This window comes from Monodon monoceros, unplaced genomic scaffold, assembly GCF_005190385.1.
Source record: "Monodon monoceros isolate NGI ecotype Baffin Bay Population unplaced genomic scaffold, NGI_Narwhal_1 Super_Scaffold_21, whole genome shotgun sequence".
Taxonomy (NCBI): domain Eukaryota; kingdom Metazoa; phylum Chordata; class Mammalia; order Artiodactyla; family Monodontidae; genus Monodon; species Monodon monoceros.
The window spans coordinates 171,569,438-171,796,575 of NW_021703778.1; the positions used below are offsets into that span (position 1 = coordinate 171,569,438).

At 47.3% G+C, this 227,138-nt stretch overlaps 2 protein-coding genes and 1 pseudogene across 6 annotated transcripts in view; 2 read left to right on the top strand and 1 right to left on the bottom strand.

Moving 5' to 3' along the window:
• The first annotated feature begins 61,865 nt into the window (after positions 1 to 61,865).
• On the top strand, positions 61,866 to 187,887 carry RCOR1 (REST corepressor 1). Of its 3 annotated transcripts, none has more exons than XM_029237299.1 (13): positions 61,866 to 62,369; positions 62,446 to 62,505; positions 139,006 to 139,089; positions 157,370 to 157,422; positions 158,888 to 159,049; positions 160,050 to 160,168; positions 162,760 to 162,838; positions 166,416 to 166,610; positions 172,254 to 172,301; positions 172,847 to 172,924; positions 173,151 to 173,208; positions 173,836 to 174,065; positions 187,791 to 187,887. In XM_029237299.1, the coding sequence occupies exons 1-13, from the start codon at positions 62,084 to 62,086 to the stop codon at positions 187,827 to 187,829; spliced, it is 1,491 nt and encodes a 496-aa protein (XP_029093132.1). In that variant the 5' UTR covers positions 61,866 to 62,083; the 3' UTR covers positions 187,830 to 187,887. The 3 variants fall into 3 exon arrangements, with proteins under 3 accessions (XP_029093132.1, XP_029093131.1, XP_029093133.1); XM_029237298.1 differs by lacking the exon at positions 187,791 to 187,887 and adding an exon at positions 177,758 to 180,458; XM_029237300.1 differs by lacking the exons at positions 172,254 to 172,301; positions 187,791 to 187,887 and adding an exon at positions 177,758 to 180,458.
• Positions 83,800 to 85,974, bottom strand: LOC114904011 (annotated as a pseudogene).
• Positions 187,888 to 221,766: 33,879 nt separating the features above from the next.
• The window catches only part of TRAF3 (TNF receptor associated factor 3), a 118,399-nt gene continuing 113,027 nt past the window's right edge, over positions 221,767 to 227,138 (top strand). For all 3 annotated transcript variants that reach the window (XM_029239372.1, XM_029239373.1, XM_029239370.1), the window contains exon 1: positions 221,767 to 221,920. The gene's annotated coding sequence lies outside the window, so the exon portion shown is untranslated. The remainder of the gene's footprint in view (positions 221,921 to 227,138) is intronic.

Genomic DNA, 227,138 nt, shown 5'->3' on the forward strand with positions numbered 1-227,138 from the left:
ACAGAAGATCTCGCTGGATCTTCTGTAGGCGAGCGGCGGGCGGCGCAGTGCGGCCCCGGCCGGGCAGGACCGCGGGGCCGCCCGCCGCCGCCATTGGCCCGCGCTGCCGGCCCCCGCCACCACCCATTGGCCGCCGCGCTGCACCATTGTTACGTCACCGGTCGGCGGGCGGGGCGCCCAGGGGGACCCGCGGAAAAGTTGGGAGAAACTTGAGGGCGCGCGGGGGGCGGGGCCGGGATGAGGAGTGAACGGGGCGGGGCTCCCGGAAACCCGAGTGGCCGGCGAGAAAAGGCTCCGGGTTTCGAGCTCCCGGCGACGGGAGACCTGCGCCGGGAAGGGCCCCTGGCCCCCGCCTGCTGTGCCCCGGCTCAGTGAGAGACTGGGCGCGCACTTAGGCGCTCCGGCTCCGCCGAGCGTGACTTTCTTCGGCACCCCACGAGTCGTATTCCACATTCCCTTTACGCTGACCCTCTGTGACCTTGGGGATGACCTCCTCCGGGACTGTTTTCTGGGACTGTACGTGGAGGGGTCGGGGCGTAGGAACTGTCACCCCTAAGGGCCCTGGCCGCTTTCTGCCCGGGAGGGTCGGGGCGTCTCGAGCCCCTGCTCCATGCTGACTTTCCCAGGGTACGAATGGATGAACGGATGCAGACAGCCATTTATGAGGGCCTGTGTGTACCAATCTCTGTGCTAAACATACTTGATTTCAATTCATTTTCGCAACCGGTAGCCGTGCGAATTATGACTCCTAATTCACCGGCCAGGAAATCGGGGCTCACTGGGAGGTGACCTCCAAGTGAGGAGCAGCTAAAAGGGAAACTGGGTGCTTCCCTTTCTTTCCTTCAGACATTTGTGGTGGATGGGGCCCTGACCACCCCGGCCTCTCCACAAGGGGGCCAAAGTGTGGAGCACACACGTGCCGGAGACCCACCAGATACCCCCACCCAAAATGCCACCCACCTCAGTGCGACATGGCCCTGCAGGCCCTACCATACCTCTCAGGGGGTCCGTGATCACCACCAGATTTACAGAAAACGATCATGGGCCAGGGGTGGGGGGGTACAGGGAACACTGGGCTGGGAGTCCAGGGTCAACCTCTGCCCCACCTCACCTGTCCTCTCCTCCCTGCTTTAGTCCTCAGTCTCCCTACAATTTCTCCCAGCTATCCTGTTCCAGACCTCTCTGATGGATGGGGCAAAGTGAATGGAAATCCTGGGGTTGCACGGTTGACATTGGCCTTCTGGAGCCCCCAGACCCTGGGAGACAACGTAGGGAGGTGGTGTCCCAGGTGAACTACCTGCGGCTCAAGACGCTAGCTGCCCTGCTCCCATGTCCCCATTCTGTTCTTCAAGGGCTGGAGGGAGACCTCACACCATCTCCATGGCTGCTGGTGGAATGAGGGTGACAGGGCATCGGCTGTAGGCGCCTGGTGTGCAGCTGGCCTCGGGGCAGGTCTCTCTCCACCCCTCGAACCCTCCTCGCCTCCCCCTTTGATGTGCCCTCGTCACTCTTCGCTGGGATTCCCGAAGGCCTCTCTCAAAATCAAGTCCGACCCTGAAACAGGAGGGAAGGGGGCAGGGCACAACCTTTAAAAGAATGACACAGCCCGAGGACACTACACAAACTGATTAGGCCCAAAGAGGTCCAAGATGGTGAAGGAGTCAACTTCCACTAGACCTTGAGCCTCAGTATATGCTCCTTGTAATATATTAGCATATGCTAAATGACACACCCACAGGCGCCAAGACAGTTCCAAGGCCAGCCATAAAGGTCTAAAAGTGGGCGGTGGCCCAATTCCTGGAAATCCCGCCCCTTCCCTAAAATAGCTGGAATACTCCTCCCACTCATTAGCCTGTGAAACTACCCACCCCTATAAGAACTGACAACCCTGTACCCTGGGGCCACTCTCTCCTTCTGAGATGGCCCACACTCTGTCTTGTGGAGTGTGTTTATCTCTAAAGAAATCCACTTCTTACCCATCACTTTGTCTCTGACTGAATTCTTTCTGCGATGAGACATCAAGAACCTGAGCTTCATTAAGTCCTGAGACCAGGTGTGTGATCTCAGTTAAAAGACCGTGGGTTCGAGTCCCAGCCTGTGGGTCCAAGTCCCAATCTAAGCTGCATGGTTTCAACCCCATTTCTCCACTACTTAGAAAGCTTCCCATGGACATGGACTTAGCCAGAAAGACCAAGTGGGGCAGAGGAAAGGCATTCCTGGCCCGGACACGGCTGCAGCAAAGGTCTGGAAGCGGCAGAGGGAGGCTTCAGAGGTCAGTTGGGAGGGGCCGGGAAGCATAGGGCCTTGAATGGCTAGACAAGGAGCTTGGGTGTGTCCAAGGACCTGGAGGTTTGGAAGTTAGTGGATTATTTCAGGCACACAAAACGATAATATAACTTTGAAATGCCTGGGAGCCCATGAGCCAGTTTAAGAACTAACATGTGGGGAAATCTGAAGGCCTGCGTGCCTGTCCTGCCGCCCAGTCCCAGCGCCGGCGCTTTCCCACGGTGGCAGCTGACACTGTAACCCTCTCCATCACGCTGTCAGCGCGCCCTCTCAGCAGCTTGCCTTTTTCTCCCACGGTCACTTTTAGACTCACCCTCTGGGGTACGCGCCGCTCTGGGTCACACGTCATCTCTGTTGAGTTTTCTGCTGGTGAAAGCTGTCCCCTGTGCCCAGCACGTGTGTGGTCCCCCAGTGCTGCTGTGAACAGCCTGCCCGCGCCTCCATGGGGCTGTGGCAGAGTCTGGGGCGGCGATGGGGGGAAGTGCTCCCCCTAAGGAAGCAGCATCCTGTGCCCGCTGAGGCTGCGAACGGGGGTGGGGGTGGGGAGTGGGCGGAGGAGGGGCAGAGGGCTCAATTCCCAGAGAGACTAAGGGGGCCTGGGAGTGAGAGGACTGCCCGGCTCAGGCCTGGCTCACCAGCACAGCCTTCTAAGTATGGCTTTGACCTTTGACCCTGTCATGCTCCCCTCTCTCCTGGGAGAGCTTGTCCCGCCCCCCCGCAGGCTGGCAGCGTCAGTGTGCGGCCAGGTCGGAGGGGTAGTGGGCGAGGCTGCAAATACAGACGGACCCCAAGGTCAGTGGGAGGACTTCGGGGGAGCCAGGCCTCCGAGCAGGGGCTGCCTTGGGTTTTCTCAGGCTCCCTCTCACCACGGGGAGCAAACCCCAGGAGGAGAGGGTGGAAGCCCCAGTAGCTGACTGGCCTGGGAAGGGGTGGCAGGGCAAGCGGCATGGAGGGCACTGGGACAAGCAGCGAATTCTGTGTGGACTCTGACCAACTAGGGTGGGTGTGAGAGGGAGAGAACAGTCTAGAATGCCTCCCGGGTTGGGGAGGAGCAGGGGGTGGGGCATCCCTGAAGATGCCTGTCAGCCACCTTGGGGTGTCCATGGTAACGGGAGGTGGAGGGAGAAGCCCTGCTGGTGACATACAGCTGGGGGTCAGAGGAGAGAGAAGGCACTGAAAGCATGACACCCGGAGTGAAGGCTCGGGGACTGCCCTGGTGGTCCAGTGGCTAAGACTCTGCGCTCCCAATGCAGGGGGCCCAGGTTCGATCCTTGGTCAGGGAACTAAGATCCCACATGCCGCAACTAAGACCCAGCGCAGCCAAATAAATAAATTAATTAAACAAAACATTAAAAACAAAATGGAGTGAAGGCTGGGAGGCCAGGCTGGAACATCTAGCAGGTAGGGATGGGGAGAGGCCCTTGGAAGTCAAAAGAGCCCAGGTGTCCGGAGGAGGAGGGAGTGGCCACCTGGGACAAGTGCCACCAGCGGGTCAGGAGGATTTGGCTACATGGAGGTCATGGTGCCCTTTACAGAAGGTCATGGGACTGCAGGAGAAGCCTATGTGGAGAGGAGCGTTAGGGGAGGGACTGGGAAAGATGTGTAGGGAGGAAAGGGGGGCTGGAGGTAAGTGGGTTAAAGAATAAAAGAGCAGAGAGACACCCCTGGTGGTCCAGTGGATAAGACTCCGGGGTCCCAATGTAGAGGGCCCAGGTTCGATCCCTGGTCAGGAAACCAGATTCCGCATGCTGCACCTAAGACCTGGTGCAACCTCAATAAATAAATATTTTAAATAATAAAAAAAAAACCTGGAGCCACGTGTGTGTGTGCATGCATGTGTGTACACATGTCCGTGTGCAGTGTGCTGCACATGTCTTGCACATGTGTGCATGTGTGCAGCACACTGATGCGCCAAAACACTGATGCAGGAAGGACCTGTGGAGCCATGACCTGGAGGCCAGCAGGGACTGCGCTGCCACGAGTGGAAGGAAGGCCCCTGCCACAGGCAGGGACAGTTTTTCCTGAGGGACAGAGGGTTGGGCATGGATGCCAATGAGAGCACAGGTAAAGGTGAGTCAGAGAAGTCTACTCAGATGGCTTCTATTTTCAAGGTCATTCGCTTAGAGAGACAAGGGGTGGAGGGCGGTGCTTGAGGAGAGGGGTTCATTGACCACGGGAAGATCCTCCTTGACCTGAGCCCCAGCTGCCCCCAGCAAGCCCAGCAGAGCCTGTCATCAGAGCAGGGGGGATCCGGCAGGTGGCCCAGGACTGGGAGCACGGCTTGGGGTTTGTGCTGCAGGTAGAGAGGAGGGAGGGCAGCTTCCTGGGGGAGGAAGCTGGCGCCAGACAAGCTGGGTTCTAATCACTCACTACTCACCAGCTGTGGGACTTGGGCTGCGTGACTACACCTGTCTGAGTGCCAGTTTCTATCTGTGACATGAGTCAGGTGGATTTTCGGATCTCAAAAGGAAGTTGTTCCAGGGGACAGGATTGGCCAAGGCCAGTATGGGAAGTGGCCAGGACCAGGGGAGGGGGGAGGGGTATCCCTCACCCACCCCCACCTCTCCTGGGTCCTGCACTACCACTACCTGAATGGACTGGGCCAAAGCCCACCTGGCCTCCAAGGGTCTGCATTCAGAATGTATAAGGAGCTCCTGCAACCTGTTAGAAAGATTAACCCAGGCAAATGGGCAAGGGGTATGAATAGGCAATTCACAGGTTGGCCGATAAACCCATGAAGATGTTCAGCTCTGTAAGAAATGGGCAAACGTACAAGCTCTTGCTTTGCCTATTGGCAAAAACTGAGGATCCCGAAAACAGCCTGTACTGACAAGGTCAGGAATCAAGCCCTCACTCTCAGGCAGAGAAGGGGAGGGCACCTTGGAAGGCGCCACCAGCAGGGAAAATGCTCATGCTCTTGGGTCCATCAATTTCTTTTGTAGGTATCTTATCCAGATAAATACTGGCCCAAGTGCCAAATTCCATGTACGATGCTCACTGCTATGGTTTTGTTCACTTGTTTAATTCTTTACAGTTTTATGAAAGAATTCAACCTTAATTTTACAGGCAGACCTCAGAGGTATTGCAGGTTCTGTTCCAGACCACCACAATAAAGCAAATATTGTAATAAAGCGAGTCACACAAATTTTGTGGTTTCCCCGGGCATATAAAAGTAAATTCATTCTATACTGTAGTCTATTAAGTGTGCAATAGCACTATGTCTAAAAAAACAAAGCACACACCTTAATTTAAAGAAAAACTTTATTGGCAAAAATACTAAGTATTATCTGGGCCTTCAGTGAGTTGTCGTGGTAACATCAAAGATCACTGATCGTACATCATCATAACAAACATAATAACAATGAAAAGATTCGAAATATTGTAAGAATTACCAGAACGTGACACAGAGACAGGAAGTGAGCAAATGCAGTTGGAAATATGGCGGTAACAGACTTGCTCGACGTAGGGTTGCCACAAACCTTCAATTTGAGAAAAACATAGTATCTGTGGAGCACAGTAAAGTACAATAAAATGAGGGTCTGCCTGCATATTTTATTTCTAACTATTTCAGAGTAAAACCTTTGAAGAGAATACAGGTTAACTACCAACTGTTAAGGAGGTACAGTCCCTGCTGTGTTTTTAATAATAAAAAACTGGAAACCTGGGACTTCCCTGGTGGTCCAGTGGTAAAGAATCCACCTGCCAATGCAGGGGACATGTGTTCGATCCCTGGTTAGGGAACTAAGATCCCACGTGCCACGGAGCAACTAAGCCCGTGCGCCACAATTACTGAGCTCACGCGCCTCAACTAGGGAGCCTGTGTGCCACAAACTACAGGGCCCACGTGCTCTGGAGCCTGCGCGCCACAGCTAGAGAAGAGAAAACCCACACGCCACAACTAGAGAGAAGCCCGCGCACCGCAACGAAGAGCCCATGCACTGTAATGAAAGATCCCGCCTGCCGCAACTAAGACCTGATGCAGCCAAAAATAAATAATAAAATAAATAAATAATAAAATAAATAAATAAATAATAAAATAAAATCTTAAAAAAAACCCAAAAAACGGAAACCTCCTAGGTGACCATCCAAAGGGGAACACCAAAAATAATCGTGATGCATCCATCCCAGCTGGGATTTTTGCATCCTTCCCAGCTGGGCACTGCTCCTCTCCTGGCTCTTGGATAGGACCTTGTGTCGGCCTGGAGCCTAGGGAGCATCTCCCTCAAATCCGCCCCCACCACCAACCCAATGTGAGACTCTCGCTGGTGTCTCTGGGTCCATGTAGGATCCCTGGAAAGAGCCGTGCCTGAGGACTCAGGCTTCCTCATTAAATGAGCCAGTTGAGTTTTTTATTTTTTAATTTAATATTTAATTAATTAAATAAATGTTTTATTTAATATTTAAAGTATATTTAGTCTTTAATAATTTATTTAATAATTTATTTAATATTTAAATAATCCAGTTTTGGAATTAGGCCAGTTGGAGACAGGGGTTTATCACTTGAAAAATTCCTGGCTCCTTAAGAGTATTTGCTCAGGACAGTCCTTGTCATCCCAGCATAATTATAATAGTGTCCCCCTCACTCTCAACAGGTCCTGGTTTAGGAGGAGGTAAAACCTACAGCTGCCACGTGACTAACTAACGCACAGCCCAGGTATCACGCAGACACAGGCAGTAATAAAGAGCCTGAGTTTCCTCATCTGTCAAGAGGAGATAGGAGAGCCTTCCTGAGAAGTCACTGAGTTCTTGCAGGACACAGCAGTAACAGAGCTCCTAGGATTAATTTTCAATACTTCAACACAAAAATGTTAAAAGACCCGTGCCCCTTGTGTTGGGAGCGCAGTGTCTTAACCACTGGACCGCCAGGGAAGCCCCCATATTGTTTGAAAAATACTGGAAGCCACACACTGATCTGTGGAGGGCAGGGCCTCCTGGGGAGAGCATCAGGGAGGGGGAGGGGGGGAGGAGGAAGGAGCTCTTAGTTTTTATTCTCTGTACCTTCTTTATGGTTTGAGTCATTCACAAGGGACATATATTCAAATATTATTTGCATAATTAAGGTAAGTTTTTAAAGAGGCAGGTCCCGCGGGCAAAATGCTCTCTCAGCCGTCATCTCATGGGCTCACAGGGGTGGTAGGCTGGATTGTCAGCCCACTTTACAGGTAGGGAAACAAGCTCAGAGAAGGGACAGGGCTTTGCCCACAGGGCTGGAGCATATAAGCCTCGTCCGGGCCTAGGAAGGGAAGGCTTTGGTTTCGTGAGTTCCCAACCCCTTGTGAAAGCTGAGGAAAGTTCTGCTAGAAATGTCTCCCACTCACAGGAAGGAGGGGCCTCAGACGCAGGTTGGGATGGTGGGCTGGGGACTCAGATGGTCCCCCTCGCCAGGGGACTCATGGTCAGCCAGCCCTTCTGAGCAGCTTAACTCAGTAATTCAACTAACAAGCCCCTGCAGCCTGCCCTGAGGATCACAGGTGAGTGGGCAGGAGGGGCTTCCTGGAGGAGGAGGCTACCTGAGATGAAGAGGAGTCACCTGCACCCCTCACATCATCCCCTGGACTCTGTGTCCAAACGCCCCACCCCGCCCCCGTCACTACTCCATCCCACCTCCCAGGGCCAGGCTGCCCTGGACTCTCCAGGCTCCAGCTTCAGCCCCAGCCTCTTGAAGCCTGAGGGGATCCCGTCAAATCCAAGTCAACTCAGCCCTTCTGCTAGGAGCCCTCCCTGCTCAAAGATGCCACCCACCCGAGTCGAAAACCCCTGCTCTGCCTCAGGACCAGACCCCTTCACATTCCACGAGAACCTTGGCCTTCAGGCCTCAGAGCCTTGAGCCCTGGCTCATGCCGTGCCCTCCGCCTGGACGGCCCATCCCCAGAAGTCCACACGGACTCACCTCAGGCGCCACGTGGCTGAAGGAGCTCGCTCAGCCTCTCCGGGCTCCACCACAGCGTCCTGCGCTCCTGGGGGTTTCTCCTCTGCCCACAGCCTGTCCCTGCGGGGGGCAGTAGGTGCCCCATAAATGCTGATGACTAAGTGCAGGAGTTGATCAGGTTAGGGGTCACCCTCTGGGGAGTGTGGGCCGGTCCCTGGAGGGCGGGGAGCAGGAAGTACATGATTCATCTCTTTTGCACCAGAGTCCCAGGCACCAGGAGCCCTGAGCACAAGGGGGACTCGGCCGTGGCCCAGCCCAGGTTCCAGCCCACCCAGGCAGGGGCCCACAGAGCTCAGACCTGGCTTCTCCTGGGGGAGGCCAGCTCTGGCAGGGGCAGGACACTGGCGGGGCAGGCCGGCTGGCCCTGTCCCTGAGCCTCCCAGCACGCAGGGGCTGGATGCTGGCCTGGCTGTGTCACCTTGAGCGCATCGCTGTCCCCTCGGGGCTCCATGCCCAGGCCTGGGGCTGCCCTGGGGAGAGCGGGCAGCACCCCGTCCCTGGGTGCTGAGGGGGCACAGCCGAGGTGGGCCGGGCCAAGGGCAGCCCCCCACTTCGTTGCACCTCCCGCTTTCTTTTCCACTGTCCCCTTCGGTAAACAGTTGTGGTTTGCAGTGAAGAGAGTCAGCAGGGGAAACTAAGGCCTGGCCCTGGTTCACACAGCTCAGATGAGTCCTAAGGATAACAGCGGCCCCGCCTACCAGCCGCGCACAGGAACCTCCCGCTTCCCAAGACCCCCCGAGCAGTCGGGCCTGGATCCCCGCGTCTCACTATCACTTTCTCTCAGGTGACACGAGAGGAAACTGAGGTCCGGGGAGGCGGAGCCACTCAGCAAGGGGCTGGAGCGGGCATGGGGGGACGGGGACCTCAACTAGGCTTATGGGACTCACCGGGTCCGGGGCTTGGGGAGGGAGGTCCCCTTATCGGATCCCACCGTGCGGCCCCACGGAGGAGGGGGCGAGGCCCTGGCTGGAGCCACTGTGGGCCGGGCCTCAGTTTCTCCATCCGCTCAGAACTGGAAGCGGTGTCCTGTCCCACCGCCCGGCGCGAGCCGACACCGCCCCCTGGCGGCCGCGCGCGTCGTTGCGGCCCTCAGCCCCGCACGGGGCTCACTGAGGGAGCGGGGCCGGGGCGCCCCAGGTCACTAGCGGACAGGGGACAACTGAGCGCCTTGCCCCAGCGGCGGGATTCGCGGGTTTGGGTCTCCACCCACGAACAGCCCACCCCGCTCTCCACTCGCCACGTGGCCGCCGCAGGCCCCTTCCCATTCTGGGTCTCAGTCTCCGCCGTGAAAGAGCGACAATCGTGCCCAGCCCACGCCTGTGGCCACTCGGCCGCCCCCTCGGGCTCCTCGAGCCCCGCTTTCCTCACCCACGCCGGGTCTCCCCGGGGTTAGCGGCCCCCCCCTTTCCTCGTGGGCGGGATCACTGCCCCGATGGGCCAATCCGAAGTCCGGGGCGTGACTGGGGGGGGGGTTGTCCGATGGGGAGGGAGCGAAAAGCGAGGGGGGCTCCCGCTCTGCGTTTCCCCCTCCCCTCACATCCCTTCCTGGGGCTCCCCCTTCCAGGGAGTCCTCGAACCCCGGCAGGACGCAGGGTGCGGAGGGCAGCTCTCTGGGAGTGGAAGAGGCCGAGGGGTGCTTCTGTTTTCCATCTTCGAAGTGAGGACGATCGCTGCCCCCCTGGTCCCCGTAGGTAGACAGCCACAAGACCCCCAACCCCGCCTCTGCCCTCCAGCGCCTGCAGCGGCCTACGGGCCACAGTGGCCCCTGGTGACCGGCTTTGCCCGAGCGCTTCGCCCAGCCCTACCTCTCCCCCAGGGAACAGAACTTCCTGCTAGCTGTTCCTTGGCTTGGAATGCTGTCCACCCAGCTGAGCCTGCTGCTTCTGCAAGCGGCCTAACTGCTCCTCTCCAGGGGAGGGTTCGTCGTACCCTGGCCCATTTTACAGAAGGCTGACACTGAGACCAGAGTGTTCAGAGAAGCCGGCCACAAGGTGCCCAGCTGGGAGGTGGCTCAGAGGGAACCTAGCTGTCGGTTGTGACCCACTCCTGGGCCACCCACCCCCATGTCACTGCGTCCCAAGCCTGTCCTCTGCTCCCACTCCAGGGAGCAATGGACGGGACATGCCTAGCGGAGCCCACTGAGGGTCCAGTGCAGTCTGGATGGGAGGGTCAGGGATCCTTGGGGTGTGGCCCCTCACTCTGCCACCCCTTGTCCAATGGGGCGCTGAGGTCCTAGAGGGGCAGGGAGGGCCTTACCAGGTGTCGCTAAGGTCCTAAGCTTTCCTGATGACTACTGTGGAGGGAGCACAGAACTGGGCAGGTGAGGAGATAGGTCAGTAAGGCCTGGGAGGGGCTTCCCAGCTCCAAGGAGGGGGAGGATTAGGCAAACTGCCAAACTCCAAGAGCAATGAACAGGAAAGCGGGAAGCAGGGTTGGATGGGTAGGTGGGCTACAGTTATTATGCCAATGAGCCCTGAGAGACAAAAGAGACTTCCACAGGTGTATCAGTTACCTACTGCTGTGTAACAAACAACCCCACAACTATGGCTTGAAACAACAATGATTTTTTGTTTCTCACCATCCTCTGGATTGACTGGACAGTTCTTCTGCTTCATATTTTGTCCTCTGGGATCATTTATACAGCTGCAATTAGCTGAGGGCTCAACTGGGGTGAAACGTCCAAGGTGGCTTCACACACATGGCTGCAGTTGATGTTAACTGTCAGCTTGGGAACTCAGCTGGCTGCCAGCGTGGGCTGTCATCTCAGGTACAGTGGCCCTCTGTATCCACAGATTCCACATTCCTGGATTTAACCAATCAAGGATTGAAAATATTTGGGAAAAATATTCCAAAAAGCAAAACGTAAATTTGCCTGGTGCCAGCAAGGATTTACACAGCATTTACATTGTCTTAGGTATTATATGCAACCTGGAGATGATTAAAAATACAGAGGAGGGTGTGCCTAGTTTATATGCAAATACTATGCCATTTTATATAAGGTATTTGAGCATCCTTGGATATTGGTATTTGCGGGGGTCTTGGAACCAATCCCCCGTGGATACCGAGATGACTGTACTTTGATTCTCCTCTACTTGGCCTCTACACAGGGCTAACTTGGGCTTCTTCACAGCATGGCAGCTACGTTCCAGTGAGAACAATCCTCAATATGCAAGAGAGCATCAAACTTCTACTTCCATCGTATTTGCTAATATTTCATTGGCCAGAACAAGTGACACGGCCGAGCTCAGCAACAATGTGGAATGAGACCTCCCCAGGACATGAATACTAGGAAGCATGGTCCATTGTGGGGCACCAACTTTACAGCTTACTGCAGTGGGGAAGGAAGGAAGACAGACAGGAGACAGGAAAGCTTTAGCGGCTGGAATAACCAAGGAAGCCTCCTGAAGGAGGAAGGGCTTGCCTAAAGAGGGCCTGGGAGCTCTGTTCTCCCCCCTGCTCCCATCTTGGGGCCCATGGAGGATGGAGGATAACCATCCACTAAGTAAATATATATAAACTGGGAAAATATCTGGAGATAAGTGCTCTGTGGACAATGAAAATAGGGTGGTGCTAGTGTGATGGGCAGGTGGGACAGCTGTTTTAGATGAGGTGGTCAGGGAAGGCTTCTCAGAGGAGGTGATGTTTAGGCCGAGTTCATACTGACAAAAGGAGCCAGGCTTGGGGAACGCAGAGGGAAGTGAATCACAGGCAGATGGAACAGCTGAAGCAAAGGCCCTGAGATGGGAATGAGCTTGACACCTTTGAGGATTAGAGGGAAGATCGGGGTGGTAGGAGGGGAGTGGGCAAGGGGGCAGGGTGGGTACGGTTGGATTGTGTTGGATCTTGTAGGCCTGAACAGTGAGGCTGGCCTTTTCTCCAAGTGCAATGCAGTGCCTCCCGAGGAACAATATGACTCAACCCAAAGTGCATCTACTGAGCACCTACTGTATACCAGGCATTGTTCTAGGCACTTGGGACTCATTGGTGAACAAAACAGAGGAACATCGCTGCCCTTGTGGAGTGTGATCTGATTTGGGGATTTTTTAAAAAATCACTGCTGAAAGGGAACAAAAGGAGGTGGCTGAGTGCAAAGAGAAAAAATGGAGGAGGTGGAACTGTCAGGCCTAGGAAGTGGGGGGGTGAGGGATAAGAAGATAAATTTAAGAATGAGCTTGGGAGATCATCTTCATGACGTTGGGTTAGACAAAGAGGCCTTAGATTTTTTTCCTATAAAACAAACAAACAAAAATGATAAATTGGACCTTATCAAAATTGAAAACATTTGTACTTCAAAAGATACCATTGATAAAATGACAAGATAAGCCACAGACTGAGGTAAAATATTTGCAAATCACATATCCAGACGATATCAAGAATTCTTTGAACTAATAATAAGAGACACAACCCAGTTTTTTTTGGGGGGGGGTTTGGCTGTGCCGCGCAGCCCTCAGCAGTGAAAGCGCGGAGTCCTTTCACATTGGACTGCCAGGGAATTCCCACAACCAACCCAGTTTTTTTTTTTTTTTTTTTCTAAATGTGCTGTAGTTTATTTATTTATTTTGGCTGCGCTAGGTCTTAGTTGTGGCGTGCGGGATCTTTTAGTTGCAGCAAGTGGACTTCTTAGTTGCGCCATGTGAACTCTTAGTTGCGGCATGCATGCAGGATCTAGTTCCCCGACCAGGGATCGAACCCGGGCCCCCTGCACTGAGAGCGTGGAGTCTTACCCACTGGCCCACCAGGGAAGTCCCCCACAACCCAGTTTTTAAAGGGGGCAAAAAATTTGAACAACACTTCACCAAGGAAGATATATACAGATGGCCAATGAGCATATGAAACACGTTCATCATATTAGTCATTAAGGAAATGCAAGGCGAAGCACAACGAGGCACCACTACACACCTATTAGAACGTCTAGAATGAAAAAGATGCACCATATCAACTGTTGACAAGGATGTGGAGCCACTGGAATTCTCACACTTCGGGAGTGGGGTGCAGCCACTTTGGAAAACAATTTGACAGTTTCTTAAACTTACCGTATGACCCAGCAATTCCACTCCCAGGTATCCATCCAAGAGAAATGAAAACCTGTGTCCCCACGAACACTTGTACCTGAACATTCACAGCAGCATCGTTCGTAATAGCCAAAAGGTGGAAGCACACGTCCACATGCCATTAACTGGTGAATAGATCAAGGGATTGTGGTCTATCCATACAACGGGAAATTATTCAGCAATAGAAAGGAACAAACTCTGATATATGCCACAACAAGGAGGAACCTCAAAAACATGATGCTAAGTAAAAGAAATCAAACACACCAATGGTCAACAAGAATGTATTGCACACTTAAAATTGTGTTAGGACGGTAGATCTTATCACAGTAAAATACAACTTGACAGCGCTATTTACAATAGCCAGGACATGGAAGCAACCTAAGTGTCCATCGACAGATGAATGGCTAAAGAAGATGTGGCACATATATACAATGGAATAGTACTCAGCCATAAAAAGAAACGAAATTGAGTTATTTGTAGCAAGGTGGATGGACCTAGAGCCTGTCATACAGGTGAAGTAAGTCAGAAAAACAAATACTGAATGCTAACACATATATATGGAATCTAAAAAAATATATATAGTTCTGACGAACCCAGGGGCAGGACAGGAATAAAGACGCAGACACAGAGAATGGACTTGAGGACACAGGGAGGGGGAAGGGTAAGCTGCGACGAAGTGAGAGAGCGGCATGGACATATATACACTACCAAATGTAAAATAGATAGCTAGTGGGAAGCAGCCGCATAGCACAGGGAGATCAGCTCGGTGCTTTGTGTCCACCTAGAGGGGTGGGATAGGGAGGGTGGAGGGAGACGCAAGAGGGAGGGGATATGGGGATATATGTAAAAAAAAAAAACTTAAAAAAAGAGAAAGAAACCAAACACAAAAGACTATGTATTGTATGATTCCATTTTCATGAAGTATACAGAAAAGGCAAGTACAATATATAGATATGGGAGCAGGTCAGTGCTTGCCTGGGGCTGGGGGTGGGAGCAGGGATTAACTTCAAAGAGGCGCAGAGAATTCTGTTGGAGGGTGGAAATGATCTAAAACTAGATTGTGGTGATGGTTGCACAATTCTATAAATGTACTAAAAATCATTGAATTATGCCCTTTCAACTCCAGAAATTTCATGGTATATAAGTTATACATCAATAAAGCTCTGGAGAGAACAAGAGAGAAACCAGGGCTAGGCCTTCAGAGTGGGCTGGGGCTCAGCTGAGGGCCCACCAGTGCTGGAGACAGCCCTGAGCCTTCCAGGTTTCAGATCCCAAACCCTTGGGGACCTCACTCTGAGGGCCCACCAGTGCTGGAGACAGCCCTGAGCCTTCCAGGTTTCAGATCCCAAACCCTTGGGGGCCTGTGTAGTGTTGCAGTGCCCTGGGGTGCCACCCCTTGTCCCTTAGGCCAGGAACCCCAGCTGGGTAGGAGCCCAGATGATGTGGGGATACCTTCTAAGTTGTTTACAGAAAACCCTCCATAAGGGAATGAGGCCTGTTTTGAATGATAAATGCTACAAACCAGAAGAAGTTAACCGCCCCCGCCAAGTCTGAATTCTCCCAGTCTGGAGAAATGCGTTTCCTCCCAGTAACAAGCTCCAGGCCCAGCGGAGGCCCCGCCCAGCTGCACAGGTGACGTAGCCATTAGTACCGGGCAAGTAGGGATGCTCCTCTCTTGGGATGCGGGGCCTGGCTCCCCTGGGCAGGCACTTCGGGGAGGGGAGATCCGCTGGGAGAAGTAGACAGAGTGTGTGCCTGGCGGAGAGAGCAGTGCACACACACCACTCCTCCCCCGAGCCCCGTGGTCTGGAACCCACGGACCGCTGTGCTCAGAGGCTCGCTGAAAAGCCGGTGCAGAGGGTCCCACCTCCCAGCAGGACACCCTAGGACCTGGGTTTTTCTGATCTAGGCAAGGCCGACAAAGCACAGGAGCTGAAGTCCTCACTGTCGGGCTCCCTGAGTGAGAAAAGGGGCGCTGGCAGGAAGGCACGGCTGCCCAGGAGAGCAAGGCGACGTCTGGGGAGCCCCTAGGCCCCCTCCTCCACACACACAGCTGCAGCAACCAACTCCCCACACACCAAGACCCGGGTGCCTCGTTAGGAGAAGGGGCGCCGGCGGGTCCCAACCGAGCAGCAGGACTCCCCCTCACTCCTCCCGCCCTTGTTTATCGGCAGACTTGGGGTTCAGGGGCAGTCAGCTTAGACCCTGACCCTCAGCCTCCCACCTGCAGGGGATCCTCCAAGGCCCACCTCGGAGGAGCCACGGGAGCTGGGAATCTGAGAGCAGTGCGGCCGCCGGGAGAACCACAGCTCCCCAGGCAGCCCCGCGTGAGCCCGCTCTCCCCACCGCTGATTGGACCAGGCAGAGCACCTGACCACGGAGAGCCCATCCATAGGCTGACCAGTGACCTATCAGGGTGGCCTGGTGAGAGCACAGCTAATCAGATGCCTTCCGGGATTTGGAGCCAAAAGAGGCGGAGAGGGACAGGCTGGGCAGTGGCTGGTCTCCGGGCTTGGTCTGGGTAGGGCCGACGAGAGAGAGGAGGGCCTTGGAAAGGGAAAGACAAGGAGAGAGGCCTCGGTTTGGCCTCCGCTCGACGGGGCTCCGACTTTCTCAAAACCTAGTGGTACCCAAGGCACGCGGGGCCTTTCATTCCTCCGCCGTCATTCTTGGATGTTTATCCTTAAATCACCATCACTTTGGCGGCGCCCTAAGCGTTCATGTCTGTGAAGTGTGGTGCACTCGTCATTTGCTCCAATATGTGTTCAAATGAATTCGCCACCATCAAAAAAATCTACCTCATTTGCACACCCATGTTCAGAGCTGCATTCTTCACAGTAGCCGAAAGGTAGGAAAATACCAAGTGTCCGTGGATGGATGGATGGATGAATGGATAAAAAAAAATGGAACCTATACAGACAACGGAGTATTAGCCATAAAAAGGAAGGAAATTCCGGCACATGCTACAACATGGATAAACCTTGAGGACATTATGCAGAGTCAAAAAGGACAAATGCTGCATGATCCTGCTCCGATGAGGCACCAAGAGCCGTCAGATTCGTAGAGACAGAAAGTAGAAACAGGTGGTTGCCAGGGGCTGGAGGGAAGAGGAGAGGGGAATTCTTGTTTAATGGAAACCCGAAACAGCTTCGATTTTGCAAGATGAAGAAGTTCTGGGGATGGACGGGGGTGAGAGTTGCGCAATAATGTGAGTGTATGTAATGCCACTGAGCCCCACACTTAGAAATGGTCAAGGGGGTCCATTTTACGTAATTTGTGTTTTATCACGATTTTTTTTTTTTTTTTTTTTTTGCGGTACGCGGGCCTCTCACTGTTGTGGCCTCTCCCGTTGCGGAGCACAGGCTCCAGACGCGCAGGCCCAGCAGCCAGGGCTCACGGGCCCAGCCGCTCCGCGGCATGTGGGATCCTCCCGGACCGGGGCACGAACCCGCGTCCCCTGCATCGGCAGGCGGACTCTCAACCACTGCGCCACCAGGGAAGCCCTATCACGATTTTTAAAAATGAAATTCCTCCAGGCACCCAAGAGCTCATCCTACCCTCGGATCCACCCACTGAGCGAGACTGGAGGGCCTCTCTGCTGTACAACCAGACGTATTTGTCTCCTGGGTGGACTTGCTGTGGTCCCGGACAGGGCAGAGCAGCCAAGCCAGAACGCCGTCACCCAGCCAGGCCTTGAGACTGAAGAGTGAAATCTGGGCATTTCACCCACCCGCAAGGGGACATCACAGTTGCCAGTGGGAAAACTCAGATCCGAGTGGCCGGGCAGGCTCTCCTGCTGGACCATCAGTCCTAAGCGGATTTAGCAGCCTAGAGTCAGGGGAGTCAGTTACGGGGGTCAGCTGGATCTGCTCCATGTGGCTCCCCTGGAGAGAAGCCTCACAGCAAGGCAGGAAACCCTCATGAAGCTCCTCTTCCTGGAAGCGGTGAATGGAGGACAGGCACTGTTCACAGCGGCCTCAGTAACTCTGCATCTTCAGTCTCCTGAGTCTGCCCAAGACGGCTTCTGCTGGACCCGGTCTCCCTGTACAGAGTGAAGCCCTCCACAGAGCCTCTTTAAAGTTCTCGGGGACCTGCTCTGTGCCAGAAAAGAAAACAACATCCTGACTACCACCCCACCTACCTCCATCCCCACACTGGCCTTGCTGGGGAGTGAAAGCAGAGAGGAAATGGAGGCTCAGAGAGGTTAGGTGACATGGCCAGGGTCACACAGCTGACAGCATCAGAGCCAAAATTGGAAACCAGTCACTCTGACTGCAAAACTCATGCTCTCCTAAAACTTTGTTTCTCAACTAGGAGTGTGTGTGTGTGTGGCACGGGGTGTGGGGGAACAGCCACGGATAGACACAGCTCAGCTTCCAGAGCATCGGGTTTAGTCAGGCATTTGGGGTGAGAAGCGGGAAATTGAGTGACTGCATAAAACTTAACTCTTGTTTCTGAAGCATTCCCATCTTAAAGGGAAAGAGCCCAACACCCACATGAATGTTTCGATAAACCAAGGGATTCTGTGCTAGCAGCAGGTCCCATCCTCTGAGCTCACTGGCCTCCACAATTAAGGAAATGTTGGTGAAGAAGTTCGAGAAGCTTGTGTTCCATCTGCCACTTTGGGGAGAAAGCACCACCCTGTCTCATGACGCGCTTCGTGATGACTCATCAAACGGAAGGATGGGTCCCCTGGAACGCAAGGGTCAGCAAGGGTTCATTTGCGGCTGCCTCCCAGGCCCCCTAAGTTGGCAACGTGCACAGCAGCCCCTCACCCCAGAGTCCTGCTCATCTGTTCTCTCTGAGTCACAGAGAGAGGCAGGCAGGGCAAGGTGCCATGTGCCCACTCGACAGAAGGTAGCACTGACGCCCAGAGAGGCCAGGGGCCCATACACACAGGAGGAGAGGTGGAGAGGTGCTGAAGGGGTCTGGTGGGGGGACTGTGGCCCCAGCCCCTCGTGCTTCTCTGCGCTTGACCCTGATTCCAGCTGCCCAGCCATTGCCAGGCAGTATCCTGGAGGGGGCTAGGGGGCTGCTGCTTCTCTCGCCTGTCTCGGCAGGATGAGGCGGGCTCAGGGAGGGATGCAGCTACACCCTGAATTCGTGGAGCCCATGCCCGGCCCCAGGGGGTAATGGCTGTTTGCACCTCCAGGCTAAGTCATTATAACCTTCCGTTAGTCTGTTTGTCAATAAGGGGGAGCAGGCAGGTGCTTCTGAGAACAGAGCCTGGGCAGGCGCTGGGTGGGCTCAGGGGCTTTGGGGCCCGCGAGGGGAGGCTGAGCAAGGGAGCTCCCACCCCACTCCTTTCAACGGGAGCTTCTCGACTTTAAGAAGGGATTTCGTTGTTGTTCTCGTGCCTCTGAATAAGATTTCCTTCCTCGGGGGTTAAGCTACTAAAACAACATTAGGGGCACCTGCGCTCCCGTGAGGCGTCAAGTCACGAGCCCCAGGGTCTGCTCTGCACCAAGACCTGCTTGTTCCCTGTGGGGCCTCCTTAGAGAAGACACCCTGGGAGAGGAAACAGACCCAGCTGGCAACCCAAACTACCAGTGGCTACCATAAGATGGAAGTTTAGTTTTCTCTCATCAGGAGCCTGGGCTCCTTCTATACGTGGCTCTGCCATGCACAGTTTTCGTTCCAAAGATCACCTTGTGCTCCAGGATGGCTCCCGAAGCTCCTGCCATTATATCTGCATTACAGGCAGCAGGAAGGAGAAAGGGGAACAGGGCGTGCCTCGTCCTTTAAGGACCCTTCCTGAAATTAAACACTATTACATCTAGGCCAAAACTTAGTCATATGGCCACACCCAGGTGTAAGAGAGGCTGGGAAGTATCTTATCTCCAGGCAGCAAATGGCCAGATAAACCTTCAGAGGCTCTATTTCCTCGGACAGTGGAGGTGGTGGGGTGGGAACAGGAACCTGAGGGGCGGTGAGAGGTCTCTGCCCCAACCACTGGCAAGCTGTGTGCCCTTGGGCAAGTCCCTTCACCTCTCTGAGCTCCTGCGTGTCTCTGTGAAATGGGGGTGTAGGAAGAGTGTCTCCAAGGCCCTTCCCTGCCCTGACATTTCGTGACCCTGCAGCAGAGTGCCCACGGAGGCCAAAACCAAGGGTAGAACAGCTCCCGTTTAAAAGGTGCCTGTTCCAAGACTTACAGATTCGCAGCAGCCTAAAACTTGATTATTGATTTTCAACCTGTAACCTGATTAACACAGACAGGGAGACCGTTGGGGGGTGGGGGGAGGGAAGGCCCCCCAGGGTCATCCTGCGACAGGAGGGATCTGAGGGGACAGAGGACGGCTGGGCATCATATCTCTTAGGGTCACAGAGGTGGCAGGGGAAGAGAGGACCAAGACTGGGGATGGGTGCCATGGGGGAGGGACTCGGGCGCTGGTGAAGGGGGACAGGGGGGAGGGAAGAGGTCATCACCAGGCCCTGACCTGGCTCTCTGGGGGCGGGCAGGTAGGAAAGAAATCATGGGTGCTTTTCCTCCCAAGCCTTTCTGTAGCTCCCTTTTCTCCTAACCTCACCCCTTGTACTACTGTGATAACAAATATTAAAGAGCTCTAGAGAATTCCCTGGTGGTCCAGTGGTTAGGACTCTGTGCTTTCACTGCCAGGGCCCATGTTCAATCCCTGGTCGGGGAACTAAGATCTCACAAGCAAAAAAAAATTGAAGTAAGGCAAAGCCATCTGGCCTGCTGGGGAGCCAGGGCTCCGGGACACTCCACTTGCTGTTCTCAGGCCCCTGAGGGGCTGGCAGGAAGGGGTAGGGCCCTGGGGAACTGCAGGGGGTCTGCTATGACCCAGGCCCGGGGGTGGCTTGCGACATGTGTGTAATCAAAGGGCGATTCCAGGCAGCCAAGCCCTGGGAGCGGCCCCTCCTTCCTCCCTTCCTGTCCCTTGACCCCCATCTCTGTGGGGTGGCCCCAGCAGTCAGGCAGCCGGGAAGCATGTCCCTGTGACAGAGCAGATTTCCTAGTGTTTCTCCAGGCCTGAGCAAGGCCCAGGAGTGCCTGCACTTACTGTGGATGGGGTGAGGGGTCCAGGGGGCCAAGAAGAACATTCTCCCTATTTCAAGACGGGCGCTCGAGCTGTTTAATACAAAAGCCTTGTGACCTTGGTGGTTAAGAGCAGGGATTCTGGGCCAGACAACCTGGGTTCAAGTCCTGAGCCCTACACACACTGGCTGTGTGACCCCAGACAAGTTGCATAGCTCTCTGTGCCTTACTTTCCTCTGTAAGACCGGGAGCTGTGAGGTTAAGTGAGATCCTCCAGAGCAGCCCTCAGAGCAGCCGAAGTAAGTGCTTAGTGAAAGCTGATAGGATGACTGAGCACTGCGGTCAGTGACAGTGACGGGAAGCGTAGGGGACTGACCTGCCCCTGACGAACGTTGGGGGCACTGGCCACACCACAGCCCTGCAGATAAGCCAAATCCATACTGGCCGGCCTGCTTCCCCTGGCGAGGCAGACAGGAGAGGGCGTGGAGGTGGGGCTTGTTTAAAAGGCAGACGCCAGCCTCCTGCCCCCCCCATCCCCCCACCCCCCACATCCCTGTCTGGACTCTCCGTTGTAATTCGCTCCTGGGCGATTCCCACACAGACACTCTGAGGGCAACAGGGCTGGCAGAGGGCTTCTGGGGTCCCCCAAGCCCTCAGACCTCGACTGCTGTGGAGAGGTGACCTCCAAGGGAGCCCAGAGTAAGCATTGGGCACCTCGACCATCAGGGATGCTAAACACAGTCCTCTCCCTGGGCCTGCAAGGCCTGGGACCAGCTGCCCAGTCATGCCCCCAGCCAAGCCCCCGACCAAGGCCCTCAGGGGCCTGCGTGCTCTCAGAGGCCCCAGGCCGGGGCAAACCTGCTTTCTTGGTATCTGAGCCCCTCTCTCCGTGGGTCCCTGATGTGGAAAACTTCCTTCCTCAGGCAGGAAGCTTCCTCAGGCTGTTCCCCCTCCTCCCAGGGCAAGACCAGGAGTCTCCGTTCCTGTGTCTGTCAGCCCGACTGTGAGGGCCACGGTGTCTCTGCCTGCATCTTGTCAGGGGCCCAAGAGGCAAGTGCTGAAGGCTCACTGACCTGGCTTCAGATCAGCTCTGCCACTTCCAGGCTGTGTGGCTTCAGGCAAGCCACTTAACCTCTCTGAGCCCACTTCGTCCGTAAAATGGGGAAAACGTGAGATTCTTGTGAGGCTGTGAATAGCATCTGTTGATCTGTGTGTTTCTGTCATTCAGACTTTCCTACTTTCCACAGACATTTGCTCAGCAGCCCTTGGTGCTGTGTCCTTGGCTCCCAGAGCAGGAGGTGCAGGCACCTGCCCTGGGGTGTGCCCACTTCAGTGGGGGATAGGAGGTCAGGGCCCACCACGCCGGCTGATGTAAATAGCAAGAGCTGTGATAACGTGGGAGGGGGGAATTAGTTCAGAGGACGGACAGATGGAGAGGGAAAGCAGAGCCTGGCCGGCAGGGCCACGGCGTGAGCAAAGGCCTGAGGTGTGGACACTTAGGGCTGCAGGCAGGGTGACTGTGTAAGCAGTGTGCAGCACAGTGGGGGCAGGCGGGGGAGCCTGGGCAGGCAGGGAGGTGCCATCTGTAGGGGTGAGCTGCGGGGAGGGGCTGAGGGGAGCTCCAGGCCATCCGTGCCAGTGCGCTGCCCACCGCACGCCCTGGGGTGCCTACGGAGAAACAGGCCACGGACAGAATCTGCGCTTGAGCCCAGCCTCCACCCTCCGGGATCTGCACTACCCGCCTGGCCTTCCAAGACTGGGGGTGGAAGGGTTGGGCCCCAAAGCCCTGCCCCAAAGTGGACCTGGATCTTGTAGAAGGTTCCAGGTGTTTAAAAACCAGCCTCCAGCCCCGCCCCTCCGAAGTTCTTGGCACTACTTCCAGGTTAACAGGGTGGGGCGGGGGACAGGCAGCCGGGGCAGGCCATGTGCCAGGCTGGCACTTCCCCGGTGTCATCTGGTCCTCACCACAGCCCCTGAGATGGGGTTATTACCATTCCACAGACTGGAGACTGAGAGCAGGGAAGCGTGAAATGCCAGGGCTTTACATGGACCCCTGGGGGCTCAGATCCCCTCCTCTAGGCCTGGCCTCCGCCATGATTTGGGGCTCACTGAGGCTCTGTGGAGGTCCAAGGTCCGATTAGGACATCACTTGACGCTCTAGTCAAAGAAACTCCTCCCAGGGCCTCCAGAGACACTCAGGGTGTGCCCACACCCCAGCCTGGGGTGGGCTCCGGGCATGCCCTCTGTGCCCATGACCATGATGCTCCCGAGGCTGGGCACGTGCCAGCTCCCCGGCCGCCCAAGCAGGGGTGTGCAGGCCCCTGGCCAGGTTTCTCACACGGTCCCAAGCGGGGGAGGGGGGATGCCTCGTTACATCAGCCCCCAAAGCCGCTGAGCCCGAGAGGGCTGGAGCAGACAGCACACTGGGAAGTGAGACGCTGGAGGCTCCGGAGGCCCCGCCCCTGGGTCTCCTGGAGCCTCGCCCCATCCTGAGCAGCCACTGGGGCCAGGACCAGCAAGGCATCCTCAGGACACTGCAGTCCTGTTCTGAGAAGGATGGGTGGGTTGGTGGGTGAGCTCTGCGGGTCCCTGGTTTCCTCCTCCACAGATGTGGACATTGCTCCCTCCCGGTGACCCTGCAGGGCAATGACAGGAGCCTCCAGGATGGGGTTGAGCCCCAGCGGCAGAATTCACTCACCCAGGCTCGGAGACTGGGAGATTCCGGAGAAGAGCCCCAAGATTCTGCAGGAAGAGCTCCGTTCTGCCTGGCCTTGGACCTGGGAGACAATGCAAAGCACTGAGCTGCATGGAGGACAGTGAAGAGTTTACACTCTACCCGCAGCAGCCCAAGCTCTGGAGCGCGTTCCTGGTCCAGCATTCCCTGGGCTGGGGCTCTGGAGTCTGGGATCCCGGGAACTGGGTTTTGAGGCCCTGGGTTCCAGCATCTGGGGTCCACAGCCCCTCTGCTGATCTGGGAGGGAGATGAACGTAGTGGGGTGGAGAGGGCGGCTCCCAAAGTCCTCGAGATCCACGTGCTCAGAGCCCGACCCCGCCCAGGCAGCTGAATCGGAAGCCCCTCGTTGCACAGAAGTGGAGACTGAGGCCCGGGTCTTCGGAGACAGCCAGCGATCTGTCCCAGAGCGCTTTTGAGCCAGGGATCTTGGGGGTGGGGGGTATGGCCACCCATGACCCAAGACAACAGCCGCGTGCCCTCCTCCATCAGCAGGAGGCCACTGCCCTTTGGGGTCCAGCCTCTCTGGGTGGGGAGGATGGAGGCCCCTCCTCGGGAGCCCGGAGGCTGTGCTGCTCCTTTCCCCAGAGCTGGCAGCCTCCCACCCCCATCCGGGCTCCTCCTGCAGAGCCCGGGACTGGCTGGCTCCTGCCAAGAACGCCCACAGCCTGCCAGGCCGGGTGGGAAGCACACGCATGCCTGACACCACCCCGTCCTCAGGGTTCCTCTAGGCTCCTCTAGGTTCTAGGCTCTAGGTGGGTCTTCCTGGGAGAAACTGAGGCCCAGGGGGAGTCAGGGCCCCCCGACCCACACCCAGGCTCCACAGGAGTTTCCAGACACACTTTGGAGGCTGTGCTTCAGTGGGGTCTCCCCACCCCCTCTTTTGAACCGTGAGAGTGGTAAAGGGCAGGCTGCCAGGCCTGGAGCCAGGGCGGGGGGTGGGGGGAGTGGAATGGGGAGTTGGCAGGGGTCCTGGCAGGAGGCCGGCGGGGAGAGGGACCAGGGCCCCCATTGGTGCTCCCTCCTGATGCCTGCCCCACCCCCCCCTCAGCCCCCCTTCCGTAGCCCTCATCCTCCCAGCAGGCTGCCCAGCAGGCTAGGAGGGGCCCCGGGGCCCAGAGGGGCTACAGGGCTGCACTGGGAGGCCCTCTCCACCACACACACTCCCAGGCAGCACAGAGGAGGGTCCTGATGGGACCCAGGGCTGGGGAAGCTGGCCATGCACGGCCTCCTAGGAAGGGTACACGTCGCCCCTGCAGTTTGTCCTGGGGTGCTTGGCAGGGTGGTGTCTGAATTCAGAATGAAGGAGGCCAAACATTTTCTTCCGCCTGCTGTGTCACCTCCCAGGATGGAAGTTACGCCTGCGCGCGGGTTGAGCATGTTGGGTGACAACAGCATAGGGGCGTTTTTGTGTGTATGTGGTGGGGCTGTGGGCTGGGATGTGCCCGTAGGTGATAAATCTCTGTCACACACACACACACACACACACACACACACACAGGTATTGGGATATCCAGGGCAGACTTCCTGTTCCAAACACACCTCTGCCCCTCCATCAGCTTGTCTGCAATTCCTCCTGAGCATCTTCTAAGTAGAGCACACGTTCCCTAAGATGGAGGGGCCACGCCCAAGCCTGAAAAACAGACAAGGCTTAACCTGCCTGAGTGGCAGCTTCCTCACCCGTAAGGCAGGTGAATTACCTGCTCCCACCTCACAGGGGTTCAATGCACGCATGGCACATGCTGACGCATGAGAAGCACTCAGACGACATGCCCAGGACGCTGGGAATGTGGATAGGATGTGGAGGGCTCCTGTCCCTCAGGCTGCTCTGCTCCTTCCTCCGGAGGAGACCCCAGCAAGGCCGGTGGAGCTCTGTCCACCCGCTCTAGTTCCCCTGCCTCTGTTCCACCGGCTGGAGAAGGTGGAAAGGGTCTGTCCTCTCCAAAGGTTTCCTTGTATCTGGTTCACTCTACTCTCTCTTCCTTTCTTTCCTTTCGCACTTTCGTCATCTTAATCCCTTTAAGCCCCATGAGGCCTGGACCTTGTCGGCCTCTCTTAAACTGCGTCTCAGGTGCCAGAGCAGTGATCAGAGACCCCGCTGGATGGGTGGATGGAGGAGCCCCCAGCCTAGCACCCAGGCTGCATGGCTCACTCATCCCCACGCGGCTCATACAACCACACCCATGCTGGAGGCCAGGAAACTGAGGCTCACGATGTGAAAACCTTGCCCAGGGCCCAGGGCCACGCCTGACTCTCAGACACCTGAGGGAATTGGCCTTCCTGGGCTCCTTCCTCCACACAAAACAAATAACAAAAAACAGAAGTTCTATTTTATGACTGCATTCGTATAAAGAATATATTAATAATATATATTAGAACATTTTCTTCGCCCTAAAAGTTCCTTTTTTTTCTCCTTTCTGATTTTAAACAGAATTGAAACAATTCATGGTCCCCTAAAGGACTGTGGCCTCAGGCACTGTGTCGCTGTATCTGAGGAAGGGGAGCTGGCCTGACAGCCTCCTCCCATTGAAAGCTGACTTGAACCCAGGTCTTGAATCCAGGTCTTCTGCACCCCCAACCTCTTCTGCCCACCGCCTGCCACTTGGGGAAGGACCTGGTGGATTTTTGCTGCTTTTTGGCATTTCTTACTAGCCATCCGATGACTTTGAATGTTTTGTTTCTGAGTGCTTATAACAACAACGATAATTAATAATAATAATAGGGTGATGAATTGGGAGATGGGGATTGACATATACACACTACTATATATAAAATAGATAACTAATGAGAACCTACTGTATAGCACGCAGAACTCTACTCAGTGCTCTCTGGTGACCTAAATGGTAAGGAAATCCAAAAAAGAGTGGCTATATGTATATGTATAACTGATTCACTTTGCTGTACGGCAGAAACTAACACAACATCGTAAAGCAACTATACTCCAATAAAAAAATAAAATAAACTGTTAGCTGTAATCCAAAACAGAATAAAAAATAAAATAACAACAGCAATAATAATAATGCTAGCCCTTCACAAAGCCCTTGACACTTTTCAAGCCCTTTCATCTCTGTTATCTGATTCCCCCAACAATCTAGGGAAGAGCTAGGACAGCCACCGTTACTTCTGTTTTATAGCTGGGACAACTAAGACACCTAGGACAGATAAGTGTCCCAGCTGGTAGGACCAGAGCCCCAGGCTCTTTGCACACCCTCTATCTGCAGTTTGGTGAGCAGGTGGCAAGGAGGGGCCTCGGAAACATACCTGGTCAAGGTGGGAAGGTTGGACTTCAAAGGGCAGGAGGGGGAGCAGTGAAAGGACTGGGTGGGCAGGTGAGGCAGAGGGATGGCTGAATGGCTGAAGGGGAGGAAGCAGGAAGGTGTAAGCAGGGGAGTGAGAGATGGCTTCTGGCTGCCCATGGGAGCAGGAAGCGCCCAGTGCAGCTTTCTGGAAGGAGCTGAACTGAGGGGGGCGGTGTGATTACCGGGAGGAAGCCAAGGGGACCACGGGGATATCTGGGAGGCACAACCACTGAGCCTTGGTGACTGATGGGGTACAGAGGTAAATGTGGGGGTCGACAGAGATGTTCCCCAGATTTAAGTACTTAGAAGCCCCAGAAGCTGAAAAGGCCATAGCATGGTAGGTAATTAAACCATAACAACACAGCAGAAGCTTTCTTAACCCAGCTGCACTTAACCAGCTCACTACATGGAGCCACTCCACACCCTCTGTAAAGCACATGGGCAAAAACTGACGTTTGCTACTGACCCTTTCCAAAACCCACACACACCCATCCATGACAATAAAGTGGGTACACTTCCTAGGAGCTCCTGGAACCTTTAAGCCATCCTCCCACCCCAGCCAGGGTAGAAACCCCTGAGAGAGGCTGCTCCATGCGTACCCTAAGCTTCTGCCCTACTCGTTGAGATCACTGCCTTGTTCTCCAACCTCTTTACACCATGAAACACGTTAGTGTGAGTCCTTTAATTGAGTAATACACAAACTGCTGAAATATAAGTGTGAAAAGAGAGTCACTGTGCCTATGAAAACTAAGTTGGCAAGTTGGAAAGACCTGTTCATAGCAATTTAATTTTTAAAATTGCTAGTGAATTAGGTATAGATGAGACAGTTGTGAAGACCAGGGGAAAATGTAAACTCTTAGAAGGACCCTGAGCATAGATCTGCTCCCAAGCTCCCCTATGGGAGGCTGGCGGCTTCAGGTCCTGGCGAAGGGGGCCTGGCCACAGGGCTGCTCAGGGCATGGCACCCCACGCCCCCAGCAAGAGGGGGAGGCTGAGCACCCAAAACAGAAGTTAGGCTTTTTATAAACTAATCTCAGAAGTGACGATGCCATCAAGTCTGCTCTCTTCTATTGCCTGGAATAGGTCATTACTTTCCGCCCACACTGAAAGGGGCGGAGATTATGCCCAGCTGTAAATGCCTGACACGGGATCGTTTGGGGTCTTCTTGAAGGCTGCCCACCACAATCTCCCAGAGAAGACGTCCCTTTTGAGTGGGATGAGGGGTCTTCTTAGACTCTAACACCCTCGGAACGGAACCCTTATTGTGCCGGGAACTTTACGTGGACCCCTCTCTCCCACCCTATGAGGTCAGCACTATTGTTACCCCCATTTGGGGGGGCACAGGGAGGGAAGTAGCTTGTTCTCAAATCCCACAGCCTGTAAGAGCTGGAGCAGGCTGGAATTCAAATCCACACGGCTTTCAGCCCGAGGAGGAAGCTGGGCCGGGCATGGTGTGTCTGTGGAGTCTGCGGAACGTGGGCACTGAGTTCCCCCAGGGTAGCCATTATTTGGGTCTGAAGTTCAGGAAGAGGCAGGTTGGAACTGGCACGGGGTGGGCGCCCTTAGCTTGGGGGTGGAGGTTGATGAATCCCGGGGAGGGGAGCTCCCCCCAGGGAGAGTGGGTACAGACCTGACAGAAGAGGGCTCTGTGTCCCAGGGCGGCCCGGGAGGTGGACGCCTTTGGGGAGCAAAAGGCAGAGCGAGGGTGAGGGAGGCCACAAGGGAGGTGGCGGCAGGAGGGCTGGATGCCTCTAGGGAGCAGCCTGGCTGTGGAAGGGCACAGAGGGCTGGACAGCTGTTGAGGAGGTGTAGGGTCAAGGGCTGAGGGGTTAAGGCTTCTGCTCGGGGTGGCCAGGTGTGGGGCTGGGGCCACGCCCTCTGCGCTCTCTACAGCGCGGTGCTGCCCCAGACCCCAACCAGGGTGACACCCCCGGATGCGGCCTCTGAGGTCACCAGCCTCCAGGCAGGAGTGTGTCACGGGTGCCCCACCCAGAGGCTGTGCCCCCTCCCCAGCCGGTCCAACCAGCTTGCTGGGCACCCTGTTGGCTGTCCTCTGCCCTCAGCCCCTGCTGCCCCTACCACCTTTCATGGAGGAACCCACCCCCTCAGACCAGGCTGTCACATTGCCAAGTGCCTCCTCCTCCAGGGAGCCCTCCTCCTCTGGGAATGGTTAGGCCTCCTAACCATTCCCAGACCTTTGGAGGGGGCAGAGGAGGGATTTGCGCAGAGAGGGCTGCAAGAATCACCCCCCTGCCCCGGCAACAAACACAGATATTTGGTGGTTTCTCCCCAGAACCAGCTTCCCAGCACTCACCAGGTGCGACAGGCCCCACAAGCCCTGTCCTCCTTCCCAGTGGCCCTCCCTGCCCCACTCCTGATCAGAGGCAAAATCTCTCCAGCAAACACTGGACAACCTCCTGGCTGCTCCCCTGATGCCATCTGACCGCCCGGCTCCTCAGATGCCCAGCTAAGCCTCAGTGCACTGGGGGCGGATGCCATCCAGCGTGCTGGGCCCTCGCCATCTGGCCCGACCTCGCTCATGGCTGGCTTCCACCTCTCTTTGTAGCCCCTTGCATCCTGGCCCACCTCCATGCCTTTGCCCAAGCTGTTCCCCTGCCTAACACCAACCCTCCCTTCTCCAGATGAACAGATCTCTCCCATCCTTCAAGGCTCGGCTCAAAGCTTGCCTGCTGAGCTTGAAAAAGCTACCTAACTTCTCTGGGCCTCAGTTTCCCCGGCCGTAACAGGAAGCAAAGTGGTCCCTCCCTTGGGGAGCTGGGAGGAGGGAAGAAAGCTCTGCTTGCACGGGGCCTGGCGTACAGGAGGGACCCCCCCGAGCCTCGCGGCCTTCTGGGCACATCCGCCCAGCCCGCTGTTCTCATCCCGGCCAGGTGCTCGCTAAGCCTTGCCAGCTGGTGGCGAAAGCACGGGCGGCCCATTCCCATCCCCCAAGAACCAGCGAAGGGCCCCTAAAACGCGGCCCAGGAGGCCCAACGGGAGAACATCTGGAAGGAGCTGCTGGGAACGGGCGGTGGGATGAAATCCGAGAGCCCAGGGCTCCCCTCCCGGCCGCGCCACAACCGCTGGTGCACAGCCTGACCCGGGGCTGGATTGTGTGTGTGTGTGTGTGTGTGTGTGTGTGTGTGTGTGTGCGTGTGTCTGTTTCTGACCGCTCAGCCCCGTCTGAGCTCAGGGAGGACCCGGCCCCGCCCCCAGCCGTGCGCCTCGGCTTCCGCGGCTGTAAAATGGGGCGATGGCACCGCCTCCAAGCCGTGCCCCTAACTGCGGGCCTCTTGGAGGACAGTTTATTGTCCAAGACCAACAGTAATGAACAGTCACTGGAAAAAAAACACAAGAAACTCAGAAAATAACTCCCCCTCCCCCCCAAAAAAAACCCCCAAAATATTTGTGAGCCGGGCTCCACCCCCAGAAATACCCTCGCAGCTGCCGGGAGCCACTAGAGGAGCGCTCGACTTCACGAGGCAGCTTTTATTATTATCCCACGTTTCGGGTGAGAGGGAGGCACAAAAGGGGCTAGGTGGCCTCCAAGGTCTCAGGAGGGTGGGGTGTCGTCGAGATTTGAACTCCCGCCCCTACCCCATCAAGGGCTGCACGGTTTTCCTTGGTAAGGACGCGCCCCTGCCGCATCACCTCCCCCAGCTCAGCCTGGGGGGTAGCACCGCGCGCCACCACACGGCCCGGGGACCGAGCAGCCCGCTTCGACACCCGCACGGATTGCGGACGGGGGGTGTAGTGTGCGGACGCGCAGTCTGTGGACTTGGGGCTCCGCGCCTCCGGGGACCCGCGGGTGGGCGGCTCCCCCAGCCCAGTGCGCATGCACCCCTCCGCGTCACACCCGAGGAGATTAAGTTGGAACTTTAACCCCTGTCCCCAAGACCTGATGGGGAGAATTAATCCGATTGTTTTCAAACCCTGGCCTTGCAAACTCCCCCGCAGCCAGGCTGCCCGTCCCCTCTCTCGGGCTGGTCTGCAATGCTCCCTGGCCTTGTACGGAGGGGGATCGTTGACCCATTTTACAGGCGGCAAATGGGGCAGGGCAGTGACTTGACCAGGCATTTGAGTCTTCCAGGGCTCTTTCCTGTGCGTGTGGACGCCTCCCTTCCCCCGCTGGAGGCCCACCTTATCCCGGAAGCCTTCTCTCCACTTTGTGACTCACCCCGCCCTCCCGCCCGGGATGGGTCCTTTGTTCAGTGCCCTGGGTGCCTGCTGGGGAGGGCACACATGTGACTGCTTCTTCCTCCAACTCGCCAGCCCTGCTGTCTGGGCTGGGCCACTATGGGGTCTGGAGCAAAGGCATCCTGCAGCCTTGCAGTCCGGGCGCTGGGCTCCGTGACCGGTGACAGCTCTCCAGGGCTGAGTCTCCTGGGGCCGGAGGGCTGCTCCCACTCCTCTGGGCTCCCCTGAGGGTTACTCTGGCCAGCTTCCAATGCCTCCTTCTTCAGATAAGAGCACGCCGGGTTTCCAAGGGGAACCCTACCCAGCCAACCTGCAGGCATACGGTATGGTGGGTGGCACCCCACCCTCCTAGTTATGGGCCTGGCAACCAGCATTCTGACCCATTGGTTTGGAGAAGGGCACCCAGCCCTGCAGGTGGGGAGGGGGCTGGTGACCTGATGCTGCCAGGGCTACCTCAGGCAGGGACCCCATCTGAGGGAGGGTGAGGGGCAGAGAGCATAGTTCTGGTGTCACAGAGCCCTGGGCTCAGCTGAGGCTGAGGCTGGGTCCACACTGCACTTGTCCGCTTGGCTTTTTGGCTTCAGGCTGCTTACAGCACGTCCCCCTGACCCTGAGCACCCTCTGCGCTTGGTTATCTGTGCACGCTCTAAGCTGCAAAGTGGGTGTTGCTGTCCCGAGTTCCATGTTCCTGCAACACCTACTCTCTGAGATAGCCTCGGGACATGTCCTGAGCGGCACAGACACAGCCACGCCCCCCGCGGCTCTTACAGCCTGGGGATGGTACAAGGTGGTCTGTGTCCCAGAACTACAGGGAGGGGGATGTCAGAGGGGCAGGGGCCCAGAGAGTCCCTGAGGAAGAGGCACTGAGAGACCTGCAGTGTGAGCTTGGAAATGACTAGGGAAAGGTCTGGAGTTGGAGAGATAGAAAGGGCTCTAAGCAGCTGGCCCTGAGGCTGGAGAGGACTCCTGGTCTCCCTCGAAAGAACAACGAGCTGGGGGCAGGGAACAGAGGCGGCCCCGCAGAGCACTGTGGGCCACTCGCAGGCCTTTGGATTTTGGCCTAACAGCACAGAAGGGCCACAGATGTGTTGTAAGCAGGGACGTAGTGCAGCCAATTAGGGTTTTAATAGATCCCTCTGGCCTTGGTGCCTTCTCAGGGCTCTGACAGCTTGGGAAGAAAAGAATTTCTTGCTCCATCAGGCAACCCTGCAACCTCCTCGCCCTGGTCGGCTTTGTGGGAGGATGAGGGAAATGGATGGGATGCCCATTGTGCAGATGTCTGTCGATGCAAGACCCTGGACCACTTAGAGAAGGCGTCCCAGGAGAGGGGCCTAGCCTGGAGATGAGTAGGAATCACAGGAAGATATGCCGAGAGGCAGGGTGAGGGTGGAGGAGCGCCAGAGGGGGAGCAGCATGTGCAAAGGCACAGTGGCAGGAAAGAGCACAGTGCGCCCAGAAAACCCCCGAATTAGAACTTGAGTGCGAAGAATTCGGAGTGTGTCTGCGCAGGTGTCAGTGTCTCTCTCGGAGGCTGCGAAGGTGCAGGCAAGGAGCAGCAACAGGCCTCTGAACTGGGTGGGCTGGTGGTTGCAGGAGGTGGGTGGCGGAGGATGGGCAGAGGGGGCAGGGAAGACCACATCAAAGCCAAGGCTGTCAGGTGGGGGAGGGTTAGCTGGTGGATAGAGGGGGGAGGTTAAACCTGGAGAATAAATCTCATGCTTATCTCCGCTTCCTCTGGAAACTCTATAAAAACGATGGCAAAAACGTTTTAAAAGGTATAAACACGAGAGAGGAGAGGACTGCAGGTGAGAGGTCCAGCACATTTTAGGAAGATAGAAACTGACAGGGCTCAGCAGAGAAGGGCGACAGCTACCTGTGTGCCTCCCTGAGGTGGTATATACCTTAGACCAGCAGAGACTGGGGGGACTAGGCTGGGCACTGTGGAAGGTGGGGGCGGGTCTGATGACAGCCCTCATGGTGGACAGACCCTAATGTGACCCCAATGATTTCCTGCCCCCTGATGTTCACACCCCTTTGTAAATCCCTTCCCCGGAGTGCAGGCAGGACCTGTGACTTGCTTCTAACCAATAGAACATGGCACAGGTGATGGGACATACCGCCTCTGTCTAAGCAGATGAGGGAGAGACTCTCCTGGCGGGCTGGATGAGGTAAGCAGCCATGTAGAGGAAGCCCGAGAGGCAACGGACCGCGTGTGGCTTCCAGCCGCCAGCCCGCAAGAAGCCAGGGCCCTCAGTCCCACAGCCACAAGGACAGAGATCCTGCCAGCAACCGACAGAATGAGCTTGGAAGCAGATTTTTTTCCCCCAGCCGACCCTCCAGATGAACACACAGTGAGTGGCACCTTGATTGCCGCCAAGCGAGACCCTGAGCAGAGGACCAGGTCACCCAGACCTCCAACCCCTGGGAAATGTGAAAGAATAAATGTGTGTTGTTTTCAGTTGTTCAGTCTGTGGTCATTTGTTACACAGCATAGAAAATGTGTATACTCCCAAGTCCTCCCACGGCTGCTCACCATCTACTTCCCTGTTTCTACCCACCCCACCCTCCCCCCCCGCAGAAGACAAGATGCATCATCTCTGGAGAGAGATTCCAAAATCGGGTGTCAGGCATGGCAGAGGCAGGAATGAGTGTGGAGGTGAAAAAGACGCTTGAGTGACCACAGCTTCCCAATCCTTCCCTGCCCTGCTTCTGGAATGCCAGGAACCAAGCATGTGTCCCCAGGTGGGAGATTGGAGAGGTCTTCTGTGGAGACCCAAAAGCACCATCACGGGAAGATTCCTGATCACTCACTGCCCCTTGCTGTAAAGGCCATGTAACCTGCTTTGGTGAATGAAGAGAGAGTGGAAGTGCCATGTTGCATTTGCTGAAAACTTGAAGAGTCATCCTGTGGTCCTGCCATTGCTCTTTTCCCTCTGCCATAGAAGAGCATGTCCTAGAAGGGGGCAGCTCCTTCAGCCCAGGTCTCAGGATGAAAAGGACACATGGAGCAGAGCTGCAGCAACCTGCAGACACCACATAACATGAAGGAGAAAGAAACCTTTGCTGTTGTGTGTCCCTGAGATTTGGGGGGTTGTTTGTTACTGTAGCATAACTTAGCAAAGCTGACTGATGCACCCAAGAAAGCTGTCTGGATGCCTGAAAATCCAACAGGGAGTCCTTCAACACACAGAGATTCCAACTGGCCTGTCCGTGCTCTACGGTAGTGTGAGTGGCAGCCGAGGATCACCAGGCATTAGAGGAAACCCTCCAATGGAAGAACAGAGACCAAAACGAAGAGAGAAAAGGAAGTAGGATGAAAAGAGAGGATTCAGGGGGCAGAAGAAAATGTCAAAATAAATCCTAATTCCTTAGAGAGGACATTAAACCAGAACGATGTTATTTGTTTTAATGGAGCAAAGAGCTTGTAGACGTTTAAAAGACAATAGTCAAAATAAAGGGTGGAAGTAAAAGTTAGGGAAATCCGCTAAAGAGTAGACCTAAATGACAAAGAAATGGGAAATAGGAAAAGAGAAAAACAACAAAATTAGAGGATGAACTCAGGAGGGCTAAGTCCAAGTACAGGAGTCCCAGAAGGAGAGGTCTGCAGGGTATGAGTTCCCAGAGCATAGACGCCTGCCCTGCACAATAGTTGCACAAAGACCACCCCACCCTGCCCCCCAGGCAGAGGGGTTCCAGAGCACCAGGGCTAAATCAAAGATCCCAAACAGTTCCAGAGAGGAAAAGCAAGTGTCATGAAAGGATTGAGGGTCAGAGAGGCTATGGGCTTCTCCACAGCAGCACTGGGAGCTAAGAAGGCAATGGAGAAATGCCTTCAAAATGCTGGTAAAAATGATTTTCAAGTTGAAATTCTATATCTAGCCAAGCTATCACCAAGCATGCTGTTGGATGAAGACCTTTTCAGAGGTGCAAGGATTATATAGTCTTCCATGCACCTTTTCTCAGGAAGCTGCTGGAGACAAGGAAACCAAGAACAGGAAAGACGTGGGATCCGGGAAACAGGGATCCAACCCTAGAGAGAGGCAAAGGGGGATCCCAGGTCAACAGTAGCTGTGCTGAAGGCCCAGAGAGCAGCTAGCATGGATTGTTGCAGGAGGGGGGCTTCTGGGAGGGAAGTTGTGGGGTGGTGAGGAGGACAGATTTTGTGATAGGTAGGAGACAGTATTGAGAGATTATTCAAGCATTGGGAAGATTTAGCGATGGATGCAAAGTAAACTATTAGTAATCTATTGCTGCATAACAAATGGTCACAAATTTATCTTACAGTTTCTGTGGAAGTCTGGGCATAATTTAGCTAGGTCCTCTGCTCAGGGCCTCACAAAGCTACACTCAAGGTGCTTGCTGGGACTATAGACTCATCAGAGGCTCGACTGGGGAAGGACCCGCTTCCAAGCTCACTGAAGTTGTGGCTGGAATTCATTTCCTTGCTGCATAGGACTGAGGGCTTCCGTTTCTTGCTGAAATTTGACCAGCAGCTGCCTTTAGCTCCTAGAGGCCACATATAGTTACGGTGGCCACACAACACGGGAGCTTGCTTCTCTAAGCCAGCGAGGGCGCAAGAGACGCCAGCATGATGGGCTCTGCAATCTTATACTGTATCACATAATCATGTATATCCTACCGCCTTTGCCATGTTCCATTGGTTAGGGTGAGTCACCGGTCACTCCTGCACTCAAGGACAGGGACTACAAAAGGGTGTGAACACCAGGTAGTGGGGATCTTTGGGAGCCACTTTTGAAGCAGCCTAAACAGAGCTAATTATTAACTTCATGAAAAACTAAAAGTTAAACCGGGAAGGAAATTCAACCATAGTGCCTTGCTTGACTCAGTAGCAAACAATGTTTATATAATCATTACGATGAAACAAGTGAATATTGGTTGAACCAAAAATTGTTACATATTGGTAATGAGAAGTGACACAGGGAGAGTGTGTTGTGTGGGTGTGTTGGGGTGGATATGTGAGAAAGCTCAACCCTTGTCTTCTGTAAGAGGAAGTCACTAGATAATGGCTCAAATTGGTAAATCAAGTTAACAGCAGCACAAGCATGTCGTTTATAAACATGGAGATAAAATCCAGAAGAAGCCAGAAGCTTTGACTGGGGTTGTTTCCGGGGAGGGATGGGGGTGGCGCAGTTGGGGAGGAGTTGCTGATTTACATTACAGGCCTATTTATCTTTTAAAATTCTTTGCATGTCATGTGCATATACTTTAAACTATTGCATTACTTCGATAAAAATACACATTAATTAATAGAGAAAGAGATAAGGAGGAGGAAGAACATTCCCTGGTGTGAACAGTGATGTCCCCAGGGGTCCTGAACAATCGAGCTTCTCCTTATCCTGGGGGAAGGGGCTCCACGGATCCAGGGGAGCACCCAATTGGCACATACACGAGGGAATATGGTAACCGGAGCTTCCACAGGGAGAATATGGTAACAGCCTGGGGACGGGGAAGTTGTGGTGCTTGGAGGGTTTGGGAAGGCAGCGGGGAGGGGGGAATGGGGATCCCTCCCCTAGGGTGGGGGGAACCTCAGGCCCAGGGTGATATGCCCCTACCCTGGTAGTCCCCCTCTCCGTAGACATTTCTTGGGAAAACTCTGAAGGCTCCAATGAGGTTTCACTTTGTTTTTCGTTCAGTAGATTTTGTATAATTTGTTTTTAATCTAAGTAATAAATGTTTCTGGTAAAAACCCTGGGAAGCACAGGATGGCTTGGAAAAGCGCAGCCCAGCTCTGGTGCCCAGCAGGGTGACCGCTGTCAGGCTGTCTGGGTTTCCAGGTGTCTTCCAGTTCCTGTCGATGTCAGTCTCTCTCCTCCAGGCACACAGTGGTCTCTCTCTCCGCACCCATGGCCTGCGCCCGCTTTATTCACTTAGCCACCTGTCCAGGTGCTCTTTCCATGACAAGACCTCCAAAGAGGGCCATCTTACTCCTTTTCCAGGCCCTTGTGCCAGGAGCGCCCATTCATGCGCCCAGTCCCCAGTGGACGGGTGTTCAGGTTAAGCGTAGGATTTTGCTCTTAGTAACTCAGCTGTAGCTGGGACACCTCCACGCGGCCTGCCAGGCTTTCTTGCCCCCAAGGCCCTGGGAGTCTGGCTGGGAACACCTGTCACAGGCCCTCACAACAGTGTGGCCTGAACATCTGAGGAGGGTCTGGTGCAAAGGAGCTGGGAAGAGAGGAACGGTGTGAAGGGTGGGAGGAGAAAGGGATTTCTGGGGGTGTCTGGCAACCACTCAGGGCACAGGGCCATGCTGGGCTGCCCACCTGCCGGGTGGGGCTGGGACTAGCGGAGACACCCCCTACCTGGAGCATAGTGGTTGGAGGGCAACTCTGGCTTCGCCACTCCCTCCCTGCACATACTTTATTTTTTAAAATTAATTAATTAAGTTTTGGCTGCCTTGGGTCTTCGTTGCTGCGTGCAGGCTTTTCTCTAGCTGCGGTGAGTGGGGGCTACTCTTCGTCGCGGTGCGCGGGCTTCTCATTGCGGTGGCTTCTCTTGTTGCAGAGCACGGGCTCTAGGCACGTGGGAGTTGTGGGGCGCAGGCTCAGTAGTTGTGGCTCACAGGCTCTAGAGCACAGGCTCAATAGTTGTAGCGCACGGGCTTAGTTGCTCCGCGGCATACGGGATCTCCCCGGACCAGGGCTCGAACCCGTGTCCCCTGCGCTGGCAGGCGGATTCTTAACCACTGCGCCACCAGGGAAGGGAAGGCTCCCTGCACATACTTTAAAGTGGCCTCGGTTTCCTCATCTGCGGAATTCGGGCGACACCAGCGCAGCTGTCGTGGGAGGCGAGGCAGGAGACAGCGGGGAGGGCAGAGAGAGGAGTCAGGGGACCCTCCCCAATGGGGCTGGGCTGTGAAGGCAAGAAAGTCCTCCTGAGTTGCATCGGAAGTGGGTGTGTGTCAGAATTTTGGTCTTAACGGTCTGCCCCTGTGGCTCCAGCCCCTCTGGCGGCAGGGCCGGCATCCCGGCCCTCCCAGCCTCAGCTTCCTCAACGAATAACCCTACTTCATTTCCAGCCCACGTGCCCAGGGGCCCCTGCAGCCCTGGGATGCGCCAAGCCCAGCCTCCCCTTTGCTCTTCCTGGGGACAGTTTGGCCAAGTCCTGCTTGCTGTTCTGCTGGGGAGCCCGAGTTTGGAACAGGCACGTTCCCAGAGACAAGGAGTGTCACCGAGTCCGAGGCCCTGGGGGTGTCTGGGCTCCTTCCCTGAGCTCCCTGGCCTCCCACCATCATGGCTTGGGACCTAGCAGTGGAGGAAGTCCTGACCATGGGGATGGGGTCCCAGAGGAAGGGCTGCTGCAGAGCAGAAGTGGGGCTGACCACCAGGCTTTCCCTCTCTAGAAGCACAGCGGGGACCAGCCCAAGTGCAGGGACCTGAGAGCTGTAATGGCCTAAACACTCTCCCAGGGACTGTTGGGGGTCCCAGTGCCTGGTCCCAGATCTCCAGGTCAGGTGGAGGTCTCTTTCCGGGCACAGACCATCCTCCCCACTCCCACCCTGGCTCAGAGCAAGGCCTGCAGAGTTCTGACGCAGACCCGCACTTGCCCCTGACCAGGGACACGTGGAATCCAGAGCTGGCTGCTCCACCATGGCTGCGGGAAGGATTACATTCTATCCCATGCCCTGTGCACTCATATTCAATTACAGAAAGGAAAGAAAAGCTTATGGAACAGAGCTTACCCTTACAAAGTACCATGTCTAGCCTATCTTATTTAATTTTTTTTAACACTTTATTCATAGTTGTCCCAAACTGGAAACAACCCAATTTCCCATCACCCATGAATGGATAAGCAAATGTGGTATATCTGTAAAAAGGAATGCTGCTTTGCAGTGAAAGTAAACAAATTACTAATACACACAAGACCATGCGTGAATTTCACAGACATTACAGTGAGTGAAAAAAATCCTTGTACAATGACTATGTACTGTATGATTCCATTTATGTGAAATTCTAAAACAGGCCCAGTTAATCTGTGGTGACAAAAAGTGGATCTGGGGTTGCTGGGGCCCCGAGGATTGATGGGGAAGGGGCACTGAGGGACATCTTGGGGTGATGGAAATGCTCTATATCATAACTGACGCATACATTGGCTAAAACGTAAAGAACTAGATACTTAAAATGGGTGCATTGCACTGTGTGACAATTTTGCATAAAAGAAAGAAAATGCTAGTTGTTCCATAAATTGATTTCATGACCCACTAATAAATCAGTGGTCCGCCACTGGGCTGTGCTAACATCTGTGGAAAAGAGGGACAGGGAAGTATAAATGTGTACAAGGGAAACCCGACCATGGTGGCGAGGTGGGGAGATTGTTTTGGGAAAGGAAATTTGAGGGGGGAGCATGAGAGCAGCTAAGCGGGAGGGATCAGTACATGCAGGGGACTTGGAGGACTGAAGACCCTGAGGTGGCAGGGTCACGAAGCACTGGGGAGAACTGGTGGCCCTTGTGGCCTGAGTGCCTCTGGAGGCCGGATCTCTGTCCACTTTGTTCTGTGATGTATCCCCAGCACCTGATATGTAGTAGATTTTCATTAAATGATGAACGATAGAAGAATGAGTGCTGGGAGCAGGGGAGGGTAGTGTCAGGTGAGGCTGGGGCTCAGCTGGCGAGACCGTGAGGGACCCGAGGCCACGGGGAGCCCACCGGCTTTATCCCCATGGAAGGATGAATGGATAAATAACGGGGTTTATCCATCCAGTGGAGTATATTCAGGCCTTGGAAAGGAAGGAAATTCTGACAGATGCTACAACATGGATGAACCTTGAGAATGTTATGCTGAGTGAAATAAGCCAGTGACAAAAGGGCAAATCCCCATGACCCCTCTTATGGGAGCGCCCCTAGAGTAGCCAAAATCTTAGAGACAGAAAATAGAATGGTGCTTGTCAGGGGCTGGTAGAGGGGGAAATGGGGAGTTGTTTATGAGTATAGAGTTTTAGTTTTGCAAGATGAAAAGAGTTCTGTGGATGGACAGTGGTGATGGTTACACAACAATGTGTATTACTTAATGCCACTGAACTGCACACTTTATTATTATTATTATTTTAGTTGAAGTATAGTTGATTTACAACGTTGTGTTTAGTTTCTGGTGTACAGCAAACTGATTCAGTTATACATATGTATAAATATATATATATATATTCTTTTTCATATCCCTCCGTTATGGTTTATTACAGGATATTGAATAAAGTTCCCTGTGAACTGCACACTTTAAAATGGTAAATTTTATGTATATTTTTACCACAATTAAAAAATAATAATTAAACAAGAAATCCTCCCTTGGCTCTGCATTGCCTCATGCCAGACCAGCTACATAATTTGCAGGGCCCAGTGTAAAATGAAACTGCAGGGACCCTGCTCAAAAATTAAGAATTTCACATGGGCAACAGCAGAGCATTAAACCAAACATGGGCTCTTCTGGGCAGGGGACCCCCATGGGATTGCACATGTCAGAGCCCAAGGGGCTGGCCTCCCCCCACGCCACCCCCTGGGGTCCTCCTGTGACCGGGCTTTCTTTCAGCTTGGGGAAGGGCCCCAGACTTCTAGCCTCTGGGACTTTGTCTATGCTGTTCCCTCAGCGTTAAATGCCCTTCCCCGGCAGTTTCCTGCATCTTCAGATCCAGGCTCAGCTCTTCTTAACAGCAAACGGGGTAGACTGTGTTGTCTGCTCAGTGAGGGTGGGGACACCTGGGTCTCGTCCTGCCGCAGCCCAGCACCAATCCCGGGCCTGTCCAGACCCCAGCTCGCTGGCCATTAGATGATTGAAGCAACTCAACCCAAGTCATCATGTTTTATTGAGAATAATGACAGTGGCTCTCAAGTAGTGGGTAACTGCCGTGTCCCAAGGCTCCTGTGGCCTTCCCGCCGCATGAGTCTCACCCATGTGACAAGGGCGGGAAGGGGCGCAGAAAGGGGAGGGGCCCGCGGAGGGCCCCGCCCCAGGACACTCAGCCCCGTCCCAAGGGGAAAAGGCAGGGTCTCCGCCTTTCCGGCACGTTTCCAGGCTTCTCCCTGGCGGCGTGCCCGCCCATTTGCCGGGTCAGGAGACCGAGGCCCGGCCTGGAAGTGACGGCGGGGCCGCCGAGGCCACCGCCGGCCGCTTCCCCCCGCACCCCCGGCCGGGCCCTCGCAGGCAGCGGGTGGAGGAGGCGCGGCCGGGAGCTGCCGGGAACCGTAGCCATGGTGACCGCGGGAGACAAAGAACCCGCGGCGCCGGCGATGAGGGCTGCGGGGGTGGCGCCGGCCTCGCGGAGACCCCCACGGAGGCCCCGCGGCCCAGCCGCCGCCAAGCCCTGGCCTCCGGGTGGCCTTGGGCCAGTCTCGCGCCCTCTGGGCCTCAGTTTCCTTATCTGGACAACGGGGTCGGGACCCAGTTGCTCCTCCAAACTCTCGCTGGGTTTGGCGGTTCTTTTCTTTCCTTTCGCCTCCTCCTCCCTCCTCCCTCGGAAGAATAAATCAATCTGGAAGGTTCTCGAAAGGGGGACCTGGGGAGGGAGTGCTGAGTTCTGCGGGGGCGAGGGTGGGGGCAGACTCCTCCCTCCATCGTAAGAGGAGACAGGGCTGGCAGGGGGGGAGGGCAGGGTCACCTGGCACCTGTTGAGGCCCAGGGCAGCCCCTCCCAGCGTGGGGTAGGCTGTGGGGAGCCATGGGGTGACCCGCGTGACCCCTCTCTTCGCCTGGCCCTGCCTCAGCATCTACCACAAGCCAAGGTCCCACAGGGCCGGGCCCTACTCCCCTGGTGGCAGAGGCCACGTCACTCCACTTCCGGGACACTTGTGCCCTCCTGGCGGGCAGGCCAGGCCCTGCCTAGCTCCCCAGCTCCTTCCTGAGAGCACTATTAGTCTACAGGCTGGGGGACCATGGTCCTCCCCTTTACCCCAAGCTGGGCCTCAGTTTCCCCATCTGTAAAAGGGGAAGAGCAGAGGTTTAGACTCTAGCCTCTTGCAGCGATAGGCTCCCCAAGGCCTGTTGCAGTCACCATGGGCTGGTCTGAGGTGTGGTAGGGCCCGGGGCCCCTCTGGGCTGTGTGTGCCACCCCAGGTGCGTGAGGAATGTCTGCAGGTAGCAGGTGGTCTCCTTCTATGCCCAGCCCCCTTGGGCTAGACTCCAAGCCAGGGGCCCAGCCACAGTGAGGGTTGGGTCTGGTCCCTGCCTTCCAGAGCCCACAGACCCAGGACCCAGCAGAGGAGGCCAGGTGGGGCCCTGAGCTTGATTCCTCACCTGACACTTGGGCGTCATCCCAGTTCCTCTCAGTTTGTGGTGATTCTGACCCGTTGGGGATGGGGATGGAGTGGAGAGGCCATTCCTAATGGGCAGAGAAAAGTGATAGGTCACGCTGGGGGGTCATCAGAGAGGCTCAGCCACTCCTGCTGCTCTAGCCCACCCTCAGGGGGCTCGGTGAGGACACCAGGACCCCCTGCAGGTGTGATATCCTCCCTGCAGGTGACCTAAGGCAAGCCCCACCCGTGTTATCCCACTAGGAAGCAGGACCTGGCTAAGTGCGGCAGTGCTTGCAGCAGCATGAGATGTAGATAAACTGTGTCAGACCGTGAATGTCCCCCTGTCCTGCAAATCCCACCCCCTGCAGCCCTCAGGCCCCCTGGATCCTGAGCCCCGGGGCTGCTGTCCTCTTTGTCCTTCCCACCCTGGCCCTTTGAACCCTGCTCGTGTGTCTGAGGAGCTGCCTGTGATACCGTGGGGTCACCCCATGGAGCCCAGCACTCCTGCCCAACTGGGAGCAGGAGACTTGGTGGGGTGGGGGGGGCACTTTGGTGTCAGCCCTGCCAGGACTCACTCAGCCAATCAACAAACTGCAGCGTCACCCAGCCCGCGGGGTGGGTGTGGGGAGGCAGGGGTGGCCCTGCCGTGTCCTCCAGCCGAGTACTTCCCGAAGTTCAGAGATCCTCAGCCCAACCTCCCTGGGGTGGGGAGCTCCCTTCCGCATCAGGGCAGCCATGGGCCCCCAAACCCTGCCCCACGACAAAGGCCAGCCTTCCTGCGCACACCTGGGCTAACACCTCTACGTACTAAGGTCCCATCGGCAAAGATGAAGATCTCGTCTTGGCCTCACTTCTGTGGAGACTCAGGAAATGTCCATGATGTGGCCCTGCCCACCCCCCTCACCCTGTAATGCAGGGGCCAGCCTGGGTTACCTGGGCTGTGGTCGGGGTGGGCTGTGCGGTGGAGAGTGCCCTCCAGCTGAGCCTGAAGCCTAGACCAAGACAGATTAGAAAGAGCAGGAAGGGCATTCAGGCAGGGGGCACAGCCTGGGCAAGGGTGCCTCGACCTGTGGGCAGCAGCAGGAAGACAGGCCTGCCTGAAACTGAGGCTTTTCAGTGGGTGTGGTGCAGGATGACAGCAGGTTCTGCAGGGTCTCCAGCAGCCCCTCCTCCCTGCTTAGCCATGTGGTCCCAGAATTTGTGAACGGGGTCAAATGTGCTGGGTTTTCCTTATGTATAATCTGCGATTCATACCACTCTGTCTTCCAGAAAGAATTAGCAACAGCCTACAGAAAGTCAGGAACAATGAACTCATAACAATAGGAACAGATAATATTGAACAATGAGGAATGTGGAGAGACATGCATTTTCCAATACCAGGGCATTAATGATCAGTAATTGGGCATCAAATGTAGCTAGGAGTTTCCTGGCAGGCAAAGCATAAAGGGAATGAGAATGGGAGTAGGAGCTTCATTATTTGATCAAGGGAATTGCACCGGGAATTAGGAGACCCACACTTATTCCCAGAAAGAAGCTCCCCAATTATATACCCCAAACCTCAGGCAGCCGATGTTTTCTTGTGGGTGGGCCTGTGGGAACAGACCAGAAATAGCTGTGAGCTGGGTAGGTGCCCTTAGAGCCCTGCCTGCTGTGTGGTACCAGGGTGTCCGGTCTTCTCTGGGCCTCTGGGCCAAGGCTAACCCAACCCTGCTGCTCTGGGTCTCAGGACCTTAGGGGCCCGGGGGCAGGTCATCAGGAATGCTGCCCCGGAGCCTCACCCAGGCTCCCACCGTGGCACCACCCTGCCCTCCCTCTCTACACTGCAGGGCGCCTGAGGGCGGAGGCTCTGCTCACACTGGTTCCTCCCCTGCCTTTGCACGTGTTCTTCCCAGTGCCTGGAATGCCCTGCCCACCCTTGTCTGCCTGGCAAACCTCTAATTGTTCTTCGCCCTTCACTCAGTTCCCATGTCCCCTCCTCCAGCCCCTGCACTGACCCAGACAGCACTCTTCCCCAGCCCGGTCACACAGCCCCTTTACTGGTCTGTCTCCCCCGACAGCCAGGGAAAGGACACCCGCCGCCCTGTGTGGGCATGACGTCTCTGCCCCGCCAGGTCCCAGTGCTCATGCCGGGCTGGCATCGGGAGAGCCGGGCCTGCTGTGTTTGTGGAACCATCTGATAGAGAGTGTCCTCTGGGTAGGAAAAGACAGGATCAGCCTCCCCTCGATGCAGATGGGGAAACTGAGGCCCTGCAATAGTAAGTGATGGGGCCCCAGGCTGCCAATGGTGCCAGAGCTGGGGCCACAGCCAGGGTGGCTCCCTTAGGTGGGGGAGAGTGGCACTGAGATTCAGAGGGTCTAGCTCCTTGGCTTCAAGTCCCTTCTCTGCCACTTTCTCACCCACGTGACAAGGAGCAGGTCACCTCTCCCCCTGGGCTTCAGACTGCTCCTGTGCACAAAGAGGACAATGACAGATGACAGCTTCACGGGAGCCAGTGGGTTAACCCATGGAGGCAAGAGCTCAGCTGGGCTGACTCCGATGAGGGGAGCCTCGGCTACCACCTCCTTGACCTCCATACACCCTCCCCCAGCCAGAGGCAGAGCCAGGGGCCGCTCTGCTGCCCTTCCCCCTCCTACCCATCGTCCAGCAGCAGAGACTTGGACCAACCGGACAGGTTAGGGAAGGGCACTCCAGGCGAGGGAACGCAATGGACCAGAAGGAGGGGTGGGATCAGGTAGGGGCCATTCTGGGAACAATTTGGGATCAGGTTCCTTTTTCAGGAGCCCCGGGCACTCAGGTGATGGGAGAGGCTGGAAGGGACCAGACCATGAAGGGCCTCAAATACCAGGCTGAGGAGCTTGCCTTTTGCTTGGAAGTGGCTGGGAGTCGTCACACGTTTGGAGCTGGGGTGGGCTGTGGTCATGTAACTGGGGGCTGGACTGGAGGGTCTGGTGGGGGCCAAGTGAGCGGTGTAATGGCCTCCAGGACAAGGGGGCTGTTGGGCTGATGCAGTGCTGGCCCCAGTACCCAGCTCAGGACGGCACAGAGCAGACCCTCCATGAATGAATGAACGAATGAGGCGTGTACTCGGGATTGGAGCCACCTAAGAGGTGGGCCCACCTGTCCCGTGAGTACTGCAGCCCTAGGGAAACTGCCTGGGAAGGGGCTCTGCACGTGGCTGTGATTCCCTCAGGCCCACGCTGGGCCCGAGAGAAGAGTGCCTCTGTGTCCAGAAATGGGAACTCACCAGGTTCCGTCTTGCCTGCAATTATATTTGGGGATCCAGCCGCCCCCTGCATAGCACCTGCCAGGCAGTCTCTCTAGGAAGCCACAGCTGTCCTCCAGGGTGGGACAGGTGGAATAGAGGGGGGCTGCCCTGTAGTCACCCTAGAGCTCTCTCAGACCGCCAGGCGACCCAGGACCTGGGACCCACCAAGACCACAGTTACCATTCCTTGGCCAGGGGACCAAGGCAGGTGGTGAACGGCCAGACCTGCTGCCCACTAGCCATGAGGTCTGGGCAAATCACTTCCTCTTTCTGAGTTATATCATAAGGGAAGGGCTGGAGTATGTGATAGTAACAAACGACCCCAGAATCTTTTGGGTTTTTTTAATTGCCTACAGATTTTTTAAAAATAAAAGGTTTATTGAGATGCCATAAAATTCCCCATCTGAAATGTACAATTCAGTTAGTGTATTCACAGAGTTGTGTAACCATCACCACAAACAATTTTAGAACATTTTCATCACCCCCAAAAGAAACCTTGCACTCATTAGAAATCCATCTCCATTAACCCACTTCCCCGTAGTTCCCGGCAACCACTAATCCTTCTGCCTCTATAGCATTATCTATTCCGGATGTTTCATATAAGTGGAATCTTATATGTGGCATTTTGTGACTAATTTACTTACCATAATGTTTTCAAGGTTAATCCATGGTGTACTTAATTTCTTTTAATGGTTGAATACTATTCCATCATATGGATAGACCACATTTTAAAAAATATTTATTTATTTATTTAGCCGCGTCAGGTCTTAGTTGCGGCACACGGGATCTTTCATCGTGGCGTGCAGGCTTCTCTCTAGTTGTGGTGCATGGACTCAGTAGTTGTGGTGCACGGGCTTAGTTGCCCCGTGGGATCTTAGTTCCCCCACCACGGATCGAACCCACGTCTCCTGCCTTGGAGGATGGATTCTTTTTTTTTTAAATAAATTTATGTATTTATTTTTGGCTGCGTTGGGTCTTCGTTGCTGCACGCGGGCTTTCTCTAGTTGCGGCGAGTGGGGGCTACTCTTCGCTGCGGTGTGTGGGCTTCTCATTGCGGTGGCTTCTCTTGTTGCGGAGCAGGGGTTCTAGGGGCGCAGGCTCAGTAGTTGTGGCTCGTGGGCTTAGTAGTTGTGGCTCATGGGCTTAGTTGCTCCACAGCCTGTGGGATCCTCCCAGACCAGGGCTCGAACCCGTGTCCCCTGCATTGGCAGGTGGATTCTGAACCACTGAGCCACCAGGGAAGTCCCTGGATAGACCACATTTTGTTCATCCATTCATCAGTTGATGGACATTAAGTTGATTCTACTTTTTAGCTATGATGAACACAGTAATGCTGCTATGAGCATTTGTGTACAAGTTTTTGTGTGGACATAAGTTTTCATTTCTCTGGGGCATAGACCTAGAAATGGGATTTCTGGGTCTTATGGTAACTCTATGTTTAACATTTTGAGGAACTGCCAGAATGCTTTTCACAGTGACTGCACCATTTCGCATTCCCACCAGCAGGGCATGAGGATTCCAGTTTCCACACATGCTCACCAACACTTGTGATTGTCTACCTTCTGGGTATGGGATCTCACTGTGGTTTTGATTTGCATTCCTCTCATGACTAATGGTGGTGAGCATTTTTTGATGTGTTTATTGGCCATTTACGTATCTTCTTTGGAGAAATGTCTGTTCAGGTCCTCTGCCTCATTTTAAATTTTTAAAAATTTTTATTGAAGTATAGTTGATTTACAATGTTGTGTTAGTTTGTGGTGTACAGCAAAGTGATTCAGATATATATGTATATATATTATTTTTCATATTCTTTTCCATTATGGTTTATTACAGGGTATTAAATATAGTTCCCTGTGCTGTACAGAAGGACCTTGTTGTTTATCTTTTTCTTGTTGTTGTCTGAGGTTTATTGAAGATATTACAGCACAGCAGGAAGAGTCAAATGGCTCCACACAGTGCTTTGAAATTCACCCCAGCTGGAGGCTGAGTGACCTGTGGGTTGGACAGATTGCCAAAGTCTAACAGCTTCAGCACTTCCTTAGTGTCAGGATCTACTTCAATGATCTCCTGATCCAGGGCTGAGACCTCAGGCACGTAATTATCTCTTCTCTCTCTCTCCTCCTGAAGCTTGATGGAGATACCTCTCACTGGGCCCCTCTGAATCTACTTCATCAGACATAGTCTGCTATCTTGTTGCGGAGCGTCTTCCTGGGAATAAAGATGATATCTTCGGGCTTCCCTCGTGGCACAGTGGTTGAGAGTCCGCCTGCCGATGCAGGGGACACGGGTTCGTGCCCCGGTCCGGGAAGATCCCACATGCCGCGGAGCGGCTGGGCCCGTGAGCCATGGCCGCTGAGCCTGCGCGTCCGGAGCCTGTGCTCTGCAACGGGAGAGGCCACAGCAGTGAGAGGCCCGCGTAACACACACACACACACACAGAAAGATGATATCCTCGCACACGTGCTTGTTGGTATGGAAGTCGTTGCCCAGATGAGTGTAGTACTTCTCAATGGTGACCCGGGCCGCCTTCTTCACGGTTTTGGTGCAAACGTGGCTCAGGTTGGCAGGTCCTTGGTAAAAGAGTGTTTATTTTATATACAGTAGTTTGTATCCGCTAATCCCAAACTCCTAATTTATCCCTCCCCCCCGCCCCACTTTCCTCTTTGGTAACTATACGTTTGTTTTCTATGTCTGTGAGTCTGTTTTGTGAATAAGTTCATTTGTATCATATTTTAGATTCCACATATAAGTGATATCATATGGTATTTGTCTTTCTCTGTCTGGCTTACTTCACTTAGTAGGGTAACCTCTAGGTCCATCCATGTTGCTGCAAGTGGCATTATTTCATTCGGTTTTATGGCTGAGTAATATTCCATTGAATATATGTACCACATCTTCTTTACCCATTCATCTGTTGATGAACATTTAGGTTGCTTCCATGTCCTGGCTATTTTAAATAAAGCTGCAATGAACATTGTGGTATATGACTCTTTTTGAATTATGGTTTTCTCAGGGTATATGCCCCGTAGTGGGATTGCTGGATCACATGCTCTGCCCATTTGTTTTAAATTAGACTTCATTGTTTAGGTTCACAACCCAGCTGAGTGGAAGGTAGAGCTTTCCCATATGCCCCTCCACCCCTGTCCATTTGTTAGTGGCACAACACAGCAAAGGACATTTTCGTCCTCTTGTTTCATGTCCATCATGGGCTGGCAGGGTCTCTGTTCCAAGTCTTCTCACTCCAGGGCCCAGGCTGATGGAGCTACACTGATCGCCAGGGGCAAGAGGAGGAGGAAGTGTTAAGTCACCCACGGACTCATACAGCCTCCACTCAGAGAGGATGCATGTCACTTCCACTTGCATCTCAGTGGCAAAGTGAGCCACCCAGCCAACCCTATCTCCAAGGAGATATGCAGTCTTCCCATGGGCGTGGAAGGAGAGGATTCAAATCTCTGTGAACAGCTCTAATGACTCATCGCAGTTAAATAAGGTTCTTTCCTGCAGGACTTCTCAGTGCCTTTACTGTACTATTGCTCACTGTCCCTCTCTGGAGGGAGTGGGATGCAGCAGGCAGAGTAGGCCAGATTTACTCGCCTGGGGAACCCTATTCTCCCAGAGAATCTCATGGGATGAGTGTTCCCTGGAATCCCCTTTGGGAACCACTGCCACTTCCTAGAGCAGAGGTGGGCAGACTTTTTGGAAAGCATCAGATAGAAAATAGTTTAGGCTTGGCACGCCCTGTGAACCAACTACTCAACGCCACTGTTGAAGTGAAAAGCAACCACAGGTATTATGTAAACAAGTGGGTGTGGCTGTCTTCCAATAAAATGTTATTTATAGACACTGAACCTTGAATTTCATATAACTTTCTGTGTCACACACAGTATAGTCTTTTACTTTTTTTTGTTTGTTTGTTTGTTTGTTTTTTGCTGTACGCGGGCCTCTCACTGTTGTGGCCTCTACAGTTAGGAGCACAGGCTTCGGACGCGCAGGCCTAGCGGCCATGGCTCACAGGCCCAGCCGCTCCGCGCGCGGCATGTGGGATCTTCCCGGACCGGGGCACGAACCCGTGTCCCCTGCATCGGCAGGCGGACTCTCAACCACTGCGCCACCAGGGAAGCCCTAGTCTTTTTCTTTTGATTTTTTTCAACCATTTAAAAAAGTAAAAGCATTCTCAGCTCACGGGCTGTACAAAAACCAGTGGTGAGCTAGATGTGGCCCTTAGGTGGTAGTTTGCTCACTCTTATCCTAGAGGATAAAGCCCGACACCTTCGCCTGGCATTCAAGCTCCCTCACGTTCCCAGGCCTCGTCTGCCATCACATCTCCATGCAGAACCTGGGCTTGGGAAATGGTGGGTTGTTTTCCAGGAAAAAATCATATTCTTTCACTCCAGGGGGCCTTTGCACAGGCTGTTCCTCCTGCTGGGAGTGTCCTTCCAGCTATTCTTGGTTTGGGAGCCCTGCGGCCTCTCTTGGCCCCCGGTAGAATCAGGAGCTGCCATCCCTGTTGGCTCCTTCACTCCCAAGATGCCACCGCCTCGTTGTATTCTGATTTTTCACAGACATATTTGCTTCCCCAACTAGGCCCTGAGCTTCTGGAGGGTGGGGACCTTGTCCTCCTGAATTCTGATCTCCAGGACCACGGGAGGGAGAGCTGGCATGGAGTAAGGGCTGCTGAGGAGGGAAGGAAATGGGGCCAGGTTGGTGGGGGAGCTCCACGTGGGGATCCCTGCCCAAGCAAAGGTGCCGAGGTGGGGGTGAGTTTGGGACCTGGAGGAACCTGAAGACCAGTCTGCTGCAGCTGGGTGGGGGGCGTCAATGGACCCATGTGGGGCTTTAGGGTGATGCTAGGGAGGTAGGCTTGGTGCGGCTCAGCAGTGGGAGCCATGGAAGGTTCTTTAGCAGAGGAGTGGCTTGATGAAATTGATGTTTGGGGTGACCTAGCTCCCACCTTGGTCCTGGCCAGTTCCAGCCCCTCTGGCCATTCTCCGCGGCCCCGGATCCTGGTGGAGTCTGTGAGCTGAGCTTGGGTCCATCTGTCTGTGATTGAGAATAGGGAGCCCTTCCCAGCTTTTGAGGCTCCCTTTTGACACTTCTCAGAGGTGTCCAGATGAGAGTCCTGAACCAGCAGTCAGAAGGCCCATGTTCCAGTTGTGGTTCTACCCACCCAGCTTCCTGTGGGGTCTGGAACAAGTCACTTGCTCTCTCAGGGCCTCATTTTGCACATCTGTCAAATGGGAGCAATAAGCCCTGTGCTGGAGGCCTCCTGGGGTTGCTGCAAGGGTCAAGTAAAGCCTGGTCTCAAGGGGACTGGGACCAGGATAGAGCTGACCTTGATGTGGGAACCTGTTGCTGTGTCCCTAGCAGCCAGCATGGCGGAACACTCAAGATGTGTGGAGCTAGCCTGAAGAGGGAAGGAGGCTGATGGGAATTCCCTGGCAGTCCAGTGGTTAGGACTCAGCACTTTCACTGCTGGGGCCCGGGTTCAATCCCTGGTCAAGGAACTAAGATCCTGCAAGCCGTGTGGCATTGCCAAAGAGTGAAACAGGCTGACAGTGGGCTTGAGTGAGAGGGGCTCAGGTCTCTGAGGTTGTTCAGAAAGAACCGCTCAGACCTCACTGGCGCTGGCATGTGGCACGTGGGCCCTGCGCTCTAGGATGGGGGCAGCGCAGCTTCCTGCAGCAGGTAGCATCTGGACCTGAACCTGAGGCAAAAGCCCTCTCGTTTTACAGGTGGGGAAACTGAGGCCAGAGAGGCCCAGGATGGGCTCAGGGGCCCTCGGTCTGCCAGAGGTGGAGCCAGTCCTAGCCCAGGTTCAAGACCTCACTGCCCTCTGCCCTGGTCCATGTGCAGTGTCCAGAGAGTCTTGGCTCCCGTGCCCTCTCCCCGGGAGACACAGATGCCAGGATGTGTGGGGAGTCGGTGCCGCTAATTAGTCCCATCATTTCTGGCATCTCACACAGCCTTGGGGAAGTGGAGAATGTCATTGTCAAAGTATTTTTGAACATTTGCCTTCTCAGCAAGAAGATGCTGTGAGAACACTGCGTCTTGAGCACGAGTGGATACTAACAAAAATAACAAGCACCGAGAGCTGGAAGGATCGGGGAGCTCCGGAGAGAGGCCTGGAGGAAACCCTGGAGCTGCCGGTCACAGCTGCATCACTCTGCCCCTCTGGGCCCTGTGTCCTCACCCTAAAACGGTTCATTCACTTATCAGATATTTATGGAAGCCCACCGTGTGCCATGCACTGCTCTAGGTTCTGGAGAAACAAGAGTGAACAAAGCACACAGAAATCCTTGTCCTCAAGAGGTTGCCATCCTAAGGGGGAGACAGACAGTACAAATCCGTAAAATATGCGAGCTGGTGACATGTGCAAACGAAGAAGTGTGTTGGGTGGAGGGTGGCCTGTTTCAAAAGAGTGGTCAGATCTGAAGGAGGTGAGGAGTGAGCTGAGGGGGTCTTTAGGTGAAGAGCATTTCTGGCACAGAGAACAGCAGGTGCAAAGGGCCTGAGGTCTGGGTGTGCTTGATTTGTTCGAGGATCAACAGGAAGGGTACTGGGGCTAGAGCCAGCTGGTGACACAGAGGAGGCCAGATGAGAAAACAGGGTCCAGGAGGTCACTGGGGGCCTGCTTGGGTAGGGCCTTAGGAACCACTGGAAAGCCTTTGTTTCCTTTCCGAGTAAGATGGGAGCCAATGGAGGGTTTAAAGCAGGGGAATGACGTGATCTGGTTTCTGTTTTTAAAAAAATTTTTTTAAAGAATTTTTTAAAAATTTATATTATTTAAAAAAAAAATTTATATTATTTATTTATTTTTGGCTGTGTTGGGTCTTCGTTGCTGCATGCGGGCTTTCTCTAGTTGCAGTGAGCGGGAGCTACTCTTTGTTGTGGTGCGTGGGCTTCTTATTGCAGTGGTTTATCTTGTTGTAGAGCATGGGCTCTAGGCATGTGGCTCAGTAGTTGTGGTGCATGGGCTCAGTAGCTGTGGCTCACGGCCTTCAGTAATTGTGGCTCACGGGCTCTGAAGCGCAGGCTCAGTAGTTGTGGCTCACGGGCTTAGTTGCTCCACGGCATGTGGGATCTTAGTTCCCCGACCAGGGATCAAACCCGTGCCTCCTGCCTTGGGAGTGCGGAGTCTTAACCACTGGACCGCCAGGGAAGTCCTGGGCTCCAACTTTGGTCCCTCAGTTCTCCTGTGTGTGTGTGTGAAAATACACATAACATAAAATGTATCACTTTTGCCATTTTGGCTTGTATAGCTGAGTGGTTGTTAAGTACATTCACCAGTGTTGTGCAACCATCTCTAGTATCTGTTGCAGAACCGACAGAAAACCCCGTCCCCATAAACAGCCACTCCTGTTCCCTCCTCCCCCAGCACCTGACAACCCAAATCTGTTGTCTCGATGGACTATTCTGTATTTCATAGAAATGGAATCAGACACCGTGTGACCTTTGGGGGCCGGTTTCTTTCACTTAGCATGTTGTTTTCAGGCTCATCCACTTTGTGGCTGGGTCCATACACAGTTCCTCCCTTTCTTTGGCTGGGTCCCTCCATCCTTGGCCAGCTCTGCAAACTTGAGTTGCACAGTCTCCCACCCTACATCATCGGGTTGCCAGGAGGACCCTTAAATACACCAGGAAGTAGTGAGCCCACTTCCCACTGGGCAGAGGGGGCGGGCCTGGTGCCCACAGTGTGGACGGGAAGGCTTTGGGGGTTTGCATAGTCCGGGGTGACTCCTCGGATTTCCCCACAGCTGGATTTGGTACCAGCTCTATCTGGTGGGTGAAGTCGGTGACCACCCTCCCATCTGATTTTCAGCTTCCAAGATTTTGCTGTTGTTTTTGTCCCTTCGTTTTCGTTTTGGTGGGGTCTGGGGCAGGAGCGAAGGTGAACAAATGGGCCCCACCCACCATCTTTCCGTTCCTTCTAAGGATTTCTGAGATTTTTCAAGCAGCCCTTGGGGACAGGCTTCAGCGCTCCTCAGAGCAGAAGCAGGGGCACGGAGGCTGAGTTTGCGGAGGCCACGCCCGGGAGGCGGAGCAGGGTTGGCCCAGGTCTGCCTGATTCCTCCACTGGCTCCGCAAATGTCGGGCATTTGCTAAAAGGGTCCCGATGTTATCCGTGTTGTGCCCCCACCTAAAAGGATGCCCTCCTCTTGGGCCACTCATCAGAACCCCTCACCTTTACCGAGGCCCACGTGTTCTAGGCCAGTGAGGGGACAGACGCCGGCAAGACAGATGTTCGGGGGAATTCCCTGGCGGTCAAGTGGTTGGGACTCTGCGCTCTCATTGCTGAGAGCCCGGGTTCCATCCCTGGTTGGAGAACTAAGATCCCACAAGCCACGTGGCAAGGCTGGAAAAAAAATAATAATAAAAAAAATTTTTTAAAAAAAGACATGCTCAGGCTGGAGCGAGGAAGGCTGGTGAGATGGTGGGAGGACCGAGGAGGGGCTTTGGCTGAGCCCTGCCCTTGGGCCACGGCAGTCCTTCTCGCAAGCGGCCAGGTGGCCTTCACCGGGCCCTCCCTTCGCCCCCATCACCCCCGGCACCCCCCGACCCCACGTGCGCACCACGAGGGGGACCCTGAGGTGTATTTTCCTCTAGGCCAGGCACCAGCCAGGGCTGGAGTGCGCTGTGAGCAGGGCAAACAGACATGTCCCGGTGCCAAGGTGGTGTCTATTGAGTGAGCAACAGCCAACAAGAACAAAGAGCCACAACTGTCATTGAGAGAAGGCGGAGAGGGCGCTGCAGGGGGAGGCGGAGAGGGCACTGCAGGGGGAGGTGGAGAGGGCGCTGCAGGGGGAGGCCGGGGGGCGCTGCAGGGGGAGGCGGAGAGGGCGCTGCAGGGGGAGGCCGGGGGGCGCTGGAGGTGGGAAGACTCTCCGAGCAGGTGATGGCCGAGTCAGGAGGGGAGAGGTGCTCCAGGCCAGGAACAGCCTGTGCAAAGTCCCCGAGGAGGTGAGGGAGAGGCCGGGAGTGGAAGGCGGGGAGGGAGACGCGTTGGGGGCCTGGATCTCCCTCAGGGGGCTTTGAATTTTATCCTCAGCAGGAAGCCCTGGGGGTTGTGAGCCGGGAAGGGCAGGATCCAGTCCACGTTTCAAGGATGTCCTTGGCTGTTCTGGGGCGAAGGGAGGCTGTCCGACATTCAAGCAGGGAGGGGAGGAGGAACTGCCCAGGTACCCCCCACCCTGCCCAGGAGAAGGCCCCCTGCAGCTCCTGTGGCGTGACCTGGCTCCAGGACTAAGCGCTCCCACGCCAACTCCCAGGGCCATCTGTCTCCCCTGTCTGTGTGTCTGTTTGTCTCAGGGGGGCTTTAGCAGGTTTGCCTGTTTCAGAGATAGCATCCTGTGGGGTGAGGGGAGGAGGGGGTCCTACTCCCACTGTCGCTCCTGTAGATAAGGGGTGGGTCCTCGGACAGGAAACCACACGCTGGAAGGCAGGTTCTAGATGCGAGAAGGGGCAGTCCTCTCTCTGAGGGTCTGAATGTCTGAGTGCAGCCAGGCGGCAGCCTGAGAGCCGGCATCTGCCAGCCACGGGGCTACCTGGGAAGCCAGTGCTATGCTCAGCATTTACTGCCCAGCGATGTTTACGCTCTGACTCAAGTCTCGTTTAAATGTCCCAGCCTGACCCCACAACAGTCAGCAGTGGTGATTTAATGAGCCCTGCTGTGCGTGAGGCTCACAGACCACAGAGTAGCCTCATGGAGCTTACTTTCCAGAGGGAGAGAAAGGTAGTGCCACACATAGACCATTATAATTGTGATCGGTCCCAGGAAGGAGGATCTCAGGGACCTGGGCTGGGACAGGGGCCTCAGGTAGTCAGGGAAGCCAGAAGGGCCCCCTGGAGGAGGTGACCTGTGAGCTGAGACATGAAGGAGTGGGCCACGTGGCCTGGTGGGAGCAGCATGCTAGGGGCAACCCCAGGAAGGGAGGGGTCCCCAAAGTGTGGAAACTTGAGACAGACCTAGGGCTGAAGGGCCACTGGGTTCTAGTGAGGAGACCTCCCTCAGCCACCTGTAGGCCTGGGGCTAAGGTCTGTCTCAGCTGGTCCTCTCACAAGCCTGTAGCCCCTTGAGGGGGTCACCCTCGGAGGCCCCACGCTTATCCCAGGCCTGTGGCCATCTCCCAAATTCTCTTGGGGAGGGAATAAAGAGATAAAGAGTGAAACATTCCTGAAGGTACTTAAAGAAAGAGCGGGGGGAACTGGGCAGGAAGAGCCTGGGCCTGATACTTCCACTCCCAAGTCCCACCCTGAAGACAGGCTGTGGCTTGGCCTCTGACTCTCATTGTAACGTGGAGGTCGAGGCGGCAAGACTTGACTTGGGGCTGCCATAATGCACAACGGGGACCTGACCGAGCAGGGACCTGTGAGACAGGAGCCTCAGGTGGCCTTCCTGTAGTCACCATTGCTGGCCCTGGCATCCGGGCAAAGTCAGAACTTCATCCACAGCACCCGAGGAGGCCGAGAGCCGGACCCGAGATCTCCAGGCCCAGCAGGGAGGCTTTATTGAAAACAGTTTTATTGAAACAGGATTCATATACCATACAATGTACCCAGTTAAAGTGTGTAATTCAATGGTTTCTAGTATATTCACAGTGTTGTACAACCAGCACTACCATCAATTTTAGAACATTTCCTCACATCTAAAAGAAACCCCGTTCCCATCAGCAGTCACTGCCTAGTGCCCTCCTCTCCCAGCCCCTGGCTGCCAAAAATTTTCTTTCTGTCTCTATTCATTTGCCAACTCTGGACATTTTATGTAAGTGGAATCATATAGTACGTGCTCTTTTGTGACTGGCTTCCTTCATTTAACATAATGTTTTCAAGGCTCATCCATGTTGTAGCACATGTCAGTATCCTTTTCCTTTTTATGGTTGAATAATATTCCATCTTATGAGGGAACTCCCTGGCCGTCCAGTGGTTAGGACTCTGTGCTTCTAACCGCAGGGGTCACAGGCTTGATCCCCGGTTGGGGACCTAAGATCCTGCAAGCCGCGACACGGCCAAAAAAATAAATTAATTAAAAAATGAAGTTAAAAAAATATTCCATCTTATGGATAGACCACATTTTGTTTATCCATTCTTCAGTTGATGGACATTAAGTTTTTTCCACTTTTTGGCTATTGTGCATAACACTAGTATGAGCATTTGTGCACAGGTTTTTGTGTGGGCCTATGTTTTCATTCTTTTGGTTACATAGCTAAAAGTTGGATTGCTGGGTCATATGGTTACTATATTTTTAACTTTTTGAGGAACTGCCAGACTGTTTTTCAAAGCAGCTGCATCATTTCACACCAGCAGTGTATGAAGGTTTCTACGTTTCCACATGCTCCCCAATACTTGTTATTACCACTCTTTTCTATTATAGCTATCATAGTGGGCTAGGATACCTAGTGGTATCTCACTGCAGTTTTGATTTTCATTTCCCTGGTGGCTAATGTTGGACAGCTTTTCATGTGCTTATTAGCAATTTGTATACTTTCTTTGGAGAAATGTTTATTCAGATACTTTACCCATTTTATTCATCTTTTATTATTGAGTTGTGAGAATTCTTTACATGTTCTAGATAAAGTCCTTTACCAGGCATGTTTTGCAAATATTGTCTCCCACTGTGTGGACTGTTTTTAACTTTATTGATGGTATCATTTGCAAAAAAAAAAAAAAACCCAAATTAAAATTTTGATGAAGTCCAATTTATCTACTTTTTTCCTTTTGTTCCTTATACTCTTGGAATTGTATTTAAGAAGGCTTTGCCTACTCGAGGTCACTCCTTGCGAAGTGAAGATTTACTCCTGTGTTTTCTCCTAAGAGTTTTATAGTTTTAGCTCTTACAGTTAGGTATACAATCCATTTTGAGTTTTTTTCTTTGGTTATTAACACATTAGTAACAAGATCTGGCAGCAGGTCTAATATCTTCTGTAATTTTGGAGATGACTGTACATACTGTTCTGAGATCTCTCCAACATGTAATGTGATTAGACAGTATCATGATTTCTAGGGGTTCCATAGTCCCAGCCATTGCTAGTACCGCCTACATTCATAATTGAAGAAAATACTAGATTTCAGTTAAAGTTTCATTTAAATAAACCTGTAACTACCCTCCCAGGTTCATGGTACCCCTGAAATCTATCCACAGACTGCAGGTTAAGAACTCCTAGGATGGGACTTCCCTGGTGGCACAGTGGTTAAGAATACACTCACCAGTGCAGGGGACACAGATGTGAGCTCTGGTCCGGGAAGATCCCACATGCTGCAGAGCAACTAAGTCTGTGAGCCACAACTACTGAAGCCCACGCACCTAGAGCCCAAGCTCCACGACAAGAGAAGCCACCGTGATGAGAAGCCCGCACACCACAATGAAGACCCAATGCAGCCAAAAAAAAAAAAAAAAAAGAAAAAGAACTCCTAGGATGGCTAAAATTCCTGCCCCGTCTCAGTTTCTGAAGAGCCTTGCGGGGGAAACGAACCCTCCCAGGACTGGCTTCTGGCTGTTTCCCTGCCAGCCCACACCCTGCCTTCTGCCTGGTCCAGCTTTGGGGAAGCTACTCCTTGCCTGGCAGAATTTTCTAACAAGCCATCTAACAATACTACTAAAACAAAAAAAAAGCAGCAATAAGAATTATAAACACTATGTGTAGAATCAGACAAGGCATTCTGCCCACATCCTCCTCCCTGGTCCTCCCAACATTCTTAGGTCTCTGGTGAGGCCCGCAGCCGCACGGCTATGTGGCTGAGGCCTGCCAGCGAGTGGGGTCGCACGGTTCAGGCGGAAACTTCACCTCGAGGTGCCTCCGTTTCCCTACCTACAAGGCACGGACGGGCCGGTCATAACCGTGTGCACCCAGTGGGGGGACTGGGCGGATTAAAAGCACTGATGATTTCTACACAGAGAGCACAGCCAGGCACAGTTACACCCTGGAGATACTAGCTATTACCTTTAAGCCTTTCACGGGGGCAGGAAGGTGCTATTTCTCTGCCAGCGTCTCCTTTCTCGCGTTCTGCACAGGATTAATGCCTAATTATTCGTAACATCCAGGATTCTTTGAGTTGTAACAGAAAGTCCAATCACTCTATTTAAAAAGCCAGGATTTCAGGCCTGGCTTATGCGGTTTGGACAGTGGGGAGAGGTCAAAAGATCCTATCAGGACTCAACCGGCCTTTTTCCACAGACTGGTGGGGTAAGAAGGGCTCCCTGGAACAGGCCCTGGACTGGGGTGGGCAAGCGAGACCCCAGGGCACAAACGTCTCCTCCAGCTTCCAGCCCCAGTGGGGCCTGTCCTGCCTGCCCTATCCCTGGCCCTGCTTTGGAGGTTCTAGGCTTTAGATCTCTAGGTCCTGATTTCAGAGAGAGAGAGAGAGAGAGAGAGAGGTCCCTTCCTTCCTGAGAGTTCCAGGAAAAGTTCCAGAAAGACCCTTGATTGGCCTGGCTAGGGCATGTGCCCTTGCGGAGCCAATCACTGTAGCCAGAGGTCTGGGGTGCTCTGATTGGCCAGGCCTGGGTCACGTGCCAGTTAGAGATGGGGAAGCCCCAAGCCAACCACCGGGAGGAGGGTGCTGTGGATGGGCAGACACTTGGGAGACGCTGGGCTGACAAAACCAAGGGTCCCCCTTATAGGGTATATTTCATGTTGTCTTGGTCAGACCTCACCTGTGCCAGGAACCTTCCCCCCCCCAGGACTGGCTCCTGCTCTGTGCACCCACAGCAGCCTGTGTTCCCTTTATTTCTCAGTCTGCGGTTAATGAGTGCCTACTATGCGTCAGGCACAGAGAAGGGGGCCCAGGAGGAACCCCAATGACTACAGGTTGGAAGGAGAGGGTGGAAGCTGCACAGGGGACTGACTGAGGGGGAGCGGTCTGTGAAGTAGGAGGGGAACCAAGGTCCAGACAAGAGAGGGAATTTCCAGAGGGAGGAGTGGCGGACTCAGGTGCTGCTGAGAAGGGCAGTGTTCCAGGAAGTGACCGCTGGATCGGGCAGCCGGGAGCTTGTGGGTGACCTTAGCAATAGGTAGGAGTAGGCACACAGCCCTGCTGGGGTGGGGTGAGGAGAGACTGGGAAGGGAAGGAGTGGGGAAGGCAGGTATGGACACGTCTTTGGAGTTTTCTGTCTTCTGTCGTGGGAGTAGAGAAATGGGGAGGAGGCGGAAAGGGGCTTGGGAGCAACGGAGAGATTTTCCCCCTTTTTTTGGGAAAATGCTAGCCAAGGGGAAAGAGAGAGAGAGGCTGATGGTACAGGAGAGTAGCAAGGGGCGGGCAGCCGGAGACGGGTGCCTGAGATCAAGATTGGGGTGGGGGAGATGGAGGGGGAGGGGGGTGCCAGGCAGGCAGATGTGTCAGCTTGGGGACTGGAAGATGAGGGCCCATCTGATGGATTCAGTTTTTCCCACTGAAGAATGAGGTGAGGTCACTGGCTGGGAGTGAGGGCAGAAGGGGCTGTGGGAAGTGTGAGGAGAGGAGAGAAGGTGTGAACTCTCACACTCAGGGTGGGAGAGGGTGTCACCGAAAAACATGGTGGGGCTGCTGACTCGATGGAGTGCCAGTTTGAAGTTCTGAGGTCACAAATTCCCAATCAGAAGGGTTGTGTGGGCTACCTTCCCCCACCCCAAACAATAGGCAGGGGCAGGAAAGGGGGTTTCCTTCAGGTTGAGGGGTTCCCTATGGTGGAAGAAGAGGGGCTGGAGAGATGGAATCTGTAAAAACTCCACCAGGCCAGGAGGTAGTTACTATTATCTGTGTTTTACAGACAAGGAAGCTGACAGGGTCAAGGCCAGTATCTGTGTGGCTTTGGCATCAAAATAGAACGGGGCCTGGTACATGTTAGGTGTTAATATTTGTTGAAAAATTGAATGGCTGGAAGGTCCAGTGATGCACCCATTGTTATAACCCAGCCAGGAAGTAGCTCCAACCTTGGGGTTTGGTAGGTGGTGCTGGTGACCCCATGTGCTGTGCCATTCCTGCTGCTCTAATAAATGATTCAATATCACCTTTGTGCCCTTGTAGGCTAATCTATCCAGAGTCTTGTGGTATAACTTCATAGAAACTAAGTGAGCAGGGCAGAGGGCTCTTAACCTCATTCCTCACACAGTGCTCACCTCTAGATGAGTCACAGCCCTCGGCCAGGTGGTTCAGCCCGGGGAATGCCACCTCTGGTTCCTAACCCTTGGCTTTGCTGTCTGCATCCTACCCAGGCCAGCTGTTGGGGAGTATCCCGAGGCACACACCTGTGCTACTTGGGCTCTCCTAGGAGATGAGTGTCCTTTTAAGGGGGAATCCAGGAGCTGCGACCCTGAACTTGGCGGGGGCAGTTCTCCTCCATGGGGAGGGCTCCCAGCGCTTTTTCTTACAGTTCATTCAGGCAGAATTGAACATGGTCACTTCACTGAAGTAATAATGATGGCTCATGCTGCAAAAAACGTGGAGAACATCCTGCTTATTTATTCAGGCTTTAAAACCATAAAACTTCAGATTTCTCCCTGTAGCTATTTATAACCAGAGCTGGTGTAAACTGTCCCCATATTAAGCTCAGGTTTGAAGTAACTTAAAAGAAAAATAGCCATCCGCTGCATTAAAAAAATACATATATATTTTTTTCATTTATAGACCTTTTCTCGCCTCCTGATTATTCCTGATTATGTACGAAGAGCGTGTTGTTTGGGGGGATCGGTGGGGGTGGAGCAGATACAGACTTCCAGGGGAGTCACACACTCTCCCATCTCCCACCCCCACCCCCAGCTATAAAAGCAGCCCCGCGTCGGCCGGTGGTCACTCTCTGGGGCAAGGGGTGGAGTGGGGGAGGCAGGGCAGGCAGCAGATCCGGAAAAGTAGCTCTTGGCTCGGAGGAAGTTGGCCCTCCTCCCCTACCAAAGGCTTGGGATGAAAATAGCTTCTTCCTCTTTACCCTTCCCGGACCCCAGCCCATTTCTGTAAGTCCCCCACCCCATTTTTAAGTGTTCCCCTCCCCCTGTGACAATTCGGCTCCTTCACAGCTCTCCAAACGGCCATCCGGGACGGCAGGGACCCCGCGCCCCGACTCTGCTACCGGGCAGGGGCAGAGGACCCTCTCCTCCGGCCTCGCAGGCGCGGCGCGCCCCGAAACTCGGGCAATCGCGGCGACTTCCAACCTCCCCCCACCAAATTAGCAGAAAGCTCCACTAAACCCCCTGAGCTCCTACACGGCTTTCTTCTACTCCGGGGGTGACTGTCACCTGGGAAGCCTGTCCCCTGCACCAGGGTTCCCCCGGCGCTGAGTAACCCCCAAATCCCTTGGGAAAGGTGGGGGCGCAATTAGTTTCTTCCAATTAGTTTCCCCTCTTTGTATAGAACCCATTCAAACTGTGAGATGTAATCCTCCGCGCGAGGGGGAAAGTAGTCCCAACCTTGCATTCAATTTGTTCTCGTGTCGCGTATATTTTACTTTTGGAAACCGATGGGATCCTCAGTGGAGCCCTTCGGGGAACGTGGGGGCAGAGGCCGCGGGGGGCGCGCGCAGGTGAAGGGGGGGACCGGCAGAAGGAGGGGGCGGGGAGGACAGCTAACTCCTCGCTATTGCCTAGAGAGATGGATCATGGGGCGTAGAGAGATTGCAAACCTCAAACCACGTACAGCGGGCGATACGCGTCAACCGAACCTGACCAACGGAAGCCCGGAGCCTCCCCCTCCCCGCTCTCCCGCCCCGGCCCCTTGGACAGACTGGTACGCGGAGCCAATCTGGCTGTCGCTCGCCGTCCAAATCCCACAAGAGCCAATGGGAGCACGCCGGGGGCGGAGCCACCCCGCGCCGGGTTGGGCTGCGCGCGGCTTCCCCCGCTCGCCCAGGCCCCGCCCCCCTCCCCTCCCGCTCGCTGCTCCTGGAGTAGTTAGTGCCAGTGAAGTGCGGGCGGCGATGAGAGCGAAAGTTGCGCTCGGCTCGGCGCTGGGGGCTTGAAGCGGCTCCGCTCTCCGCCCGCTAGGGCCGCCCCAGCCCCAACTCGCGCCCGCGAGCTCCGGCCGCGCCCGCCCGCCTCCGCGCCCGCTCTCATTCCCTCCCCCGGCCCGGCGCCCCCTCCTCAGGAGCCGCGGGTCCCCGCCACTTTCGCCCGGTCCGGGCCCCCGCCGATGCCGGCCATGGTGGAGAAGGGCCCCGAGGTCTCAGGGAAGCGGAGAGGGAGGAACAACGCGGCCAACGCGGCCGCCTCGGCCGCCGCCGCCTCGGCCGCCTCGGTCGCCGCCGCCGCCTCCTCGGCCGCCGCCGCCTCCTCGGCCACCGCCGCCTCCGCCTCGGCCGCCGCCGCCCCCAATAATGGGCAGAATAAAAGTTTGGCGGCGGCGGCGCCCAATGGCAACAGCAGCAGCAACTCCTGGGAGGAAGGCAGCTCGGGCTCGTCCAGCGACGAGGAACACGGTAAGTGGCAGCCGCCCGCGCCGCCCCCGCCCGCTCGCCCGCCCGCCCGCCCGCTGACCTCTCTGCTTCCCCGCAGGTGGCGGCGGCATGCGGGTCGGACCCCAGTACCAGGCGGTGGTGCCCGACTTCGACCCCGGTGAGTAGCGCCCCAGCCCGGCCGGCCGGCGACCCGAGGGGGCGGACGGCGTCGGACAACTTTCTTTTTGCCTGTGTGGGTCCTCCTGTCCGCGGGGAGACACCCGCGCAAGGGTGTCCTGCTGGCGTGCCTGCCCCCGGGGAGGCCCCGGTCGCCGCGGCGGGTCGGATTGGAGGCGGCGGCGCGCAGCCACACCTGGCCACCTGGCCCGGGGGCTCCGGCATCCCCGGGTCGGCACGAGCCGCGCCGGGGCCGGGCAGGGGCGGCCGCGCCGGAGAGTTAGTGTCCTGCGAGCGCCTGGGCTTGGGACGTCCTCGGACCCGTTTCTCCCCTGCGGAGGGTTGTCCCGCATGCCCTTTCCTCGTCCTGCCCGCCCCTGGACTCCTGCCTGGCCCCGACTCCCCTCCCGTCTTGAGATCTCCCAAAACCAGTTAATAAAAGAAGTGTGCTTCCCAGAGGGCGCCTGCCCGGGGAAGAGAGACTGGCTGGTGGCAGTTTGATTTTAGGACCTATTTGTAAATGTGTGTGTGTATTCCCCCCCCCCCCATTTTTTTTTTTAAAGGAACGGGTTGTGAAAGATTAGAACCTTCAGAAGCTTTAGCCTAACAAATGATGTCCGCCTCCAAGAAATCCCTACCCCCTAGCTTGGACCATTTGCTACTCTTGCTGCTCTTCTGTGTGGAAGCAGATTTAAAGTACCAGAAAAATCCAATCAGACAAAGGAATTCGTCAGTGAGATTCTAGCCTGTCTCCGTATAAGATTATCTTTAAAAGATTGTTGGCATGGAAAATGTTTGAAAGGACGTGGGTTTTCTTTCAGAAATAAAACTCAAAAAAGAACCTTGTGGAACTGGAGTTAACAGTCCTCCTGGTTGGAGGGCTTTAGAACTGAAGGTTCTCTATGTAGGTTATACCACGAGTTTGAGAAGATAAATGCATAAATGCTTTTCCTTGGAAACAAGACTGCAGAAAATTGCAAGGATCTAGCCCTTGAAAAAGGCGATTGCTCTTAAGCTGTTATTTAGGTATGAAACTCTGGGTGTTGTTTGAAGTGAAAATACTTAGGGATCCCTGAGTGAGCTCTTGGGCATTCTGGAAATAAATGACCTTTCCCGTATTTGCCTTCTACATTTTAGTCTGTTGATGATTTAAATCTCTTAAAGTATATGTAGTCTACCGCCCAGGTTTGTATTCCTTTTAACTTAATGTTAGTCTTTTTGATAGTTTCCCCTTCCCCCGCGTCTTCCTTTTTTGGTAGTCACTTCTCATTTATAAGAGTGACAGGATGGAACTCCGAGACAAGGCTTTTTCTCTTCTGTGCATGCCTTCTCCATTCCATGGTTGGCCACCAGGGGAAGCATACTGTTTTTTGGTTACAGTTGACCCTATCTTCATTTTGTAGGTCAAGTCCATCTTTGTTTTAATACACAGAACATAAAGCAAAGCTTGTCACCAGGTTTCCCCCACATATTTAAAAAAATCAACTTGTATATATCTTTTAGTTTTAGTAAGTTGGTCAGTTTTTTGGTACATTTTGTTTATATTCGTTTTGAAAGCTTTATTTAAATATGTTGGATGTGACTAAAGAAAAGGGCATATTTGATGGCAACAGCAAGAATTAGAATTCTGACATTCTTCTAAATATTGATGTCTAGCTCAGCATTGTTAGGAATGAGCCTGATTTCTTTGGAGTTGTTCTCTTTGAAACAGCACATGTAATAGGATCATATTTTGAGCTGTCCTTGCAGTTTCGATGGAATAGATGCAAGCATAAATTTGCTAGAGACCTGCCATTCTAAAAAGTAAAACACTGTAAATGTTTTGCTGCATGGTCTTACTGCCAGTTGATTGGGTCTTGGCATTAACATTTCGTATTTTGTGTTTGTTTTAATCTGGAAAGGAATCCAACTGATATGAAATAATTTGAAACCCTGTTTTGCCAATCTGAGTAGTGGGATGAATTCCTAGGTATGGCTGGAAATTGTAGGACTTTACTGTTTCCTACTGATTTATTTTTTTAGGTGTGTTCTCATTTAACTTAAAACCTAAGAAAAAAAAACAAAAAACCTAAGGGACGGGGCTTCCTTGGTGGCGCAGTGGTTAAGAATCCGCCTGCCAGTGCAGGGGACATGGATTCAAGCCCTGGTCCAGGAAGATCCCACATGCTGTGGAGCAGCTAAGCCCGTGCACCGCAACTACTGAGCCTGTGCTCTAGAGCCTGTGAGCCACAATTACTGAAGCCCTCACGCCTAGCGCCCGTGCTCTGCAACAAGAGAAGCCACTGCAATGAGAAGCAGGTACACTGCAACGAAGACCCAACGCAGCCAAAAATATAATTAATTAATTTAAAAAAAATCTAAGGGATGGGGAGACTTCCATTTTGGGATAGAAATGATACACCAATTTTGTTTCATGGCAAAAAATTTTTGTTTCGGTCTTTAGACTTAAGACAGTTTCCTTCCATGAGTACAAGTTAGGAATAATATGGAATTGAGATTGTGGTTGTTAGTTTCCTTTTTTTCCCTGCCTGAGTTTTGAATATTTGTTTGTTTATTTATTTATTTATTTTTACAAATTTGAACAGACCGGTAAGTGTGAAACTCATCAGGAAACTGCTTTTTTAAAAAACTGTCTCTGTAAAGATGTATGAGTGGAAGAAGTTGATTTTAATTGTTTTTAAGATCAGATTTTATTTACCCACAGTATCCCAACTTGACCCTATTTAGCTTTAAAAGCGAATGGTTGAAACTAGATCCACCTGATACTCCCTGTATAGCCCAAAGAAGATTCGTCATCCCTCACAAGTAGTGAGTGAAGTGGATAGAGCACTGCCATCCTAAAGTGCTGATTCAGTTCTTATTATCTAACGAAGACCTAAACTGGATCACTGGATCAGAACTTGGTAGTTAAAATAACATCTGTGTTTATAATGATGGAACAAGTTTTATCAGTTAGATTTAAAAACAAGACCAGAATGCAGTTCCATATCTTTACCTTAGTCTTTGTTCTCATGTGGGGTCCAGACCGCCTTTCCATACTCAGTGCCGTAGTGTATGCTGAGTCGTCTTTGGTTTCTTTTATTTATTTTTATTTTTTATTTTTTAAAAAATTTATTTATTTTTGGTTGTGTTGGGTCTTCGTTGCTGCATGCAGGCTTTCTTTAGTTGTGGTGAGTGGGGGCTACTCACTGTGGTGGCTTCTCGTTGCGGAGCACAGGCTACATCTAAGCGCATGGGCTTCAGTAGTTGCAGCATGCGGGCTCAGTAGTTGTGGCACACAGGCTTAGTTGCCCCATGTCGTGTGAGATCTTCCTGGACCGGGCTTGAACCTGCGTCCCCTGCATTGGCAGGCGGATTCTTAACCACTGTGCCACCAGGGAAGTCCCAACATGTGTTATTACTGTCAACTTCTGTCTGTGCTGGTTTTCAGTATCACAGTTCACTAATAGTAAAACTAAGACTCTTACAGAAGAGGAAATGTTAATGGTAAATATTTTTGAGGTAATAGCCCTTTAAACATGCACCCTGTATTTGGAACATTGAATCCAGTATATTTAATCAGATTAGAAAATTTGTGGTTGTCATTGGCTCAACTGTCACTTCAGAGTTGACTTGTATTAATAAAATGTGTTATGCTTTAACGTGGAATAATTTTTCTGAACAGGGTGTCTTGACCTGCTTTTCATTTCTTCTTACTGGTGGTTCTGTGTACCTCTTTGAACACATTATTTGCTATGCTTTAGTTTCATTGTAAAAATCAATTTTAAAGATACCCCAAAATTCATAAGCTACAGTGAATGCTTTGTGATGTAGATGTACTTTGAGGTAGTGTTTACCCAAATGAGAGGTCAGGGTAATGATAAACCCCGTGAGTGATCACCTTCATGATGTAGTGAAGTAGGAGACACTTAAAACTGGTTGTCGGGAGGCTGAATGCCCTGTCTCTGTGGTTAAGAAGGTGGTTTAAGGTCGAGCTGGTCATTTTATCTCTGGAGCCTCAGTTCCCTCCATTATGAATCAGGGATCTTTCCCTCACTTGTGGCCTGTGATTGTGTCAGTTATAGTCATCTTTTTAATTTCCGGCTTCTTTCAGAAGCAGTATAGAGTAGACTGTGAGAGCTTGGGCTATGAGAATCGCCAAACCCAAGTTCAGATCTTGGCAGTGCCTCTTGACAACTGTGTGTTGCCCCTGGGCAAGTTACTTTATTTTTGCTTTCATCTGTGAAGTAGAGGTAGTGGAACTTCTTCCTCAAGAGAAGAAATTAACTGAGCTAATACATGTAAAATGTCCAGCGCAGTGCTTGGCACAGTGAGTGTTAAGTAAACATTGTCTGCTATCTTATTCTAATTATCGATTGTGGGACTTAAGTTGCCAAGCAGTGGTCCGCGCATTGCCTGCTTTACTGCAGAGGTAAGACTGAATTATAACGAAGCCGTAGATTTGAATGTGAATCATGCACTGAGATAGTTGAAGAAGATTACTTTTAAGTTACCTGCTGCAATTTAGGTAAATATTCTTTCCTGGAAGAGGGAGAACTAGTCCAATACTTTTATATAGCAGAAAAGTACACTGAGATCCAGAGAGGATAGGTAAACCTGTTCAGATCAAGTTTCTGGATAGTACAAAAGAGACCTTGAATCCATCCCTGGGCCAAAGTGAAGTACACATTAACTGTGTTCTGAGTTAGGGAGTTTTTGCTCTAAACTTTCAAGTTCTTGTCTTTGAGAGTTAATGTTTTCGAGGTGAGGTTCTTCTGCCACAGTGTTCCCTTCTGTGGGTGATGAGTGTGATTCAAAGGTTAGCTGGTTGAGGCTGATCAGAGCAGAGCTGTTTTAAAAGCAGTGTTGAAAGTCCTTGGTACTGAAGAAATTTAGGCTTACTCTTAAAAAGCTATTTTCCTTGGTGTTATAAAGTTCTATGGGGCAATTTAGTTGCAACTAACTTCTTAGTCTTTGGAGATGAAACATTAGAGTCTATCCAAGTTACTGTATTCTCCCCCAGTTTATTTTACTTTTTATATTTTACTCTCTGCTATATAGATTGTTGTAATTAATTTGTAATTTAGCCCTCACTTTCTTCTGAGCCTTTCTTTAGAGGTTCCATGCATAATGTAAAACTAAGAAATAAGGCTTGTATTGGTTTTTATATTTAAAACAGAACTGGAAATCCCTTTTGTGGAGGGAGTCTCTGTAGCAGCACAGTAGAAGTCTGAATAAGGTAGGAATTGGGGATTGAATGCTGATTCAGTGATTTGGAGTGAGTTAATTCCTACAGCTTTAAATAGCAATTATGGAAAATACTTGTGACCCTAGAAATGATAAGGGGTAATAATTGTAATTTAACAATTCCTTCTGTTTTGTGTTATGGAAATTCTTCTAGTACATATATCTGTCTTCTGGTTGAGCTTTATGTTTTCTGTTGTTGATTTTTAAAAAAAGTATTTAAAAAATAGAATGGTTTAAGGTGACAAAAGGTGTTTTGCTAAAATGTTTGAGACATATTTTAAAATAACATTAAAAAATGTCATTTAAATGAAATGTTGACAGTAAACCCTAAAACTATTTTTTTTCAAATTAGTCAAATTCTTTAAACATGGTGATCTTAGTAAAAATCGCACAGTAGACATAATTCTTTGAAATTTCTGGATTTTCCCTTCCTTGGGGTAATGAGAGAGAAAATTGTAGTGTCCGCCCAGTCCAGCCTTCCTGTGTTCTAGATGAGGAAAGTAAGGCCTGCGGAGACAAAGTGACTTGTATTTGTCTTTCAGTCATTAAACGTATCTCCAGATAGACTTGAGGCCAATGAAGCCAAACTTAAAACTCTTAATGTTTTAGAGCATTGTTACTGCATACAGTAATTGGGAACGGTAATACGGGTGCATGATTTTAGAACCAGGAGTAAGGTTAAATTTCTAAAATTGAAGTGATTAGATAGTGGTTAGATGTTGGAATGTCTTTGCAAATTATCATAAGGTAGGATAGCATTGTAAACATAGAGTTATTTAAAAAACCCACTCAAATAAAAAATATCTACAGTTACATGCCCACCACTGTGATTAAACACTGTTGATATTAGGGCATATTTGCGTCAGGTGCAGGTAGAGGCTAATTCTTCCACTCCTGCCTTCACTAATTGGAAGTTGATTTTTGTTATCCCTGTGATAGTTTGCATCCTCTATGAAGCAGATGCCAAGATAGAATCAGCCGTGCAAGAGTGTCAGGGGTAAATGCCTGTGAAGATAGAGAGGAGAGGAAGAAGGTTAGGTGGCAAAGCCTTCAGAATGGGTGCAGGTGTGACACCTGTGAAGGAAAACAGAAAGAAGGATGATTGATTATTGGACCCAGGAGCCTAAGATTGCAGTGCAGCCAGAGCACAGGTCGTTAGAGTGCATTGGGCAGGAAAGGGCCTGCCCTAGAATGCCGGCTGTGTTCAGTCATTGGCCTGGCGTTGGTATGAAGGCTGCAGTGGACCCCAAAGGTGCTGGGCAGCTGGGGCTGTCAGCTAATTACACTTCTCTCAGCTCTTTCTCTCTTGAAGGGAGATCTGAGTGGCACGCTCTCAAGGCCGGCAGAATGCCCATGTGTGTTTTTGTACTTCAGTACGTACTTATGTGTGAAAAGCAAAATGTTTTGTTATTGTCAAAGTCTTTTTGTAAATGGAATTATTTGTGCATATTCATTTGCTTTGGTGTTTTCCAAACAAGTACATTCACTAACAGGCACAGAAAATTCCTTTCCTTCACCCAATTTTCACTAAGGTGTTAGGTTTATTAACTTTTTGCAGTACTGTCTTTTTGTGGTTTATGTTGGCATTTTTCTAAATTACTGGTGAGGTTAAGTGTGCTTTTATTATATGTTTTTTTGGCTACTTGGTTTCCTTCTGTGAATATACCTTTTGCTCTTTTTCTGTAGGGTGTTCTTTTTCTTACTAATTTGTGGGAGCTCTTTATATATTTGGATACTGATCCTTTATTAGGGTTACATATGTAGAGTTTTTTGTTTTCTCTCTAGTATTGGGGTTGATTGAGTTTCTTTTCAGGAAGGAATAAAAATATATCCCTGGTTGGATATGTTTCTGCTCAGAGACTGGACTTGGTACATAGCTCCTATTATAATTGTCACTAGGACTCTCGGTTTAAGATGAATGTCACTGAGAATTGACACATCTTTTTTTGTTATGCTTCAACTTTATTCAGTTCATTTGGTGTACTAATTATTAACCGATTGACCTAAATTTCAGTACCAGATGACTTGAAAAGCTCTGATTTAATTTCTGTCCAGCATCTAGTTATAACAGCATACCAGTTAGAGGTTAAAGTTATAGCTTTAGTTTCCACGATGGTCAGTTAGTTTCCTATGACGGGTTAACGTGCTGTGGACTAAAACCAAATTCAGCTGTCTTATGGGTTTGTCACTGATGATAAGCGAGTGGGCGAGTGTGTGCATGGGGAGGTGCAGCTAATAGAAGACCCTTGAAGGACTGATTTGTCAGTGCCAGGTTAGTGTAGTGCTGGCTGTGTGCCAGACTGGTTTGAACACTTTATACCTATTAATGATTTAACACAACGATCAAAACAGTCATATCAGGTAAAGTTGTTATCACCGTTTTCCATATGAGGAAACAGAGGCATGGAGAGGCTTATTGTTATGGTTCAACCTAGTAACTTGCCCAAGGTAACCCATTCTAAGATGCCAGCTGTTGTCAGAAGCACCATTATTTTATATGTCACTAAGAAAGGAAAAACACCAAGATCGCATTAAGTGTAAGTTGCTGTCAGATTTCAATCTAGTGTATTTCAGGGAGAGCCAGCCAGAAATCCTCTTTAAGAAAAAACACTTAGGAGCAATACTTTATTGGATCAATTGCTTAGTCATTTCCATGTGGTCCCAGGTATTGTGGAGTTTTATGTTTAGGGTTGCCAGAGCCTGCTTCATGTCCAATTACATTCCTCCTCTTCCTGGAAGTGAAAACACAAATGAAATGGGAGGTATCTGGCTTGGTTGACTGGGGCAAATTGGAATGAATTGCTTCACTCCATGTATGTCGAAATAGTCATTTTCAGAGTGTAAAATATAATTGTTTTTTTGAGGGGAGCGATTTCTTGCGATTGGATGACATAAGGTTACAATGGACCCTGTTATGTTGGTTACCCTTTAGTTTAACAGCTGAGTATAACTTTTAAATATCTATCCCCCCCCATATGTTTTTCTGCAGATTTGCACTGAACTTGAGCTGTGGAATGAATTTAAGAACCAGGTCTTAATAAAGTGTGAAAAGATACACAAATTAAAATATCTAAGAGAGCATTTTAAAAAAGCCCCTTGGTTTCACCCGTACAGCTATCTGGTTAGTATTGTTCAACAACTAATTTTCCTCCCTTGCATATTATTCCCATCCTTCCTCCCCCATCAAAAAAACAAAAAACAAACTAACCCTGCCCCGCCTCCCCCCAAATCCCCAAAGTATATATTAGTGAATTGTATTCTATTTTTCAAAGACCAGAGTATACTTAAAGAAAATTGTAAGCTTTATTCTGTTTGTGAAGTTTGCCATGTTTGATTTGATCGTAGTGTAAGTTAACTAAGGACTAGTTTTTGTCTGCCCAGAACCCCAAGGTTTGCCTTGTACATTTACCGAGGGCACTTGGGTGAGTCTCTGCTCCTCAAGTTTGGCCATGGTTATCCTTTTCAGCAGTTTCATCTAGTGACTAAGAAATACTACCTGATGGCCCTATTTATGCCTGAAAAGGTTAATTAAAATTTTGGGCATTGGTTAAACATTCTGTTCACTTAAACTGTGCTGTTTTACACACATATATACTCTTACTGAAGATTGCAGATCCTGCTTTACTGACATAGAAGCTTCTGGGCTTGGGCTAGTTCTGCTTTCAGACTTAGTGTGGATATAGGGCGATCAGGATGGTAAGAAGAGTAGGGGAAGTACTTGGCTAGTCTGGTCTTACTTGGTTCCATAAAGTCTTGGTGGTGTCATGTGATTCTGCTTTCTTAGTTTTTTGAGCCACCAATTCGGTTTAAATATCTAAAGGTTTCTCTTCTCACTTGATGTAGCTGAATGTGGTTCTGCATTTAATAAGAACATTTGTGTGCACTGACTGACTTACCTTGAATAGGCACTTTGTAATGGACAGTTGATAATTAAGCACCAAGTTTAGTTAAAAAATGGAAACCCAAGGGAAAAAAATGAGCTTTAAAGTTGCATTTAAAAGCTGGTTTTCCCTGTTTTCTGTGCCTTTTTAGTAATGAATTTGTATGAATTAGAGATACACATCTTAGAAGCATTCTTAAAAATTTATTTTTATCAAGGTGAATTCATATGACATAAAATTAACCATTTTAACGTGAAGAATTCAGTGGCATTTAGTACATTTACATTGTGTGCACCTACCACCCACACCATCTAGTTCCAAAGTGTTTTCATCATCCCAAGAGAAAACCTCATCTCCCTTAAGCGTCTACTTCCCCTCCCCCCCCACCCCGTCACTGATGACAGCACACAGAGGGTGCTATGAGGCATGATGTGGCGGGGTCACCTGACCCTGGGGTGGAGGAGGGGCATTGAAGAAACCAGGAAGAAGGTTTAGGTGAAGTGGTCCTTTGAGCCAAGCCTTAAAAATAGGAGTTTTTCCGTGTTTATGATTTTATGATGTTTATTAATTTAAAAATTAATATATATAAGCTGTAAATGTTAAAAAATTATTTTGAAAATGCTAATCTTTCTTAAGAATTTCAATCTAGATTTTCTTTTAAATTGTCTTGAGCTGTGCTGTCCAGTAATATAGCCACTAGTGATCTATAATTTTTTTTTTTTTTTTTTTGCGGTACGTGGGCCTCTCACTGTTGTGGCCTCTCCCGTTGCGGAGCACAGGCTCCTGACGCGCAGGCTCAGCGGCCATGGCTCGTGGGCCCAGCCGCTCCGCGGCATGTGGGATCTTCCCGGACCGGGGCACGAACCCGTGTCCCCTGCATTGGCAGGCGGACTCATAACCACTGCGCCACCAGGGAAGCCCCGATCTATAATTATTTAAATTTATTAAAATCAAATAAAATTTATAATTCAGTTCTGTCACACTAGCAACATTTCAAGTATGTAGCTGTTGGCTGCTGTATTGGACAGCGCCGAGTAGGACATTTCCATTATCCCAGAAAGTGCTGTTGGACAGCACTGATCTAGAGGTTCTGATGAAAGCTTTGTTTTTTATAATTAGTTCAGTAGTTTTGTCCCTTTAATCAAGGTGCATGATGAAATGTAATATTGGAACAGCCGATAAATATTATGATGGCTGTGTACTGAATTCCTCTAGTGGAGTATTTGTTAAAATATTGCTATTAAGGTATTCCAAACAGGCTTCTTGGGAAAGCAAGTAGAAATTGAAAGCTTGGAGAGGTTTGTTTTTTGAGGTGGTTATTTAGTACCTAATTAAACCAAAAGGATGATTAAGATATATGGCTATATTGAAGATAAATGTAGGACTTAAAAAATCAACAATATGAAGGCTCAGCCTTTTTTTTTTTTATTTTTTAAAGGGATCTTTATTTTCATTTATTTATTTATGGCTGCGTTGGGTCTTCCTTGCTGCACGGGCTTTCTTTAGTCGTCGTGAGCGGGGGCTACTCTACATTGCGGTGCACGGGCTTCTCATTGTGGTGGCTTCTCTTGTTGCGGAGCACGGGCTCTAGGCACGCAGGCTTCAGTAGTTGCAGCATGTAGGCTCAGTAGTTGCAGCGTGTGGGCTTCAGTAGTTGTGGTACGAGGGCTCAGTAGTTGTGGCTCTTGGGCTCTATAGCGCAGGCTCAGCAGTTGTGGAGCATGGGCTTAGTTGCTCTGCGGCATGTGGGATCCTCCCAGACCAGGGCTCGAACCTGTGTCCCCTGCATTGGCAGGTGAATTCTTAGCTACTTTGCCACCAGGGAAGCCCTGAAAAGGTTAGGTTTTTAAAACAGCTTTATTGAGGTTTAATTGACATAAACTATACATATTTACACATACACAGGTGTGCATATATTAGGCTGTTTGAAGTCTCACTGCTAACTGATGCTCTGTTCAGTCTTTTTCTTTCTTTTTTTAAAATAAATTTGTTTATTTATTTTTGGTTGCGTAGGGTCTTTGTTGCTGCGCACGGGCTTTTCTCTAGTTGCAGCGAGCTGGGGCTACTCTTCGCTGCAGTGTGCAGGCTTCTCATTGTGGTGGCTTCTCTTGTTGTGGAGCACAGGCTCTAGGTGTGCGGGCTTCAGTAGTTGTGGCGCACGGGCTCTAGAGCTCAGGGTCAGTAGTTGTGGCACACGGGCTCAGTTGCTCCGCAGCATGTGGGATCTTCCCGGGCCAGGGTTCAAACCCATGTTGCCCGCATTAGCAGGCAGATTCTTAACCACTGCACCGCCAGGGAAGCCCCTCTCTTTCATTTTGAATGCTTTCTATTGCTGTATCTTTAAGTTTGCCAGTCTTTCTTTTGTAGCGTCTAATGTGCTGTTAATACATGTATTTTTTTCATCTTCCAGGTTTCATATCTAGAAGTTTGATTTGGGTCTTTTAAAAAATTTTTCATTTTTTTATTAAAGTATAATTGACTAACAGTGTTGTGATAGTTTCAGGTGTGATTTGGACTTTTAAAATGTATTTCAGGTCTCCTGAGCATACTCAGCCTTGCCTCAAACTTCTCAAACACTTTGCAGTACAGTTGTAATTGTTTTAATGCCCTGGTCTACTAATTCTCCCATCCATCTCATTTCTGAGTTGGTGTCAACTGATTGATTTTCTTCCTCATTATGGGTTGTCTTTTCCTGTTTCTTTGCTTGTTTGGTAATTTTTGTTTGGATGCCAGACATTATGCATTTTACTTTGGATGCTGGGTATCTTTATATTCCTATAAATATCCTTGCGCTTTGTTCTGGAACATGGTTAAGTTCCTTAGACATGGTTTGTTCATTTCAGATCTTGCTTTTAAGCTTTGTTAGGTGGGATCAGAGCAGCATTTAGTCTAGGGCTAATTATTTCCCACTACTGAGCCAAAACCCTTCTGAGTACTTACTCTACCCAATAGTCCTTTAATTCTGAGGTTTTCCACTCTGGCTGTTGGGAATAGGCACTCTTCTTGGCCCTGTGTGAGCCTCATGGATTATTCTTTTTATTCTTTTGAGTAGTTCTTTATCCAGATACCTCAAGTATTTTCTTAAGAGGCATGTGCTGGTCAGTACTATGCTGAATACACAAAGAGGAGATCTCTGGAGTTCTCTTTCTGTGCAGCTGTCTCTTTTCTGGTATCCTGCCCTACAAACTCTAGCTGCCCTGGCTTCCTTGGCCTAAGTTTGCCTCCTAAACTTGGGGAGATTGCCTGACTTTCCCTGGGTTCTCTCTCCCTGTGCTGCCAGTTGGAAACTCTCTCCAGGCAATAAACCGGGATTTACTTCGTTCGTTTCCTATCTCTCAGGGATCGTTGTACTCTGTTGCTTGGTGTCCAGTGTCTTGAAGACTGTTGCTTTGTATGTTCGTTTTTAGTTGTTCATAATGACAGGGTAAATCTGGTTCATGTCACCCCACCCTGACTGGAAGCAGAAGTCTAGATTTTTTAAAAAAGAAAAGTAGAGGAATTGCTTATATTTCCTTTTTTAAAGAAAACATTAGTACACATTTACATGTTGTCATTTACCCCTAATCTATTTAGTTTCTTCTTGAAGCTGTTAGGGCTTTTTTTTTTTTTTTAATTGAAATATAGTTAATGTACAGTGTTATGTTAGTTTCAGGTATACTACATAATGATTTGATATTTGCACGCATTATGAAATGATCACCAGGATAAGTCTAGTAACCATCTTTCCCCATACAAAGTTATTACAGTATTATTGACCATATTCCTTATGCTGTATATTACATCCCCATGACTGGAGGTTTGTACCTGTTAATCCCTGTCACCTATTTCACCCACCCCCCTACCCCATCCCTTCTGGCAACCAGAGTGTACTGCCTGTGTTTTTTTCTAGGAGTTGTATGGTTTCAGGTCTTACATTTAAGTCTTTAATCCATTTTTGAGTTTATTTTTGTATGTGGTGTGAGAAAGTGGTCCAGTTTGATTCTTTGGCATGTAGCTGCATGATTTTGATTTTTCCAACACCATTTATTGAAGAGGCTGTCTTTTCCCTATTGCATATTCTTGTCTCCTTTGTTGTGGATTAATTGATTGTATAAATGTAGGCTTATTTCTGGGCTCTCTATTCTGTTCCATTTATCTATGTCCCTGTTTTGGGGCCAGTACCATACTCTTTTGATTACTGTAGCTTTGTAATGTAGTTTGAAATCAGGGAACATGATAACCCTCAGCTTTGTTGTTTCTTCTGCAAATTGCTTTGGCTTGTTGTGGCTTTTAAACTTTTAAGTTTGGGTTTTATGTTCATGGAAGCATTCTGTAAATAGAATAATAATAATGCTTTTAGAAACCAGAATATCAAATTTTATGTTTTCATATAGCCACTATTCATTTCAGTGTTCATGATAGAGTGCTTAGTCTGCCTACTCATTGAAATCTGATGATTCTAGCCAGAATTTTCCAAAGCAGGATTTTTTTTTTTGAGTTCACTATTCTTTATAAAATATATTATTTAAAAATTATTCGTTCTAATAAGAACTAATACTTTTTCAGAGAAAAGTATACTTTTCTCTTTGAAAAGTATAATTTAGGAAATATCTCATTCTTGGACTGTCTTAGACTTCCATCTTGCTGAGATGTAATAAGTATTTGTATGTGTGTGTTCCTTTTGAAGCACTTCTTACAGAATTTTTATTGTTTCCTAGTCATTTTCAGCTTGATGCCTTTTAGATTTTGAACATCTGGTGCTTTCATATGCCATATATTGATCCTCCTAAACTGAATTAGGGTTTTATATAACTGATGAACTATCATTTTGAGTCCTTGCTGGTGTTCTGCTTGCTTGGCAATGGGTCAGTTTCCATGGCATTGCCATTTTTGTACAGTATTGTTAGTGGAGCAGAGAGGTTGGGGGTGGGCATGCAGGCCTCTCACCCTGCTAAAGCAGGGTAGAAGCTGGAGTAGCTGAGCTTTTATTTAGTTTTGCACTTTAAGTTTCTAGATAATTTTTAAAGTAAGAGTTGTATTGCTGTAAAAAAGTTTTGAAACCACACTTTCTATCTTATTAAGAACAAGTAGCAGTAGCAAAGTGAAAGTGTTGATACCAATGATTTGAAGTTTAAGTTCTGCAGACTTTAATGCAGTTAAGACAAAGCTAATAATCATTAGGCATTCTATAAGCATGCAACTTTTGCCTCAATTAGACACACTCATTGGTGGACTGTGTTTAATTGTGAAGGAAAAAACCAATTTAAGAACATGTATGAAATTGCAATTATGCTCTGGAAAAAGTAAGATGAGATGTAATTAGGTGTTTTTTAGTTTTAGCTTTTCAGGAACGTAATTCCCCTCTGACACATCTATTGTCTTGCTTTTTACACATTGCACTTTTGTACATACTTTTAGGAACTCGTGTGAGAAAACGATGGACTCCTTTTACTTATGGTGGTCTAAGAACACTAATTTTTCTCTCTGTTACAGGATTTTACACTTAAATAGTTTTCCTAAACATTAATGAGTTTGCTTTTTTGCTTATGAAGAATTTGAACATGTAGAAAACAATAGAAATATTAATGAGTCGGGGCTTCCCTGGTGGCGCATTGGTTGAGAGTCCTCCTGCCGATGCAGGGGACACGGGTTCGTGCCCCGGTCCGGGAAGATCCCACATGCCGCGGAGCGGCTGGGCCCGTGAGCCATGGCCGCTAAGCCTGCGCGTCCGGAGCCTGTGCTCCGCAATGGGAAAGGCCACAACAGTGAGAGGCCCACGTACCGCAAAAAAAAAAAAAAAAAAAAATTTAATGAGTCCTGTATGTCTGGCAACCAGATTTAATAATTGTAAGATTTTTTTTTTACTTATTGTATTTTTTAATTTCTGGCTGCGTTGGGTCTTCGTTGCCACGTGCAGGCTTTCTCTAGCTGCAGCGAATGGGGGCTACTCTTTGTTGCGGTGCACGGGCTTCTCATTGCGGTGGCTTCTCTTGTTGCGGAGCACAGGCTCTAGGCGCGCAGGCTTCAGTAGTTGTGGCACGTGGGCTCAGTAGTTGTGGCGCACGGGCTTAGTTGCTCTGCAGCATGTGGGATCTTCCTGGACCAGTGCTCGAACCTGTGTCCCCTGCATTGGTAGGCGGATTCTTAACCGGTGGGCCACCAGGGAAGTCCCTATAATTGTAAGATTTTTGTCATCTTTGCTTTAGCCAAAAAAAACCTTTTTGGCTAAAGTTTAGTAAATTTGCTTTTCCACATTACAGAAAATGAAGTTGTATATTAGACTTATTTATTGAATACTTACTATATCCAGTAGTCATAAAATGTCTCGTCTGGTGTACGTGAGTGCCGTGTGATAAAGTATGCCTGTGCTCTGACAGCCTGGGGGCATGGTGGGATGAGGTGAGGTGGTTGAAATTGGATGGGAGGGCTTTCCCGAGGTGACCCTTAGGTAGGTCTTGAAGGGCATATGAAGGGAAGCTCTCCAGGCTGAGGGATCCATATGTTTAGATCCTGTGGGTAGAGAGGATGTGACATTTTTGAGGAAATTTGATATAATTGAGGCTTGGGGAAGCAATCAGGAAAGTGGTGGAAGGTGAGACTATAGAGGTAGGCACATGACAGATCACAAGGGCCTTGTGTGCCAAGCTAAGGAGCTTATTTTATTTTTAAATAATAGCTTTACTAAGATACAATTCACACACCATAAAATTCACTCTCTTTTAAGTGTACAGTTTGGCAGTTTTTAGTATATTCACAGAGTTGTACAACTGTTACCACTGTCTAATTTCGTTTTCATCACCCCCAAAGAAACCCTCTACTCAACTAGCAGTCATCCTCCATTTGGAATTTATTTTAAATGTTGTTTAAATGTTTTTATTTATTTTTTGGCCATGTCGTGTGGCTTGTGGGATCTCAGTTCCCTGACCAGGGTTTGAACCTGGGCCACAGCAGTGAAAGTGTGGAGTCCTAACCACTAGGCCACCAGGGGACTCTCTATTTTTATTTTATTTTACTTTATTTATTTTTTGGCTGCGTTGGGTCTTCATTGCTGCACGCAGGCTTTCTCTAGTTGTGGCGAGCAGGGGCTATTCTTCATTGCAGTGCGCGGGCTTCTCATTGCGGTGGCTTCTCTTGTTGCAGAGCACGGGCCCTAGGCACATGGGCTTCAGTAGTTGTGGCTTGTGGGCTCTAGACCGCAGGCTCAGTAGTTGTGGCGCACGGGTTTAGTTGCTCTGTGGCATGTGGGATCTTCCTGGACCAGGGCTCAAACCCGTGTCCCGTGCATTGGCAAGCGGATTCTTAACCACTGCACCCCCAGGGAAGGCCCCTATTATATTTTAATTAAAGTATAGTTGATTTACAATATTGTGTTAGTTTCAGGTGTACAGCATAGTGATTCAGTATTTTTGCACATTATACTACATTGTGAGTTGTTACAAGATAATGGTTATAATGCTTTGTGCTCTCAGTAACTCCTTGTTGCTTATCTATTTTATATATAGTATTTTGTATCTGTTAATTCCATACCTCTAATTTTTCCCTCCCCCCTTCCCTCTCCCCTTTGGTAACCATGAGTTTGTTTTCTATATCTGTGAGTCTGTTTCTCATATACATTCATTTGTATTATTTTTTCGATTCCATATGTAAGTGATATTATAGTGTGTCTTTCTCTGATTTATTTCACTAAGCATAGTATTATCTAGGTCCATCATGTTTCCGCAAATGGCAGTATTTCATTCTTTATGGTTGAGTAATATTCCTGTGTGTGTGTGTGTGAGAGAGAGAGAGAGAGAGTTTGACATCTTAATCATATTGTCTGTTGATGGGCAGTTGGGTTGCTTCCAAGTGTTGACTATTGTAAATAGTGATTCTAGGAACACTGGATGCATATATATATATATATTTTTTCATGTATCTTTTTGAATTAGTGTTTTCTGTGCTTTTGGAGATATACCCTGGAGTGGAATTGCTGAATCATGTGGTGGTTCTATTTTTAGTTTTTTAAGGACCCTCCATACTGTTTTCCATAGTGGCTGCACCAATTTACATTCCCACCAACAGTGCACCAGGGTTCCCTTTTCTGTCTACCCTCTCCAGCATTTGTTGTTTGTAGATTTTTTGTTGATCATTCTGACTGGTGTGAGGAGTTACCTCACTGTGGTTTTGATTTGCATTTCTTTAATAATTAGTGATGTTGAGCATCTTTTCGTGTGCCTGTTGGCCATCTGTATGTCTTCTTTGGAAAAATGTCTATTCAGGTCTTCTGCCCATTTTTTGCTTGGGTTGTTTGGTTTTTTTGATACTGAGTTGTATGAGATGTTTGTATATTTTGGATATTAACCCCTTTTTGGTCGCATCACTTGTAGATATTTTCTCCCATTTTGTAGGTTCTTGTTTCGTTTTTTCAAGGGTTCCCTTTGCTCTGCAAAATTAAGTGATTTTTTTTTTTTGCTGTATGTGGACCTCTCACTGTTGTGACCTCTCCCGTTGCGGAGCACAGGCTCCGGACGCGCAGGCTCAGCGGCCATGGCTCACGTGCCCAGCCACTCCGCGAAATGTGGGATCTTCCCGGACCGGGGCGCGAACCCGTATCCCCTGCATCAGCAGGCGGACTCTCAACCACTGCGCCACCAGGGAAGCCCTAAGTGATTTTTAATAACCATTTGTCAGTGGTTCCCATTGCTGTGCAAAATTAAACGAGCTTTAATAACCGTTTAAGACTTATGTCTCTTAAAAATGACACATTAATGTCTGTGTTATGGAAGCAATAGTGTAATATTTTTGTGAAATACTACCTGCCATACTGACCATGTGTTTTAAAGCTACACTGCCCCACTTAGGAGAGTCATTGCTCTTCATTGAGCAAGGCTGGAGAGTTTTAAGCCACAGAGTGCTGTGAATGTGATTGCAGTTTGGAAAGATCATTCGTTGTTGTGATGAGGAGAGCTTGTGGGAATGAATTAACGGAAGGTAGAGAAGACTACTTATTTATTTAGAAACTTGTAAATGAGCATGTACTATGTGCCAGACACCTTTGTAGGCACTGTGAACAGACTAGACATACCAGCCCTCATGGAGTCAAGTTCTGATGAGGGGATGCCGTGGGGGTAGGAGGGAAATGAGGATGTGTTGGAAAGCTCTTAAGCAGTTACAGTAGACAGACTGTAATGATAGATTTAATGTGGGGTACAAGGAGGTGTCGACAACTCCTAGGATTTTGGCTTAAGTGACTTGGTGATTGGTGGTGCCATCCACTGAATAGGGGATGTAGCAGTTTTGAGGTTGAGATACCTGCACATAATAATTCAGGCAACATTTATGGAGAATTGTCATGGACTCTTCTCCCATCTCTCCTCTAAGTTGCGTCCACCTCGTCTGTCTTCTTGTTGTACCTTGTTACTTACTTCTGTCATAGGACTTCTCTATCTTTAGGTAAGTATTAGCTTCTGTGTCTTCGCCACTGCCCATTGAGGGTGGGAACTGCCTATATCATTTTCGTATCCCTGCCTACAGACCATCTCTGCTAGCTTGGAGAATATGATTGCTTCTTATTTGCCTCCACTGCAGCTGTCCTCCTGTAAGCCATCATCATCTATAACTTTAATTACTGAGGTTGCCTTCTAGTAAGTCTTCTGCTTCCACATGTTAAAATGTAAGTCAGTATGTTTCTCTACTGCCAAGAACCTCACAGTGGCCCGTGTTTCATTTAGGGTAAAAGTGAAAGACTTCACAACGGCCTTACAAGACCTACTTAGTCTGGTTCTTGTATTACTTTTATGACTTTTATCTCCTTTCCTTCTTACAAATCTTTGCTTAAGTGTTACCTTCTCAATGAGGCCTGTCTTGACCTACCTACCTATCCATCTGTAAGTATGTTATCCCTAAAATACAGACAGTCTAGCATCATACTGTATTCTTTCAACTATGTGATATTCTGGAAAAAGCAAAACTACATAGACAGTAAAAAGAACAGTGGTTGCCAGAGGTTAGAGGAGGAGGAGGAATGATTAGGCAGAACACAGAGGATTTTTAGGGCAGGGAAAATACTCTGGGATACCATAGTAATGGATACACGTCATTGTACGTTTGTCCAGACTCATAGAATGTACACCACCAAAAGTGAACCCTAGTGTGCTGTGGACTCTGTGTGATTATGATGTGTCAACATAGGTTCGTCAGTGCTAACAAATGTCCCACTCTGGTGGGGATGTTGATAATGGGAGAAGCTATTCGTGTGTAGGGGCAGAAAGTATATGGGAAATCTCTGTAATTTCCTCTTGATTTTGCTGTAAACTTAGAGCTGCTCTAAAACAATTAAGTCTTTAAATATAAAAAACAACAATAACAACAAAAAATCTAACCACAGGTAGCACAATTAAGTAAAATTAATATTTGTTCCTTAGTATAATCAAATCTCCAGTCGTCTCTTTTTAAATAGTTGTTTAGATCAGCATTCAAACATGATGCACATGTTGCATTAAAAAAATAGGTTTATTGGGACTTCCCTGGTGGCGTAGTGGTTAGGAATCCTCCTGCCAGTGCAGGGGACATGGGTTCGAGCCCTGGTCTGGGAAGATCCCACATGCCACGGAGCAACCAAGCCCATGCGCCCACAAGCCACAACTACTGAAGCCCACGTGCCACAACTATTGAAGCACGAGTGCCTAGAGCCTGTGCTCTACAACAAGAGAAGCCGCCGCAATGAGAAGCCTGCGCACCGCAACGAAGAGTAGCCCCTGCTTGCAGCAATGAAGACCAAACACAGCCAAAAATAAATAAATAAATTTATTTATTTTTTTAAAAAAGATTTATTGGGACTTCCCTCGTGGTCCAGTGGTTAAGACTCCGAGTTCCCAATGCAGGGGGCCTGGGTTCGATCCCTGGTCGGGGAACTAGATCCCACATGCATGCCACAACTGAGTAGTCCACATGCCACAACTAAGGGCCTGCACTCTGTAACTAAGATCCCAAGTGCTGCAACTAAGACCTGGTACAGCCAAAATAAATTGATAAATAAAATATTAAAAAATAGCTTTATTGAGGTATAATTGACATTCAATAAATGTCATATTTAAAGTGTACAGTTTGATTAGTTTTTTTTTAAATGAATTTATTTTTGGCTGCATTGGGTCTTCGTTGCTGCGTGCAGGCTTTCTCTAGTTGTGGTGAGTGGGGGCTACTCTTCATTGTGGTGTGCGGGCTTCTCATTGCAGTAGCTTCTTGTTGCGGCACATGGGCTCTAGGCACGCGGACTTCAGTAGTTGTGGGCTCTAGAGCGCAGGCTCAGTAGTTGTGGCGCACGGGCTTAGTTGCTCCGTGGCATGTGGGATCTTCCCGGATCAGGGCTCGAACCTGTGTCCCCTGCATTGGCAGGCGGATTCTTAACCACTGTACCACCAGGGAAGTCCCAGTTTGATTAGTTTTGACATATGTATACACCTGTGAAATTATCGCCACAATCAAGATACTGAATATATTCATCACCCCCCACCCCCAGATTTCTTCATGCCTCTTTGTGACTCCTCCTACCTTTGTCTCTTCCTGCAAGCAACCGCTGATTTGCTTTCTGTCACTGTAGGTTAGTTTGCATTTTGCAGAGCTTTATATAAATGGAATCTTAAATTAGGTACTATCTTGTCTGGCTTCTTTCAGCATAATTAATTTGAGACTCATCCACATTGTTGCATGTGTCATTTGATTATTCTTTTTTATTGCTCAGTAGTATTACCTTGTATGGATACACCAGAAATTTTTTATTCATTCACCTCTTGAGGGACATTTGAGTTATTTCCATTGTTTGGCTATGACAGATAAAGCTGCTGTGAATAATATTTGTGTACAGGTCTGTGTGTGAACATATATTTCCTTCTCTTGTGGGTAAATGCTCAGGAATGGAATCATATAGTAGTTGTATACTTAATTTTTTTAAGAAACTGCAGACTTTCCCAAAGTGGTTTTATAATTTTACCTTCTTACCAGCCGTGTATGAGAGTTCCAGTTGCTCCACAACCTTACTAACACGTGCCATGGTCAGTCTTTTCAATTTTAGACATTCTAATATGTGTGTAGTGGTATCATATTGTGGGTTTTTTTTTTTTTTTTTTTTTTTTGCGGTACGCGGGCCTCTCACTGCCGTGGCCTCTCCCGTTGCGGAGCACAGGCTCCGGACGCGCAGGCTCAGCGGCCATGGCTCACGGGCCCACCTGTTCCGTGGCATTTGGGATCTTCCCGGACCGGGGCGCGAACCCGTGTGCCCTGCATCGGCAGGCGGACTCTCAACGACTGCGCCACCAGGGAAGCCCCATATTGTGGTTTTAACTTACATTTGCCTACTGACAAATGATATTGAACGCTTAAAAAATATGCTTATTTGTCATCCCCATGGCTGCTTATAAAGGTTCACTTCACTGTCCTGGCTCCGTGGCCTGGAAGCTCTCTCAAAGCAGGAAGCTGGGACAGCAGTAGGGCTGATCTCCTTTGTTTCCCTTTTTTCTTTTTTTTTGGGCTGTGTGGGCTCTTCATTATGGGCTTCTCTCTAGTTACGCCAAGCGGGCTTCTAGGCTTCTCTCTCCTTGTGGTGCACAGGTTTAGTTGCCCCGCAGCATGTGGGATCTTAATTCTTCCACCAGGGATCCAACCCGCGTCCCCTGCATTGGAAGGTGGATTCTTAACCACTGGACCACCAGAGAAGTCCCTTGTTTCCCATCTTTCAAGGATCACTGATGTGCGTTGTCTGGAAGACCATTGTTTCTTATATTTTGTTTGTTTGTCTGGATTTTTCAGGGAGGAGGGTAAATCTGGTCTCTGCTACCATCTTGGCCAAAAGCACACACATAAATCTTAATTTGTAGATTTTCCCATCTTTGTTTTTGATTTCCCTCGTAATTTAGTTGTAGAAAACCACTAGATTGGTTGAGTTTCCCTCATTCTGGATTTTCTGATTGCATCCCTGTACTGGTTTTTTTTTTAAACTAGGCCATTAAAATTTTTTTTTTTAAACAATAGTTTTCTTGATGACTGTAGACATGTAAGGCTGATTGGTAGTATTCAGAAATATCAGAGTAGTGGTTTCCTGATTGGCGTGTAGTCTTCAATAATTATAAGGAGTTATTTGTATGTATCTGCTGTCAAACCAGTAAGACTGCATTTATGCATCTGTCATTTTCAGAATTGTTGGTAACCTGGGCATATTTTCCCCAGATGACCTTGCCTCCTTGTGTCACTAGGCCCAACTCGCTCACGTTCACCTCAATGACAGTACCTTTGGTAATAACACCCAAAGTTGTATATAGTGGGGATGAGGGATTCTTCTTCACACCAAGTATTGGCAGGCAGAAGGTGGTTTTCAGTTCAGGATGTGTTACATGGGCCTTCTTAAAACGTAATCTCATTGGCCTAATATGAATCTTTCATATTTAGGTGGTTTTCGAGTAAAGCCATCTCCAACAAAGCAAACTTTAGTAACCATCCTCTTCCAGGCTTTCTTCTTTCTCTTTCCTGTTCGAATAACTTTTAATACTTCTGTTTCTCCCTGGGCACGAACTTTGGGCAGTGGGACTTACCATTTTCCCGCTTTCTCTTTTCGTTTTTGTTTGATCATATTGGAAAGTACTTTAGCTCGAGACTGTCCCTCTCTGTCCAGTGGATATGCAGGTACTGCTCCTTGTGGAGTCTTTTCATCGTTCTTCTGTTTGGTGTTTCTTTTTTCATGCATCTTAATAGTCTTTTTCATTTGTATTTTCTCAGCATGGCGGTTTATGGTAGAGCTTAGCTTTCCGACCAGTCATTTTTTTTGCCTTCTTTGAACGTTCATAAGCCTCTAGATCTTCCTTCTTTCTCTTTTTCTCATGGTAATCCAAACGATATCCGTACCGCTTACAGTGTAACTCGATATATTCATTTTGTGGCATGCTGACGGCGGCCGAGCCACTGGGTGCAGCCGCCAGGGCGCGAAGAAGCTCTCAATTTTCTGGTCTTAGAGACCCACCCCCTGTACTGTTTTTAACATGTTCCTTTATCCTTTATGTTTTCTATAAACTGGTGGTTAAATTTAGAGGATTGATCAATTTCTGATTAAAATTATTTTGGGCAAGAATAATTCAGAGGAGATATTTTGCCCATCCTATTTAAATGAAAACCTCCATTGCACTCCAGTCCCGCTTATCCTGGTATACTGTTTCTTAATTTCATAGCACCTACTAACGTAATATAAACGTACGTATTTGTTTAATATCTGTTCTAAAACGTAACCTCCGTAAAGGCACAGGTTTTTGTTTATGCTGTATTCCCAGAGTCTAGAACATTGTGCAGCACGTAGTTGGCACAAAGTAAAAATCTTTTGAACGAATAAATGAATGAAATACAAAGGCACAGAACTGGTGAACTCTCATTACCCTCATTACCATTCATAGAAAAGTAACATTTTCTTTTGTTAGAATAATTGTGCTTAACAACACTATTAAAGACAATGTAAAATCTTCTGGAACTGGGGCAGTTAGGAACTCCAGAGGTGGACTTTGGAGGAGGGCTGTGTAACCAGCTCTACTTCTTTCTCTGAGAATAACCCTCCTTTTGGTAGCTAGCAGAGATTTATTGGCTCTTTAAAATCCGAGCAAGAGTCGCGCAGCCTTTTTCAGGGGATCAGGAAAGTGTTCCTCTGCTCAGAGTGAGACTGCTACTCTGCCAGCCTAGAGGCTTCAACAGAAGTTGAAAGGAAGCCCCCGAACTTCAGATGTTCCTGGCGAGGTCCTCACCCCACCTTCCCCTCCCTCAGCACTCCTAGCTTCTCTGTCGCTCTCTGCCATTGGTATTGATCTCGTTATGTGCTTTTTAATTTTCTTTTTCTTTTTGGCCGTGCAGTGTGGCTTGTGGGATCTCAGTTCCCCGACCAGGGATCGAACCTGGGCCATGGTGTGAAAGCCTGGAATCCTAACCACTAGGCCACCAGGGAAGTCCCATATGTTCTTTTTTCTTGGTTATCAGTCACCAAGAAGGCCAGGATTCCTAGGTCATCCCCTTGTTCTATAGGCTTTAATCTCTAAGACACTGTACATTTTTTTTCTGATCGCATCTCGCACCCCTGACCTTTTCTTGACCTTCTCTTGACACCTGAGCCTTCTGGAACTCAGGGTACACCAGCAGAATCCCCCTAATCCTCAATTTCTTTTGTGAATGTTCCTCACATTCTTGTTCTTACTGCAAATTCGTTGTCTCCTGATGGCACTATTTTCCCTGCAGCCCTCTCATGTGGTACATGCCTTTTCCCCTACATTCCTCATATCACTGTGCTTGGAAGTGGGATGTCTTCCTTGTTCTGTATTGCCACTCCTGTACCATTTTTTTCTCTTCCATAAAAACACCCACAGTGAATATGATGTCATCAGATTATACCACTCACTACTGCTTTTTGAAGCTTCTCCAAAGGTAGCTGTGGAGGATTGAACCCCTTATTACGGAGTCACTCTGTATCTCTTGTAATGCTTCTTACCTCATATCAATATAGTTACGCCAGTTTCTTTTTGTTACTGTTTGCGTAGTGACTTTTCATCTTTGTGCTTTCAGTCTTTCTTTATTCTTATGTTTTAGGTATGTCTGTACACATTTTTATCCAAATCTTAAAAGGAAATTTTTGCTTTTATGTAGGACATTTAGTACCGTTTACAGTTTCTTTTAAGTATTTGCTCATATATTTGTAGTTAGATCTACTGATTGAAAGCTTTCTATTTATTTGACCCACCTGTTCTGTTTCTTTCTTGTTCCTTTGATCTTCTTTTGCATTTAGTGTTTATTATTTACCCTGCCTCCTTAGCTTGGTAGTTATATGCTCTTTTTCAAAATACTGTTCTCTTAATGGTTTTATTTTGGTTTGCAAATTTTTTTTATTGTGGTAAAATACACAGAAAATTTACCATCTTTAATCATTTTTAAGTGCACAGTTCGGGGTATTAAACACATTCATGATGTTGTGCAACCATCACCGCCCTCCATCTCCAGAACTCTTTTCATCTTGTAAAATTGAAACTCTATACCCATTAAACACGCTCCATTCCCTCCTCTCCCAGCCCCTGGCACCCACCCTTCTACCTTCTGTCTCTCTGAATTTGACTGCTCTAAGTACCTCATATAAATGGAATCATACAGTTGTTGTTTTTTTTTTTAATTCCTTTGGCATAATGTCCTCAGGATTCATCCATGTTGTAGTATATGTCAGAATTTCCTTCCTTTTTAAGGCTGTTTAAAGAGCAGTTTTGCCAGATACAAGATTTTTTGGTTGATGGTTTTTTCCTTTTAGCACTTTGAATATATTGACTTACTGTCTTCTGGCCTCCAAAGTTTCTGATGAGAAATCTGCTTATAATCTTATTGAGGATCCTTAGAATGCGACGAGTAATTTCTCTCTTGCTTTCAAGATTCTGTCTTTGACTTTCACAAAGTTTGATTGTTTCTGCTGTACAGCAGAGTGATTCAGTTATACATATATATATGTTCTTTTTCATATTGTTTTCCATTATGATTTATCACAGGATACTCAGTATAGTTCTCTGTGCTGTACGGTAGGACTTTATTGTTTATCCATTCTGTATATAATAGTTTGCGTCTGCTAATCCCAACCTCCCACTCCATCCAATGCCCCCTGCCTCGCCCCGCAACCACAAGTCTGTTCTCTAGGTCTGTGAGTCTGTTTATGTTTGTAGATATGTTCTACATATGTGTTGTATTTTAGATTCCACATATAAGTGATATCATATGGTATTTATCTTTTTCTGACTTACTTTGCTTGGTATGATAATCTCTAGGTCCGTCTATGTTACTGCAAATGACATTATTCCATTTTTTTTATGGCTGAGTAATATTCCACTCATACATATACTACATCTTTTTTTTTTTTTTTTTTTTTCGGTACGCGGGCCTCTCACTGTTGTGGCCTCTCCCGTTGCGGAGCACAGGCTCTGGACGCGCAGGCTCAGCGGCCACGGCTCACGGGCCCAGCCACTCCGCGGCATGTGGGATCCTCCTGGACCGGGGCACGAATCCGTGTCCCCTGCATCGGCAGGCGGACTCTCAACCACTGTGCCACCAGGGAAGCCCTATACTACATCTCTTTTATCCATCCATTTGTCGATAGACATTTAGGTTGATTCCATGTCTTGACTACTATGAATATGCTGCTATGAACATAGGAGTGCATGTATAAAAGCTGAAGTTGAAATTAACGCAGTTTACATTCCAACCCTTTTTCTGGAAGTTGCAAGCCTTCAGTAGACCCCAGAGTTACTCAGTAGTTACATCAACAGATTCTGCCAGTGCAGTTGTTGTCTAGGTGGGGAGACAGATTTCGGGTGTTTCTTATTCCACCATTTTCCCAGAATCTTCTCCTTTAGAGATTATAATTTACATCCTTGATTTATCAGTCTGATGTAAACTAGGTGCTTTTACCCTCTTAAAGGGCAGTGCAAGGAGCATAGAACCCTTCAGTTACCCTTTGTGCTCCCTGTGTGCCTTGTTGTTTTATATTTTGTCTTAAGTGTTTTAATTCCTATAAGAAACAATTATCTTACACAATTATTTCATTAGGATTTATTTGCATGTTTACCCTTTTTGTTGCCCTTCGTTCCTTTGTGCCCCTCATAATTTTCTATCTGGGTTTATTTTTCTTCTGCTTGCAGAATATCCTGTGATATTTCTTCTGGGGTAAGCCTGCTATTGATAAATCTATCTGAAAATGTTTTTATGTCAGGTTTATTCTTTTTTTTTTTTTTTTTGCGGTACGCGGGCCTCTCACTGTTGTGGCCTCTCCCATTGCGGAGCACAGGCTCCGGACGCGCAGGCTCAGTGGCCATGGCTCACGGGCCCAGCTGCTCCACGGCACGTGGGATCTTCCCAGACCGGGGCACGAACCCATATCCCCTGCATTGGCAGGCAGACCACTGTGCCACCAGGGAAGCCCATATGTCAGGTTTATTCTTGAAGGTTAGTTTTACTGGGTATAGAATTCTAGGCCACAGTTATATTCTTTGAGCACTTCAGAAGTATTTCATTGTGTTTTGTTTTTTAATATCTTTATTGGAGTATAATTGCTTTACAATGGTGTGTTAGTTTCTGCTTTATAACAAAGTGAATCAGCTATACATATACATATATTGTCTCCTTTTCTTTTTTAGTAAAGTAGTATTATTGTAACCTGCCTGTTTTTTTTTTTCAGGTGGTTTAAAATTTTTTTCTCTTTGTCTTTGTTTCAACTATTTTATTGTGATGTCCCTAGGTATGAATTTTTTTTTTTTTAAGTTTGTTTAGGATTCTTAGGGCTTCTTGAACCTGTGGCTTGCTGTCTTTTCATTAATTTTAGGAACTTCTCAGTCACTGTTCAGTTATTGCATCTGTTCCATTCCTTTTTGAAACTTCAATTTCATATATGTTCTGTATCTCTGTCTCTTAGCCTTTAGTCTGTGTTTTTCAAGTTTTAATATCTTTGGGCTTCATTTGACTTATTTTATTCTAAGTTGTCTTTCTCTATCTGCTTTTAAATCCATCCATTGAGTTCCTAGTTTCAGTTTGTATAGTCTTTTTTTAGTTTTAGAGCTTTCATTTGGTTCTTTTTTTATAGTTCCTAGTTCTCTGCTAAAATTGTATGTCTTGTCTTTTATCTCCTGGAACATTGTAAGTATAGTTATTTTAAAATCTGGTAACTCTTAATATGTGGAATGCTTGTGGATGTTTCCATTTTATATTTCTTCTGTCTTTTGTTCGTGTTGTATTGTTTCCTCATATGCCTGGTCATTTTTTATCGCATGTTTTATATCAAACTTGCAATTTACAAAATTGGTTATAAAAATGTTTTGAGGCCCAGGATAATATCTTCTTCTAGAGAGGATTTATTTACACTAGCACTCTGGAATCACCTTAGTCCAGTTTCAGATGACCCAGTTGAAATGATTCAAAGCTGAACTGCAGTCCCTTTGAGGGTCTGTTTACTTCAGCTTCATCCTTAACTCCTAGTGTATATAGCCTTTTGGAGTGTCAGCCAAGAAACGGGCGTTCACTAGCTGCCGTCCTTTTCTCCTCTCCCCAGTGGCCATACTGGTGGAGTCCAGTGTCTTTGCCCCAACTCCAGAAGCCTGTCAGATACATTACTCCATCTCTTGATGGTCCCCTATGAAATTGGCAAACATCCTTGAGGGGAAGAGTGACCTCAGTAGCTGGACGTCCCTTCCTAAGCTTCAGTCTCTCCTGCATTCTGGCCTTATCTTGTCAGTTGTCTGATTCCTTCAAGCAGATGTTTTAAATATTTTGTTCAGGTTCTCAGGGAGGGGTCTGAGTTACTAGTCTATTACTAGAACAGAAGTAGCTTCTACCTTTCTGTCACTTAGTACAGTACAGTGTCTGTAGTCTTTTATGATTTCAGTATCCCTGAAGATAGTTGATCCCAGAGCAACTGTGAATGACTGGACAACAGTTAAACAACAGTGACCCCGGTCCTTAAATACCTTGGCTTCTTAGTTCCTTGACCTCTCTCCCAGGTATCCTGTTCTCTGCCCTACCTTGTATACCCATTCCCTTGAATTACCATTATCTGAAACACCCCTGTCATCTTAATTTCAAACTTAGCGCTCTGACTGCTTCTTCCTGAACTTTTTAACTCGCACCTTCCACCATCCCATTTCCTACAGTCTTCAGCCCCATCGTGACCTTCAGTTCATCGATCCTACCACCTCTTCCCCTGAGCATTCTCATGTTTTTGTTCACTTTGAGTTCCACAGTCAGTCGTTATAATACATCCTCTGCTCCTATTACCTTGTTTTCCTCTAGTTTCATCTATAGTCTTGGCTAAGCCCCCACCTGTGTCTTAGCCTGGATTCTCCAGAAAAGAGCGTAAGACAAAGCTTATATTGCTAATACTTTATGTGAAGTTAGAGTGAGGGGGGAAAGAAGAAAGTTAGGCGGAGAAGGAGAGAAAGCATATACAAAGCGAGTGGTATGTTATCAAGCTGGCCACAGTTTCACAAGAACCTTAGCTGGTTGCTAGGCAATGCTGGAAACCTCCAGAGAATCATGGCACCTCTCAGAACACTCCCAGGGGGCAGGTGTGTGGGGAGGACAGCTGAGAAATGTGTTGGCTCCTTCCTGTTTCCTGTCTCTTAATGGTCAGAGTTGCCCCACAGGGTCTTAACTATTCTGTGCTTTCGGGTTTGTTACTTGGGCTCTCCAGGTACCTGCTGGAGAAGCAGCTGAATTTGGGCATTGGAGCTGCTGTGGCTTCTGCCACAGTGGGCAAAACAAAGCCCGCCAAAGCCCGACCCTCACCCCTGGGGGGAGGAAGGGACAGCTGGCGGTGTTAGGAAAGGACACACGGGTCATGGGCTGGGGCTCTGTGATCATGTGAATCTTGCGAGCTTTGGCTAGGCCTGGTGGGGCAGCTCTAGCTGGGAGGTAGAGCAGCAGGCGAGTCTGGGTGGATTTGGAGGGGGCGCATGAACTGCATCTGTTCTGGCCTGTTTAATCCAGCCTCTTGCTTATTTTTTGCTTGGGTCAGTATAGCTGAAATGTGGCTGGAGAAACCGTACTGACTAGTCTCACTTTGGAGTCATGATCACCAAAATCAAGTAGGCCTGTTACTGGTTATATTCTGTTTTCTCACTCCAGTTACTCTCCTGGACAGTATTTAAATATCTCACTTTAAACCTTGAATTCTTCCTTCCCCATCCTTCCTTTATTTCACTGGGAAAAAAACTGAAGCAATTGGAAGAAAACTTCCACAGGTTCCTACTGGCATATGGCACCTTCCCACTTCTGTGCTTGACCCTCTGCCTCATCTTCTGTGTTTATGCTCCTGGCTGAGGCCACCGTCTTTTCATGTGCATTCGACCCCGTCACCTTCTACCTGCTCAAAGACATCACTCCAGTAATTCATCCTTTATTTGCATCATCAAATTTTTCTTCTCTATTGTATCATTCTCAGTAGCATATAAAATGCTGTTATTTCTCCCTTGTTTTTTAAAAAAATTCCTCTCATAATTAATTGTCTGTATTCTCTTCTTTCCTGTTCTCTTATTCTTTCTTGAACACATTCCATTTAGGCCCCGCTCCTCTAAAATTGCTCGTAACATCACTAGTGACTTCCATGTTGCTAAATGCAGTGGTCACTTTGCAGTCCTCACCTTATTTGACCTGTTTACCCCCAGAGACCCTGTAGATTACTCCTCTCTGAAGCCTGATTAGGCAGGGTTCTCCAGAGAAACAGAATCAATAGGAGATACATCTCTGTCTATGTCTATATCTATATCTGTGTGATTTATTACAAGGAATTAGCTCATGAGGCTCTGGAGGCTTAGAAGTTCCAAAATCTGCCACCAGCAACCTGGAGACCCAGGAGAGATTCTAGTTCTAGTTTGAGTTCAAAGGCCTGAGAAACCAGCTCAAGTGGTCAGGTTGGAGAAGTTCCCTCTTACTCAGCCTTTTTGTTCAATTCAGGCCTTCAACTGATTGGATGAGGGCCACTTACTTTATGAAGGGCAATCTGCTTTACTCAGGCTACCAATTCAAATGTTAATCTCATCCAAAAACACCCTCAGTGACAAACCCAGAATAATGTTTGACCAGTATCTGGGCACCCTCTGGCCTGGTCAAGTTAGCACATAAAATTAACCATCACAAACCCTTTCTTGTGACATCTAGAACAAGATGCCTATTTAGTCCCTACAGGATCTGGTCCCTGTCACCCCTGACCTTAGCTCCCACTTTTCTGCACTCTAGTCACAGATGCCTCCTTGCTCTTTCTTGACCACTGTCAGACGTGCTCCTGCCTTAGGGTCTCTGCTATCTAAAAATTTCAGCTGCATCCCTGGTGCTTCCTGTTCCCTCTCCTTGCTTTATTTATTTTTTTCTTATTCACTCTTATCAATCCAACATACTTGCTTATTTATTTTGTCTGTTGTCTGACTCCTCCAACTAGAAGGTAAGCTTTGTGAGGTGAGGGCTTTTCAATCTTGTTGCCTTTCATACCCCCAGCTTCTGAGATAGTGCCTGGTACAAATTTGTCTCTCAGTAACAGCTTTCTTTTTGTTTAAAAACATGGACAGAAACTCTTCCCAGGAAGTTTACAAAATACAGGTTTCTAGCCTGGAGTTCTCAGCAGTGAATACCTTTATTGGCTTATAGATGCCTTTTGTATATGTCTTTTCTAGATATGTCTTCGATAGTTAACTATGGATGAGCTGACGTAATTCTGAAGGCACATTACCAGCTTTCTCACCTCCTTTCTTTCTAGCTCCGTGTGTGTGTGTGTGTGTGTGTGTGTGTGTGTGTGTGTAAGAACCAACACTGCTGCGGGATTTCCCTGGTGGTCCAGTGGTTAAGACTTCGCCTTACAATGCAGGGGGTTTGGGTTCCATCCCTGGTCAAGGAGCTAAGATCCCACACGCCTCAGGGTCAAAAAACCAAAACATAAAGCAGAAGCAATATTGTAACGAGTTCAGTGAAGACTTTAAAAATGGCCCACATCAGAAAGAAAAAAGAACCAGCACTCTTGAAGCCCTTTACAAACATGATCTTATTTAATCCTTGAAACAATCCTGCAACACAAATTGTATCACCCCCATTGTACAGACGATGAAACTGAGATTTAGAGAGCTTAAGCAGCTTGCCTGAGGTCTCAGTTGGTGAGTGGCAGAACCCAACTTGGGGTAACTTGATCTAGATCCTATATTCTTGACTGTTAGTACATTATATGCTGCCTTCTAGATATAGAGATGTCATCTGTTTTGTGGCATGCAGGAACTTGGAAATCTTGGGCAGGCTGTTTGTCGCCTTTCAGCCATAATGGTGATAAATATTCAAGGTGCTTAGAATACAAAGCAACCGTTCAAAGTCAGGAATCCTCTCTAATATCAGTGCAGTAATAACTGAACCTCAAGCCTTTCTCAGCTTTAGCCTCCCCAGGTCTTCTTGGGTCAGTCTACCTGTTAGGTTCCTGGATCTGAGGTCCATACCTTGTCCAGGAGATTAGAAGGGTAATGGTGACTGCCATCACGAAAGAGCTGGCCCTTTCTGGCTCAGGTTATCAAATCAGCTCTACCTACCACTGGAGTATTCCATGAGGAATTATAGGAGTCCCCTTCTGCCTCAAAGGAAAGTGTAACAAACCACTCAAACTTCATGGCCTTAGATAACAACTCTTATTTCATGGTTCTTGCTGAGCTGGATAGCTGTTCTGCTGGGCTTACTTGGGATGTCTCATGTGGTGGCTGTCTGGGAGTAGCGGGGGTTGGTGTCATCTAGTGGCCTCACTGAGATGCTGGGACAGCTGGACCTATTTTCTTCTCTGTGTAGTCTCAGGACCTGTCGTTTTTCCAGTGGGCAAGGTGTCCACTGGGATAGTCAGATTTCTTATGTAGTGGCTCAGGGCTCCCCTAGGCAAGCATTCCAAGAAGGAGGAAGTGGAAACTGCTAGTCTTTTTTTTTTTTTTTAACATTATAAAAAAAATGCATTGGGAGCGCGGAGTCTTAACCACTGGACCGCCAGAGAAGTCCCAGAAATTGCTAGTCCTTTTAAAGTGTAGGCCCAGAACTGGCATATTATCACTCCTGTCACATTCCCTTGGTTAACATGAGTCAAGGACCAGCCCAGATGTGTTGTGAGTTTTACTACACAGATGTGTTGTGAGGTGTGCTGGTAACTAGGCGTGGAGCAGGTCCGTTGGTAGTAGACTAGTCCAAACTACTTTTGAAAGTGAACAGGGGCCTATTAAAAATTATGCTGGGTTGGTGGGTATAAACCAGAACTGTCTAGGACCCACTTGGACATTGGTCATCATAGTCATACTTGTGCCCTGGAGGAAGCAAGAGCTAGGTATTACCTTGAATCTTTTCTTGTGATTCTCTCATTGTGAAGCTATGACCATGTTAAGTATGGGTCTCATGTTTTAAATTGAACATTTAATAAACATTTTAATAAAATTTTAATTTTTTTTTGTATAAATTTATTTATTTTTGGCTGTGCTGGGTCTTCGTTGCAGCGCACGGGCTTTCTCTAATTGTGGCAAGCAGGGGCCACTCTTCGTTGCGGTGTGCAGGCTTCTCATTGCGGTGGCTTCCCTTGTTGCGGAGCACAGGCTCTAGGCATGCGGGCTTCAGTAGTTGCAGCATGCGGGCTCAGTAGTTGTGGTGCACGGGCTTAGTTGCTCCACAGCATGTGGGATCTTTCCGGACCCGTGTCCCCTGCATTGGCAGGCGGATTCTTAACCACTGCGCCACCAGGGAAGCCCATGACTTTTAAATAACAACCCAGCAACTTTATTTGGGTGCTCAGTGAGTACAGGAGTTACTTATTTTGGCAGTGGAGGATTTGAGCTTCCTGAAATGATTTTGTTTGTTGGCCTCCAGAAGGGAACTTTCCTGAGGTATTTTTCAAGATTGATTTTGACTGTGTGCCATTTTCACGTTACCTGATAACTTGGAACCTAGTCCTCTTGTAAGATATAGCTCCATTCTGCAGTTAATCAGATGATCTCAGAAGGTCTCTTCCAGCTCTAAAATTCTCTCTAATCTTGTAGAAAGTTGTTACAGGTGGCCACAGGACAACTGGAAAGCTATAATAAAGGCTGTCACAGCTCCTATGTGAAATGGGGCCAGGTGGGATCCAGAAATCTTTATGGGGTAGAGTCCTTTTTATTCTATACTTTGAAGGAATGTTAGTTTGCAATCCAAAATGGAATTTGTTCTCAGTTGAATATTAAGTCTTGAAAAGTTGACTGTAAAACAAAATTCTAAAATTAAAAATCCTATTTTTCTATATAATAGAAGGTAGACTTCTGAGGCATGACCTTTAACATCCCATTTTGATGTGAAGTGCCTCCAGAGTGTCTCACACCTACGTGTTTGTGCACCCCACGTAATTGTGCTTCAGGAATGTGGGATGAGGGTCCATTTTGTCTTTCCTGCAGCTCAGTGGCGGGGAGAGGATGCAGTTCCTATGGAATGCTTGCCTGAGGCCCTTTGGTATCTTTCCCCAGCTGGTGAGAGGTAGGGTCAGTGAAAATTCTAGGCTTGAATGTGGTGTGATAGCCTCTTTATTAACCCTGACTACTGTATAAAAAAACAAAACAAAACAAACCTCTCCAAACTGGGTGTCTGCAGGTTTGAATATTTGGGAGATCTCTTTTTCACTAAACAAGTTGCTAATGTGACTGTAGTCAAGTGAAGCACTATGCTTTCTGCCACTGGGGGCAGAGGGTTCCCACTAACATTGGTTTCAGGAAGTATATACCACATAAATATTCTGTATATTTATAACATCTTTTCCACAGCATGTTTCGTATTACATTTTTAATGATGCAGCATCTCTAACACTAGTTATGTTTATAGTAAGGATAAAGGCTAACTTTATATGTTGCTGTTTGTCTATTGTCTGCTTCTAGGAAGGGGAGGAAGGTATGTTGGTAACTAGGATGACTAGTGAACTTTGTATTTGTTTGACAGGCTCATATATATTGAGATTCAGGGAAAATGTTAGTTTGTTTACTTTTAAGATGACTTTGGCGTAGGTGATGTTAATTTTTCAAATCATTAAGTAATCACCTCGGGAGAGGATTATCATTTATAGAACACCTTTTATATGCACGCTTATAGCAGTCTTGTGAAGAACACTGGCCTTTTACACAGGAAGGAGCTAAGACTGACCTGCCAGTGTTACATAGTTAGTAATCGTCAGAGCTTGGATTTGAGCTCAGGTTTGTTTGCCTTAAAAATTCTCGTGGCTCACTCCCCCACCTACCTGCCGCCCCCCCATTTTGGTTACTTAAACAAAGATCCTTCCCAGCTAGACACTGTCCGTACTTTCATAGATCCACATCCCTAGTAAAAGTGGTTCCATTTGGCTATATTGCCTCGCATCTTCCATACGCTTGTTTCTTACACTGTTGTAAACATGCTGACCATACAGTGTTTTTAACCTGGGACCTAGGAACCCTCTGAAGTTGTGTGCAAAATGTTGTGCTTTTTTTGCGGAAAATGTCAGCATCGATAGCTCTCATGAAATTCTCAGTGGTTTCTGACTCAAATAAAAGAAAAAACTAACCCCAAGAACCACGGCTTTATGCCATTAGTATTCTCCCAACACTTATTAAATGAATTAATATACATAAAGTGCTTAGAACAGTGCCTGACAAGAAGTAAGTTCACTATTAGTGTTGTTATGACGTTAACAGTTTTTATGTGCATGGCTGTCAAAACTTTTAATAATTGGGTAACAGTCCATGGAGTAGAATACCACTGCTTATTGTTGGCAATATCTGGGCTTAAAAACAATTGTTTTTTTCTTACAAGCAGTTTGAGATGAATCTCCATGTATTTAAAATGGTTCCCTGTATTTTGGATTATTTCTGTGGATTCCCCAAAGCGAAATTACTAGGTCAAAATGTATGAACATTTTGAAGATCTTTAGACATATTGCAGATTGCTTTCCAGAAGGCACATACTAGTGCATAGCAGCAGTATATTGCAGTCTGTTTTGCTATATATACTCTTGCCTGCACTAGACAAATAGATGAAATTAATTGCATATTAATTAATATGCAAAAGATTGCCTTGTTTAATAAAAATTTTTCCAGCTTCCAGAGGTGGAACATTTTCTGCGTACTCTTTTGTGAATTGTCCTCATGTCCTTTTCTCATTAAATAGGGTTTTTATGGTTTTCTTATCATTTTGAGATGTTAACACTTAGTCACCTGCTGCAAATATGTGTTCTCAGATTGCTTGCCTTTGAAATATTTAGAAGTTTTCTTTCTTTTTTTTTGTTTTTTTTTAGTAAAATCGGGGGGTTTTTTTGCGTGTGCTTCTATTGTTTATAATTTCTAGGTCCTCCTTCCCTTTCCCATTTCTCCTGGTTTTTCTCATGCAAACTTTAAAATTTTCCTCCATATAAATTTCTAAAATCTCCTATATGGAGAAATACTGAAGCAACATATATTTATTAGATTGTATATATTTATATGTAAAAATGAGCAGCTGTTTTTCTTCATAATGATTGTGTAGAGTGTTTATATGGATTTAATCATGATTTGACCCTATTGATAGACATTTTCTTTTTAAAAATTTTTTTTAAATTATTTTTTTAATTGGAATAAAATTGCTTTACAATGTCGTGTTAGTTTCTGCTGTAGAACAAAGTGAATCAGCTATATGTATACATATATCCTCATATCCCCTCCCTCTTGAGCCTCCCTCCCACCCTCACCCCCCACCCCCACCGCCCCCATCCCACCCATCTAGGTCATCACAGAGCACCGAGCTGAGCTCCCTTTGCTAGGCAGCAGCTTCCCACTAGCTATCTGTTTTACACATGGTAGTGTGCATATGTCTATGCTACTCTCTTCATTCGTCCCACCCTCCCCTTCCCCCACTGTGTCCACAAGTCCATTCACTATGTCTCTGTCTCTTTTCCTGCCCTGCAAATAGGTTCATTTGTACAATTTTTCTAGATTACATATATATGCATTAACGTGCGATATTTTTCTCTTTCTGACTTACTTCACTCTGTATGACAGACTCTAGGTTCATCCACGTTACTACAGATGACCCAATTTCGTTCCTTTTTATGGCTGAGTAATATTCCATTGTATATATGTACCACATTTTCTTGTTTCTAATATTCTCTATTACAACAAATTCTGCATGATCGTCTTGCTACATATAATCTCTGCTCACTTGGGTTAACTTTTCTGTGCAGTAAATTCCTAGAAGTGGAACAGTTGGATCAAAATTTAGATTTAAACTTCCAAATTGCCTTCTGCAAAGGCTGTTTTCCCTGTAGATTTTGAAAATGTCCTTATTTTAAGAGTAATTGTCCTTTTAACTAGTGAACTTAACTTTTCATATATTTATAGAGAATTTGGTTTTTTCTTTCTGTGTGCAGTTTGTGACCTTTGCCCATTTTACTTTCTGATTGATTTAGGATGACTCTCTGTATGTTAAAGGAACTTGCCTTTTTTTTTTTTTTTTTTTTTGTGGTACACGGGCCTCTCACTCTTGTGGCCTCTACCGTTGCGGCGCACAGGCTCTGGATGCGCAGGCTCAGCGGCCGTGGCTCACGGGCCCAGCTGCTCTGCGGCATGTGGGATCCTCCCAGACCGGGGCACGAACCCGTGTCCCCTGCATCGGCAGGCGGACTCTCAACCACTGCACCACCAGGGAAGCCCCGGAACTTGCCTTTTTAAAAAAAAATAAATTTATTTACTTATTTATTTTTGGCTGTGTTGGGTCTTCGTTGCTGCGTGCGGGATTTCTCTAGTTGTGGAGATCGGGGCTACTCTTCGTTGAGGTATGCAGGCTTCTCATTGCAGTGGCTTCTGTTGTTGCGGAGCACTGGCTCTAGGCGCACGGGCTTCAGTAGTTGTGGCACGTGGCTCAGTAGTTGTGGCTCGTGGGCTCTAGAGCACAGACTCAGTAGTTGTGGCACATGGGCTTAGTTGCTCCACGGCATCTGGGATCTTCCCAGACCAGGGATCGAACCCGTATACCCTGCTTTGGCAGGCGGATTCTTAACCACTGCACCACCAGGAAAGTCCCAGCTGAATTCTTCTTAACAGTTGTTTTTATTTTATTTTTAAATTTTTATTTATTTATTTTTTTGGCTGTGCCACGCAGCATGTGGGATCTTAGTTCCCCAACCAGGGATTGAACCTGCACCCCCTGCATTGGAAGCGCAGAGTCTTAACCACTGGACTGCCAGGGAAGTCCAACAGTTGTTTTTAGAAATACTGGTTGAGGGTAGGTTTAAGGAGGGAGATTCTAATAGAAGGCTGTTTGGGACTTGTAGGTAATGGAGAGATGAATTTTAATGGGAAGCGTACTAGACATTATTCCTACCTTTATAGTATTGTTTTCTATCCAAGTTTTAAATATGATTCTCTTGGGATTCTTTTCTTGATTTGTAGAGCTGCCACTGTACTGTTCATGACTGTATCCATGGGAACATAAGTAGGATGACATAAGTTTATAATTTGTTGCTAGGCAGATGTAGCTCGAAATGTAATAAAATTTCCTCATTAAAAAGTGTTTGGATGTTTTACCTTCTGTGGGGGAAGGTAATGAAACAGAATAGTCTGGAATTAAAACTGTGAAATTGTAAAACCTTTTAGAGTGGAAAGGACAGGTCATGTTTTTAATTAGTTGAATGTTTGAAATTGAAGAGAATAAGATGAGATAACTGTGTGCTATAAGCTTGGCCTTTTAGGTTTAAAAGGTCGGTATTCAGGAGGCTTCCCTGGTGGCGCAGTGGTTGAGAGTCCGCCTGCTGATGCAGGGGACACGGGTTCGTGCCCCGGTCCGGGAAGATCCCACATGCCGCAGAGCGGCTGGGCCCGTGAACCATGGCCACTGAGCCTGCGCTTCCAGAGCCTGTGCTCCGCAATGGGAGAGGCCACAACAGTGAGAGGCCCGTATACTGCAAAAAAGAAAAAGAAAAAAAAAAGGTCGGTATTCAGATGTGTAGGGACTAGATGTGTACCACCCGATCCATCCTAGAATATATATCAAATCCCAGAATGACAACAGGTATTTTAAGGTAGTCCTTCTGACTCTCAGACTCGGCGAACTAATGAAGGAGGCCTTGTGGAGATTAATATACCTGTCTCTTATTTTGGCTGAAGTTTTCATTTTTTTTAATTAAAAATTTTTAATAGGTAATGTGTCATTGGTATAAAACAACTAAATTTGAAAAAGGTATAGAGTGCAATGTAATTGGTTTCTTACCTATGTCCTCTTAAGTCACACAGTTCCCCAGAGGCCACCATACTAACTCCTTGTCTGATTATAATTTAAAGAATTATTTGAGTAGTTATTCAGTAGTAATAGAAAATAGGTAACATTTATACGTTTTGTGTGCCAGCCACTGTGATCAGTGCATTACAGGATAACCTAGGAAGTAGTTACTATTCACTCCATTTTACAGATATGGAAACCTTCTCTAAGGCTTAGAGAAGTTAAATAACTTGCACAAGGTTTAATATTTCTTGCCCACTAGATTATATGCTCCAAGAAAGTGGGGACCATGTTTTATTTCTGCTTTATCCCCCTGTATCAAATATAGTTCCTGTGGGATTTGCTAGTGTGTCAAACGTAGTATGAAGGCTGGTTTTACAAAGGTGGTTGTATCCTCATTTATTGGCTTTGAATTTGTGTAGCTGTGACTCAGACTTCTCTTTGTAGAGAAGTCACATTGAGGATTGGAGCAGCATTGCATCTGAATATTTATGAAGGGAACCTTATATTTCTGGATTTCATGCTGGGAACATTTGGGAGAACCTCCCTTGTGATTGGATAAGGTCCAGTATTTGGGGATGAGGGTGGTTAACATAGGGATTAATATAATTGTGACTCCATTCCTTTTGGGTGTGTTTAGTTTTTACCCCCTTTCCTCCACTCCTGCCCCAGCTATATCTTGGCCCAGTGTCATTGTAGTTTCATGGTCTAAGAGAAGGAATAAGTAGGAATAGAAGGAGTCAACTAGAAGGAATAAACTCCTTTGTTAAATGCCAATATTAACACGTGTCTGTGATCTTGAAAATCTGTGTTTAGTGTAAGTTGTATGTAGTGCTTCCAGTAGAGGCATTGTAGAGAATAAAATTTTAGAGCTTGGGTAAGATTATTGAGATTATTTGGCAAGAGGAAAATGAGGGACAGTTCAATTCCATAGGTAATTGTTGAATTACTTTCTTTGTTAAGGTAGGATGATATTTATCTCATAGGGTTGATATGAGGATTAAGAGATAATCCTTATAAAAGTCTTGGATTGATAATTTAATGATAATACTAATTGTTAAACTTGCTGAACACTTTGTATGTGCTAGCATAATATGGGCCAGAAAAGTATTCTGAGACGTTATAGGAAGGACTGGGTGGAGTATAGGAGAACAGAGTCAGGACGGCCATTCAGAAGATTTCACAGTGGTATTGAAGTGAGAGTGAAGGCTGAACTAAGCATTAGAAATGGAAAAGAGATTAGATTTGAGGGGATGTGAAGAAAGCATATAGGGCTGGCAGAAAGGCAGGGAGGTAAAAAGACTGAGTTTTGATGTCTTGGGTAATGGGATACTATAAACAGTAGAGCAGTATGGAGATATCACTAATGTTTTGGACACTGAAAAATAGGTTAATGTAAAATAATTACCTTGGCAGAACTGAGAAAGCTGAACCAGAGGGAGAGGTAGTGACGCCAGTAGGGAAGCAAGCAGATTGCTGCTGCAGAACCTCCGAAAGGGCTGGGGAGTAGAAGTACCAGGTGTCTCCAAAGGCTGAAGTGCGGTGTGGGCCGGGCTCAACCGCAGGGCTGACCAGAAGTCTGTAGGAAGCCCTCTAGAGTCTGGCTTCACTCCCGCAGCCCAGCAACTGCCTCTTTCCTGTCCCAGCAGAGGACAGATTTACTCTTCGTAGAGTTTGAACCAAAGGGACGCTGGATTTGAGGGCCGGAGAATGGATGCCTAGATATGGGAGGGTGGTAGGTGCGTAGGTTAAATGAAAGTTTGCCTATTGAATGGTGAGAACCTCAGAACATCCCAGAATTCTTGCAGCAGATTAGAAGATTCTTCTTGGAGAGAAACTGGCCCAGATGTAAAGGTCTGCAGTGTCTGACAGTTGTCACACTGTCTGTATTCCAGTTAACTGTTTGCATTACTGTTTTCATGACTGTTGCCTGAAAACAACAGCAGTCATTTTATTATCTCGCACAGTTTCTGGTGGTCAGGATTTAGGAAGGGCTCAGGTGGGCAGTTTTGGCTTGGATTTCTCTTTAGGTTGTGGTCACATGGTGGCTGCACACAGATCTGCAGGGGTGCTGAAGCAGCTTGGGCTGGCCAAGCACCTTTCTTCATGTGGTCTTGGCATGGGCACATAGCGGGAGAACCAAGTGTAAGTCATATGGCCTTTATGACCTAGCCTCAGGAGCCACACAGCATCATTTCTGCCATAGTCACACGTCTGTTCAGCTTCAAAGGGAGGCAGCATAGATTCCATCTCTTGAGAGAAGTTGAGTCAAAGTCTGATTATGAGGAGAATGTGTAGGATGATGTTGTGGCCATCTTTGGAAAACATGATTTACCACAGTTCACCCTTTAGTTATAAGATGTTCCTATTACATGCAAATTATATTCATGCCCTCCCCCAGCTCTCTTCCAGTTATGGCATTAGCCCCAAGTTCAGGATCTTGTCATCTAAATCAGGCCCAGCTGTGGCCCGATGAGTTTCCTCAGGCATGGTTCTGGATCTGGACACATGTGAACTTAAGAGACAAGTAAACTGCCATTCTCTCCAACTTAAAATGGTGGGTCAGACTTAGGATAATTGCCGTAGACGCATCTGTTCAGAAAAGGAGAGAACAGGCATAACAGTCAGTGGTCCAAAGCTTTTGTGAAATCCAGCCAGGCACAGGTTGCCAGTCCTTGATGAGGACTCATTTCTCTTATCTGGGAATGGTTCTCCAAGGCTCTTGGCTCTACGGTGAGAGTTTTGTTTTGCTTTCTGAGTTATCCTTTTCCATAAGTCATGTCTGATTTTTTACACCTGTGTTAAAATACACATAACATAAAATTTACCATCTTAACCACTTTTTAGTTGAAGTGTAGTTGATTCACAGTGTTGTGGCAGTCTCTGCTGTACAGCACAGTGACGCAGTTTTATACACATACATTCTTTTTTTAATATTCTTTTTTTTTTTTTTGCGGTATGCGGGCCCCTCACTGCCGTGGCCTCTCCCGCTGCGGAGCACAGGCTCCGGACGCGCAGGCCCAGTAGCCACGGCTCATGGGCCCAGCTGCTCCGTGGCACGTGGGATCCTCCCGGACCGGGGCACGAACCCGTGTCCCCTGCATCGGCAGACGGACTCCCAACCACTGCACCACCAGGGAAGCCCTTAATATTCTTTTATTTTTAAAATTTTTGGCTGCATCAGGTCTTCGTTGCTGTGCGTGGGCTTTCTCTAGTTGTGGTGAGCGGGGGCTACTCTCGTTGCGGTGCACGGGCTTCTCACTGCAGTGGCTTCTCTTGTTGTGGAGCAGAGGCTCTAGGCGCGCGGGCTTCAGTAGTTGTGGCACACGGGCTCAGTAGTTGTAGCTCGCGGCCTCTAGAGCACAGGCTCAGTAGCTGTGGCGCATGGGCTTAGTTGCTCCGCGACATGTGGGATCTTCCCAGACCAGGGCTCGAACCTATGTCCCCTGCATTTGCAGGCGGATTCTTAACCACTGTGCCACCAGGGAAGCTCCTAATATTCTTTTCCATTATGGTTTATCCCAGGAGATTGGATATAGTTCCCTGTGCTGTACAGTAGGACCTTGTCGTTCCATCTTAACCATTTGCAAGCGAACAGTTCAGTGGTATTAAACACATTTATGACGTTGTGCAGCCGTCAGCAGAAATCCTCCTCCAGAACGCTTTGCATCTGTAGAGTGAAACTGAAACTCCATGACCGCTAGACACGAACTCCCCATTCCCACAGCCCATCTCCCCAGCCGCACTCTTAGGTCCTTCACTTCCTCCGACTCCTTGTAAGTCTGCTGTGGAACGGCCTCTGCTAGCAGTCTGAGGAGCTCCACTGTTTTAATGGAGAGGCTGTTTAGAGTCAGCCCTTAAGATTTTTAGAAGACCCTTGGTCTGTTTAAAATGCCAGTTTGGAACCTTCTTGGATCTTTCTGAGGTATTTTAAAAAGTTTTTCAACCATAGCCTGGATTCAGTCTTCCCTGCTGTAGCCATTTCCTAGTTTGAGAATCATTTTGCCTTCAGGAGAGGCTGGGGATAAGCAGTGGCTTTATTTTTTATTTTTTTATTGTTTTGCATTTTGACTGCACTCCGCAGCGTGCGGGATGGTTCCCCAACCAGGGCTCGAACCCCGGCCTCTGCAGTTGAAGTGCTGGATCCTAACCATTAGGCCCCCAGGGAACTCCCATTAGCTTTGTTTTTGAACCCAGCAAGCTCTGACCCCTTACTTTTAACAGTTGGTTTTCCTCAGCCTCCCCACCCCTCATGTTATCACAGGCACCGTGAAGCAGTGGGGTGGCGCTTTCACGTGTTACACCTGGGAATCTCCTTTGATAGGTCACTGAGCTGATCAGATAAAAGATTCCACATGACTACAGGCTGCATTTCACACCACCACATAACAGGTCCCCTTTTCTCCAATGTATAGTAATATTTTTCTTACTTTCCACTAAGCCTTTACCAATAGCCTCCTGGTCGAAGCCCTTCAGGCTTTCAGTAGCAGTCTCCCCAAGGCCTCCCAGCCTCCACCTGCCACCCCGTCTCGAAGCCACTACCACACGTTCTAGGTTTTGGTCGCAGTGGCCTCTCACTTCCAGGTGCCAAGATCTGTTTCACTTACTTTTCCTGCCTAAAAAATTACCCCCCACCCCCAAATTAAATGACTGAATACTTGACTGGTTTCTATGGGTCATGAATTTGGGGGAGCTTTGCTGGCCGATTCTGGCTCAGGTAATTTCTGTGGCTGCAGTCAATCGGTGGAGCTGGAAGAGTCGTGGGCACAGGCAGGCGAGTCTGGGTGTGTGGCGGGGCCGTGGCTGGGCGCCTGTCTCTGATGTAGTCTCACGGCCTCTCCACGAGATCTCTGCGTGTGGACTAGTTTGTGCCCCTGCTTCAAGCACTCGGATCGCTTACACAGACACATACTTTCCAAAGGTATGTGTCTCAGGAGAAACAGGCAGAGTCTGTTTCATCTCTATGATGTAGTCTTGGAAGGCATTTCATGTCATTTCTGCTGTAGTTACAAACTTGCCCAAGTTCAAGGGGGAGGGAGCATAGACCTCACCTCTTGAAGGCAAGAGTTACAGTTGGTCACAGCGTAAGAAGATCACGCGAGGTAGGAGATAATGTGGTCAGCTTTAGAAAATACAGTCCGCCATGGGTCTTAGTGAAACAGTTAGATCCCTGTCTGATCACCCTGCAGGCAAGCCTTGCTACTAAGAAGCCTCATCTGTGCACATGAAATTAAAACCTAGTTTTTAGTTAGGACTTCCTATGACCGAACAGGCAAGGATCATCGTAAACGTGAAGAAAGGCTCTAACAGCCTCATGCAAACAGATAAAAAGAAACTGAATAAAGAAAGAAAATGTAAGTTGCAGAAAGGAAGTTCAAACTTCAAAAACAGAAGGCTTAAAGAACTAAAGAAAACGTTAAATTCATGATGCAAAAATAGGATTATACAGGGACTTCCCTGGTGGTCCAGTGGTTAGGACTCCACACTTCCATTGCAGGGGGTGCGGGTTCGATCCCTGGTCGGGGAGCTGAGATCCTGCATACTGTGCAGCACCCCCCCCCCCCGAAAAAAAAGGGATTATACAAAATAGGGAACCATTCAGAGAGTAAGAAAGAGCTCTTGGAAAATTTTCAGTAGGAAACTGAAAAAATCTTCCGGGAAGTATTAGGCAGAGACAGATGAAAAAGGGAATGGACAGTGCCTGAGCCTTGATTGGATCATTGATTGAAAAATAGTTTGAGGTGAGAGGAAGAAGTGTGGAAATGTTAATATGGACTGTATATTAAGTGATAATGAATTAGTGTTAATTTTCTTTAAGTGTGATAATGGTACTGAGGTAATGTAGGAGAACATCTTATTCCTAGGAGAAGCATACCAAAGGATGCGTTATGACGTCTGCATTTATCGTGTGTGTGTGTGTGTGTGTGTGTGTGTGTGTAGAGGAGAGAGAGGCCACACCAAGAGAAAGAGATAATTAAAGCAGTTGTGACATTATGTTAATAATTAATGATAAATACAGAAGCAAAATATCACACTTAATGGATCAATTCAGGAGAGCCAACATCTGAATTACTAGAGAGAGGGGAAAAAAGAAAATTGAAAGGGTACAGTGATTAAATCAGCACTTAAAATTTTTCCAGAACGGAAGGTCATAAATCTCTAGGTTGAACAGATCCATCAAGTGCCCAGCACAGTGAATTAAAAAAAAATAAGTTAATGAGATTTCAGAATGTTGAGAATAGTGAGGATCCCAAAATCTTCCAGAGGGAACAAATCAACTTACAAGAATGGATTGAGAATCTGCATGACTCTGGAATCTCAGTGGCAGTGGAATAGTGCCCTCAGATTCTAGGAGTATTGCTTCCAATCTAGGATTCTACACCAAGCTGTTTTCCATTCCGAAGTGGCTGCATCATTTCACGTTCCCCCTGGCAGTATAATGAGGGTTGCAATTTTTCCACATTTTTGTCTATACTTGTTATTGCCTGTCTTTTAAATTATAACCATTCTAGTGGTGTGAAGTGATATCTCACTGTGTTGTTTTTTGTTCTTCTTTGTTTTTTCTTTTTCTTTCTCTTTTTTGGCCATGCCACTCAGCTTGCGGGATCTTAGTTGCCCGACCAGGGATGGAACTTGGGCCACCGCAGTGAAAGCATCGAGTCCTAACCATTGGATAGCCGGGGAGTTTCCCTCATTGTGGTTTTGATTTGCATTTTCCTGATAGCTGATGATGTTGAGTATCTTTTCATGTGCTTATGTGGACGAATGTCTTTTTATTTTAATTGGGTTATTTGTCTTTTTTATTATCGAGTTGTTGACTCCATCATTATTATTTTTGGCTGCGTTGGGTCTTTGTTGCTGCTCGCGGGCTTTCTCTAGCTGTGGCAAGTGGAGGCTACTCTTTGTTGCAGTGCGCGGGCTTCTCACTGCGGTGGCCTCTCTTGTTGCAGAGCACGGGCTTTAGGCGTGTGGTCTTCAGTAGTTGCAGCACGCGGGCTCAGTAGTTGTGGCGAGTGGGCTCAGTAGTTGCAGTGTGCAGGCACAGTAGTTGTGGTGCTCAGGCTCTAGAGCTCAGGCTCAGTAGTTGTGGTGCACGGGCTTAGTTTGCTCCACAGCATGTGGGATCTTTCCGGACCAGGGATCGAACCCCTGTCCCCTGCATTGGCAGGTGGATTCTTAACCACTGTGCCACCAGGGAAGTCCTCCATTATTTTTCAGTATGTCATTGTGTATTTCCTATAAATAAAGGCATTCTCCTTTATAATCACGTATCAAAATCAGGAAATTGGAACATTGATCCTGTAATACCTCTAATCCACAGACCCATTTAAATTTCATCATTTGTCCCAATAATGTTCTTTAAGGGTCTGGAATACAATCCTGGATTATGTGTTGTATTTAGTTGTCATGTACCTTTAGTTTCCTTCTGTCCATAATTGTTCCTTGGTCTTTCCTTGTCTCTCATGACCTTGATATCTTTGGATAGTACAGCTAGTTACTTTACAGAATGTGCAGTAAATCAAGTTTGTCTGATGTTTTCATGATTAGATTCCAGTTTTGAGTTTTGGGCGGGGATCCCACAGAAGGGTGCTGTGCCCTTCTTAGCATATCATGCAGGAGGTGCATGATAGAGGTTTGTCCTTTATCTCTTGACATAAGTTGGTGTCTGCCAGGATTTTCCACTGTAAAATTATTTAAGAAGTATTTTTATACTTATTAATGTGTAATAAGTATTTTGTGAGGAAATAGTGTGTGGCTTCTACTTCTCTGCCATTTATTTCTTTATTTATAGTCAATGTGGACTCATGGTTTTCCATTTTATTCAAAGTTAAAATTCATAACTATCATTATTTATTTGATGCTCAAATTATTCCAGATTTGGCCAGTGAGAGCCCCTTCAGGTGAGTTTCTGTGTCCTTTTGACAAATTTCCATCATTCTTTAAGTACTTCTTTGCTTGCTGATATATCAAAATATTCCACGTTCATCTTGTATTTTCCCTGCGCCATGCTTGAGTGAACTCTTTCTTCAAGGAGCACTGATTTCTTTTAGTAGAGGGAATAGTATTGTAGAAACCAAGGTCTGGGTGGTATATCTGCACATTGCTGCCAGGGTATCATTGCTTCTAGGCCTCTCAGTGGGCAGAACTAGGAAGTAGATCCATGTGTTTACTACACACCTCTAGTATCTATTTCTAGATCTATACATGTATTTGTATTAGAAACCGTGAATTCATACCAATGCCACCATTTTGCATCCAGCACTGTAGGTGCATTCTGGCCTTCCTCGTTTCCCCTTTCTGAACTCCCTTCTTTGACAGTGAGAGTCCTGGCTCTCATTATTCTCAATATATTTAACCATTTGCTTAATCTCCCTGAAAGCTTCGCTCAGACATGGGATCCAGGAAATGGGGAATTCCACAAGGGGGTAAGCTGAAGGGAATTTCTAGAGTGATGGTAAAGAGAAATTTTGGGATAATAGCTGTGGAGGCATCAACCAGACAGTCCAGACTGGTGAGTGCAGACAGGGCTCCAAAGGAACGTCCTCAAGGAATAGACAACTGATAATTACCCGTGTGTTGAGATTTGTACTTCTAGTGGAAGTTGGGGTGGGAGGGATCATGAAAAGTATACAGAAAACTGAGCAAACAAAAAAAGACAATTATTAATGATTCAGCTATGAATAGTATTTACATAGCTGTGAAAAATAAAAATATTGATTTAATCAACACCTGTTAAGCATATCGTAGTATGATTGGAGGAAGGGAGAGGTTGGTTGTGAAAGAAAGCCAAATCCTCTTCTTTTATATAAGGTAGTGAATAGTATTGAAACAGGGGGTGGGGGGATCAGTAGCAGCTTAAGTATATTGTTTAGAAATACTGGAAACAGCTAATAAAGTTGAGAATGATTCCACTCTACAGAGCGAGACGGGAGGAGCCATCACACTGAACTCCAGGGAGCAATTTAGGGAATAAGCTGAGAAAAAAAATGGGCCCAGGCCTTGGGAGGTAAGCGACTAGAATGGTGTCATTTGTGGGTATATGTTATGCTTTTTGGCCACCAACACTTTTTTTTCTTTTTGGCTGCGTTGGGTCTTCGTTGCTGCACGTGGGCTTTCTCTAGTTGCGGTGAGCGGCGGCTGCTCTTCGTTGCGGCGGCTGCTCTTCATTGCGGTGCGCGGGCTCCTCATTGCGGTGGCTTCTCTTGTTGCGGAGCATGGGCTCTAGGCTCAGGCTCAGTAGTTGTTGCTCCGCAGCATGTGGGATCTTCCCGGACCAGGGATCCAACCTGTGTCCCCTGCATTGGCAGGTGGATGCTTAACCACTGCACCACCAGGGATGTCCCACCAGCACCTTTTGAACACTGTCTTTGGGGGGAATTTCCCACACTGTTCATCCTAAAATTGAAACTGTTACTATGCTTTCCCACCGTTCCTTGTAGTTAGCTATAGGCGTGTGACTTCTGCTCCATGAACCAGGGCAAGACTGAGATTGGGAAGCAAGTGATGTGAGGGAGCCAGGAGGGCTGAAGGATACCAGCCTCTAGGCAGCAGGTTCTAGGGCTGGTGTTCGCTGCCGGTGACCTTGTTGTGTGGAGCAGTTGTGGTAGTAAGATCTCCCCTGAAGCAGTTCTGTGGGATGGTTTTGGTGTTATACTGGCTGTATGCCCTCTAATGCTGATTTTCTGACCCTCCTAGGGATTGTGTGAGCCACTGAGCTGCCGGCTTAGAATGAGTTCTGTCTACATCCACCATCCAGTCTGGGGTTAGGGTTAGAATGGGAACTGTAGGGACTTCCCTGGTGGCGCAGTGGATAAGACTCTGCGCTCCCAATGCAGGGGGCCCCGGTTCGATCCCTAGCCTTGGAACTAGATCCCACACACATGCTGCAACTAAGAGTTCGCATGCCACAACTAAGGAGCCCGCCTGCTGCAGCTAAGACTGGGTGCAACCAAATAAATAAATAAACATTAAAAAGAAAAAAAGAAGAATGAGAACTGTAGAATGAGTTCTGTCTACAGTAAAAAAAAAAGTCTGACTGGTGGAGAAACTGGCATTCGGAGCAGGATCTACAAGAAAATGGATTGGTTCTCTAGCCTGGCTGTATGTGAAGGCAGTGAAGCAAGGAGAGAGCTGGAAGAATCGTAGTGATCAGCAACAGTAATGACTGAGATTATTGTGAAGTCAGTGCGTTAATAAAACTTCAGGAGGAAGTGAGTGAAAAACACCCACAAACTTTACAAACCTCACCACACCCATCGGTAAAACAAAGCAAAATAAAACAAAACAGGATTTCCTTGGATAATGGGAAGAGGGGGTCAGACTTCAAAGTGTAGCAGACAGGATGCTGCCATTTCATTTGTCTGTTAAGTGGAGTCTAGAGGTCAAGTCCAGTTCTCTTATTTTACTGATGGGGAAACAGTCCCAGATACTTTCTGAAATTTCTCTATTTTTGCAGGAGTTTGGTCATTCTGCAATTGTTGTATATGAAGGAATAAACCCTGGGGTTATTGGACTCTGTTTCTTCTTATTGATATTATGAGTGCTCTTTACAGCTGAGTTTGGAACTGATTTCCCTGATATTTTAAACATGGGACTCACTTTAGAGTACTTAATCTTAGTTACTAAATGTTGGATTGTTTGCCGGGTACTGAATAGTTTGTTTTCTCACCAATAACTACTGTATGGGCAGCAAGACTTGGACTCACAGTAGAATCAACATATCTTAGTGAGACTGTTCTCATTTTTAAAGTTAACTCCTAATTTGCTAGCAGCTGATAGAACTCTCGTTGCACTGCACGATGTAACTCCTAATTTGCTAGCAGCTGATAGAACTCTCGTTGCACTGCACGTTGTTGACTGTGATTGGGTAGAATAATTTGACAGTAAGTTTTGAGTATTGCGATTTATTAGGGTTATAGAATTAAAAATAGTTTAAGAGACTGGAGTAGAAATGCTTGATATGAGTAAGCGTACTTGCAAAATAAATGGATTCCCTAATTATTTAGGTAGTTGCATGTCTCTGATATCTTGTGGCTGAGAGTTGTCTGAGTTGATTATTAGTAGGCCTTTTAAATAAAAGGAAATCTATACTAGAGGATCTTTATGCTGAGTTGGCTGGAATAAGTAGGAACTGTTAGGTCTGCTTTAGGTGAGAGCATTGTAACCAAGTCTCTTAGAAACATCTTTATGATTGAATCTAGTTCTGATGTCTGGATCGATTATTTTAAGTCCCTCATAAAGCCTTTAGCAAAGGTGCTAAAACCTTTGCTGCTTGTTTTGAAATGCTGTCTTATTTAATCTCTCTGAGGAAGAAATTTCTTCTTCCATTTTTACAGAAGAGAAAACTGAGGCTCAGAGATATTAGGCAACTCTCCTTCAATCTAGGCAGAGTTGGGTTCCATTCCAGAACTGTTCCACTAAACCACATAAATGCTGCATCAGAGAATGGCTGACGGGGATGGAAGAAGGATGCTGACAAGTGCCCTGTGGGCACCCTCTTGCCTCCTCTGTCTTCTTCTGGCAGTGATCAGATTTCTCAGAGCTTTGCCTAATTCTTGTGTCCTCAAACCAAGTGTTTTATGTGATATTATTTGTTTCTTCCTCATAGTAAGCTTGCCTATCTGCTTCTTCCTCTGAACATTTCCCTTCAAGTATTGTACCATCCACCCACATTAGTATTTAAGTATTTTATTGTGTCCTTTCATTGAGACCCTAATTTGGGTGAAAATTCTCCAAACTGCATTTCTTTCTAGCGTATTCTGTTTTTATCAACCTAGAACCAGCCTCCCAGCTGAGATTTTTTTGCTTAGAAACATAACAACCATCTACTTTTAACATTTTCTTCTAGTTGACAAAAATATTACTATTGATAAATAATGAATGTACTTAGAATGTATAACTATACACATAAAATGGGAAGGGTGTGTGTCTATTTGAATAGACAGCTGTTGAATTTTATAGTGTTATTCCTTAATAATTCTTTTTTATTTTTAATTTTTTCTTCTTTCTTTTTTTTTGGCTGCCCCTTGCAGGGATCTTAGTTCCCTGACCAGGGATCGAATGCGCGCCCCCTGCATTTGAAGTGAGGAGTCTTAACCACTGGACCGCCAGGGAAGTCCCCCTTAATAATTCTTAAAAGGTTCCTATTACATGTTTATAACCATCAAGTAAAATGTGGATTCCATTTTGAGTTGGGCACTTGCGTAAAGCTGAGGAGTAAGTAAAGACAAGATTTAGTTCTGATTTGAGCTAGTCATTTAGTTATTGAGTGATGCCTTACAATGGCTGTGGGGTTCTGACAACATACCCCCTTTCTGTGATGTGGAAGGCCTGGAGAGAAGGATGTTTCTTGGAACCACGGTATTCCCTGGCAGAGGGAGGTGATCGAGGCTAATCTCTGTGATTTAGAATTGGTGGTCATGGCCACACCTCTTTCCTGTAGTTAACTTTTTTTCTTCTTAAGTAAAATTTTATTGAGTATTTGGATAGGTAATATAGGCATGTGGTACAACATTAAAAGATGCAAAAGGGTATGTAGTATAAAAAGGAGAGTTCTCCTGCCTTCGTAGCCTTCCATTTCCCCCTCCCTGGAGACAACCATTTTTACTAGTTTCTTCTGTGTGTGAAGACACTAGCTTCCAAAGGAGTATCTGACCTGTCGTGCTTTAGAATGGCAGGAAGCTGAATGACTCACTTTCAGACATTTCTTTTTTCCTTTCGTGAAGCTTTGGCATTCCATCTTCTCAGGACCTTTCCTGTGGCACGTCTCGTAATTTGCTTTTTTTACTTTATCATGACATTTTCCTATGTTTTTATGGTCTTTCAGTTTTTAAGAACTGGCTTTGGTATCTGTTTTAGAGATGATTACAAGCTAATGTTTGTGAAAGTGTCTGGCACATAATAGTCGGTCAATAAATATTTCCTTTTATCTTGTCCCTTCTCTCCCTCCCACTTGGTGTGTATAAAACAAAAAATAAGACAAAAAAAAATTTGTGAACCAGACAATGCAGTGGATTCCAAAATTAAGATTAAGCTTGTGTGAGTTGTAATATTTCTTGGTGAACCCATTCATTTGAGTAGAAATAAATTATTTTCATTCTTTTAATTCACTTTGCCTCAGCTATTAAAAAAAATTCTTCAAGTCTAGACTTGGTTTTTTCCCTAATGTAGTTTTGTTAGGTTGACTATGTAAACCCAAACATACAGGGTAGAAACTTGTAAGAAAGCTTTTTGAACATATCTTTGCAGAATGTTGCTCATCGCCGTGGTGGATACTGATGTGTGCCCTGGGTCTGGACTTAGGATTTCTCACCTGTGCTGTTCTTACAGCGAGTCCTCTTAGGTGACTTCATGTCCTCGTGGTTAAGGCATACAGACATAGTGGCTTTTTGTTAGGTGCGTTAAAAAACCCAAGTATTTTAATCCTAATCTAGGACTGGTTTACTTCCACTTGGAGCTAATTTATATTAAACTTTCTAGGGAGGTTGTCTTTGCTTCAGGATAAGATTGTATAACACAGAGGTGTTGTGAGGATTAGTTAGTTAATGGCTTCTGAAGATGAAAAGGATTTTCATAATTGGTATATAATTAAAATGTCTGTCATCACCCTGGAAAAGCTATCTGGAGTATAAAACAAAACTTTCAATCTTACCCATCCTTTTTGATATTAGAAAATTTGATTTATTTATCTAGTGGGATTTTAAACATTACATGTTTGCCCATAAGATCTGTTATTAAGGATAAATTATTTAAAAAACAACATTTATTTATTAATTCATGTATTTGGCTGCGCGGGATCTTTGTTGCGGCACACAGGATCGTTTTCTTTTAATATAAATTTATTTTATTTTTGGCTGCCTTGGGTCTTCGTTGCTGTGCGCGGGCTTCTCATTGCGGTGGCTTCTCTTGTTGCGGAGCACGGGCTCTAGGTGCGTGGGCTTCAGTAGTTGTGATTCACGGGCTCTAGAGCACAGGCTCAGTAGTTGTGGCACACGGGCTTGGTTGCTCCTCAGCATGTGGGATCTTCCCGGACCAGGGATTAAACCCGGGCCCCCTGCATTGGGAGCGCAGAGTCTTAACCACTGCGCCACCAGGGAAGCCCAGCACACGGGATCTTTAGCTGCAGGATACGGGATCTAGTTCCCTGACCAGGGATCGAACCCGGGCCCCCTGCATTGGGAGCGCAGAGTCTTAACCACTGGACCACCAGGGAAGTCCCAAGGATAAAATTTTAACTAGGCAGTTTGCCATTGCATTGCTTCTCTGAAACAAATGCAAGGTTTTTCTTTCTGATGAGTGATCTTTTTAAAAATGAGCTGCAAACTGTAGTTTTGACGTTTTCTTATGTTTATTGCACTAATTCTGGGAGTTACTTTCTCAGAAACAGAGTGGCTACCCAATCCTTCTCCCCTTCCTGTACACTATAGATTATCAGATCCCTCACCCAGTTTTCCTTAATGTTAACCTCTTACATTATATGTATATAATCATACATTATATCACAGTATCAAAACTAAGAAGCCAACACTGGTACATTACTGTTAACTAAGCTGTATCCTTTATTCAGGTTTCACGAGTTTTCCCATTAATGTGCTTTTTCTGTTCCAGCATCTAGTCCAGGTCTCCACACTGCATTGAATTGTCCTGCCTCCCCAGTCTCCTCTGGTCTGTGACAGTTTCTCAGTCTTTCCTTGTTATTCACTATCTTGAGAGTTTTGAGGAGTTTTATAGAATATCCCTGAACTTACCTGACCTTTTTCTACAATTAGGCTGGGGTTATGGGTTTGGGGAAGGACCTGCAGAGGCAAAGTGCCCTTCACATCTCATCGTATTGGAGAGGGGGATGGTGGTGTACATGCTAGAATCATGCGATGAAACATGCAGAGTTAACCTTGATTGCCTGGCCAAGGTAATGTTAACCAGGTATCTCTCCGGTGAAGTTACTCCCATCCTCTTTCCTGCTCTATTCTTTGGAATCAAGTCACTAAGTCCAGCCCACATGCAAGTGGTGGGGAATCAAGCTCCACCTCCTGGAGAAAGGGAGTATTTCCATAAATTATTTGAAATTCTGCAGGGAAGCCACTTTTTCTAGGAAATGGCTTCTTTGCCCATTTTTCTGTTGGCTTTTTGGGTTTTTAATTTGACTTTTAAAAGAAGTGCTTTACATAGGATCTTCATAAATATTTGGATAAATTATTGAACTTAGCTATTTGCATATAAACAAGTTGTTTGTTTTGTTGATAGAAAGTTATTAGATCTCTACTATCAAAACAAATGTATCTTCTTCTCATCAGCATTTATAAGCAGGCAGCTAGGTACCAGAATCATCACAGTCCGTAAGTCTTCTATTTTTATTTTGGCTATTCTGGTGACAGGGAACATAATATTAACAAAAACAACAACAAAAATTACCTTGTTTTACCAGAAATTCCTGTGAAGTGCCACAGAATACCAGGACACAAGGAACCACGCTCGTTTCTTAAACACGAAAGTCTGGACGGGATGCAATCCAGTTTGATTGAGAGCCGTGGGCTGAAACTGGTGGGAGCCTGCATTAAAGACTTATTAGCCTTGGCACTGTATCACCTTGGGCAAGACATTTCATGTCTAGAGTATGGTTTCCTCACTTGTAAATTAGACAAACTCTGAAGCTCTTTGTAGCTGTAATATTATGAGTCAGTTTCTGAGCTGGCATGAATTTTGGAGAAATTCTTGCAAGGTGATGTGAAGTAGTATTACATAGACCATACAGGACAGATATTTCTTGCTGCTGTTTATGGAGTAGATTTGGATTTGGAGGCAAGGGGAAGAGGCAGAAAGTTTGGTAAGGATGTTACTGGGACCTGGACAAGCCACTGAGGGCCTAGACCAGTGGTCTGGAATGTTGGAGAAGAGAGCTATAGCTGAGAAGCGTGAAGGAAGTTATGTTCAGTTATTTTCAGGTGGTTCTTTTTGCTTGTCTTGCTCCAAACACTGGCTTTCATAGTAAGAATAATCAATTTTTCAGTTGAGAAAATAAAGGCTTCCTTCTAAGGAACTTTTCCAGTGTCTTAACTTTGTAGGTGACAGACGTGGAATTCTAACCTATGGTAATTTGAGGTTTGAGCCCATCTGTTTAACCAGTTCATCTTAGTGGTTTCTCTGTGGATGTGAACCAGAGTTTGTGTGGTTCATGTGTTCTGGTGAACGTTAACATTTTGCTGCTTTTTAGTAAAATAGTTCTATGAATTTGATATACAGTGTAAGTGATATTTGTTGTGATTTGTGATTTCCCTAACAAATATGAAAATCTGAACAGATACTTTTGCATAGATTACTTTTTTGGGCAAAAATAAGTTTCTTTTCATATCTTGTATAGTAAAATTAACTTTTCAATCTGTTCTAAATTAAGATGCGCCTTTTCTATGACTAGAGTTAAGAAATTGAGGGCATCTGGTTTTCCAACATTGTTAAAGTGTGTGATATTACCAGATTAGTATGCTAATGAAGATTGTATGACAGTTTTCAGTTTCAACTATAATATTAAGGATAGAGGTTTCCTTAATATGGTGTGACTTGTATAATATTGGCTTAGATTTGTTTTTAAAAGAAAACAACCAGTAAAATTGTATATTGTGGTATTGCTAAACTCTTCTGGGATACGATGTAGTTTATTTTTGTATATATACGTTACTATTTGAATTAGAATAGTAATAGTTGTACCTTCAGACTATATGTCCAATGTAAGATCATTGCTTACAGGAATGAGATGGTACCCCCCAAAAGTTTGTTATTAAGTTGTTTGCATATCATTGTATATCAAAAAGAGAGGAATTCCCTAATTTCTATTTAAAACCACAGTGAAGGACGTCCCTGGTGGCGCAGTGATTAAGAATCCGCCTGCCAATGCAGGAGACACGGGTTTGAGCCCTGGTCTAGGAAGATCCCACATGCCATGGAGCAACTAAGCCCGCGAGCCACAACTACTGAGCCCAAGGACCACAACTACTGAAGCCTGCTTGCCTAGAGTCCGTGCTCTGCAACAAGAGAAGCCACCGCAATGAGAAGCCCGCACACTGCAACGAAGAGTAGCCCCCTCTCACTGCAACTAGAGTAAGCTCGTGCGCAGCAACAAAGACCCAACGCAGCCAACAATAAAAAAAAAATAATAGTAAATTAAAAAAAAATAAAACCACAGTGAAAAGTCTTATTTTTAATTTGGTTTCATGCATTCTGGAACCTAGCTTGTTTTAAGTGTAGATGTTTAACCTTTTGGGTGCAAAGTGCTTTTGCCCTGCTCTTGGGTCCAATTAGATTAATGACATTATAGTCATAGAAATTATGTCTACTTTACATATGTTATATTTCTAGCAGTGCTTTTTTTTTTAGACTCTCTGTGGGACCAGGAATGTCCATATTTTTTTCAAAGGGATAAAGCACTGTAAAGAGAGATTGCGGAGGCAGGAATCTAATAAAGTCCTCACAAATCTGGATTAGTTATGGAATAGTTGGTAATAATTTTAAAGGTTTTTAAAACTTTGATCCATAGTGCTGTTTTTCAATTCCACCAAAAGACTGGATATTCATTCTTTTTTCTTTCATTAAACTACGTCAGTGGCTTTATACTCTCAGCATCCCCTAACCTCATAAGACATCAGATGGAAGGAAATAATTTCTCATTAAGAAAAATTTAGTAAACGATTTAATCATTTATTAAGTGTTAAGCTGTGGGAAAAGCACTGGGGAGAGAGCACCTCCAGGGACAGAGGGTGCTCTTGTTAGAAGTAAGCACAGGAGAGGCAGGTAAGGCAGAAGAAGATAATCAGCTGTATCAGGGTTTTAGTATACATGTAGTAATGTTTATGGAAACATAATCTTAATTGGACATGCGTTGTTTTGTATTGGATGATTCAGTAACATGCAGTGCTTCTTGTAGTCTGCTCTGTTTTACTTCATGTATTGTTTCCCCATGTCATTAAATGTACTTTTTTAAAAACTTCTTTTTTTATTTTATAAAGTTATTTATTTGTTTATTTTTGGCTGCATTGGGTCTTTATTGCTGTGGGCGGGCAATAAATAAAATAAATATTTATAAATAAATAAATAGATTCATCCATGTTATTGGAAAAAAACCCCCAAAACATGGGTATAATTTTAAAGATATGTGCTCAGCTAGCGGTTCAGTGATTGAAGTTTTCCTTGGGCCGTGGAGAAGTGGGGATGATGCTGGGAACATCGTGTTGTAGGATAAACCATCCCTGTGTATTTCTCATGATGGTGGTGTATCACCATTAGTCAGGATGTGGCTAGAGGGTTTTTTCCTTCTTGGAGTGCTTAGTGGTGCAACATCAGTAGTCCTGCCCATTCTAATGAGTGTGCCTTTGTGACATTGAGTTTAAGAGAAATAGGGGGACCCAGAGCACAAAACTTTTCACTGTGAAATTAATTGGTGTTTGAAGTGTTTTGTCCCTCTCTGTTTCAGATTAAGGATTATATATATTGTGACATTGGTGTTAAATAATGTGTTTGTTAGGTTGAAGCATGGAAGGAAAGTCTGTTTCCTCTAGAGACTGATTCTGAGTTCAAGACACATGTAGGTCAGAGAGAATGAGAGAAAACATGATGTTTTTAATCAGAAAGGAACCAAGTACACAAGTGGAGTTTCTAGTGTAGAGTTTACTTCAGTAGCGTTGATAAGAACCTAAATTCCTTGAGGAATCAGGAGAGGGACAGAGATCAGGATTGGCTGGACTCAGGCTACTGGACAGGGATACAACCAGTTCTGAGGAAAGTATTCACCCAGCGTCGTCAGCTTGGAACATTGTACATCATTGTATGTTTTGAAATGGCCTTCCTGTCGGGCTATACTCTCGTCCCCTCTGTTCTGAGGAGAGGTACAGGAGAGGGAGGGGAGGTCTGCGCTCTAGAGGCCAGAGGTCAACGTACCACTCCCTTCTAAAACTTTCCATTAGTTGGCCACCTAACTTGTTACTTTATGCATACTAATTTATTCAGCTTTTATGAAGCACCAGTCATGTGCCAGACAGTGAAGACACAGAGGTCACCGAAGAGAATAATTGCTATTATTTATTATTATTAAGTGTGCACCAGGTACTTAACATGTGCCCTTCCAAATCCTCAGAGAAGCCCAGGCTCTAGGGATGCACATCCTCTCCATTTTCCACATGGCTCCGTGAAGCTGAGTTCATCATCACCCAGCAGCACAGTGGCTAAGTGGGGATTCAGTCTCAGATGGGAGCTCAGATAATGGCCCTCGTATGAAAAGATTCAAACATAAGGTAAAACAATTCTTATCTCATAGGGTTGTTTTGTGCATTATATGACACAGACATGTAAAGTACTTTAGCCCTGTTTCCGGCACATAGTAATAGGTAATAATTAGATCTTACTGATCCCCAAACCACTAGTAATAATTACTAACAGTAATAATTGAGTTTTACGTACAAAGTCTACAGCAGCATGCATCTTTATGCAAACCATTAATAAGAGTCTAAGCTGTGATAGAGGCTGTCCCCAAAGTTAATGGGAGTGGTGAGGGGGTGGACCGCTAACCGGCCTGGGAGAGTTAGAGCAAACTTCCCGAAGATGGTGACCCTGGGGCTGTCTTACAGGATTAGTAGCAGTTAGCTGGTGGGAAAAGATAGGGAGGGACATGGCAGTGAGAAGGAAGTGGTAAGAGGAAAGACGTGGGAAAGTAGAAAGGCACAGTAATGCAGGTACCACGTGGGCGATGATGAATCGTGAGAATGGGACATGGGATTAGAAAGATAGGCTGGCCAGATTGTGCAAGGCCTTGGAATGCCATGGGTTTTAGCCTAAAGACAATGGGGAAGCTGTGGAAGGATTTTTTTTTTCAAAGTAAAGTTTTTACTTAAGAATAGTTTCAGATTTACAGAAGTTACAAAGATAGTACAGAGAGTTCCCACATACCCAACACCCCATTTCCACTGTTACTGTGTTACATTAGTATGGTACATTTGTTACAATTAATGAACCGGTATTGATTCATTATTATTACCTGAAGTCCATCATTTATTCAGATTTCCTTGTTTTTACTTCCTTAATTTTACTTTTTCTGTTCCAAGATCCCATCCAAGATACCACATTACATCTAGTTGCGATGTCTCCTTAGACTCCCCTTGGCTGTTTCTTTTTCTTTTTTTCTTTTTTTTTTTTTTTTGTGGTACGCGGGCCTCTCACTGTTGTGGCCTCTCCCGTAGACGCGCAGGCTCAGCGGCCATGGCTCACGGGCCCGGCCGCTCCGCGGCATGTGGAATCTTCCTGGACCGGGGCGTGAACCCGTGTCCCCTGCATCGGCAGACGGGCTCTCAACCACTGCGCCACCAGGGAAGCCCAATTTTATTTATTTATTTATCTGTTTGTGCCAGGTCTTAGTTGCGGAATGCATGTGGGATCTAGTTCCCTGACCAGGGATCGAACCCGGGCCCCCTGCATTGGGAACGCGTAGCCTTATCCACTGCACCACCAGGGAAGTCCCTCTTTTTCTTTTTTAAATTTTGTTGGAGTAGAGTTGATTTCCAATGTTGTGTTAGTTTCAGGTGTACAGCACAGTGATTGTTATACATTTACAGATACTCATTTTTTTTCAGATTCTTTTCTCGTATAGGCTATCACAGAATGTTGAGTAGTTCTTGAGTAGAGTTCCCTGTGCTATTATACAGTAGGTGCTGGTTGGTTATCTGTCTTATATATAGTAGTGTGTGTGTGTGTTAATCCCAAGCTCCTGATATTTTCCTACACACACCCCCCCCCCCCGCTGCCATGTTTCCCCTTTGGTAATCATAGGTTTGTTTTTGACATCTCTAAGTCTGTTTCTGTTTTGTAAATAAGTTCATTTGTGACGGTTTCTTAAGACTTTCTTGTTTTTGGTGACTGGTAGTTTTGAGGAGTACTAGTCAGGATTTTGGTAAAATGTTCCTCGGTTGGGATTTGCCTGATGTTTTTCTAATGATTTTGGGAGGAAGACCCAGAGGTAAAAGGCCATTCTCATCACCTCACATCATAGAGGGCACATACTGTGAACACGACCTAGTTGCTGTTGCTGTTGACTTTGTCCCTGGCTGAGGTAGTGCTTGCCAGGGTTCTCCACTGTGAAGTTCGTCACCCTCCCCACCCCTTCCATACTGTCCTCTTTTGAAGGAAGGCACTATGTGCAGTCCACACTTAGGGATTGGAGAGTTGTGATCCATCACTATGGAAGGATTTTAAACACTGGAGTGATTTGCTCTGATTTGATGTAGAAAGATTGATCTAGCCAGAGACTGGAGAGACTGAATTTGAGGATAGGTCTGTGTGTTGGGTCTTGGTTAGCTGGATCCCTTAAGACAAGACAAGACAAGACAAGATGAAGGCCTGAACTTATGGCAGTGGCAGTGGAGTTGGAGAGGGAGTGATTGATTTGAGAATAGTTGAGGAGGTTCAGTGGGGAACTGGTAGAGGGGATGGGTGTGCAGGGATCTGGCTGGGGGTTGGCGACTCATCAAGGGCACACACTGTCTACATGACTTATACTTGTTGAAGTTGACTTTCATCACCTGGCTGAAGAAGGTTTGTCAGGTTTCTCATCAAATTTAGGAGAACTTGTGCAAAGTTTGAGTTTTTAAGGGGTTTATTACGTTCCTATGCTTATTGTAGATTTTAATTCCAGAGAGCTGAGTGAAAATTATATATTTATTTATTCCAGTTTAAACTTGTAGCACTTAAAAAGGAAGAGCCTAGGGGAGAGAGAGCTAGACAAAGAAGTATATACTTCAATGGGAGAAAGATACAAGTATTTAAATACCAAAATTGTTTCTGACTTCTTTGCTTTATATAGGACAAACTTGTCATTTGAGAATTCTCAAGCCTTTAACTTAAGCGTTAAAATACTTAATGGGAGAATATTATGAGGAGGAAAAATGTTCCTTTTTTTTTTTGGCTTGTGGTATCTCAGTTCCGCAACCAGGGATTGAACCCAGGCCACAGCAGTGAAAGCCTAGAATCCTAACCACTAGGCCAGCAGGGAACTCGCGGAAAAATGTACTTTTTACTCTAGCTTTTGATCTGTCTTTATACTTCTGATAATTTATGGTGTCTCTAAACTCTGGGCAGTGTCCATACGGGCTTACATCATGGCCCTGGAATCTCTTGCTCAGGTTTGACTCGCAGCTCCACTGGTCACAGGTGTGATCTTGGGCAAGTTACTTCATCTTTCTCTGCCTTAATTTTCTCATCTGTAACATGGGAATGGTGATAGTACCTACCTCAGAAGGTTGTTAGGAAGATTAAACGAGCTAATGCAAGTAAAAGTGCACAGTGCCTGGTACATAGTAAGCATACATGTCAGTTATAACGACAGTGATGATATTATACTGTTGCTTTTCAGGTTGATTACATTTCTTTCTGAATGCCCCAAATCAGAAGCCAAAAATTTTGGACTCACAAAATTATTTTTGGTCCCTAACCTAAATTTAACATAAGGTTACATTTGTGGATGCTTAGCTTCTCAGGATATAGTGAAAGTATGGATGGCAAATTAGTACATTTAGAAATAAGAACTACCAATATTTAAAGCCTTATTCCTTTGTTACTTTCTTCCTTCCACTGATGAGTAATCTATCCTACTGTGTATTTGGATTCCGTGTGACTTTTTTGGGCCTCTCACTGTTGTGGACTCTCCCGTTGCAGAGCACAGGCTCTGGACGCGCAGGCTCAGCGGCCATGGCTCACGGGCCCAGCCGCTCCACGGCATGTGGGATCTTCCTGGACCGGGGCACGAACCCGTGTCCCCTGCATCGGCAGGCGGCCTCTCAACTACTGTGCCACCAGGGAAGCCCCCATGTGACTTTTTAATGTAGGTATTCGGGTACGACAGTGACAGCCATAGGGAGATAGAATTTAACTTTTTTTTTTTTGGCTGCGCCATGTGGCTTGTGGGATTTTAGTTCCCCGACCAGGGATTGAACCTGGGCCATGGCAGTGAAAGCATAGAGTCCTAACCGCTGGACCGCTAGGGAATTCCCGAATTTAACTTTTTTTTTTTTGCGGTACGCGGGCCTCTCACTGTTGTGGCCTCTCTGGTTGCGGATCACAGGCTCCGGACGCGCAGGCTCGGCGGCCATGGCTCACGGGCCCAGCTGCTCCGCGGCATGTGGCATCCTCCCGGACCGGGGCACGAACCCATGTCCCCTGCATCGGCAGGCGGACTCTCAACCACTGCGCCACCAGGGAAGCCCCCGAATTTAACTTTTAAAGCAAACAAAGCAGCCATCTTATTTATGAGAGCTAATTTGAGATTAAGGTGGTTTGATAATGTGGAGATATTAGTGTGGATATAATGAACCTATAGCACTCTGTACAGGATTATAATTTTTTTTAAACCCTGAACTCCCCGATCGTTTTGGGGGAGTCTTTTTTTTTTTTCCCCACACCACGTTGCATTCGGGATCTTAGTTCCCCGACTGGGGATGAACCCACACCCCTTGCCGTGGAAGCACGGACTCTTAAACACTGGACTGCCAGGGAAGTCCCAGGATTATAATTTTTTAACTTCAGTTTTCTTGTCAGGAACTTGAGCAAGGAGGTAGCATTTGATTGATTGGTAGGTAGCATTTGGTTGATAAGGTAGCTTATTATGCCATTACTGCCATTTTCTTTCCTTTTTTTTTTTTTTGGCCATGCCGTGTGGCTTGCAGGCTTCCCCAGGTAGGGATTGAACCTGGGCCCTCGGCAGTGAGAGCACCGAGTCCTAACCACTGGACTGCCAGGGAAGTCCTGTGTCCACTTTTTTGATTCCTAAAATTATTTATACCTTCTCTTATTTTTCTTTATCAGATTCTGCAGAGATTAGTCTCTTAGGGGGTTTTTTTTAGCTTTGTTAATCCCCTTTTTATATCTTTGTTTCCTGTTTCTTTCATTTCTGCTGTTCATTGCCTGCCTTCTGCTTTCCTTGGATTTATTCTGCTGTTCCTTCCATGTTCTTAAGTTGTATGCTTAGCAAAGTAATTTTTAGCCTCTCTGATTTTATGCATTTACAGGTATACATTTTTTTTGTAAGCTACCTCTTTCATTGTTTTGCATAAGTTTGTACTCTTACTGTTGAATTTTAAGTAATTTAATTTAATTTTATTTATTTATTTATTTTTTTGCGGTACGTGGGCCTCTCACTATTGTGGCCTCTCCCATTGTGGAGCACAGGCTCCGGACACGCAGGCTCAGCGGCCATGGCTCATGGGCCCAGCCGCTCCGCGGCATGTGGGATCTTCCCGGACCGGGGCACGAACCTGTGTCCCCTGCATCGGCAGGCGGACTCTCAACCACTACGCCACCAGGGAAGCCCAATTTTATTTATTTTTTGTCAAGATTTCATCTTTGACCCAGGGTTATTGAAGAGTATTTTATCATTTTTGAATGTATGAAGATTTTTGGTTTATTTTTAAATTATTGGCTTTTAATTGGATTGTGGTTAGAAAGTATAATCTGTATGTTACCTATTCTTTGAAATGTGCTTAGAGTTGCTTTATAGCCTTGTACATACATGGTCATTTTTGTAAATATTTTGTGAATTTGCTTATGAAGAATGTTTATACCCTAATTATTAGGTGTATCCTTCAAAGTATGTCCAATAAATAAAACTTGCTCATTGTTTTTAGATTTTTTTTTTTTTTTTTTTTTTTGCGGTACGCGGGCCTCTCACTGTTGTGGCCTCTCCCGTTGCGGAGCACAGGCTCCGGACGCACAGGCTCAGCATCCATGGCTCAGGGGCCCAGCCGCTCCACGGCATGTGGGATCCTCTCGGACCGGGGCACGAAGCCAACATCCCTGCATTGGCAGGCGGACTCTCAACCACTGCGCCACCTGGGAAGCCCTGTTTTTAGATCTTATGTATCTTTTTTGTTTGGACTGTCAACAGAAATGTTTTACTCTCCCAGTATGATGATGTATTTGTCATATTTCCATTCTTCCATCAATTTTTATTTTGAAACTTCTTTATTTAGGTACATATAAAATTATAATTGTGATGTCATTTTACTTTATCTTGTCCTATTCTTGAGGTTTTTTGGTTGCTTTTTTGTTTGGTTTCTTCCAGTGTTATTGAGATATGATTGACATGCAGAACAGTATAAGCTTAAGGTGTACTGCATAATGATTTGACTTACACAGTAAGTTTAGTGAGCATCGATTATCTCATATAGATACAAAATTAAAGAAATAGAAAAACATTTTTCCTTGTGATGAGAACTAGGCTTTCCTCTCTGAGCAGCTTTCAGTTACACCGTGCAGCAGCGCGCATTATCTGGATCACGCTTAGTCCCTGGCACTTACTTGTCTTACACATGGAAGTTTTTACCTTTTGACTGCCTGCATCCAGTCCCTCCCTCCCCCCAACCCCATAACCCCAAACCTGGTCTCTTTTTCTGTAAGTTTGTTTTTGAATAATTGACCTACAATACTATATTAGTTCCTGTTACACAGCATCGTGACTCAATATTTCTGTACATTTCAAAATGATCACCGCAGCAAGTCTAGTAATTACAGTGTCACCATACAACGATATTACATAATTACTGACTGTATTCCCCACACTGTACATTTCATACCCGTGACTGACTCATTTTGCAACTGGAAGTTTGTACCTTATTCTCCGTCATCTGTTTCTTTCCTCCTCACCCCACCTCTTGGAACTGCCTGTTTGTTCTCTGAATCTATAACTCTCTTCTGTTTTGTTCTGTTTGTTCATTTGTTTTTTAGACTCCACGTATAAGTGAAATCATACAGTATTTGTCCTTCTCTGTCTGACTTATTTAATTTAGCATAATATCCCCTAGGTCCATCCATGTTGTTGCAACTGGCAAGATTTAATTCTTTTTTTTATGACTGAATAGTACTCCATTGTGTATATACAGCACATCTTCTTTATGCTTTCATCTATTCATGGGCACTTAGGTACTTCCATATCTTGGCTATTGTAAATAATGCTGCAGTGAACATAGAGGTGCATATATCTTTTCTGATTAGTGTGTTTATTTTCTTTGGATAAATACCCAGAAGTGGAGTTGCTGGATCATATGGTAGTTCTATTTTTAAGTTTTTGAGGAATTTCCATACTGTTCCATAGCAGCCACACCAATTTACATTCCCAGCAACAGTGCATGAGTGTTCCCTTTTCTCCACATTCTCACCAGCAGTTTTTATTTGTTGTCTTTTTGATAAATAGCAATTCTGATAAGTGTGAGGTGATATCTCACTGTGATTTTGATTTACATTTCCCTGATGGATTAGTGATGTTGATCATCCTTTCATGTGCCTGTTGGCCATCTGTATGTTTTCTTTAGAAAAGTGTCTATTCACATCCTCTGCCCCCCTGTTGATTGGGTTGTTTGTTTTCTGGATTTTTTTAAAAAGGTCTTTATTTTTATTTATTGATTGATTTTTATTTGGTTCCGCTGAGTCTTAGTTGCAGCACGTGGGCTCCTTAGTTGTGGCTTGCTGGCTCCTTAGTTGTGGCATGTGAACTCTTAGTTGTGGCATGCATATGGGATCTAGTTCCCTGACCAGGGATTGAACCTGGGCCCTAGGCATTGGGAGTGCAGAGCCTTAACCAGTGTGCCACCAGGGAAGTCCACTGTTATTTGGATGTTGAGTTGTATGAGTTCTTTGTATATTTTGGGTATTAATTCCTCATCAGATAGATCATTTGCAAATATATTCTCCCATTCAGCAGGTGGCCTTTTAAAAAAATTGTTGATAGTTTCCTTCGCTGTGCAAAAGCTTTTTAGTTGAGTGTAGTCCCATTTATTTTTGTTTCTGTTTCCGTTGCCTGAGGCGACATATCAAAAAAATTACTAAGGTCAATTGATGTCAGAGAACTTACTGCCTGTGTTTTCTTCTAGGATTTTTATGGTTTCAGGTCTTACATTTAAGTCTTTAATCCATTTTGAGTTTGTTTTTGTGCATGGTTTGAGAGAGTAGTCCAGTTTGATCCTTTTGCATACAGCTGTCCAATATTTCCAACACCATTTATTTTTTTTAACTTATTTATTTGTGGGTGTGTTGGGTCTTCATTGCGGTGCATGGGCTTCACATTGTGGTGGCTTATCTTGTTGCGGAGCACGGGCTCCAGGTGCGTGCGGGCTTCAGTAGTTGTGGTGCATGGGCTCAGTAGTTGTGGCTCGCGGGCTCCAGAGCACAGGCTCAGTAGTTGTGGTGCACGGGCTTAGTTGCTCCGCGGCATGTGGAATCTTCCCGGACCAGGGCTTGAACCCGTGTCCCCTGCATTGGCAGGTGGATTCTTAACCACTGCATCACCAGGGAAGTCCCAGTTATGGATTTTTTAAGTTGCTTGTTTGTTGCCCAAGTGTTTTTAGGCACTAGATCTGTGGTGATGTGCCTCACTATAATTATATTGGGTTAGCCAAAAAATTCCTTTGGTTTTTAAGTAAAAATAAAAGACACATTTTTTATTTTCACCAAGAACTTTATTGAACAGTGTATTCACCGTTTTGTTCCACTACCTTCTGCCGTTTTTGAGGCAACTTCATAGTTCCATCTTCCCAAAACTTTTTACCTGTTTGAGCAAAGAACTGTTCCAGGTGACTTTTACAGTCTTCCAGGGAATTAAAATTTTTTCCATTAAGAGAATTTTGTAAAAACTGAAATAAATGGAAATCCAAAGGTGCAATGTCTGGTGAATACGGCAGATGAATCAGAACTTCCCAGCCAAGCTGTAACAGGTTTTGCCTGGTCATCAAAGAAACATGCAGTCTTACGGTATCCTGATAGAGGATTATGTGTTCTCTGTTGACTATTTCTGGACGATTTTCGTCGAGTGCTGCTTTCAGTTGGTCTAATTGGGAGCAGTGCTTGTTGGAATTAATCATTTGGTATTCCGGAAGGAGCTCATAGTAGAGGACTCCCTTCCAATCCCACCATATACAGAACATCACCTTCTTTGGGTGAAGACCGGCCTTTGGTGTGGTTGGTGGTGGTTCATTTCGTTTGACCCATGATCTCTTCCATTCCACATTGTTGTACAGTATCCACTTTTCATTGCCCGTCACAATTTGTTTTAAAAATGGAACGTTTTCATTACATTTAAGTAGAGAATCGCATGCAGAAAATATGCTCAAGAAGGATTTTTTCGCTTAACTTATGTGGAACCCAAACATCAAAGTGATGAACATAACCAAGCTGGTGCACATGATTTTCAGTGCTTGATTTGGATATTTTGAGTATGGCGGCCGTCTCCCGCGTGGTATAATGTTGGTTGTTCTCAGTTAATGTCTCGATTTGATCGCTGTCAACTTCAACTGGTCTACCCGACCGTGGAGCATCATCTAGGGAGAAACCTCCAGCACGAAACTTCGCACACTACTTCTCACACGTTTGATCAGTCACAGCACCTTCTCCATACACTGCACAAATCTTTTTTTGCATTTCAGTTGTGTTTTTACCTTTCTTGAAATAATAAAACATGATATGCCAAAAACGTTTTTTTTATTCCATCTTCAATATTAAAATGGCTACACAAAAATTCACCAATTTTGATTTTTCTTTTTAAATGCACACTGATATGATAGCTGTCACAATACAATCTAACAAAATTGTTTCGGATGAAGTTAAAGACAAGTAAGCGCTACTAGAGCCATCGTAACGGAAAACACAGAACGAACTTTTTGTCTAACCCAATACTATGAAGTTGTAAGAGTGAGATCAAATTTGCTGAAACTGAGTGTGATTTTTGCTTTCCTTTATTTCCATTATAGTGGATGTCATTGTAAGAGCTGAGTTCTTTAATTCTGAAGATATATTCAGTTTACTCTTTGTAAGTAATCTGTGCAGGTTTTCCACTTTTTTAGGAAATGAGCATAAGAGATATAAAATTGTAATCATGAAATAATTCTTCACAAGTTTTAAATAAATTCCCTTACTGTTTTTCTTTAAAAGAGAATTTAATCGTGTAAGTAATATTTGAACGCATTCTTTTTTTTTTTGAAATAAATTTATTTTATTTATTTATTTTTGCCTGCGTTGGGTCTTCGTTGTTGCACACGGGCTTTCTCTAGTTGTGGCAAGCGGGAGCTGCTCTTCGTTGCCGTGCGCCGCCTTCTTATTGCTTCTCGTTGCAGAGCACGGGCTCTAGTCGCCCAGGCTTCAGTAGTTGTGGCACGTGGGCTCAGCAGTTGTGGCTCGCGGGCTCTAGAGCGCAGGCTCAGCAGTTGTGGCGCACAGGCTTAGTTTGCTCCGCGGCATGTGGGATCTTCCCGGACCAGGGCTTGAATGAATGCATTCTTATGAAGAAAATCCAAACAATAAGGAAGTATGTGGAGCAAAAAGCACAAATTTCATTTCTTCCTCTCAATTCAGTGCTCCCACTTCTTTCCTAGGGTTTATCCACTATTTAAATTTACTGGGTGGTTTTTCTTACCTACAGTTTGATATTTTTGCTTTTTAATTCATTTACTCATAAAGAAATACACATGCTAGAAACAAAACAGGTGTTCTCACGTGTTTAATAATGGCTTTACTGAGATATAATTCACAAAATGTACGATTCACTTGTTTAAAATGTACGATTCAGTTGTTTTCAGTATATTCACAGAGTTGTGCAGCTGTCACTACAATCAGTTTTCGACCATTCTTATCATCCCATAAACAAATTCTCTACCCATTAACAGTCACATTAACCCACACCCTCTAGCAACCACTAATTTACTTTCTGTGTCTATAGAATTGCCTATTCTGGACATTTCATATAAATGAAATTGTATAATATGTCTTTTGTGTGTGTGTGACAGGGCTGCTTTCACTTAACATGATGATTTCAGGTTTTATCCATACCGAGCATGGATTAATAACTTCATTCCTTTTTATGGCAATATAATATTTCATTATATGGATATACTAAATTTTGCTTATTCAGTTGATGTACATTTGGATTGTTTCCACCTTTTGGCGCTTATGAGTAGTACTATGAACATTTGTATACAAGTTTCATTTATTTATTTGTTTATTTTTTTATTGGCCGTGTTGGGTCTTCATGGCTGCCCACGGGCTTTCTCTAGTTGCAGCGAGCGGGGGCTACTCTTCGTTGTGGTATGTGGGCTTCTCATTGCAGTGGCTTCTCTTGTTGTGGAGCACGGGCTGTAGTCGCCCGGGCTTCAGTAGTTGTGAGCATGGGCTTAGTTGCTGCATGGCATTTGGGATCTTCCAGACCAGGGCTCGAACCCGTGTCCCCTGCATTGGCAGGCGGATTCTTAACCACTGTGCCACCAGGGAAGTCCCTATATACAAGTTTTTATATGGACATATGTTTTCATTTCGCTGGGCTATATACATAGGAATGGAATTACTGGGTTATGGTAACTGTGTTTAACCTTTTGAAGAACTGCTAGACTGTTGTATTTTCTCTTTCCTTCCTTCCTTCCTTCCTTCCTTCCTTCCTTCCTTCCTTCCTTCCTTCCTTCCTTCCTCCCTCCCTCCCTCCCTCCCTCCCTCCCTCCCTCAAATATTTATTTATTTGGCTGTGCCGGGTCTTAGCTGCGGAACGCAGAATCTTCATTGCCACGTGCGGGATCGTTTTTTAGTTGCAGCATTCAAACTCTTAGTTGCGGCATCCCCTGACCAGGGATCGAACCCAGGCCCCCTGCATTGGGAGCACAGAATCTTAGCCACTGGACCACCAGGGAAGTCCCTAGACTGTTGTATTTTCTGTATTTGATTTCTTTGAATATCCGTACTGTGATTTAGCTAATTCCTGTTGATGGACTTTGAAGATTTTGCTGTATCACAGTACCATAAACAGCGCTGTAGTGAGCATCCATCTTAGAGTTCTCCAGAGAAACAGAGCCAGGTGTGTAGGGGTATGTGTGCAGACATTTATTTTAAGCTGTTGGCTTATGTGACTGGGTGCCCAGCCAGTGTGAAATTTGTAGGTCAGGTCCTACAAGGAGAAGCTGGGGCTTCAGTCTTGAGGCACAGTTTCTTCTGGGAAATCTCAAGTTTTCCTCTTAAGGCCTTTTAATTGAGTGGATGCAACCCACCCACAAGATGGAGGGTTATCTTCTTTACTTAAAGTCAGCTGATGTAGATGTTAACCACAACTACTAAATACCTTCACGGCAACACCTAGATTAGTGTTTGATTAAATGACTGGGTGCTATGACCTAGCCAGGTTGACACCTATCTTAAGGAATCTCTAGGGCAGGTACTTAACGAACTTTAAAAAAGTCTCCCCCGGTGATTTATACACATACTTAATGAAACAGTATGCTGGTGTTTTCTATTCTTATTCTTTTTTTTTTTTAATGCTGGTTAGGACCCAATAAATTAATTTAAATCGGTCTGACCTGAAATTTGAAACACATTGCTATTGGTATACGTATTATATCTAGAAATGGATTGCTGGGTTGCAGGGTATCCATACTTCAACTTTCTTACACACTGCCAGCGCTGCCTGAAGTAGTTGTACGTTCCCACAGGTAGTGCGAATTCTCTTTCATTTTGCCCTTGATGGCAATTGGTAATTTCAGTTTCTTTGTCGTTCTTCTGCTTCCTTCCAGGTAGGGAAGGTATTTAACACTTGGTAATCAACTTTAAACAAGAAGAGTGTTGTGAATCACTATGTTGTACAACTGTAACTTATATAATATTGTACATCAATGACACCTCAATAAAAACTATATTAAACAAGGAGAGCAGCTGCAGAGTTACTGACACCTTCAGCAGACACCAGTGTCTGTCCAGAAATGAATGACATTGCTTTGTTTTCATTGTATTTGTGTTCTTCAATTTGCATACAGCAGAATGGACTGGTTTTTGGTGTCTGTATTTGTGAGTGTTAAGGCATGTGTAGTTTCATATAACCACCACGCGCAACTGGGATAGAGAACAGTTCCATCTCCTCAAACAAGTACCTCGTACAACTCGTAGCCTTCCTCCCCCTCCTAACCGCATTGATCTGTTCCCTACCATTATAGTTTCACCTGTTCCAGAATGTCATATAAATGGAATCGTATAGTATGTAACCTTTTGAGACTGGCACTGAGCATATTCTTTTGAGATATGGCCATGTTGCTGCATATATCAATAGTTCATTTATTTTGTTCATTTATTTTGAATGCTGGGTAGTATTGCAGTGTATTAATCTTCCCAGTTTAACCTTTTACTCCTTGAAGGACATTTGGGGTTTTTTCCCAAGGTTTTGACGATTGTGAATAAAGCCACTATATATAATTATGTGCAAGTTTTATTGTGAACATAGGTTAACTCTTTAGGGTATATAGCTAAGTGGGATTGTCGATTCAGTCATTTGTTAAATATAATTATATCTTTAATTGAAACTGCGAAACGTTTCTTGAGTGACTTTATCATTATCCACGATCCAGCACTGCATGAAAGCTTCAGTTTCTCCTTATTCTTGTCAGTACTTGGTATTATCTATTCCTTTTATTTTAGGAGTTCTAATAGGTATACATTGGTTTCTCACTGTGGCTTTAATTTGCATTTCCCTGATGGCTAATGATGTTGCTTCTCATATGCTTATATGCCGTCTTTGGTGAAATAGTTATTCACATCTTTTGCCCACTTTTTAAAATATTGAGTTATTTTCTTATTGTACTTTAAACATCTTTTATATATTCTGGATACAAGTCCTTTGTCAGATACAGTGATTTGCAGATGTTTTCTCACAGTCTAAACTTTTATTAAGCTCAATTTACCATTTTTTAACTTTTATGGATTGTGCTTTTGGTGTTATATCTAAGAACTCTTTCCTCAACCAAGTTCATGAAGATTTTCTCATGTTTTTTCCTAAAAGATTTTGTAGTTTTAGGTTTTACATTTATATTTGAGATCCATTTTGAGTTGAATTTTTGTAAGGTATGAGGTATAGGTTGAGTTTCACTTCGTTTGCATATGGAGATCCAATTTTTTGTTTGTTTGTTTGTTTTACTTTTTGGCTGCACCGCAGGGCATGCAGGATCTTAGTTCCCCAACCAGGGATTGAACCTGCGCCCCCTGCAGTGGAAGTGCAGAATGTTAACCACTGGACTGCCAGGGAAGTGCCTCCAATTGTTAAAATACTCTTTGTTGCAGGAGTCCCCCAGCCCCCCAGCGCCGCACAGCAGGAGGTGAGCGCATGACTGCCTGAACCGTCCCCTGCCCCCCTCTGGGGGAAAACATTGTCTTCCAGGAAACAGGTCCCTGGTGCCAAAAAGGTTGGGGACCGCTGCCTTGTTGAGAATAATATCCTTTCTCCATTGAGTTACTTTTGCATCTTTGTTGCAAATCAGTTGACCATATTTATATGGGTTTATTTCTGGACTGCCATCTGTTCCATTGGTCTGTGTGTCTGTTCTTTTACCAGTACCACACTGTCTTGAATACTGTACTTTTCTATAGTAAGTCTTTAAAGTAGAGTGGTGTAAGTTTTCCAACTCTGACCTGGCTATTCTGGGCTCATTTGGCTTCCCCTTTTACATTATCCTTTTGTCTATGTCAGTATGGACTCACAGATTATTATTTTATTACTTCATGGCTTTATGGATTATTATTTTATTACTGCCATTTATTTTGTTGCTCAAGTTATCGCAGATCTGACCAATGGGAGATAGATTCCATCGTTCTTTGAACACTTTCCTACCTCCTGGCATAACAAAATATTCTAGGGTCTCTTGCACTTTTCCTGTCCTAGCCCTGGAATCAACCATTTTCCCAAGGAGACCTAGTTTCTTTTATTGTAGAATGGCATTCAGAGACCAACGTCTGGGAGCTAAATGTGCTCATTTTTTGCTGGGTTGTCATTGTATCTAGACCCTTGCAGTGGACAAAGCTGGGATAAATAAATGTATTTATGTGTGCAAGTATACAGGTATACACACATCTGTATTTCTATTTATACTGAAAATGATGAGCTCTTACTGTAACCATCTATTTCTGTCTAGCACCTCAGAATTCTTTCTATCCTCCCCCTTCTGTATCTGTAACTCTTTCACTCAGCATAATTATTTTGAGCTCCATTCATATTGTGTGCCTAAATAGTTCATTCCTTTTTATTGTTGAGTTTCATTCCATTAAATGGATATACCACAATTTTAGGAAATTGCCAGGCTTTCCCCCCAAAGTGATAGTACAATTTTACATTCCCACCAGCAACTTAAGAAAGTTCTGGTTTCTCCACATTATCGCCAAACTGTGGGTATTGTCAGTCTTTTTAACTTTATACTTTGTAATAGGTACGTGGTGATATCTCTTGTGGTTTTAATGTGGCTTTCCCTAATGACTGTTGATTTTTAGTCTCTTTCCATGTGTTTATTTGCTATCCATATACCATCTTTGGTATTTATTCAAATCTTTTGCCCATTTGTTAACAAATGGGTTATTTCCTATTGTTGAGTTCTGAGAGTTCTTTATATATTCTGGATACAAGTCTTTATCAGATCTGTGGTTTATAATTATTTTCTCTCAGTCTTTGGCTTAGCTTTTCATCTCTTCAGTAGTGTTATTTGAAAAGAAATTTTTACCTTTGATGAAGTCCAATTTATGAAGTTTTTTCTTTTATGGATTTTTTGGTGTTATATCTAATAAGACCTTTCTAAACCTAAGATCAAAAAGAATTTTCTCATGTTTTCTTTTACAAGTTTCATAATTTGGGGTTTTATATTTAGTCCTGTCATTAATCTTGAATAAATTTTTTTTTTTTGCGGTATGTGGGCCTCTCACTATTGTGGCCTCTCCCATTGCGGAGCACAGGCTCCAGACACACAGTCTCAACGGCCATGGCTCACAGGCCTAGCCGCTCCGCGGCATGTGGGATCTTCCCAGACCGGGGCATGAACCCGTGTCCCCTGCATCGGCAGGCGGACTCTCAACCACTGCGCCACCAGGGAAGCCCTTGAATAAATTTTTGTATATGGTATGAGGTATATAGATCTCCATTAATTAAAAAAAATATGAATATCCATTTGTTCAGGCATCATTTGTTGAAAAGATTATCTCCACTGAATTTTACCTTTGCACTTTTGTGGAAAAATCAGTTGATCCTATACGTGTGGTTCTGTTTTTGAACTCCATTCTATTCCATTTCTTTCTCTGTGTGCCAGTACCACACTGTCTTTTTTTTTTTTTTGCGGTTCACGGGCCTCTCACTGTCGTGGCCTCTCCCGTTGCGGAGCGCAGGCTCAGCGGCCATGGCTCACGGGCCCAGCCGCTCTGCGGCATGTGGGATCTTCCCGGACTGGGGCACGAACCCGTGTCCCCTGCATCAGCAGGCGGACTCTCAACCACTGCGCCACCAGGGAAGCCCCACACTGTCTTGATTACTGGATCTTTGTAATCAATTAGTTTCGATTCAGGCAGTATATGTTTTCCAACTTGGTTTTTTTCAAAGTTGTTTTGGCTATTTTAGGTACTTTGCATTCCTGTATGAATTTTAGAATGTTTGTCAATTCCTACAAGAAAGTATACTGGGGTTTTGATTGGGATTATGTTGAATCTGTAGAGCAATTTGGGGAGAGAATGCTATCTTAATAATATTTAAGTCTTTTGATCCATATACATGGTATATCTCTTCATTTACTTAGATCTTTAGTTTCTCTCAAATGTTTTACAGTTTTTCAGTGTATATGTCTTATCACATCTATCCCTAAATAGGGGTATTCTTTCGTTTTAAGTTTTGATTGCTTATATATAGAAATTGAATTGATTTTTTTACTGTTGATCTTGTTTCCTGCAACTGTGCTGAAATTCATTTATTCTAGCAACTTTTTGTAGGTAGTGTAGATTTTCTACACAGATGATCATGTCATCTGTGAGTAAAGACAGTTTTAATTCTACTTTCCCAATGTAGATTCTTTTATTTCTGTTTTGACTTTTATTTGAAATACAGCAAGCCTGTATTCCGTGTGTGGTCCCTCCCCACACACGTATTTGTTGACTTTATTTTACTTTTAGACTATGTGTGGCATTAACATTGTTCTAAAAGTCAGAACCGTATAAAAAGGTGTGTACTGAAAGGTAGTCACTCCCATCTTTTCATCATATTTCTGTCTCCCTCCTGTTTATTACACCTTGTTCCCACCCAGCATGTAAATTCCACCTTCAGTCTTGCCTAATTCATAGTGTTTGCACTTTGGGTCTTTCCCTCCCACCATTCCATCATTTTTCTTTAAAGTAGCTGCCCCACAGATTTGAGCAAAAGTGTAGAAATTCTTTCTTTATAAAGTCTAGAACACATTGATATACAAAATTAAATAAAAGGTCTGGCAATTTTATAAAAGCAGGAATTCTTAAACTAGGCTTTATGAATTTTATAAAAGTATGTTTATATTGGTGTTTGTGTTTATGTTTAGTTGAATTTTTTTTTTCTGAAAGTAGATTCCATAACTTTGATCGTGTTTCAGAGGAATTTGTTTAAAGGGAAAAAAAAAGGTCAAGAAAGAGAATGCCTTTAGGATGAATGAGTTTGGGTCTAAGCAGTCTAAAGGCTGGTTAGTGAGCCTCTCTCTTCAGTCTGTTGTACCTTTGGAAGATAATGTTTTAATTGGCTCTGTGTAATATGTGACTTGTTTGTGGTTCATCCAGTAGTACAGTCAACTCAACACCCGGCACTTGTAAACCTTTTGACCTACTGTTTTGTATCACAGATTTTTAAGAATTTGAATGCACTTCAGATGTTTCCTTTCAGGTTAAATCTTTTTAATGGTACTCTTTATTAAAGTTGTTAAAAGAATCTTTGGATTCCTGCTGTCAGGTCACTAAAATACCCAGTCACTAATGGTAGTGAAGGGTAAGGTTATTCAAAGCACACATGAAGAATTCGTAGTTTAAAAGAATATTTGAGCAGCTTGCCACATGCAGCTTCCTTTTTGTGTGTCCCCATCTGGGAGCAGAGCAGCAGAGCGTATGGTGCCTAAACCCTCGGGCCCTGTAACCACCCTGCCTAACGTCGGTCCAGGTCTGCCTCCTAGTGGCTACTAATGACCTGTTTAGTTTCCTCACCTAGCAAGTGAGAATAGTAATCATACCTACCTCATATGACCTGTTTGTGAAATAAGTAAAAAGTTAGGTAGAAAAAGACTTAAAAATAGAAATATTTCAGCAAATTCAGAGCCTCCCCACCCGCACCCTCACCCTCACCCTGTGTTAAATGTGCGGGTTCCATTGGGGCCGACTCCAGTCGAGGGGGGGTGATAACATCATCTTCCGAGGTCTAAAGAAGACCAGAGTGGTGTGGTTTTTTGAAAATTTATACATAAATGAATATTTTATTATAATTAAAGACATTAATTTAGATGTATTATGAATAGTTTGTGGGTTTTTATCCTTTTTCTTTTACAAATATACACAGTCATAATTACAGATGAAATTATACAGTATCTTTTGTTTGACTCAAAACAATACAAGAATGGATCTGCTCTCACCACTTCTATTCAACATTGTGTTGATGGTGCTAAGTTAAAGAGAATCTAAATAAATGGAGAGAGATACCATGTTAATGTGTTGAAAAACTTAATTTGTGGGACTTCCCTGGTGGCTCAGTGGTAAAGCATCTGCCTTCCAATGCGGGGGACGTGGGTTCGAGCCCTGCAGAGTGGTGGTGTTAATTGTCGCTTGTTATGTCTGTTAAATTATAATAAGAATTTTCTTTTTTTATTTCTACCAAGCCAAAGTAGCAAGACGCAGTCAAGAACGAGACAATCTTGGCATGCTGGTCTGGTCACCTAATCAGAATCTATCAGAAGCAAAATGTAAGTTTTAGAGCACTTTTATTTTCCACCTTTCTTATTTAACTGCAAACTTTTAAAGTTACCTTTGTAGGTAAAAATCTCTCTATGTATTACATTTATTTTACCTTTTTAAAGTAAAATTTTGAAGAATTTGAAAGTGTGTTCTTTATTGTGGCCTGTCATAGTGATTTAAAGATTCTTAAGCTGTGGTTTCATAATCTACTTTTTATTCAAAATGCTGTACCAGCTAATATTCTGAAGTAACTAGGAGGAAGGGTTCAGAGCGGAAAGAAAATTATAATGTAGTGTATAACTCCTTCAGCTGGGAATTTATAGATTTATTGATATAAAGATGAGGAGTTTAACAAATCTCTAATTGGAAGGATTACAAAGGGCAAATGTATGTTACTGGAAAAAGGTTTTATACTGTGAGACTTCATCCTAGCTAGAAGTAGAACTTTTGAATTGGCTCTTTGTTTTGTGTTTACATTTTTGTTAGAATGAATATTCTGAGCTACTTTGGGTTTTCTTTTGGGGGGGCCGGTAGGGGTCCTAGAGTTATTAGAAAGATTAATTGTATTTTCAGAGTTTGCTTTTTCAGTTTTCTGCTCAGGTGATACCGTGCAAGAATAATTTTATATTTGATATATTGCCGTAAGTCTTTGCCATTTTCAAAGTTTTTGTTTTCTTCATAACTTTAAAGAGAGAAGAAAAAATAAATTCCCCCTTTCGAGAATTTTTCAGTGGTGGGGGTGGGTGATCCATGGATGGAATTTACGGCCATTTGTGAACTCGTGAATCACAGGCAAACTTTTTTTGGTGTATGTACGTTTTCCTGCAGAAAATTGGATTTTTAAAGGGCTCTTTGACAAAAATAGGATAAGAATCAATGCCCTAAAATGTGGTAGGGCTTAGAAAGCCTTCAGTGGTAAATGTTGGCCAGGAAACATAAGTTGTGAATAAAGGCTGGAACTCTCAGGCTTTGATCAGGATTTTCCAGATTGTGTTTTGCAGTATTAAAGTAGGTGTTAACAGGTTTACACTGTCAAGTAAGGGTTAGAGATGATGCATATTAAATATCCTCCTCTTATATATTTAACATTCATGTTTGCATTAAGGTGCAAAGAGCTCGGATGGTCAAGAAACATTTGATTTTGACCAAGAAGGACCCTTTTTAAAAATACAGTACCTTCCATGGAACACAGGAAATTCAACTACTCTTAGTAATGCTTAATTTAGCAAGAATAAAATAATCTCAGTCTAATCTGATTTTCATAGTATCTTAATTTTGCCAGCCTGCTGCTTGATGAGTTTATAATGGAGAACAGAATAGCAAAAGGAAGTATATTGGCAATTCTGATGCCTTTACTGTGCCGGGGAAGACCTTTTAAGTATTTCCTGGTTGTTTTTTCCCTTTGAGGATTTGCACTTAAAAAAGCAATCTATTCCATTTTTGAACATGTTGTTCCTTCTAACAGCTGAAAATCTGCATCTGTGTAATTTTTAAAGCTTTGTTTTCCTGAACTCTGTTAAATAAGTCTGCTTCCTTATGAGTCTTTTAGGTGTTCAGTTCTCCTACCTTCTTTGCTGTCCCAGTTCAAGTTAAACCTGCCTGGTTGCCTCAAGTGTTTTCAGATGGCCTGATTTTGGGGTCTTTTTCATCTCTGTTGTACTCCTGGATAGATTCCGTTTGGTCATGGTGCCCATCTTCAATTATGGTGCCTGGAACTGAGTATTAAAAATAGTGAGCATTTGTTGAGCACTGTACTGAAATGCTTTCCATGTTCCTATGTCATTCAGTCTCTACTGTAAACCAAGAAGACGTTTTTGTCCCCATTTTGCAGGTGGCATTCCACAATCCAAAGAGGTTGTGAAACTAAGACAAAGAGTCAGTGGTGGAGCCAGTAGTATCCAGGTTTGCTGACTCTTCACCCTGGCTTATGCTCTAAACGTGTCCCTCAGGTCGAGTTCGTCAGGTCTCAGTCCTCTCTTCATTTCAGTCACTTCCTGCTGTTATTACAGTGAAGATTGTATTAGTACCTTTTGCTGTTAATGTGTTACCTTTGGAATCTTGGGAGTCAGAATTTAATTTTAATATTATCTTATTTTTCCTAGACCTGCAAGAAAAGAACAGAATATGAAAAGTTAGTAGATTTTTAAGCAATGGTATTGCCTAAAATAAATTTGCAGTTTTAATGTAAGTCCTGACAGTGTTGATTAAAACTTTAAACTCTTAAAACCAATCTAAAAGTAACATTTATATATTGTTGAAAGTTCAGAAGGCACAGAAAAATATAAAGAAGAAACAGTTCACCCATTATTTCATTACCCAGAGATAACTGTTAAACATTTTGGATGTTTTCCCAATCCCTTTTTTTCCTCTGTGCATATTTTTATAAGTGAGATGTTGGTATTTCTATGTATGTGAGTGTGTATTGTCTTCCTGAACAATGACCTAAGCATTCGTTACCTTGCTAAACCCCTTGTAAATATTTAAAATAATGTTTAATGGATGTATCAGTGTATTTAAGCATTCTTCTATTGAAAATTTCGGTTGTTTCTAATTGTTGCTATTGTAAAAGAAGGCGGTGGTGAAAAACGGAATCAGAGCTTTGTTCTCTTTTGTTGTTATTGTTGTGTTTTTAGTATTTTCTTAAGATACATCCCTCGGAATGGAATTGTGGATCGATGAGAGTTTGCTTAACTGCTCCAGTGTGAGGATGTGAACACAGTTGTTGATGTGAGTTAGGTTCCATTTGTGGAGCTTTGGGAATCATATTCTTTGACGAGTAGTCTAATCGTAGTTATGCCTTGAAATGTGGCCATAGTGTCACTGGGGACAAGTATACATAATTTGTTCTCTTTGCCATCTATCATTTCCCCCTCAGCTTCTCTCCCTCCCAGTACATAGACAAAAAAGAAGTATTTTCTACTTGCCTTTCTAATTTATTTTGAAAGAATATGGAAGTCTTGGTTGTCCAACAATTGATTCTGACTTGATGCAGAAATAGGAGATTTGGGACATCTGTAGACTTCTAGTAGATGTCCCCATGTGTAAGGATGTCTGTAGATCCCTGGCTTTTCCTGGGTTGGTTTCTTTCCTCTCAGGTAAATGTTTAGAGTTCTGCCTCTTAGGGTTACTGCAAGTTTACAAAATTATTTTGTGGTTGTAGAAATAAATACTCTTGTAGAAATTTCAAACAATATAGAATGTATAATGTAGACAATTAAAGAAAGCCCTCTTGAGACTTCCCTGGTGGCGCAGTGGTTAAGAATCCGCCTGCCAACGCAGGGGACATGGGTTTGAGCCCTGGTCCGGGAAGATCCCACATGCCGCGGAGCAACTAAGCCCGTGAGCCACAACTACTGAGCCCGTGTGTCACAACTGCTGAGCCCGTGTGTCACAACTACTGAAGCCCGTGTGCCTAGAGCCCGTGCTCCGCAACTCAACGAAGAGTAGCCCCCGCTCGACGCAACTAGAGAAAGCCTTCTCGCAGCAACGAAGACCCAACGCAGCCATAAATAAATGATTGAATGATGAGTGAATGAATAAATAACCTTCTTTTAAAAAAAGCTCTCTTATAGTCACTATTTACAATATATATACTTCTCCTAATATTTTTATATATCTTAATAAGTAGATGACTTTTAAATCACATATATGAGCTGTTTAGCAATTTGCTGTTAACAACACATGTGGGACTTTGTTCTGTTTGAATACATTTATTGGATTGGCCAAAAAGATCATTCAGATTTTTCTGTACCATGTTATGGAAAACCCCAAACGAACTTTTTGGCCAACCCAATACAATTACCTAGTTTTAAACTACCAAGTATGGGTCCACCATAATTTACTCTTTTCTTTTTATTTATTTATTTATTTATTTTTAAACAAATTTTCCTCCAAAAGTATCTCAATTAGGGTTATATTGAGTTTGGGTTTATTTAGTGAGAATTGGTTTCATTCAGATTTTTTTTTTTTTTTTTTTTGCGGTACGCGGGCCTCTCACTGCTGTGGCCTCTCCCGTTGCGGAGCACAGGCTCCGGATGCGCAGGCTCAGCGGCCATGGCTCACGGGCCCACCCACTCCGCGGCATGTGGGATCCTCCATGTGGGATCCTCCCAGACCAGGCACGAACCCGTGTCCCCTGCATCGGCAGGCGGACTCTCAACCACTGCGCCACCAGGGAAGCCCTCATTCACATTTTTATTGAGCAGTTTTGTGTGCCTGGTAGTGTACCAGGACTGAGGGATTCAGGAAGTTTATATTCTAATGGAGATAGAAGGGGAAAATGAATGTGTAAAACAGATAATTTATATGTATTTCCTTTAGTCCAACTGTTTCTTCTTTGTGAAAAATTGAGGTCTAGAGAAGTTAGGTCAAATGCTTAAGGTCCCTCAGCTAGTTAGTAGCCAAGTTTGGGCTAGATCTGTGGTCTCCAGACTGCATTTATTACACACATCTGCCTTGGTGTACTGTTTGATTTAATAAACCAAAATACTTAAAGCATTACTGGTACTACATAAGTTGCTCTGGCTGTGTCTAAGTAAAACTTCCTTAAGGAGAGATACGACCTTTGGAGTATGCCTAGAAAAAATGTGCCTTGTAGAGACATATTTCATGTAGAGGAAATGTAAATAATTCCAAGTAGCACAGATGAGAACAATAGAATTTAGATAGTATTATAAAAATTATTGTGGAAAGTTACATGATTAAATGATGACATGATACTAAGGGGACAAAGGTGTGAATGAAGGTTAAATCATGTGGTGGAATCTGGAGGTTGGACAGACAGTGAGAGAGACTGAAAAACGCTCACTAATTGGAAGAGAGGGCAGCTGATTCTTACATTATTTTAGCATCAGGCATCTCCTGCGTACTCTTAGTATTTGGACGCGCCCCTTGGGACCCAGCAGAAAGCACTCTGTTTTCCTAGATAGAAACAAGCAATGGAAACAGATGGCATTTGGGTAGGACGATGAGGAAGGAGTAAGTGCACTGGCTGGATGAGGGGCACACATGCGCTCTAAGAAGAGGAGATAGCGTTGGCGTTTGCACAGCATTTAGAGACCTGCCGGGCTGTGACGCACGTTGTCCCTGGGGAAGTGGGAAGCAATGAAGCTGGAAAGACAGGCCCAGTTCTTAAAGGGATGAGGATTTTGGAGGGATTTTTAGCTAGAAGCAGTATTGTGCACATTAGAAAGCTCTTGACGGCCCTGTGGTTTAGAAGAGAGCTGGGGCTAGAGGCGGTACCTGCTGTTGCACTTGCAGGGGAGGGATGTTGATGCCTCTCTGGGCCATTGCTGTTAAAAGGAGGCTTGATGGAGATTTAGGAAGTCAAAACATGAACGTTGGGAGTGCTCAAAGGAAATGAGATGAGAGGAGTGTGGGTTAGCTGGGTGGCCCAGGTGGCCTTCACATGCCTTTAAAGCGGGATACTTCTTACATCTAGGTCGTCTGCATTGTTTCACCGTTTATTCCCCACATTTTCATTGACATACCTACTAGGCTCTCTGTTTCTGTGATAGTATATCATCTCCCGGATGGTCTGCTCCCCAAGTCCCCGTTGAGATGTGTACTGCTGCCCTCCTACCTGGATGCGTTCCTCTCCTCTCACCTGTGGGCACCCTCCCCACCCTATTCCAGGCTGTCCTCCCTCCTCGTCTCACTTGGTCTGTACCCTAGATGTGCACCTTGCTTGCCCCTAATGGCTTTAGGGCAGTCTTCTCTCAGTGGGATGCTGCTGCCCTGGGTGCAGTCCCTCTGGTCCCTACCCTTATACATAGACCCACCCAAGGTTTGGGCTTTGTGTCAGAGAAGCACTTGAAAGTTAGCAGAACAAAGTGGACATGTTAGTTGCAAGAAATTTCAAAAGGTTATTTTAGTAGGTAGTCTTGTCTTCTTTGACATATATAGAGAGTTAGGCCAGATCTTATTCCCAGTCTGTTTCACTTTACTGTTTTTAGGAAAACAAAAAAGTTTATCAGAGCATGTATGGTCAAATGTAATACAAAACTGTGGCCTGGGAGAATTCTTAGAAGGGAGTTTTAGAAGAGAGGACAGGTTAAGAAAGGGAGTGATCTGAGGATGATTTTTTTTTGTTTGATTCTTTTTAAGGTAGGGCTTGAAAGAGGTGAATTGGAGCTGGAAGGGGGATGCCAGTACACAGCCCTGCACGCTGTTGATAGTTTCCTGAAGAAGCAGGTACCTTAGACTCGGCTGCGGTTGCCTTGGGCATAGAAGTTAGCGAGGTCACTTTTGGCTATTGGGAATCAGTAAAACAGATGGTTTTGCTCATTTATACATTACATATTGTATAGGTTATATATAATCATTACTTTTGCAGTTATTTAAGTGATTGATTGCTCTTTGTTTTTATTTTATAAAAATGAGGAGAAACTGGAACAATGGTACGAAGCACTGGTCTCAGTGTTAAAGTAGACAAAGATGGACATCATTAGCTATGCCAAAGACAGCCGGGCTGGAAGGCTTTTTTTTTTTTTAGGCTGGCCGAACTATTAACTTTAAAGAAAAAAAAATAACAGATATAACGTGATAGACATATAGAATTTAAAATTGTGTCAAAAGGCAAGTCAAATTAGAGATTTTAAAATAAGTTTTAGCTTTCTTGGAATGAGAACCCTTCTTAGACCTGCAGTATTTGCAAAAGTTGTTTCTGCATTAAGTCATTTGACTTCAGTACACATTTTCAAGATTATATGGTGAGTGAGATCTTCACAGGTATGTAGTGAATGTCTAAACTTTCATAGAAATATATAGTAAATGTCGGGAGTCTATATTCAGGACTTTCTAACTCACTGCAGATTGAAGTCAAAAGACCTGACAGTTGCCACAAGGCTCTCGGTAGTCTGACCCCACTTCTGCCCTCTGGAACTCATCCCGAGCACGCTGTCCAGAGCCTTTTCCGTTCCCTTTGTCTGGATCACTCTTCTCCCAAATGTCCGCATGGCATTCTCTCCCTCAGTTTCTCCTGGTCACTAGGAGGGGGCCCTTCTTGACTACACTACAAAGTAGGGACAGAGACCACTACTGCCTTATCTTCGTTCCCTTCATTCCACTTGTCATCACCTGGCGTAGTATTACTTACTTTATGTCCCTCCTCTGTGCTAAAATGAACGAGCAGAGGAACTTGGTATGTTTGTTCAGCTCTCTGTCAGTCCTCTCTTGGCATGTGGTGGATCAATACTTGTCCAATGAGAAGATGATGGGGTGTGGACACTCCTCGTATGGAGGTTTGCGAAAATAGGCTTTTTGGCTATTTGCTCTGTAACTTGGGTCACTTGGAGCCCTCTAACATTTTCTTCTTTGCCACTCACCTTGTGGTGTCCATTTATTTACTCAGTAAATATTTGAGTGACTGTTTATGTGTCAGGTCCTGGAGGAATACAAGAACGAACGATCTGGCAAGTCTGCCCACGTGTAGCTTACAGTCTGTTGGGAAACTGCCCTGGTAAAAGGTATGGTGCGTTGACAAGAGGGAAGAGTGTACTTAGAGTTCTCATCGGTTAGGTCTGGGACCGGAGTGAGTCAGGGAGGGGTCAGGTAAGCTAATACTGGCCTTGGTTTTCAGCCATTTATAAATAAATGGCTATCAGGGGGCTTGAAGTTTGTGATGTTTTTCAGGGTGTGAAAACTACTTTTTAAAAATCGTTTTTATTCTTCTAAGTGCTCTAGAGTTAACTAAAATGTGTAAAACTTATTAGAAGAGACAAAGAGCTGAATTTATGAACGATAGTGGGAGCCCTCCGTTAGTCCTCCCTTACCCTTCAATCATATCAGTGTGTCTTATCTTCATCCTTTTAAGCTTAAAATTTTTCAGTTAAGTTGTAATTTATTTATCCTTTCTGTTCACAATGGACATCTCAGTTTTTTATTACTGCCAACTATTACTACTGGGAACATTCTTTGACTTATTTCTGGTATCTGTTTGGAATATAGATATTTAGATCAATGCCAAATTATTTTCCAAAGTGGTCAAGCTGGTTTATACTGCTACCAATGAAACACACAACTTATTTGCTCAGTGTTCTCTCCCATGTTTGTTATTGTTGGACTTCTACATTTTAGACTATCCAGTGAGTATGGCTTTGTTTCTCATACCAGGGAATTTTGCTATTTTTGTTAGGTGTGATAATGACATTATGGTTCTGCAAAGAATATATCCACATTTTTAAAAAGATGAATACTGATAGATAGATATATATATATATATATATGAAATAACTGGGATTCACTTTAAAATTCTTTAGCAAATGTAAAGCACATTTTGGGTTGGTTGGCCAGATCGGAATACAGATTAAAGTATTGTTTCAGTGTTAAATTTACTGTTCTGTCGTTACATAAGAGCACTACTCTTAGAAAATATATGCTGAGTATTTAAGAGTAATACTCAGCATATATTATATGACACTCTCAAATGGTTCAGAAAAGTAATTACGAGTATACGTACAAGCTTGTTTTTATTATTAAAAGTAGCCTGTAATTCCTTCATCTCATCACATTGGCTATAACCACTACTAAAATTTTGCTTTCATGTCTTTTCTCTGAGCTTGTGTATACTCTGATTTTAAGCACAAATGGATCATACTAATATAATAGTTTTCCAATTTTAGTTTTCCTATGATTAAAAGTTACACTGAGGTTTGGTCCTGAATAATATCTCATCAAATAGCTTAGTTTACTTAACCATGTCCCTATTCTTGGACATTTATATTTTTTCAATTTTTTCCCTACTATAAATAACATATGAGTAAGCAGGAATTTATAATGTCCTTTTCCAGCAGAAAAGGATTCTGCAGATCACGTTTCCCAGTTAAGTGCATTCATAGTTCTTTTTCTCTGGCACTTATGACAATTGGAATTAATTACTTGTGTAATTATTTCTCTCTCTGGCCAGGCTGTGAGCTCTATGAAGGCAGAGACTCTCCTTTTTAATCATGGATATATAAGCAGTACCGGGCACACAGTAGGCCTAAAAGATGTATTGAATCAGTGGGGAATAATTAAATGTAAAACAGATTAGTTTATTATAAAATATCACTCTTCTGCAGCCTACTTTGAAAGCTTAGGTTTCTTTAGTGGATGAAGATGCTCCCCCTCCCCCACAAGATTCAAGCATCGGCAGTGGGAATACCTGCCGCCTCCCAACAGACATGCCCCCCCGTGATCTCACTGTCCCACTCTGCAGTCTAGCTTTTGTTATTAGAGCTGAAGAAACCAGGCCCACAGAGAAGGGACTTGTCTAAAGTTTGTGATGGGCAGAGCCTTTTGTCACCTTCCTGTAACCTAGCCTCCCTCTGAGTTTCCCTTGGCCACTTGAAGTCTCTTTTAGGATCCCTCTTTCCAGTGTCTTGTATACAGATGGATTGTACTGGAGGGAGGAGCATTGTATATAGAGTTTGGAAGAGGCAGGGTTAAAGGACAAATGTCCCTATGAAGTGAGGTTTGTATACAAGTTATAGGGAGTCACCAGGATTTACAGACTTTTAAACCCTTCTTCTGACCACCTCCTTCCTCCCCTGCTCAGAACCCCACAAGCAGGAGGGTTTTTTTTGCATAGTTGAAATTCACAACTCACAAATTCAAAAACCTTATTTTATATAGCAGGAACATTTCTTCTCATTTCTGTGGTTCTGATATTGTCGTATTCTTTTAAATGCCAAAACCTTGAAATTTTGTGTTTATTGAGAGGGTTTTTATCACATTAAAATAGGGAATGGCCTTTACGCATTAACTTTATGCTCTAATTCATTGATTCTCAAAACTGGCCCATCATAATCACCTGGGAATATTGTAAAAACAAACCAAAAACATCAAGAGTGTGTTAGATTCCTTCCGTGATCTAAGTGTATATTCATTTTCTGAGAATTCACCTTGCTGTACCCTTATATAAGTGCTTCTCTCTACGCACATCATACTTTACTAAAAACTCTATGCATAAAGTATACATACACATCCATGCACACACATATATACAGACATAAACATGAACACACATACATGCGTATACACATACATTTACAAAACAGGGTGGAGCCCAAGAGTCAGTATTTTAAAGACGTTTGTCAGATGATTCTTAGCAGACGGGATTAGGAACTGTTGAATTGGAGCACAGCTCTGATGGACGGAGTTCAAGGACTGGGCAGGTTCTCTTGCTAAACTAATTCTGTGGTTGTAAACTGTTGCATCCCTTCCTTCTGGTTGAATCTCACAAATGTTTATGAAGGAATTAATTTTAATACTTTTCATCTGTATATTTCGACTCTTCTATTTTTTATTTTTATACAAAGTATGCAAAGCATTTATATGTGTATATATATTTATATATGTGTATTTTTATACAAAGTATTTATAGAATACTTATTTTACAAGTGATGAAATGGGCTTAGCCTGCAAGTTCCTGATGGAAACTAAGGACTTTGACTCATGGTCTAGGGCTCTTTCCACTAGAGTCCGCTATGAGGTTATAGGTGAAACAACTGTTAGTCTCCCCCCGCCCCCGTTTTTTTTTTTTTTTTTTTTTTGCGGTACGCGGGCCTCTCACTGTTGTGGCCTCTCCCATTGCGGAGCATAGGCTCCAGACGCGCAGGCTCAGCGGCCATGGCTCACGGGCCCAGCCGCTCCGCGGCATGTGGGATCCTCCCAGACCGGGGCACGAACCCGTGTCCCCTGCATCGGCAGGCAGACTCTCAACCACTGAGCCACCAGGGAAGCCCTTTTTCCCCCTCTTTTAATGTCAGGGAATGTTGCCTCAATTGAGGGAGATGCAGACCTTGTTGTGAGCATGGTTCCTTCCTTCAGCTCATGTACACAAAGCAAAGCACAGGACAGCAAACAAGATTATTCTGAGTGCACGGCTGCCTGCTGTGAGGGACTCAGTCATCAAGTAAGTTGACTTGGTGTGACAGAGATGCAAGAGGATAGTGTGTCACTGCGTTGATCTTACTCTTTACCGTAGACTTTGGGCATTTTTAAGGAAAAAGGTGGTTATTGTTTTGATTAGTCACAACTAAATGTCATTCATTCTAGTGATGATCAGTTTTTAAAATATGGGAGATTCTGCGTATGCCTTTCTGGAGAATACACAAATGTATGAATACTAGAGTAAAGGGGGAGGGATGCTCTTATCCTTTTCTTGGAAAAAATGTTTAATGCAGCACACAAAAAACGTTTAAATTTAACATTTAGATGTTTTAAAAATTACTCTTAAAATCTTAGCCCTGGAAGACATAAGGGTCAATCCATTCTTACGTGATGAGGAAACTGTGGCACAGAGTCAGGGGTAGGACTTGTTCAGACTTGTGTACGTTGATTCTGGGTGGATTAGGTAGGAACGGATGCCAGAAGCTGAATTTCAGCGTGTATGGCTTAGTAGAGTATTCATATTTCTTATTTCCACTTGATCAGATTGTCTATGAGACTGGGCTGGATTTTGTAGTATTTACTGGGGTGCCAGAGGGTGGGAGGAGCTTTTTCTTTAGAGTGGGATTTTAACAAAACTACATTACGAAATAGCATTGTCATGAAGAAGATGTGTTTCATCATTGACTAGGAAGGACTAGTTCATTACATTACATTGTGCTCTGGCTGAGTCTCTGTGGCTTATTTCTTAAGCCCTCTATCCCCCACCTCAAGATATTCAGAGGGATCACTGAAATATTAGCTGTAGTAATGTTTGTGCCCACCAGGTGGCATAGTTGCTCTACCTAAATGATTTAAGCTCATTTTGCTTCTCAGCGAGTTACAGTGATAACTCATTTCTTATTTAATAATAAAAAGAGGTACCACGAAATTTGTTACCATATTCTTGAAGAAAACTTAGCATGCTCATTTTGAGTTAGGAGAGAGAAATTGGTACCGTATTTCCTTTGCAGCACCTAAAGCTACTGTAAATGTTATGATGGTAAAAATTTTTAAAAGCTGTATTAAGGCTGTAGCTTTGTCCTCAGCACACCTTATGGTGTCAGCCTCTTGCTCTGCATAGACTATGCAAGATCACAAGGTATTCCAAATCGCTGCAGTATCTGGGGGAGGGAAGGGTGAGTTAAGGTTAAGCGGGCTGTTTTCATCTGCATTCTTCCCCTTTTTGCAATTGAATTTGAGATTCTTACTAATGGTACTGGGAGCATTTAGGTCATTGGGTTAAAACATGAATATAGAAACCAGTGAAGCCTCGCAGGAGGCAGCCATTTGCCTGTTACCCTCAGTTTCTGTCCCTTCCTTCATCAGCCACAGTTCTGTTTTCTTAACTTCATTCAAACTGAATAGATCGTGTTGATGTGCCTTGCTCAGTTCTCTCTACTGTGGAGACTGTTCTTATCTGACATGCCCTTCCCCCCGTCTCCCTTACTCAAGAGATGGGATAGTGAACGGAGGTTTAATGCCATGGGTCCTGGGGCCAGACACTCGGTGTACATGAGTCCTAGCACTGCTACTTACCAGCTGTGTGACCCTGCCCAAATGGTCTAACTTCTCTGCGCCTCAGCTTCTTCGTTTGTCAATGGGAGTGATAATAGAATTATCGGAGAGGATTAAAAAGATAATCCTGGTAGAGAGCTTAGAGCAGTGGCCCGAACATAGTAAATTCTCAAATGTTAGTGACTCTTATTAGTCAGTATAGCTGTTGAATCTTTAGGAAGCTTTCCTTGAGTTATCATCATCGCCGTCACTAGTTACTGAGTGTTTTGCATTCTCACATTATCCTGCATCTACACTGTTATTTTGTGTATTTACGTTCTCCTCTGCCACCTGTGTGTTGTTTCAAGCTACTGCAATAAATCATTTTTCTTTTGTATTTTGGCCTACTTAGTAGAGTGTTCAGTACATAGTAAGGGTAGTTCAATAAACGTTTGACTGAGCTTTACGAATTTTGTAAATTTTTTTGATGAATCTCACACATTCTACCTTTTTTAAAATAAATACGTTTACTTGTTTATTTATTTATTTATGGCCTCATCGGGTCTTCATTGCTGCCCACGGGTTCTCTCTCTAGTTGTGGCGAGCGGGGGCTACTCTTCATTGAGGTGCACGGGCTTCTCATTGCGGTGGCTTCTCCCGTTGCGGAGCACGGGCTCTAGGCGCACAGGCTTCAGTAGTGTGGCACGGGCTCAGTAGTTGTGGCTCGTGGGCTTAGTTGCTCCGCAGCATGTGGGATCTTTCCAGACTAGGGCTCGAACCCGTGTCCCCTGCATTGGCAGGCGGATTCTTAACCACTGCACAACTAGGGAAGTCTCTCACACCTTCTACCTTTAAGTGATGTTACCCCGAAAACATAATTCATTCACCTATGCTTTCCATAATGGTAAGGTCTTGTCAAAAAAAGCCGTGGTTTGTATAGTCCGTGTACTTCTTAAAGGATCAGAGTGGTGCAGGTGTCTTTATCCATCATAATTTAAGATGAGACAGTTCTCCCTGGTTGTTCCTATAGGAGTTTTCAAGTTTTTAAAAACATTGCAGTATTTCTTTGTAAATTGTTTTTAAAGCAGAGTACACTTAACTCTGTGTCTGATTCTTCTGCTGCTGACGATGGATTAGACTGTTAGCTAAGCTGCACAAGAAACACGTGCTTCTGGCCTGTGCCTTGGGGAAGGCTGGTGGGTGCAGATGCCCGGGCCACGGACCTTGGGATGTCCTGATCACAGCTCATTCAGTGACTCTGCCCGCAGTGGCCCCTCGCCCCAGATTGGGATGGACTCTGGTTAACCTTCAGTCTTCTACAGGCAAAGTCAAGATTATTGTTGCCAGATAAAAGAAAGTGTTGGAAATGACCCCACGGACCCCGGCTTTCTTTGTCTCAGGCAGCTTGTACTTCTCTTGCTTCCCTTCCTGTTTCATCTTTTGTCCACAGACAAGGCAGTTGGGAGTGGATTTTGTTTTCTTAGGTTGAAAGCTCACTTTTGCTTAAGGAAAGCACATGGGAGGTTTTGAAAAATGTACACTTTCCATTTTCTTCATGACTTACCCATAGTTCCTGGCCGGCTGTGTCAGGCAGGTGGTGGGGAGGGCATCGGGAGTCCAGAAACTGTGATGGGTGGCCATGCCCTCTGATGATGAAAGGGAATGAGGGCTGGGGACTATACAGGGTGGGAAGGTAGTAAGAGACAAGCCCTGTCCGCAGCATTGTTTGTGCCAATGGCTGTATTCTGAATTAACTCTAGTCCGAAACATTGTGTGAGGAGGAGGGGAGAGGAGGGGTTCCTGCTGTGCTGTAGTTTTCAGTCAGGTGCTGTAACCCAGCTTTTCCGGGGAGAGCAACTTCCTACGAAGGTTTAGGAAGTTGCTAAGGGTAACACAGTCTCAAATATGGGGCTTACTATGCGCCAGGCACCGCTAGCTGTGAACTCGTTTTATCAAGAGACAGAGCCAAGATCTGACCTGAGTCTTTCTTACCCCATACCTGACCTGTGCTGCCTTTCCTCCTCCCTGCCTCCCTCCCTCCCTCCTTTCTTTCTTTCTTTCTTTCTTCCTTCCTTCCTTCCTTCCTTTCTCTCTCTCTCTCTCTCTCTCCCTCCCTCCCTCCCTTCCTTCCTTTCTTTTTAAATTGAGGTACAGTTGATTTACAATATTATGTTAGTTTCAGGTGAACAGCAAAGTGATTCCGTTTTTTACATATATATATTTTTAGATTATTTTCCATTACAGGGTTATACAAGATATTGACTATAGTTCCCTGTGCTATACAGTAAATCTTTGTTGCCTATTTTATGTATAGTAGTTTGGATCTGTTAATCCCATACCCCTAATTTATCTACCCCTCCCCCTTTCCACTTTGGTAATAACCATAAGTATGAGTCTGTTTCTGTTTTGTATTTAAATTGATTTATATTATTTTTTAGATTCCATGGATGCGTGATGTCAGATATTGGTCTTTCTCTGTCCAACTTACTTCACTTAGTATGATAATCTCTAGGTCCATCCATGTTGCTGCAAATGGCAATATTTCATTCTTTTTCATGGCTGAATAATACTCCATTGTATAAATACACCCCATCTTCTTAAGCCAGTCATCTGTTAATGAGCACTTGGGTTGTTCCCATGTCTTGGCTATTGTAAATAGTGCTGCTGTGAACATTGGGGTGCATGTATCTTTTCCAGATATATGCCCAGGAGTGGGATCGCTGGATCATATGGTAGCTCAATTTTTAGTTTTTGTTTTGTTTTTTGCGGTATGCGGGCTTCTCACTGCTGTGGCCTCTCCCATTGCGGAGCACAGGCTCTGGACCCGCAGGCTCAGCGGCCATGGCTCACGGGCCCAGCCGCTCCGCGGCATGTGGGATCTTCCCAGACCGGGGCACGAACCTGTGTACCCTGCCTCGGCAGGCGGACTCTCAACCACTGTGCCACCAGGGAAGCCCCTATTTTGAGTTTTTTAAGGAACCTCCATGCTGTTTTCCACAGTGGCTGCACCAGTTTACATTCCCACCAACAGTGTAGGAGGGTCCCCTTTTCTCAACACCCTCTCCAGCATTTGTTATCTGTAGGCTTTTTAATGATACGTGCTGCCTTTCAACTTGCTAGAAAAAGAACTGAAAATGTTGACATTGTACATATCACAGGTCCCCCAGCATTCATTCAGCAAATGTTTGTCTAACCTTTATTGGACATTGAGCAATGAAAAGAATGAAAAATTGTATTTTTGCTAGTGGGTATCAGATGGTAATTCTTTTACAAGTTGTAAGGCTCCCCATATACTAACTTATTTCATCACACCTTCAAGGCGCCTGGTAGACATACCAGGTGACTTTACTTAAGTAGCTATGACAGCGTTCTTCCTTTGCTTTAGATTTGAGTCCACAGGGTGGTCTTCAAGGAAACCTAAAAGATGAGTGACTTGAAAAGCCACCGTATAAGAGCACCTTGCAGTTTACAATGTGGCAAATGTTACATTTACCCTTAGCTGCAGCAGCTGGAATCCACTGTGTTAGTCTGTTTTCCTGGCCCTACCACCAGCTAATTTTTGTGTTAAAACAAAAGAACAGATGAAAATAGAAAAAGCATCTAAAGAATGCTTTTGTTTCCCTTGTAATTTTTAAGGTAAATCTGGTAAGAGACAATGGGGACAGGTTTAATGGACCCTGTTACTCATGTAGCAGATTCTGGCTCTGCCCCGAGAGCGAGAGCTGTGGGCGGGACAGGCTCTCGAGGGCCTCCTGCATTGCATCCAGCCTGTGCATTATTTGCTTAAAGATCATTTGACTGACTGGTGATCACATGACTGAATGTGTGCCCACGTCACACATTGCTTACTCAGCTAAGGTGAATAACAGCATCTGGGAACCTGTATGCTCGCAGAGTTGAGATTATATAGCAGATGTTTGAGGTTCGTTTATTGTTTGTTCACTAAATATTTATTAAAAGAAGGAACCCTTAAAGCAGACCTCCAGGGTTGACCCTCAGTTCACTGTACATTGTTTTTCTCTCTTCCTCTCTCACGTGTTCTTGACTTGAGCACATCTCATTACCTGGTCTTTGTCCTCTGACCTGCGGTCCAGCCCCGGGCTCTAGGTGCCGCTGGCAGCATCTAGGCACCTCTCAGAAGAGTTATCTCCGGCCAGGTGTGCACAGCCACCCGCTCTGCAGCCTTACTTTTTTGTTTGTTTGTTTTCTTTGCTGTACGCAGGCCTCTCACTGTTGTAGCCTCGAGCACAGGCTCCGGACGCGCAGGCTCAGCGGCCATGGCTCACGGGCCCAGCCACTCCGCGGCATGTGGGATCTTCCCGGACCAGGGCACAAACCCGCGTCCCTGCATTGGCAGGCGGACTCCCAACCACTGCGCCACCAGGGAAGCCCTTTGTTTCTTTTTGAATGTTTGAGCATTTTTCTCTTATTTGGCATAATCTACCCTATTGTGAAGTAAAACAAGGGACACACTTCGGAATATTTACGCCCCCAGTTTAAAAATCACCAGTTACGGGACTTCCCTGGTGGCGCAGTGGTTAAGACTCCGCACTCCTCATGCAGGGGGTCCAGGTTCAATCCCTGGTCAGGGAACTAGATCCCACATGCATGCCGCAACTAAGTTTGCATGCCACAACTAAGGAGCACACTGGCAGCAACCAAGGAGCCCATGTGCCTAAGACCTGGCACAACAAAATGAATGAATGAATGAATATTTTAAAAATAAATAAAAATCACCAGTGTCAACTTTGGGGACAAACAAGGGCCTTTGTCATTCACTGACTCTCAGGTAAATTGGAATTTTACTCTCTTCTGAGTGGAGTAACCAGTCAGTTTGTGAGTATTTTAGATGTAAAAAAGAAAATAGAAAATTAGTGTCTTAATTGACTCTTGTCAGTGGAAGAAATTTTCCCCTTATATTAGAATATGTGCTAATGAGTTTGAATTCTTTTTCAAAATTGATTTCTTTTTCCTAGTTAGTTGTCAGTTATACCAAAATTGGGAAGGATGGTTGTGATAGAATTGAATAGCATTCTGAAGCTTAGAAGCACTGACTTTTATTAGGTGTCTGCTGTAACACTCAGCCTTGTTTTCTCGACTCTAAGTCTGGTCGTTGCACCTGGAGAGTGAGTTTTGAGGGAAGGGCAATAGGGGCTAGTAGGATTTAGTGTTTGTTTCTTACAATTCTGTGCTATTTGGTTTTCAAGCTTGTGTTATTTTTGTAGTTTATGAAGAAAGTCATACATGAACAAGGAAGTGCTGTTTATTAGTAGTCTCGTATTTTTCTGGAAGAAAGGCTAGAAAGCGTGGAGAGGAGGGAGGTTTGTCACTGCGGGTGGCAGCCTCCGGGGCTTGAGGCTGTGAGTTTTCCCGGGTGTTTCGTTAGTGCTTGAGAGCTGGCATTAGCCACCTTGTTTGGGAGTTTGAGAGCAAATACTAGGCGGTGGTGCATGTAATTTATCTCTTAGATTTTTTTTAACATAAAAGTGGGTTGCTTGTTCTTCAACCTCACCTGAGACTTAAAAGCAAACCCCTATTTAATATTTCTTTTTATTTCTAAATAATTATTTTTCAAAGTACCAAAGTAATATTTATCATAGAAAATTTAAGTAGAACCTTGTTAAAAACAAAAACAGAATTATAATCTCACCATCCAGAAATAAGTACTGTGAGTATTTTTTCAGCCATTTCTCTGTGGGATTTATATATGTAGGACCCATAATGAGATCATATTATTCAGCTCTATTTTGTTCCTGTCTAGTCTTTATTTTTATTCTTGCGCATGGCCGGCCTGAAATATATATACGTCGATGTCAATTCTGGTGCCCGTAGACTATGCCCTGTCCCTCAGTTTGTTTACTGGCCTCTTGTCTTGTTTTTCAGTGGATGAATACATTGCCATTGCCAAAGAGAAGCATGGGTACAACATGGAACAGGTAATGGCATGGTTTTCTTTTGTTGTTACAAATGGGGTTTATAGTTGACCTGTTAATTTTTTTCTGTTCTCTGTGTTGGGTAGCACTGTTTGCTCATTAGCCTTTCTTTGTAGTCACTAGCAGTATTATACAAGGCTCTAGTCCCCTTTTCTACTGCTTGAGATAAGTGGTAGAAGACCCTTTGATTGGAAAAGCATGTGTGTTCCTGCCAGTCTGCACTGTTTAGGGGAGCAGTGGCTCTTAGGTGCTGGATACTTGGGCATAATGCTTTCGTATTTGAATATGGGATTTATCATTCTTGTGGTTGTGTGATGGTTTTTTTCCTGACTCATGGTGTCACGCTCAAACCTACTCAAACCTGTTTTAATATTAATTGCTTTGAATCACTTTCTGGTTGTGAAATTTGACTAAGGTTTTTAAAAAATTGTTTGGAGCCAATTAATGAGAAATCCACAAGATTAATTTTTCTCCCAAAGTGTGATGATATCTTATTTCAGCCTTATTTTTAATTACGATTCTTTTAGGTAATCACATTAAATTGGATTAGTGCTTTCCTTTTTACTGATCTAGATTTTACAGCCTGTAAATTACCAAAATTTTTCATTTACCCTAATGCCTGAGGATACCACTGATTTTGGTTATATAGACTTGGACCCTTTCTTTTAGCCTTGGCCTTACTTTTAGTCATTCTACCCTGGTAGAACTGTCAGGAAAACCAATTACAATAAGGTAGTTTCAGAATCTTTCAAAGCAAGAAGTGTATGCTTCTCTTTCTCCAAACCCTACTTGTGAACTTCACGAGCTGCTCAGAAAATCATTGATTGTTTTTCTGTTTAGAAAGTGCGGTCATACGGGGTGACCGCTGATCACACTTGTATGAAGTGTTAAGGATTTTGGTCTTCAAAAGTACGATCATTTCCACTTTAAAACTGACATACAGGGAGTTTTCTTTGGAAACTATTCCTGAATTCTCTTGTTTCTAATTTGTTCCTTACCCATTTGTATTTTTTTTCCTTTCTGAGCTGGAAAAAACTCTTTAGATTTGAAATTTTTTGGCAAAAGAATAACAAACAATTGTGTGCTTTTTGAGTTACTTTCTCCTTCATATCCAGTGGCTTTAGAGTGTGACCCTGTACGAGCACAGATTCCAGAGTCCCACTGCTTCTGCTGTTCACTAGCTGTGACCATTGGCAAGTTACTGAATTTCTCAGGGCCTCCATATTCCAACTTGAGAATTGAGAATAATGGAACTTATCTCATAGGGCTTGAGACAAATGAGTTAGTGTACAAAAGGGCACGGATCAGCGTCTGCCACTTAGCAGTGTACGTGGGTTCGCCATTTGTGAATTTGTCTGGGTATGAAGAAATACTTGCTCTTCTTGTGCCAGCCTCATTTCCACTTTAATGTTTCAGTCATGTCAGTCATGTTGTTGGTCTAAAAATTTCACTGATACTATTTTTCTAGGCTCTTGGGATGCTCTTTTGGCATAAGCATAATATTGAAAAATCATTGGCTGATTTGCCCAACTTTACCCCCTTCCCAGATGAGTGGACTGTGGAAGATAAAGTCTTATTTGAGCAAGCCTTTAGTTTTCACGGGAAAACTTTTCATAGAATCCAACAAATGGTGAGTAGGTGAGACCATTCACTGTGTGCCCCCCCCAACCCCCCCGGCCCCGCAATGTACCTGAAGGGTAGGGCTGTCATCCTCGAGCATGAGTGTTCCCGTTTTTAATAAAGCAGCTCACTGCAAGCTACTGGGTGCGTGAGAGGCTTCACATTACAAGAGTGAGCTATTCCCTAGCACCTCCCAGCTTGATAGCTGTACCTCAGCCCACCCCACCCCACCCCTCTTGTCGGGACGACCCTGAGTGTCCTTTTTTTTTTTTTGGCTGCGTTGGGTCTTCATTGCTGCACGCGGGCTTTCTCTTTAGTTGCAGCGAGCAGGGGCTCCTCTTCGTTGCAGTGCGCGGGCTTCTCATTTTGCAGTGGCTTCTCTTGTTGTAGAGCACGGGCTCTAGGTGTGCGGGCTTCAGTAGTTGCGGCGCGTGGGCTCAGCAGTTGTGGCGCATGGGCTTAGTTGCTCCGTGGCATGTGGGATCTTCCTGGACCAGGGATTGAACCCATGTCCCCTGCATTGGCAGGTGGATCCTTAACCACTGTGCCACCAGGGAAGTCCCCCCAGAGTGTTCTGATAGAAAGGGTCTCTGATGGTGGACGAGGCCAAACATCATGGGGCCCCTGTCTCCCTGGGGAGTTTTGCTGACCTGTCACTTCTAGAAAGGTATTGGTGGACTCCTACTGTGAAAGCTTACTGACGGTTACATTAGTGCTAAAATGAATTTAAAAAAAAATAACCTAGAAGTTATGGTAGAAGCTGTAGTCGTGTGAAAACTCTGATTCATCTTAAGCTGACTGCAGTCTTTCATGGGCTAAGTTTCACTTACAGTCAAACTTCAGTAATTTGAAAATGTATCGATGAGAGTTCTTTTGTGAATTCAGAGGAAAATGGCTGTGACTTAGGACATTTCTGAATACATGAGAGTGATCCTTATGAAATATATCTACACACATTTGATTTTTAAAGATTAGCTTTAAATCTAAGCCAACTCATTTTTTGTATTTAGCTTCCTGATAAATCTATAGCAAGCCTGGTGAAATTTTACTACTCCTGGAAGAAGACGAGGACTAAAACCAGCGTGATGGATCGCCACGCTCGGAAACAGAAACGGGAGCGGGAGGAAAGGTCAGTATGCACGCGGGGTGGTGTCTCACCCCTTTGGAGATCTTTGCACCGGTATTTCTAAGAGCTGGTGGGTACACAAAGGAAAGGTAGAGGGACCGGATTTCCCCCAGTTCCTTCCTGGTGGAACCAGAACATACACAAATATTCTTCAGCTCCATGCTCATGAGCTGTGTTAATGCATGAGTGCTACCTTCTAAAGGTGTCTTTTCTCACCACTCTGCAGTCAGCACACTTTGTTCTGAATGAGTGAACTTTCCAACACATTCCTCTGTGCCCCTTAAGGGTGTCTTCTTTTAGTAAAAAGGAATCTCTTCTTATGTTGAAATTTACTTGGTGTGCTTCTGCAGGATTCAGTTGACATTTTTATGTTTGGTATGTTAAAATCTACAGTTTAGATTTCCTTCTTCCTTTTTTTTCCATCCATTTTGTGTATGTGAGTGAGTGAGAGGGGAACATTTTATGACTTCTTAATAAGGAGGTTAGTTTTAAGGACAGCTTAGTGCATAGGACGCACCTTAACCATCACGCCCTCAGCCTTACATACAGCAGAGTCAGGGAAGCAGCCTTTGCTCACCCGCAGAAGTGGGTTCTGGTCTCAACTGAAGGGTCTGCTGATGGTCTCACAGGCAGGTTGGGTCACTCCTTTCCAGGCCTCTATTTCCTCAGCTCTAAAATGAAGATGCTTCAGGTCTAGAAGGCAGCACACAAACATAGTGGGTTTTATGGTAGTGGGAATATAGGTGGCTTTTAAAAATTATATTTTCTATAATATATTATTTTTATAAATTAACAATACAAAATAAAATGAAGAAGTATAAACTATATGATCTCTGTGGCCCTGTGTTAGGAGAGTATCTTATGATTTCAAATGAAAGAGAATAACCTGTGGGGACAGATTGAGAATTATCACTTTTGGAGACACCTGCGAAGCTCTTTCCAACCATAAGATTCTATAAAATTGTTGACCTTGACACATCTGCATATTTTTTAGTTTGCAACATACATAACTAGTGGGTCTATTTATGGATCAGTACTCTTTGTGACCAAAGAAAAGTAGCAAACTCTACTGAATTTGTTTTTAGTGTTATAGCAATTTTTTTTTTTTTTTTTTTGCGGTACGCGGGCCTCTCACTGTTGTGGCTTTTCCCGTTGTGGAGCACAGGCTCCGGACGCGCAGGCTCAGCGGCCATGGCTCACGTGCCCAGCCGCTCCGCGGCATGCGGGATCCTCCCGGACCGGGGCACGAACCCGTGTCCCCTGCATCGGCAGGCAGACTCTCAACCACTGCGCCACCAGGGAAGCCCTATAGCAATTTTTGATTAAAATTCCTTGTTTCCTTTATATGTTAGGTCTAGTTTACTGTTTATAAACTAAGTCTGTTACTACAAACAAGTGCGGTTTACTAAGCTGAAATCAGAATTAAATTTAAAAAAAAAAGAAGATTGGGATTTGTTATCCTTGAGGATGAAGCGATAAGGGCATTGTTCTCACTTTGCATCTGCACAAGGGTGCTCCTACCTTCCCGGTGCACCTTCACACCATCAGGATGCAAACAGAGGAGGGGCACCCTGGCCACGGCAGAAGCACCTGAGAGATTGTTGTCTTTCTAACGGGACCTCCCTGTGAAAGGAACGGCAGGGCCTGGGAAAATTCCCTCCACCCCTGGCTCTTTCTCCTCTCAGACGTGCTTTCCTCAGCCAGAACTTCTTACCACTGTGGGCCTTGGGGGTGGGTTGGGGGAGAAGGAGAGCACAGTGGGTGCGTCACATGGGATGGGTTCCTGAGACAAAGTGGGTGTTGACATTTGAAACCCTGAGTGTTCTGCTGCCACCACTGCTCAGCTGGCTTTAGCTGCAGGCAGACTGGGGCAGGCTGCCTGGCTGCTGTGAGCCTTCGCTTTCACATTTTTTTTAAGCAAAAGGAGGCAGACTCTCAACCACTGCGCCACCAGGGAAGCCCTTTTTTTTCTTTTTAAGTAAGAAATACTGCATGGAAGGATATAAACAAAAGCATGCACCATATCAATGTGAGCGTTCTTTTTTGTTTGTTTGTTTTTTGCGAGCGTTCTTTTTAAAATTAACTTAAAATACCAGTTATTCGGGCCACCAAAAAGCCTCTCCCATTCTCAGACTTGTGTAGTTGTGAGTAGACAGGTGGGACTTGAACATGGATTTTTACTTGTTGGTGAATTTATTCCCAATACAATAGGCTTTATTCCTGAATAATTTCTCAGTTATATCTAATGATCATGTCCTGGTCCTCCATTAGCTACTTATGGAGAATTATAGTAAATGTCTTAAATTTGACATTTTTAGTTGAGAGAAAACACTTTACAAATAATAAAGCGACAATGTTTTAGGCCTGGTTTGGGAGTTAGAAACCCATTTTAATAGCTTTTTTAATCATTTAGACTAAAAGAGCTATGGAATTGGTATTTTATTTGAATTGTAAAAATGTATTTATCTCAGCATTCTGAAAACATATACTAATTTTGTATTACATCTGTCATTAAATCAATATATTGCTTATATTTGTGTATTAAATAGAATTAGTAGAAAATAATCTTTCAGTAACTTGTTTTTGTCTTCCAGTGAGGATGAACTGGAAGAAACAAATGGAAATAACGCCATTGACATTGAGATTGATCAAAACAAGGAAAGCAAAAAGGAGGTATTTTTTTCCCCCAGTACTGTTAAGACAAATAAATTTCATTACTAGTTTCATAAGTAAAACATTCCTTTTTCTCATTCTACTTAATATATTAAGTGCTGTGTACAAGGCATCACGGTATGGCTCTTTAAACAATACTAACTTTGCTTTGTAGAACTTAGAATTTTGTTTGCTAAGAAATACGAGAAAGGAAGCCTTAAAGGAAAAAATGGCATCAACGAGGAAAGTTTTTATGTAGGGTAACAGTTCTCACTGCCTTCTTTCCTGGGCCCTTCGCTCAGCAGGTTACATAGGGGCCTTGTTAGGACCGGGCTCGAGCTCGGCCCCTCCTCTCGGCTCTGGTGGCCGCCTTCCTTCTGTATGTGCCCGGGGCCTGCACCCTCTGGATCATGGTGAAGTTTTAATCTCTCACGTTTTAAAAATCATTATGCCAAGGGTTTATAGTCTCTGGATCCAAGAGGTCCACGAATCCCTATCCCTACAATTATACATGACTTTGGGGAGGGTATATCTATAACATTTACTTATTGTAAATTGTCCACTGAGAACAATGGGGTGTCTGGACGGTCTTAGCCTTTTGAAATGGGGGTTAGAGTCTTGCATTATTTTGCCCATTCATAAAAATTGAATAAAGCATATGTGGGGTCCCCGAGGGCCCTCCGGGTAGACCAGGGTTCTGTGGCCTAGTTGGGTACCCCCACGGTACAGAGCTGCCTGCAGCAGTTCCCTGATGGGTGCCACCACCACAGCTGAGGAAAGAGGGCCTCAGCCCATTGGTGCCCATCAGCCCCTCATTCAGGGTGGAGTATGGAATCCCAGCATGGGCATGACTTTTACATGTGTTCACATAAGTGTTTTTCTAAAGACAGAGTCTGTAGTTTCAGTAAAATCTGAAAAGGTTTTCTATCTCAAAAGGTACTAAAGTATGAGAAAAACGAAAGGGTCTAGACATACCTAAACTTTAAAATTACACCAATAATATATGATTTTATAGACATGTAGGAAATACAGCTAAACAAAAGGGAAAAATGAAAATGATTTATCATTTCATCACCCATATCACTATTAACATTTTGGTGACTCTTTCCAGACGACCTCCTCTGTAAAATATATATGCCTATACATAATTCTGAATCTGTATGCTTAAAAAATATAAAATCGGATCTTAATATATAATTTTATAACCTTTTAAATTTACTCTGCCTTGAACATGTTTTTAAATTGAAGTATAGTTGATTTACAATGTTGTGTTAGTTTCTGGTATATGGCAGAGTGATTCAGTTTTATGTATATAGTCTTTTCCATTATGGTTTATCACAGGATATTGAATATAGTTCCCTGTGCTGTACAGTAGGACCTTGTTGTTTGTCCATTCTTTATATAATAGTTTGCATCTGCTAATCCCAAACTCCCAGTCCATCCCTCCCCCAACCCCCTTCCCTCTGGCAACCACAAGTCTGATCTCTGTGTCTGAGTCTGTTTCTGTTTTGTAGATAAGTTCTTCTGTGTTCTATTTTAGATTCCACATGTAAGCGGTATCACGTGGTATTTGTCTTTCTCTTTGTGATTTACTTCACTTTGTATGATCATCTCTAGGTCCATCCATGTAGCTGCAGATGGCATTATTTCATTCTTTTTTATGGCTGAGTAATATTCCATTGTATACATGTACCACACCTTCTTTATCCATTCATCTGTCAATGGACATTCAAGTTGTTTCCATGTCTTGGCTATTGTAAATAGTGCTGCTGTGAACATAGGGGTGCTGCCTGTATCTTTTCGAATTATAGTTTTGTCCAGATATATGCCCAGGAGTGGTATTGCTGGATCTTATGGCAACTCTATTTTTAGTTTCTTGAGGAACGTCAATACTGAACCTTGAACATATTTTTATGTCAAACATATTTGTATGCATAGCTGTATGTTATTCCATCATTACAGATCTTTTATAACTGAGTTAATTAATCTTATACGGGTTTTTACAGTCTTTTTCCCTGTAAGTAATGCTGAAATGCTGATCTCATGACTACATATTTGTGCACTTAATTTTTCCCATTAGAATTAATTTCTGGAAGTTGAATTATTGAGTCAAAGTGTTCTAGATATATTCTTAAGGCTTCTTTTGGTATGGTATATATTATCAAATAGGAAACTGGTAATTCTTTCTGGATAGCACTCTTACCAGTGATTTATATGAGTGCCCAAATAACAAGATCATTTTAAGGATTAGCTAAATTACATTGCTTTTTGGGAAATCAAATTGTACTTGCAATTTTTAGTAAGCTTTGTTTTGATGCATTGTTATTTATTAGGTTCTTCAACGGAACATTTTAAATGAAAGAGGCTTGGTTTTATATTAATTTCTGTAATTGTTATTTATATAGCAGTTTCTAATTTAAAAAGAAAAATGGTTAAATCTCAGTTTCTTTACCTACTAAAGTGTTATTAAAACGGACACATAGTGGGAGGGAGGGAGATGCAAGAGGGAAGAGATATGGGAACATACGTATATATATAACTGATTCATTTTGTTGTAAAGCAGAAACTAACACGCCATTGTAAAGCAATTATACTCCAATAAAGATGTTAAAAAAAAAAAAAAAAGACACATGGTCAATAGGTGATCTTTACTGAAAGCATAGCGCTATTGCAGAACATAGTTTATTGTCTACTTATATTTTTATGTGTTGTTTATTACCACTTGTTTGAGAGCTTATTGCTACCATCGTGGTTTGCATTGCCTTTTTATCTCAGTCTTTTAAAATATGAAGCAAAAAGCTGAATGTATTTTCAGCTTTACCAGCCAGTGTTAATACACTGACAAGATGAAATTATAAACAGTTAACCAAAACTTCTTGTTCTTAAAATGGTTGCCACTAGGATGTTATCCTTTCCTTGCCAAGATATTAGTGCATTTCATTTCCAAAGGTTTTGGTTTTAGAGAAAGCATTTAAAAAAATAAGCAGCAGTCATGCATTTTTAAATGACAGCATATAGTTTTTGAAGCAAGTTACGCAGTTGCCCTAAAAGTTGTGTCATCCAAAAAAAGAAACCGAAAAGGTGTATAAACAAGTTTCATATTGAAGTTTTTATTTTTATAACCATCTATAAAGATTTAAAGAATTTAAGTGGATCCTTATACATGTGCTGAATCATTTTTTTTTCTTTTCTCTGTCTGTGGTCGTATGTCCATCTACATTTGCTAGGGACTGTTTGGGTAAAATAACTCCTTATTCATAAATACAAAGCTCACCAGAAGGGAAGACAGGTTATTTTTTCTTCCTGTGTTCCTGCAGGAAGCTGGGAATCCTTCTTGTCAGAGGTTTATAGAATAAGGATGTATCTGTATAGGAAGGAAATGGATGGAGTCCACTTTGAAGTGTTTATTTAGCCAAAGTTCAGTAGCCAATGTTTTTGTCTGTTAACTGTGTATTAGAACTTGTAGATGGTAATTATGATATGGCGTGGTATTTGTCTTAGATTGTTTGGAGCCATGTTAAGAAAATATGCTTATTACTGTTCATTTGGCATTTTAGTTTTTTTAGTTTCTCATTTATCGAATATGTGTGTCATGCAGGTGCCCCCTACTGAGACAGTTCCTCAGATCAAAAAAGAAAAACATAGTACACAAGCTAAAAATAGAGCAAAAAGGAAACCTCCGAAAGGAATGTTTCTTTCTCAAGAAGACGTGGAGGCTGTTTCTGCGAATGCCACTGCTGCTACCACGGTGCTGAGACAACTGGACATGGAGCTGGTGTCAATCAAACGACAGGTACCCGTGAGCCCAGTCCTGGGTGAAGAGTTAACTGCACTTTAGACGTGTTCTTACTTCTCACTCACTTGGATGTTCTCTTTCCCCAAATCTCAAAAGCGCATTTTGTTTCTAAGGAATTGGACAGAAGATCTTAGGCCCGTTGATTTTTTTTTCCCTTAAATTAACCGTGAAGTTGAAATTTTATACAGATATCAATATAGATACAGATTTCAATGACTTGTCATAATATGAACACACCCAAGTAACCTCTGTCTGGATGAAGACGTGGAGCATCGCCTCCACAGCCCCTTTATCTACCCTTGAGAAATGCGTCGTTGCCTGAGAAGCCTCACTCATGCCCCCTGTTCATTACCCACCTTCTCCCGGTGGGTGGCTACTGTTCTGACTTAAAACCATGTTATTTTTATCTTGTTTTTGATTTTATATAAACAGAATGATAAAGTAGGGGTGTGTGTGTGTGTGTCTGGCTCTTACTCAGCGTGTGAGATCTATCCAGGTAACAGCCATACTTCTTGTTCTTTCTCATTGCTGTATAAATACCCAACAGATGATCCATTTTACTTTGAGTGGACATTTGGGTTGTTTCCCGTTTTTGACTCTTACACATGATACTGATAGGAACGTTGTTTTATGTGCCTCTGGGTGTGTTGTGGGTGCATCTTTGTTGGAGATAACACCTAAGAGTGCAGTTGTTGGGTTATCGAGTGTGCATATGACCGACATTAGAAAACAATGCCAGACAGTTTCCCAAAGTGGTCATGTCACTTTACGTGAGTTTTGGTTGCACCACATCAGGATTTCCAACAGTTGTAGCACTGTTGACATTTTGGGCTGGATAATTGCTTTGTTCTGGGGGTTGTTCTGCTGCTTGTAGGATGTTTAGCAGCATCTCTGGCCTCGACCCACTGGATGCCAGTAGCGACCTCCCCTCCACCATGCTGTGTGACCTCATGGTGGACTTACGGGGGCGCTGGGGGAATGGTCTCATGTTTCCCATTCTGAGGGGTTCTTTTTCACTCTCTTAGTGGTATCTATCTATCTATCTATCATTTATTTATTTATTTATGGCTGTGTTGGGTCTTCGTTGCTGCACGTGGGCTTTCTCTAGTTGCGGCGAGTGGGGGCTACTCTTTGTTGCGGTGCGCGGGCTTCTCATTGCAGTGGCTTGTCTTTGTTGCAGAGCACGGGCTGTAGGCGCGCAGGCTCGGTAGTTGTGGCTCTAGAGCGCAGGCTCAGTGGTTGTGGCGCATGGGCTTAGCTGCTTCGCGGCACGTGGGATCTTCCGGGACCAGGGCTCGAACCCTCGTCCCCTGCATTGGCAGGTGGATTCCTAACCACTGCACCACCAGGGAAGCCCTCTTAGTGGTATCTTTTAATGAACAGAAATTCTTAGTTTTAAGGTAGTCCAGTTTCTCATTCTTGTCTTTTACGGTTAGTGCTCTTTGAGTTCTGTTAAGAACCTTTCCTGAGGTCACGAAGATACTCTTACACACTATCTTAAAAGTGTTGTTTTGCCTTTTACATTTTGATCTTCAGTCTACCTGGCAGTGTTTTTGTTTGTATGTTGTTACATGTAGGGTCAAATTTTTTTTTTTTTCATACGGATATCTAGTTTACCCAGTACTATTCATTAAAAAAGACTACCCTTTCCCTGTTGTAAGGCTGTGGGACCTTTGTCTTAAATCCGGTGTCCATTATGTGTATCGGTCAGGTTTGGAGTTCTGTTTGTCCATTCTTCACCGGTACTATATGGTCTTAATAATACATAATCATGAATGGATATGTGTGGTAGGAGAAGTCCTCCAAGGTGGCTATTCCTGGCCCTTGTATTTCCATATAAAGTTTAGAATCACCTTCTCAATTTCCAGAATAGTAATTCTGCTAGAATTTTGATTGGGGTTGTGTTGAATGTATAGATCAATATAGAGAATTAACATCTTATGATCCATGAACATGATATATCCCTGCACTTCTCTAGATGTTTAGTTTCTTCCAGTATTTTGTCATTCTCTATGAATAAGCCTTGTATTTCCTTTATTAGTGTTATTCCTACATGTTTGGTACATTTCTGGTGCTCTTGTAAAGAATATTGGTTTTTTTGTTTGTTTTTCTGGGTTTTTTTTTGCGGTACGCGGGCCTCTCACTGCTGTGGCCTCTCCCGTTGCGGAGCACAGGCTCCGGACGCGCAGGCCCAGCGGCCATGGCTCACGGGCCCAGCCGCTTCGCGGCATGTGGGATCTTCCCGGACCGGGGCACGAACCCGCGTCCCCTGCATCGGCAGGCGGACCCTCAACCACTCCGCCACCAGGGAAGCCCCAAGAGTATTGTTTTTAAAACGCATCCTTTCCTGATCATTCGTGCTTCGTGTGAGAGATGGCTCCTCCTTGTCTTTTCGTCTGATTTTGTGTAAAAGTCAAACCCAAAAGTTAGCCGAGCAGCCCAGTGCTGCCCTTCCGTTAGTCACCTCCCCCCGACCCCAAATGCAAGATGAATTATGGACTGGTGGTTCACTTTCAGTTCGTGCCGCCTTTGATTTGTCAGTCTTGATGGCTGCCTTGGCAGGGCTGAGAAGAGAAGGGTGGGGTCTGTGGCCCCGGCTGTCCCCTGGTGAAGGAGGCTGCACAGACCAGGACCCGGCGCGCCCCTCGGAGTTGCGGGCTTGCGGCTGCCACAGCTGCATTCTAATCTTAGGAGAATCACTTAATCTTCCTGGGCCTCTTTTTTCAAATGAGATTAATCCTTGCCTGCCTGATCTTACAGGATGTGTGAGGGCGTCGTAGTAAGCTGCATCTGCGCTGGGAGAGCTCTGTGACTGGGGCTGGGAGCTCCTCTGTGCATTTCACCTTCCTCTCCGAGGGGCCTCAATCCCCTCTGCTGAGTGAGTTCCTGACGCTTGCTGTTCGGTGTCAATATGTCAAAGAAGGAAAGAGACCCTTTCTTCTACAGAGGTGTTACTGACTTTGTAGTATGATAGATAAAGAGGCTTTGGTTTTCAGAGCCAGGGTCAAGAGCAGGAATTTTTTATTTGAAGGTAGCTGCTCAGAGTTGACATTGTTGGAGAGAAGGCTCAGAGGCTGACTTACTAAGAGGTGAGGTCAGCTGTTTACTTTTCCACCGCCTTTAGGGCTTCTGCCAGCTGCCCTTCAGATGCACATGGCGGTCAGTCACACAGTGGGCATGCTATTCTGGATGCCCCCATGTCTGGTTGTTTGCCAGGGAAACCGTCATCCGATGAGGACAGGAATCCTGACTAACAGCAGCTCAGACAGCGAAGGGTTTATTTTTAACAAATAACAAGAAATTCCAACATCAGTGATTGCTGGCGTTAGTTCCTCTGTTCAGTGATGCTCTTGGGGACCCAGATTCTTTCAGATTCTCCTGCTCCACCATTCTTAGCTTTTAGGCTTTTCATCTTGCTTGTTGCCTCACACTGGACGCTGCAGAAGCCATTTTGTCACCTTCGTGTCTGCATTCAGGGCAGTAAGAAGAGGGAGTGGAGGAAAAGCTTTTGCTTTCCCAGAACCTCCTGGACTTGGTGTGGCAGGGCTCTGCAGCCCGGCTCCTCCTAGCACTGAGGAAATCATCAGCCACTGTCAAAGATACAAGTGAGAAGGGGGCTGGGAACGGCCGTCAGGTTAGCCAGCAGACACTGCTGGTTGCATCAGGTCTTTCCGGGTGGAGAGAATGAAATGGTCTGACCTTAGAGAAGAATCACTAAATACCCAATAAAATAAGAAAAAGAAAGTTGTGTTCAGCCAGGAGCTCTAGGTAAGGCACCAGGCCAAGTCAACTGCTTTTTTTGTTTTTTCTTTAAATGCTGGTTACTTTTTGTATCCTGTTTCTTATCCAGCTTGTTGCCACTCTGGCTTCTTTCCGATTGGCATGATGCTGGCAACTAATCCCTATTCTTATTCTGATTAGTAAACATTGGACATTTGCTAATTTGGAAAATGATTAGGAGCAAACACGTAGGTAAATGAAAATATAGAGCTAACTTTTAGTTCAGGATTTGTGGGTGTTTCACCTTGTAGCCACTCATTTAATCTCAATGCTTCTTTATCCATTGATTTTAGAGGGAAAATGTATGTGTTAAACAGGTTGGAAAATGCCTGTTACTTAATCACTTAATCACAATGCGATCGATACACACACGCACGCGCACACACACACACACACACACACACGCCCAGCTTTCTAACATATAAGAGTAACTGGAATGCCAGGGGGGAGAGGGGGGGGGCATGAAATTGAATATATGTTCTAGTGGACATACCCCTGACTTTTTTGTGTGTGTGTTCTAATAAAACTTTATTTACAAAAATAGCCAGTAGGCTGGATTTGGTATGTAGGTCATAGTTTCCCAACCCCTGCTATAAATGAAACAAGGTTTACCATGAATAATAATTATGAAGCTCAGTTATGTCTAGATCCCTGACTTTTGAGAATTTGCTCATTCCCTGTCAGAAGTTTCTAGGCCTAGTTTTCGGAATTCAGGGAGCATAATCCGAGTGCCTTGCAGTATTTTATGGGTATTTTGTGGGTTGTTGGTAACTGTGAGCTCTGAGAAGAGTCTAAGATTGTGCTGTTCAGTGTGGTAGTCACGTGTGGTCTTTAGATTTTAGTTCGGATTAATTAAAATTGGAAAAATTAAAAATGTGACTCCTCGGTTGGATAAGCCACTTTTCAGGTGCTTAGTAGCAGCGTGTGGCAGGTGGCCGCCCTGTCAGGCAGCCCAAGTTTAGAATATTTTCATTATCAGAGAGAGTTCTGTCAGCTTATGCTGGTCTGAGAGCTTGGAATTACTTACTGTGAGTAAATTTCAAGTATTTTCTTCTGATCTGTACCTTTTCAAAATAAACTAAAACAAATTTCAGTAAAGCAAGGTCCTGGTTTTTGGTTTTACTGTAGAGTGAATTTTGTGCATGTTTCCAGTATTTTTCTTTTCAGTTGTTTTTATGTTCTGATGTGGCATCGTTACAAAAGATTTGGAGTAGACTGTATTTCTGGCAGACTTTGAGGCCCTTGGTAAGGGCAGACAGGGTCAATTTCTGGTTCTTAAAAGTGCTGGTCTTATTTACTTGCCCACTGGTCCCATAGCATAGAAAATTTTTCCTGTACCACCCCCCGACCCCTTCAACCTTTTAGAAGAAGTAAAACAAAGGAGGAAAGGATCTGTGAAACTGGAAATCTATGAAACGTAAGTCGTCGAAAGTGGGGTTTTAAAAAATTGTATAAGTGTAAAAAGTTTTTTTTGAAGAGGAGAGAGATTTACTAAAAAAGTGAACCACCATCTCCACTCGTCTCCCACCCCTTCCCTATCTCTAAAATGTCTGCTTTTCTTCCTTTGCCTTAATAGGATTTCTGCTTTCAAGGGCACCTTCTGCTCATGAATATTTTTGGTGTTTTACTTGGGAAAATGAATGTGTTCCTCTGCTTGCTTTCTTATTTGCTCAAGTGATTATTGAAGAATGAAAAATGATAGGGCTAGTGCTAGGCACAGAAATGCCCCTCTGCTTAGAATTGAGAGAGAAGGGCCCCCTCCTGTGACCCAGCTTGTTCAGGAGCGAGTGCAGAATTAAAGAGCAGCTGTGGAGTGATTGAGTGGTTTGTATTTATTGTTTGTGTCTTTCTTTTGATTAGGCAAGGACAGTGAAAGGTCCACTGAATCAAAGCAAGAATGTGGGAAAGGTAATTTGTGAGAAAATGAAGTTACTGTTGCTCAGAATTAGACTTGTGGAAAACTGACATACTGCTTTCTTTTCTCCTCCCCGTTAAAGAAGCCTGCAGGTGGGGCTTCTGCCCTTTGTAGCGTCCGTGCGGGGCTCGGGGCTGTGAGGCTGTCCTGCCTTCACTCTGCCTGCTCTCTTTCTTCAGCTCAGCTCTGTGTGGTGGGAACCCAGGCATTGTCTTCTGTGTCAGACTGCAGTTGTGCATTCTGTGGCCCCGGTCGCCTGTGCCGAGCTGGTGCATTAGGATTGTGTGCGCAGGCACCTTTTTACCACCATCCCTTCCGTCTTGGTTGTCTCTTGTCCGGTGCCCTAAGCAAGTCAATTAAAGAACTTAGTTAGCTGCTCTCAAAGGATACCATAGGGACCTCAAATTTGGGCTACCTTACAGGTTAGGAACTTCTTTCCTCTTGGTTTTTTGTTTCTTTTGGCTTTCTCAGTTCTCTCTTCTTTTCATACCTTTATAAAAGTGTTTCATTTTAAAAATGAAAATCTTCTTTCCCTTAGATTCAGAATATTAAACAGACGAACAGTGCTCTAAAAGAAAAACTTGATGGTGGAATAGAACCATATCGACTTCCAGAGGTAGGATTATGTTAACATCATCTTTGAAGTCACACCTGAGTTTACGTGTTTAAGAATTTACTGTCTGTGTCTACAGTACACATCTCTTAGAAGGAAAGGTGTAGATATAACTTTATAAACCTAGTTGATGTTAAAATTATGATATGAGAAAAAGATTCATTAATCCTCATAAGGACATACTCATCTCTAAAGGTAGTATGCTAATAGGACTCATTTGGATACCCAGGTCATTCAGAAATGTAACGCACGTTGGACCACAGAGGAGCAGCTTCTCGCCGTACAAGGTAGGAGGAAGTTCTTATAAAATAAAGGTTTAGGAACAGCAGTCGCTTTCAGGAAAAAATTATACCCCATCCTGCTCCCAGCACATCATTCATGTTGAAACAAATTCTTGGAGGATTACGTCCTTCTAGTGGGCATCATTTTAGCTAAATTACTGCATTCTCTTTGGGCTTTACTTTTTTCCTTTCCCATGTCTCACAAGATGTAAAAATTAATCTGGGAGCCTCCGTGTTTAAAGGTGTATTTCACTTTAGCAGCTCCTCGTTGGGTTCTGAGTAGTCAGGAAGTACAGCTCGCGTGTTGGGGTTGTATGGTTGGAGGTGTTCTAGTCCTGGGGACCCTGAAGAGGCCAGTGTAGGATGTCCATGGCATAGGGTAACTGCTGGGTGACTTCAGTTACCATGCGACATACGTCAGGGAGGTACAGACCCTGCGTGACAGGGTCACACGGAGTGTCTCTGCCAGTCATCCACACTGGACTCTATACTACTCTTTTCCATTAGTGCGCTAAGATAGTACCTGCTGTTGAAAGCCTCTGTGTTTCAGGGGTAAGGGGTAAGTCTCAATTGTGTGTGTGTGTTTTTTATTATTTTTCTCGTGTTGAAAAAAATGCTTTCTTACATCCTTAGCCATCAGGAAATACGGCCGAGATTTTCAGGCAATCTCAGATGTGATTGGGAACAAATCAGTGGTACAAGTGAAAAACTTTTTTGTAAATTATCGACGCCGCTTCAACATAGATGAAGTTTTACAAGAATGGGAGGCAGAACATGGGAAGGAAGAAACCAATGGTCCCAGTAACCAGAAACCTGTAACGTCCCCGGATAATTCTGTCAAGATGCCTGAAGAGGAAGACGAGGTAAGTCTGAAACAGTTGATCTCTGCCAGATTCATACTCAGTTCTCCGGTTAGTGTCTTCATTGATGACCTTTTCCAGCTGTAGAAATACTTTTAGGTTTCAGCTATGTCAGTAACTTGACTTTTACCTGTAAATACCATAATACATGTGTTGACTTCAGTCACTTTTTGGTCACTACGTATATTATTCACATTTTAATTTCTGGACAAATTCTTAATTCCATCCTGGTTTCCTCCGGCCACAAAATATTCCACATTACCAATATTTCCTTAAACACAATGACAGCTTTGCCCTAAAACCGTAAGTTAGAAGTGCCTTGAGTATCAGTAAAGCTCAGTCGTGTGAAATGTGCTGTCATCTCCCGTGAGGTTTACGAGCGCACCGGGGAGCCTGCAGGTTCCTGGTGTGTCTGCCTCCACATCCGCTTGCCGTGCTGCTCCTTGGGGCTGACCTGCTGGAGTACTGATGACGACACTTGTAGGTCCTGGGTTGCGTGGAGGCTGGCATCCTGGTCGTCTCCTGGGTGGTGGCACGGGTTTCATCAGCCCGGGCAGCGGAGGTCGGGATGGGGGAGATTGTGGAGGCTGCCCCTCCCTCTGCACGTTTACCTCCCCCCTCCCCCCGCCCACGGATGCTGAGGCAGGGCTGGGAGCCAAGAGTTCATTGCTGCTGCCTTTTAACATTTGCATTTGCTCACTGACATGGCAATTTAAGGGTTAATTTGCTATCACTTTCTCATCAGCATCTTCCCCAAATGAGGCAGGAGTGATTTGGAGTTACCTCATTGCCCGTGCTGCCCTTCCCCCCACCCCCACCCCCCCGGGGGAGAGCCTTGTGAAGAGGGCACCCAGCGAGTGGCTTTGCGAGGCCTGTCAGGAGACAAACACTAGTTCTGTTAGAATTAGACTCTTTAGAGCCTTCTACCAGAAAATCTTTGTAGTTAAGTGTACAAAACCTATAGTACTGACAATGTGAGTGGGGTCCTCGCGTCACACCCAGGCACAGCCTGCCCATGGAGCAGGATAGCACATGAGCACAACAAAGGTGTTTTTCTCTGTTGGCAGTGATTTTTGTCTGTGTGCTAATTTCCCCTTTAGCAACAAATTAATTTCCCTGAAGTCCTGGACTCAATTTAGGAAGCGCTGAAAAGATGAGGATTACTGGGGGAAGAACGTCAGAATTTGCGAGAGTGAAAGCTTTCTTCCAAGTATGTTTTCTGACTTAAGTCCCAGGAAGCAGAAATAATAGGAAACTCAGATTTCCTGCCTCTCAAATTTAATCAAAGCCAGCTTCAGCAGGGTTAGCATAAAAAATGAGATAGTAGATTTAGGACCCAGGGTCATGATTTTCTTAGGCCTGGCTCTTTGACTGACTAGCTTAGGTTAAGTCAGCTACATTTTCCTCGTTTCTTGTTAGTCCAGAAGTTCCATCCTTCATGGTCCACTTGCGGTGCTGATGGCACATCAGAGTCCCCTCATCCTGTCTGCCTGGCTCGTCCATAGCTGACCTCCCCCACCCAGCAGCACGTCTTCTCTCTCTCTGATGGTTGATGTTCCCTGTGTCTGTTTACCCAGCCTCCTCTTCAGAAGGAATGGGATTATCTAACTCAACCCGAATATATAATCTTTATAGCTCCTTTAAAATTTTTTCACTTCTTTAGTCATTTAAAACTAACTCACTCTCTCTCTCTCTGTCTCTCTCTCACACACACACAGATGTGCACGCACGTGCATGCCTATATTTCCTTTTCTTTATCCCTTTCTTTTTATTTATTTTTTTATTTTATACATTTATTTTATTTTTATTTTTGGCTGCCTTGGGTCTTCGTCACTGCGTGCGGGCTTTCTCTAGTTGCGGCGAGCAGGGGCCCCTCTTCCTGTGGTGCGTGGGCCTCTCAGTGCGGCAGCTTCTCTTGCTGCGGAGCACGGGCTCTAGGCACGCAGGCTTCAGTAGTTGTAGCTCGCAGGCTCAGTAGTTGTGGCTCGCGGGCTCCAGAGCACAGACTCAGTAGTTGTTGCGCACGGGCTTCGTTGCTCTGCAGCATGTGAGATCTTCCTGGACCAGGGATCAAACCCATGTTCCCTGCACAGGCAGGCGGATTCTCAACCACGGACCCACCAGGGAAGTCCCTCCCTTTCTTTTCATGTTTCTTATGGTACCAGCCCTCCTGCTTCACCACCCTGGTTTTCTGTTCTCCATATGTTAGTTTGCAGAAGGAAATTAATCTGTAAGGACCAGCTGCGTCTCTGTGTCCACCAAGGGCCTAAGGGAACTGGTTAATTGTCTGTCTAATCAGTGCTCAGAACTTAGTGTCCTTGTAATTTCCCATTCTTGTTTATCCTTTGGAATCCAGCTGCTGAGAAAGATGTCTGCTGGTGTCCTGCCTGCCCTCGGGTTTTATGTATTTATGCAGTACAGACAGGGAGGAGGCCATCAGATTTGAGAAGTTCTGGAAACATAGCGGTCTGTCAGCTGCGGGCTTTCTTCCTTTAGAGCTAAGGAGGGAGATCTCTCTCCGCAGCCCAAGAGGGTTGAGTTTTTGAGACTCAGAGTTCTCTGGGGTGGCCAAGGATAGAGTACGGGGAGGTGTCAGAAAAGCACAGAGGGATGCTAAAAGTGACTGAATTGGAGATACACATTCTCGCTTAAAATTATAGATGATTGAGTGTATTACTGGTGAGGAGAAATCTTATTTGACTAATGACCGTTCTCATAAATTGGGATTTCACCTGAAGGCGCAGCTGCTTTCAGATTCTGGACTCTTAGCTCAGCTGTTTCCTTAGAAGTAAGACACCACGGGGGTAGCAGTGAGCTCTATGACTTTTAGGCTTGGGTCTGGAAGTCAGTCTTAAAAAATGAGAGCAGAGAGTTAAGAAATGCCTTTGAAGCTTCTAAGGAGATCCCGCGATCTTTGGTATCGTCTGTACCCCAGCGTGTTCTGGTGGCTGTTTGCTGAACGGGGCAGGCACCATGGTGTACCCTCCGGCGGGTCCTAGGACACCTGAGTGTTGCTGTTTGCCAGGCACTGTGCCGATATGCCCTTTGCAGGGATTCTTATTTAATCCTGTGAAGTAGACATCGTTATTGTGTATATTTTGCCGATGAGGAAACTGAAGCTCAAAGAGAAATGATACCTCATCCAAGGACACACAGCTAGAAAGGACAGAGCCAGGATTTGAACCCAAGACACGTGGCCGCAGAGGCCACACTCTCGCCCTCCGTCTGTCCGTCCGCCTGGCCTCAGCACAGGCATTGCCTCGGGGCCCTGTGTTTGCGGGGCAGGGTGGGTTGGGCTGCACCAGACCGGAGTTAGCAGTTTATATTGTTTACCTGTCTTTTTTTAAAATAAATTTATTTATTTTATTTTCATTTATTTTTGGCTGCGTTGGGTCTTTGTTGCTGTGTGCGGTCTTTCTCTAGCTGCAGCCAGCGAGGGCTACTCTTCGTTGCGGTGCACAGGCTTTTCATTGTGGTGGCTTCTGTTGTTGCAGAGAACGGGCTCTAGGTGCGTGCACGGGCTTGGTAGTTGTGGCTCACGGGCTTAGTTGCTCTGCGGCACGTGGGATCCTCCCAGACCAGGGATCGAACCCATGTCCCCTGCATTGGCAGGCGGATTCTTAACCACTGCGCCACCAGGGAAGCCCCCTATATTGTTTACCTGTCTTTGATTCTGCTTTTTCTCCTCTGCTCAGGCTGCTTCTGTTCTTGACGTCAGATACGCATCTGCCTCATGAGAAACTCTGGTGGCTTTGAGCACTTGGTATGGACGACTGTGTTATCCAGGATTCAGGTATCACAAGACATCACCTAGCCATCTGCATCACATCTCTGTGGACAAGCAGCTATTACCAAAAAGGCATACACTTCCAGTCCTGTGCTACATCTGCCTTAATTCTCTGCTCGCTCCTCCGTGTTGGCGCCACTTCCCGGAGAGCTCTTTGCGTCTCTCGCTCTGCCTAAGTGAGGGGGGTCCCGTGGCCTGCCCACCTCCTGTGACCCTGGGGACCACCGCCTCAGTCGGAGCCCCGGCCCACCAACAGCAGCTCTTCCCCGTCGGCGGCTTCAGAACAGGTAGTCGACTCGGAAGGCGTGACTCTGTTCCTGCATGGCCTGCAAGCTCTACTTTGTGCATAATGTAATTTTCAGAGTAACTGTGACCCCATTGGCCTTCTAGGAAGTTTCCTTTGTTCTTTTCTGAGGCATCCACCTAAGTGATATCATGCTTCTTTGGAAATCACAATATATTGGCAGACTGCGTTATAACCCTTATCGTGCCAAACAGCCTGACGCAACTCATATTTCCCTAAATGTCAGTATAATTATGGTTTATAAATTTAGTTGACTTCAGTCTCTCCCTTCTCCCTTCTCCCTTCCCGCGAGGTAGAAAGCTCATTCATAGCAACTGTCCTTGGACACTGTAGCTCAGAGGGAACGTGGACTCAACACTTCGTGCCGTCAACTTGCAGATCGTCACCCCAGGATGGGCGTCACCCTGTCTGTTCCTGACCCCCCACCCGTACCACCGCCCAACTCCAAGAGATTTGGTCTATACCACTGTACCTGGTGCTTGTACATTTGGAATTGGTGCCTTCTCCTTTTGGCAACCATGTTTTCAACCCTTTTTCTGTTTCGGTGTCTTAGTTCTTCTTTAAAGTTTATTGCTTGCCAAAGATGACGTCACTGAGATTAGGAGACGGGGAGAACCTGCTGCAGGTTCTTGCCAGTGCGCAGATTTTAAATGTCAGGTTAGGGCAATAATAAAGGGCGTTGGAATAGCTGGTGATGGTTTTATAAAAGCTACATGCTGTTTGTTCCCTGTCCTGTTGGTGTGCCTGGCCTTTCACATGTCACTCCACATAGCCTCTGTGTCCGTCGTGTACTGATGTGAGCACATGAGCACCATCCTCTCTCAATATTATATCGATAGTACAGAACAGAGACGTGATCAGTTATTGGCTCTAGTGAGACCAAGATGGAAAGAAACAGTCTGCGAAGTGGTATGTAATGCCTTTGGTTGGACTGGGAACAATTACAAATGTTTAATAAATGTTTAAAACTTCCATAATCACTTTTATTCTCTTGCCAGACCGTGGGCTCTTGAGGGGTTGAGGGTAGACTGCGAGGTGTGCTCTAATGTGACCCATTCCCCATCCCACGGTTGGTTCAGCCTGCACTAAATGTGTTGAAGGAGCTTTTCTTGTTGTTGGTTTTTGCATCATCTAAATATTTTTCGTGCTTTCAATACCAAAAAGAAAAAAAATTGCAGATGCTTTAAGGCATAAACAGAATTCTTAAGAATTGGAAATATGCAATTAAAATTTGATGTGTTTTGCCTCCCAAGCACCTTGGCTTTTTTTTTTTTTTTTTAAGTCAGCTGGTTTTCTCTTTAGGAAGAGGGTCAGCAAGAAACCTAGATTGTTTGGAATTGTACTTCTTTTTTTGAAATCTGGAGAAAGGTCATTCGAAAGGGGAGTGAAATGGGACTTTGCCGGTTTTCGACACTTGTCCCTGTGAGAGGTGTCTGTTGATCAGGAGCTGGTGAAGAAGAGCGTGAGAGGGGCTAGGGGCATCACAGCTCGCGGCTCCCACCTACACGGGCCGGCACGGTAACACTAGTCACAGCGTAGGGCTCATTTTGTTTTTATCGTGAGCCTGCTGCGTAATTGGAAAATGGCAGGAAAAACGTGGGTAAGAGGCGGCATAAGTTTTGCACGTCGCTTAAAGGGGACACTAGGCCTGAAAGAAGATTTCGCTTCTCCTTGCTTCTTCTCGAGACCTCCTTCCTCTTAACGGAAACAGTAGGCAATTTGCTGCAGTGGTTTCCCTGCCAGTAGAGCTGCTGTTCCTCTCTTCACCCCCAGGCTATTTTCCTTAAGAATCGATCCCCTTTGGCAGTGCTTGAAGGTTTGGTGCTGGGTCCCGTGTGGCGCGGCAGGCATCCCGGCAGTGCCAGGCCTCTGTCTGTGCTCAGACATCCCCTTACCTGGTTCCTGGCACCAAGTGGGCCCCAGTCCCGAAGAGTCACGTGCTGGAGTACTTGCTATCACAGCAGCTGAATTTCGGCTTTCTCTCCGAGGGGGAGGGGCATGTCGTTTTCATTTGCCAGAAGGAAAACAGTTTTCTTTGCCCGACTGCCTTCATTGTAGCCTCATGCGTAAGAGAGCACTGTGTTTTAAACCGTTTCATTACACTGTCTTTGCAATGATGTTGTAAATGCAAGAAATCACTTAGCTTTAGAAGCCAAGTGATTTGGTCTTATTTTATGGGAAGACCCTTTTTAACATATCAAGACTCCGGTGCGTCAGCAGGCTGTGTTTGGATGTGTAAGGGGCACACAGTGACAACTGCTTTGGATGCAATGTTCACTTAAGCTTTGTCTTCTTAAAAATTATCAATGTGAATGTCATAATTATATATATATTTTTGTGGAAAATTTCTCCTAAGTATAAGTTATTGTGCAAAATATAGTACCATTGAAGCAAATGGTAGTTTAACTGTTAGTTTAGAAATCCTAAAAGATATAAGTTGTATTGCATATGCATTAAAAGTTTGTTTTATTTAATTTTATGTAGATGTGTAAAGCGTTAGGTAAAATTTTTTTTCACGTATTCATTTAAACACCTTGTTACTTGAATATTGTGTTGACTGGTCATAAGCAGTGATGGATTCTGTAATATAGGTCTTTTAACCAGGAAGCAGCCCTGCCTCAGTTGTGCTGATCAGGTGAGCAGTGGTGCAGGTCGGTGCTGGTGTCAGCAGGAGCCTGAGGTTAGTGTGACCCCCTCCGCGCCCCGCTTCCCCCGTGTCGTCTTGGTACATTCGTGCCTACCAGACACCAGGTCCTCAAGGTGGCTTTTGATAGTCATAAACCTCTAATCAAAAGATGAAAAAGAAAAAATAGTTGAGTTTTAAAAGCTTACTGTGGTGGACTAATTAAGCAGTAGTTTTCTGTGCGTATAAAGTTCTCTCAACCATCACACACCACTCTAAGTGTGCTCGTTGTCACTTTAAGTTTCAACTATGCCCTATTTTTGTCCTTCTAAATATCAGATGTACTATTGGTATAATTACAGACCAAAAATAAGCCAAATAGTGCATTACACTAACTGGATCCCTTCTTATATGAGCAAAGGACGGATGGAGCCAGCCCACACGAGAGCCTCATGTCTCTTGTCTAGCCTGATCTAAATCAAGTGACCCAGGATTCAAGCTTTTAAAACCAACTGAAACTTGGCCTCAAGTTGACTCAAGGTGGTTAGCTAATTTGAATCTAGTGATCTTGTGCAATGCTCAAAAACAAATACTCTTTCGGCCACTCCCTGGATCTCTGCAGCTTTCCCTACTTACAGTAAAGCGCAAGCGCAGTAACGTCGCAGTGCAGCAGAAGGAAGGCCAGTATAGCCTATGCATGCTGTGTGGTACTGAGTGTTTACAGCCCTCTCCTCAGCTCACGTGGATGCTGGAGGGGATAGTAGTCCATTACGTAGACTTACCAACTCTGCTAAGTGCTTTTTAGACTGCTTAAGAATTTTTCAAGATTTTAAAAGATGTATAAGGTTAAGTTTGCAAATATAATGGAAATGCTGTATATCTTTTGAAGTGATAAAAATCCATGTTGGAATTTTAAAGAAAATATGTTGTAATAATGCTGTTGTAAGTAATATTTTAATGTCTCTTTTTGCCTGTTTTCTATTTCAGCACATTCATTGTGGTGAATGTTCATAGCATTATAATTGCTTAGCCATCAAACGATAACATTTGTTAGTAGAGATTGAAAATTTTATTTGTGAAATTCTGCAGAATTCATTTTTCTATTTCCAATATTTGCTGAAGTTAAATAAAAATTTTCAAGCCATTGATGTAATAAAATAGGAAACAAAAGAATTTTCTGACCCTCCACCCTCCATCAAAGCAATACCCCACCCTGATACAAAGTGGGTTTTTCCCTGCCTTTTTGCACTGGGCCTTGGGATTTCTGAAAGTGTAAACTCCCCAGAGCTGTGCCCTGTGGGAGCACACAACCAGGGGTGCTTTTGTTTTTAGCCTTTATCTCTACCTGAACTACATTTGTATTTTATAATATATGATAAGCTTATGGTTGGGATCAAATCAAGGTACATAAGTTTGTAACATTTGTGATAGTTGAGGGCTTAAATTTATAGGTTGGATGAGAGGAATTTTTTTCCCCGTTAGTGATTTTTCTCTTTTCTGGCCGACCAGGCTTGGGCACGTGGATGCTGGCCTCAGCACAGCCTCGGAACTGGCAGAGAAGAGGCGAGACCACCGCCCTTGTTGCCTCTGGTCAGCCCAGTGGACACGGCCCAAATCTCAGCACCTCTCTGAGTAACGTGAAGAACGCCTTCGGCATCCGTTGGACATCTCTAGGGCCTTTTTTAGCTGAAATGTAGGATTTGGTTAGATAACTACCATGTAAAAACCTGACTTCCAGGTCCAGCCTTGCCCAATACAGCATTTAAAATACGTAGATCCGGCCTCTCCGTGTGTGTGACTTCACGTAGCATAGGCGGGCTTTACGGGGCGCTTCTCGGAGTCCCTCGCCTGGCAGACTTGGTCATGGCGCTCAGTGTCCCAGGAGAGTGTGTCCAGTGCTGCCAGAGGGTCTGCGTGGAAGGGAGGGTGGGACCTGAGGGTGGCCCCTGGGAGAAGAGGTCAAAGGCTCAGAGACCTCAGAATGTGCCTTGTGGGGGTGACTCCTGGTACGGAACAAGGGGGAGCAAGTGCCAAGGCCAGAACCCTGGGCTTTGCTCCAGGAGATGGAGGAAGAAGGGAAGCCGAAGGGGCCCAGGAGAAGGGGCGGGGCTCGGGAGGTGGCCATCGTCTGCTACTGGACGTCCGCTAGGATGCGCCCCGGGGTTGGGGGCTGTCTGGGCTTGGTCTTTCTTGACTTAGAAGAATAGTGAGCTCAGGGTAAAATGAGGGGTTATGGAGGAGCTGTGGGGAAGGCTCCCAGAGAGCAGCGTGGACCGCCCCGCGTGTAGGAGCGCAGGGTAGGACCGGCGGGAGTCAACTCATGGGTCCTGAATCGAGGGTGCATGAGGAGCGGGGTGTCCAGGCCCCCTTCTGGCGAGTAGGAGGGAAAGGACTCCCACGTACAGGTGCATCCAGGTCGCCTACTGTGCCACATCTCTCGTCATCCCGAGCCTGAGCACAGGCGCACATCCCAACCTACGCGGCAGGAGAGGGGCGGCAGCCCCGGGTGGGGACTCCGGATCTTCCCTGGCGCCTCGCTCTGCCTCCACCCGGCGAGTGCACGTACTGAAAATGCTGCACTTCCTGTTCTCCATGCTTCCGTGTTCCCAGGGCCATGCTAGGTGCTGACTCTTGGAAGTGAGAGATGCATGAAACATTCCAGGTGATCGAATTCCTTTCCTTCTTGGCAGATTGAAGACCGTGCTTGTTCCTCTCTTGCAGCTGCTTCGTGCTTCGGGCATCATTAGAGTCTAGACGAGCTCACGGGAGATCCTGAGTTACTCTTTGGCCCCGGGCTGGATGGAGCCAGTCTCCCAGGGCAGCCTGCCAAGTCTGCTTTCCTGCAGTTGCAGGCCTTAAAGCAACCCCTGGCCTTCCCCCTCTTTCAGCTCTCCCTCCCCGGACCATCTCATCCCCCACTGGGGCCTCTGCTTCACCTGTGGCCTGATAACTGTCACACTGTGAGCCCCCGCCCCTCGGAGCTCACTCCTGTGTCCGTCAGTACCTCTAGATGACAGGTCTGAGACTAAGTTCCCTCCCCCACTCCTGTTTCTGAGTTCTCTTCCCTGCTGTGTGGCACTGCTATACCTTAGCTCATCAAACTAGAAACACGGGTGTCCCCTGCCTCTGAGAGCCCCCTCGAGTCTCCTTCTCCATTACGACGCCCAGCGACCGCTCAGGCCCCTCCCAGTCTCCTGGACTGATACGCAAGCTCCGAATGCATCTTGTCCCCGACGTTCCATCTTCCTTCTCTCACCCACCCCTCACCTCCCCACCATAATTCGGGCCCTTTCCTGCTTAAAACGCTCCATTTGCCTTCTACAAAAACACACAACCCTTCATTCTGTCTTAAGCCATATGACATTCCTACTGCAGGGCCGTTCTCCGGGCTTTTCTCGGCCGCTACGCCTTCCCCCTTCCACGTGGCCCTACCCCCTGCGGCTCAGCCACAGCTGCTTCTCTGAAGTCCTGACCTCACGCCTCCACCTTCAGCAGAGGGAATGGGCCTCAAGGCTTCTGCCACCTACACCTCTATGCACTTCCCTCTTCATACTATACTATAAAGAAACGATTTAAGTTTTCTATCCTTTTAAATAGGTAACCAGTGTACTTGGCATAAAAGGCAAGCAGTGAGAGACCTACATTCCCCATCCGTGTCCCCCAGCCCCCCGGCTCCCTCCACAGGTAGTTGCTGCTCTGGCGCGTCCTTCGAGAGAGGGTCAGTACACGCACAGGCGTGCATGCTCACTTGCACGTGTGCAGAGACTCATTTTCATACAAATAATATACAGCCGCCCCTCGGTATCTGTGGGGGGTTGGTTCTAGGACCCCTGCAGATACCAGAATCCAAGGATGCTCAAGTCACTTATATGAAATGGAACAGTCAGCCCTCTGTATCCTTGCGTTCCAAGTCTACAGGTACGGGGGCTGACTGTACTATGTATGCCCTTCTTACCTTACCATCCTTACCTCGTTTTCTTACTTCACCTGCCAGTATCTTAGTCTTTCTGCATCAGGACATGGATACGAAGTTGCTTCATTCCTTTGCATTGGTTCCATGGTATCCTAGTTATGGTATCTAGTTATGACTAGATACAGTTTACTTAAACCATCCTCGATCGATAGTCACTGAAGTACCGTTTGTAATCTGAGCAGACTGTGTCATTTTGCCTACATGCAAGTGTAGCTGTAGAATAAATATAGAGGATTAGAATTTGGGTCCAAAAGTCTGTTCGCTTTTACACTTGACACATACTGTTCTCTGTCTTCCAGAGGGGTAGTACCAATCTCTCCTTTCATCTGCCATGAATGAGGCAACTTGTTGCCCTGTGCCCTTCGCAGTACTGTGATAACTAACCGTTTTGATCTGAGGTGTTTTATAAGCTTTTTACGAGATCAGGACTGTCATAGTCATCTCGGTCCCCACGACTGGCGATAATAGCCACATAGAATAAAGAAATGGGGAGGTCTGGTGCATTGAGGAAGAGAAATAAATGCCTGCTGGCCCTTGTGCTTGAGGATGAAAGGCCCCATGATGGCTTATGATGGACGCCTGGGGGAGGGGGTGTGGGAGGGATGTGCAGCTGCCAGTCCCTGGGCATCCAGAGATGGATGCGCTGAGGTTTGGGGTTTTCTGGGCTCTTGGCTTATTTCTTGAACTATTTGCTATTTTTTATTGCCTAAGTACTGGGGGGGAAATGAATTCAAATTAAAGATCTGGTGCTTGTACGTTTGAAATGAGGTTGAAGAGCGCTCTGCGGATTCTGGTTTTCTGGTCCTCCGTTTCTCCCCGCTCCTCACATGCCCCTGCCCCATCATGTGAGCTGGGTGACTGAAGTGTGAGCAGACAGACGTTCAGGGTCCTGGCCTGGAGGCGCTGCGCAGACACCTTGCAGCTCAGACGCCCTGTGCTGGGCAGTGCTTCTCAGCTCTGAGTGATCTGGGGGCAGGGATCATGTTGCCTGGGGCGCTCTTGGAGAAGGTGTCCCCGAGGAGGTGACAGTTGAAGAGGGAGCGACAGCTATAGTCCAGGTACCGCAGCAGACCCTGTGGTTTACGTGGGACGGGCCAGGCCCCTTTCAGTCAAGTTGAGGCTCTGTTTTTCCCTCACCATCCACCGGAGGGTGTTGGAATTTCACGTGGTTCCATGGTGATCCTTGCATCAACCTGGTTTCCCACCCATGGCCAAGGCCTGGTGAATGTTCACTGCTGCTCAGAAACTTAGAGAAGCCAAGTTCCCCGGGAGGCACTGCAGACAGGGGCTGCTCCAAAGGCTCCCTTCTCTAGGCCGCCCCTGTTCGCAGTCAGGGACAGAGGGTTTGGGTGGGAGGCCAAGGACAGGAGGCGGGCTGAACACGCCCAGGTGACTCTCCAGCTGGGGTGTATGTTAGGAACCCCCGGCCGCAGGCCAGGGCCGTCACTGGTGTCCCTGGACCTGTGGCCGGTGCTCGGCCTGAGGAAAAGCTTTGCTGGCGGGCCGCCTAGTCCTCCTTCAAAGACTCTTTGTGTAACGAAGTTATTTTGCATATGGTGGCCCATGGCACTTAATTGATTGAAAAGTAAATTCAGCAACAATTAAGTCTTTTTTTTTTTTTTTTTCTTTTTTGGCTGCGTTGGGTCGTCATTGCTGCGCGCAGGCTTTCTCTAGTTGTGGCGAGCGGGCTTCTCATTGCAGTGGCTTCTCTTGTTGCGGAGCACGGGCTCTAGGCACGCGGGCTTCAGTAGTTGTGGCACGTGGGCCCAGTAGTTGTGGCTCACAGGCTCTCGAGCGCAGGCTCAGTAGTTGCGGCACATGGGCTTAGTTGCTCTGCAGCATGTGGGATCTTCCCGGGCCAGGGCTCGAACCTGTGTCCCCTGCATTGGCAGGTGGATTCTTAACCCCTGTGCCACCAGGGAAGCCCAACAATTAAGTCTTTTTTAAAGTTTGTTTATTTATTTATTTATTTTTGGCCGTGTTGGGTCTTCGTTTCTGTGCGAGGGCTTTTCTCCAGTTGCGGCGAGCAGGGGCCGCTCTTCATCGCGGTGCGCGGGCCTCTCACTGTTGCGGCCTCTCGTTGCAGAGCACAGGCTCCAGATGCGCAGGCCCAGTAGCTGTGGCTCATGGGCCCAGTTGCTCCGCGGCATGTGGGATCCTCCCAGACCAGGGCTCGAACCCGTGTCCCCTGCATTGGCAGGCAGACTCTCAACCACTGCGCCACCAGGGAAGCTCAACAATTAAGTCTTATACTCCGGATAATTGTGTATAGCAAATTATTTGTGGGTTTTAGTAGTAATTGCTTAATTTGTTGAAGACTGTCTTGGCCCCTAAGGGCCAAACATACCTTATTTGATGTAATGCTCATAGCAGCCTTACGAGTAGGGACTGTCATCCAGTTTTAATAGAAGAGGAAACCAAGACTAAGAGAAGAACGTCTTACGCAAGTGTGACAAGGAGAAAATGCCTGAGTCAGGGCTGGATGTGCCGGAGGCTCCGCTCCACTGTGCGGCCTCCCCACTTAAGCCCCGGGACACGGACTCAGGCCTCGCTCGGTGATGAAAGCTGCTAGGATCTTGGTCGCTCCCTTAGCCCCCCTTGGCCTGCTTCCTCATCTGTAAAGCAAGGATGGTAGCAATTTAGCTGAACGGAGGTAGTGCCTGGAAATGCCTCCGTCCAGCCCAGGTGCTGTGTGGAGAAGAGATGCTCGACAAGTGGCTCATCCTTCCCCTCGACAAAGATCAGAGTGTGTGTTGCCGCATCTCCTGTGGGCAGGGGAAGAGCCAAGCTGTTCACAGCTCGTGGGCCTTCAAGCAGAATCCTCACTTCTCTTGCAGAATCCCCGCCTCCAGTCTCACCCCCAGACCAATGATACTCCAGTGGTCTTGGCGGCACACTCTATCCGGAAGGAATTTACTGACCGGGCACCTCAGTGTTTGTGTAGTCATTTATAATGCCGGATACAGGCAGTACCTGTGATTAGTACGTTCAAAACTAGAAAAATCCAAGAAGCCGTTTTCTTCCTATTCCCACTCTTGTAGACGACTAACACTGACAGTCCCTTGCCGTTACTGCTCTGAGGCTTGGGAATCCTGCTCTGTGAAATAGGGGGTCCCCCACTCGTCCGAGGCAGCTGAGGCCGGAGCGCCGAAGTGACTCGTTGAAGGTCAGTCGGGTGGTGGGTGGTGGGTTGGGCTGGAGGCCCCGGTCAGCTGGCCTTGAGACAGCTCCTCTCCGGGCCTCCTGCCGTGGCTGCTGTCAAGTGGCTGAGTGGCCGTGGGGAGGACGAGGTGGGGCCTCTTTGGTTTGGCTGTGGCCCACGGCCGGGCCCCTCCCGAGCTCCCCATCGCCAGCTGCAGCAAGCATGGCCCAGGTCCCCGTCTCGGATCCAGGCCCCGGGGCCCCTGCTGGGGTGTCCTTCCCTGTCTGCAGCCTCCGCCGAGCACCGGCTGGGAGCGTGCCCTCTTCCTGCAAGGGAACTCGGGTCTCCAGGGCCTGCGCAGTCCCTCGTACAGGCCTCGGTTTCCTCACTGCACCCGTCACAACAGATGGGGTTCAGCTGCCCTGCCGGTGGCAGAACACCTGCCTGGAAACCTGGATGGTGCCCCGGGCTGGCTCGACCTGGCATCAGCCCCCCTCATCAGCTAAGGCCCGGTCACTCCTCCCCCACGTCCCCGACCTTTCCACCCCTGGCTGGCGCCGAGCTGTCCGGAGAGGACTCTGGAGTTTTCCCACCATGTCCCTTTTCGGGCCTGTGTTGAAATGCCACCCAGCCACTGACGTCAGTCCCACCGGCCCCTTCCTCCCCAGAGGGTAACCTCCAGCTCCTCTGCTGCTCCGGGACACTGAGCCCAGTACTTGGCGGTGCCCAGTGAATCCTGTCCACCAGCACCGTGAGGCCCGAGCCTCCATCCGGCCTCTGTGCCTTCACAGCAGGGCCAGGACATAATTCTGCCCCCGTCTGGCCCTGACCGCAGAGCTGGCCCTGCTGACCTCCTCTCTCTGACACCTCTGGTAGGAAAGGCTGTTAGAGGAGCGGCCCAGTGAGGGACACCTCCGGGCGTGCCTGCCACGTGCTGTCACTCGCCCTGACTCTGGGCTTGCTCATGGACTTGCTTTTCCCTGTGGAACCTTAGCAAGCGTGGCATGAGCATCCGGGCTGGCTTTCTCTGGTTGCTGAGAGCTCTGCCACCTGATGGAGAAGCTTGGGACCAGCTTCTGGAGACGGGTGGTCCAGGTGACAGCCAGCACAGATCACCAGACCTGTGCGTGAAGCCATATACCCCTGGTGGGGCCGCCCAGAGGACAGCAGGAGAACCATCCGGATGGACCCAGTTCACATTGCTGACCCACGGGATTGTGAGCAAAGTAAAGGATGACTGTGTTCCTGGCACTGAGGTTTCGAGTGATTTTCCACGCAGGAGCTGATAACAGGCACCTGGAGAGGAGTGCGACCAGGGGAACTCGAGAAGGCTCAGGCTGCAGCGCTCGGGCTCTGGTGCCTGGTGTCTGCTTGTGTCCACGGCTCTCAGAGGCAAGGCTGCGTGTCCCTGCTTGGAGGAAGCTGCAGGCTCCCTGCCTGCCTGGGAGGCCACCTTTTCTGGCTCAGGGGGGCTGGTGGTATGTGGTCCCCGTGGGACACTCACTGCAGAGAAGCACTTGCAGCCCCTTGGGCCTGTTCCCCTGAGGTCCCTGAGACAGGCCCCAGGACTTCAGCACAGAATGGATTGGGCACGTTTTGTGGGGGGTTGTTGCTGGGGCTTTCTTGGCACCTGCTCTAAACAGCCTTCTAAGCTAGTTTACTCTGGGTCCTATTGGCTGACTGCTTTTTTCATGATGGAGATTCAGAATTGAGATGCTTTCCCTCTCCTCATTCCCTCAACCCACTTTCTCCTTGCCTTCCTGCTCCAGCCTGCGTTTGGCTGGAGCATTTCCCAGCTCTGTGAAGCCAAGTCATGCCTAGCTGGGAATCGGGGGCTTGGATTCTGTCCCTGAGTCACTGTGATCTCAAGTGAGCTTCTTCATCCCTCAGCATTCTGGAGTCTGTGAAGCCTTGCAACTTCCAGGGCAAGTCTTGGACAGTAAGTTGTAATTATTGCAGGTGACCCTTGAACAACATGGGGGTTAGGGGCACCGACCTCCCATGAAGTCGGAAATTCGCGTGTAACTTTACAGTTGGCCCTCCATACCCACGGTTCTGCATCTGCGGATTCAACCAACTGCAGATCGTGTAGTAATGTAGTACATATTTATTGAAAAAGATCTGGATATAAGTGACTCGTGCAGTGAAATCCATGTTGTTCGAGGGTCAGCTGTACTCTCCATCAATTTCAGCTGATAACATATAGCAGTTACCAAGTCCCATGGCAGGCGGCCAGTTGCCTGTTCCTAGAGCAGCTTGCACACAGCTTGTGGGAGCAAGGATCCTATTTTCTGAATACTGGGATCTGTGTTCTGAGCCCTGGTTACTGCTTCTGATCGTGGAGGTGCAGACAGAGGCAGGCAGTCAGGATCGCACACCCCCACCATCGTTGCAAGCCCTTTCCCCTCAACGGAAGCGACACTGGGGGATTTAAAGGGCCAACGATTTTTTTTTTTTGATCCACCCTCCCCACCCCCTCATTTTCCTTTTCCCCTTTTGGGAGCCAGACATTGAAGACAAGGGCATTCAAGAGCAACTACAGACAAAATTAGCCAGGGGAAGGCACAGACGCAGAAAATGTCGGAGAAAACCTTAAATTTACACCTCACGCTGATCCTTCACACACAGATAGCCTGTAACAATCAAACAGCAAACGCTGGGGAAGGGGGAGAATCTGATTTTCAGAATTACCACATTATTAGACTCAAATGTTGGTTTCAACAGCAACAAAAATCACAAGGCATACAAAGAAATGGCCTATTCAAAGGGAAAAAAACCAACAGAAACTTTCCCTGAGAAAGACCAGATGGTAGACCTACTAGACAAAGTTTAAAAACAACTGTTATAAAGATGCTCAAAGAACTAAAGGAAGATGAGGGAAAAGTCAAGAAAACGATATGTGAATCAAGTGGAAATAGCAATATAGAGCTAGAAAACCTAACAGGAAACTCGAAGCAATGTTAAAGTTGAAAACAGTAATGATGGAAATGAATGATTCACCAAAGAGATTCAACAGCAGATTTGAGCAGGCAGAAGAATGCTCAAATCTTGAAGGCAGAATACTTGAAATTATCGAGTCTGAGGAACAGAAAGAAAAGAGATTGATGAAAAGTGAACAGAGCCCAAGGGACCAGTGAGACCATCAAGCAGATCAATGTACACATTGTGAGACCCCCAGACGGAAAAGAGAGAAAGGGGCAGAGAGAATATGTGAAGAAATAATGGCCAAAAACTTCCCAAGTTTTACGAAAGACATAAACATCCAAGAAGCTCAACAAACTCCATGTAAGATGAACTCAGAGACCCACACAAAGACACATGATAATGAAACCGTCAAAAGCCTAAGAAAATCTGGAAAGCAGCAAGAGAGAAGCAACTCAGCACATGTAAGGGGTCCTCAATAAGATAATGAGCAGACTTCTCACCAGAAACATTGGCATCCAGAAGGCAGTGGGTTGATAAGCTAAAAAAAAACCCCACAATCAAGAATCCCATATCTGGGGCTCCCCTGGTGGCGCAGTGGTGAAGAATCCACCTGCCAGTGCAGGGGACACAGGTTCGTGCCCTGGTCCAGGAAGATCCCACATGCCGTGGAGCACCTAAGCCCGTGCGCCACAACTACCTAGCCTGTGCTCTAGAGCCTACGTGCCACAACTACTGAAGCCTGCGCACCTAGAGCCCGTGCTCTGCAACAAGAGAAGCCACTGCAATGAGAAGACCGCACACTGCAATGAAGAGTAGCCCTTGCTCGCTGAAACTAGAGAAAGACCGTGCAGCTACGAAGACCCAGCACAGCCAAAAATAAATAAATAAAATAAATAAATTTTTTTAAAAAAAGAATCCCATATCTGGCAAAACTGCCCTTCAGAAGTGAGGGAGAAGTTAAGAGACGATAAACAAAAGCTGAGGGAATTTGTAACCACCAGATCCATTCTGCAAGAAATGCTCAAGAGAGTCCTGCAGAGTGATTTGGAAGGACATCAGACAGTAACCTGAAGTCGTATGGAGAAATAAAGACCTCAGTAAAGGTAAACGTGGGGCACCTATAAAAGCTACTATTATTGTAACAATGGTTTATAACTCCACTTTTATTTTCTGAGAGTAGTATATTTAAAGCAAATTACAGTTGACCCTCCAGCGACTTGGTTTTGGAACTGTGTGGGTCCACTGATATGCACATTCTGTTCAATAAATATGTACTACAGTACTACACAATCCGCAGATGCAGACCCTTGGATGCAGAGGGCCAACTGTAAAGTTATACACGGATTTTTGACCTGTCGTTCAAGTGTCAGTTGTAATCTAAAAGATAATAATATTTTGGCCTTGATTTATAGCTACATATTTTGTTTTCTACATAATTTCAAAGACTAACAGAAAAACCATTGTTAGTTTAAGCTTCTGGACACAAAACATATAAAGTTGTAATTTTGTCACATCAAGAACTGTAAGATATGGAGATGGAGCTGTAAAGGAGCAGAGTTTTTGTATGTTATTGAAGTTAGACTGGTGTAAATTCAAATTAGAGTGATACAACGTTAGAATGTTAAATGTAATCCCCATGGTAACCACAAAGAAAATAGTGGTAGAATAGATGCTAAAGGAAACAAGAAGAGGATGCATTTCACTATGAAAAATCAACTAAACACAAAAGAAGACAGTAATGTGGGAAATGAGAGATGACGATACCAATAAGGAATATAGAAAACAGATAGAAAGACGACATAAATAAGCCCCTCCTTATCAGTATTTAAGCGTAAAAGGATTAAACTCTACAATCAAAAGACAGAGATTGGCAGAATGAATTTCTTTTTAAAAAAATGGTCCAACTATATGCTGTCTACAAGAGAATCACTTTAGATCCAAGGACATAAATAGGTTGGAAGTGAAAGGATGGAAACATATTTCATGCAAATAGTAGTCAAAGGAGAGCAGGGGTGGCTATACTAATATCAGATAAGATAGACTTTAAATTAAAAACAAGTTACGAAAGACAAAAAAGGACATACAGTAACAAAACATTCAAATACAGCAAGAAGATAAAACAATTATAAGCATTCATACACCTGACAACAGACCATTAATATATATGAAGCAAAAATAGGTAGTTCTGTGATAATAGTTGGAGACTTCATTCCCCAATCTTAATGGATAGATCAACCATGCAAAAGATAAGAATATAGAGGACTTGAACAACACAATAAACTATGTCTGTCAGACATATTCAGAACACTCTGCCCAATAACAGCATACACATTCTTCTCAAGTACACATGGGGCATTTTCCAGGATAGACTATATGTTAGGCCATAAATTAAGTCTTGGTAGATTTAAGAAGATAGCTATCATACAAAGTGTCTTCTCCAACCACAACACGATAAAGGTGGGAATCAATAACACAAGGAAAACTGAAAATTCACAAATCTGTGGAAGTTAACACATTCTTAACCAATGGGTCAAAGAAGAAATCACAAAGGAAATTAGAAAATACTTAGAGGTGAATGAAAGTACAAACACAACATACCAAAATTAGGCATTGCGGGCTTCCCTGGTGGCGCGGTGATTGAGAGTCTGCCTGCCGATGCAGGGGACACAGGTTCGTGCCCCGGTCCAGGAAGATCCCACATGCCGCGGAGCGGCTGGGCCCGTGAGCCATGGCCGCTGGGCCTGTGCGTCCGGAGCCTGTGCTCTGCAACGGGAGAGGCCACAACAGTGAGGGGCCCGCGTACCGGGAAAAAAAAAAATTAGGCATTGCCTCAAAAACAGTGCAGTGGGGAAAATTTATAGCAATAAATGCTTACTTTAAAAAACAAAGATCTCAAATCAACAAGTGAACTTTACAAATTAAGGAACTAGAAGAAGAACAAACCAAACCTAAAGGTAGCAGAAAGAAGGAAATAGTAAAGATGAGAGCAGAGGTAAATGAAATAGAGAATGGAAAATCAATGACCCAAAAGTTGGTTTGTCAGAAAGGTCAACAGAGTTGACGAGCCTTTAGTTAGATGAACTAAGAGGAAAAGAAGACCCAAATTGCTAAAGTTAGAAATGAAAGTAGGGTCATTACTACTGACTCTTCAGAAATAAAAAGGATTGTGAGAGGACTATGAATAATTGTACACCAACAATTTGGATGAAATGGACAAATTGCTACAGCCATAAAACCTACCAAGACTAAATCATGAAGAAATAGAAAATCTAACTAGAACTGTAACTAGTAAGGAGATTGAGTCAGTAATAAAAAAATCTTCCAACAAAGAAAAATCCTGGACCTGATGGCTTCTCTAGTGAATTCTATCAAACATTTAAAGAGTTAACATCAGTATTTCTCAAACTTTTCCAAAAAAATTGAGGCGGGAACACTTCCTGATTCACTTTATGAGACCACGGTAACCCTGATACCAAAGCTAGAGAAAGACACTATGAGAAAAGAAAACTATGAACCAATATCTTTTATGAGCGTTAATGCAAAAATCCTCAACAAAATATTAGCAAACAATTCAGCAGCATATTAAAAAGATTATACACGTGACCAAGGAGAATTAATTCCTGAAGTGCAAGGGTGGTTCAACATATAAAAATCAATCAACATATCACATTAACAGAATGAAGGAAAAAAATACAAGATCATCTTCACTGATGCAGAAGATGCATTTGACAAAATTCAACATCCCTTCATGATAAAACACTCAACAAACTAGGAATAGAAGGAATCTAAATGAACATAATAAAAACCATATATGAAAAACCCACAGTGAACATCATAGTCAATGGTGAAAGAATTAAAGCCTTTCCTTTAAGATCAGGAAGAAGGCAAGGATGCCTGCTTTCACTACTTCTATCAGTGTAGTACTGGATGCCCTAGCCAGAGCAATTAGGCAAGGAAAAGAAATAAAAGGTATCCAGATTGGAAAGGAAGAAGTAAAATTATCTCTGTTCATGGATGATATGATCTTATATATAGAAAATCCTAAAGATTCCACAAAGAGACTTAAAGCTAGTAAGTTCAGTAAAGTAGCAGGATACAAAGTCAGCACACAAAAATCAGTTTAATTTTTATATACTAACAATGAACAATCTGAAAAGTTGAAATTAAGAAAACAATTCCATTAACATTGGCATCAAAAAGAATAAAATACTTAGAAATAAACTTAACCAAGGAAGGAATAGGTTTGTACACCAGCAACTACAGAAGATTGCTGCAAGAAATTAAAGAAGACAAATGGAAAGGTATCCCATGTTCATGGATTGGAAGGCTTAATATTGTTAAGGTGTGTGGTGAGAACATTTAAGATCTCTCAACAAATTTCAAGTGTGCAATACAGAATTGTTATAGTACAGTCACCATGCTGTACATTAGATCCTCAGAATTGATTAATCTTATAACTGAATATTTGTACCCTTTCACCATCTCCCCATTTCCTCCACCCCCATACTACATTCACTTCACACGTCACCCTAGACCTGCCCACATGCCCTGCTTTCCGGTCCTTGCATCCTTGCATTGGCTTGTTTGTTACCATGATCATGGATCCAGGTGTGGTGCAGCAGCAACTGCTCCTGAACTACTGCTGCTCAAGGCACACTCCATCAGTGCTTCACCTCACACCCAGACTCTGTACCCCTTGCCTCCAGGCCTGGGACTTCCCTGCCTCTGCTGAAGTACAAGACACAGCAGAATCTTCTCAGCACCCACGAATGTGCCACATGGCACTGCAACAGGTGTTGATGGACTCCAGCCATAGGAGGTGGGACTCAGCCTATTAATTCTTCTCTCTCACACCCTGGACTCTGCAGAGATGTAGTAGCTTCATACAGCCTCTCTGAAAGTTTACCATGAGATTGAACAAATTGGTTTGTCCGGAAGCTATAGCTGGTTCAGTAATGCACCCTCTTTTATTTGCTCTTGCTGCTTCCTTTATTCCTCACTTCTTCCTTGCATTGCACTTGCTGATAAAGAGCTTTTTCCTCTGGCTCTGTTTTCCAGGGAGGCTGGCAGTCTGCAGTCCTCTGACTTGCCGTTCTAGTGAGCACGCTACAATCTGGGGGTGAGGATGCACATCGGCAGGACTCAGTTTGCTAGTGACAGAAACAAACTCTGGCCAATGTAAGCAAAAGAAGGGACTTCTTAGAAAGGCATTAGTTTCCTCAAAAAGTTAAAAATAGAATTATCGTATGACCCAGTAATTCTACTTCTGGGTGTATATCAAAAGAATTGAAAGCAAGGTCTTGAAGAAATATTTGTACACCCATGTTTATAATAGCATTATTCACAGTAGCCAAAAGGTGGAAACAACCCAAGTGTCCACCGACAGATGAATGGATAAACAAAATGTGGCATATGTGTATAATGAATATTATTCAGTCTCAAAAGAAAGGGAATCTGATATATACTACAACATGGTTGTATCTTGAGGGCTGTCTTAGTCCATTCAGGCTGCTATAGCAAAATACCATAAACTGGGTAGCTTATAAACAAAAGAAATTTATTTCTCACGTCTCTGGAAGCTGAGAAGTCCAACATCCAGGCATCAACAGGTTTGGTGTTTGATGAAGGCCTGTTTCCTGGTTTCCAGATGGCTGCCTTTGCTGTGTCCTCACAAAAGGGGCAAGGGACCTCTCTGAAATGTCTTTTTTTAAAAAAAAATAAATTTATTTTTGGCTGCATCGGGTCTTCGTTGCTGCACGCAGGCTTTCTCTAGTTGTGGTAAGCGAGGGCTACTCTTCCTTGTGGTGCGCGGACTTCTTACTGCGGTGGCTTCTCTTGTTGCAGAGCACGGGCTCTAGGTGCGCGGGCTTCAGTAGCTGTGGCACGTGGGCTCAGTAGTTGTGACTCGCGGGCTCAGTAGTTGTGGTGCACGGGCTTAGTTGCTCCATGGCATATGGGATCTTCCTGGACCACGGCCCAAACCCGTGTCCCCTGCATTGGCAGGCAGATTCTTAACCACTGCGCCACCAGGGAAGTCCTGAAATGTCTTTTATAAGAGCACTAATCTCATTCATGAGGGTTCTACCCTCACGACGTAATTACCTCCCAAAGGCCCCACCTCCAAATACCATCACACTGTGCGGGGGGTGGTTAAGTCTCAAAATATGAGTTTACAGGGACACAAACATTCAGTCTATAGCAAGGACACTATGCTAAGTGAAATAAGCCGCAAAGTGACAAATACTGTAGGATTCCGCTTATATGAGGTGTCGAGAGTAGGCAAATTCAGAGACAGAAGGTAGAACGGTGGCTGCCAGGGGCTGGGGGAGGGGTAGTTATTGTTTCATGGGTACAATGTTTCAGTTTTGCAAGATGAAAAGAGTTCTGGAGATGGTTGGTGGTGATGGTTAATGTGAATATACTTAATACCACTGAACTGTACACTTCAAAGTGGTTAAGATGGTAAATTTTATGTCATATGTATTTTACCACTGGAGGTACTAAATGAACACTTCCAGTACTGATGGTGGAATAAAGTGGTCAGGCCACCCCATCGGCAGATAACAATGATAAAATTTGAGCAAAATACTGAAACAAATGCATCCCAACTATTTAAAAGAACTGGAAAGCACCCCCAAGCAGAGAGAAACTAGAAGAGTATTCTTGAAAAACTGCAACTACAAGGGATAAGAATTGGGAGTTTGTGTTTTTCCCCCGATGATGCTGCCCAATGATGCCCTTTGCCATAGTGGAGGAAAAGAGCAGCAGGGCACCACATCCCTATCATCTTGAAGTAGCAGAGAACAGAGTTCAGAGCTGAAAAAACACCCGGGCAGGGACTTCCCTGGTGGCGCAGTAGTTAAGAGTCTGCCTGCCAATGCAGGGGACACAGCTTCAATCCCTGGTCCGGGAAGATCGCACACGCCACAGAGCAGCTAAGCCCGTGAGCCACAACTACTGAGCCCGTGCACCTAGAGCCCGTGCTCCACAATGAGAAGCCCACACACCGCAACAAAGAGTAGTCCCCACTCTGCAACTAGAGAAAGCCCGTGTGCAGCCCCGAAGACCCAACACAGCCAAAAATAAATAATAATAATAAAAAAAACCCGGGCAAACCTCTGGAAGTGAGAGAACCACAGAAGGGATGACACTCAAAATCTGAGTCAACCTTTTGCTCAAATCCCTGCCTGACCACAGATCTATGCATGTGCTACAGACTCAGTGAAGAACAGACAGGGATCTACTCTGGAGAGGCAGCTACACGGTGAGATTTATGAGTTTACTGCTTTTTATCTGAGTGCATTCCCCAACTGTGTACAGCATGGGTGGTAGAAAGCTGTAGCCTTACTGGCTTGAGGTATCAGAGGATATAACTTGATGGTGGAGAAGCTGTGAATTTAGGAGGGAATCCTCAGAAACAAGGAAACCACGGAGAGGATGAGCTGCTGAGTATAAAGTTTACTGAGATCCCTGACTGACTGCCGGACTATGCAGGCAGAGGGGAATATCCCCAGCGGAACAGAGGAACGGAAGCTGGGGCTACAAGCTAAAGACAGCAGCAGCTGCACCCAGCCGTGGGAGACAGAATTCGTAGTTTGAATACAGGAAAGTTAACTTCCCTCTAAAGCAATAACAACAACAAAACAATCATCGTAAGAACACAACAGAGACACTACAATATGTTGTCTGAAATATCCAATTTTCAACCCAAAATTAGGACATGCAAAGAATTGGGAAGATATGATTCATGGTCAGGAAAAAACAGTCGATAGAAATTGACTCCACGTGGATCCAGATGTTCAATTTAGCAAAGACATCAAAACACCTGTTATAAATATGTATCAAGAGACTTCCCTGGTGGAGCAGTGGTTAAGAATCCTCCTGCCAATGCAAGGGATGCAGGTTCGAGCCCTGGTCCGGGAAGATCCCACATGCCGTGGAAAAGTGAAGCCTGTGCGCCACAACTGTTGAGCCTGTGCTATAGAGCCCGCGAGCCACAACTACTGAAGCCCGTGCACCTAGAGTCCATGCTCTGCAACAAGAGAAGCTACTGCAATGAGAAGCCCACGCGCCACAACAAAGAGCAGCCCCCACTCGCCGCAACTAGAGAAAGCCCGCGCGCAGCAACGCAGACCCAATGCAGCCAAAAATAAATAAATAAATAAATTTTAAAATAAATATGTATCGATAATTAAAGTATAATTATCTTAATTAGTGAACAGACAGGGAAACTCAAAAGTTAAAAACTGTTAAAAATGAATTTCTAGAGCTGAACAGTATGAAAACTAAACTGAAAAATTTGTGGGGTTTTTTAGATGGTTTGAATAGCGGATTAGAGATGGCAGAAGAATTAGTGAATTTCAAGATAGATCAATAGGAATTAACCCCAAAAATGGAGAGAAAAAAGATTGAAGAAAAACGAACAGAGCCTCAGATATGGGGCACAATGTAAAGGAGCTGACATATATGTAATTGCCTCAGCAGGAGAGGAAATGGAGAAAGGGACAGGTGACATTTTTGAAGAAATAAAGCCAAAACCACCCCAATTTTGTGGAAAACGTTAAATTAAAAATCCAAGAATCTTGGTGAACCTAAAGCAGGATAGAAACGATGGAAACCACTCCCCAGAACATTATAGTCCAACTGCTGAAAGCCGAAGATAAGGAGAAAGCCGTGAAAGCAGTGAGAGAAAAACAACAGGTTATATGGACGGGGACCAATTCTACGACTGACAGCTGACTTCTCAACAGAAACAATAGAAGTCAGAAAAATTTGGAATGTCATTCAAAGTGCCAAAGTTAAAAATGATCAAACAAGAACTCTATATCCAGCAAAATCTTCTAAGTGAAGGCAACATAAGGACATTTTCTGTAAACAAAAATTGAGAAAATGTGTCACAAGCAGATCTGCACCATAAGAAATGCTGAAGCCAGTTGTTTAGGGTAAAGGGAAATGAACTCAGATGACACCTCTGATCTATGGGTAGGAATGGATGGCAGTGGAAGTGGTAAACATGTGGGTAAAAGACTAGATGTATCACTCAATGTCCAGCCAGAAGACAGGAACCACTCATAATGTGAACAGGGAAATGTTAACAATTATAAATTGGTAAGAGATGGTTAACTACTAAAGTGGGTAAAAGAGAACTTTAAGGATTACAGGAATACCAAATGCAGAAAACATGCTTTGTCTAGTGCTCAGGGGGATAAAGTGAGAAGGTGAAACTCAGACCTCCCCCCCCCCCCCATGGAATATGCAGCCTAGCAGTGGTGAAGAAACAGGACAGGACAGTGCTGGCTGAAGCTGGTTCGTAGGAAGTGACCCACTGGTTACCCAGGAAACTCGTTGGAGAGTGAGCACTGGCGGGCCTCCTGCCAGCTGCTGGCTGCTGCGCCGCACAGGTGGATGAAAAGCACCTGGGAACCAGGAAGGGAAGCTGTGACTTGACTATGGCCTTGCAGTGGCCCTCTAGTGCCCTCTACTGACGACGCTGGAGCATCGTCCAGCAGGCAAAAGATATTTCCATGGTCCAGCTCCAGTTCCACAAAGCAGGACAAAGAAGGGTAGATTTGGAGCTGAGAGGCAATAAACTAACTCGCACGCTGTATTACTTCTGCTTTCTTAATTCCTTTAAAAGACATTACTATTTAAAGCAAAAGTACTAACACTATTGTTTTGGTTTTTTTTACATCCTTATTGGAGTATAATTGCTTTACAATGGTGTGTTAGTTTCTGCTTTATAACAAAATGAATCAGTTATACATATACATATGTTCCCATATCTCTTCCCGCTTGCGTCTCCCTCCCTCCCACCCTCCCTATCCCACCCCTCCAGGCGGTCACAAAGCACCGAGCTGATCTCCCTGTGCTATGTGGCTGCTTCCCACTAGCTATCTACCTTACGTTTGGTAGTGATATATGTCCATGACACTCTCTCACTTCGTCCCAGCTTACCCTTCCCCCTCCCCATGTCCTCAAGTCCATTCTCTAGTAGGTCTGAGTCTTTATTCCTGTCCTGCCCCTAGGTTTTTCATGACATTTTTTTTTCTTAAATTCTAACACTGTATTGTTGTGTTTATAACAAAGATGTAACAGATGGCAGAGTGAACGGAGGTGTACGTGGCTGTATTTTACCTGAAGGAATCCAATACTAATTCCACGTAGACTGGGATACGTTAAAATGCATACTTTAATCTCTAGAGCAACCACTGAAAAATAATATATGCAAAGACATATAGCTGGAAATCCAATGGGAAAATTATGGGATTCTAAGAAATACTGTATTAACACAAAAGAAGGCAGGGAAAGAGGAACCAAAAGAGATGAGACAAAACAAATCGCAAAATGGCAGATCTAAATCTAACCTGATTGCAACCGAAATTCTATGTAGATGGAATAAAAACTCCAATTACAAGGTAAATGTTATCGTACTCGATGAAAAAGCAAGATCCAACTCTATGCCATCTACAGGAGGCACACTTTATACACAAAGGCCCAGATAGTTTGTAAGTAAAAGTGTGGAAAAAGAGATACAGACCAACCTCGGAGACACTGCAGGTTCAGTTCCAGACCAACTGCAATAAAACTAAGATTGCAATAAAGCAAGTCACAGGAGTTTTTTGGTTTTCCAGTGCATATAAAAGTTATATTCACATTATACTACAGTCTATTAAGTGTGCGATAGCATTGTCTAGAAAACAATGCACATAACCTTAATTTTAAAATGCCTTATTGCCAAGAGAATGCTATCCATCATCTGACAACACTGGGTTGCCGCAAACCTTCAATTTGTAAAATATCTGAGAAGCACAATTACGTGGGTATTCCTTGCAAACAGCCTAGGAAAGCTGGAGAGATTATATTAATATCGCACAAAATAAACTTTAAGGCAAAGCATATTATTAGGGGCAAAGAGGGACAATTCATAATGATAAAAGGGTCAGTTCATCAGGAAGACATAAAGTTATAAGTGGGTATGCACCTCATAACAGCTTCGAAACGCATGACGCAGTCTGACAGCTAGAGGGAGGACACAGATCCATAACTGCAGTTGGAGATTTTAACCCACCTCTCACAATACCGATGGAACAGCTAGATAACTAAATGATGTACGACTCCGGAAAGAAGATGGGGAAGCCCACAGAATCTCTGAGGAGGGATGAGAAGCAGGTCCGGAGGCCCCGCTGCTGGGAACAGCCCCCCACATTGCAACCTAGACGCACTTCCACGAGAACCCCGCTGCCTTGGCTCCTGGCCACAGACGCCGCAGGCTGCACCCACCCCTGCCACTGAGGCTGGACACTGGAGCTGGAGCCACGGCCACCTGGGCCCTGACACCTCAACAGCACGACTGCACGGCCCCGGCTCTTCCTGCCACCCGCTTCCGGTCCATCTCCTGAGCCCATCCTCTGAGCCTGCGCGGTGACTGGTAAGTCATCTCACGTGGCTTCCTCCTCCCAACAGCGGTCATTTCTCCCATTTGTTGATGAGATGGGGGTTTGGAGAATCCTGCAGCAGGAAGTGCCGCGGCAGGATTTCAGCGCAGCCCCGGGTCACTCCAGGGCCTGTGATCTGGAGGCTCTCCCACCAGGCCTCCCTCCCTGCCAACACCCATCAGGACGGGTGCCTCTCTGGGCCTCTGAGGTCCCCCATCCCTGGAACCGTCAGTGCCGTGGGGCAGGGTAGATGCAGTGTGCATGGGGCAGAAGCCTGCTGGGTCTCCAAGGCGGGCCCGGGTTGGAGCGGAGAGCGTCTGTGGGACGGAGGAGCGATGGCCTGGCCAAGGGCTTGGACGGTAGCGGCAGGTGTGGCCCCGGCACTCAGGTCCCGTCCACGTGGCCAGAGCCACCTGGGCCACCGCAGGCCCAGCTGGGACTCCCGGTCTGGGGGAAAGAGTTGCCAGGATGAGGGGCCGTCAGGCTTCTCCTCCACGGGGGGGGAGGCCAGCTGTGGAAGGGCCCTCCCTGTTGGCCCAGGCAGCGGAGGGGCAGCTCAGGCCCCTCAGTCAAGCATGGTTTCAGCAGAGATGCCTGCCCCAGCCTGTTGCCTGGGGAGGTGAAGCGAGGCCCACACAGTGAATACGGCCTTCCAGGGAGCTGCCTGGCTGGAGGGTGAACTCATTGAGGCCCTGGGCTCCAGGGACTTCCAGAAGCAACCTTGGAGGTATCCAGGGCCTGCGTGCGTGTAGGGGGAGTGGGAAGGGGGCACAGTGCCTTTGGGGACATTGCCATTCCCAGGACACCCTAGCAGGCTTGGGGTACAAAGTCCCCAAGAAGCCATTGTGGTGGCTCTCGGGGCCGGGCACAGGGATTTCAGGAGAATTCTGGGGGCAGATCCCTGTCCTGGCCCTCAGTCCACTCTCGAGGGACATCAGGTGCAGGTGGCAGCCCCGGAAGCCGAGGAGAAGAGCCATTGGTGAAACCCAAGCGGCCCCTCCCACCCTGTACCCCCCTCCGGTGGGCCGCCGTGCCCTTGGTGACCCCGAGGACCCTCCATCCCGCTTGGACCGTCAGCGTTTGCAGCCTAGATCCTGGGCCTGCAGGCAGTGACTCACTAGTGGGGCCTGGTCCCCGGGGCAGGGGAGGCTTCAGCGGAAGAGGTTGCACAGCACGCGGGCGCTGCTCCGCACGCTGTCCCGCCATTGGGACCTGTCCTGGGAAGCAGGCTCCCTGGGAGAGCCGGTGGGGAGTAAACCCGCCCCGGGAGCGAGGGAAGTTTGTGTTTCCCACAAAGGGAGGATGACCCGAGGGGGGAGCAGGCTCTTCAGATGGGTCTGAGGTGGGGAAGCCCCAGAGGCTGGCCCCTGCCGTGCCGCAGAGCTGGGTAGCCGGGGACCGAGCCGGGCAGGAGGCGGGGAGAGGGCAGCCGTCCCAGCAGGCTGGCTGGACCACCGCAGGGAGCGTGCTCAGTCACCAGCAAGGCAGGGCCACTGTCTCTTAGGGCGTCCTGTGCACCAGGCGAGGAGGTGAGCGGTGACAGCAGTCTTGCGCCAAGAGCCCCGAGAGAAGGGGCGCCTGCCCATCCCTGGGCCCTTTACCCCAGACTCATGCTTCATGACAGCAGCCAAGCAGACATGCCGTGCCTGGAGGGCAGAGCCGCCCCGGTCTGCTCAGAAGGCCTTCGCAGGGGCAGGGAAGGCGGGCGGGGCTGTTTGCTTGGCCGGCTTGGGGCTGCGGGGCGACAGTCTGCCCAGGACCAAGGTGAGCCAGCTGTATCCCCTGTCCTGCCCAGCTGGCAGAATGCCATCAGTTAGGGGCTAGGGCCTTCAGGGAGGCTCCGTGGGCAGGGGAATGCTGGCTCTCCCGCCCCCTCCCCTGCCCTCCCCTCCAGCTGTCCGTCCCTCCACGCCCAGCCAGGTGCCCACCCCTGCTGGCTGCAGCCTGGGGCCTGTGCTCCCACCTGCAGGCAGCTGTGCCGGGCAGGGAGCTTCCTGTGTGACAGGTGGCATGCTGCGGCCCCGGCAGGGAACCTGACGAGGGAGGTGCCCGTGGTGGGTGCTCAGTGGATTCTCCACCCTGGAGGGAGAGCAGCAGTCTTGTCAGGGACAGGGTTGGGCTGTGGTCACTCTCTCCAACACCAGATTAGCCTTGCAAGTCACCGGCTTCTCGAGGGGGCACGGGGACAGCACCTGCACCCTGCTCCCAGGTGCCCGGCGCTGCAGCGCCCCGAGCCCAGCCTGGGAGCCGGCTGCTCACACTTACTAACAAAAAGGAAGCCGACCGCAAACCCTGTACCCTCTGGCCACGCCAGGAATAGTCCACAAGATGTGATATTTTGAAGACATGAGCTGGACAGCAAAGACTGTAGGCCAGCCTTCTACCCCGGACGTCTGGCGCCCCGGCTGCTGTATTTTGGTGACCGAACCATTTTAGCCTGCAGAACACGTTGCTTCTTAGAAACTTTGGATTGAAATCCCATCCGGCGGCAGCTTATTCTTATCAGCCGTGCAGGAACACAGGGCGGGCCTGGCGGCCCGGGGCTGGGGGCCTGGCCCCTGTCCCCTCTGTGCAGGGGACTGAGGTGCTCATGCCCAGCTCACCCATCCGCTGGCCCAGCTCACGTCCACCTTGCCCGCCCTGGCCCCGGAAATGTAGCCCACAGGGGACTGGGTCCTCCCTGGCCCCCCTGAGCCACCTGCTCCCTGTGCCCCCCCATTCCCGTCTCCCTGTGAGGGCAGACTCACGGTCCCTGAGTGCAGGAGAGGACACTGCACCCCAAGAGTTAAGGGACACCGCGGTCACACAGGGACCAGGACCCCAGCTCTGGCTCTGAAGTCCAGGGCGTTGCCTTGGGGCTGCAGGGACTGTGGTTGGCCCTCAAGCTGGGGTGGCCTGTCCCTTCATTATATGAGGCCTGCTTCCCAGGCCCTGCCGGACAAGGGTCCCTGAGGGTGGCGGATCCCCCCTCCCTCGTTCCCCCTGCAGCTCAGCTCCAGGACCTAGGGTCCCACTGCCGGGCTCATCCTTGGCTGCAGCTGGAGGGTGAGCCCCCCGTGAGGTGGAGGCTCCCCATGCCCGCCATGCTGGGGGCCTGTTCCCAACCCCCCACCTGCCGTGCGGCCAGGTGGAGTGGGTTCAGGGGCAAGGCCCCAGCTATTTTTAGTGCCTTCGGCTCCAAGGCCGCTGTACAGCACTGTGCCCCAGCCTCTCTGGGCCCCAGAGACCTCCCCTCCCTGGCGGCATGGCCAGGACTGCAGGTCCCTGCAGGGCCTGGAGGAAAGCCTGTGAGATTTCCCGCAGAACTCTCGTCCTTGCAGACTCAGGCCTGCATCCCTCCGCTCCCCAGGTCAGCGACTTCTCCCCAGAGCTGGGCGGCAGGGCCGAGCCGACGTCTGGACCAGGCTGCACCGCGGGGCTGCAGGTGCCACAGGCCTTCCTAACCCGGAGTCGCCGTGAGCAAAGCAGGGCCTTGTGCGCCAGCTGCCCGCGTCCCCGAGCTGCCACCGTTGCCACGGCCCCACCCCCACACCGTGCCCAGCGTAAGCAGACACGACGGGCCTGCGTTCAGGGAAGTCCCCCTCCCTGGAGTCTGCAGGGCCCGGAGCCCTGCGGTCACAGCCCAGGCCACGCTGGGGTCAGTTCCCAAACCTCCTGAGGTGGCCACGAGGTCTCTTATGCCCCCCTGCGGGTGAGGAAGTTGAGGCTCTGGAGGTCCCACAGCCCGTCAGGTGCCCGGAAAGCAAAGAGTGAAAAAGAGCCTGGGTCCAAGCAGTTCATCTGAGCAGATCCCGGGAGGCAAGGAGGAGCCTGGACGCAGCCAGGGCAGGCAGAGTGATGGAGCTGGTCACCCGTGCAGGCTCCCGGGCTCAGTCTGCTGGGGACGCTGAGAAATCGTGTATCACACACCTTGGGATGGCCGATCAGAGGAGGGGAAGCTGGTACTCATCCAGTGGCTCCTGAGCCAGTGGGGTGCCCCCGGGGCTGACGATAACAACCCCCCCCGGGGCTGACGATAACACTATGGCACTTTCTGCTGGGAGGGGCTGGGCGGCCTTCCTGGCTTCAGAGAAACCCGTGATCCCTGGGGTCAGAAAGACTGCTCAGCTGGGGCGGGCCTGACACGGGACCCGGCCTCGTCCAGCACTGTTCAGCACGGCTGCGCAGAAATTGGGGTTCGGGACAGGGCCACCCAGAGAGCGCATCAGATCTGGGCCTTGGGGCCTGGCCGGGTGCAAGCTTCAGCCATGCGGCCTGGAAAAGAAGGTGATGCTGACAAAGACGTCTGCTCCTACAAAACGCCCAGAGACTTAAAGATCCACGAAACCCTTTGCTTTTCAGCCACAGCAATTCGGTCCAGGACCCCACAGAACGGACTCTGCAGGGAGCCACCTGCCCAGGGCTCAGAGACCCCGAGACCAGGTCTCCTGTGATCAGGAACAAGGAAGTGGTCACAGGGCGACCTCCGTGGAGGAGGACAGACATCCCAGTGCAGCTCCATCAGGGCCTGGATGGGGGAGAGGAGTCCGGGGCTCATGGTGGGGCTCTTAAGTGCCATCCCTGAGGCCCCGGGAGCCGCCACAGGGTTGTCAGGGGCCGAGAATGCAGACAAGCCCATCTGAAAGTGCCTGCTTCGGCGCCATGTATACTTGCTAAGCCATGAGCCTCTCCTAGAACTGGGCTCACTGGTGGAGCTGCTGTGATGTGAGAGCGGGAGGCCCAGGCTCCCGCAGCTGCGTTCAGATCTCAGCTCCACCACTCAGGGGCTGTGTGACCCTGGGTGGGTTACTTCCCCTCTCTGGGCCTCACTGTTCTCATCTCTAAAACAGAGATGGTGGAACCTCCCACGGGGCAGTAGTGAGGATCAAGTGAGATGATGATGAGGTGCACTCAGCTGGGCAGAGTGAGCTGGGGGAGGGGCTACCACCACCACCATCATCATTATTATTATTATTAGCAGTGTCGAGTGGACAGATGCTCTTCCTTTTCAGATGCATTCTATGGCTTCTCTTATGACCCACACTCAGGGGCTCCTGTGTCCCCTCACTACCTGCCCCCCTCTATCCCTACAAGAGTCTGAATCGGGAAGGGCCAGCTGGGCCGAGGCTGGGGCCACAACCGAGGGCCACGCCTTCCTTGTCCAGAGGTTGGGGACAGGTCTGGAGGGTGGGGTACAGGCTGAGGTGGGAGGGGAGTTGGGGTGCCCCAAGGGTCGCAGGGGTTGGGGGCAGGGGTGAGCACCCAGTGCACACCCAGGGCTCAGGAAGCGTTCTTTTCACCCAGAGACAACACAGGAAAAATGAGTGTTCATGGTTTTTCTCCCAATTCAAAATGAAGATAACTTTATCGAGACTCATAGACAAAAATTATACAGGCAGACCTCAGAGATACTGCGGGTTCCGTTCCAGACCGCCACCGTGACGCAAATACCGCAATAAAATGAGTGGCATGAATTTCTTGGTTCCCCAGTGCATCTAAAAGTTATGTTTACACTATACTATAGTCTATTAATACTGTGCAATAAATAGCCCTTGTCTAAAAGAAGTACATACCTTAATTTTAAAATACTTTATTGCTAAAAACACGCTAGCCATCATCTGAGCCTTTAGGGAGTCATGGCAGTCACATCAGAGATCACTGATCACAGGTCACCATAACAATAATGAAAAAGTGGGATCTATTGTGAGAATTAGCGAAATGTGACGCAGACATGAAGTGAGCAAATGTTGTTGGAAAAGTAGTGCCTGTAGACTTGACTGACGCACGGTCGCCGCAAAGCTTCAGCTTGTAAAAAAAAGCGCAGTACCTGCAAAGGGCGATAAAACGAGGTGCGCCTGTACCCTCACAGTCAGTACTCTAGATTATTTCCCAGAAAAACTGGCCTGCCTGCTTCGCGTCTCATAACTGAGAGTTTGGTGGGCCCTCAGCTGTTCCCTGGGGCTGAGGGCCGTCCATGTGGCCTGCTTCCCGGGTCACGTGTGGGCTGGAGGTCAAGGCCACCTTGGACCCCTCGCTCTCGGCAGAGCCGTCTTCTCCGTGTTCTCCCTGCCAATCCGGGCCCAGGCCCACGGCCTCCGCGCCCCAGACAGACCCCCATGCTGCCGAAGCCCCTGCCCGTCCTGGGTCCTCCGGCCCGGCCCCGCCTCCCCACTTCCCAGGAGCTGGCTGCCTGCCCTGCGGGTTCTGGCCCTCGCACTCCAGAGAACTGGTTTTGTCCAAGGTCTTCTGGACTCTCCCATTTGGCAAGTGCGGCTGTGGTTGTGCTGCCCCCCGGTGACCCCTAGGCATGATTTGGAAAGGGGCCCCCCTTCCTCTAGAACCTTCACTCCATCTAATGGAAAGTGGCTGTAATTTTGCTTAGTTAGAACGCGTCCCTTTGCTGTATCCAGGGCTGAGATGTCTGCATTGAGAACAGTACCTTCTTAGATGTCTGACGTCGTGCGGTGCACAGCCTGTCAGAAGCATCTAACGTAGGTGCTCTCTTCACAGTGCAAAATTTGGATCCTGTTGGCGCCCTGATGGGGTGCCTTCTGGGTCTCCCCATTACCCTTGGATAACCTCCAGGTTCCTCCCCACAGTCTTCGGGCGCCGCCCCCTCCTCCGGGACGCCCCCTCCTCCTGGCTCAGCCACGGCTCACCTCAGCAAAGCCCTGCCAGGCCCCTGGACTTCCCTGGAGGGCCCTGACCCTGTCCCATTCGTGGTTTTATGTTCGCTCGTGGGATACTTTAGTGAAGGTCTCCTGTCTGGATGCGCTACAGGGACACGTGGGTGCTGATGGCCCACGTGGACCCCCCTGCACACAGCCTGACCCCTGGATGCCCTGAGAGGGAAACGGTTGAATGACTAAGCACGCCGTCCTGGAAACTCGCTCTTCTGCTGTTTCCCAGCACCTGCCCCCACCTGGCCCTTCTCCCACAGTCCTCGACTTCCCCTGGGCCCCCATCTCAGCAGGCCCCAGCCCCGAGCACCACCTGGCTCGCCAGCCCTGAGCACCACCTGGCTCGCCAGCCCCTCGTCCATCGGCCCAGTCTATTTTTCCTCCATCACCTCCCCAGGCCCGAGCCTTCTGCTTGCCGCCATGTGCGGTCTCCCCAGGGCAGGTCCTCAGACGCCTCCCCCACAGCTGCTCCCGCCCTCCGCTCCCTTCCCACCAGTGCGTCCTCCATACCGGCCCCCAAGGGACCTTCTCCAGGATGCACAGCAGTGTCCGTCTGCCCAGGTGCCTCCCCTTCTGTGGCTCCCCCGGGCCCCCAGGATCAACCCCAGCTTCCACGCCTTTGCTCACTGACATTCACCAGCGCCCCCTCCAGCCCCTTGCTCCTGCCACGCCCTCCCCTCTGCCTGGACATCCCCGGCCGGCTGACTGCACTCAGGCATCCCCCCACTGGGGAGCCCCTGTGATGGCCCCAGGCCCCCAGCACCGGATCCCCACCTGTACTGACCACACTGTGGACGTTGGCTGTTTCCCCACTAAAGTGAAGCCCTTTAAGGGTAGCGACCTTGTCTTATTCACCCTCAGACGTCCCTCCTCCGGCTGGCAGACACAGCCCCCCGGCATTCTTTAGTTTCCTCCTCAGGCGTTTGGACCCGCTCTGCGTGTTCTGCGGCAGAGTGACACGCGGGCGGCGGGTTCTCGGAAGGACTGAGTTGCGCAGCCGTCGGGGTGCTGGGAGGGTCCCAGGCCGGCAGGCTGCGCACAGAAGCGGCTGCCCCTGCTGTACCAGAACGGGACTCAGCTGGGTGTTGCTTGCCCCAGGGGTTAGGGTCTGGGTTCTCCAAGCTCTTGGCTTTTGGAGGTGATGAGCTCACCGTCAACCAGTGAGGCTGAATTCCACCTCCTAAGTACAGACAGAATCGCCTTCTCAGAATATGTGTAAATCCTTACTTTAGGACTGGACAATTGATGTCAACATCTGATGTCGGCATGATGTTTTGGGCCTGTCTGTGTATATTCAGGACGGTGGTATGTTGGGAAGGTCAGTAACTTGGCCAGTGTCATCGTGAACAGCACTGGCCTGAGAGAAGGGGAAAATGGATTTACAAAGCCCAGGACTTTAAGCCAATTCCTCTGAGGACAGAGTGCACAGAAGAGGGCTGGTGGCCCGAGAAGTCACTTGAGGACACCTCAGAGCCAAACACGCCTTTTCATTTATTTTGATAGGTGGAATTTAGTTTTAATTATTTAAGAGAATACTTCATGAGATATTTTCAAAGAGAAAAGAGATCTTAATAATCTAAGCTCTCGTTACACCCCTCAGCTATTAAATCTTTATAAATCTCTGCTGGAAGCTTGGAGAGGAGGCCGGGTTTCGGAGGCAGGAGTGAGAGGAAAGCGGGGGCTTGAAAGTGGCTGAGGCTCATTTTCCCACCTGGGGCCTCAAGGTCAAAGGTGAGGACTGCTCCCTGGGTGACACCATGGGAGGGAGCAGTTCTGACAATAGCAGTCGATAATGGGAAAACTGAGGCCAGGGTGGAACCAGCTGCCAGAATCCAGGAGGCCGCCTGAGGGCACCTGGATGCTCGCCCAGCGAGCTGGCTTCCCCTCACTCTTGCTGAAGTTACCCCACTCTGAAACTGGGGAGTTTCAGCACCCAGGGGAGACACTGAGCCTGAGTTATTTTTACTGCCCCAAGTGAAAGGATGCATGTCCACTGGCTGTGTGCATCACCGGGACCTATTTCTGCTCCCCTGATTCTCTCCTCCCTCCTCTGAGGTGTTCAGGCTCATGGAAACTGACAGAGGCTCAGGGCCCCGAGGACTCACCAGGCCTCTGGCCACAACGCTGCTTCCTGCTGAGAAGGAATGCCTGGCCAGGGCCCTGTGGGTGCATTTCCTTCTCTTTGGGTCCCCTGTCCGCACTTCAAAGGCTCCCAGCCCTGAGCTCCACCACCCCTGCATCCCCGCAGCTCCCGCAGGTCTCCCGGGACTTGGGACAGGAGCCTCAGACTGCACACTGCACACGTCCAAGCCTGTGACAGCTCTTCCTCTCCAGCCCCACCCTCCCCGCACCTCCTGCCCCAGGCGCCTGGGCTGGAGCCCTTGGAGACTCGGCATCCACCGCGACTTCTCCCTCCAATGGCCAGCTGGTCACCAAATCCTGTTGATGACAGAGACTAGCCCACCTCAGATCAATCCCAGCCTCCCACCTGCCAGCTGCAGACCCTCAGCACTGCTGTCCCCAGGCCTGGTCGGTCACAGCAGCCAGCCACTCTGCCCGTGGCTGTCTCGGTCCACATTGTGCCCAGGGTTCCCTTCCTAAAAGGGATGTGAGCATCCTGTCACTCCTCTCTCAGCCATCTTTGCCTGGAGCCCACAGACAGGATTCAGACCTGCTCCCAACCTTCCCAGCACAGCTAGCGACGACCCCAGGGGGTTCCTGCTGCTCCTCTGTGTCCTGAATGCACGACACCCCGGTGTCCCTCTGCCCCAGCCCATCTCCGGTTCACGGCCTCCTCAGTCTGGATGGCCCCAGCTGGTCCTGAGAAGCAGTTTAACCACTGCTGCCTTTGTGGAGCCTAAGAAACCCAACTAATGTCATAGGATAAATGAAGGAATGAATGAATGGATTCTTCTCCAAAAGAAGGAGAAGTGGCCCTTTGTTCCTTACCTGCCACTGCCATCGTGGAATCACAGCCCATCTGTGATAAGAGGGAGGTGGAAATCCTCTGAGCCTCTTCGTAAACAAGGAAACACTGAGGCAGAGGTAGAACTGGCCCCAGCCTCCTGACTGCCAGGACAGACCAGGGTCTGCAAGACCACAATCTCCTAAACGGGACCACCCTGAGCTGCAGGCCAGAGCAAACATCTCTCGAAGGCCTCATCGGAGCCTTCTCCCTGGCAGCTCCTCCCTGAGGGACCAGCCAGGGAGACCTCTCGGGTGCCTCTGAGAAGAGTCCAAGGTCACAGTGTCGCTGGATTGACATGCTGTCTTGTTCAGTGTCGAGGATCAGGTACGCAAAGAAAACTTCAAGTGAATACGGCAAAGTTCCCACGTAAGCAAGGCGTCTTTTTTCTTTTCTAGCAACTAGTCCTAGAGCCCAGCACAGGTAGTAATCACAGAAGGAGAAGACATACACTCTCTGCAGCCACGCCCTGGAAAGAGAAGCATGTGTCTCCAGGAGAAAACAACTCAGTGGCTTAGTTAGAAACCTATTTGGAAAATATGCCTACCTGCCATCCCTCTGCTGACATCAGACACCGTATATCGGTGAAACCCCCCCCCCCTTCATTACAGATTGGGATCCTCTGCACCTCATCCACTGTCAGCTAGGACACTTTACTGCAAGTAACAGATCCAACTGGATTACACGATAAGGAAAGCCATGTGTCCTTTCCCAGGAAGGGCAGCTCTGGGCTGAGCAGTTCACCCCTCAGTGGCATCTTGAAGGGCCATTCTCCGACCCTTTTGCCCTGCCATGCTCAGGTGAGTCCCCAAATGGCTGCGATGCAGCTGACACGATTCTGGGTGTCACGTGCAGACCCAACCAACAGAAGAAAAAAAGTCATCTTTGCTCTGTCTTCTATCAGCCAAGAAACCTTTCCCAGCATCCCTCAGAAGCCAGCCCCCCACATCTCATTGGCTAGGATTGGGTCACATGCCCTATGCTAAGCCAGTCATTGGCTAGGAGAACCATTGGCTTAGCCAATCAGAGTTTACATCTGAGGCACACGGGGCAGGGCCTGGTACCCAGAACAAAAGTGGGCTCTGTCAGCTTGGACGGCCCCCTCTGTGTGTCACTCAGGTACCCATGCTTGTTCTGCCACAGGCTGTCATAAAAGCCATTTGTACTTGTGGCAAAACCCTCAGGTGGCACTGTGCTCTGCCTGGGTCTGGGTCAGTCTGAGGTCCCTGTGGGAGGAGAAGGCTCTTTCTAGAACTTTCTGGAAACTGGAAGGACCTCCACTGCATGTTGCCTGAGGCCCCCTCGCCTAGAAGCTGTGTGCGACCCAAACGCAGCTCCCAGAGTCGCTCACTTAATCCCCACGGCAGCTCCGGAGCTGGGGAGACAGGAGGGCAGAGGCCGAGGCCAGTCACCCGAAGCTCCACATCTGGTAAGTGGGGGAGCTGGGATGGGACCCAGAGCTCCTACTGTCACCCACACCCGGCCAGCGAAAGCCTTTTTAAAAACTTGAATGTAATTTGCATACCATATAATCTCCTCTTCTGGAGTGTACGATTCAGTGGTTGTTGGTATATTCACGAGGTTGTGCAACCATCACCACAATCAATTTTAGAACAAGTTCATTACAACCAAAAGAAACCACTCAACCCTTAGTGGTCACCCCCTGTTTCCCTCCCGCCCGCCCCAGGCAACCACTGGTTTACTTTCCGTCTCGTAGATTTGCTGATTCTGGACGTTTTATATACTGGAATCCTACAGTACGTAGACCTTTGTGTCTGGCATCTTCCACTTAACATCGTGATTTCGAGGTCCATCCATGTGTAGCAAGCGTCAGCGCTTTGCTCCTTTTACTGCCAAACAGTACCCCGTGGTGCGGGCACACCACACTGTGTTTATCCAGTCCTCAGCTGCTGGGGTGTTGGGCTGCCTCCAGCTATTGGCTGCTGTGACTAATGCCGCAGGGAGCAGTCATATACAGGTTTTTGCACGGACGGAAGTTTTCATTCCTCTAGAGTAGATACCCAGGAGCGACATCGCTGGGCGAAAGTCCTTTTTACGAGGTGAAAGCAAGGGTTAACCGGGGGTGGGGGGGTCAGAGTGTTCCGAGCCCTGGAGTGGGGGGTAGGAGGTCGTGGTTCTGGCTGTGCTGTCTAGAGGCTCTGGGACCTTGGGTAGATCACGGCGACAAGAGTCCTGGAGTAGGTGCTCCCAGCCCTGCCCTGGGAGGGTACCTGCAGGCCCATTTCCTCCCTGCCACCGTGCTGTTGAGAGATGATGGTGCCCACCCACAGAGGGCATAGAAGGCACTGTGTGTGGGCATCTGCTGTGGCTTTGGCTCCCTGACCAGGCCCTTTTCTCCCAGAGGTGGGAAGACACTGCCCTCCTGCTGTGATCAGCACCAGTTTTTCATTTGCACTTGAATGTCTACACTGCTTTACTCTGTGGTATCCACTTAGACTTGCAAGTAAGCCTTAGCTAATTCTAATAAAATAGCCGTGGAAAGCTCTGCCAGAAATTTAATTGTATTTACCAAACAGCTAATAAATATTTACTGCAAATCTCATTGCTCCATAAAATTGCAGACTGCACCTTCTGCCTGCTTTTTTGGCTGAGAGGCAGGGCCGGGGAGAGAGGCAGACAGGGCTGGGAAGGGGAGGGGGAGGGTTTGACCTGCCTACTTGTTATAGCGTAAGCTGGTCCTTTGTTTGGGTTCTCTGTAATGAGATCTGATCACTCACCAGAGCCTTATCTGAGGTTGGTCATTTTATTCAGAAAGCAAGCTCTTACAAGGGTTCATTTCAGTTGCAATTCCAAACCAGATCTCCTTGATTATGCATGGAAAGCTTACAAAATTTTCCACTGAGATGATTTTTGAATTAACTGAAAACTTAGCAGTTTCATAATTTTTGAAGTGTAGATTTTTGCCTCTCCTTCTTGGTCTCATAAGTCCATCACTGGGTCTTTTTAAACCTGAACTTTGCCATAGGCTGAGTCCTCGAAGGAAGATAGATACCCCCTTTCTGCCTGGCACCCGCTGAGGCCTCCCTGTCCGTGTCTCACAGCCTTGAGGGCAACATCCTCCGTGACCGGTTCAAGAGCTTCCAGAGGAGAAACATGATGGAGCCTCGGGAGCGAGCCAAGTTCAAGCGCAAGTACAAAGTGAAGCTGGTGGAGAAGCGGGCGTTCCGCGAGATCCAGTTGTAGCTGCCGCAAGATGTTGGAGCCCCTGCCCTTCAATAAAGCACCTTCTGACCAACAACAAAAAAAAGATAGATACCCTTGACATTTAAAAAAAATTAATGGAAAATCACAAAATCCCATCCAGTGCTACACTGAAATGTAGTTACAGCTCTTTCCTTGTGCCCAGTGAGAATTTAATCATAGCAAAATCTTAATGTTTAATATTGAGATCTTTATCCAAGAAACCCAAAACATATTTTACAAGGGGCAGCTTGGCATTTTCCAAACCTGCTGACATAGCTCCCTGGATCTAATTTGAAGCTGTGGCAGCTGGAAAGATGACCCAGTGACCCTGACTTTTACCCAAATCTGAAGTTTGGGGCCCCAGAGGTCAGAGACCTAAAGGCAAAAAGCATGGGCTTGGAGGCATTGCTCTGGGAATTCCTCAAGGGCCGGTTCCTATTTGCTTCCAGGACCCTCAGGAGCTCCAGAGTCTCTAACTGGGCCACAGGCCTCATTTATGGAGTGGGGGGCTCTGACTCTTCGGGGAACAGTCCTGGTTGACGTCTCTGCAGGTCAGTGTGAGTCACATGCTGGAGGGTCAGAGGGTCAGAAGGCCAAGGATGAGACCTAGGAGAAAATCCCTCTTTTTCTCCATCCCTGCAGTTATAGGGGATTAGCGGGCCTTTAGGGCAGCTAGATTTCTGTAGTGGACACTACGTTTATTTTCTTTTTTTTAATTTTTAAAATGTTTTGGTGTGCCATACAGCATGTGGGATATTAGTTCCCCAGCCGGGGATCAAACCCATGCCCCCAGCAATGGAAGCGCAGAGTCTGAACCACTAGACCGCCAGGGAAGTCTCTGTTCCTTATGTTTCTTTTTCTTTTTAAAATTTTTTTGTTGTAGTGGACACTATTGGTGCCTGTATTAGTTAGCTTTGATGTATAACAAACAACCCAGAAACTTAGTGACTTAAAATAACAAGCACTTATTGGCCTTTGATTACGTGTGTTGGCAATTTGGGCTGGGCTCAGCCGGGTGGTTCTACTGGTCTTGCCTGGGCTCACTCATGTGGCTCAGCTGAGGTTGGATGATTCAGGACGGCCTGACACGCATTTCTGGCAGGCGAAGGCAGGTGAAAGCCATTGGCCAGAATGCCTTGGTTCCCTTCCATGTGGCCCTTTGGGAGTTAGTTTGCTTTTGTTCCCACAGTCTCAGGGTTCCAAGTGCCACAGGAGAGCATAAACCAATACACAAGAACTTTTCAAACCTCTGCGTGCATCATGTTTGCTCATGTCCCATTGGCCAAAGAAAGTCACATGGCCAAGCCCAGACCTGAATGGGGAATAGACCCCTCTTGATGGAAAGAGTGACCAAGTCAAGTGCAAAAGGGCATGGATGCAGGGATAGGTGGGATTTGTGCCTGTTCTGCAATTGACCACAGAGTCCCCCCAGACCACCTTTACAGGGCTGGTGTATCCATTCCCCAGCTGCTGTGCATGCTGGCCACGAACGAAGCTGCCTTCTCCTCCGGAGAATGGCCTCAGCTCATGAGAGCCACGCACCCCAGTTTATATTCTTCCGCTCTGCCTGGGGGGCGGGGCTCGCAGCCAAGGGGTCCATGTTTCTCCACAGTGTGCCCTGGACCCTCTTCCTGTTGAGAGGTGGGGTCTATGTCCCCTCCCCTTGAATCTGGGTGGGCTGGTGACTAGCTTGTAACCACCAGGGAATGGCGAAAGGGACACTACGTGACTTCCAGTGGAAGGTTATCAAAGGCGATACAGGTCCTGCCGTGCTGACTGGAAGCCTGCTCTTGAAGCCCTCAGCCTGCCCATCGACCCTGAGGCTGCTGAGTCATGAGGGAGCCCAGGCGCCCCGCCTGGAGTGATGCCCGGCCAGCCCTGCACTGTTCATGCTTTGCCATCGTCTGACTGAGCCCGACAGAGACCCTACCCAGCTAAACCTTTCCCGAATTCCTACCCACAGAAGCGGTGAGAGATAATAAAATGATCGTTGTTGTCTAACCCCTAAGTTTTTATCTAATTTTTTGTGCACTCATCTTCTTGGACTGTGTCCGTCTTCCTATTATCATGAGGAACACAGATAAGACGGGGTTTCCCCGGGACTTGGGCTACTGTGTCCAAACTGCTGGTCCTCCATTCTCACTCCTGCACATGTCACCGTGTGTGTGTGTGTGTGTGTGTGTGTGTGTGTGTGTGGCCTTTTAGTCTCATTTGTCTTTCCACCCCCAGAGCCTCTCAAAGTGCTTGGCTCACAGTAGTGTCCATGAATGTTCATGAAAGTTCCTACACCTCAGGGCCCTCATGTCTTTAAGCCAGACAGATCTTCCATGTCTCTGGCAAGCCATTCTGCCCCTCTAACCTCCTTTCCACTAGAGGATGCAGGAGAGAAACTTCCAGAACAGTAGGTGCCTCTGTGGTTGCCCAGCGGAAGGGACGGTGCTGGGGTCAGTTAAAGGTCTTCTCTGTTGGAAACTCTGGAAGCACGCCCATTTCCAAAGGACCCGAAATTTGTCTGGACTTGCTCTCCGCCTGCTGTGTGCCCCTCCAGCCTGTTGGAGCAGATCCATAATCCTGGGAGTGCAACTCTGCAAGACAAGAGGACCTTGAGTTTTCAAGGACTGGGAGAGCGGGGAAGGGCCAGGAAAGAGCTGGTTCCTGGGGTCAGAGCCTTCAGAGTTAGGATGCAGTTTAGAGGCGTTGGCATCGGTTCCCAGCCACAAAGGCTGCCCACTCATTAGCCTTTGCTTAGCAGCTGGGTCTGGGGGATGAGTGACACCCTTCATCACCCAGGAGGCTGGAGGTGGTGGGTGGAGGAGTGATGGGGGAGGAATGGTGAGTGGCAGGCGTGGGAGGGACGGGGTGGGGGGAAGAGCAGGGGAGGGTTGTGGGGATGGTGAGGGGCAGGCGGACGATAGGAAGGTGTGGTGAGGGGTTGTGAGTGGCAGGGAATGGCTTGGAGGAAATCCCAGCAGTTTTGAATCTTTTTTTTTTTTTTTTTTTTTTTTTTGCGGTACGCGGGCCTCTCACTGTTGTGGCCTCTCCCGTTGCGGAGCACAGGCTCCGGACGCGCAGGCTCAGCGGCCATGGTTCACGGGCCCAGCCGCTCCCCGGCATGTGGGATCTTCCCGGACCGGGGCACGAACCCGTGTCCCCTGCATCGGCAGGCGGACTCTCAGCCACTGCGCCACCAGGGAAGCCCAATCCCAGCATTTTTGAAAGATCCCAACTTCTATGTGTGTAGCTGAATGATGCTACTGGATTTGGCCTAATTACAAAAGGTATTAAGAGTTGTACGTTTAGGATGTCTTGTTTTCTGGGCAAATGTCAGAGATTCTACTGCATTATTAGGGTTTCAGGTCTTCTGACAATATGGTGACAGCTGGACCCTTGTCCAGGGGCAAAAACCTCACAATACACAATTCTGAAATCACATTCAGCGAGTTCATGGCTGCCTCGTTTCCAAGTCCATCCCAGGGGTCATGAAGCTCGAAGCTCTCACAGAGCGAGGTTAAAGAGGGGTTCGGTGAGATGCCTTCAAAGGCAGTTACTAGCAGCATTAGTTGGGCTCACAGAGTGGGGTGCTGCAATCCCCCACCCCCTGCAGGGCTGGGCAGCTTTCGGGGATTTACAAGTGGAACAGACTCGGGGTAGATGCCATTCCTCAAGTGTCCAGTAAACATTTTAAGTGGATGAGTGAATGACTATTTCAGAGATACGTAAGTGGATGGTATTTTTTTACTGACCCTGGGGCAAAATCCATCTTATTTATCCTTAAAAATGGTGGGAGAAGAAGTGGAATCAAGGCTCTGGACAAACTGGGGAAATTTTCCTTAATCCTTTTCTAACTTTTTGTTTTCTTTGGGGAATCAAGAGACACCACATTTACCCGAGTCCCATTTCCTGACGACCCAGGTGACTTGAGACAGATGCAGGCCTATTCAAATTGTTTCCCGGAGAGGACGGGGTCAAAGGGAAGCCCAGGGTCCAACGGTACCCTTTCCGGAGAGCGACCTGGAAGCCACTGCCCAGAAAAGCCTTGATTCGGGGGCCCTGGCTGCACAGTTTCTGCATTCGGAGTTGCAGAATGAAGTGCTCTGTCAGAAGAATAAAATCCCCAAACCAAAGTTAGAGCGTCCGATTTTGGTTCCTTAACCATCTGTGGGGAAATTTTTTAGTTTGCCTCACACTCAAAAAGAAACAGCAAGGGAGGAAAGGCCCTTTCCTGTCAACACAGCCATTGGGGCAGCCGCCCTGCCTCACGGCCCAAGCGCCTGAGTGTCCCCTACCCCCGCGGGCCTCACCTCCGCGGGGCAACTTCACGGGGAGGTCTCACCTGAGCTCTGGCCCACTGACTTAAACTGGCTGCTGGCTCTTATTAGCCCCCAGAACACCACCTAAGAGGTGCAGGGATGGGCCCAAGACACCTGGGCCCTGGGCCAGAGGGTCAGGAGAGAGCCCAGGTGGACACCTGCACCAGTCCTGTCCCTTTAGTCATGTCCTCAAGGCTCCTAACGCAGGCTCTGCCTCCCCAGCTTTAGGAAGTACCACAGAGCTGGTGTTTAGCAAGCTTTTGTTAGACGGATGAAGCAGGTTGTTGAGGTAGCCTCCTAATTACAAAGAGAGTAATTATTTACTTAAAGAAGCCCCAAGACTGTCATTTTAGCTATCAGCACATAGCAACGTTAGCTTCCCCCCTGTGAAATGAGCTTATTTGGGTCCATGTTGAAAAACAGTAGAGGGAAATTCAAACTTGGTAGTTTGAAAAATCACCTACGTTGCAAATCATCCATGGAAATGAACGTCTTAGAGCAATAGATTAGCCAGAGCGGTAAGGAGAGCCTGAATTTGTTAATCTGCTGTTTTATCCTTGTCACCCAGGACAGAGGAGGTATGGCCAGTGCAGGGCTAATTAGATCCCTTCTGGCCTCCAGATTGGAAACTCCATCCCAACTGTGGAAGGATGGGCTGGACTGTATTCCTTCACACCGGCTCACCCACCAGCGGCCTCAGCTTACGCTCGAGGCCTTAAAATGCTCCCAAGTTTGGTTGCAGCTGGCTTTCACATGTTTGAAGTGAATCACAAGACGCAAGTACAACTGGGCTGCCCCAGACACAACCTGGGAAGAAAGAGCAAAGAGCTGCTTGGGTGGCAGCTCCCCCAAATGTGAAATCCGCAGGGTTCTAGAGCGGGTTCCTGATCGGCCTGGGGCAGGCGCATGCCAGGCCCCAGGTTTCCTCTGAATTCCTCCTCAGTGGTGAGCCCAAGGGGTGGCCAAAGACCCCCAACCTTCAACAACCCCAGATCTGCCCCAAATCCACACGTTAAACAGAGGACTTGCGCTTGCGCTGGCAATGAGGATTCAAGATAAGCCCTCGGACGCTCTTCTAGACAGACGACCGCACGGTAAACCTCTCCTGTGCGGAGGCTTGGAGGTGGCCCCAGCCCCGAACCCACCTGCAGGCCAGAGTCCCGAGTGGGGGGCCGCTTACTGATGAAGCAAAACTGGAGGTACATGAAGTGGACGGGAAAGATTTGGCCTGGGGCAGATGGTCCACTCATTCCTCCCTGCCTCCCTCCCTTCCTTCCTGCCTTGATTCACTTAGCCACATGTTTTAAGGGCTGCCCAGGGCTTTCCACCAAGGAGAGAGTGAGGGAACTGGCCAAGTGGACCAAAGCCTCTGGCAGTGAAGTGGACAGAGAAGCGGGCCCAGGGTCCTCCACTCAGGACTCTTCAGAAGGACACATGCAAGGTGAACCGCACCATCGTTTATTTTTTGAATATAACAAACCTCATTAACCCAGATGCTACTAATTTTGAGTATTTCACCCCAGAGTGGGTGGAAATTCCAACGGGCAGGGCACACGAGACAGATGTGTCAGCACACGTGAGGAAAATAACTTTTAAACTACATACACTTGATTCATGTTTCCATTAGCATAGTGGCTTTTCGAACATCTGCACCAGAACCAACAACGAGAAATACATTTTACCTCAGGACAGACAAACTTAGCCGTGTATACCCATGCAGAACTAAAACAAAAGTTTCACAAAACGACACCGACCTAGTAAGTAAGAAGCATTTTGCTATTTCCTATTTTATTTTATTTCATTTCATTTTTTAAAAAGATGGCGGTCATACCCACTGAACTGAGTTTTCAACCAATTCGTAGATTACAAACTGCAGTTTGGAAAACACCACATCCCAGGTAAAGGGGCTGGCACAATTCTGACAGCTTGTCGTATCCACAATGTAGGTCTGAGGACCAATCCCTCAGAAAATACTTTTCAGGGAATTGATAAGCAAGTTTGTCGTCAATTTAACATCCCTGACAGTGTGATGAGAAAGCATTAGGTAACGTCCCTGAAAAACAGTGGGGCAGATGTGACGGTTACTCATGGCAGTTGATCACGGACACCTGAAATTAAAACAATCCCTCCCTCCCCGGAGATCTGGGTGAATCCTTTTTATGTAATAGAGGCAACAGCGTCAGAAACACAGCCCTGTGCCTGCCTTCTGACACCTCTCAGGGACACACTGGCTGCATGGTCCCCACTGGCCTCAGCCGCCTTCTCAAAGCCCCCTTGGGGTAGGGCAGGCAGTCATATTTCCGTTCTGCAAAAGGGGAAACCCGGGGCCAGGGAGGTAAAGTGCCTTCCTAAGATCATACAGCTAGTTAGTCATGAGCTGAGTTCTGCTTTTTTGATTCCTGCTCTAGAATTCTCCTGCTCGAGTGAATTCCTCCTGTTCACCTTTCCAAGGGAACTCATCACTGGGATATTTTGGGGATCTTGTCCCTGGCATCGTGTCAGGCCAGGGGCCCATTTGGAGGTGCACTGTGGTGAGTCCTGGGAACGAATCTTTGATCTGGAATCCCCTCAACTGTCTATGACCCAAAGGAAGAGAGAGTAAATCATGTAAGTAGCTGGGGGGAAGAGCATTCTGGGCTGAGGGAACAGCGTGGGCAAAGGCCCTGAGGGTGAGTCAGCCTGGGTCCACGGAGGCTCCCTGGAGACCAGTGTGGGTGGAACAGGTGAGCAAGGGGCAGCCATGGGGTCTGAGGTGACAACCACGGCCCCTCGGTTCCTCCTGGGGCCTCGGCCACTGAGAGCAGCTCCGCAAAGGCCGCTCTGTGGGGACAACAGTGCTGTGGCCAGAGCCCTGGCCTACGGGACAGCGGTGCTTGGCCTACGGGCAGTGTGCTCTGGGCTCTCGCCCCCATCCGATAGCAAACGCAGCACTCTGATGGCCACCAGACAAAGGGTGATACCCACTCCCTTTCTCTGGCTTTGAAGGTGGGAGGTACCTAATGGTTTCCTGGCGTTTGGTCTTATTCCTTTGGAAGAGTCCCGGATGTGGGTCACTGGGCCCGAGGGCTCACACCACACGCCCACCCCGGCGCCCAGGAGGTTTGTGTTTCTGGTTGCTGGCTCACACCTGTGTGTGTGTGCGCATTTGCCAGAGCCGGGCGTCCCTGGCTGTGATCGCGTCCACCACGCGGCAAAGCCCCGCCCCGCCCTTTGGATTTGTCCAGTGCCCAGCACATGTTTATTGGCTGAAGGACAATGAAGTATGATCAAACGCAGGGTTAGTTGGGGTAGAACGCAAGCTATCAATCAACTTTACAAGGGCCCCTACCTCGGAGCAAAATCAAAGTCCTGGTGATGACCCACAAGGCCCTGCGTCTCCACCCCTCCCCAAAGCCCCACGTCACCTCCATCCTCTGTGACTCTCCCCTGCTCACTGGCTCTAGCCACAACGGCCTCCCCAATGCTCACTGACCTCAGGGTGTCTACCCATGCTGTTCTCGCTGCCCGGATGCTTTGCCCACAGATGTCCGCATGGCACCCTCCTCTCCTCCTTCGGGCCTACGCTCAGATGGCACCTGATCCGCCAGCCCTCGGCCACTTGCTCCAGGCCTCCCTCCTTCCCCTCCTCTTCTCTAGCTTTGGTCGCAGCTCTTGTTATAGATTCGCTTGTGATTTGTTTATTTGGTCTACACCTGCTAGAAGGTAAACTCCCAAAGGACAAGCGGTTCGTTGGTTTCATGCTAGCAGAGAGCTGGGCAGGGGTCGTGCTCAGCAAGCAGGTCTTGACCAAATGAACTGAGGGACCCGGGGAAGGTGGAGTAAGCTGTTTTGATCCAGCATCATTTGACATTCCAGGCTTGTCCTCACCAGCCTGGAGAGTGGAGGAAGGGCACCACAGTTGCGCGTGTTCGTAGTGAGATGGCATATTGCAACTTGGACGATTCAGAACTCTTGTACTTTTCAAACAGCTTGTCTCATTAATCCAAGGCTTGATTTGGACCCGATAACCTTCTCCCTCATTTCTAATGTGTTGGGAGGAGCAGAGCTCACTTTGGATGCTGCCGGGGTGGGAGGAGCTGGGTCTCCCGAGGGCACTGCTCCACCAGCCACTGGCTTTTGTGTGCCGAGCAGGGTCTGCCAGCTAAGGCCGGAGCTGAGTTGTGGGGGGACAAAGAGGCTATGAGGAGCCCACCTGGGGGAGAGGGACGGTGACTGCAAAGGCAGGTGGAGCCTCTGAATGGGATTGTAAGGCAGGCGCTCAGCTTCTCACGGGGTTCATGAGTTTGCTGTGAGAGCTTGCTGCAAACCCTCTCCCCGTCTCCCATGAGGCCTGCAGTAGTGTCCCCCTTTCTTGGTGGAGTTGAATTTATTTTTCGGAAGCGAAGTGTGGGTGTGGGGTTCTAGTCAAGGCTGCCTGTGGGAAGCTGGCCTTTACCTGGGGCTCATGTACTCCTGAAGGACTGGGGGAAAATGCCAGAGGTGCTGCTGGTGGTGGTGGTGGTGGTGGTGGGGTGTGTGTGTGTGTGTGTGAGCGTGCACACAAATCCCAAACCACGTTTCCCTAAAATGAGGATACCTTCATCTTCCCAAGAGGCCCACAGAAATGAGAGAAAATTAAAACTTCCTGTGGCCAGTTACACAAATCTCCCACCTTGCCTTCCCTTCTCTCATCACCTGCACGAAACCCGTGGCTGTGTTTGCATACCCACCCTTAGGCCTCCGGGGCCTCTCCAGGCCCCATTTCCTCTGCATTTTTTTTTTGGCCATCCCTGTCCGGAGAAGGGGCACCTCTGCTGTTAGCCAGGGTCTACTTGAAGGACTGGGCTGGGCAGGGGAGGGGGGCTGGAGTCCTTGGCTTTGCAGCGCAGCACCGCAGTGCACACTCATGATGGAGCAGGAGGGAGAGGGGTGCTTTCCCACGACGACCACCCCCAAACGCTGGGCCACGTCCACCGTCGTCAGCAGCTGTTTTAGTTTATGATAGTGTTCTCAAACTTCAGGTCATGAACCAACAGTGAGTTAAGAGAGTCACAAGCAGCATTTAAAAACTAAACGGAATGGAATAGAAAATAACAGAGTACATCACATGTTTGAGATTAAGCATTGTTATATATGTGTGTGTATAAATGCACATGTGTTATACACAAGGGGTTTGTAACGTAAAGTGTATTCAAAAAGTTTGGAAGCCACCTGTCTGAACAATTAGTGGGAACTCTTTTTGATTTTGCCAGGTGCCGAGGCCCACCTGAGGTGGTATTTCATACGTTTCAGTGGGAGAAGTTGCTAGCACTTTTCAGCCCAAGACAGACCCACGGGAGCTGATGGTCTCAGAGTGGGGAGGTGTCACTTGCGTGTCTGATCATCACACTCGGGGAGAGATCTGATGAAACCCCTCTCGTAGGCCTGAAGACCCCTTACACTAAACAGTGGATACTTTCTCCTCCTCTCTGGAAGACAGACAGGAATGGCTTCTGAGCCATTGTACTTGAGTCACTCCAATATCTGTGTGCACTTCTCCCAGAAATGCAGCAAACAGAACACGTAATGCTACATAAATTCCTGCGAGAAATTTCTTTGTCCAGAAATGGTGTCAGCTTGTTGTTACACGTTGCCATAGGGAACAGAGAGCTCTGCCTTTGAAATGCAGCGAGGAGAGCTGTGATTGGCTCTCCTCGCTGCTCATCACGGCTGCCCAGCGGCCGAAACTGCGGAGGACAGAACGCCCGCCCCCAAAGCCGTTGCCCTGTTTGGGGCAAACTTCTTTGTGCTGCTCCCCCTCCAATTCCCCAAAGCAGGGGATCCAGAACTGCTCAGACGGTTGGAGGAAAGAAAGAAGGGGGAGGAAGGGGAAGAAGAGAAGGAGCAGGTCCTCACTCTCCAGCAGAGGGCTCAACCACGGCTTGTACCTGAATCTATTCATTCTGAATGCTGCTCGATACTGCTTTGGTAGAGGATAAAACGAGTTGTAGAAAACCGCTCTGACGGGTCTTTGAAACTTCTACCTTGTTGCTTATTTTAAAAGAACCAAGAATAGTGCAGCCTAGAGAATTTTTGGCAAACTCTGATTTTGGCAAAGTCTTAAAAAGATCCCAATATAGTGTGAGGCAGGAGGTGGGAGTGTGACCCGGCTGAGTGTCCCAGGACTGTGGCCTGAGCAGGCCTGGGGACCTGGGAGGAGATGGGCGGATACACAGAGGCCTGGGAGCCGGGGGTGTGGGAAGCAGTGTGGACCCTGCCCTTTGAGGGCAGGGTCTTTACGGCTTCTGACAGGCAAGAAAGGACATCCAAAGCTCTGGAGAGGAAGCCACGGAGAGGGAAGGAAGGAGGCGCTCATCTGGTGACCTAGGTTCGGGTCGGAGCCCAGGAGTCTGTGTGAGAGGGTTGGCTGGGGCTGGCCTGTCGCCCTGACATGGGTGCTGGGGGAACAACAGCCATCTTGGGTTCTCTGTCTGCACTCAGCTGTGCCCTTTCAGTGGCCAAAGCAGGGGCGCTGCTGTAGCCTGGCCGAGTCCCCACCTCTGTGGCTGGAGAACAAGTACCAGTCGGGCTGATGGGGCCAGAGCCGTGGACTGTCGAGGGTTCTGGAATGTTCCACAGAGGAAGTCTCCAGAGGAGATGCTGGACTTCCTGCCTCTATTCAACAAGTCATTGGAGAAATATAAGAAGGGAGCCTGGCTTAAGCTGGTCACACAGGTCTCAGCGCTGGTCTGGGGATCTTTATGAGCCTTCCTGAGCAGAGAAAAAGGAAACATCATTCCATCTCCTCAGTGTTAACTTGTAAACTCGTGCAGAGGTGGCCTTGCTCTTTGGGTGGCCTGGAGCCTCGCAGAGACAGACCGTCCGTTGCGCCCCATCTTGTCAGGCCCAGCCGGACTGGACACCGTCTTAGAGGACCATGGGGAATCCTTCATGATTTGGGGGGCAGAGGGCCGAGGCCCCTGGAGAAGTAAGTGCCCTGGCTCTGGAGGCTGCACACGCCCCTGAAGCCGTGGGGTCCAGGGAGGAGAGGGGTGCGCGGGGCAGCAGGATCTCTGTCCTGGGTCCCCAGGCCAGCTTATGGCAAACTGGCCACACTCTTCGCACTTGACCAAGACACAACTTCCTGGGTGTGGGAGGACCCCAGGGAGCAAGGAAATGCCAACCAAACCAACGCTAAGACAGCTCCCCGCTTAGTGAAGGAGATCAGGGCCCAGATGTCGCGAGTCTCCTTCAGCTCCACCACCTGCTCGTGCGGACGAGACGGAACGAGTGTAGGAGCGAATGTGTATGTATGTGTGAGAGTGTGCCGTGTGCATGGGTGAGAGGGAGCATGGGTGTGTGAATGCGTGTACAAGTGTGAGAGCACGTGATCGTGTCTGTGACCAAGTGTGTCTCCGAGAGCCTGTGAACATGTGTCTGTGAGAGTATGCATGTCTTGTGAGCATGTGTGTCTGAGTGTGAGGGACAGTGTGTAAGAACGCATGTTGGCTGAGTGTGTCTGAGCCTGTATCTGTGAGTAGTTGTGTGAGACTGTGTGTTGAATGTGTGTCCGTGTGCGTGTGACCGAGAGTGGCTGCCCTGCTGAACCGGGTGACGCCATCGCTCCCGACTGCGAGGGGACCTGCACCTTTCGGGCCCCCACGAGGCTCGCGTGGCTTTTCGACCCGGAAAGGGGTGGAGGCCCGGGGTGAGGGCCGCGCGGAGCCTGGCGGCGGCGGGGGGGCGGCGGCGGGAGGGCGCGCGGCGGCCGGCCGGCGCTGGGGGCGCCCG

Bases quoted from the DNA above. Each gene is read 5' to 3' on its own strand.
- RCOR1 (XM_029237298.1), top strand. From the start codon at position 62,084: ATGCCGGCCATGGTGGAGAAGGGCCCCGAGGTCTCAGGGAAGCGGAGA. The intron at 157,423-158,887 runs GTAATGGCATGG...CTATTTTTCTAG, and splicing joins ATGGGTACAACATGGAACAG to GCTCTTGGGATGCTCTTTTG. The intron at 174,066-177,757 runs GTAAGTCTGAAA...TCCTCTGCTCAG, and splicing joins TGCCTGAAGAGGAAGACGAG to GCTGCTTCTGTTCTTGACGT.